The sequence below is a fragment of the Erpetoichthys calabaricus genome, chromosome 8 (genome assembly GCF_900747795.2).
Source record: "Erpetoichthys calabaricus chromosome 8, fErpCal1.3, whole genome shotgun sequence".
Taxonomy (NCBI): domain Eukaryota; kingdom Metazoa; phylum Chordata; class Cladistia; order Polypteriformes; family Polypteridae; genus Erpetoichthys; species Erpetoichthys calabaricus.
In genome coordinates, this window is record NC_041401.2 from 84,623,258 (window position 1) to 84,885,193 (window position 261,936).

At 38.9% G+C, this 261,936-nt stretch overlaps 1 protein-coding gene across 5 annotated transcripts; it reads left to right on the top strand.

Annotated features, from left to right (window-relative positions):
* Positions 1–45,237: 45,237 nt before the first annotated feature.
* Positions 45,238–243,484, top strand: camkk1a (calcium/calmodulin-dependent protein kinase kinase 1, alpha a). Of its 5 annotated transcripts, none has more exons than XM_028807015.2 (18): positions 45,238–45,653; positions 115,897–115,937; positions 147,049–147,555; positions 164,305–164,352; positions 165,512–165,565; positions 176,705–176,756; positions 183,691–183,824; positions 186,761–186,797; positions 188,226–188,247; positions 193,014–193,102; positions 208,070–208,269; positions 222,012–222,065; positions 225,690–225,763; positions 228,216–228,303; positions 230,759–230,887; positions 232,738–232,841; positions 235,323–235,370; positions 238,895–243,484. In XM_028807015.2, the coding sequence occupies exons 3-18, from the start codon at positions 147,166–147,168 to the stop codon at positions 238,965–238,967; spliced, it is 1,596 nt and encodes a 531-aa protein (XP_028662848.1). In that variant the 5' UTR covers positions 45,238–45,653; positions 115,897–115,937; positions 147,049–147,165; the 3' UTR covers positions 238,968–243,484. The 5 variants fall into 5 exon arrangements, with proteins under 5 accessions (XP_028662848.1, XP_028662845.1, XP_028662846.1 ...); XM_028807012.2 differs by having other exon boundaries at positions 45,239–45,653; positions 238,892–243,484; XM_028807013.2 differs by having other exon boundaries at positions 45,239–45,580; positions 238,892–243,484.
* Positions 243,485–261,936: the final 18,452 nt, after the last annotated feature.

The following is a 261,936-nucleotide window of genomic DNA, read 5'->3' on the forward strand; positions in this document are numbered from 1 at the left end:
AAATTTAAAGAAATTTGCTTGTAAGTGTATCTCCATTTTTGGGACAACGTATCTTTGCGAACAAACTTTTTCCCGAATGAAAAATGTTCTGCCCCACATCTTGTTAGTTAAGACTGTTATTTGTTGAACTGTGCTCCCCCTTCGTCTTGTCATTTATTAACACACCAGTCAGTCACGTCCCACACTCTCAGTGGCGCTATAAAAGTCTATGAAATTCACGTAAAGCACGTAGATCCTATAATAAACATTTGAATACAATACATCCCATGTCTCTCACGTAGGCACCCCTTTATCTCTTGTTTTGGTCACGTCCAATACGTATCCTTAGCGTATATAAACCCCTGGGTCTAGTTAGTTGTGCTACGCAGCAATTTGAACCTCTGTCTACGTGCTTCTCTTTGTCTTGATCCAACCGTGGAAACCACTCGCCTTGTAAGTGTCTTGTAAAGCTTTACTGTTTAATGTACACTGTCTGCTATGTACTGCATTGCTTTGTAAATCATTCTTTATCGTTTTTGATTGTACACCTGTAAATGACTGTATGTTTCTTTTGTATATATATCAGTTTACAACGAGGTACGTCCAGTAAAAGCCTTCAAGAAAGCTCGCTCACCCCTTGTTGTTTTTTATGTGGATGTGCCGAGTTGTTTAAGCTCTCTGCGGCCGCGTTGCACGGACAGCGCGGAGTGAGGCAGAAAAAAAAATATCAAGTCAAAATACAGGGCAAATTTATCAGATGAACATTTGAAGTCACTACTTGTAATTAGCGTTTCAGAATTTGAACCTTTTAAAAACACAAAAACAGTTCCATCATTCACAGTAATGGTTTTATTATAATTTGTGATGAAAATATGAGAATTTGCTGGTAGTGTTCGTCGTCATTAATATATGATAATTTAATCTCACATACCCTGTAATTAGTTTATGAAATTTTCTGCTTTCAATAAAACTCTATATCTAGAGTTATTTATCTTTTTTTTTTACTACAGCCTGCTGAAAAGTGCTGAAGTACCCAATGTGGCCCTCGTGGCGAAAAGTTTGGAGACCCCTGTTCTAATTAAACAAAATAAGAAGGTGTGCTTTCAGTGTATGGTAGGTTATTAAAAACAATTGTTTCATTAATCATTCATTTCCCATCATTTTTTCTATAAACAGAGTTTTGGGATTATTGGAATACTAGTGTTTGTGATAAGCAAAAAAAGCTTTTATTTCAATGGGTTCTAAACAAGGGACATTTTCAAAACGTGACCCAGGGAAGCAAGTATCCAACAGGTATGGCCTTGATCTCAATGCATTTCAGATACTCCAAGTTAAGAGAAATGTATGATGTGTGACTTTAAAGCTCAAGCCATAGACAGACACTCTCAGATCCAGTACATCAATCAATAGGATATTTTTTACAGCATTTTGCTTTTTTTCTTAAACTTCAGTTGGCGTACAACAAAAGCACAAAACTAAAACAAAATGCTGATCCCCATTTATATACAGTACACTAGCATTCTGTGTTGTTTTGGCTGGAGATTTTCAGTTTTGGCTTTGGGGTTTGTCAGACAGCGTGCCAGTCCATCATGAGCCATGTATGTATTTCAAACTGTGTCGCTCAAGGATTTGTACAAAAACCAGCTGAACTTAGCAAATTAAACACTCAGTTAATAACTTTTACTGTGAAGTACAATACACTGATTCTGCTCCCTGTCATTTGCCTCAATCTTGAACATTTAATAATACAGCCTAATATACACTGAATAGTATAAGAATATAGGGTAGTACCAGAATTAGTCATGCTCACCTCATTTCCTATGTACAATATGAACAACCTTTGCTAAGACATTGATGAGTTGTCTCATTACAAAGACAAATTACAATTAAAATGGACTGCTATGGATTTACTTATTAATTTATATATTTTTACATACATCTGTTTTAGGTTCTAATTTATATGTCTCTCTGTGGTCAATGAACTGGTGAATTTAGATGGTGGCTTTAAGGCAACTTGATAAGCTCACAAATACATTAAAGATAAAATGTGTTGACTGATCTATTGGAACCATTTTAGGAGCATCCACCCACATGATGACACCCAACCCAACATTTTCTTAGGCATCTTTTACTCAAAAGATTAGCATATGCATATTGGATGGCATATTCTTTAATATTTAAAATAGCATCGATGTCAGGGAGCGAAATCTTAGAAAACCCCATTTGGTGAAAGCAGTGCTCTTGAATGGTACCTCCACAGTATATACAATAATCAAGATGTAAAAGTTTTGTTTTGTTTTTTTTTTTGTTTTTTTTTAGCATTTCTTTCAATAAGCACCCAATTAAATAACATAGAAAAGGCTGGAAATAAGAGAACCACAGATTAAGATGCTTCTCTTTACTATTCTTGTTAGGAGCTTCCATTCAAAAGGTAAAGATCTAGTAAAACAAGCTGGTTTTGGTCCTGTTCATTGTATGTACTCTTTTATTCTTTCTCATAGGTCATTTCAGACTGATAGAAAGTCCAAGCTTTATTTATGGGATGTATGTGGAATGTGAATAATTATCTCAGACCATAGTTCCACTGGAGAAAATTGACAATTTTTAAATTTTAGACTAGTACATCCCTTTTGTTGTCACACTTAAATGTTCCCTGCAGCAAAGCACATATGATTGTATCTACAACCAATGGAATAATGATCGGATTTACAGAGGACTTGACAACATTGTTTGTTATATTAACAAGAAATTTGTTGTTTAGATGAAAAGATGCATAATTTGACACAAGTACGGAATACCACCTTTTATTTCTGGCTGTTCTGCTCTAAGGCTTTAAAATTATATTTTATTGTCTTCCATATTCCCATTTCACATTAATGATAAAAAGTGACATAACAGGTTGAAAAATTGCTTCTTTTTATATTTATTATTATTATTATTTTCCTGTTCTGCAATTGTGTCATTTACTTTGCACTGTAGGTTTGATAAGCCCAAGGTCCCACCCCATACCATCTCTGGCCCTCCCAAGTATACAAACAAATACAACCTTCTTCCCTACATCTTGTACCATTCAACCTGCATTAACTGCACTAAATATCTGTGAAGATACAACAAATCAAGAAAGCAACAGGTCCAGACAGTGTCTCACCCTCTTGTTGGCAAATCTGTGCCAATCTACTGACCTTCATCTTTACACAGATTTTCAACAAATATTTGTGTTGTGTGAAGTTCCGTTATGCAACAAACAAGCCACAATCATAACAATTCCAGCAAAAAAATCCCATATAACAGGACAGAATAGTTACAGGCCTGCTGCTTTGATATTTGCGATCATGAAAACGGTCATGAAGAGACTGGAATGTTGGACCCCTTTCAGTTTACCTACCAAGCAAATGGGTCAGTGGATGATGCAGTCAGTATGTGTCTCCACTACATCATGTAACATCTTGACAACATAGGGGCCTATGTAAGGATTCTGTTTGTGAATTCAGCTTAGCATTTAACACAATGAGCCCTGAATTCCTCCTCTCTAAACTTACCCAGATTTCTGGCACTGCTTACACCTGTCGGTGGATTGCCAATTTCGTGACAACTGGGAAACAGCAGTACAATCCAATCCGTGCTTTTTTCCCTCTATACTAATGACTGCAGTTATAAGGACCCCTATGTCAGACTCCCCAAGTATGCAGACAACACAACCATCATTGGATTTATCAGAAATGGTGAGCCTACAAGCAGATTGGAGTTTGAGCAGCTGACCCTTTGGTGAGGTCAGATCAGTCTGAAACATGTTCAGAACTGTGAAGATGACAGTGGACTTAATTAGAAGGAGGAAGAGGAGGTTAGGAGTATGCTCTGATTACAGTATGTTGCCGCACCCACCACATGATGAACCACCCACATTGTTATCCGAGTGCAACCGTGCAACGGGTGACACCTCAGGGACCCTTCAATATTACCTCCCCTCCCCATACTTAATAATAATGTGTCAGTTTTAGAAACCTTCGCATTTTTGGGATCTATAACCCCAGAGGACTTGACAAGAAAGGTCAACATAGATTCAATCATAAAAAAGGCATGGCAGCAGACATACTTCCTGTGACAGCTAAGAGAGTTCAGTCTACCACAGGAGTTGCTGATTCAGTTCTACCAAGCAATCATCCATTACAGAATCAGCAGTTCTAAGCTCATCCATTACAGTGTAGTTTGGATCAGCAACTAAAATGGAAAGAACACTACAAGAAATAGTCAGGTCTGCCAACAAGACCACTGGCTCAAGTCTTGCCACCTTATGGGATCTGTACTATTCCAGAGTCATGAAGCGCACAGGGAAAATCAAAAGCAGCCCCTCACATCCACGCCACAATCTCTTTGAACTTCAGCTGTCCTTGCTCAGTTTTAGGACAAATTTTGTAATATTCTTACATATAGTTAATGTTTAGCATAGTATTTATTTCAATATTCATTACACTGCCTTGCACTTTGTATGCACTTGTTTTCAATTCTTTGTCTTAAATTTATCAGGCGTGTATTTATCAGTTGTGTGTGTGTGTGTCTGTCATGTAACTCTACTTGGACAGTAAATTAATACCATGAGCATTGAATAATTAAAATATTAAGAGTATACAAATTCCCAAAGTACTGCACTAAATTTGAGTTTCAATTCACAACATGCTTTAAGGCTTTTAAAAACTTGTGCTTTTTTGACGCTGTCTTCAATTTCCTCTATAAAGTAAAAACAAGTGCAAGGTTAGCAAACGGTAACAAGTGGTAATCCCTCTTCAAATTATGGTTTAAATTTGAAACTGCTATTTCACATTGTATACTTGAAATATTCTGAATAATGAATATACGGTAATCATTTAAAACAGTGGAGCCGCTGTCAAAGTAAAATTGTTCCAGAGAGCTGTACTGGACCTGTAGAGATATTCTTTACACTTTAAACCATACAGTACTTTAGAACACAATGGTGCTGTAGCCTTATTGGTTTCACTGTCTCTTGAGGTTGCATCTTCTCTTCAAGTGAGCTTGGACTGGTTCCAGGTACTCAAATTTCCTCCATCACCTTAAAACACTTGCAGTAATTATAACAGGCAACTATAAACTGGCCCATCTTGGGTACAGTATGTGATGGTGTGCGCATGTGGAACACAATCCATTTAGGTTTGTCTTCTGTCTGACTCCTGCTGCTTCCGGGTTAGTCTCAGCAAACAAGAAAACATAATGAGGGAAAAAAACAAACTTTCTCAGCTATTTTTATACCTATACTAGTTGATTACCCAGTGGCTTCGCTCACTGAGTGCAAGGGAAAAAAATAAAATGTAGTCTATAAGTTATTAAAAAGTAAAACATTAACATTTAAGAAGTAAAGATACATTGAGCACTACTGGAGTGGTTTCGGGTAAACTACATTTTAAAGGCGCTATAACACAACAGGTAAGTAGTAGATCCCTTGTGAAAGGTGCTACACGACCGCTGTGGTATAGAAATTACATTTTCTATGTGATCGTCCAAATTTTTGCCTGACAACCTTGCACTACATGCCTGTGACTTACTTGTTAAAATAATTAATCACAAAAGCAACCTTGAATGTTGTGGGGTTTTAGTGACCCGAACTCACCTTAAGGGACAATAAGTAGTTGTGCAGGGCAATTTACAAACAGAGTCCTGTTTCAATGGCGCCGATTACACTCATTCGCAAAGATTTCCACTCTCCCAGGAGCCAACGGGGGATTTGAAGTGTCACAAACAGTGCAAGAAGAGAGGACACAGCCCGAAACTGTGAAGCTCTCGACTCGGCGGAGTAGCCCGACATTCCGCGCCTCCCATTGTCCACTTTGTTCTCACGACCCCTCGTAGCTGAAGGAGGTCTCGTCTTCACATTGTTTACAGCTCGGCGCGGTTAAAAAGTAGAAAGACGCAAAGCTGTTTTCCTCATCTCTTCTACTATCAAGTACAGTACTGCCAACTAAAAAAAGTTACAATGTGGCAGTTTCAGCGACAGTCACGTGGACGAATAAATAAAACTTCTCTGTCAGAACGCGACTGGCGGCGGACGGCTCAGCACTGTAGTCCAGACAGGAGGGGTGGGAGAGGGCGATGCGGGGCACACACAAATAATAACAATTCGTAAAGATGATACAAAAATGGCATCCACAAACGAAGTGATTAGTTCCTGTATTATAATATGTTTTGTGGTCATCGGTAATTTCCATATCGTGTGATCATACGTAATTTCCGTTTCATGTGTAATTTCCATATCACGTGGTCATACGTAATTTCTGTTTCAAAGCGAAAAGAATTTTATATATATAGATTGATAATAACTTCTTCATATTTTTTCATACCACATAGTGTCCATTTAAATTTATTTTGTTCTATATTTTCCCCCACTCCTTCTACCTTAATTACCCCTAGGCATTTTGATATATGTTCCTTAAAGCTCGCCAAATAATTTGTGCCATGTATGGACTTGACAGTTTTCAAAGAGACAATATTTCTCTTAAAAAGAGAACCATGATTTTGAAAATAACAATGAACTTGAATTAAGGAAAGGAGGCTAACTGAGAAAAGGGTATTCACAAACAAAGAGCAACTTGATGGTCCAGTGTTCAGTGTGGGACCTGAGGAGACCTTTAATAAGAGCAGAGTGACAGCACAGCTGCATGATTAGGGGACTGCACCCCTTCGCTCAATCTTTAAAATACAAGAAAACAAACAAAATACAGAATTATTACAAAAAATTAACAATGAACTAGTAAACAATGGTTACTATTTAATAATTACATTGCTAAAAGTTAGGATGTTGTACTGTGTTAGCCATTATGAATGTAGTGAGATCTTACATCTTGCCTGAAGAAGGGGCCTGAGATGCATATTGTAATCTTTTTTAGTTAGCCAATAAAAGGTGTCATTTTACTTGACTTCTCACTACCCTGCTAAAAGTTAAATAACAACCAGAACAATTTATAATCATTAATGCTAAACAAGGGCAACAGTAATGAAAAAATTAAATGAAAGGCGAGGACAAAGCCCCAGATAATGGCTTTCATTAAAACCTAGAATTGCATTTGTGTTGTGTTTCTCGAGAATTCCAAAGCACAAACTCCCAGAAAAATTCCAAAAATGCCTACTAGAGGGGTAAATTGTCAAAACCTGGATAGCTAGCATCAGTGGCAATCACAAGTTCTTTTTTTTTTCCAAATCACAAATCCAAAGAATGGTCAAAAAGAGAGCACAGAGATACAAACAACACAAGAACAATCACTAATCCAAGAAACTCACCATTCCCATGCACATTTGAATGAACTGCAAAGGACTGTGGGTTGCCCCTGGCTTCACAGGGCTGATGGCCATCCCTTGCAGAGATGGGCAGGTGGCCCTGCCTCTTGAGGGACCACCCAGAAAACACAAGGAACATGGTTAAAGATGCATGAACATAAAGAAATTTAATAATAAACAATGGAAACATAAACAATGAAGAAAATAGACATAAAAATTGCATTTGATCCCCAGCCAGGGGAGGAACCCTGGTTGAATCATAACTCTTTGCATGTCATCCCTCACAATATGAGACATCAGGTAGCTGTTAAGGCCATTTTCAGCTTTGATTGCAACATAGGAGACCAAATAGATAAAGCATTGCTCACTATGCGCACTCGTACTGGATTGTTGCATGTTTGGTGATTAAATAGCAGAACTGATAGAAACACACTAGCAGATACAATAAAATGGTCCAGAGACTCATACAGTAAGATGTACATCATTTAACTCACAAGAGGGATTTACAAAGCCCATGACTGTCACCTTTAGTTAATGTGGCTGCATGCTTTTGGCTATTTCTCTTTGCAGCTTTGTAATGTCTGCTGTCTGTTGTCTCCTCCGGTATTTAAAAATCTTTTTAGTATCTTTCAAATATTTATACTATATGTCTTGTTAGTACTGTAAATTCACCTTTCTCACAGTACTGTGTGCATGACATTTAAACATCTGTAAATCGTAGAAAATGGCTCAATTCCAGAGCTAGTCTAATTGCTTTTGGTGAAGAATATTTTTTTCTTAGACAGAATGCAATTGTCCACAAAACAGAAAATCATCCATCATGACAAACAATGCCCTACCATTATTAATTAAGCATGCCAAAATAAAGGGTCAAACAAAAAGAGCATGGGATATTTCTAGCTATAAGACAGTAAACAAAGATTTATAACTTTCTATGTACAGGATGATTTTTTTTTTTTGTAGTTTTAACCTAAACATGTTTTTTTGTGGGTGGCACGGTGGCGCAGTGGGTAGCGCTGCTGCCTTGCATTTGGGAGACCTGGGGACCTGGGTTCGCTTCCTGGGTCCTCCCTGTGTGGAGTTTGCATGTTCTCCCCGTGTCTGTGTGGGTTTTCTCCGGGTGCTCCGGTTTCCTCCCACAGTCCAAAGACATGCAGGCTAGGTGGATTGGCGATTCTAAATTGGCCCTAGTGTGTGTGGGTGTGTTTGTGTGTGTCCTGCGGTGGGTTGGCACCCTGCCCAGGATTGTTTCCTGCCTTGTGCCCTGTGTTGGCTGGGATTGGCTCCAGCAGACCCCCATGACCCTGTGTTCGGATTCAGCAGGTTGGAAAATGGATGGATGTTTTTTTGTTTAAATTGAACAGTTTAAACCTCCATAAGTGGTGAAAAAAGTGAGAAAATTAAAGCCACTACAGAAACAACACAGTGCATGCAGTTCCAAAAAATCTAGTAACAGGTGCTAGTATCAAATATTTTGTCAACTTACTTTTTTAAACAAATACTTTTTTAAATATTATACTCCGAAATTGTTTTATTTATGGTGCACTTACTGTGTAACAGTGTAATATGTTCATCTGTCCTCACAGGTGGCGCAGTGGTAGTGCTGCTGCTTTGCAGTAAGGAGACTGTGGAAGATTGTGGGTTCACTTCCCGGTTCCTCCCTGTGTGGATAGCGCTTTGAGTACTGAGAAAAGCGCTATATAAATGTAATGAATTATTATTATTATTATTATCTAATACCTAATGCAAGATTCTTTAAATACATTATTTGTAAAATTTACAAAGTATTATTCAGAAAGAATCAAAGTTGTAACATTTATCCTTGAATGTTAAGACACGTGATTTATTTTCAGGTCATTACCAATTTTTTAATCTAAGAACTGTTCACTATTCTTTTGTTGAAGCATAAAGTACATAGTTGAATCATAAAACCATAGCATTCTCTATACCTGACCTGAGGCAGCAAATTGTTTATAGAAATGTTAGTAAAGTCCATTAAATGACAGTGTTTATTGTGTTCCCATAATATAAAATCCTCAAACCCTTTCTGTGTTGTGTTCAGAGCCTACCTCAGCTGGGACAAGTCTGGACACCATCAACTGAAATTATTCAGTGAAGCATTTGTGGCCATCCACTATCCCTTTGATTGAAATATGAAAAATGGTTGGGATCCCGAAGGGAATTCCCCATTTAAGGAGGTGGCAGGCATATAAAATAATAGATACAATGGCATACCACTAGCAATTACAAAGACATCAAGTAGAATTATACATTCATAAGTGGTGGAATATGTTGGCAGTCGTATTAAACTGAAGTTCCTGTGGGTGAGAGCAGGAAGATGTTTATAATCAGGCCATGGCTGTTTTCCTACAAGAGGCCCACATGTTTGATGGAGCTATCAAATTCTATGGAGAAAATCATTATGAAGCTAAAAATACTTGTTAATATTCACATTCCAAAGTATGTAGTAAAACCAGGGATGGACAATGTTGGTCCTGGAGGGCCACAGTGGCTGCAGGTTTTCATTCCAACCTAATTGCTTAATTAGAAACCAATTCCTGCCAATCTCAGACCTAATTTTAATTTTATGGCTTGCTAGCCTGCAATGTTAGGTTCTTATATCGTAGATTTTTTTCCTTTCCAAGGATATCATCTAGTTGATTTGAAGCCTAAAATGGATCATTTTCAGTGTGTCACATTTTTATCTTAAATGTTTTATTAAACCAAATACTGCATGATGAATCTACACAAGTGTAAATGGAAACAAGTTAGATGGAGAACTGCTGGCTCCTTTGTCATTTGCATCTCATTGCTAATAAGGAGCCATTAAAAACAGAGACTACAGCTGTTTAAAACTGAAATAAGCAGTTAAGGGTGGGGAACCTTAACAAGCAAGACCTCTAAAATAAAGAAGAAAAATGTCACTTAAGCAATAAGTGCTTCATTAGTAATAATTAACTTACCATTAAGAAACTGGGTAGGAACGAAAACCTGCAGCTATTGCAACCCTCGAGGACTGACGCTGCCCACCCCTGATCTAAACCATGCATTATTTCTGGTCAGCTGGACCAAAATGATAAACATTTTCTTTAACAAGGGTCCCAATGGTTTTTCTGATCATTTTTCTGAAAGATTTCAGGTTAAAAAAAAAATAAGCTTTCATGCATTACTGGTCGGTATGTGTCATTTCCTTAAAACCAAGAAAGTTTTCTATCCATAAGGTGATGTTTATTATGGCCTGAATTGAATAAAGGATGCCCAGAGTTGACAAAGGTAGGCACATGGACCAGTAGACAAAGAGCTAGAGAAAAACCAATATGGGCCCCAGCTGGAAGAACAAAGAAGAGAGCAAGCAGCAGAAGATGTCACATAGACATTTCATCACGTGCCTAGTAATGGAAAGTACAAACAAAAAGGTACAGTGACTTAAAAAATACTGCACACCAGCATCACAAAGTCTGAAACTAAAGTAGGGTTGCTAAACATAACAATTGAATACAATCAATAATGGGGAGTTCATGGCAATTCTTTATTTGAATAGCTAAAGTAGATGAGAGAATATGCATGGGGTGGTGTGATAAGTGCAGGTTATGAACATGGTTCTTTTTTAAAACATTGGCTATGTTTCAATGTCAATTACTTGGACTTTAATCAGTGTCACAATCGTATGCATGGGAGGCAGCTAAAGGGCTTGAGTAAGGGCAGTTCCGAGTCATACCAGGATGTGGCAGAGTGCACTGACTCTTTTTCTCCCTTTCCTACAGACCATTCACGGAAGATTCCACCTGGCCCTCTTGACATCACTTCCGGGACCAAGCCTATGGAAGGAGTCCTTGCCGGCTCCGGCCCCTGTGATGTCATGTCTGGGCTCGAACCTATGGCTGAAGATCTTCATGAGTCCAACCCCTTTGATCTCACTTCCTGTCTTCCCCTTTAAAAGCCTCCACCTTTTCCCTATTCCATCTGTTCTGTTTTGGACTTGGTTTTGTGTACATCAGTGCTGTATACATTTTTGCGACTTTGCAGCCAGGATACCAATTACACGGGTGGTTGCCCCAAAACTTTCTATGACTCTGAATCGAGTTTGTGACATTAGGTTAACATTAGAAATACTAGGGGGCTTTGCCCCTTGCTCGCTGCGCTCACCAAACCCCGTCCTGTGCTACATGCCAGTCACTTCGCGTCTCTGCCGCTCGTGGTGTGAAGAGGGGGGCTGAACGCACCCCAAGGAGACGTGCTCACTCCTCCAAAAACCACGCTCTTAAACGGTGATACAATGAGAAACAAATACAGTTTTTTTTTTACCTCCTCTTTGCTCGATCAGCTGCTGGCTTGCTGCTGCCGTGCCGAGTGATCTGCATCTGACGTGGCACTCTGAACATTTAAAAGCCTGTACAGCAGCTGTCCTTTTGTCTCACTGCCTTGTCTCTCTTCTCCCCCAGACATCCTCTGCTCCTGTTGGGGGTCCCACTCCCGAGGCGCGCCCCTGTGAAGAGGAAGATTTTCTATTCTTTTAATTGAGAAACAGAACTGTCCCCTCTCCAACTACACATGGAGCTCAATTCAGTCCTGAAAGAGACTTATGTTTGTTTGAAGTGTTTGAATAATGTTTCTGTCTCCAAAATCTCCTGTGTATCTGTGCAACTCTGTGACCCAAGCATGACAGTGTATGTGGATTTCACTTTCACCAAACAACAAATCTTTAAATTTTCGTGGATACTCCTCTTCATTGGGAAGAAACAGTACTTTTCCCTGATGGCAAAATGAATTAGACGATCTACAAGTCTCCGACTTAAAGTTTAAATCCAAACAATATATTCGATCTCTTTTTGCTGTTCTGTTTTTTCACCGAGTAATAATTTCCATTTGTTTGCGTTAATGTGATCTTTACTATCGTTTTTTTGAGACTTTTGAATTTTCATACTTCCATTATCTCTAACTTGCTCTGCATGTGTATCACACCAGCATTTTTGAATTCTTTACGACGTTCTACTTGTCATCTACTCTTTGTCTTTTATTTCCGGCCCCAGGCATGGTTAAATCTCTTGGCACAAAGACTCATCTCACGGGACATGAAAGTGTCTCTCTTCCAAAGATCACGTCTCATTGCAGGATAAGAAGTCTCTTCTCCCAAGGTTTTTTTTTTTATCATAATAGAGAGTGTGAAGGATTGCCGGCTTTTTACTCCGGGCCTCACTCCCAGGCCGCCAGGAGGAGCTCTCCCAGCAGCGTGGACGTGCCCCAAGTTCCAGCAGGGCCTCATGGACTATGTAGTTTTTATACACAGCCCTGCTGGATACCTTGGGGGCCACTGGGAGTCGCTGTAAGGGGGCTCGTGGACTCTTATGTGCCCTATAACCCGGGAGTACGTCACGGTCACGTGACAGGCAGGAACGACGTGCTCCCGGGGTGAAGAAAAAGACTGTTTACCCTGACCCGGAAGGGAAAAGATACTGTGGACTGATTGGACAGAAACACTTCCGGGTCAGGGAATATAAAAGGACTATGGGAAATCCCAGACGTCGAGCTGAGCTGGGTGGAAGGGTGGCAACGCGTCTGGGAGTGGAGGATTGTGTTTATTGTGATTTGATTATTGATTTGTTGAGTATATTTATTTATTGAGTATTGTGGAGAGGAGGGTGCTTTGTGCACATTTATTATTATTATTAATAATAAACTATTATTTGGACTTTTATCTGGTGTCTGACGTCTAGTCTGAGGGTTCAAGGGGTCACGGAGACCTTAATCTGTCACAAGAGATAAAATAAGATCTCTGCATCTCAGTGTTTCTGTAAATGGCTAAGTTTCCCATTGTTCTCTATTCATCCATCCATTTTCTAAGCCCACTTAATACCACTTTAAAGTCACAGGATGCTAGAGACTTTCCAAGAACATAGGATGGAAAGTAGGAACAACCCACTCTGGAAGGGGTGCCAGCTCATTACATGGGATACACGCACACAATGCTCCAATTTGAGTGGCCACTCAGCCTAAAATGCATGTCTTTGGGGTGAGGGAGGGCACTGAACTATCTATATAGACCCATACAGATAAGACAAGAAGACCATGCAGCCTTCACAGACATAGCAGCTTTTCATAGGGCCTTGGGACTGCTAGGCCATGATGTTACCCAAGGTATTCTCTGATGTTAAATGCACCTTTAATTTTTTGGTATATACAATGTCATTTTGTTTTTATCATTGTAGATATTTGCATTAATTTAAGATCAGGCTGTCATACAAGACAATAGCATAGACACAACTTACAGTAAGTACAGAGGAGGTGGAATTGGCAGCTAGCCAGTTTAATACAAGCAAGAGAGCACAATGGTACTGGGAGCAGTCTGTTAATCAAAGGGGTTCCAAGCAAGAAGCCCATGTGTGGGTTTAAAGTTTAATTATTTTCCTGCACCTACGGATGTCTCATTGTGCCAGTCTCCAATGGAGACGAGAATGGAGGTGGAAAGAGCTGAGAGCTTTAATAATAATCATTTACATTAATTTCCTCTTCCTAGTTAGAGTGGGGAATAGTATATACTCATTATTGTAGGTCAAAATAGCCAGATTTTTTGCATTAGAAAACAAATTTCTTTAATTTATTGCAAAATGTTTTATTTATATTAATATTGTTTAGAGAAGAAAGATAAAAAAACACTTCTGGGAGTTCAAGGTCTCTCCTGGAGACTATGCTGTCACTATGGCAGTACTTCCTAAACAAAAGAGCTCTGCAAACTCCCAAAGGCATAATCAGTTGTCCCAAAAAGGAAACAGAATAGTGATATACTGTCCCAGGCTCCATATTAGGCTGCCAGACACACTCCAGCCCAGTGAGTGTCTGAGTTTTTTAGTCTGCTCCCTTTTAGTCCAATCAAAAAAAAAATCCTTTACGGGGTCAGACTTTCCTGTTACACAAAATGCAAATATCTAAACCCATTTAGAGATTACTTACTAGCAAATCTTGTAATTAACAAAGAGCCTAAGATATTTTAGCTGTTGATTTATTTGAACATAGAAGATAATCAGCAGTTTATTTCATTCTAGGATGAATTATTTGTGTCCCAAACAATACTTTTGGTGTGAAGAGGGCAGGGCTTTACAGGATTTTTTAGATGGGACTTTAAACTTGGGCGGCACGGTGGCGCAGTGGTGCCTCGCAGTAAGGAGACCTGGGTTCGCTTCCTGGGTCTTCCCTGTGTGGAATTTGCATGTTCTCCCTGTGTTTCCTCTGGGTGCTCTGGTTTCCTCCCACATTCCAAAGACATGCGGGTTAGGTGTATTGGTGATCCTAAATTGTTGCTTGGTGTGTGTGTGCCCTGCGGTGGGCTGGCACCCTGCCCGGGGTTTGTTCCTGCCTTGCACCCTGTGTTGGCTGGGATTGGCTCCAGCAGACCCCCGTGACCCTGTGTTAGGATATAGCGGGTTGGAGAATGACTGACTGACTGACTTACTTTAAATTCACCCTAAAGGACTTAGATGTGTGTTGTAAGTCTATATAAAATCTGTATAACTGAATTATAAAATAGACTATTATCAGCCAGTCTATTGATAAATGCCTCTGTTAACATATACAGTTATTATTATCAGTAAAGAGCAGGTTCTTAAAAGCTAAGGTTAGCGTATGGTTGTTTCAGCTAATCTAAGGCTACTTGGCTATGCAAATAAATTACATTGGTCTTGCATACCATCCTAATGGCTGAGAGAGAAGACTCAGTATGGTTATAGTAGGGTTGCTTCTCAAACAGGAAATAATGCTGTACAAAATTTTCAAAGAATACTCTGTACATATGGCAGCCTTGTGGCAATGTGTGCAGTAGTGCTGTTGTACAGTGCAAGGACACAAGGTTAGAATTCAAGTCTGGACACTGGCTGTGTGGAGTGTGCATGTTCTCCCTGTGTCCACAAGCGGTTTTTCTCACACATCCTTATAATTTCCATGTTTGCTTAATCTTCCCAGTGTGGGTGCGACTGTCCCCTCTAATACCATTTCCAGCCTTTTATTTCATGCTGCAGGTTCCTACAGTTTCAATGGAGATTGAACTAGTAATAAATGCCAGAAAAGTAATGCCACCGCTCACAACTCTCTAAATTCTGGATGTGCCGTCTGAAAAACTCCCAGTATTGGCTGCTGTATGATGCATTATGATACTATCAGCTAAGCTCAAAATCAGAGTGGCCTTGAGATTTGTTAAAATCAAATATCACTCAGTCAGTTCATAGCATGATTTTCAAACAGTAAACACAAAAGCAATAATAAAAAAAATAAAATGTTATTTATTCTGAATGACTACATTGAAAAACAAAATACTTTTGTCACTGAAAAAAGTTTTGAGTCTGTGCTACCCCTATTTACTAATATATAATGTAAATGTGTTCTGAAACTGTTCAGGTAAGGAAGATTGTTAGTTTCGAGGTAGGGTAGTTCTACTCACTAGTAATGGTGCTGGAGAATTGGTGACATGTTGTATAATGATAAGCAAGTGCAAGTAAGAATTTCACTGTAGATGTGACAATAGTGACCCAATGATCTACAACAGGGGTCCCCAACTCTGGTCCTGGAGGGCCACAGTGTCTGCAAGTTTTCATTCTAACCCTTTTTCTAATTAGTGACATGTTTTTGCTGCTAATTAACGTCTTTTGAATTAATTATAATTGTCATTTTTTTAAGATTTGTTCCCCTGAATTTCTTCATCGTTCCTCAGAATTGCTTCATTTCTTTCCTTAAATGGCACCCAAACTGTGGAGTGAGTGAGCCAACAGAAGACCATCTAAGTCAGGGCCTCAGACTCCAGCTAGTTGCTTAATTAGGTGTTGATTCTTGTTAATTAAACTCGTTCGTTAATTCCATAGCTTGTTGCTGCTCTCATTGTGCAGTAGCACACATTTTCAAAATTGTTCATTTTCTCTTTTCTGTTAAAATGTTTTGGGGACTTGAGCAGATCAACATTACTGACACCTTCATCTTTCTTTATTTTCAAATATTGTATGATGGACATAGTTTGCTGTTCCTGTTTTGTCTCATTTAGTATCTCATTATTGTTTAGCTTCTAATTAAGGAAAAAAACAATTAAGGGGTCTGAGTCTTTAAGAGCAAGTGAATTCAAATTAATTCAGAAGAAGTTAATTAGCAGCAAAAACAAGTTGCTAATTAAGACCTGGGTTAGAATGAAAACCTGCAGCCACGGTGGCCCTCCAGGACCGGAGTTGGGGACCCCTGACCTACAACAACTCACTTGTGGTGAGATAATAATCCTGATTGTGGTGGAGGCCAAAGTTACTTGCTGCTTTTCGCTAAGCTAGCTCTCCATGGCTGAAGAAGTGATTCAAGTGGCCAATGGTCTATCAAGTTTTAGGCAGTTTGAACACTTAAGCAGCCTTAAACATATTGTTCTGCATATTACTATTGCAGTATATGACTACATGTTGGTGGGGTGCCACAGCAACATTTTTAAAGGCAAAAGCATCACAACTAAAATAACAGTACAGTGCTAAGAATGTATTATATAATCCAGTAGGAGGCAGAGAGAGTGTTGTGTAGTCACTTTTGTTTTGAGTGTAACACAGGTAAAAGGTTATACTGCTCAGGGGTGTTCAGATGGCAAAATGCTGCCAGGGCAGCAAAGCCCATCAGAGTGGCAGAAGGTAGAGCTAAGCCCCATAGGAAAGCTACAGGAGATAGACATCAACCACAATGGCACCAACTTGAAAGCCTTTAAAACTGCCATGTGCAAGAGGTTTTGAAATGGAGCCAGAAAAAAACAAACTGATATTTAATGTAAATGGTCTAAATTACAAAGAACAGCAGAAAAAGTTACAAACTTCTACTCTTAACAAAAGAAATACAAATCGCTAAAGGAGCTTTAAATACTCCTCATTGTTCTTCTGAATGAAAGAGAGTGGAGTCAGACTTAATAAGGCTAAAAGTGAAGAGTTTATCTGAAATGTCTGTCATTATAATTAGCCGGATAAAGGTTTCATTTTTACAAATAGTTGAGATTCAGGATATTGAACAAGTGACTCCTTAGATCTAAGCTTTTGGTGATGACCCCAGAACCTTCTTCAAATCAATGGATAAGCATTTCTCTTAAAATCACTTTGGCATAATTCTTCTGCGAGCTAAGTAAATTGCAAGGGACACTTTTGTCTTTGCTTTCGTAAGACATCTACTGTATATACTTTAAAAATGTGTAATAAAATGACTGTAAAAGACGGTTAGTGAAAGTGAAACCGTGATAACACACAACCACTAGTAAAGCACACTTATTCTTATTGCAAGTTTTTGCCTTGGGAATTGATAGCACATGGATCACTTTAATAACAACTCTGCAAAAAAGCAAGATCTCATTAAATTGTGATAGATTGTGATAGTTTAATTACAGATATTGTGCCATGCTTTACTAATTAGATAATGATAGTTTAGCAAGGTGGAACTAGATGCTGAACCACAGCACAAGGGACATCATCACAAATGCAAAAACACATGCCACCATATTTCCATTAAAAGGACATTCCCCCAGAGATGACACTTGCAGTCTAAATGTAGCGAGGGGGCAAATTAATGCAAACATCTAACACTAGATTACTATCTAAGATCTAGTAAGGGGTAGGACCAACCTTTGCCTTCAGAACTGCTTCAGTCATCAAGCCGCATATGTCCTGAACTGTGTGTTTTGGGATGCTGCACCACTCTGAAAGAGAGATGAAGGAGGTTACTATCTGCTTCACACTCCGCATTCCAGTACTTCAATAAAGGTTCAGTGATGTAATTGGTTTGGTAATTGGGATGGACATGAAAAGTTTCATGAGGGAACAGTGTTTGCACCATACACCGTCCTTTTAAATGGCCTTACAGGCCCTGGCCATTACAGTGCAATTATTAGACATAATAACTCCCACATGGTGGTTGCCCATACCATTATGGACCCCTCCCATGTTTAATAGATGTGAACAGACATTGTGGGTTGGGGTTATCCCTTGGATTTCTCTAAATGTAATCCCATCCAGAAGCAGGAAACAGGGTGAAACGCGACTCATCATCCCATATTACATTTTAATTGCTCAGGAGTCCAGGTCTTATGCTCCTTACACAAAGAGATGTCAGTTATTGTACATTAGCCTTGGATCCAAGAGATTTCTAATTATCATCCAAGTAGTAAATTCTAGCATTCTAAATCTCATGTTGTATTATTGTTGTTGAGATTAGGGGAGCTGAATCAATTTTATGCTAATTTTCGGTAGTATTTGAAATTTCTGCTATTACATAAAGGAAATGTCCATTACTTTAAACTGGAGACTTAAAGCTATCAAATTAAGAGATTTTCATTACATGGGCTGATAATTTCTCTTTTAAAGAGAAGGTTCCTAATTAGAACTCAGTAGCACATTACAGTCAGGTACTGGCCTTAATGGTTGATCCACAGAGTTGGAGAAATATGTGGAATCAATCAAACACTTGCAAACATTACTTAGGAAAACATACTTCTATACTAGTCCGAACTTACACCTTAATTTTCACTCCTTCTGCTTGTACTTCAGTAGTTGAATGGCATCTTGACAGTAGAAACTGAACACAAAGTTCAATTTAGCCTTAATGTGAAATGGCTGTTCTGTTATAAAATTCCCAAATTTATTGTTGCTTACTTTCAAAGTATCCAGATCATTTTTATTTACCAGTACTTAATGTACAGGAATTTAGCATGGTAGCTTTGGAGCTGCTTATAACAGAAAACAACTTCACATACAAATAACATAAATAACACGTCAAATAACATGAAGTATAAACAGTTGCAAAATAGTGCAATTATAAAGGAGAAGTGCAAATGATGATGTGCAAGTGAAGGTGTGAGTGTATAGAGTGTATGCACATGCACACAGATACAGATACTGCACATACCAACACCTTCGTGCAGTATTTGAGAAAACACTTTAGAAGATGGGCTGAGTTGATGGTTTGCAAGGGCCATGGCTGTGGGAAAGAAACTGTTGAAGTGTCTCTTAGTTTTAGTTTTAATTGACCTAAAGCGTTTACCAGAGGGGAGGTTTTGAAACTAGTGATGTCCTGGGAGAGATGAGTCAGTGATGATCCAATGTACACATAGATTTTAATCCATGCCTGTACCAGATGGGTTGATGTTCAGGTTGAAGTTTCTCTCGATACCAATCCAATTTAATTATTGTACGCTGCACAAAAGAAGTTAAACTAACTAAGAAGTTAAACCTACTTATCCTTTTAAAAAAAGACTTCCTCTTCAAACCAGGAGTATTTTGAAGAATCCTCATCATATTATAACCACCGGTGTTATGATTTTAATTCCGAGTTGTAGAGATGCAAACAAAGGGATAACCAGTAAAACCAGAATTAGAAAGTTAGGTGAATAAAGTACAGGTACCTAGAACAGTGCTGTGGCATCTCGGGAGTCCCAGTCTCACAGCCCCTTCTGTCTCTCTATCTGTGCCAAAATGGAAGAGAATGATCTCATTTCTTACTTCCAAACCAGGAGCATATTTATTGATAGTAAGAACAAGGCATTTGTGAGCACTTTTTTTTACAATATTCATTTTGATCTTGAAATACATTGGCTTCCATTTCAAATTGGAAGATCATGCATGCCTTTAGTTTGGGAAAGTCAAGAAAAAATGAGGGTAGGTGTTCTATACTACCATGCAATCGCATATATTATAATCAGGTCTAGCGCCACCAGTAACGCAAATTACGCATTCATTTAGGGTGCAGACCATAAGGCCGGGGGGAACTCAGCCCTACGGGTTAGCTACCGAATAGTCAGTTGGCATATTAATAAGCTTGGCCTAGGGCACAAAATAACCTAGCACCAGCACCGACAATAATACTACTAAGAGTATATAAAAAAGTTCCACTATATACGTACATCAGTTCAGTATATATGAATGATAAAAACCACATTCACAAAAGACCCATAAAATAAAATCAGCTGAAAACAATGTGAAAATTACTATAAGAAGAATATACAATGGAGTTAGAAAATATTTAGATTCCTTCACTTTTCTGCTCACTTTATTGTATTGTAGATTTAATTTTAAAAGGATACGTTTGCCATTTTGCTTATCAATTTATGCTCAATAACCCATATCAATATTTGCAAATATCTGAATGTTAAAAATCTAAAAACTGAAATCTCTCATTCATATAAGTATTCAGATCCTTAATTCAGTACTTGTTAGAAGCCCCATTGGCAGCAATTCCAGATTTGAGTCTTTTTGGGTAAGTCTTTTTTTGGCAGTTTTTCCTGGCAGGTCCTCTTAAGCTCTATTAGACTGGATGCAAAGCGTCTGTAAATTGCCATTTTAATGTCTTTCCACCCATGTTCTATGGGATTAAGGTCTAGGCTTTGGCTGGCACACTTAAGTGCACTGACTTGTCCCGAAGCCATTCCAGCACCATCTTAGCTATATGCTTTGGGTCATTATCGTGCTGAAAGGTGAACCATTGCCCAAGTGTGAGGTAGCGCTCAATCTGGAGCAGGTTTTTTTTTCTTCCAAGGACCTTTCTGTATCTGGCTGCATTCATGCTTCCCTCAAGTCTGACCAATCTCCCTGCCCCTGCCGCTGAGAAGGACCCACATACTGTATTATGAAGCTGCTGCCACCACCATGTTTCACCATAGTGATGGTGTCAGGCAAGGGATGAGCAGTGCCTGGTCTTCACCAGACATAGTGCTTGGAGTTCTGTCCAGACAGCTTGGTTTTTGTCTCATCAGATCAGAGAATGTTTTTCTTATAATCTAATAACCCTTTAAATGCCATTTGGCAAACTCGAAGTGGGAGTCAGCCATTGCACCATAAATGCCTGAAGTGCTGCTGAGATGGTCATCTTTCTGACAGATTCTGTCATCTCAGCAGAGAACTTCTGAAGTTCTTTTACAGTGAACATTTGGTTTTTGGTCACTTCCCTGACCCATCTGTATAAGAAGAAACATTTACACATTTCAGATATGTACCTTATGGTTGTTTCTGTTCCAACTAGCTTTCTTATTGGGACAATAACAATCATAGTTCCCTCAAAGTGCTTGAACCATTGAGCGCTCATGGTAGTTATTTATTCAGTGTTGTACAGACACTAAGGTAAGATGTAAACATTTAGTACAAGTGGATTTTTATCTTACCCAAGCCATTCTTGATGCATGTCTGATGTTTATATTCTAATAGAGGAATACTTCATTACAAGAACTTTACATCCTGAACACCTACATTTGAAAAGCCCCATCAGAAACAAGAGACTAAGTTAGTTATACTCCATATTTATTCTTCTTGTATTCATTTTCACATTGGTTGTTTACAGCTGGTATTTGTATGTGTCCTTTGTGCATATGTGTTTTTAAAATATTGATATGTATTGAGCTGATAAATATAGTAGAAAATGTCTTTTTGTATGTACTCTCTTATTAGAATTATTGCACATGTAATTGTATAACAGTATATAATACCTACAATTTCTCCTTGAGCTTTATATTAGTAGGTGTTATAGTTTAATAAGATTTTTTTGTATGTTATTATTGATTTTTGACAAGAACAAAGTTTGATATTAACTGATTTATTTATTGTATATGCAACTAACTCCTACTCCAGCAACATGCTGAGAAGTTGATGATGTTGCTCCTGATTATCATATTATTACAAAATGTACAAACAGAATTGCATGTAAATAATAACTGACTCATCGCATGAAGTAACACGTTATACTGAGGCCAAAAGATATACAGATAAAAATATTCAGAACTGCTAACCTAAGACATTAAAAAAGGAATCTCAGGTCAAAATTATGGTAAAAAATGTGTCTCACATCTCATCTGTGCTACCCACAAACCCTGTCAATAATCCAATTATCATATTAATCTGAATATATTCTGATGCCTTTATAAAGCCAAGTAATTTGGGCTACAGTTACTGTGCTAATCACAATTGTGCATGCAGCTCCTATTTCACATAAGCTTTGCATCTCCTCCTTCCAGCATCACTCTTTCTCATGAATTAGATAAGAGAAGCAGGACAGTGCTGTAAATAACATAACTTGTTCAAATCCACATACTGTAATTGTATGGTCACTGGGGGGCCATAACCCTATTCAGTCAGTACTGGGTGCAATGTGGAAAACTAATTTGAACAGAGGGGGAATCCATCACGATGTCCACCAATGTGGGCCAAATTGGAATCACCAATGAACATAACCTACATGTTTTACGCAGTGAAGACAGACTACCCAGAGATAAACCCATGGAGGCATAGCAAGAATCTGCAAACACCATATGGAAAATGTTTTGTCATAAGATTTGAGCCTAAGACCCTGGAACATATGACACCTTACTGCAGGATTAAATCTAAGACACTGGATCTGTGAGCCCGCAGCACTACTTACAAGCCCCATCTAAACATTTACAAGGACAATTCTAGAATTGTGTGCATAGGAGCTAAAGGTAAGATGACTTCACTTGCATTATAATGTTATTGAGTACATTTGCATTTACATGTATTTGCTAACCAGACCCTTTAATCAAAAGCAACTTACAAAAGAGGTAAACAATCGAGTAACATTGAGCTAGGGCCTGTTTGTTCAGTAAGTGTAATAGGACGGGTAACAAAAGTTAATTGCACAAGTGAAATGATGCAATAATTAATAATTACAATCATAGATTATAATTGATAAAGCAATTAAACTTAAGCGAATAACCAAGAATATAAAGTATCGAAGCACAAAGTTTTTTTTTCTTCTTTTCAATTATACAGATATTCAAAGAATAGATGTGTCCTCAATTGCTTCTTAAATACATTAAGGGAGTCAGCAGTATGGATGGAGATGGGCAGCCCATTCCACCAACTAGGAACTACACAGGAAAAGAGTCTGGATTGAAATTTGATACCACACAGAGGCGGCATCACCAAATGTTGTTCCTTGGCTGAGTGGGCAAGAAGGAGTGTAGTGCTTCACTAGTGTTTCCATATACTCAGGTGCTGACCCATTGACTACTCTGTAGGTAAGCATCAGGAATTTGACCATAATATATGCTGCTATAGGGAGCCAATGTAGTGACCTGAAGAGAGGAGTGACATGTGCCCGTCTCAGCTGCTTCAATACAAGATGGACTGCTGCATTTCTGGATAATCTGCAGCGGCTGAATAGCGCATGCAGGTACTCCTGCCATGGATGGTACTCTGTCAGATAAGGTCTGATCTTGCAGATGTTGTACAGTGTGAACCTGCATTAAGGAGAATCAGTAGAAATGTGGTCAGAAAAAGAGAGCTGCTCATCAGTTACCACCCGAAGGTTGCAAATTGACCTGGCAGATGTTAGCGACAGTGAGCCAAGCTGTACAGAGATGGGGAGTTGAACAGATTGACTGTCCGGGATCACAAGAAGCTTGTTTTTTGCCAGGTAGAGCTGTAGGTGGTAGTCACTCATCCAGTTTTAGATAATAGTAGGACATGCAGAGACTCTAGCTGATCCATATTGTCCTGCAGGGTGAACGACAGGTACAGCTGTGTATCATCAGCATAGCACTGATAGGAGAACCCATGTGATTGAATGATGAAGCCCAGTGAGGTGGTGTACAGAAAGAAGAGTAGAGGACCCAGCACCGATCCTTGGGGTATACCAGTGCATGTCTGGTGTGCCTTTGACAACTCTACTTGCCAAGACACACTTTCAGATCTGCCCGTGATGTAGGACTGAAACCACCTGAGAGAAGTTCCACTGATGCCAAGGTCAGAGAGGGTGGCAAGAAGGATGTTGTGGTTGACCATGTCAAAGGCAGAATATAGATCAGGACTGAAGACATGGTGGTAGCTGTAGCATGGCATAGGTGTTCGACCACAATCAGCAGAGCTGTCGCAGTCGTGTGATGCCTCTTAAAGCTGGAGTGGTTTGTATTGAGCAACTCATTCTGTACAAGGAAGGAGCAGACCTGGTTAGAAACAGCATGTTCAAGTGTTTTGGAAAGATAGGAAAGGATAGAGACAGACCTGTACTTATTAACCTGGGATGGATCGGGTGTTGATTTTTTGAGAAGTGGGGTTATCAGAGCCTTTTTGAAGATGTTAGGGAATGTTCCTGAGCTGAGCGAGGTGTTAATGATATGTGTAATTTCAGGAATGAGTGAGTGGAATATGGCCTGAAGGAGATGTGATGGAATAGCATCGAGTGAACAGGTAGTGGGATGATTGGAGAGGAGGTTGGAATAATCAGTGACAGACAGTGGAGAGAATGCAGAGAATGTTGGGTGTTGCTTAGAAGAAGGCATAATGGGTGGCAGCGAGGGTGAGACCTGATTGCTGATGGCAGCCACCTTATCCTAGAAAAAGGTGGCAAAGTCATCAGCAGACAAGGAGGGTGAGGGATGTGGTGAAGGAGGGTTAAGAAGGGAAGTGAAAGCAGAGAACAGATAGCGTGTGTTGGTGGTGCTGTTAATTCTAGTCTGGTAGAAGCTTACCTTAGCATTTATAGTGGCAGAAGAAAAGGATTCAAGAAGGGACTGATACTTAGCCAGGTCTGCCTGAGCTTTAGACTTCGTCCATTTCCTTTTGGCTATCATGAACTCTGTGTGTTGATTGCGGAGTGCTTCGGAAAGCCAGGGACAGGAGGGTCTTTCACGTGCAGGCCTGGAAGAGAGTGGACAAACATTGTCAAGACAGGAAGACGGACTCGAGCATAGGGTGTCTGTGGCAGTGTTGGTGTCAGGATAGGAGAAGTGGTGAGGAGGAGGGAGAACAGAGGGAAGGAATACAGAAGGATACAGTCTGAGGTAGGAGAAGAGTGAGAAGAGGGAATCAGCATAGAGAACTGAATGAATAAGTGGTCAGACGTGTGTATAAGAGTGACAGCTGCATTAGTAGGAGTGCAGTTGCGTGACAGAACAAGGTCAAGCAGATTGCCAGCCTTGTGTGTTTGTGGGGTGTGAAGCTGTGTGATGCTGAATGAGGAAATAAGAGCGAGGAAGACAGCAGCAGGTCCCCAAGGATTAGAAGTGAGCTGCCATCATCTGTGAGGGAAGAGAACAGTCCATCCAGCTACTCAAGGAAGATCCAGAGCAAACCTGGAGAACGATAAACAACAACAATGGTCATGTCAATTAGAGAGGAGACAGTAGTAGCAGTACATCTATGTTTTACATTTATAATATAACAAAGTTTTCTAAAATCTGCTTTGGGTTCACAGAAGGTTAGACACTGTACTGGGAACATTACATGGCTCCAACAATGAGAGAACATGCAACCTTCACACAGAAAGCAATCAGGTGCATGATCTGATCCCAAGGCACTGCATCTGTGTAGTTATAATGCTAACCAGTACACAGGCCTACTTAAATGAATGTGTTTAAGAAAAATAATTAGTTTGTATAATCAATTTCACTGATAATTTGTTATTCCTTTCATAATTGTAGCTCAGAAATATTAAAAGCAAGTGTATCCAGCAGCTGTATAATTACATAGTAGAGTTAACACCCATGAACCAGAGCCATTTTAATTACACAAAAAAATGTGTGATCTTGTAAGCAGTACTAAATATTGTCATGAAAATGTGTTTCCCTGTTTTATTTTCTGTGTTATTACATATCTTTTGCAGTAAATTTCAACTGAATCCTAGTTTGTTTTGCATTCTGCCACAACAGATAATGGAGTTTCAGTCTGATCTTGTACTAGACCATTCAAAATGGAAAAAAAATCAACCTACATTTTATATCCATCCATCCATCCATTTTCCAACCCGCTGAATCCAAACACAGGGTCACGGGGGTCTGCTGGAGCCAATCCCAGCCAACACAGGGCACAAGGCAGGAACCAATCCTGGGCAGGGTGCCAACCCACTGCAGGACACACACAAACACACCCACACACCAAGCACACACTAGGGCCAATTTAGAATCGCCAATCCACCTAACCTGCATGTCTTTGGACTGTGGGAGGAAACCGGAGCACCCGGAGGAAACCCACACAGACACGGGGAGAACATGCAAACTCCATGCAGGGAGGACCCGGGAAGCGAACCCAGGTCCCCAGGTCTCCCAACTGCGAGGCAGCAGCGCTACCCACTGCGCCACCGTGCCGCCCCATCTGCATTATTCCAAGTAATATTATTAAAAGACCACAAGACTATCTGACAAATAAGAAAATATTTTAATCCCAAAATTGTCTAAGTGTGGGACAACAACAAAATATATGACCTAGTGAGGCCATAGCTAGCTGAAATCGACTGCACTGATGAACCTGTCCCTGATAAATTTGAGATAATTTTAGTTTTGAAAGACGTTTGTGAAGTACGATTTTAAATTGAATTACAAAATCCTTTGCACTTTTTGATGGTGATTTTATTTTCTGAATGAGCAAATTCCATTTCTTATCTGAGATATTAAATTAAATGAAATTAGTAGGTAAAGTCCAAAAATAACTACTGATTTCTTCATCATTACTAGCTAAAATATATTCAAGCACAATAGTTGATGAAGCTTAGATTTATGATTTGGGTTGATCTTGTCTTGTTTTTTATTTAAATTTAATGGGCACTTTCTTTGTTTTAAGCCTTACTTATTTTTACCCAACAATCACAGTGACATTTCTTAAACAAAGATTCAACAATCATATAATATCACGATCAACAGGAAAGTCCTGAAGGGATCAGAGAGAATTTGCTGATGTCTGTTTTTGCATATGTTTGACTTGGGAACATCCACACAACAAGTCAGAAGTAAGGACTCACAAACAACAAACTGCCTTTTCTTTTTCAGCCAGAGGACGACAAAGCCCACTGTCATCACTTCCATGTCAGCCCAGAATGCCCCACCTCTTCTTGCCTAATGGGACTTTTAAAGATCAGAATCACAGGAAATCAGTGTTCATTTGCAAACCAAATAAGAGAGAGAACAGAATTCCAAGAGACCAGCAATAGAAAGCCTAAGAAGAGGCTTCACTAGGCAAGCAGCATCTGCAATTTCCTTTTGCTTATTGGACTTTTTTGTTCTCCTTTTCATACTTTACTGGATAAAATCCTTTGCCATCTCCCATTTGTTTTAACCCCATTACCTCCTGCTTTGATGCATACAATACAGTCTAGTAAGGCTCATTGGTTGTCCTTGACCTCTTTCCATGTGAACTTGATGTGACTGCCCACCAAGTTAATATGGCCCAAAAAGTGTTGCCGCTCTGCGGTCTATACCTTTACACATGTGTCATCCACATACTTAAACCAGTGGCTAGGTGTTGACCTGCAGTACATATTGTAGCGGTCGGCTGGGGGCTTATGCCCAGCCGGAATGCCTGGAAGGATCGGTAGAGGGATTATACCTCCTCTGGGCCACAAGAGGGCAGCTGCCCTTGTCTGTATAGGGACCACGGGAACTGAGAATGGAAGCTCAACCCTACTGGGGCCTGTGGCCACCACAAGGGGGCGCACGGAGGACTGAGGAGCCCTGGATGTCAGCACTTCCACCACACCCTGAATTGCTGCCGGAAGGAATACCAGGGATACCCGGAGTGCTTCCAGGTACTCATGCGGCACTTCCGCCACACCAGGAAGTGCCAAAGGAAGATCGTCAGAGCGCACCTGGAGCACATCCAGGTGGATGTAAAAGAGGCCGCCTTCCTCCAGTCAATAGCTGGAGTCGGGAGGAAGAAGACAAAGCTCAGGAGAGAGAAGCAGAGGCAGTGAAGGAAGGACCTTTGAGAGGCCCAGACTTTAGAAAGGTGTTTGATGCAGGGGGCACTGTGTTGTGTGTGGGACAATTCTGTAAATAAAACGGGTGTAGTTTGGAACTGCCAGTGTCTGTCTGTTAGTGTCCAGGCTGGTTTTCCACAATATCTAATGTCTAACTTTCCATTTCTTCCAAATACAAGTTTGCAACTATAGGTGAGCCCATCATACATCCATGTTTCTGTCTATAGAAATATTGATTGTACAAGAAGTATATAGGTTTAGGCACAAATCCAGCAGATCTGCCATCTGTTGTGTGTTTAAACTGGTCCTCTGACTCAGTGGTGTGTCTTCCTGTTGTTGTTTTATCGCTACCTGCAATGCTTCTTCTATTGGGACACTTGTCAGCAGGTTCACAACATCATAAGGCAGTCTCGTTTCGTCATCCTCCACTATAATGCCTCTCACTTTATCAACAAAACACAGGATGTTCCGGATGTGGTGACCTATGTTTCCTACTCATGGACCAAGGATAGATGGCAGTAGTTTCATAATGTTATAAGTTAATGAATTTTTCATGCTAACAATCGAACGTAGTGGCATCACCGCTTTGTGAACTTTTGGCAGCTCATACAGACAAGGAGTTTGTTAGCTTCTGCAGGGAAAAAATCGCCTTTATTTTTTTATACCCCCTTGTTGGATCCCTCATAAGTTTTATTATCACCTAGTAAGGACACAACTTTCTTATGATAGTCTATAGTGTTAACTACGAAACAAAGGAGGCAGATTAAGACACCATTTGTCTTCAGCTTACAACAGCGTCATCTCTAGGATTCTACAGGTACTTCACCATGAATGAATTTCATTCCTTATGTGATTGATCAGTTATGAGGTTGAACTTGGACTTGATTTATCATTAACACCTTAAATGCTAAGCCATTTGCATATATAAGCCATTTCCACCAAAAATTAAGGAAGCCATTTAAATAAGCGACAAAATGTTAAAAGAGAAGTTGATGTCCAGGGGCCTCATGTATAAATGGTGTGTACACACAAAAATGTTTCCACGCTAACTTCAAGATGTATAAAATCTTAACTTGATGTAAAGACATTTTCACAGCTGGGTCACCCCTTGCGTATGCACTTTTCTGCTAGGTTTTGCAAACTGGCGATACTTAGTGTCAAAGCAATGCTACTGTTTCTGTGTTGCTTCCCTTCTTTTTCATATTCGCATCCATCACGCGGGATTTATCAAATACACCGAAATTAATTGCATATCATTTATAAATTTATTTCACTTGATTGTAATCATTCTGTAACAATATAATGGTGCATGGAATGGGCAAACTATTCCAACTACCGTAGCTGCTTTAGTATTGTTAGAAGAAATGGAAGAGTAAGGAGAGAGCACACATTTATAGATGATGATGACTGACTTCTAAGTCGATTTCGATTTCCAAGAGTTATCCTCTTGGAGTGGTGTGCTGAACTGTCGCCAGCTTTACAAAGGCAGACTTTGTGGAATTGTGCTCTACCTGCTCCTTTGCAAGTTCTCTCCACCCTCAGGTTTTTAGCCACAGGAGCTTAACGACATGAACTTTCAAACGATCGGGTATTTCACAGTCTTCAATGAGTTGCACGATGTCAGCTGTGTAGGATGGTATTATCTACCTGTCATCCATATATATAAGATTTTCACTGTGGTTGAACTGGGAAACATCAAAGAGCAATTCACAGCAATTTGCATTTTCCAAATGTAAACGGAGCAGCCAACTGCATGCACATTGCTATCACAACAACATTGGACAAGTTACATCAGCAAGGGATAAATCACCAAAAGAATGAGCTGGCTTACATCATCTATAGCAGGAGAGCCTATAAAAACTGCAGCTCCGCACAGTCTTAGGCTATTTTTCTGATTAGTGTGGCAAAAGGCAAGCATTCCATTTAAAGACAGCAAGTCACCTCAGAGAGCCATGTAAAAGCAGAGAATCTATCCGTTGTGGTGCTTGACACCAATGCTACACTATAAAGGCACCTTCAGAGAATGAATTTGTTTATGTAAGTAGAAAGAATTTCCACTCTATTAATTTACTGCTCTATTGTCCACAGAAAGTGTGTTGTATTTTGCAAGCATGTAGCATGCTACATAATGTGGCAAACAATTGTGGCTTGCCCTTACATGGAGAGATGCGGTATGATGAACCTGACCCACCAAATGATCAGCTAAATCAGAAACTGTTTCATCTTTGTTTGAATGTAATTAGCAGAATGTAAAAACAGGTAATCAGATGCACCATGTATTTTTTAAACAATTCATTTAATTTGTGGTCTGTATCACATAGTGCAGCCTTATATTCCTGAGCTCATTGGCCACATCTCTTACAGCATCCATTATTGTATTTTGTGACTCCACAATAGCATCTGTCAACACAGAGCCAGATTGTTGGCCAACAGTTTCCAAGACAGAGGTGTGTGAGTAGTCAGCGCCTGAAGATGTGTCCTCGGCACATGGTCAGCTTTTTAAATATTGTCTGAAACAGAATAAATAGATGGTGGGCTGCAACTCACCTATTCACGTCGACTTTGATATCTGAACACCTTTTTATGTCAGGCACTGTGTGACTTTGCTGAACTTGAACTTTTGAGTGTCTCTGCCACTCTCTATCAATCGATCAACTTCCTTTTGTTACTTATACCACTGCTTAAGCCAACAAATAGTATGTTTTTCTTTGCCTCCACTTCGCATTCGTTGAAATTCTTTTTTTTTCCACGTGCTTTTGCCATTGTCTTTTAACAGAGCAGTGAATAAATAAATAGCTATTTATATTGATTTGCATATTCAAATATGAGAAATTCTGGGAGGGGTCAGGGTGGGGCTGTAAGCATGTGCACCTGCGTTAAATTTCATGTTCATTGGAATTTATAAAGGGGAAGAGTGTGGAATTTGACATATGCACAGTTTTAGGTATCTGGATGTTTTTGTGCGTACGCATATTTCCAGTTTTGTCCATACACCATGTTTTAGTGTGAATTTTATGCATGCTGTTACACATGAGGCCATAGTCATTATTTAGGTAGTGGATGTTGAGGTGGTACACTGCTACAAGTACTTGGAGGTCCACATCAATGACAGGCTGGACTGGTCTCATAAAACACAAAGAAAGGGCAGAGCAGGCTATTTTTTCTTAGGTAGGCAGTGACATATTTTATAACTCTATGATGAACAGTGTGATTCTGATGTGAGCTGTTGTCATTTTGCTATAATACGTGGATTTATTTTTTTATTGGGCTACTTGTAAGCTGATGTATGTAAAGCTGAATATTGCACTGTTACCTTTGTAAAACAGCTACAGTAGAGAAAATGTCATGCAACTCACTACATCTTTACTCAAATTCCCAATTATAATATTCTTTTCCTAATTCTCTAAAGCTTCTTCAAAGCATGTATCATTTAAGACAGACTGATGCAAAGAGAGGTACTCTATCCAAGTAACTGGAAATAATTAAACTGACGAAAATGAAATATTGCTATGTGTCTATTGGTAATTTGGAATTGTGGAGGACTGTTCCAGTGTGAAATGCATTTGCTTCATTACATCAAGCTTTAAAAAGCACTGGATCTTTCTGTTTGCTACATTAAGTGGAGAAGATAATATTGCCAAACAAATTTAAGGTTGCAAAGCAAACACAACAAATGCAGGCCTTGTTCAAGAAAACAGGAATGCCATTTAAATCCTTTGCATCAATTTAAGCCCCACTACTACATCACATAAGACCCTGCAGAGTTAAAAGCATTTTATGGATTTGATAAATAATGAGGTTGTTTGAATGGCTAAATGGATTGACGTTGGAAGTATTTTGAAGTGAATGATGATTCACTCTGCTTCTAGGCTACAGGGCTTTTCAGGTTTCCCTGCCTAATAAACATCCATTTTAATGTTGCCTTCAGAATAAGGTAACTATCTGCCTTTGAACAGAAATGAGATATCTGCAAAGTGACTTCAGCCTAGATGCAAAGAAAACGGGAAAGGTTAATGTACTGACTGCAAAAAAGGACAGATTAAGGCAACACTCTTTCTCCTTTTCAAATTATCATTGTTTTAATCTATAGAGATAATTAAATGTATATACAGAAGGATAGAAAAGTAGAACCTACAGATAAAACAAACAGCAGTATCTCCCCTTCCATTCTTTTTCTGAGTCTGCTTATTTGGTCAGGGATATTACTAATGTTATTATGTTGTATTAAAATATATAGCAATTAACTTTTTCACAATCCTGTGCTTAATCAGAGGCCTGTGTAATCCAGCTCATTATGTTCAAGGCTGGAACCTCCCTTGGACAGTCCACCAGTGGACACACTCGCATAGGTTTGCTCACTCATACGGCGTCAAATTTTAGGTGCTGTGAACATAACACACTTGTCTCTGGAGAAAAACTCATTTGCACATGGTAAGAAAGTGCAAATTGCACCTAGATAGTGGCTGAATTACCTGAGCTATATGGGATCACCATTATTATTTGATGGTATTTTTTTTGTTACTTTTTTAAATGGATGGGGGCATGACAGTGCAAGGCGGCTTACCAGATCCTGAGTTGCTATATGTTTGAAGTTTACACATTCTTCTGCTGTCTCTATGCATTTTTCTCCAGGTAGCCAACATTCCACAGATCTGTGTGTTAGGTTATCTGGTAATTCAGAACTGGCCATGCTCAAGTGTAGGTTTGTGTATGAGTGGGGCTGTGTGATTGACTGGCTTGCCATCCAGTGACAGGTCATGCTTTTGGGACAGGCTTTAACTCCTCTGCAACCCTAAATTAGATGAAGGAGACATCATAATATGATGTAACTTTTTTGTGGACAGTATGGTGGTGCAGTGATTACCATAGCGGCCTTTTATTCCAGAATACTGACTTAAAGTGTCAGCCAGTCACTGTCTGTGTGGAGTTTGCACATTTCCCCATATCCATGTGTTCTCCATTTTTCCTCTGGGTAATCCAGTCAGATTACCATGTTCTAAAGAGGTGCATGTTAGGCTGATTTTGTGCCTTGTGATGAGATGATGTCCAAATCAGGGTTGGTGTTGTGGCTAGTGCTGCATTTACCTTTACTTACTAGACTAATGCTTTTATCAATATCTGAGATACAAATTGGTTACATTTCTTTTGTTCTTCCAATTAGAGTACAGGCAAGTGAAGTGACTTGCTTATGGTGTGTATTTGGACCCATAACCTTCAGGTTTGAAATCCAAAGCCTTAACCACTACATCACACTGCCAGCTGTTGCTACTACACGTTGTGGCTCCCCAAATCTGTATTAATCATTGACATTGCTAACCCTTAGACATTCAGGACCATGGTGGCACGATATTTTTGTTCCAATCAAATGATGAAACTCATCTGCAATTAGACTTTTGCTCTTTTTGCCTCTTATTGCTCTGCTACATTGGAAACTTCCTATCAGTGTATATTTTATTTTTCTGAAAAATAATCTACAAAATGTTTTATGGATTGGACTGGATTAGAAATCTTCAGCCCCATGGAATTTTTTTATTATTCCAATTACAGTATGTCCATGTTCTTGTAACAAAAGATGCCTAGTCAGAAAATTAAGGTATGATCTTGTTTTATCATATCTGTGCTTCACTCCTGAAAATGATTACCTCCAAAATAAAAAACTGAAATCAGCACTGTTGACAATACCATGATTCAATATTAGTGCTGGCCCTTCCACTCAAATTAGAAATGTAGCCTGCAGTACAAAATCTTTAGTAAATCTTAGCAGGGTGTAAGAAAAACACAGAGAAATTGTGAAGAGTTGGTGAAGGTGAACCCCGTATAATTAATAACAAAAAAGAGCAAAAATTTCAAAACAATAAGCAATATCTTTTCAGATGTGAGTCCTAAAGCAGACTGGTCCAAGATGGTGATAGAACCATAAAAGAACTGGCCAGAGCAGGGTAAGGTCAGGAGTCTGTGACCTGAAAGTGACACCACTGGTGCTGCCAGCCATCACATCTGTTGAGGAGATAGAGAGAGAGGAGAAGAAGCATTAGGCAACAGCATCAACCCTTGACTCAGGGTGGAATTACTACTTGACAGGCCCTCAAGTTGTCTCCCAATCACATGTGTGTGACAAGGGGAAGTACTCTGAATCATAAGACAGAGATGGGCTAAGAAGACAAGGCCAGGATGCCATTTTAGTTTACATGATCAGTGAAAATCGATTTTTTTCAACTTGCAGCACAACTTCTTAATCCTTCCTTATACAAATCTCAAAATTGACCACAGAAGGACAAAACACTCAAACAGTAGGGGAAAAAGAATACTTACCTTATCTTCAAATCCTGTTTTAACTTCCTGAAACAAACCACTCTTAAGGCACAGGATGTCAATACAAAAACCCCTGGTTTAAAAGTAAAAATGGGAATTATGGGTGGGTTTCTTCTTAGTTGTTGAGTTCTTAGCTCTTTACTGTGTCCTGTTTGTTATGCCTGAATGAAAAGGCCAAAAATATAACACCTAATAGCATTAAAGCAAAAAAAAAAACAGGTACAGGAAACTATTAGATACAAAACAACTTAGAAAAAGCAGTTGACTAAACCAAACATGTCATTATGCAAAGGATAAAACTATAAGCTGAATAAACAACAGGGAACAAAAGCTAATTTCAGAAAAGAGCAGTTTTAAGGAGACTAAAAGCAAATTCTGAAAGAGAAAAAAATTTAAAAGGCTGATTAAGGGAAGACCTAAATTAGTAATATTAGGCATAACATAAAAATAAAGAAATTTAATCTAGCCAAACTAATATCAAAATATAAACCTATCAAAAAGAAACTTAAAATACAAAAATCCAGAATCAAAAACAAAACCCATAAACACAACAGGTACAAAATCGTGATGCTAATTTATTGTTAAGAATTTTTTTTCCAAGGGTCTGCTATTGTCATGATCAGCGATGAACTTCAGTATCCCATTGAATTTATGTATTAGACATCATTTTGCATAATCATTGTTAGGGTTACGTTCGACGTTTCTAGGGATGTGACCTCTGGGGTCATGACCTTGAGTTCATCAGCTCGATGGGATAAAAGGTCAGCATCATTTAAACAAAAAAAAACTCTTTTTGCTAATTAATATTTATGTCTTGTCTGGTTTTGTCTTCTTGCCTGATTTTAGATTTTGATTCTTGCCTCTCATCTGGCTTTCTGTTACTTCACTTATGTTGTACTTGTTTTGTTTTGTTTTGTTTTGCCTTTTAAACACATCTCAAGAAATTAGTTATCTGTTTCCTGCCAAGCCAGGACAGCTATGAGCCAAGCTCATCCTTTTGTTTCCCTTAGGCGACGGCATCTTAAATTAATACAACACCTGGGACAAATTAGGAGGTGGGGCTTACAATCAATAAACCAAGACAAATGAAAACACAAAGGTGGGGCAAAAGTCAAGAAACAAACAGTGACTGAGCAGAGAGTAAAGGTCCAAAGTGAGATGGCATAATGACAGCTCGCGTGTTTAACTAGATAGCCACTGGGTGGATTAATTGCTTTTTTCCCATCTTATTCAAAGATTGTTCAAGTCTAATAAATAATGCAGTTACCCTAAACACACTATCTTGTCTGCATTCCTGTCTATAACTAGTGAATTGTACAATTCTAAAGAATCTTCTGCAAGATCTTTAACTCTATCTTGTTTTGTGATTTGCCTTTGGATGTGTATTTCTTACCAGTTACGGCACACTGTACGATAACGTGCAGTGAATACACTTGACTATACTCCACGCCCGTACGCATCCGCTGCACTGCCGCCCTGCTGCCCGCTGCCGAGAGTTGATTCTACAATAAAATAAAATAAAAATAGAAAGAGTAATAATTCCAAAACTCTTCGCTTTTAATATAAAGCTGTAGTGCAGAGTTTAAGTGTTGTATATGTGTACCAAATTTCAGGCTACAGTTTATTTGATTTTTGACCTTGACCTTCCTGGGTTGATCTTTGACCTTGGAGATCAATCATCACCCCAAAAGCGGACACTAGAGGTCACGTAGTATGTGTGTACTAAATTTCACATCAATAGGTCAAACGGTTTGCGAGCTACAGGTGATTTAAAATCCTGGACAGACAAACGGACAGCCACAGTACCGTATTATATAAGAAGATTATAGCTCAAAAATGATTTTATGATGTTTTTTCTAGTACAAGGTAAATATATCTTAACATACATAAAAGCAAGGTAAAACCATGTCTCTGTAAAACTATTTAAAGCATAAATCACAGTGCCTAGTGTGTGCTTGGTGTGTGGGTGTGTTTGTGTGTGTCCTGCGGTGGGTTGGCACCCTGCCCGGGATTGATTCCTGCCTTGTGCCCTGTGTTGGCTGGCATTGGCTCCAGCAGACCCCCGTGACCCTGTGTTCGGATTCAGCGGGTTGGAAAATGGATGGATGGATGGATTCTTGACAAATTTTTATTGCACTCCACATCCACTAAGTCTCTCTTTACACTAAAACCATTTAGTTAAAACATTTTTTGTATAGCACCTTTGGTAGTAAGCATCATGACCACATAGTACAAAGAACATATAAGTGCAGTGTTACGTCAATCACAAAGTGACAAAGCAACAAAAATTATGAAAAAATGGTGAGGCACAAGTTACTAGTTATAACTGACATTAGGGGAAACTTGCAAATATCAAGGCATCAAATCAAAAGATGAAGAAGTGAACTGAAAGTAAATTGAAGTTTCTGGGGAATAAGGGACACATTATAGTAAGTAAAATATCAGTTTTAAACAATGAAATAGATTATATTTTTGAAGCATTTCAGTGTTTTTCTTGATTGAGCTTCAAAGACAAACCTACAGAGAAAATTTCACCGAGTAAGAGCCATTAAGGTAAAGGAGCTGTTTAAAGAACCTCACATTACAGTACCCCTGTTTAGAGCCTCAATCCATGTATCCATTTATCAATCCATTGACTGAACTTGCATCTTCCATTAAGGCCTGTGAGGAAATTAAGCTTGTCTCGAGAGTACTCTGCACAAAACTGGTGTATGTACAAAAAGAGGCTTGAAAAGTGCATATGCACCATTCCACATAAATGTGTAGATTTATAAAATAAAACCTGATGGGAGAACATGTGTATATTTACAAAAAATCTGACTGAATAGTACGCAACATTTCGAGAGAGGGGGAAATGATGACATCTTCAACAAAGAAGAGAAAAGGTGGCCCCCTCAGTGAAACAAGTGCAGTTAAAAGCAGGGATAAATATTAGGCGGGGGTGGGGGGGGGTTCCACATGTGACAACAAATCTAAGATAAACTGATTATACTACATTTGTTGTATTTTATATTATCTTTACTATTAGTAGTAGTATTTATTATTATTATTAGTAGTAGTAGTAGTTGTGTTTTATATTATTATTGTTATTATTATGATTATTATTTTTAGTAGTAGTAGTAGCTGTTGAAATATTTTATATTCATTTTCTTTGTTATTACTATTAGTAGAAGTATATTTACTATTATTATTCTTAGTAGTAGTACTGGTAGAAGTAGTTGTATTCTATATTACTATCTTTATTATTAGTAGTAGTTATATTATTATTAGTAGTAGTAGTGGTAGAAGTAGTTGTATTCTATATTACTATCTTTATTATTAGTAGTAGATGTATTATTATTAGTAGTAGTAGTTGTATTTTGTATTATTGTTATTATTATTATTAGCAGTAGTAGTAGTTGTTGTATTTTGTAGTATTATCTTTATTATTACTAGTAGTTGTATTTTGTATTATTGTTATTATTATTATTAGCAGTAGTAGTAGTTGTTGTATTTTATAGTATTATCTTTATTATTAGTAGTAGTTGTATTTTTATTATTATTATTAGTAGTAGTAGTAGTTGTTGTATTTTAAATTATTGTTATTATTATTATTATTATTAGCAGTAGTTGTAGTAGTAGTTGTTGTATTTTATATTATTATCTTTACTATTAGTAGTAGTAGTATTTATTATTATTATTATTACTATTATTATTATTATTAGTAGTAGTAGTAGTAGTAGTTTTTGTTGTTGTATTTTATATTATTACTATTAGTAGTAGTAGTTGTATTTTGTATTATTGTTATTATTATTATTAGCAGTAGTAGTAGTTGTTGTATTTTGTAGTATTATCTTTATTATTACTAGTAGTTGTATTTTGTATTATTGTTATTATTATTATTAGCAGTAGTAGTAGTTGTTGTATTTTATAGTATTATCTTTATTATTAGTAGTAGTTGTATTTTTATTATTATTATTAGTAGTAGTAGTAGTTGTTGTATTTTAAATTATTGTTATTATTATTATTATTATTATTAGCAGTAGTTGTAGTAGTAGTTGTTGTATTTTATATTATTATCTTTACTATTAGTAGTAGTAGTATTTATTATTATTATTACTATTATTATTATTATTAGTAGTAGTAGTTTTTGTTGTTGTATTTTATATTATTACTATTAGTAGTAGTGGTAGCAGTAGTAGCTGGTGTTGTAATATTTTATACTAATCGCCCCCTGCTCGCTTCGCTCGCCAACCCCTGTATTTGGTTTTCCGGATACACACTTTTAAGATTGTTTTTTCTTTGAATTGTTGCTATTTCATTAGTTTCACTTTTATTTCAGAACTTCTGTAAAAACAATATTTGTAATCTTGCGAGTCCCAATATGCTGAATCTTTTTAATGAGGTCAGGATAGGTTTTTGTGTTTGGAATTTCAGCAAAGACAAAACGATCTACATCATCAGCGTTTAATAATTTTTTTTTACAAAGTAACAAAGTAAGTAGAGTTCTGCATTGGACTCCTGTCTGTAAAGTCGAGCTATTTTCCTCTCACAGTTCCGAAAGTACATGAGTTTACCAAGGTGATACCCCAGCTTTTGTCTAGAGTCTGTAGGAGAAATATTCTTTCATGGATACACGTAATCGTTTCTGTGCTTGATGTTTTTTATATCTGGAAATGAGAGCACTCCATCCTTCTTGTCCAGTTGGAAACAAAATGGGGTATGTAAAAGTATCAAGTTCTGGAAAACAAATGTCTATGCGTTGGAAGATAGGTTTGTTGGTTCCATCAGGACGTAAATGCAGGACAATATCGCGGTCAAATGGAGGCTCACCATCTTTACTTTGAAAGACAATTGCAACTTCATTAACGATGGGAAGATTGTATCGTCTTGGATCTTGTTTTTTGTCCTTTATTAACACTAAAGCAATTGTAGTTGGCGCTACACCTTCTGCTTCTGCTTTTGTATTGGCCTCTCTTTCAACCTCATGTAGCATTTTTATAGACTTAGCTCATTCGTTGATAGATTGTGTCATCTGGATCTGACACGTAGATTTGTGCATATTTGCGTTCGTGATTTGGTTCAGGGTGCACTGTTCCAATCCGATGTAATATTTGTCCACATACACGAAAGCAGTATGGGCCATTGCCAGCTGGTGGCCTGATATTTACCCCAGTAGATGCAAAAGCAAATGAACTATTGTAGGATCTAATGCAGTCCATAACATTTTTACTTTCGGGTATATTGTTAGTTAGAAGCTTCCGTAGATATTCAGGATATTCATCTAAAGGAGGCAGTCTAACCTGACCCTTTTGACAACAACGTGTAAACTCATTAGTTGTAGTGCCAGTTGTTTCTTCAAGGAAATTAAGTGAATGACAATGACAGCAAATGATATTCATTAATCCTAATGAATGTTCACTAATAGTGGACTCATTACAGAATGCGTTTTCAGCTAATTGGCGGAATTGTTTAGCGGCCGTTTGTCATTCCTTTCTTTGCCGTTTATCTATTGACTCTGCTGTTTGAGAGGTGCGTTGTAGGCACCTGCGTTCATTAATTGTATTCAGGCGGGCTCGCTTCTGTATGTCTGTTAGTTGAGATGTTTCGTTTTGGAGCCGTGACTCCTTTGGTTGCATTGTTTGAGAAGCGTGTTGTAGGCGCCTGCGTTCATTTTTTTTATCCAGGCGGGCTCGTGTTTGTAGCCCCGTCAGTCGAGCTCTTTCTTTTTGGAGCCGCTTTGCTTGCTTCATTTCAGACGCGCGCTGTAGGTGCCTGCGTTCATTGATTTTATCCAGGCGGGCTCGTTTTTGTATCTCCGTCAGTTGTGGTCTTTCGTTTTGAACCCGTGCCTGCTTTGCTTCCGCAGTTTCAGACGCGCGTTGTAGGCGTCTATGTTCATTGTATTTGTTAATGCATCACTGTAATGTGATTCACATATGCTATATGGTTTGGACGTGTGAGGATGCCGTACGTTTAATACGGAGAGTTCGTTTATTCTTATTACCCGGACCATGCCGTGTAGTGTGGACGTTTAGTTCAGAAGCACGTTGTAGGTGCCTGCGCCTTTCGTACTTTCTCGCGCCTTCCATACTATCTTTGTGGACCTTTGCGGACCCCGTAGTGTCTTCCGTTTGACTCTGGGGTGCAGTGCAGAATCCTCTTTTCTGTGTGGTGTTAGTTGAGCTATTTCGTTTTTGAGCCGTGACTCCTTCGTTAGTTGAGCTCTTTCGTTTTTGAGCCGTGACTCCTTCGTTCGCGGTGGATCAGACTTCGCTTGCGGTTTATGAGACACGCGCTGTAGGCGCCTGCGCACTATGTCTCCTGGTCCCATCGCCGTGTACCTGGGTCCGTGCCTTCCGGTTTACCATTCTCGGTTAGTAATATGGATTAATTTTCTTTGTTATTACTATTAGCAGTATAAGTATTATTATTATTCTTAGTAGTAGTAGTGGTAATAGTATTATAAAAATTGTTTTTATTGTTCACATCGCAAGTGATACTTTTGGCTAATAACAAACAGCAACAGCACAGTGATACCCTAGACCATTGCTATTATTATTATTATTATTATTGATAGTAGGCTGAAGACTAATTAGGCCTTCAGTTAAAAAGGAATCAATTGGTATATCATTGCCCTCTGGATTGCAGCAACCCTTCCGGTTACCAGTTTTTCAGAACTTCAGCTCATCAAGACATACTGTACTTGAGGTCATCAATGGCACAACAACATATAAGCAGCTTGGCTATTATCAACATCATCTCAGACCTGGCACAGAAGAGGTCATGTGATGACATCATAGATGACTTTGTCTTCAGAAAATGTTCATGTGTGCTGTTGTGACATGCAACAAAGTGATGAAGAAAGCCCTAAATATTAATTTTCAAGTTTTGATTATTTTTTAAAAAGTATTTGAATGTGACGTTAAAAGTTATACTTTTGTTTGTGATGTGTGTTTCTTTGCCTATTTATTATTTATTTTTATATTCATTGTTCAAATTAAAGCAGTTATACAAAATAATAATGTAGTGGATTCGCAGAGATCATGAAGATTCTGCTTAGGGTCCCAGTTTGGTTAATGGAGGCACTGAGCGGATGCATGGATTAAGTGGGTTTTGTGGATGGGTGGTGTCCTGCCCAAAGTTGGCTCCTTCCTGGTACTCTGGTTTTCCAGGACTCTGAACTAAATAAAGGGATTTGAAAATGAACAGATGAATAAACAAATACAAAAACAATGAAGGAAACATAAATTGTCATTTACTTACAGTCTACTCTGTCTTAGTTTACTAATTTAATTTCACTTATTATTATCAATACTACGTTTTTTCAGGATGCACAGTAAATAGTAAAGGCACAGTCCTGCTCACCTCATATTGCAGGAAGCTTTATTGAAATCCTGGTCTACTCACCACCTGTGGGAAGGTTTCTATGTGGGCTTTATTTCAGGCACCCCTATCCCAGGCAAGTGTCACTGAGTGTGGCTGACTGTGCAGGGCACTGGGCTATTGCCCTGATCAAGTTAGTCCTTGCCTTGCTTATTGCTGCTGGAATAGGCATTAAGTCCCTGTGACCCTGAACTAGATAAGTGGATTAGAAAATAGGAGGATAAATATATACGAGTTTTTCTTTCTTAATCCGCTTGTATAATAAATTGTTCCTGCCTTTTTATCGACCTCTTATGAACACATCCAGTCAACCAAATTTAAACATGTGTGCTAATATCAGTGTAATTAAAAAAACAACATCCAGTTGTACATCACTTGCATTTGTATATGCTCAGAAATATTTAGAAAGAAAAGCAAAATCTTAACAGATCAAGTGTATTTATTATGCTTTTTTGATGAACATAAAATATGATATATAAAATAAAAAAGTATAATATTATTAAACTGAATTATTTCATTTCAAGGCGGTAGGGGACCAGAGCCTATCCCATCAGTAGGCAGGAACTAACTTTGCATGGGGTAACAGTCCATTGCAGGGCTCAATCGTGAACACACAAACATTCACATAGAGGCAATTTAGGATCAACAAATAACCTAAAATGGAAGTACCTGGAGAAAAATCTATGCAGACACATTAAAAGGTGCAGATTCACCACAGACAGCAACCTCTTGGGGACTAAAATGGCCTTAGAGTTTAGTTAGTTGCAAATTGATTTCTTTATATTTGACTGATCTTCCTATTTTCCTTCATCTATTAATATTGTAAGAACCTGGGGGACTTGAAAGATGGAGGAAGAGAATTAATCTCTTTACAGTTATTGCTGGAAAGCAGCCCTGAAAAGAACCTTGGGTTACCTCAGTGCACCTCCACCAGTGCCACACGCTCCAGCTGCTTTGCCGATTTGTCCAGTCACACAGACTGCCCAAGTCCTCCTCACTCCACTTGTTTGACGTCAGAGGCAACCTGTATGCTGCACTATTCCCTTACACTCTGAGATCCAAGGTCTGCCATGGGCTTTGTGTGTCAGCTGAGAGGCGCATCTGAAGTGCTGTCTAGGTGCTATATCTCTGTTCCCTGTCCCCCTACTGTTCACAGGACCATTTTATAGCCAGCTTCTCCAGGTATTCCTGCCCCATCCAACAGTCTGCAGCCACCTGAGGTGCATGTTGCTCTCAGGTCCAGACCCAGAGGCATTACTCTGCCTTCTCCCATGTAAAAACCTCGACTTTAAAGTTTACCACAAACTCCATCTGCTGGGACATTTTAGGGATGTGACCTGATCTGGTCAGCCATTCCTGCAGCAAGCCATCGTGAGCATGATCAAGAGGTCCATTAGTTTTAGTGCTAAACCAGTCCTGCATCTTGGGGATGTTAATCTGTTCTATCCCACTCCTAACACCAGTGCAACAACCCAAAGGGGGGGGGGGTTAAGAAAGAGAGGAATGGAATTAGCCTCTTTATGCTGACGGCTGGGGAACAGCTGTCATGTTTCAGCCAGGGTCCCTCCCCTGGCTGGGGTTCAAAGGCTTGTTTCATGCCTTTTTTGTTAGTTTTGTATCTAAATTGTCTCTAGTGTGTGCTTGGTGTGTGTGTGTGTACGTGTGCCCTGCGGTGGGCTGGCGCCTGACCCCTGTGACCCTGTAGTTAGGATATAGCGGGTTGGATAATGAATGGATGGATGGATGTATCTATGATAATGCAGCTTTTGTTGATTATATGCATTATTCCTAATGTTTTTGATCTTGTGTATAATCTGCCTGTGTTATGTTCTATGTGTTTTGTGTGTGGTCCTCCAAGAGGCCAGGCACTGCCAGGAACCGCCCATCACTCTATAAATCAGGGGGGAATTCCACAGTTCCAGGTGGTTCATTTCGAACGTGCTAGGGAGTTGGTGAGTTTACTTGTATTTTGTTTATTTATTGGATGTCCGCCTTTTGAACCTTATTGCTTTGCTTTTGTCTATATTTCTAAATTAATGTATTGGGACTTTTTTGCACTGGATTGTCTTAGTGTTTATTGGTCAGTTTCTTTGCTTAATGTGCTCCACAGGGGTTCAGTGTTATTGAGGTGCATTTTGTGAACTATTGTGAGGTGCATTTTGGGGACTATGTCTCTCGGCTGGCCTGGGAACACCTTGGGATTCTCCTGGAAGAGCTAGAAGAAGTGGCTGGGGAGAGGGAAGTCTGGGCATCTCTGCTCAAGCTGCTGCCCCCGCGACCCAACCTCGGATAAACGGAAGAGAATGGATGGATGGATGGATTTTGTGAAAATAAACCTTTTTATTTTATTAAGATTTGGTGCTTGCTCTTATTACTAGCCAGGGTTTGTTGCTGATATCCCCCCATTGGGCATTTTTGGAAGTGTGTTTAGAACTTATTAGAATGTATGTGCTTTGGGACTCCTAGTTCATGAAAGTGTCCCAGAAGAGAACCTTGAGTTTCCTCAGTGCACTCCACCAGTACCATCCAGGTGTTCAGTGGTGCCTTGCCCTCTCAGCTGCTTTGTCCCTTTGTCCAGTCACCTATGCTCTCTTGGGCTCAGAGGCAACTCACATGCTACACTATTACCCCACTCCCTGTGCTCTGAGGTCCGTTGGTGGCAGCTTCATGTGTTGATCCAAGGGCTTTAGCAGCTGGGAGATGCATCCAAAGTGCTCTCTAAGTGCTATATACCTCTCTGCCTGCTGTTCACAGGGGCCACTTTACAGCCCCAGGCATGTCATTAGTTTTAGCAGATGTCATGAGCTTAGCCCCAGCCTCGCTGATTCTTGCACCAATAGATTGAAGAGCTGGGAGTACTCTGTGGGGTATCGTGCAGCTCATACATAAATATCACAATGAAAAGTGCAGGGCACGGGGAAGCACCTCTCAAAGATCAGGGGCTGGATGCTAAAGATCAGGAGCCTATACACCCCTTAATGACACCACTGGTGTGTCAGTCCCTTTTCTCATTGGAGTCTTTATTGTGAAGAACACAAGGTAAGACAGGTGCTTGAGTGAAATTTCCAATTTCCTTCATCTCGTTTAATGTTACTTAAGGTGACCAGATTTTTAGCTGTACACAGGGCCATATATAGTAGCTACATGTAAGCCCACCTTTTAGGATCACCTTATAAAGACTGTAGGGGTTCATTTTTGTAGAACCTATATACTTTCTCTATGTGTATATGTATGTCCTTTAGAGGTATTGGTCTGAATATCAACCTCAAATTCCTGTTAATTCTGGATATATTGTTTTGCTAAAGCATATTTTGATAACACCACATCTGTCGACTAAGGATGATGCACAGGCACAAAAGCATACTTACTTTACTCCAGTGCAAAAGTCCAGTTTTTAATGCCCAAATATTATGAATATAAAATATCTCGTACGAGACTGTCCAAATTAAACCCCAGTGGCGATACTGAATACCAGTAATTGTACCCGAGCACAGAACGGTACGAAGCCAGCTTTTAATAAGTTGAATTGACGGGCTCTAGGACCGCGCAAACAACGAACGTAGCGGCAGTCTCACTGGGAAATACAAGGTGACAGTTCCGTACGATTTGGTATCCCTACGCGCTGCTAAGGCGCGATTTCCCTATTTCGTAGGAGCTAGTGGGTAGGCATGTATTCTGCCTCAACTTTCGGGGAGTTGGGTCTATTTTCTTGATTGCTGAAACTGGTTTCAAAAAGAAAGTGAAAGTGTAAAAGGAAAGGAAGCATGAAATAAAAGAGAGGCAAGCTGGATGGAAAAGAGAGAGAGGCTCGGCGCAAGCTAAGCCTTTCGGCTGGTGTTGATCTGAGGCAGGAGTGGCTTGAAGCTGCGTCAGGAGAGTGTGAGCGGAATGCGCTCGGGCTGAAGAAACTAGTTGGGAGGCGGCCGGTGGGGCGAAGGAGCTGGAGCTGCGGTCTGCAGGAGCGAGTGAGGTGAGAGCCAACTTCTGCAGGGGTGTGCAGCACGGGAGGAGATCTCCGGTCGAGAAAAAAAGCAGAGAAAGAGGTAACGTGCCATGCTGACAAGTGCTTTGTAGTTAACAGGTAGTGTCAATTCTGTGTTGCCTCCGCACGGAAGGCATTCGCTTTATAAAGCGCCTTTCCTAGTCACGTTGTGGTTTGATTTTCTTTCATGTGTTACTGTAAATAATATTGATGCTACATAAAATTACAATATTTAGAAAATGTTGCAAGTGATTAATCATTCACCGAATTAATTCAGATATCGCATGCCATTAAACGCTCGCTCAGTGTGCTTTTTGTGTTCGAATCTTGGCACGGTCTTCTCCGGTTTTGTCTCCTTATTAAGTCAAGAGTGGACTGGTTGCTGCAGAGTCGCTCACGATTCCACATGACAAGACGTGCAGTTGCCTCCGCCGCTATAATGCAGTTTGTTATATAATGCTTCCTTAAAGATCTCCACTCGTTAGTTGAAAAGCCTGGCCGACCTCCCGGCTGTCGTCAGAGTCAATCTTTTTACTGCATTTAAGGACCGTTATTCTTGGAAGAAAAACGTGGTTTCGATATTGTCGCAGGCTGGGTTCTGTTACTGGCGATTGCTTACAGGAGCTGGTCTATTACTTATCCCCACCCCCATTTAATCTATACAGGGATTATTACGAGACAGGACAGAGTCATATTTTTATTACCTTAAATGTTGAGCTTGCTTCTTACCAGTATATATATTTTTTGTGTGGATTCATATTCCTGACTGATATATTAAGAAAACACGGGTTAGCTCGATCTACACTTGTCAGTGTGAAGACATGAAACCATTTTTTACATTTGTTTTGGGGCTAAATCAGTAAATGACTGCGGCAAAATGATGCACACCACGCAGATCCACCCTAATACCTGTAAGCGCCGCGTCACGCTGTTCATTTTGTCCACACTTGAGACCCTTGTCGCCTACGGCTGTACCTACAGTATGCTTTCAGTGAGATTATTTTGCAGTTCAAAAACAAATCACTATTTCGAGATTGCATTCCTGGTTTTGGTCACTCGTGTGACTGCTGTGGTCGCTTTCTAGGCAGTAGTTTACCATTCCGTGTCATTTTTAAATTGCGTTCGACGTTCGTGTTGCTTCATTTCGCCAGGCAGCATCACTTAACTGCAGGTCTATTAGTAAGCGCTGAGCTGCGCTGTAAGTCTGACGGCCCCCATTAGTAACGAGAATGTTGCCTTGCTGACCCGACTGAAGGTCGGCCAGTCCGAAATGCCAGTATGGTCTAAGAGTCTCAATGGTCAGTAGGACAAAGAGATCTGCTTGAATGGCTGTCAAGTCAGTTTCCTCGTTTGCCTACGCTTAACCAGCCAGTAGCAGTTCAGAGTCTGAGGGTGTGAGAGTAGCAGTGATGGCTTTTTAAACACTGTCAGAAAGCGTAGAAATGTAACGTCCCTGTTGATTTAGGCAACAGTTGGATGTCCGCCTCACTAGTGTCTAACTAGAATGAATGCGAAGCCTGTCTGCCATTCATGCCAGACGGCAGAAGCAATTGGTTCCAGCCGCTTCTGTTGGAAATATATCTATCTGAAAATACCTTTTTAAGAAAATGTTAGAGCCTGAATGTTGAACAGTCTATAACTGCTGAAAACAATAAGAGATGAATGTCCATCTGCCAGAGTGTAATGAACAGAATCACTACCACACTGAATGTTAGACAAAGAGAGCTGCAGCAAATACTTGTCACTGCATTCTAACAGATAGAATTGATAATCCTTCTTCTAAGATAATATTACAGTAGATATGGGGTTGACACTGTTGGTGGTAATTGTAGCCAAACGCTTGTCAGAGCACTTTTAGGGTTTGTAAATCTGCCTGTTAAACAGAGCCCACAGGAACAATTTACTGCCCAAAGGATGAATGAACTTTGTCACAGATGCTTCTCTTAAAATTCCATGGAAGAAGTCACTTTAGACGAAGCAGAGATAAAAGGTGTGAAAATTGAGAGTTTGGTTTGAAAGGCATGGTATATTTTTGAGATATCTTTCTAGTCTTATTTTAATCATATTATTTACATATTAGTGGACTGATGCCTTTACCCAAGTTGACTTGCAACATTTGAGATATGATTGATTTAGGGTTGCCAGATTAGAAAATTAGAAATACGGCACACTCTTAAAATCTCTCTCTGTATTACTATATATATAAAATTATACATGCCACCTACACACCCAGACCAATATATTATATAAAAGTAGAGACATAAGTTAAAAACATAAAGCAAGGATTTTAATGGGTTATGAGGAAAACAAAAGTAAAATCATTTGAAAATTATTTAATACAAGCTAAAAAAAATTTTATAAAAGTGAAATCATTTGAAAATATTTATTTAATACAGACAACAGAGAAATATTATTATTATTTAATACAGGCAGTTAGAAAAAAAGTGGGCTGTGGCAAGTAGTAACAACACACTTTGTTGAAACTGTATGTTGCAATGCTACAGAACTGCACAGCAGTAACGGTGTCGCTGTCCTCAGCCAACCATAGCAACTGAACATGTTGCAAACAGGCAGCAAACACTAGTTTCCTTGTTGCATTTTCGTTATTTTCATCAAGAGAATCAGAGAAAAGAAAGTGTAATTATTTATAAAGTTACAACTAAGTACCGTAAGAAGGTAGTCAAAATATATCTTTATTAAGAAATTTGAAAATTAACTAAATATGGTACATTTGGGTGTCCCTGAAAGGTCAGTACGGGACAAGGAACAAAATTATGAAATATGGGACATGTCCCGTATATAAGGGATGTCTGGCATCCCTAGATTGGTTCCATTTCCTTTGTTCTTTCAACTGGAGCACAGGAAGATAAAGTGATTTATTGGTCACACAGTGTCAGTAGCAGGACTTGAACCAACAACCTAAGGGTTGTAATTTCAAAGTCTTAATTGCTATGCCACACTGCTTGCCTTTTCTTCAAGAATGAGTATGATCTAACTGGAGCACAGCAATATACTGTATATTATTATTATTATTATTATTATTATTATTATTATAGAAACTAATAGTATTATTCAAAAGCAAGGACTGCCATTTTGTAATCATAGTAAATCGTTTTATTACCACAAACTATCCATACATTTCACCATATGTTACTGACTGAACATGCAATGCAAATACTTTCAAATTGTTAAAAAAATGTCAAGGCACTGCTTGGAAAATCTGAGCCCATTGTTTGACTTTGTTGAGATATCTGCTGAAACTCAGACACTTGTGAGTCTATCTCAGGAGAAAAATGTAAAATGCATGAAACAAAAGAGCATGTCTCCATTTTATTTCTTGCTGATCTCACTGTTTAGGAGAAACCAAAATGACTTTTTGTTCCCTTAAAGTAGACTAGTAACATCTGACTATAGGCTTGTCTGCCTGAAGAAACCGTAAAAGCCGAATTCATTTTAGTAAGAAATGCTTTTGTGAAAGAAACAAATCCAGAGTTTGCTTTTTTTGTTTTTGGCAGATAGTTTGGAATCCTTCTCTATTCTTGAACTTGAAAGGAGTATAAAATCAATGTGCACAAAGCACCACCACTCCACAGTACTCAAATAAATCAATATAATAATCAACACACTAATCAATCCTCCACTCCCAGCAGCTCAGTCACCCTTCCTCCCAACTCGGCTCACTGCTGGGATCTCCCACAGTCCTTTTAAACCCCTTGACCCAGAAGTGCCTCTGTCCCTCAGTCCACGTGACTTCCTAGCACTTCCGGGTCAGATCAGAACTCTTCTTTTTCTTCAGCCCAGAAGTACTTCATTTCTTCCGTCCTCTTGACGAGGTAGTACGTCCGGGCTATAATGAAAACATAAATCCTTATGCCTCCCTGCAGCGTCCCCTGGTGGCCTCCACGGTATCCAGCAGGGCTGTGAAGGAAAACTTCAGGGTCCATGATGCCCTGCTGGAATTTGGGGCATCTCCACATTGCAGGAAGGGCTCCATCTGGCTGCTTGGGGGTATTGGCCGTGATAAACGGCCGGCCATATATCACTAATATATATATATATATATGTGTGTGTGTGTGTATTATTTTTTTTTGTTTATGTGTTTATTTATTTTTTATTTTTTTAAAGAGCCTCTGTAATGAAAAGAAAAGCCAAATTTCCTCCTAGGGAAATATAAAGTTCTGTCTAGTCTCTACCTCTAATATATGAATTACAAGGTTTTTGTTACAACTTGAGACTGCACTGATTCATTAGTTGAAGTTCTATGTAGAATGTGCACTCGCCACAATAGTCAGAAAGAGATCCTGTCCAAAATTATTTACTAGAATACAAATCCACACCACTCATTTATTCAGAAAGCTGTTTACACCAAGGCTGTATGATGATTATTATTTACAAAGTGCGATAAATAAACTATTGATGACGTATGTGTGTGTATATATACGATTTATACGATACACATATATATATCTCATACGTTTAAGCTATGTTGGTTAAGCTGTATCAGCACTTATACGAGTCTAGAGTCTGTAAAGAGAAAATGTGTTTCTCATAGCCTTTCAGAATGTATTTTTTTTATACTTTCTGCTCTTAAGAATTCCTAGTAATGTTTTAGTTCCATCTCCAAACATCCAACCATCCATTTTCCAACCCGCTGAATCCGAACACAGGGTCATGGGGTCTGCTGGAGCCAATCCTAGCCAACACATGGCGCAAGGCAGGAACCAATCCTGGGCAGGGCGCCAACCCACCGCAGGACACCCACCCACACACCAAGCACACACTAGGGCCAATTTAGAATCGCCAATCCACCTAACCTGCATGTCTTTGGACTGTGGGAGGAAACTGGAGCACCCGGAGGAAACCCACGCAGACACGGGGAGAACATGAAACACCATAACTAAAACTTAATGCACAGGGTAGAAACCCTGGATATTCAATGTGAGAGTGGAAAAGGTAGTTTCAATTGAAGATTGCTTAAATAATCAATAAATGTCCATGTCCAGTCTGAAAGAAAAAAAAAAAGTTTAATTGATGCGTCTTGGCTTCTTAATGGATTTCTCTACTTCTTATTTGTCTTATTCTTCTGATAAAGAATTGTTTTAATAAGTGACCCATATTGAAATAAGGGATTTGGTAACTGAGCTCCATTATCTTGTTCTGTAACACTGAACTTGGGTTAGTGCCATAACAGAGAGTAATACTTAATCTAAACAGGACCTGTCTGAATAAAAACATTAGCAGCCACTTTTGCCTTTTTACAGTGTTGGACTCGAGCCTAAAATATATATGCATCTGCGTTGAAACTCATACACAATGTTTTTGTAAGCATCACATGTTGTTCTGAGTGGGTTGGTAATTTACATGATGTGCTATTTCCAAGTAATCTATTGTTATTTAAAGATACAAGGTAGGACCCCAAACAGAATGGTCAATTCTAGAGACTCTGTTTACATAACGCTATGTTGGTTTAACTGTATCAGCACTTGTATGAGTCGATAGTCTGTAAGGAGCCAACTTGCCGCTCATAGCAAATACCAAGCACCCATCATTTTTCCATTCAGGGTTAGGGTAAAAGGAGCCTATCCCAGTTGCATTTAGATTATGTCAGGGTTTAACACATTCTGATGTAGGATACGTTTTGAGTTGTTGTTTGGTGAATTCAGAACTGGTTTACCTGAAGAAAAATCCGAAGCAGACATGAGGAGACAATCCAGAGTGGGCCGTGATATCATCCCAGGACTTAAGCAGCACTATTGAAGCACATATCTAAACATGCTACTCTAAGTCACTGAGACAACCTGTCTCAGTACTAAATATTGTTCCTGAAACGTAGCACAACTGAAATAAAAATGTTGACACTTCCTTATTTTAGTTTGTTTGATTAAGTAGAGCAACTTCATCTAAAAATCAAGTCAATTTTATAGCATTGATTTTCTTATTGTTTCTATGCTTTTCAAAAATGTTCGTTTATGCAAATAAAATTTCTAAAATGCACATGCCAATCTGTCATTCCTGAAAAAAGAAGCCTTGCTAATTGAATTAGAATGTGTCCAAGCTAAATCCCTTTGTTTGCTGGGCTTCAATTTCTTTCTCTTTTTATTGTTCATTTTGTGAGCCCTACATTCCAGTGCTTGTCACTTCACGTACACTTGCTGCTGACAGATATTTATTGATTACAGCTTAGCAAACTGCAGATGTTTGAATTATTGACTGGCCATAAAGCATTGTTTAGCACAAGATTTATGGATGGCACTCTGTACTTCTCATTCACACTGGCTGATTATCCCTCTAGTGTTGTATATCGCACTAACCAAGCTCACTGCTCGACTAGGTTTACCAACATAACTTCTAAGGATTTATTTTTTGTATTTTAATTTTTCAGATACTCTTGTGTTTATAAATGTGGTTGTGGGTGGAGATTTACCATGTGGTATACAGTATATATTTAGTATAGTTTATTATTTTAACATTGCCTACTTAATCTATTTTTTTATGTTGGAATAAAGACTAACTCAAGGCCCAAACATACATTTTTCTAAATTCTCCTTTTCTTTTTTATGAGGTTGTTGTAAGTAAAGCCTACCCTACCATACTTTGCCATTTTTCAATGTAATGCAAGACACCACTTGATTTAATGCCTCATAACAACCATTCTTCATTTTGAACTGATATAGCAGTGCTTAATAATCTAATGTGTACATCTTTGGCATTTGGTACCATAAACAATGAAGAAAAATTAAAACTCATTCAGCAACAATAAAGTATAGAAACTACATAACCAACATACAGTATATTAGAACAGATTATGTATTGTTTTTTCTTTTTTTATTTGAACACTGTGACTTATGTGTTTTTTTTTTTTTTATTTAGTCAATTCCATTATCCTTGATATATACTGCACCAGTATTTTTCAACACTTCCTAAGGGATCATCTGTATCGTATCCCCAGGGAGTTAAGTGGCATTAAGTTAAAGTTACAAGTACGTCTTACTAATGAAATTATGGCCCTTGCCATAATTTGGAAAAAGTCAATATTTAATGTAGGAAGAATAGGGGTAAAAATTCCCCAGTACACCATGATATGAAATTACCCTAATGCTTGGATCACAATATGGTGTTGTTTTCTGTTAGCAGTATATTAAGTATTGTATTTTTATTTTGTCTTAGTTTGCAGGTCATTCTTATTTATTGACTGAAGTTTCAACTTTAACTTATGTTCGCATGGACAAAAATGTCAATCTTTTGCATCTAATCTGAGAAAACATTGATTCAGCTCCATCCTAAATACTGTATATATGTGTTTAAAATGGAAATGGATTATAAGCATCTCTGCATTCTCTGGAATACTCCACACATCATATATTGTACACATTGGTACATTAACTGGAATTGCCAATGGGTGAGACTTTTTGAGAGCTAAGCTTCAGTAGGACTTACAACTAATATTTGACATTAGAATATTTAGTATTAAGTTATTTTTTTTTAATTGAGTTTACAGATGTTTGTTTAAAAAACTCGGTGCTACATTCTTAACACATACTCACTTACACTTTTTAATCACGTTGGCCTCAGACTTTTTTGTTTCAGGAGCTTTTTTGCATCTTTGCAGTGATGACATACAGCAAGGCAATATGAGAGCAAACAAAATGCCTTGCATGTCATGAGCAAATTCACCTGAGGTTTCTTGCTTCTTCTCTTTGACTATAACAATTTCTGAATAATAAATTCAGGGTAATTCGACCTTCAGGCACTCCTCTCAGGTGGAATTGACAAGACAGTAAGTAATAGGTTGTAGTTTACCGCAAAACTTGATGCTGTCAAATCTTTTATGTTATACATGTTATGCTTCACAGTTAATAAGTTGAAAACAAAAATACATGCAAATGCACAATGTAAACTTGGACAAGGTATTAGTTTAAAGTAGATCTGCAACAGAGACAATGCTTGTAGTATGCCATCTGTTGGAATTCACTAATAAAATGCACAGTGTTTCTCAGTTCATCAGATGGTGCACCAGTGCCAGTGTTTGCATTATGCCATCCTTTGAAATAAAAAAAACCAATCCATTTGCATATGTTTCTTATATACCATTTATTACAGTGCATTTTGTTATGCATTTAGTAATAAAATGCATTTCTTTATTTGTGCAGTAGTGCTAATATCTGTAGTATGTCATCTATTGAAATAATTTCCATACCCATGCCTTTACATAATGATTGATGATATCTCATGACAAAAAAAGCTGCAGTGCTCGCCTGTACTGATCCCCAGCTCTTCTAATGAGAAATCAGTAGTTTGTAGGTTCTTGGTGCCAATGTTTAAAATGACCATCTTCTTCTTCTAAAGATTAGCCAAGTGAAAAAAGTTCATGATAATATAAACAGGGATTGTCTCAATCATGGATGAAGTGTGCCAGGGTGTTTACTATATGTTAAGTGAACACCATGTCACGGAATAGGCATACTGTTAATATAAGGGAACAGAGATTCTTTATTAAGATATGAATATACCCTTTTAAATGCTCTAAATATGCAGTTACCAGAGTTTGGAACAGAAAGAAAGAAAGATGCTTTCACATTCAAACAAAAGTTATTATTTGCTTGTGGAAAAAGACAAAAAGCATTGATAGACATAATGATTTGTGTTGCATCCCCTGCTTCTAGTAAAGGAAATGTGTCCACAAGACTGGTACAGTATAAGTGACTGGTACTTATACAGATGGCCAAATGGCATTACTTTGCCGTGGGTTTAGAACCATAAAGAGCACCTGTGGCTATGTGTGGGAAGCAGAGTTCCTGATTGTTTATGATAAGAATTTAGACGTTTTGTACTTTATGATGAGGGAAGCTCTGAATTGGATTAGTTTACAGTGAAGCGGGGGAGCTCAACCTCTTAAATCTGATAAATGCCTTGGGGTGTGTGTGCTCGGCTGCATTATTTCTTTGAACCTGCTCATTGCTCTTCAGTGTGTTGTAACAGGGCTTTCTATTGCTGACATTTGCTTCATTACAGGTTTTGATTCTCTTCATATGACTAGGAAGAATACATTGTGGCTTAAGTCTACACCACCCGACAGTGACTACTCAGACATGCAATAGGAGATTAGAGTCTTCACAGCTTCTTTGTGTTGGTCTAGGTGCTTTGCCTGGAGGAACAATGCATGAAGTAAAACCATATATACATTTGACAGTATATGTACTTACTGAATAAAGAATTGGGTTTTCCATCCCTGCTTCATATGTATGTCTGCCTGTGCTGATAAAGTCTGTGTGCCAGGTGGCTTAACATTACAATAGTATGGACTGCCTCCCTGAAAGCTTGCTCAAAGCCAGTATTCTCTTAATTTGTTACATTATTGTGTAATTAATAATTTAGTTGTATTGAAAACCAGCATATATAGTGTATTTTGCTCTGATGGGCAAAGTTTGAATGCATTATGCTTAGTTTTTCACAAGTACCCTAAATCATATGATCTAGTGTCTATTAAGAAGGTTTCACTTTTGGTAAACTTTAATAATTGGTGACTTAATCTGTTGGCAAATTGGTGAGTCTAAATCCATACTTGTTCTTGAAGGACTTGGCCTTTTTACAGGCTTCTTATGTAGCACCCCAGAAGATTATTTGAATCTTTGTTATAAAAATACAGTGTTCAAGTATTTTTTATTTTACTTATAGATGAATAATTTTCATGATTTATATTTACCCTGTGATGGACCGGTGCCCTGTCCAGTGTTTTCTCCGGCCTTGCTCCCTATGCTTGCTGGGATAGGCTCCAGCAGACCCCACAACCCTGTTCAGTATTAGGTTGGTTAGAAAATGACTGACTGACTGACTGACTGATTTATATTTGCATCACATCTAATGAAACTGATTTACTGTTTAAATGGCTGGTGAGGCAAAAAGGAGAGGAGCAACAGCTGGAAAGAAAAAAAAGTGGGAAGGGTGCTGAGGAGTAGGTATGCTGGTGTGGAGAGTTGGCATGTACTTATTTTTTTTTTCTTGTGAGTCCAGAGTTAATGTAAAAGAATAAGAAGAATTACTGTATAATAGTATGTGAATAAGGAAAAAGACAACAGATGCAGGACTTCGGTAGTTTTGAGTGTACTGTTGAACCAATTTCACGATGGATTTCGGATCATTGCCGTGAGCTAACAGGAACCTGGATGAAGTCGTTGTTGACATGCTCTGCTAGAGTTGAAGAGAAGATCTTCCAGGAATATTCTCTGTGGGCAATCTTCTTATATAATACGCTATGTCTGTTTGTCTGTCCAGGATTTTAAATCACCTGTAGCTCACAAACCATTTGACCTATTGACGTGAAATTTGGTACACATATACTAAGTGACATCTACTATCCACTTTTGGGGTGATGATTGACCTCCAAGGTATTTCCTCTTTTTATTTTTATTTTATTTTATTGTGGAACCAACTCTTGGCAGTTGCCAGTAGGGTGGTCGTGCGGCATATGTGTACGGGCGCCGTTCTCATCCCTACCACCTTCACCATCACTTCCCCTACCTCTTCATATCTTAAATCATTCTTGAGGCAGATTGAAGACTTAAGTGCCTGCTTAAGTGAAAAATTAAGGAAAACGTAAGTAATTGCAACACAAATACTGACTTATTCAATTTTAACGCGAAAAGATGCCGATGAAAGAAGAGAAGAAGCGGGCTGCTAGGATGGAGAAAAGAAGAGCTGCTCAGAAAGCAGCAAGCGCATCAACCTCTGAGCAAACGAATGCTAAACGTACAAAGAAAGAGGATGAATACTCAAGTCAAGTGTATTCACTGTACGTTATCGTGCAGTGTGCTGTTACTGGTGGTATATTAAGTGCTACAAGAAATAGTACATTTTTATTTTCTTGGTTGAAATGCATCTTATTGGCAACAAAAAGACTAAGTAAAGTCTTTTATGTCATTGTTTCATTTGAGCTCCTATGTGAGCCAATAATAGCCTGTGTCACAAGAACGACCATGAGACATCAAGAAGGTTTGGGGCAGCCACCCATTTAATCGATTACGGCTGCAAAATTGGTCAAAAATGGTAGACATGTTCATTCAACCGAGTCCAAAACAGAACTGACTTCTTCAGACAGTATGGAGGCTTTTAAAGGCCAGCTAAGGAAGTGACGTCATCCACCCGGGAACCAGAAGGAACGAACGTCATTGGCTGCCCCAGAGCCGGGCGGGATTTCCCTAGAGTGGTCTGCAACAGATTGAGAGGGAAAATTAGTACACTCCGCCACCCCCTGGCCTGGCATGGAATTACTTGTATTTAAGCCCTTTGGCCGTCTCCTAAACACACGTGTGTGACAGGCCCCCCCCCTTAGCCCAGACCCGTTGGGTCGGGCGTCCTGTACCGAGAGGTCGTGAACGCGGGAGAGAGCATCGGCATTGGCGTGTAGAGAACCCTTCCGATGAATGAGCGAAAACTTATAATGTTACAGGTCGAGGAACCACCTCGTGACTCGTGGGTTAGACTCCTTGTGCAGGGCCATCCACTGTAAAGGGGCATGGTCCATGACTAGTGTAAACTCCCAACCCAAGAGGTAGTACCTCAGCTGTGTGATCGACCACTTAATCGCAAGAGCCTCCCTCTCCACTGCCGCATATCTGGTCTCCCGATCCAACAGTTTCCGGCTTAGGAACATGATGGGGTGCTCAGCACCATCGACACTTTGGCTCAACACTGCCCCTAGGCCTGTGTCCGAAGCGTCCGTCTGGAGGATGAAAGGCCGTGAAAAGTCAGGCGCCTTTAAAACGGTTGCCAACGTCAGGGCCCTTTTCAAGTCACTGAAGGCTGCCTCCGTCATCTCAGTCCATACCACAATGTTAGGAGCCCTCTTCTTTGTTAAATTAGTCAAGGGCACCGCTCTCTCCGAAAAACGTGGTACAAACCGGCGGTAGTACCCCGCCAATCTGAGAAATGCCTGGACTTGCCGCTTGGTTCGCGGATGGGGCCATGTCAAAATGGCTTCTATTTTGGAGCACTGTGGCTTCACTGTACCACGACCCACCAGGTAGCCCAAATACTTGGCTTCCTCCAATCCAAAGAAACACTTCTTTGGGTTGATGCAAAAACCGGCTTCCCCCAGCATCCGCAATACGGCTCCGACGTGCTGTAGGTGTTCCTTCCAGGTGCTAGAATAGATGACGACGTCATCCACGTAGGCAGCACTATACGTTTTATGGGGACAGAGCACTTTGTCCACCAGACGCTGGAAAGTTGCAGGAGCCCCATGTAACCCGAATGGAAGGACACAATACTGCCAGTGCCCACTAGGGGTGCTAAACGCGGTTTTACCCTTTGCGGAGTCCATTAAAGGAACCTGCCAGTACCCTTTGGTCATGTCAAGTGTGGTCAGGTATTCTGCCTGTCCAAGCCTCTCAAGGAGGTCTTCCACTTGAGGCATCGGATAAGCATCAAATTGTGAGACCTGATTAAGCCGACGGAAGTCATTGCAAAACCTCCAACTTCCATCAGGCTTAGAAACCAAGACAATTGGGCTGGACCAGGGACTATGACTCTCCTCTATGACTCCTAGATCCAGCATGCGCTTGATTTCCAGTTCCACTTCCGCTTTCTTTGCCTCGGGAAGACGGTACGGGCGTTCTCGGACTATGAACCCGGGTTGAGTCACAATATCATGGGCAACCAGAGAGGTCCTTCCTGGGATTTCGTCAACCACCTCCGGGACGGACGAGATAACTGTCTCTAGCTCTCGCCTCTGTCGGTTATTCAAATTAGACCCGAAGTTAAGGGTGTTACTTTGAGCAAAGAAGGAGCGGGGTTGGCCGGAGGTGGGATCAGGGTCCCTTTCCTTCCACGATTTCAGCAGGTTTACTTGATATATCCGCTCGCTCGGTTGACGATTAGGTTGTTTCACCAAATAGTCGACGAGTCCCTTTCGCTCCTTAACTTCGTACGGCCCTTGCCAGTGGGCAAGTAGTTTAGAGTGGGAGGTGGGAACCAATACCATGACTCGATTCCCCGGCTGGAACTCCCGGAGGGTCATGCCCCAGTCATAATAGTGGGCCTGTGCTGCTTGCGCCTCTTGCATGTGACTTTTTAATATGGGTCGAATTTTCTCAAATCTATCGCGTAACTGCGTGATATATTCCAACATATTAGTTGAGGGAAGGGCCTCTCCTTCCCAACCTTCCTTTAAAATGTTCAATATGCCCCGGGGTTGTCGTCCATATAATAATTCAAAGGGGGAGAACCCCATTGAGGCTTGAGGGACTTCCCGATAGGCAAAGAGCACGAGGGGGAGGAGCTGATTCCAATTCCTCCCATCCTCGCTTACCACCTTGCGAAGCATCTGCTTGAGAGTCTGATTAAAACTCTCTACTAAACCGTCGGTTTGAGGATGATACACCGCGGTTCTCAAGTGCTTTATTTTGAGTAATTTGGCCGTTTCCTTGAACGTTTCCGAGGTAAACGGCGTCCCTTGGTCCGTAAGGACTTCTTTAGGGACCCCAACTCGCGCAAAGACCTCCATCAGCACCCGTGCGATTGCTTTAGAATTAGCTGAGCGCAACGGAACAGCTTCTGGATATCGGGTCGCATAATCTACGAGGACTAGTATATATTTATGTCCTCGAGCCGAGGGTTCCAGGGGTCCTACTATATCGACCCCTATTCTTTCGAAGGGAATATCAATTAAGGGAAGGGGAACAAGAGGAGCACGGTCCCTCCTAGGAATTTGCCGCAGCTGACATTCCGGGCACGAAACACAGAAGCGGTGAACCTCCTCATTAATTCCCGGCCAATAGAAGCAGAGCTTAATGCGCTCTAGAGTTTTTTCGGCGCCCAAGTGGTCTCCTAGGAGATGGGCGTGCGCTAACTCACAAACTTGCCGCCGGAAAGTTCACGGAATCAGCAACAACTTCCGCACCCCCCCCCTCGTGTTCACTGACCCGATATAATAAGTCATTTTCTAACACAAAGTGGGGTCCTTGTGGCATGGGCTGACTAGTGCGTTGGCCGTTGACGAGGACTACTACATTCTTAGCAAATTTAAGGGAATCGTCATTCCACTGTTCCCTTTTAAATGATGCTGGTGTTTGTCTGAATTGAAAGCTCAGATCTGAGAGAGGGTCTGGGCTGACCTCAAGGGGCGGAGAACCCTCCCGCTCTGGTGAGGAGTGGACTGATGACGTATTAGTCCGCGACGTACCAGGAAGCTCTCCATCCTCCTCGTGATCTCCCATATCTCTCTCCACCGGCTGTGTACACGGTGTGGAGACAACCTGAGACGGTGGATTCCCATCTGTTACTAGGCCCAATTTCGAATAAGGCGAGAACAGTACTGCACCGCTTTTATTGTCAGACCACTCTTGCCCGAGAATCACCGCACACCGAGGATTTGGAAGTACCGCAACAACAAGTTCTTTGAGTATTCCTCCGTGGCAGATGAAACACCGGGCGGATTCATAGGCGCGGACATCTCCGTGTACACAGGTAATGCTGATCTTTGTTTTTAACCATTGTCGCGGTAGTACATAACGGCAATCGACCATAGAAAGGTTGCTGCCGGAGTCAAATAGGGCCTCTACCTTGTGGTCATTTACAATGACCTCTCCCTTATGAGCCAAAGCCAGGGGGTTTGAAAGTGCACACAATCCCACCCCCTCTCTCCATTTACATTCCGCCTTGCCCCCAAGCGAGGATCGCGCCCGCGGGATCTGGGACTCCGGTGCAAACTCTGGTTTATGTCGGGAGGGCAGTTTAAGAGGGACGTAATCTCTACGGCGTCCACTTAAGGACCGTTCAGCCCTCTCAGATTGCGAGACTGCCCTGGTTGTTTCAATGAGCTCTATGAGCTCGTTTATATTTGAAAATTCTCCCCAGGCCGGCTGGGTGAAATGCTCTGGCAGGCCATTTATAAACAGCAAACATGCCACTTTCTTTACTATTTGATAGGTGGAGCAATCAGCGGGCCTTAACCAGCCTGCCACCTCTTCCCAGAGAACGTCCAGTTGTTCTTTGGTAGCCTGTTCAGGGTCAAACCTCCAGGTTTGTATTTTCTTCACCTGCTGGCCCGGGGAAAGTCCACTTTCCTGTGGGACCTTAGCCTCAGTGGGAAGGACAGCGCTCTCCACTGAGAGAGCATAATAAGTCCCCATCATTTACCCCATAGAGACCAGCCCACGTCTGTGTGTCCCCTCGACAATCTCCCTATTCAATTTGGGTGCCCCAGAGATAGCCAAAGGGAGCAGAGTCTGCACCGGTTCTTTCCGAAACCCGAGACGCACTCCCCACCCGAAAGCTCGGCCCAGGTACTCTCCCACCTGGACATGATTCAGGTCCGGTCCTGTTCTCTTCAGGGCTTTCTCCATCCTGCCGGCTACGCCACTGTCACAAGAACGACCATGAGACATCAAGAAGGTTTGGGGCAGCCACCCATTTAATCGATTACGGCTGCAAAATTGGTCAAAAATGGTAGACATGTTCATTCAACCGAGTCCAAAACAGAACTGACTTCTTCAGACAGTATGGCGGCTTTTAAAGGCCAGCTAAGGAAGTGACGTCATCCGCCCCGGAAACGGAAGGAACGTCATTGGCTGCCCCAGAGCCGGGCGGGATTTCCCTAGAATGGTCTGCAACAGATTGAGAGGGAAAATTAGTACACTCCGCCACCCCCTGGCCTGGCATGGAATTACCTGTATTTAAGCCCTTTGGCTGTCTCCTAAACACACGTGTGTGACACCTGCTAACACAGACTTTAAAGGCCCTAGTTACTTTACTATTATAATATGATATGTGTATTTTTGTTTTCTCTATCCTTTACTTAATTAAAGAGTTATGTTAAAGTTCAGTACATTACTGTTTGGGTTTGGATTTAAGAATGGAATCCCTGATGAAACATGAATGACAAGCTTTTTCTTTGTTGGTAAGGTGATATGTTACATGAGAAATTGGGTGTTATTTGAATACTTAAATTTGTATGCAACCTAGAGTATTTTGTTGTTTTTTTGCAGAAGCCAGTCTTTATGCCATGTATTGGTAGATCTTACTTTCGCCCTTTCTGTGCAATAGGAGATTAGTCAGTTAAGCTCTTTTTGCATAAGGGTGATGGTGAGAGAGCCACACTTGTATTTTAGAATGTGACTGTGTCACCTGTTTAACATAAGCTTGTTATTTCAACTTGTCACATTGTTTTTTTTTTATTCATAAACAGTCCTGTCCCAACTTTTTTGAAATGTGTAGAGGCATTACTTTCAGAATAAACATAAATCTTCCAAAAACAACACAATTGATTAGGTGAAACATGAAATACCTTTTCTTTATACTGTTTTTGTTTGAATACAAGTCAAAGTAAATTTACAAATCCCTCCTTTTACTCTTTATTAACATTTTCAAATCCATCCCAAATTTTCTGTAATTGGGGTTGTAGTGTGTCAATAGAAAAGATCATATTTTAGCAATTAAAACATCATTTTCCAAAAAAGTGAAGCAAGGACTCTCCAACATGACGAAAGGGTTTAAGTCTCCAATAGTACAACAAAAAACAGGCCAGAACCTTCTCTGACTTGCCCAGAAGATACTTACTCCAATCTTGCTTGCCCCAGAAACTATCTTCAGGCTTCAGCCTAGATAGAATGTAAAGGGTTTGTAAATAAAGGGTTTATGATACAAAATAGAAAACTTAAAAGAAGTTACCTAAAAGGTAATCCAAAGCAACCAAATCCCAAAAACACAATCTGAAGGCAGAATCCAGGCCAAGCATAGTTAGAAAAGCTCGAAAATCAATTCACACAACAAATAATACTTACAAACAAAGATCCATTTCAAATACAAGCTGCCTTTTTCCTGGGCATAAATAGCCAGATGGAACCTCAGGAATGGTGATGTCAGGGTGGCCCTGCCTCTAGAGGTACTACCTATCGAACAGAAGGGATATACGAGAACACCACATTATACACAGAAATCAAAAAATTAAATAAATAGCACACTGTTAACATAAAATACATATTTACAATAAACCATCTATCTATTATAAAAAGAAATCCTGTCCTAGAAAGCAAAAAGCAAGTCTACGATACATGATCTTCTCGTAAGACATTTTAAAGACCCACGAGACCCTACTTACAATCTATCAAATAGGACAATAGGCAGCAAAACATTCAGTCTTGTGAAGGATTTGAGCACACATAGATCCAGGGCTCTCAGCGCATATAAAGCGTATAAGGACAGTATGTTATAAATTAAATGTCGACATCTAAGCGAAGAAGAAAGCAACATGGAGAAAAGAGACTCAAATGCGTTGGACAGAAAAAAGAGCAAAAAAGAATAATCGAGGTGCAAATTCAGAAAATAAGGAAAGTAATTATCAGCCCGGAACAAGTGGAATTGAAAAAAAAGCACGTCCAATCCGGCTCAGAATTAAAAGATAGTGAGTAAAAGAAAGTATAACTTCATAAAGACGTTTACAAACGTTTGTGCTAAACACATGCAGAGCAGGTTAGAGACCAGTGAAATTAGAAAGGCTCAAAAAAAACCAAAAAACTGTGCTATACACATGTGGAGAAAGTTAAAGGATATGAAAGTAGGAAAATTAGAAAATATAAAAAAAGAAAGTAAAGATCGCAGTAGTGCAAACAAACAAACTGCCTTATTTAACTATGCACCAGTCTAACTGGTTTTGCACAATAATTACTACACTATTGCACCTTAACACTTAATTCTACTTTATTCACATATTTTTACTTATTTATTATGTTCTACTATACTGTTACCTTTCAATCTATGACTTTTTGTTAATCTAACTGATATTCTTCTAACTTTGCACAGTTTTTGATAAGCAGATCAGGATGCATTTCACTGCGTGTTGTCCTGTATAACTATGCATGTGACAAATAAAGAATCTTGAGAATTTCAAAAACAGAGTTTACCGCACATGCATTTATTGGTTACTTTGTTCATGTATATATATTTATCTGTCTGCTTATTTAAAAAGCTAAATTTACCCCAGGAGTCAAAAACGTTCTGTTTAGCCCTTGTACAAAAACCTAGATAAAAGCTGGGGTATCACCTTGGTAACCCCATGTACTTTTGGAACTGTGAGAGGAAAATAGCACGACTTTACAGACAGGAGTTCAATGCAGCACTCTACTTACTTTTTTACTTTGTAAAAAAAAAAATTATTAACTGCTGATGATGTAGATCGTTTTGTCTGTGCTGAAATTCCAAACAGAGAAACCTATCCTGACCTCATTAAAAAGATTCAGCATATTGGGACTCGCAAGATTATAAATATTGTTTTTACAGAAGTTCTGAAATAAAAGTGAAACCAATGAAATAGCAACAATTCAAAGAAAAAAAAATCTTAAAAGTGTGTATCCGGAAAACCAAACACGGGGGTTGGCGAGCGAAGCCCCCTAGTATAAAATAAAAATAAACCAGGGAGACATAAAAAAGAAAAATAAACAGAGGCCCGGAAACACATCCTTGCTGAAACATAACCACAAGATATTTTAATGTCTTCAAATAAAGAAACTAGCATAGTTACAGGCCACTTTCCCAGTTTGAAATACGACTTCTTGGTAGGCACATAGCCCGGTGTTTGATTAAGCAAATCCAACAAACAAGTGCTAATGATCAATGGTATGATCTGTAGGTTGAACCAAAGTGGTAAGCTGAAACAGAAACAGCTTTGTAGAGGGAACAAAACTGTGCAGAGACAACAATACCAAAAAGGTGAGGCTGTGGTAGATGTGTCAGTTTAACTTGCAAATCATACACCATGGCAAATGTGACCACAGCGACGACATAAAGTGGTCAGCGTGCATCATCTCTCCCATGCAGAAATTTCATAGTAGACCAGTGTTTCCAGATCTCCATTTCAGCTCTTCTGCAGAACCCAAATCAAACGGACAATGCTGAAGACCTGAAAGGCAGTGATTGTGTACAGAAATAAAGGGCAGAAGATGAGGAATACATCAAGCTTACTTCCCTTCAAAACTGGAAGATGTCCTCCACTGCTATCGGCTCAGAACTGGCAGAAACCACTGGGACCATGATACATCCATCTATAGTCTAGAGAAGTCTTATTCAAAGTGGGCTTCACAGGAGACTTGTGACCAGAAAGCCATTCCTGGAAATAAAGCCAAACATCTGGGCTTCAGAAAAATGTTAGCAGGTCCTTAGGACTGATGTGTGAAAAATTGAAATTAGTGGCTCTAACAGAAGGCAGTTTGTCCGCCAAAGAGCTGGTAAATGGTACATGGATAAAAGTGTACAGACAACAGTGTAGCACGGTAGGAGATCCCTGCTGGTTTTGGCTGCATTTCCACAAACAGAGTTGCCAATTTAATCAAAATGGATGTCCCCCTCACTGCTCAGAAGTTCAGGAAAATTCTTATCAATCATGCAGTACCATTAGGGAGGCATTTTATTATTCCCAGCTTTTTTCAACAGCGTGGCAAAGACCCCAAACACACAACAAAATCCTAAAAAAAGCAATTATTATTGAAGAGGGCCTCCTTGTGCTTAGTTCATTCCATTCCTTAGATTGGCCTACTCCCCCTTGGTAAGAACTGCTAATCCAGAGGTTACTTATGTATCTAAAATAGTAAGAAAACCCTCTGGAAGTTATGCACATATTATGAGTTCACAAATATCTTTATTGCATGTTTATAATAATTTTGAGTATGTCACCCAAATGGACTGTATGTCAAGATCTGTTAAGGAGATGTCCACAAAGGCAGTAACAGGAGGTAAAGAAAAATGGGAAAGTATTTCTTTTCTTTGTTGAAACGCTTTTGAAAGTCAAATGGTGGCTGATATCATGAAGAACTGAATATCTGCTAAACATGTTTGATTTTTGTTTAAAAAAAAAAAAAAAGAAAAGAAAAGAAAAGATAAGCATTTCACACACATAACTGAGGAAAATTCCCATCCTGAAAACTTCACAGCTGTTTTTCCTGAAAATGTCTGCGAGTTCATGTCCTTAAAATTGTATGCTCAGGTTTTCCTGAATGGCTGACACCTTTGTTCTTAAATGTCATCACTCCAGAAGTTTTACTAGTAAATTACTGAGATATCTAGTATCTGTGACAGAAACCAGTTGTCCCTAGTCTTGTTCTAGACGCTTGTCTCCTACAAACGCCAAAATATCTGGTTTGGTTACAAAAATAAGGAACTACTGACGTAAAAGAAAGTATACTCCTTGTGTTGGCTGAGCCTGGCAGGCGAATTGCTCTAACTAAAGGTGTGTTGGCCATGATATCCGCCTAGACTGATTTCCATTCTGGATGTCTGCATGGTCATTAGAACCTGTAATATGTTTGAAGGGTAACTGATAAGTTCATTTTTCTCCTAGTCAAAATTTTTAAGTTTATCTTACATTGTTGTGTTAAAAGAATGTTTTGTTAACAAATATTCATTGATTTCCTCACAGACTGCACCTTTTGTAATAATAATAAGCATGGGTCAGTGCACTAAAGAAAATCTAATAAGGGGGAAGAAAATCGATAGTAATAGCACTTCCACTCCAAAATGGAACAAAAATGAAATTGTTCTGTTTTACTAAAACCCCTTCAGAACCAAATATTGATTAAATACATAAAGAGAAATCTTAGCTGCTATACCCTACTCCACTGTCACTTTAGTACATACCTGTATTGACCATGTTTCTTTAATAAAACTCTTGTAGTTTTATATTGGAGAATGAGTTCTGTAATAATGGAAAAGGCTTTATTCCTTTCTTTCTATTGCTTAATTGCCATTTATACTGTTCATTGTCCCTTGTGCATACTTGATACTGCCTGAAGCTGTATGCTTTTAATTAAATGCTTATATGTATTTCTTCTTTCTCGAAATCATTTTGTTTTGAAAGTTTATAGTGTGCCTGTAAAGCCCAACAATGAAAGAATACAGAACTGAATTAGTCAGTGTGGCTGACTACTAGCTTTTAATGAAGTTGTGCTCAGCTGCTTGGTAAATGAACTTTTAATGTTTTGCTAACACTGCAAAAAATGCATTTGTTACTCATTTACTAGTAAGTGAGAAGACCTTAACAAAGGCTTCCTGTGATGCTAATAATATATACAAAGCATCAGTAAAGTGGTTATTCATCTATGTGGTGTGATCTACTGAAATAGCTTCACTTTAGAATGGTCAGAGTGCCTTAAGTAAGACATAGTTCTCTTGATATGACATACATAACTTTTATATATTTATATACTCATATATATATATATATAATATAGTGGCAGATTGCCAGGATCATTACCTGGCCGGGATGCCTAAAAGGACCGGAAGGTGGCAGGAATAGCTTCCGGGCCACGAGGAGGCAACTGCCCTGGAGCAGGAGAGGACCATGGGAGAAGAACAAAGAGCTTCTGGCCTGTTGGGACCCGTGGCCACTGCCAGGGGGCGCCTTAAGCCTCGTTGGACTTGGAAATAGTTACTTCTGCCACACTAGGCAAGATGGCGGAGGAACCTGCCAGGGATGCTTGGAGTGCTTCCGGTGCAAAGGGCAGCACTTCCGCCACACCAGGAAGTGCTGCCGGATGGACGTCATCAGACACTTGGAGCACATCCGGGCAGGGATAAAAGGCGCCGCCTTCCTACAGTCTGAGAGCCAGAGTCGGGAGTGGGAGCAGGACGAAGCTCCCAGGAGGAGAATAGAGGCGGCCAAGGACTGAGAAACAGACTTATTGGGGTGATTATTGCTGAGTGCATTGTGTGTAGTGTTGGGACTGTGTTTAGTAATGATTAATAAACATGTGCAATTTATAAAGATGTGGTTTCCGACTGGTGGTGTCCGGGCAAATCTCACAATATATATATATTTATATAAATAAAAAAAATCTTAAGCCTAAAAGTGCAACGATTTTATGTCACTTTTTTGTCACGCTTTAAATTGGGCTTATTTTAAAACCTACATATATATGTTTGGTATCATTCTTTACAGAATTTATCAAACTTTAATGTGATGTTAAATTTACAGATTCTTATTCTGTTTTTAAATAATACTGTAAAGTAAAAAATCTGAAGAAGTCACATCCCACAAGACGAGAGTTTGTGCCAAGAGATGTAACCACACCTGGGGCCGGAAATAAAAGACAAAGAGTAGGACAGCTGCTGTACAGGCTTTTAAATGTTTGAACTGTTGCGCGAGATGCAGACATCCAGCAGCTGATCGAGCAAAGAGGAGGTAAAAAAAAATGTTTTTTTTTTCCCCATTGTATCACCATTTAAGAGGGGATTTCGGAGGAACGACTGCATTTCCTTGGGGTGCGTTCAGTCCCCCTCTCCACAAGAGAAAGAGAGGAAGGTCAACAGCCAGAGTAAAACTTTTAAGTGTAGAATAGAGAGAAGGATATTTAACTATAAAACATGTGAATCCTTCAAACTTCCATCACAAGTAATGGGTCTTGTTAGGTTATTCAGCTCTTTGTGCAGTGTAGCATATCTACTGATGTTTTATAATGATGATCAAAAGAAGCATTTGTTAAGGTCTTACATAAGAGTAAATGAGTAAATTAAAGTTTCTTTGACATTGATCTCACTGATAATTCTTTGGAAGTTTTTTGGATGCTGTTTTGTTTAACCAGTCTGGAAATAATGACATACAGATATTGGTAACACTTTTAGTTTAGGTGCTGCAAAAATGCATCTATTACTCATTCACTATTATGGGATAAAACATTACCAAACACTTATCTGGGTCTTCATAACACTTAGAAAGCATCAGTAAATTGTTTTCTTCATCTCTGCACTGTTACTAACAAAACATCACTTTGGAGTGGTCTGAGGTGGCTTAACTGAGACAAATGTCTCTTGATATTACATATTTAGTGTAAGAGCTGTGGATCCTTCATATTAACAAGTAAAATTACTGTCATGTCAGTAGGCCACACTGCACAGAGATGAATAACTGATCTACTGATGTTTTATAAATCTAATGAAGACCAAAAGAATCCTTTGTTATGGTCTTGTTACATAAGAGTGAGTGAGTAATGCTTTTGAATTTTTGCAGTAAATAAACTAAGATGTTACCAAGATATTCATAACTTAACATTGTGGCTACTTTCTTAATTTCAGTGGAATGATGAAGGTGATTTAGGGAACCTGATAGGTATGCTTTTGCTAAATATAATGAAAGGTGAATTAGGATAAAAGGGTAAAAAGCAAGCATGGTTTTTGTATGCTTTTCCTTGTGAACACCGTTCTTAAAGTGCTTTACCAATTGCATATTTATGAAATATGAGTAGGAACAAAATAAGTAATCTGCACAATGCTAACAAGTTAGCCATTTTTTGAGATTAAGTGAACTTGATTTTGCATTTTGAACTAATTGTAAAGCATTGAAATTATGGTATTCAGTAATGGCTGTTTTTCTTTTGTGCCTTTTTACATTTCAGTATTTAACAAATGGACAGATGAGAGTATGGCTAAGAGGATTTGTGCTTTTTTATATGCATGACAGACATTTCCAACAAAATTGCCTTACTGTAAAAAGACATGCAGCCCAGAATTGTTAAATTCTTATTAAAATGAGCAGTTTATAAAAGACAGACTATGTGGATTTTTAGTGACGCAGCAGCTACTCCTCTTGTCTTAGAGATGTCTGTAATTTTTACTCAGTTCTGTTTAAACTAGGGGGCTCCGCCCCCTGCTTGCTTCGCTCGCCAACCCCTGGTGTTGGGTAACCCGAAATACATTGATGTATGTATGAGATATATTGGAGTGTAAAGGTGTAGATGACGAACAAAGGAAGTAAAGAACCCATAGCATGGCACATTAGAAAGATTTATTGGAATATTTCTTTATACACAACATTTGTAGTTAAGATGGTGTGTTGTCCTTGAATGATTTTTCCTTGGTATGAAGTATCTATAACTTTAACTTTAATGTCAGATGAACGCTTCTCATTATCGGCTCCTTGCATTGCTTGTTTTCAGGAAGTTTTATTTGTTGATAGATTGCGTCATCTGGATCTAAGACGTAGATTTGTGCATATTTGCGTTCGTGATGTGGTTCAGGGTGCACTGTTCCAATCCGATGTAATATTTGTCCACATACGCGAAAGCAGTATGGGCCATTGCCAGCTGGTGGCGTGATATTTACCCCGGTAGATGCAAAAGCAAATGAACTATTGTAGGATCTAATGCAGTCCATAAAGTTTTTACTTTCGGGTACATTGTTAGTTAGAAGCTTCCGTAGATATTCAGGATATTCATCTAAAGGAGGCAGTCTAACCTGACCCTTTTGACAACAACGTGTAAACTCATTAGTTGTATTGCCAGTTGTTTCTTCAGGGAAGTTAAGTGAATGACAATGACAGCAAATGATATTCATTAATCCTAATGAATGTTCATTAATAGTGGACTCATTACAGAATGCGTTGTCAGCTAATTGGTGGAATTGTTTAGCGGCTGTTTGTCATTCCTTTCTTTGCCATTTATCTATTGCCTCTGCTGTTTGAGAGGCGCGTTGTAGGCGCCTGCGTTCATTAATTGTATTCAGGCGGGCTCGTTTCTGTATGTCTGTTAGTTGAGATGTTTCGTTTTGGAGCCGTGACTCCTTTGGTTGCGTTGTTTGAGAAGCACGTTGTAGGCGCCTGTGTTCATTGATTTTATCCAGGCGGGCTCGTTTTTGTAGCCCCGTCAGTCGAACTCTCTCATTTTGGAGCCATGCCTGCTTTGCGTGTGGCATTTCAGACGCGCATTGTAGGCGCCTGTGTTCATTGAATCTATCCAGGCGGGCTCGTTCTTGTATCTCCGTCAGTTGTGGTCTTTCGTTTTGAACCCGTGCCTGCTTTGCTTCCACAGTTTCAGATGCACATTGTAGGCGTCTATGTTCATTGTATTTGTCCATGCGGGCTTGTTTGTGTAGCTCCGTTAGTCGAGCTGTTTGGTTTTGGAGCCGAGACAGTTTTGCTTCCGCGGTTTCAGACGCGCGTTGTAGGCGCCCACGTTTATTGTTTTTATCCATGCGGGCTCGTATTTGTAGCTCCGTTAGTTGAGCTGGATCGTTTTGGTGCCGTGACCGTGACTCCATTAGTTATCCGTTGTCTACCGTTAGTAATATGGATAATTGCACTTACTGCTAATACGGAGCATTTTCTGTGGTTGTACTGTTAATAATGCATCACTGTAATGTGATTCACATATGCTACATGGTTTGGACGTGTGAGGATGCCGAACGTTTAATACGGAGAGTTCGTTTATTCTTATTACCCGGACCATGCTGTGTAGTGTGGACGTTTAGTTCAGAAGCGCGTTGTAGGCGCCGGCGCCTTTCGTACTTTCTCGCGCCTTCCGTACTATCTTTGTGGACCTTTGCGGACTCCGTAGTGTCTTCTGTTTGACTCTGAGGTGCAGTGCAGAATCCTCTTTTCTGTGTGGCTGTGTCGTTAGTCGTTAGCTATGGGCGCGTTGTTGCTTCTTGTCTTATTTACGTTAGTTGAGCTCTTTCGTTTCTGAGCCGTATTACCCGGACCATGCTGTGTAGTGTGGACGTTTAGTTCAGAAGCGCGTTGTAGGCGCCTGCGCCTTTCGTACTTTCTCGCGCCTTCCGTACTATCTTTGTGGACCTTTGCGGACTCCGTAGTGTCTTCCGTTTGACTGTGGGGTGCAGTGCAGAATCCTCTTTTCTGTGTGGCTGTGTCGTTAGTCGTTAGCTATGGGCGCGTTGTTGCTTCATGTCTTATTTACGTTAGTTGAGCTCTTTCGTTTTTGAGCCGTGACTCCTTCGTTCGCGGTGGATCAGACTTCGCTTGCGGTTTATGAGATACGCGCTGTAGACACCTGTGCACTATGTCTCCTGGTACCATCGCCGTGTACCTGCGTCCATGACTTCCGGTTTACCATTCTCGGTTAGTAATATGGATTATTACATACCACTTCTTTAAGCTCTCAGTCTTATGGATGTTCTTAACAGTGGACATTTTTTCACATACAGCAATTAATAGCTTTTATTTGAATGTCTGCTGCTAATTTCCCTGCTTTAAAAGAGTGTTTTCATCTCTCTTAAACAGTGTGACTTTGCTGGCCATAAGAAACACTAGTCAAGAGCTCAATACTAACTTCTAAAAGTGGTTGTGAGTCTTGGCAACCAGGCATCTATTTTTAGCTCCCAAAATTGAAAAATATGGTCACCATTTTTAATTACCTTTATTTGGAGTAATTCATACGCTATGCAATTATATGTGTGCTAAATAATAAAACTGTACCATGAGAGAATGTTTAAAGTCTTTATTACCCAAACTAAATTCCTTTCAGTTTGTTTGTTTTACTTGCTACTTTCCAGCATTTCAGTCTGAAGTGTTATCACTTAACATGTCAGCCCTCAGTTACTTTTATACAAAGTCCCTCAAGTAGAATAGTTATTTCCATGTTCTTCACAAATCCTTCAAACTTGAATCCAAGTAACTGCTCCTTGCTTGTTCATCTGTTCTCTCCTTCAAACGTTGATCTTCTTGTAACAGGTGCAAGATTGTTATTTTCAAAAGACTTCTTGCAAGTTACTATTGAATACATGCTTTATTTACTGGAAGTTCACTGGATATAATTTCATTCTGCAATCCGTTTTATAATCTCATTTTCATGTAATAATGTGCACCAGCAAATGAAAATAAACTACTTACATAAATATAAATTAGCAGAGTTGGCCTTGGTAAGCAATTCCTGAACCCAACCGCATGAGACCGTGTTCCTCTGTCAGCCAGCGTTCTGTTGAGTCCCAGATCACTAAAGCAAAAGCAACAGTGTGGGGTTTCAAACAGGCTGTGACAAAGAATTAGTCATTTAAATAGTTTTAACACAGTACATTATGTACTGTCATTCTCAACTTCAGTTTAATGTCTTTTCTTCTAAAATTATTCAGGAGCATTTCTTTTACTTCTTCCTTTCTCAGGTTTCTAAAATATTCATCCTGGTATCTTTATTCAAATAAAAAGAGTTATATTTATTATTAATAAAATATGTTGACATTTAACAAATGTTGACATTGCAGTACTTTGAAGAAACAACCAAAATGAAGTAAACAAATTTCTCTCAAGAATTCTATTTTTAATCGTATGTAATGAAACTTGTTGACAGTCATTGTATTCTGCTATGTGGTACAATCTTCTATGGCTTTTCAGCGCCAGACATCTTCACTTTATTTAGTTCCATCATGGCTGAGTTTTTCCTGGCATATGTTGCAGTCTGTATATCTTTCATCTTCATACACTTTAACTGAATTCCACAAGTCTGATGTATTGGAGTGGCTGCGAGTTCTGTGGGATTTTTCAGCTTTTCACAATCGTCTCTAGGCTGAATTCATACCTGGTTGCTCTGATAACATGACAGACATGTTACTGCAGAGCTAAAGGAGACTTTTAACATTCCTATTACGTGCACAGCAATCGGTAGTTACACTATTTTTAACTTGCTTTACATGCCTTAAGAAAAGCCAGGAAGTGGAGTACACGTGTGTAGCTTACATTTTATTTTAATCATAAAACCATCTCGCAATTGGCAAGTCATACACCAATCTGCTTATTACACATAATCCAATCCACAACCAAAAAAACATTGCATCTCTAAAGTGGTTGCAATGTTAGCATCCATTTTATTATTATTATTATTTTTATTAATATTGATTATTTTGGTTCACCTACACTATGAAAATATAGTTAGCTATGATGCATGTGGTATGTGCATGAATGCTAAATATACAGTATCTATTTAATAGTGGCGCATGTGCATGGCTTCATCTTCTCATAGACAAGTTGCCTCAAAGCAAACAGACTTGGCATAAGCAAACAACCGAGCTGCTTCTTTATGAAGGCATTCCTTCTTGTCAATAACGCCTGTAGAAATGTGGCAATCACCCACACTCGGTGCTTGTAACACTATACCTTGGCCCAACCAAATATTATAAACTTGGTATTAAAATAATGCAAAAATAATAAAACACAGTAAAACCAATAGTAGCAAAAAAGTAGGAAAAGTATTCAAAAGAGTATGTTGAGGATACTTTCTGGAAAGATGCATATGATGATGGAGATGAGTGCCTTCAAGCCTGGGTGCACAGCTGTTTAAAAAGTTTGTTCAAACCACAGAGGTCTTTTATTTTGACAGTTTCAGTGGGAATGTGGATGTTTCTAATGGGTGATGGCGAAGATCTTCTCTTCTTGCTCTTATGTGTGTTTTCTGTGCAGCATGCATCCCAATCTTAAAGCTGTCTCTATTTTAAATTAACAATAATTACATTAATGATGATAATCCTAAAACCATTATGATGTTTACATTACAAAATTGTGTTCTTTTTCCAGGCTGATGCCTATTATAGTCTTAATTATCCCAGGCAAATAAATATGTTTGTTTGACATTTCAGAAATAATTGATATACAGTATCTAGAAGTTTTGAAGTCTAAAAGGACTAGAGATTCCGAGTTTAAATCAATACCTAGCATCAAATTAAAAAATGTTTGGTAGTCTGTGTTATTTAAATTCTATCTATCTATTCTTCATTATGGCTTTTTTCATTAATATATACTTGGGGCCTTGTTTATAAAGTTATCATGCACACAAAAAGAGGCATGAAATGTGCATACACAACCTCCCACACAAATGTCACAATTTATAAAAGAAACTGATGAGGGAACATGCATATGTGTACAAAAACTCTGACCCATGCGTACACAACATTTGGGAGAAATAGGGAAATGATGACACCCTTGATCAAGCAGGGAAATACAGCCAAACCAGCTAAATGACAATTCGCACTCATAATAGTTCATAGCACTGAGCGGTTATTAAAATGCATGTTGACGTGACAAACATATTACAAAAATGATGAAAGTGATGAATATGATATACAGACTATATTTTAGTTTCCTTTTAATAGGGCCAATGCTGCATTTTTGCACTGAAGAACTTTTTAGGTTTTTCGTCAGTTTATATCAACTACCTGTTGTTACACTACCGGTTCTTAAAGGCTGACAGGTCAACAGTATCCAAGCCAAGCTTCATTCCATCATGCCTGCTGTGCTGGAAGCCATTAACCAACTGATGAGGCAGTGCATCCAGTTTTTATATGGTGTGGGTGCACATACAAAAAAAAGCTGTTTTAGCCAACATAAAAAGGCAATTTAACTGCAGCAATTTACTGCACTCATATTGCAATAAGGGTATCTAGCGAGAATGAAGTTCCTTTTATTAACCATAAGTATTTACATTCCATTAATGTACAAGCCACCCAAAATATCACTGACAAACATTGTGTCCCTATGGCCCGGATCAACCTGTGATTCATTTATTTTAAGGCAAAGCAGCATTGACAGCAGTGATGATGCTATATGTGGTGGCTGGCTTGTTGGTAAAATAACTAGCCATGCCCTCAGTTTTTCATATGGCCTGTACTATTCATTATAACAGCATTCATGTGCCAGTTAATAGTGGCTATCCACTCGGATAATCGCGCCTTACACCTTTCCCAGACCCCCAGAGCGCAGAGGAGGGGTGCTATAATGTTGTACATGATCTTATCCTCTCAGTTTCAGACCCCAGCAAGATACTCTTAAAATCTGGTGGTGGGGTTTTGATAGTCAGGTGGGAGGCTGCCCTACCAGCCAATGAAGATCTGCGGCATCGTGTTTGCATATGTATGAGGTTGATTAGCATGCTTCATATATGGATGTTTCAGGGCAGCAATCAAGGTCGTGTTGACATATGCATATTTACAAGGTGATTGTGATTTATAAATGGTAAATTGCATAGAAATGTGCATACATCAGGTTTTATAAATCCTTTTTTATGGCATGCACATTTTCATGTTTTTTTATTTTTTTTGATGTGCGTTTATTTTCATGCTCGAATCCATGCAAAATTTTATAAATGAGGCCCCTGGTAAGAATATGTGTGAATGTGAGTAATGAACTGCTCTGTGATGGAGTGTCACTTCATCAAAGGACAGAGTTCAGATAATTTAGCAGTCCTTGTATTTAGGGATGCACCGATACCACTTTTTTGGAAAACGGGTACGAGTACGAGTACTTGCATTTCAGTACTCACCGATACCGAGTACATGCCGATACCGAGTACTTAATAAAAACATGATTTAAATTTACAGGTAACAGCTTTGTCATATAATTTAACAAAAAAAAACAAGAAACTCTCGTGTATCCACTGGGAGGTTAGGCTAATTAGCGACACGGGGCTAACACTGCTTGTCCAAATATCCGTGGTGAAACTAAACGCAGAGGAGGCTTGCAGTAGGCTCTGGATATGTTTTTTCACGGAGTCGTGTAGTTTAGGCAGCTCCGTGTCAGTCATGTAGCGGCGGCTTGGGACGTCATATCTGGGCTCCAGAACATGGAGGAGACGCAGGAATCCCACATTTTCTACCTCCGAGAGTGGCTGGTCACTCAATGCAATGTACTCGATAATTGCCTGTGTTATTTTCACAGCACGTGGATTGTCTCTGGACATTTTCTCTCGTCTTGCAAGAGTTTGCTGCAGCGTGGGTTGTGTTGGTTTAGAAGCATGGGTAAATTCTTTGTACTCGTTGTCGTGTTGGGATTTTAGGTGCTTGATTAAATTACTTGTGTTAAATGCGCTACCTTTTGAGCCTCCTCTGGACAATTTCGCTGAGCACAATTTGCAGTCCGCCTTTGTTTTGTCGTCTTCATTCACTTTGAAATAGTTCCACACGGCTGACATGTCTCGCCTCGCCTTCTCCCCACTCTGAGCTGCAGCCGGGGCCTGGGGGCAGGCACTCGGCGCCTGTGATTAACCCCTTACACGCCGCTCAAACATAGACATTTCTCAGACCGTGGTATCGGTCCCCGGTATCGGGGGACTTTTAACGAGTACTTTAGAAAATGTGGTATCGAGGCCGATACCAGATACCTGTTTCAGTATCGGTGCATCCCTACTTGTATTTAGTGCTGATTTTAGTATTCATGTGTTGGAACAAGAGAGCCATGTCAGTTCTTTAGAGGTAGCTACCTACATGGGTTTCTCTGAGATTATTTCTTTGGCTTGAACTTGACCAGGAAGGATTGAGGGAGGAAATTTAAAATGTAACTCAGAACTTGATACAAGGAAGAAGTTCTGGTCTATAAGGGACATTGGAGCTCCTTCTGAAATGGAATGTCTACCTGCTGAACCGGTTAGATGTTAAGTAGAGAGAGCCAGACATGCACTGATTACATTGTATTTAAAAGAGGCAGAGGTGAAGTGTGCAATCTAAGAAGCTTAAATAGTATGCTAGAGTGTAATATTACATGTGAGCAAATACAGAATAAGTTTGAATACCACCCATCAGGGGAAAGGTAAGAAACAGAATTTGTATTGAATTAAAAGTCACATGTACTCATACTGAAGAAATATTTAAAGTGTTTTAGCTGTAGTTGCATATTTCTGCCATAGCAGAAACTACATCCAAGAGCAGAGAACCTTTACCACATTTATCAATAATTCTTGGAGGGTTACCATATGTTTGGGAGACTTTTTTCTTATAACTACAGTATGTGTTAATTGAGATATTTAAGACTGTTTCACCTTTTGTGATTGGTGATAATGCCTATCAGCTTAAATTCTACAAGTATTGATAAACATTGTGGGTAAGTGAGTGAGAGAGGCTTACGGGCCCTATGGATATGATTCTATGTTTATTGTGGTTTCAATTTTCAATTGTTTGACCCGTATTTGAAGCTGCAGTTATGAGCCATCTTTGCAGTCAGAATGATATTGTCCTCCAACTCGTAGCAATGGCATGTAGTTAGTTGCCTGCTATGCTATAGTGACTAATGATCAGTTTTAGCTGGACCTTGTCTTGCTCCGCTCTCATTGTCTAATGAGCAAAGTGTGTTCAAGATCGTGATCATTCCACCAAGACTCCTTTGGGCATTTATAGATTGACAAAATGTAGCTAGGCTCACAGTTATAGAAACTAGGTTTTATTTGTGGTTGGTCATTGTTTATGAGGTGTTGTACAGACATTGGGAGAATGTGGCATGTTTTCTGTTGCTATTTCAGTTTCTTCGTTCACCCCAAAGTCACACAAATTAAAGTAACTGGCACTCTAAATTGTCTTGGTACAATTGCACTTGAGTGTGTTCCAGAGTGCACCCTCTGAAGGACTGGTATATGTCTGCAGTTGATTCATGACCTGTACTCTACACATCTTTGAAAGGTTCTGACTCCTTTAATAGAAAAAGGGAGTTAATTGTTCTGTATGATCAAAAGAATTTTTTTAATAGTTCAGATTTTGATGTTTCTAAATCAGTGCCCATTGCTGATAGCTTCTGTGTTGTGAATTGGTACTTCATTTGTGATACACTGGCTTCACACTTTAAGGGAAGCATACTGTTGATGAATGTGCTGATTTACTGATTAGGCCACGTCCTTTTCTGTCCACTTGTATCTGTGGTTGCTGGGAAGATTGTTGGTTCCATGTGCACATTTATGTTATGTTGCGGTAACTGGTTGACATTTAAGTGATCTTCAGTTCTCTTTCCTTTGTTCAGTTGAGCACTCCCAGAGTCTCTTTAACTACTGTTTGATTCTTCTTTGTGTATTTTTTTTCATATTTCCATTTGTTTGTTTGGAAGTGTACCAGTTCCTCTTTGTTTTATGGAAATTGCCTTTTTTTAATTTTCTGCCCACTGTTTGTGAGTTTGCAAAAATGATGATAGTTATCCTTTCCTACAAATGAAGGTACATCTTGAAAGTAACTTGAAACCCAACTTATTGTACACACAAAGTTTAAAGGTAAAGATCAATAATTTCTGGCAGCACTGAGCATTTCGTTTCCTTGTAAAGGCAGATGTGGTTGAGAGAAAATGTGAGAATAGTGTAATTTGCATCCATTGTGTTATCTATTGTTAAAAAAAAATAAATAAATAAATAAAAAGTCTGCATTGGTGTAAGCTGCTCTAATTTGGTGTGTTCGTAAGAAATGTAATGATTGACTTCATAAGGAAGACGTAGATAATAAGCAAGAATAGTTGTGTCAAATTAAATATTAAAATATGCTTCAATGTAAATGTTTCAATTATAAATATTCTTTATTATAATAGAAATGAGTCATTTTTCTCGCTCTGACAGAGGCCCTTAGAGGGCTATATGCCTAGTAAAGGATCAAAAATAATATCATATTACTAATAAATAACCCTGAAATGGTTTATGACGACATGCTTATGTTTGAAATGTATCACTAATAACATTCTGGGAGGTCATAATAATAACAATAATAATAAGTTGCATTTATAGAGCGCCTTTCACAAACCCAAGGTTGCTTTACATACAGAATTAAAAAAAAGAAAATCAAAGATCAAAAATATTTTAATATTCATGATCAGCAACCTCTAAACAGCATTAAATGACACTCCACTTGCCTGTATTAGTGGTCCCTATTTTTTTGTGAAAAGAAGTAACTGACCTCTTGTATCCCATTAAACGGTGAACATCTGGGGTCGGGATTGATGTTGCATGCACAGCTTCAAGTCCTTCTGGATCTTTTTTGCTGTAGGCACCTATTGGTTTACTCTTTATCATAAGGTTGTAACTTCCTGCACAAAATATTGTCTAAAATGACTTAAACATTACAGCTTTGGGTCTAGGGCCAAAAATAGGCAGAAACCCCAAAAAGCATCTTTCATAATTAGACATCAAGATGTATTGAATGGTATATCATATGTGTTGGTTTTCTTATACTGGTGAGTCGAAAAGAAAAACTGAAGTGATTTCAAAACGTTTTTTAGTAATTATTCTGAACACAATAGTTTGGATCTTGTATTGTTTATTTATCACAAAGGCCAATGAGCTGTACGAACTTCCACATGTAATACTTAGGTTGTGCTAGACACCTGTCTACAACAGATCATATGAACTTGTTCATGTGTAACAAATGATTTTTCTTGTTATTTGAGTGTCAAATTACTTTGTGATTAACAGGATGTCTTTTGATTTTCTATAGTGATTGCTATTTGCCATAGTGTTTTAAAGTATATTTGATACTGAAAGTTCCCAGATGAACAATATTATAAGAATAAAGAAATAGAAATGGCATGTAGGCCATGTCATGGCTATTACGCAATGCAGACAGCAGGTACAGAACTGAGCAAACTCCCACAGTGGTTTGATCATGCGGCCTTGAATGGTCTCTTACGATTAAGCATGTGGAAATTGCTTAGGCTTGCTTTAATTATTTTGGTTAATTAGCACACAGGTTTCAGGGAGTTAACACTGAACAATCTTGCTAACTGAGTGTACTTGTAGATACATTTGGCCATCAAGAGTGTACCTAAAGTTTTGAGAAAACAAGATGTTTAGCATGCGGCATGACTTTCATAAGAAGTATAGATTTTTCTAAAAATCCACTGCATGTTTTCTGTCACTATGGCCAGTAATAATACTGGACACAATTTAGAGTAACATGGTGTAGCATCCCAAATCATGCCTCATGTCATGTATTTGTTTTGTGGAGCTGTTTGACCATTACTGTACCAACAACAACAATCTTGTGTAGGTCAAAAGCACACAAGAAATACTTCGATGGGCTTTAACAGGCAGTGTTTTTTGACAGCCCCCTGCCTTGACTCTGTAAGAGGACAAGAAATAACTACCAAAAAAAAAATTTTTAGGAAAAAAAAAATAGAATAAATCTTAGGAAGGGCAATTGGTAGACAGACCCCACTTCCAGATAGGTTGTGCATGCATTGAGAGTCAAAAAAATGGGGTAAATCCAACACACAAAACAGAAAACAAGTAATCTTTTTCACAAAGCTAGATGGTCACTCTATCATTGCCACCTCTGTCAGTGTCTGCCAGACAACTTGGGGTCAGTTATCTGCCCATGTTCCTTCTTCTCCTGGTGTCCCTCGGATCCCTGGGGAGGACTCTCCACCGCCATTGCACCTGCAACACTGTAACTTCAGCTGGGATGATCTGTCCCCAGAGTGCCAATCCTTTGCCCTTCTGTGGGGCTAACGACCATGCCGCCTTTCGCTCCCTCACTCACTAGCTGGCTTGTTCTGCTCTGGCACCCGATACAGCTCTCTATCACATTCTGTCTCTTGATCCTCTGTTGTCTCTCCATTTGCTGTCATGCAGTCTCCCTTTATCCTGCTTGGTTGGGTGCAGTACTGATTCTCCATCCACTCTGAGGTGTGAATGAGGCACCTAACTGATCCGGTCGCATTTGCACGTGAGTGTGCGATCAGCCAAGCTCCCCAACCAACCCCGGAGTGAGCGCCGGCATGCCCACACCCATAACCGATTACAGCCCATATGGTCCGGGACTTGATTATTTATTTAAAATCGCACTTCGCCATGGACTTGTTATCACAGTTTCATTTCTGATTCATCTTCTGTGTCAAAGCTAGCAACAGATAAAAATGAAGGGGGGATTAAGGGAGTTTAATTCGAGGTAATTCTTATGCCTAAAGTTTGCAGTATTGCTTGCAGTTAAAATGTAAGCCTGGCTTACTGTACACCCCCTGACATTAGCAAATTACAGCTGTCCATGGTTGAAATGAAAAAAGCTTTTAAGTTTGCCAGTACCTGAATAACACAAAGCATTATGGGTGCCTTATTCCAAACTTTAACACTGCTGAGCAGGTTTCTATAACAAATGTTCTGTCTACATTTATGAAAGAACTTAATATGAAACATGTCATTTGCAAACATTGTCATGTTAAAATAAAATAAAATACTCTAGCAACACATTATAAGGTAGGAATATCTCTTCAACTCTGGCTGTCAAGAGCACTAGAGGACTGAATTGCACTGAATTAACAGTTTACAAGAAAACTTGTAAAAAAAAGCAGATACCATTCTCCACATTCATAGTTTAAAAGCTACTCTGTAGGCTTTGTGTGCTCCTGTCACACAAAACCACTACATAAGCACATAAGCAGTAAGTATTGTCTGCAAACAAAAATAAAAAGGGGAAAAAACCCACTAAGCAGATTTGCAGCACTACAGCATGTGTTATTTTTTTTTTGAAGACCTCAATTGAAAATAAGAAGCTAACCGTCAAAATGTACCTAATGGCAACCTACACTTTTGTGGCCCCAAAGAAATTTAAATGCAAACTAATTTACTATATATTCATACAGTATTTTAAATATGAAGTATTCTAATCCCATTTATTTGTTAACAATTCAGCTACAAATATTAGGTCTCAACTCACAAGGACTCACCCAGTTAAAAGGCCATCTTATGAACTAAGGTGTGTGTTAAATACTGTAATCAAGTATTCCCAGTTACAATGGAGGATGCTGATACATTTGAACTCATTTCCATTGTTAAAAATACAGAATTGTGAATTGAACCAATGATTTCTCAGATTAAATGTAATACTGCAGATTGAATTTTTTTAAAAAGGTCCACTTTTGGTTCAACTTCAACTTTCAGCCAGATGACATTGTATTCTATACCTGACTCAATGCTTGTAAGCTGCCCAGGCCCTGAGGCAGTACAGAAATTCCAAACCATAACATTTCTACCACCGTGCTTCATAGCTAGTATGAGGTTCGTGAAATGCTGTCTTCAGTTTACTCCAAATTTGCCTACTGTTACTATGGCCAAACAACTGTATCTTTGATTCATCTGTCCACAGTACATTGATCCAGAAGGCCTAGCGTTTGCATATATGTTCTATGGCATACTGTAGTCTTGCTGTAATGTTCTTTTTGGACAAGTGTATGTCAAATTCATACAATCTCTTTTGAATTGTAGATGTGTGGACTTTGACACCGTCATTTGCAAGAGCTGTTTGCAGGTCTGTGTTGAACTTTTTGGGTTCTTGGAGACTTATTTTAATATAAACTGTCAGCTCTTGGTCTGCATTTGCTTGGCATGTCAGTACTGAACATATAAGCAGTCATTTGAAATCTACAGCACTTATTTTCCTTACAGTGGAATGATCGGTTTCAAATAATTTGCCGATCTTTTTAAGTCCCATTCCAGACTCATACGCATCCTCAACCTTCCACCTTAGAGAGCTGTTTTTATCTTGGCATGATGGCACCACACATGTCAACAGCAAAGAGAATACCAGACCCACCATGTCTGTAGTTTAAATAAGACTGGGTCCACCTGCAGACTCCCTGATGATGTTCTAATCATTGGCACCTATTCTGGAATTCCTGAACCTAATTTTATGAATTTGAAGTGGTGATAAATGTAGGGGTGTACTTACTTTTTCCATGTGACAAGTCTGCATTTGTTTTAATTGAGATTATGAGAATGAATATACCATGTATATTTTATGCATCATTTGTTCAAGTATATCACCTTTCTCTGTAGGTACTGTTTGCATGAAGATCCAGCATTTGCCTGTTCAAATACATTGAAAAAGTGAACAGTTTCCATGAAGTGTACTTACTTTTCATATGACTGTAAGTATTCTTGTATTCTGGAGTTGGTCTTGTCCGTCTGAAGCTGAGCTCCGTTAGCAGCGGTGTTATTATTTCTTATTTTCCCGAGGTATCCTGTATTTATCCAACCCGAGGGTTCTATTACAGTATATGCAAGCATATATAAACATGGCCGACAAGAAAGGGGGTCAGAAAGAAACGGAAAAGAAACTTAGAGTTACATCCAAGCCTAGACAGGCTAGTCCAAGTTCAAGTTCAAGGTACGGCCTATCAGAGACTGACCTGGAACAGACAGGCGAAAGCCCAGACTCCTCTGGACCATGGTCCACTGCATCGTCTCCAATTGAGAGCAAAAATGGGAGCGAATGTGCAAGTGATGCAGGTCACGAAAGCTTGCCGATTGGAAAAGATCACTTGAAACTGGAAAAGGCCTTGCAGTCCGCGCTTTCACCTACTCCTCGCGAGCCAAGAACATCAGCCGTAATAGAGCCCTCAGCTTCACCTACGGTGCACGAAAGCAGAAATGATCTGTCCAGACTGAAGGTGATGATCGCTGAGCTCAAGCAAGAGATAAAGAATGATATAAAGAAAGAAAGAAAGAAATAGTATGCTCAAGACAAACGAGAGGATAAGTGAGAAGACAAGTGAGAAGCTGTGGCGGGAGCTGCAAGAGCTGTGGCAGGATAATAAAGACTCTGAGAAACGCGTATATGATCGCTTTGAGGTGGCCTTTAATTGTATGCTGGAAAAAATTGAGGAGCACATTCAGGAAAATGCATCTAAACTGAGCACATTTGCCGATCAGCTGGAGGATGTTAAGCAGACATTCACGATTCGAACTGAAACAGCTGAAAATCTAGCATCCACTGCTGATGGAAAAGCAACAGCTGCGAGTTCTGAATGCAAAAAACTCGGAGACAGACTTGCTGCTCTGGCAGATGGATGTAGAAGGAATAATATTAGAATTGAAGGTCTACCTGAGAATCGCAAAAGTCCAAACCCAGTGAAATTCGTAGCTGAACTATTCTCCAAAATAATTGGAGAGGACTTTAAATCAGACACCGAGATAGCTGCAGCGTATCGCATACGGGGATCGAACAATTCTAAGAACAGGACCTTTCTTGTGCACTTCGAGAAGTTACAATCAAAGTTAAATGTAATGTCACTTCTCAGAGAGAAACAAGAGATTATGTTTGAAAATAACCTAATTCGTATTTTCCCCCGACTTCTCACCCTCAACTGCTACTAAGCGTGCATCCTTTTATAATATTAAACAGCGCTTACAAAGAGCCGATATCAGATACAGCCTCTTGTATCCTGCTAAACTGAAAATGGAGATTCAAGGCAAACATTACATATTTACCGGTAGAGAGGAAGCAGATAAAGAGTTAAGAAAGCTGATCCCGACACTCTCCTGAAATAAGTCCGTGAGTCGCACCCTGTCATGGCATCGTAAAGAAGATATCACCGGCTGTCTGATCCGCTTGCAATGACACTGGTACCGTAAATATACATCCTTTTCCCTTCTCGGTCACTATTTGTTTTTATTTAAATTACAGTTATACACATTTATGTATGTATGTGTGGAAGAAATTAAATTAGTAACCCTTTTCTTTCTTTTTTTTACTATTCTAAAGGAGACTGTTTAACACCATTCCCTGGGTTTACTATCTTAACATTTCAAGAATGTTGAAGATTTTTTTTTTTTTTTTTTTTTTTTTTTTTTTTTCCATTTTTTTTATAGTTTATGCTTATAGTAGATATCTCTATTTTATTTCACATACACCGCTGCTGGGGTCTTGTTTTGTTTTGGACGTGCTCTGTCTCTAGGTATGTCAGAGGACTGGGACTTTGTGAAGTGTGGTTCAGCCTCACGTGGGGAGGCAAAGCGGGGTGGGGGGACTAGGAAGAGAGAAAGAGAGCAAGCTATCTGTAATTTATTCTTTTAATCCTTGTAATTATAAGTACCAACGTAACAACAGACTGCATGGCAATAATCCCTGGGAAAATTTGAAATTAAGGTCAAAGCAGTCTCACTTTTGGCTAAGACTACAAAATGACATCAAAAATTAAGAATCAATGTCTCCAAGACGGGACAGTTAATTTTGTGAGCTGGAATGTTAAAGGCCTGAACCACGAATTAAAAAGAAAGAAAGTATTCTCTCACCTGACAGGTCTAAACGCTAAAATAGTATTTTACAGGAGACCCACTTATTCAGCAAGGATCAGTTCCGGCTGCAAAAAGACTGGACAGGCCAAATGTTCCATTCCAGCTTTACAAAAAATTGCTACTCAAGAATTGATTATTTTTTTTGTAGATAACCATTTCTTGCCTACGATTAAATTCTGCATGTACGATGCTATTGTTATTTCCGACCATGCCCCTCTGATCCTGGAGATAAAATCATTATGCCCCACATACTCATCTCGCAGATGGCGTCTTAACCCACTTTTATTAGCAGACGAGAACTTTACAGAATTTATATCAAAACAAATCATTTTTTTTCTAGAGACAAATATATTCAGAAGTCTCTGCAGGGACACTCTGGGATACCCTGAAGGCCTTCCTAAGAGGACAGATTATCTCATATCTTTCCCACAGAAATAAACTGGAAAGCAAGCAGGTATCAAAGCTAACCAACGAAATTACTAGAATAGACGAAGAACATGCCAGGTGTCCAAGTGAGGCTCTTCATAGGAAAAGGCAGGCTGTGCATTCAGAGCTCAACCTCTTAACAACTAAAGAAAATGAACAACTCATTTTTAAATCAAGACATCATTACTATGAACATGGAGAGAAAGCTAATAAGATCTTAGTTCAACAAATCCACAAGCAAGAAGTTCGCAATGCAATCCCAGCAATTACCAACACAAACGGAGACATAATCATTGACCATAAAAATATAATGCACACATTTAGAGACTACTATAAATCCTTATATTCTACTGAGTTTAAAGAAGACAAGACACAATCTAATGCATTTCTGGATGCATTACAGATACCACAAATAGATACTCTTAGTGCAGGGGAATTGGATGAACCTCTAGCTCTACCAGAATTACTAGATGCTATAAAGTCACTTCAGAGTGGGAAAGCTGCAGGCCCCGTTGGCTACCCTGCCAAATTTTATTAGAAGTTCTCCACTCAGCTAGCTCCCCTTCTATTAGCAACATTAACAGAAGCTAGAGACAATAAAATTCTACCTCAAACTTTTTGTCAAGCATCAATCACCGTCTTTCCTAAACAAAATAAGGATGTATTACAATGTGCATCATACAGACCAGTTCATTATTTCACTTCTGAATAATGCTGTTAAAATACTCTCCAAAGTCCTAGCTAGAAGGATGGAGAAAGTGCTGCCTTCAGTAATATCACAAGATCAACCTGGATTTATTAAAGGCCGACATTTAGCATCCAATCTTCGATGCCTTTTTAATGTAATATACTCACCCGCAAAGTCAAATATCCCAGAGATTTTATTATCCTTGGATGCAGAAAAAGCATTTGATATGATTGAATGGAACTACCTTTTCCACTACATTGGAGAAATTTGGGTTTGGGCCAAACATTTGTGCATGGATTAAACTACTGTATACAAATCCAGAAGCTTCAGTTTGTATTAACAACATTAATTCAGACTACTTTAAACTAGAACGTGGTACCAGACAAGGATGCCCCTTGTCACCACTACTTTTTACAATCGCCTTTGAGCCACTGGCAGTTCACTTTTGAAATGCATCAGAGATAAAGGGGATTATCAGAGAAGGACTTGAACAGAAAATTTCTTTATATGCAGATGATATGGTACTGTATATATCTGACCCACAAAATACTGTGCCTACAGTCCTAACAGCACTAACAGAATTCCAAAAGATTTCTGGTCTCAGAATTAATTTGACTAAAAGCGTGCTCTTTCCAGTGAATTCTCAAGCACACAATATTAGATTGGACACCTTCCCTTTTATCATCGCAGATCAGTTCAGATATCTAAGGGTAAACATCACAAGTAAACATAAAGCTCTTTATCAACAAAATTTTGCTGTCTGTATGGAAAAAATCAAGCAAGACTTGCATAGATGGTCAACCCTTCATCTCACTTTAGCTGGAAGAATTAACATTGTTAAGATGAATATCCTCCCTAAGCTTCTCTTTTTATTTCAAAATATTCCAATATACATCAATAAAATGTTTTTTAAGAAATTAGATTCAACCATAACCACATTTATTTGGAATTCAAAACATCCACGTATCCAAAGAGCGACCCTACAAAGGCCAAAGGCAGAAGGTGGCATGGCTCTGCCTAACTTTCAATTTTACTACTGGGCAGCAAACATACAACATATAAAAACCTGGACATTGACACAAATAGATGAACATGTGCAGGCTTGGTCTGCAATAGAAATAGAATCCTGCCGTTCATCTTTATATTCCTTGCTTTGCGCCCCAATAAATGCAAATTATCGCCGATATACTAATAACCCAATAGTGCTTCACTCATTCAGAATATGGAACCAATGTAGGAAAAATTTTAAGATAGAGAATCTTTTATCGGTGGCACCACTGCACGAGAACCACCTTTTTTAACCATCGCAAACATATGCAGTTTTTAATGTCTGGAAAACATTTGGGATTAAATCACTTAGAGATCTGTATATAGACAACGTCTTTGCATCCTATGAATAATTACATTCTAAATTTAACTTTCCAGCAACACATTTCTTTCACTATCTTCAAATTAGAAACTTTGTTAAACAGAACCTGCCCAATTTCCTTCATCTCCCACCTCCCTGTATCCTGAAAAAAATACTCATCAGTTTCAAGGACTTAGACAGAATCTCTGCAATATATAAAACCATTTTACAGTTCTCCCTTTCAAAGATCCAAGAGGACAATGGGAAAAGGATCTCTCCCTCAACATATCGGAAAAGGAGTGGAAGGTAGCAATGTAGAGAATTCACTCGAGCTCCATCTGCGCAAAGCATACAATTATTCAACTAAAAATTATATATCGAGCGCATCTGTATCGCTTAAAATTATCCAAAATGTTTCCAGGGCAAGATCCAACCTGTGAACACTGCAATCAAGTTCCAGCCTCACAGGGTCACATGTTCTGGGCCTGCACCAAACTAACATCATTTTGGACCAAGATTTTTAAATGCCTTTCAGAAAGCCTTGGTGTCACAATCCCTCCTAATCCACTAACCGCTGTGTTTGGTGTACTTCCAGAGGGGCTTAAAGTGGAGAAGGACAAACAAACTGTAATTGTCTTTACTACACTATTGGCACATAGACTTATCTTGCTCCATCCATCCATCCATTGTCTCCCGCTTATCCGAGGTCGGGTCGCGGGGGCAGCAGCTTGAGCAGAGATGCCCAGACTTCCCTCTCCCCGGCCACTTCTTCTAGCTCTTCCGGGAGAATCCCAAGGCGTTCCCAGGCCAGTCGAGAGACATAGTCCCTCCAACGTGTCCTGGGTCTTCCCTGGGGCCTCCTTCCGGTTGGACGTGCCCGGAACACCTCACCAGGGAGGCATCCAGGAGGCATCCTGATCAGATGCCCGAGCCACCTCATCTGACTCCTCTCGATGCGGAGGAGCAGCGGCTCTACTCTGAGCCCCTCCCGGATGACTGAGCTTCTCACCCTATCTTTAAGGGAAAGCCCAGACACCCTGCGGAGGAAACTCATTTCAGCCGCTTGTATTCGCGATCTTGTTCTTTCGGTCACTACCCATAGTTCATGACCATAGGTGAGGGTAGGAACATAGATCGACTGGTAAATTGAGAGCTTCGCCTTGCGGCTCAGCTCCTTTTTCACCACGACAGACCGATGCAGCGCCCGCATTACTGCGGATGCCGCACCGATCCGCCTGTCGATCTCACGCTCCATTCTTCCCTCACTCGTGAACAAGATCCCGAGATACTTGAACTCCTCCACTTGAAGCAGGATCTCGCTACCAACCCTGAGAGGGCACTCCACCCTTTTCCAGCTGAGGACCATGGTCTCGGATTTGGAGGTGCTGATTCTCATTCCAGCCGCTTCACACTCGGCTGCGAACCGATCCAGAGAGAGCTGAAGATCACGGCCTGATGAAGCGAACAGGACAACATCATCTGCAAAAAGCAGTGACCCAATCCTGAGCCCACCAAACCGGACCCCCTCAACGCCTTGGCTGCGCCTAGAAATTCTGTCCATAAAAGTTATGAACAGAATCGGTGACAAAGGGCAGCCCTGGCGGAGTCCAACTCTCACTGGAAACGGGTTCGACTTACTGCCGGCAATGCGGACCAAGCTCTGGCACCGATCGTACAGGGACCGAACAGCCCTTATCAGGGGGGCCGGTACCCCATACTCTCGGAGTACCCCCCACAGGATTCCCCGAGGGACACGGTCGAATGCCTTTTCCAAGTCCAAAAAACACATGTAGACTGGTTGGGCAAACTCCCATGCACCCTCCAGGACCCTGCTAAGGGTATAGAGCTGGTCCACTGTTCCGCGACCAGGACGAAAACCACACTGTTCCTCCTGAATCCAAGGCTCGACTATCCGACGGACCCTCCTCTCCAGGACCCCTGAATAGACTTTTCCAGGGAGGCTGAGGAGTGTGATCCCTCTGTAGTTGGAACACACCCTCCGGTCCCCCTTCTTAAAGAGGGGGACCACCACCCCAGTCTGCCAATCCAGAGGCACTGTCCCTGATGTCCATGCGATGTTGCAGAGGCGTGTCAACCAAGACAGTCCTACAACATCCAGAGCCTTGAGGAACTCCGGGCGTATCTCATCCACCCCCGGGGCCCTGCCACCAAGGAGTTTTTTGACCACCTCGGTGACCTCAGTCCCAGAGATGGGGGAGCCCACCTCTGAGTCCCTAGGCTCTGCTTCCTCATTGGAAGGCATGTTAATGGGATTGAGGAGGTCTTCGAAGTACTCCCCCCACCGACCCACAACGTCCCGAGTCGAGGTCAGCAGCGCACCATCCCCACCATATACAGTGTTGACACTGCACTGCTTCCCCTTCCTGAGACGCCGGATGGTGGACCAGAATCTCCTCGAAGCCATCCGAAAGTCGTTCTCCATGGCCTCCCCAAACTCCTCCCACGCCCGAGTTTTTGCCTCAGCAACCACCAAAGCCGCATTCCGCTTGGCCTGCTGGTACCTATCAGCTGCCTCCTGGGTCCCACAGGACAAAAGGGTCCTGTAGGACTCTTTCTTCAGCTTGACGGCATCCTTCACCACCGGTGTCCACCAACGGGTTCGGGGATTGCCGCCACGACAGGCACCGACCACCTTACGGCCACAGCTCCGGTCAGCCGCCTCAACAATAGAGGCACGGAACATGGCCCATTCGGACTCGATGTCCCCCACCTCCCTCGGGACATGGTCGAAGTTCTGCCGGAGGTGGGAGTTGAAGCTACTTCTGACAGGGGGCTCTGCCAGATGTTCCCAGCAGACCCTCACAACACGTTTGGGCCTACCACGCCTGACCGGCATCCTCCCCCACCATCGAAGCCAACTCACCACCAGGTGGTGATCAGTTGACAGCTCCGCCCCTCTCTTCACCCGAGTGTCCAAGACATGTGGCCGCAAGTCAGACGACACGACCACAAAGTCGATCATCGAACTCAGGCCTAGGGTGTCCTGGTGCCAAGTGCACATATGAACACCCCTATGCTTGAACATGGTGTTCGTTATGGACAATCCGTGATGAGCACAGAAGTCCAATAACAAAACACCGCTCGGGTTCAGATCGGGGGGGCCATTCCTCCCAATCACGCCCTTCCAGGTCTCACTGTCATTGCCCACGTGAGCATTGAAGTCTCCCAGCAGAACGAGGGAGTCCCCAGAAGGTATGCCCTCTAGCACCCCCTCCAGGGACTCCAAAAAGGGTGGGTACTCCGAACTGCTGTTCGGTGCATACGCACAAACAACAGTTAGGACCCGTCCCCCCACCCGAAGGCGAAGGGAGGCTACCCTCTCGTCCACCGGGGTAAACCCCAATGTACAGGCTCCAAGTCGGGGGGCAATAAGTATACCCACACCCGCTCGGCGCCTCTCACCGGGGGCAACTCCAGAGTGGTACAGAGTCCAGCCCCTCTCAAGGAGATTGGTTCCAGAGTCCAAGCTGTGCGTCGAGGTGAGTCTGACTATATCTAGCCGGAACCTCTCAACTTCGCACACTAGCTCAGGCTCCTTCCCCTTCAGAGAGGTGACATTCCACGTCCCAAGAGCCAGCTTCTGTAGCCGAGGATCGGACCGCCAAGGTCCCCGCCTTCGGCCACCACCCAACTCACACTGCACCCGACCTCCTTGGCCCCTCCCATAGGTGGTGAGCCCATGGGAAGGGGGACCCACGTTGCCTCTTCGGGCTGTGCCCGGCCGAGCCCCATGGGTGCAGGCCCGGCCACCAGGCGCTCGCCATCGAGCCCCACCTCCAGGCCTGGCTCCAGAGTGGGGCCCCGGTGACCCGCGTCCGGGCAAGGGAAAACGGCGTCCAAAGTTTTCATTCATCATAGAAGGTTTGAACCGCTCTTTGTCTCATCCCTCACCTAGGACCAGTTTGCCTTGGGTGGCCCTACCAGGGGCATAAAGCCCCGGACAACAGAGCTCCTAAGATCATTGGGACACGCAAACCCCTCCACCACGAAGAATCCTAACTCTCCTCTTTTAAGTCAATGGGTAACTGATGTTATATATTATTTGAAATTGGAATAAATCAAATTCTTACTTAGAGGATCAGTGCAGAAATTTTTCCAAACCTGGCAGGATGTAATAAATAACATTTTAGAATATGCTTTTAAAGCGCAGATTCTCTCCCTTTTTCTGTCTTCTTCATTTATCTATATTCACTTTTTACTCTATCTATTTGCTTATTTTTACTAGGTTTAAATTTTATTCTGCTGGCCATGCTCTCTTTCTCAGGGGTGGGGGTTGATTTGTTTTCAATCCTATTCTTGTAAAATTGAAGTATTTGTATGGAATGTTATGTGATTTCAATAAAATCAATAAAAATTAAAAAAAAAAGCATTCTGTCAATATCAAATTGTGGAGCCCTAATATGTGCTGAACTAAAACTCTTGTAGTAAGAAAGACCTTGCATTCTCATGTCTTTGGGCATCAGGACAGAGATGTCAGAGCAAAGCTTTGAACACTTCAAGATTAAAATGGAAATGGCCTTTGGGTGTCTGATTGTGCTCTCAGATTTTTTTATATATATATACTTGACAGGGAAGCTGCTAGTCTTGAACAGTGCTGTTTCTGGTTGTGGTGTCAAGTAATCTATTGATTATTGATTAATCTCTTTTAATTACAATACAGTAATCCCTCACCTATCGCGGGGGTTACGTTCCAGAGCCCCCCGCGATAGGTGAAAATCCGCGAAGTAGCGACCTATATTTATTTTATTATTTATACATATTTTAAGGCTTTATAAACCCTTCCCACACTCTTATAAACCTTTCTCACTCTCTTGTTAACCTTTCCCACGCTCTTATAAACACTTCCTATGCTCTTAAACACTTTCTACATTCTTAAACACCTCAGACCAACACTGCACACTGCACGCAGCGATCAGACGTCAATGTGTCTGCACTCGCTTTGTGAAGGGGGGCAGCTGAACTGACGCCGAGCAGAAATGGACTTTGTGCTGCTTCTGCCAAAATGCCTGCTTGTAGCTCTGCGCGTTCGGAAGGAGGAGTGTGTGTGTGTGTGTGTGTGTGGGTGTGTGTGAGCTGAACGCACCTTCGCTCAAACCCCCCCTCCCCGGAAGCGCAGTACGCTCCTGCCACTTCGCATCGTCAAGGGGGTGGGGAGCTGAATGAACGCTAAGGAGAAGTGGACTTTGTGCTGGCTTTGTGCTGCTTGTCGCTCTGCGTGTCAATAATTTAAAAGCCTGTACAATCAGGCTTTTAGGTGTACATCACCTGTTTTCCTGTCTCACTGTCTTGTCTTGCATGAAGTTAAAATGTTTTATAATAGTGAGATGTTACTCATATCCTTAGCCCGACATCCACATATCATATGTGTTAACAAAGTGTGTTTTATAAGTTTACATGTGTTTAAAGCATGTGGGATGGGTATTTTAAGGCTTAAACTATAAAAATGTTTATTTATATGGTCTTTCTATATCGCGGATTTTCTCCTGTTGCTGATGGGTCTGGAACATAACTTCTGCGATAGGCGGGCAATCACTTGTATTTAAAAACCCGCGAAGTTGTGAATCCGCGAAAAGTGAACCGCGAAGTAGCGAGGGATTACTGTAATTAATTTGCATCTGTTAATGGTGTCCTGTAACAGAAAAGACATGAACAGATGGTATGTTTGCTTTTTAATAGAGAATGAGACAAATGCATCCTTCAACATAGCCACACTTCCACATTAATTTGCTAGGAACCAGTTACTGCCTTTTTCATTTTGTGTTGGTCAATGTGCTATAAAGCAGTTTGCTTTAAAATCTGTTGGTTTAAAAGATTTTTTTTTTTATTCTAAAACACTCCAGTGTATTTATGTGAGTTCAGTGACTTTCTGGTTATGCAGCATAATAAATGAATGTTAAATTGTATTCCAACTAAGCACTTAGTCTCTAAATTAAATTAGTAACGAGTTTGCTTCAATGCCAAAGTAACATCATGAAAATTTGCAGTGAATTTTTTTTTTGGCATTTACACAAAAGTGGTAGGTTACACAGAGTTTTGCTGAAATGTTTTCTGGCAGTATAGTTGCATTATGGATTTTCCTCCTTTTCACAGTTAATGATTGGTTCCCTGCCTTGTGCCCTGTGTTGGTTGGGATTGGCTCCAGCAGACCCCCGTGACCCTGTGTTCGGATTCAGCGGGTTGGAAAATGGATGGATGGATGGATGATCTGACTAGTTAGCTGCCACTGCAGGTTTTCTCACTTCTTGTTTTACAGGACATAAGGCGTAAAATGCAAGCCACAAAGCAAGCAAAAAAATGATTGAAAAAACTACAGCTATGGGAATAAGAAGAATGGAGAGTAGAATATGGGTGGCACGGTGGCGCAGTGGTAGCGCTGCTGCTTCGCAGTTAGGAGACCTGGGTTCGCTTCCCGGATCCTCCCTGCGTGGAGTTTGCGTGTTCTCCCTGTGTGTACGTGGGTTTCCTCCCGCAGTCCAAAGACATGCAGGTTAGGTGCATTGGTGATTCTACATTGTCCTTGGTGTGTGGGTATGTGTGTGTGTGTGTGTGCGCCCTGCAGTGGGCTGGTGCCCTGCCTAAAGTTTGTTTTCTGCCTTGTGCCCTGTGTTGGCAGGGATTGGCTCCAGCAGACCCCCATGACCCTGTAGTTAGGATATAGTGGGTTGGATAATGGATGGATGGATGGATGGAGTAGAATATGTAGCATTCAGTTATGGCCGACAGTTTTGTTGGGGGAAAAAAAGGAAAATTCTATTTATTTTTGATATACTGTACCTCCCTTCTTACTTCATGTCAATAACTTTAGGCATTTCTAGGCATAGTTAACACAAAACAAGAAATAACAAATCCATGTACTGTAATTACATATAAACATTTAGAAATATTTTTAAATCATTTCTTAAGGGTCCTAATAATACAAGAATAAGTAAGTTTTAATCAAAGGTATATTAAACTAGGCCCATTTCAGAATGTAAAATAACTTTCTGTGTGTCTCATATGCCATGCCAGCAACAGGATCCACTAGGGTAATCAGGCCTATGTCGAAGAAAGGAATGAAATGCCAGAGAACAACTGAATGATAGCTTGGAAAGGCAGTATTGTCAGATTGATGCTAAATATTTGAGTTCTTTATCGATACTCACTTTCAGACTTTAGTACTGGTATCAAAACAGTTTCCAAAGCAAATAATGGATAACTACAACCCCATTATCTTAGTCCAGCTGCACTATGCACCAGTAACCTCTTGATAGCATAAAGTGTGCGTTAAAGCAATGAGGGACCTAGAAAACAGCAGAACAAAGACTGCTTCATAGGAATTCTGAATTAATAATCTTAAATTGACAATGGTAAAGTTAAACGTAAATTGACATAGGTAGCCTTAAAATTGTGGCAAATCTAAAAAAAGGAAGGAGAGTTTTGGAAAATGAAAGCAACTAGAGTTGGTGACTTATAAATTAAATTTTTTTGTTCATTGGATATTCCTAATATACAGATATACTCTTAAAAAAGTTCACTAATGCAAGTGACAATGACATCATAATATCCTTCCTAATCTTCTTTTTTTATTTCAAAACATCCCAATATATATCAGTAAATCATTTTTTAAGCAATTAGATTCAACCATAACCTCATTTATTTGGAACTCAAAACATTCACGTATCCGAAGAGCAACCCTACAAAGACCTCAGGCAGAAGGTGGCATGGCTTTACCTAATTTTCAGTTTTATTACTGGGCAGCAAACATACAAGCCATAAAAACCTGGACACAAATTACTGAACATACATAGGCTTGGTCTGCAATAGAAGTAAAATCCTGCAGCACTTCTTTATATTCCCTGCTCTGCGCTCCAATAAATGCAAGTTATCACAAATATACTAATAACTCAATTGTGCTTTACTCACTCAGAATATGGAACCAAATTAGAAAGCAATTTAAGATGGAAAATCTTCTATCTGTAGCACCCCTGCAAGAGAACCACCTCTTTCAACCCTCGCAAACATGTCCAGTTTTTAATATCTGGAAAAGATTTGGGATTAAATTGCTCAGAGATCTTTATACAGGGTATAGACAACATCTTTGCATCCTTTGAACAATTACATTCCAAATTTAACCTTCCAGCTACACATTTCTTTCACTATCTTCAAATTAGACACATTGTCAAACAGAACCTGCCCGATTTTCCTCATCTCGTACCCTCCACCATGCTAGAAAAAATACTGCTCAACCTCGAGGACTTAGACACCATTTCTGCAATTTATAAAATTTTATTAGAGTCCCTTCCTTTTAAAGATCCAAGAGGACAATGGGAAAAAGATCTCTTAATTAATATATCAGAAAAGGAGTGGAAGGTAGCAAAGCAGAGAATTCACTCGAGCTCCATATGCGCAAAGCATAGAATTATTCAACTCAAAATTATATATCGAGCTCATCTGTCTCGCTTAAAACTGTCCAAAATATTTCCGGGGCAAGATCCAACCTGTGAACGCTGTAACCAAGCTCCTGCCTCACTGGGTCACATGTTTTGGGTATGCACCAAATTAACTTCATTTTGGACCAAAATTTTTAAGTGCCTTTCAGACAGCCTTGGTGTCATAATCCCTCCTAACCCACTAATAGCTGTGTTTGGTGTTCTTCCAGATGGATTTGAAATGGATAAGGACAAGCAAACTGATTGCATTCACTACACTTTTAGCACGCAGACTGCTTTTGTTAAATTGGAAGAATCCTAACTCTCCTCTAATAAGTCAGTGGGAAACTGATGTTTTATAGATAAATAGATACTTTATTAATCCCAATGGGAAATTCACATTCTTCAGCAGCAGCATACTGATACAATAAATAATATTAAATTAAAGAATGATAATAATGCAGGTGAAAAACAGACAATAACTATGTATAATGTTAAATGTTAACGTTTACCCCCCCGGATGGAATTAAAGAGTCGAATAGTTTGGGGGAGAAACGATCTCCTCAATTTGTCAGTGGAGCAGGATAGTGACAGCAGTCTGTCGCTGAAGCTGCTCTTCTGTCTGGAGATGATACTATTAAGTGGATGCAGTGGATTCTCCATAATATATTATTTGAAATTGGAAAAAATCAAATTCTCAGTTAGGGGATCTGTACAGAATTTTTTCAAAACCTGGCAGGATTTAATCAATAATATTTTAGAATAAGAACAATTTTATTTTCCTTCTCCATTTATCTTTTTTTGCCCTATTAAACTCAATAATTTAGGCATGTTTTCAAGCCTTAAGTATTACTCCTTTGGCCATGCTCTCCTTCTCAGGGGTGGGGTTTGATTTGCTTTCAATTCTATTTTTTGTAAAAATTGATTTATATGTATAGAATGATTACAATAAAATTAATATTAAAAAAAAAGTTCACTAATGCAAGTGACAATGACATCATAATGTTTGAATTATTAGTATTGGTTTTAAGCAGTACAGTAATCCCTCGCTGTATCGCGCTTCGCCTTTTGCGGCTTCACTCTATCGCGGATTTTATATGTAAGCATATTTAAATATATATCGCGGATTTTTTGCTGGTTCGCGGATTTCTGCGGACAATGGGTCTTTTAATTTCTGGTACATGCTTCCTCAGTTGGTTTGCCCAGTTGATTTCATACAAGGGACGCTATTGGCAGATGGCTGAGAAGCTACCCAACTTACTTTTCTCTCTCTCTCTCTTGCACTGACTTTCTCTGATCCTGACGGAGGGGGTGTGAGCAGGGGGGCTGTTCGCACACCTAGACGATACGGACGCGCGTCTAAAAATGCTGAAAGATTATCTTCACGTTGCTACCTTCTGTGCAGCTGCTTCGTGAAGCGACATGCTGCACGGTGCTTCGCATACTTAAAAGCACGAAGGGCACATATTGATTTTCGATTGTTTGTTTTTCTCTGTCTCTCTCTATCTCTCTCTCTCTCTCTCTTTCTCTGCTCCTGACGGAGGGGGTGTGAGCTGCCGCCTTCAACAGCTTTGTGCCGCGGTGCTTCGCATACTTAAAAGCCAAACAGCCCTATTGATTTGTTTGCTTTTCTCTATCTCTCTGACAGTCACTGCTCCTGACGCGCACTCCTTTGAAGAGGAAGATATGTTTGCATTCTTTTAATTGTGAGACGGAACTGTCATCTCTGTCTTGTCATGGAGCACAGTTTAAACTTTTGAAAAAGAGACAAATGTTTGTTGGCAGTGTTTGAATAATGTTCCTGTCTCTCTACAACTTCCTGTGTTTCTGCACAAATCTGTGACCCAAGCATGACAATATAAAAATAACCATATAAACATATGGTTTCTACTTCGCGGATTTTCTTATTTCGCGGGTGGCTCTGGAACGCAACCCCCGCGATGGAGGAGGGATTACTGTATTTATTTTTCAGTTAGACAGAAATTGTGAATAAATTTAGTATATGCACATTGTATTTAAGGGCGGAGTCGTGGCTCTAAGGCTAAGGATCTGTGCTGGTATCCAGAAGGTTGCTGGTTCAAATTCCCGTCACTGCCAAAAGATATCCTACTCTGCTGGGCCCTTGAGCAAGACCCTCAACCTGTAAGTGCTCCAGGGGTGCTGTACCATGGCTGACCCTGCGCTCTGACCCCAAGGGGTATGTGAAAACTAACAAATTCCTAATACAAGAAATCATATAAGGCAAAATAAAGAGAACAAAAGATAAATTGGATAGGCCAAGTTAGTTATATCAATCTTTATAAACCCTACACTAAATCCCTTAACTCCAATACAATGTACTACCATTTGTTGATATGTTCGCCTCCACACATGAAATTCATCTTTGAACTGTATATTTCTTGTAAAGTAAAAGTATTAGAATTTAAGGCTTTCTAATTTTTTTTCCAAGTTAAACAACACTGGTGTTCATACATTAAAAATAATTTGTTAAAAAAGTAGGTGCATGTAAGAAAAATGAACCCATACCTTGTTAACACCCCAAATGGTGGATAAAGAAGTATCACTTTTAGTTTTACCTAGTATCAATTCAGTACTTAATAATTTAAGACAGAAAAAAATTGTGGTACTTCAAAACAAAAGGCTGGAAACCCCTGTTCTAGAATAAACTGATTATTTTTTATAGCCATATTTCCATAATAGCATATCCTCAGCCTATCAATTTTCTACACTGTGGAGTGCCGGGCTTGTTACATCACTTCAAGAGAGGCCCACGGAATCAATAATCTAATTGAAAGGGTAAACTCAGTTATGGGACACGTAATGAAGGAGAGAATTAAAACAAAACTGAGTATTAGGAACAATGCTGCACATCCTCTGTCTTACACACTAGCACTGAGGACTTTCACTCAACAAATTATTCAGCAGAAGTGTGTCAAGAAATGCTGCTGGGGCACCTTTTATATCAACAGCAATATGCCTGCATAAAGCTTCAACTATGACTGCAAAGTCAGTTTTCTTTTTCTTTTTTTTTTTTTTTTTAACTTTCTTCCTTTTTTAGTCATTCTGTTGTGTGTTCAGACCAAAATGTGTGTGTATTTATTTATTTATTTGTTTAGTTATTTAAAGAGCCAAATTTCTTCCTTGGGACAAATAAAGATCTGTCTATCTATCTAAAGAACTCATACATGTTACATTGGAGCAAGCTGATTTGCGAGCAGTGAAAGTAAGAATGCTGTCCCTGCCTACTTGGCTCTGTTAGACTTTAGCTGTTGCTGTTAAAGGAAAGCAGATAGCCTTGCTTCATGTCAAATAATTTTCACAGTTTATAAATCAATACAATTTAATGTACAGGTGTGTTACTATTATGTACAACTGTAATGAAAATAATACCTTGTATAGCTTATTAATTAGAAGCGTATCTTGTATTTAACCATCTGTGTGTGGCTTGGCAGACCCATGCAAGTCTGTCTGAAGAGCTGTTCAGCCAATTGAATGACTCATGTGCACACACATTTGGAGGTCCATCAAGTTCATATAGGCAGGCAGGTTTTGTACTGTCATAGAACTGCTTTGGCATTATTCATCTGTAAGTGAAATGCTTTTTATTTCTGGTATTCATTTTTACTTTTCCTCAGACATAATGTTTTTAATTTCTGCTTTTTTTTGGGTTATTCCAAAATTTAAGAAAGTTTAAAGTCTTAACGGTATACAGTAGTTTTAATTTACAAATTGAATTTTGTTGGTAGAGAAATTTAAGCTTATTGTTTTGTAATGTTTATACAATAATCAATTCACTAGACAGATGAATATACATTCTGAAATAATAATGCTTGACATTCACACACACATATAAAACAAGGGTGTTCACTAAAGAATAAGAATGTCATTGATACTTATTTGACAACAGTAAAAGCAGAGAAAAAGAATCCTTTTTTTTCTTCTCAAGGCACTACAACTACTCATATTAGCTCTGGCCATTTCATAAGAATGTTTTAGTTGCTCCCAACAAAATTTGTGTTACTTTTATGGTGTTTGGAAGTGTATTCCAATATTTATGACAATAAGAATCTATCTATATATATATATATAAAAGGCAAAGCCCTCACTGACTCATCACTAATTCTCCCACTTTCCATGTTGGTGGGAAGCTGAAATTTTGCGTGCTCATTCCTTGCAGTGTACTTACAAAAGTTAGTTATGTTTCATGTCCTATTGCAACACCCAAGGGAGAGAAACGGGTGTACCCCCTAAAATGTATATATAGATAGGAGAAACCCGTCCTCACTATTTCTGTGACTTCCAATATATGTAGGAAGCCCAAATTTCCCATGCTCATCCTTTACACTGTACTTACAAACGTTAAGTATGTTTCATTTTGCGCTGTGTCCTGTAACGAACTTTCGAAAATAACATCTTCTTTTTGGCGGTTCTCACCATTGTGAGTGACAAATGTCACTTACCAAGACAGCTTTACTGCCAAGAGAGCGAATGTTCAATAAGCAGCATTTAAAACTGCATTCTTCTTTCTGAACTGGTGATATATTTTTTGTTTTAATTTGAAGTAAATTTCTATTACAGATACCCCTGGTGGAGGGTCTAGTTTTATCCATGGTCTAATTATACACCTTAAACGTCTTCCTGCTGGTGACTCCTGCCTTTTCGTTTACTCCACCGCTTCAAGGCTGACATTGTTGGGTTTCCTTACTTCCTCACGTCTCCCTCCTTGTGACTTTTGCCTTTTCTTTTACTCCACCACTTCAAGGCAGCCATTGTCGGGCCTACTTACTTGCTCACATATGTCTTCGTGGTGCTGACTTCTGCTTTTCATTCCCTGCTCCACCGCTTCTTGCCTTACTTCTCGTACTTTCTTTTTCAACGGGTGCAAGTTTACCCCGAATAACATGTCTATTCTGGTGATCACCGTCGATCACAATTTCACCGACACGTACCCAGTGGTTTCTATGCCCCGAGATTGCGCCTGCCTCTTCCATTCTTTCTCTTACGTATTGCATGGCCATATCAGTCTCAGCCTTGATATCCACAGAGACATTGTATCTTATGTACTGAATGACTGGGACAGGTTCAAGGTGTGGACTGATTACGGTACAGAAGACAATTATACTACACAGGACCACTATAGCAGTGAAATACTTAAGCTCTTAACCTATGGTTCTGCATGTGAACTGATAGCTGCCGCGGAATTGTTTCGTTGCCGCTTTCAAGTGTATAGAAATGGGGAAATATTTTACACCTTTGGACAACAAGGAATGCCTGTTAAACATCTTAGATTCACGGGTAGCGATTTGGGTAGTGGACACTTCGATGTTTATGAATGTTTCAACTCAAAGTTACCAGTGAAACCTTTTGTCACAGAGCCAGACTCTAAAAAAGGTTGGCATTGACTTGACACAAGATTGCTTCTCACATGGCCAACTGTACGTTGCATGCTCAAGAGTAAGCTCAGCAGACAGCTTGGTCATTTTACAGCCTGAGGGTAGAACTACAAACGTTGCTTACAAAGAGATCCTTACATCCTAAAAATGTGCATTTCTTATACACAACATTTACAATCATAAATTAAACTCTTTAAAGTCATCATATTCACTCTCAATACTAAAATAAGCCTACACAAGGGAAATATCTGTCCTTTACTATGTTATATGAAATAGGAATACTAAGTGAAATATGATACAGTTACGGACTGTTAAATCAGAGTAACAGAAAAAGGCCAAAATTGAGGATGAGTTTGGAGGAATTTAATGATCCTTCTGTTTGACTGAATCACTTTGCACTTGCCTACATTCAATTGCATGCAGGCAGAAATGAAGTTATTGTCTCTGTGAGTATTTTTTTCAACTGAAGCAGGTAAAACTTAGTAATAAAATACCTTTATGAAATAAGAAAAGATGTTCTTGCCCTTTAATGTTATAAAAAAAAAAAGTCCTACCCAGAGGGAAGTTGCAGAATTGCATTATATTGTATTTAGATGTGGCCATATAAGCAAGTGGTATGTGTGTTAAAACACAGCATACTTTGCAATATTCCATTGGCAACTGTGCAAGACTCAACGCAGGGGCAGGAAATGGCTGAAACGTTTGATGAATGCTTTCAGAACTAAAAGGTAGACTTGCAGTAATGCAGAATTTAGAATTCATATCCAGTATCTTGAGTCTAAATTTACTCTAGGAATTAAAGACTTCCATTGATTTGGTCCCACTTTGAGTAGAATAACATGGATATGTCAGTATTTCAGTCATTGTGGAAGATAACAAAATGTAGCCAGTCTTGTTAAAGAGCAGTAGATTAAGAGAATTTGGCAGTATCTTTGGAGTAGCATTGAGCAGTAATAATGGGATGTCAGTTTTAATCTGTTGGATATCAAGGTATATTCAATGGTGAGGAAAATTTCACTTTTAAAAAAAAAAAAAAGAAAAAGGTTAGTTTAGTTTTATTCATTTAACATTCAGACACTTTTGCACATGAAGTCTATTCTTAGCTCAACTTGGAACCAATTACAAGTACTTTGGTCTGAAGCCTGTTGGCAGCTTATGCTTTTGTCATCTGAGACAGAGTTTGGGTAGCTCTACAAAAGATGGCTTGAGTAAGGCCAGGCGAAGCATAATGAATGGAATCTTATACTCAGAATAGTTTATTTAAAAGATGTCTTCTGTAGAAAATTTGCAAATGGTAATTACCAGGGTATCAATAGTGTTCCTTGACATGTTTTGTATGAAAGATTTCCAGCTTTTGTAATAGACTAAAATGGGTCTTTACCCATGTAGGTCTCCACATTACACCCCAACTCTCAATAAAGACTTATGTTTTAAGGTCCTTGCATATTCTTCGAAACCAAGGACAAAGTTGACTAAGTAAAATGTATATCAAATACAGCATATAGCATGATTCTTTAATAGAACTACTAGCATAACTATACGTAATAAAAGTTTAAGAGACCTTTGTCATATCTTGTTTGTCACATTCCAAACCCTGTACATCAACGTGATGAAATCCTGATGCCTTGTGACACATGTAGTATTGTTTGTCAGAATGCATTAAGTGAAAATGGGAGTTATTTTCAGATACAACATATACTACTATGTAAATGGGAAAAATCATATTATTTTCTGATTTCACAGATGAAATGAAGGTCCAGTAACATGCCAGTAGATAGAGTATACTTATAAATGAAATAAATAAATTGTAGACTATAGAGAGTGTGTGCTACAAAGATTAAATATGCTATAAGTGCCCAGGCCAGATGTCTATCTGTCCATCCATCCTGAACCTTCACCAGTTTAATCCAATCTTGGGGTCTCAGGAGTTTGAACCTGTCTTGGCAGCATAGTACAGTGTAGAACACTAAAACTGGACACTAAACTGATTTTAGCTACTTTGTACTTCTGGAAGGCAAATACTTTTACTTAGGGGTGTGAGGGATGGCCAGCAGTTTATCCCGGCCCACACCCCCAGACCGTTAGAGGGAGTCCACCCTGCAACATGGAGGTGCCCCGAATTCCCACAGGGAATTATGGACAATGGAGTTCAGCTGCACAGCCCTGCTGGATACCATGGGGGCCGCCAGGGGATGCTGCAGGGAGGCATGAGTGTTTCTATTATAGCCCGGAAGTACTACCTCATCACGGGGACGGAAGAAATTAAGTACTTCCGGGCTGAAGAAAAAAGAAGAGTTTTCATCTGACCCGGAAGTGCTATGGCATCACATGGACTGAAGGACAGAAGCACTTCCGGGTCAAGGACTATTTAAAGGACTGTGGAAAACCAAGCAGACTGAGCCGGAGTTGGGTGGGAATGTGACAGAGCTGCTGGGTGGAGAGGAGGATTGAGTATTGATTTATTATTGTTTATTGATTGATTTGAGTATAGTGGAGGTGCTTTGTGCACATTTTGTTATAATAAATTCATAATTGGGAAATTTTACCTGGTGTTTTGGCGTGTTGTCTGCGGGTTTGGAGGTGTGACAGCGCCCCCTACTGTCACAGGGGTATAACTGGCAAAATGTGTGGAAGCAAAAAATGTAACTGGCTAAAATAGTGGAACTTAATACAATTACTTAAATGCTTTAATTTTAAATCTCCAGATTTGTTTGGGTTTGTTCATTTAAGAAATATTTTTGTTTAATGCTACACAATAATGAGACCAATTGCTTCAGCGCTTCTAAGACAGAGAATGCATCAATGAGAAATGCTGTCTGACTTTTCAGAAATACTGTTGCTATGGTCACACAATGTAAACCTTGTTTTCAGAACTCAATAAAAAGAAGCAAAGTGGGCCACTGCATGAGATATCCATGGTAACTCCCTCCCACTCTTTGGACATGAAACAGTCCTGTCCAAAAAAAAATGACAGTGGAGATGCCTAGGCCTAGTCATGGTTATGAATGCGGTATATTTGGTCTGTCTGACTCTTTGAAATCAAAAATGCTACACTGAATATTTACATATTTATTTATGTTTTTCTGCGGTGGGTTGGCACCCTGCCCGGGATTGGTTCCCTGCCTTGTGCCCTGTGTTGGCTGGGATTGGCTCCAGCAGACCCCCGTGACCCTGTGTTCGGATTCAGCGGGTTGGAAAATGGATGGATGGATGGATGGATTTATGTTTTTGATACCCTTCTCCAAATCAACAAAAAAAACAAAACTTCTACATGCCTTAGAAAGCATTTTCACTGTAGTGGTAGTGGTGATTATAAGTGGCTTGGTTCCATTCCTTTGGAACTAAGGATCAAACACAAAAAATCCTTAGAAGGCTAGCAGAGTCTTTGCAGGTTCTTCCATGTCACCTGGACCAATAATAAGATAACATCCCCTCTTTGGACAGTTATTCATGGTGAAAATCATATATTTTATACATTCATAAGAAAATTCTGTGACAACTATATGTCATTAATCCCAGTGTTTGCACATCAGTTTTTCTCCTGCTTTTCTAAAACCTTCAATGGCCCCCATGTTTGTGCTTTCATCCATGCCATCCACCGATGTGTTTACACCTGTCTATAGGAAACAGTTTCTTAGAAAGTTAGAAACCTTTTCCGACTATAAGGGTGTGTCTTAATTCAAGTATGTACTATGTTTTAAAGAAATCACTAACAGCTATTTTGTTTAATTTATAATTTTGCATACCTTTTGAGGTCCGGTCTTAGCCTTTTTAGTCGAAGCAAAAGGAGACTAAGTCAACTTGTAGACTCTAGGAGTCATTTTACACTCACCTTTTGCATATGATGAATTTTTCACTCTGTCCACAAGATTTATAATTGTATTTTATGCTTTTTTTTTCTTCCTCCTTATACAATTTTACATATGGTTAATCAAAGGTCAATCTAGCACATATCTGATGTCTCAGTCTAGGCTCATCAGCTTATTTGGCTAAATAGCCTGCTCTCAACAAAATTGTTCTAAATTGTACACCCAGTTGGTGAGAGACATGAAAACAAACATAATTAGGAAAGCATTTCATTAAGCTGAACTTGACCATGAATTAAAAACTGAAATCGAAACCTACTTTATATCATCCTCTAGGTGTAGAGAACCTAATCAAGCTCCCAGACTGTCCCTGTAGCTGTTTTATTTTGCACTATTTATTTTGTCAATGGCTGGTAGTATTTATTACTGTGTGATGGTTTAGACAAGTACATTTATTCAGCTTATATACTGACCAGAAGTGTTAATCTAAATAGGTGTTTTTGTATTAGGGTTGCTACAGACCCAGAAAAGTTGCACACATAATAAAAATACTTAACCCAAGTTATCAGACTGAGTGTGACTTTAACATCCCTAAAAGAGGTCAAAATGCAGGTATTTCAATGTACACTGAAGTATCTCATTATTGGTTATCAGTTGCTGAAATATTTTATTTAGATCCATTGTTTAATGTATTAATTTTCTCTAAGTGGAAATGGAGGAGCAGTGGGTAGTGCTGCTGCCTCATGGATCCAGCATCCTGGGTTTCAATTGCCCTCCTGGATGACTGTGTGAATTTTTCATGTTCTCTCAGTATGTTCATGTGTAGGTTTAGGTACAGTAATTGTGCTTGTGTGCATGCATGGGCCCTGTCTAGGGTTGTTTTCTGCTGTGTGCCCAGTGCTTTCAAGATAGAACCTTACCTCCCCATAGCCTTGAAATGGATTAAGCAGTTTTTGAAATATTAATTTAAGTTTTCATTTTTTTCCAAAATACTAATTTTTAATACACTGGAATCTTAGTTTGATCAGCTCAAATCTATAATTTTTTTGTTTTTAATGTGTATCATTAAGCAATATAATAATTAGTGTAATTAGTCCGGATTGTTGAATTATATGAATAAGCAACATTATTTATTCACTCAAACAATAATTTTATATGAACACTTATTATCTAGCAATAGGGTTGCACAGTATACTGGTAATGGAAAAATACCGAAAAACACAATTTTTAAAACAGTACAACAGCAGCATTTCTGAATTTTCAGAACTGGAAGTAAACATCCACTTTCCTCTCAGTCCTTCTCCTCCTTGTTTGACACTTGCTATTGCAGTTGTGTAAAAACATCAGTTTCATAGGCTTCACGAAATGAAACTACATGCTTCGACGTGATCAGGACTTCATGAGGGACATTTCAGTTTGATCTGTACTTCACGGCTGTCAAAAGGGAAGTGGTGCATAGTGCTGTGCGATTGTGTGGCACACCAAGGAGGCTAAAGTAAAACAGGTTGTATTAGAGATGTATGTTATTTGCTTCAGAACAGTTTTGGCACTAGTCCTGAGGTCCTGAACTGGTATTAATACCAGAGTTAAAATTTTAATACTGATCCAACACTAGCTAGCAACAAGTAACATTTCGTATTGCATTAGATAGTTTGTACATTCACATACATTAGGAAAAGGTATATATACCTAGCTGTCCCCTGCGGCTCCGCCCACGTAGTAGGGAAACAGGACAAACTTTAAAAATCAATTAAAAAAAAATGTAATAATTTGTTTTGATAAGAATTTATATTGATAGCTTTCATATCATAGCTATATATCATATCTTGATATATAGTATTTTTGGTTTTGCTATCAGGGTCGAGAATGTAGCTGTGGTCTCTTTGCCAAAAATGTAAAAAGTTGGCAAGGTATCTCTGACCAAGTGGAAGGTAGGTACGCTCCAACGTCAAACGTTGCTACTGTATCTGATTGTGTTCAGCTCTGACGGGAAAGCGTCTTCTGCTTGAGGAGAAGAGCACGTGGCCGTGATATCTCTGCCAATGAGCAGGTACCCACTAAAACACGTGTAGCTTTGATCTCTCTCTCAGAAAGTCAAACGTTACACTTTAACAATCTCTAGATGATAATGGCTGTTGAACAAACAGGTATCGCTAGCTTAGCCAAGGCAAGGTACACTAAAGTCCCACACAGCACACAGTGCCGCAGCACCAAACACTCTTAGAGTCCGGGCCTTCCAATGCACCTTCCTCTTCTCACTGCCTCTCTTCCTCTCTCCCGAGCTTCGTCCTCTTCCTCCCGACTCAGGTTGATGATTTGAGGGAGGCGGCTTCTTTTATCCTCCCTGGATGTGCTCCAGGTGCCCTCTGATGAACTTCCTGTGGCACTTCCTGGTGTGGCAGAAGTGCCGCATGAGCACCTGGAAGCACTCCGGGTGTCCCTGGTATTCCTTCCGCCAGCACCTCCGGGGGAAGGTTGCGCATTACCTGGAGGAGCGTCTCTGCAGGCTGAAGGCACTCCTCCAGCTCGCGCAGAGCCGCAAGTAAAAACAGAATGTTAGCTGGTGGTGGACTTACCCTTTGTTCAGTCCTACGCGCTGGCTGTGTGTCGCGGAGCCTTTTCCCTGACTCAGTCGGGTCCTCCCCTGGCTCAGGATGGACATTCGTTGGTCCCGCCTTTGACCAATTATCGGCGGGAACGCAACACACACCATCCAATTCCTCGCCAGCCTCAGGGAGGGATTTCTGGTTCTCTGCCATCTCCTCCTTCTGGCTCACGATGTGGTGGGGAGCCTCCTGGCTAAAGTCCCGCACAGCACACAGTGCCCCAGCACCAAACACCCTTAGAGTCCGGGCCTTCTAGTGCACCTTCCTCTTCTCACCGCCTCTCTTCCTCTCTCCCGAGCTTTGTCCTCTTCCTCCCGACTCCGGCTGATGACTGGAGGGAGGTGGCGTTTTTTATCCCCCCCGGACATGCTCCAGGTGCCCTCTGATGAACTTCCTGCAGCACTTCCTGGTGTGGCTGAAGTACCGCATGAGCACCCGGAAGCACTCCGGGTGTCCCTGGTATTCGTTCCGCCAGCACCTCCGTGTGTGGCAGAAGTGCTAAAGTCCAGGGCTCCGCAATTGTCCGGGCGCCCCTATAAGGTTGAGCTTCCATGCTTATTCCCTGTGGCCCCCATACAAACCAGGGCAGCTGCCCTCTCGTGGACCGGGGGAGGCATAGTCCCTCTCCCAGTCCTTCCAGGCGTCCCGGCTGGGCACAACCCCCAGCTGCCCGCCACAGCTGGAACATGTGGCTAGAGGTAGAGTGACTTGAATGGAGGCCGGCATGTGAGTGAGGAGGGCCCTGCCCGGCTCCCTACTCTTGAGGTCCCGCCTCCCCCTCCTCTCGGCCTGCAGCTTGTCTCTCGGATTTGTGAGAATAAATTAGTGCTTCAACAAGACTATGATACTTATCGCGATGAGAGAAGTTGCAAAATCAACCGGAATGTTCAAGCAAATTTTAGAAAAAAACCTGATCTAAATCCGTTAAGTGGTTCTCTTGTGAAAAGCGGACAGACATACAGACTGACAGACATTGGATTTTATATATATATATATAATATAAAAGATACTGACATATTGCTTGTAAGCAGTTGCAGCTACAGATAGTAAAAATAACAATAGAATACATGTGTTTTGGGCAGCTGTCACTAAGGTGCACAAGGTGATTCCTCATGTCAGTTTTAATGATTAAACACCACTAGAAGGGGGAATGGGATTATACACAGGTGAAGCAGCTTTGTTTAAGCAGCTCAACTGAGAGAATGCATTTATTACAATCCTCTCCTAATTTTTATTTTTAAATGACTTGTCAAGGTCTAAAGTTCTGTATAGAGGTACCTCACTGTGAGTGGTATAACATTAGTTCCTACCTAAATCATATCTGTCACAGTAAAGCTGCTGACATGTGAATTACGAGGAGGCCTTTGCCTTTGATTGCATGAGTTCTTACTTATTTCCATAAATTTGCATGGCTATAATTTAAATACAAATGCTAATTAGGTTGGGGATAGTTTGTGTGGGGCTGACACATGTGTGTGTGTGTGTGTGTGTGTGTGTGTGTGTGTGTGTGTGTGTGTGTGTGTTTCTCTGGGTACTTTACCTTCCTGGTAGCAAGATTAAGTTAACTGGTGACAGAACTTTGGTCTGAGAGTGTTGATGTACTTCTTGCAGCAAATGGACCCCCTGCTTGGGTTTGGTTTCTGCTTTGCTTCGCACAGTATACTACCAAAATATTATTTTCTTTCCCATAGTAACATTGCACTGAAATAAGTTTTAGACAAAATCATTTATTATTCATTTACCTTATATTATTGTAATAGAAGCTTAATTTGTATATCTGATTTAAGATGGTGTTTACCCTGAAGGGCGTGTCAGATAAAGACTGATGTGTATGAGTGTGCAGTATATTTCTTCTTTTGCTTAGCATTCACAGTGAAAGGTTCAACATCAAATCATAACTGGTTTATGTTCAGTTGAAGTCAGTCGGCGTAGTGGTGCAGTTGTTAGTACTGGTTGGGAAAATGGCACTCAGACACTGCTTGTGTAGAGTGTGCACTTTCCCTGTGTGTTTACATGGGTTATGCTCAGGGTAGTCCATTTTACCTTCCTACATTTTAAAAAATGAGCATGTTATTTTAAGCGACAAACCAGAATTTTCCTGGTTTTGGTGACAGTTTGACTGGCTGACGGACCATCCTGGGATGTTTCTTGCTTTATGTCCAAGGGTTGCCAAGATAAACTCCAGCTTCTTAGGACCCTATTAGAAAATGGATGGATTTGAGGTAGTATTAGTGTGAAATTCAGTTTACAAAACTATATATTTTTATAAATGGGTAGTAAGAGGTCATATGACTTAGACATATCTTTTTTTATTTAAAGCTTTTTTAAGCTACAGATACTGCTTTATTCACATAACCTTTGTTACCAGTGATAAGATATTTTTCTTACAAGTAATCTAATATTTTAGTGGGCAAAATGAATCTGTGGGTTTGTAGTTTGTCTTGTGCCTAAATAGGACATCAGCCGTAACTACAGTCTTTCACAGATGTACAAAAAGAAGGTTCTGGTGGGTGGCGATGTCTCTGCTCCTCTCAGTAATCCATTGTCTCTAGGCTCTCTTGTAAATGAGAGTGATGGCACGCCCAGGGACTGCTCTCACCATTGAGTCTGTGTCAAAGCAGCACGGATAAACCTTTCAAAGGACTAAATGCAGCAACAGATAATCCTCCCAGAGGGTCACCCCGGCTTTCCTACTGAAGGGAGAGGAGACCTGGCTGCATGACCCCACCGGTGCGTCTTGAGACAGTACAAGCTGCTGCTGCGAGATACTGTATGTGCTAGGCAAGCAGAGGCCCTCTGGAAGAGGTTACTGTCGGTCTGCTAAAAGCAAGAGAAAGTGACAACCTTTTAGATTTTTATTAGCAAGGTGACCATTTTTAAGCAAATTTCTTAACAGCATTTAGAGCTTTGTAGAATTGTAGTTTTTAGATTCCACTGTTTTGTGCTAAACTTATCAATCTGGTATTGTTAACTCTCACTTTTCTGAGTCATACTATATAGGCCACTGCACCATGCAATTGCAAATTTTCTATTTGCATTTTTTACTATTAGAGCTACTCCATTCTTCACACTAGTTATAGTAGTACAGTGTAAATGGTACTGTGCTGTGTGTAAGTTGAATCATGTTTAAATATTGAAGTTAAATATTGAAATGACTTTGTCAGTCTTTTTTGGCATTGTACCATACATGCTAAACCGATGAAACTCTGATGCCAGCACAGGTTAGTGTCTCACATTGGCCTTAGGGTACCAATACATACCATTTATATTTTTCAATCAAATGAAACCTACGGTAAGCAAATTGGGTAACATAGGTAGTGCATTGTAGGGCAGCAGATTAGCAGTCGTTTTTTGAGGCTGTTAGATTTCCTGTCAAACTTGCACTTGTAAATGCACTTTACCAAATTCTCCATGGAGGGTACTTTATTTGAGTTGACGACAAGACGAAAGATCACTGTGACAAAAGCATGCCAGACATAGACCTGCCTCACACTTTTTTCATGCAGATTTATTGATCCACCTAAATGATGCGATTCTTCTAGTTTTACTCTGATGTTACTGCTCAGAATTGTCTTCTTCCCTGACTACTGCCTTTAACAATTCAGCCATTGTAGCTGGTGATCCTCTGAATTTTTGCCGTGCCTACAGGTTCCCTATAAGCCTCGTCGAAGGATGTTTCCATTATAACTACAATGGGTAAACAAAATAACGAGAACACTTAAAAATATAATAATATCCATCCATTGTCCAACCCGCTGAATCCGAACACAGGGTCACGGGGGTCTGCTGGAGCCAATCCCAGCCAACACAGGGCACAAGGCAGGGAACCAATCCTGGGCAGGGTGCCAACCCACCGCAGAGGTATAATAATATCAATTACCTAATGAAAAATAGAGCTATGCTTTACCTTCAGGGTAGCTTCAGTCCTTCCCGGAATGCCCAGTCCTGAACAGTGTGTAATGGGATATTGTACCACTCTTCAAGAATAAAAGCTTTCATTTCTTTGAAAGATGAAGTGGTAATCTGCTTCACGTTTTGCACCCCACGACTTTCGTTTAAGGTTCACTAACGTTTAGATCTGGTGACTGGAGAGGCCATAGAGGTCCTTTGAGCTCATTGTGGTGTTCATAAAAACACTTTTGAAATAATTTAACAATGTGCATATTGTTGTTATCATCATGAAATATGGAAATAACTTGAAGGATCAGGGTGTGTCCCATGAGTCTGTTCCTGGTCCTGTAAATTGGTCTCATACTTCTTCACTGTGATGTATGCACAAAGTGCAATCATCAGACCTAAAGACTCCCATGAATTGGCTCAGAATGACCCACCATGTTTTATAGTTGGAAGCTAACATGGTGGATTGAAAGCTCCCTTTAGCTTCTCCTTACATAAAACCATCTAAGTGTTAGAAAACAAAGTGGTAGATGACACATTAGACTTAGTTACCCAGGTTTTATGCCTCTTACACTAGGCTTTGCAACTTTGTGCATTGATCTTGGATTAATTTCTGAGTGGCAGCCCAGCTATAAGTTTTATCTTTTTGAAGCTCGCAATATGGATTTTTTGTTGAAAATATGGTGTAGTGATCAACTCTTTATTTATTTTTAACTGCAAATAATATGAACCTTTTTTTATGGATCATTGTGCTTTAAGCTGTTTCTGCCTTCCCTTTGAGAATGCCAGACTTGTGTGTTTGGAAAATATAATGCCTTCCATCGATTCTTTGTGATTACGTCTACTATATAATAAAACACTAAGGTCTGTCAATGTGTCCAGTCTCTCAGAGCAATCTGATTGGTCAGTTTGTCTTTGGTGTGATTTGCTGAGTTTTGTTGAGCAACAATAGAGGATGGGCAAAGGCAAGAAATAAGAAATAAGAAAGCAGGGGTAAAGGCGCACACTGAGAGAGTCGCCATAAAAGACAGAAAGTATAAAGCTAAACAGGAGGTAAGAAAGGCACCTTGAAAAATATCTGAGAAGCAGGCTTTATAGGAACGCACTCGAGAATGGGAGCGCTGGTGAAGAGACGTTCAGGCGCAAGCAAGAGATAGCAGATATTTTTAAATGACTCTATTACCTATTTTTGACAGGTACCTTGGATAGTTCTTATTTTCTTTACAAATTATTATATTTTATATAATTTCCACTAGTCAGACTGTAAATTAAAGATACTGTATATATAACTGAGGGACATTTCCCATTTCCATTCTCCAGATATCTTCAATTACATTTTGTCTAGTTAAAATTGCATTTTAGATATATTTAATCCAAACACATCATTAGATTAGATTAGATAAACTTTTATTATGTTTTAATGCTAAACTTAAATAATAAAAATAGAATTACAGATATTGAATGCTCTATAGAAGCTAATTGAAAAAAATCTTAGTTTTAACTTATCAAACAGGAATTGCAAATATCTGCCCAATTTTCACCAGCCAAAATCTGAATACAGAAGCCTGTAATTAGACTTTTGGCTAGTAAAAATCTAATATGCACTGAAAACAATAAATGGCACAAATAAAATAGGAATTATCATTAGACTTTACATATCACACATACTCTATACCCATGTGCAGTAGGTTCAGCTTTGACTTTGATTGCTTTAAAGAAACAGAGCATGATTTTATTGAAGGACTGTACTCTTTAATTCCAAGCTTTGCATCAAAATACATTTCTTGCTCATCTAGATGTTTCTGTGATGTGTTTCACAGAAAAGACAAGCACAGACTTAATAGGACTAGTATTTTTTCCCACTGTTGTGTCAGGACGTCATAGAATTTGGTTTTAAATTCTAGCCCTGTATTAGGTAATGCATGTTAGTGCAATGGCTGATACTGGCCCTTAAGCATGCAAGATAAAGCCAGCCATGGGAGATGCACAGTAGCTGCGTGACACCTTGATGCCTGCTGTTCTCAAAATCTGTCTCTGTGCTTCATTTTAGTGGAGGAACGGTCATTGAGAGGTACCGTAGATACTTGCGTATAAGGCGAAAAATTTATGCCTTAAAATTCATTCAAAAAAGCAGAATCGACTTATCCGCGGGGCAACACAATTGTCCATAGAATTTGGGTAATGACATTGTACACTCAACACTTCACGGTGTTAAGTCACTGGTCATCTGCCGTTTCCCATGGTCTTTGAAATAATTATAAGCCAGCAATACTATTGCTAATTAGCTACTTTTTTTCTAATTTCATTAAATAATTCTTTAAACTGTGAAATACTTGAATTTGAGCCTTAGCTTTTGCAAGTTTTGGATAACAAACATACCATTAGCTGCCACGTGCAACCAGATTTGGAATCAAAAGAACCAAGGCAATGCACGCTATCAATGCGATGCAAGCGCACCCCGCGATTCAAAAAAATTTCTCTGCCTACCTGTTTGTCTTGTCTGACAGTAGCTGAAAAGCAGCATCAGGAAAGAGTAGCCAGAAGTAGTCCAGCAGCGGGTGATCTGTCGTGTCCAACAGCAAGCCATGCTGTCTTGTGAAGTCTGGTAGCCAGTTCGGCTCCCACGGATCAATGTCTGGGTATTCCTCCCACACGAACCTTGCCGTAGCTGCATCGGCTGCGCGAATGCGTTCAGCTGACGCGGCATCGGCTGGTGTCCGATCAGCTGACGCGGCATCGGCTGGTGTCCGATCAGCTGATGCCGGCTTCTCACTCTCTTGCTCGATTCCTGGTCACTGTCAATAAAATCCGATTCTGAAAAATCAGAGTCCGACTCAACAATAATGTGCAAAACATCATCTGCCGAGTGTTTTCTTTTCTTTTGTGACATATCGCCGCCATCTTGCCTTTGTTTACATTTCGCAACTCACGCACACGCAAGGATTAGTTGCCGAGTCAACGAGTCTAGCATTTCTCCAAGCACAGAGGGAATGCCTGTGACGTGACAGTGAGTTTTGTCGCCATTAACAGCTGATTGTCGCCCTCTATCTCTGATACCTGTCAAGTTTTACCCTCGACTTATACACGGGTCATAACAAATTTCGTAATTTTCGTCTTAAACAATACACTCGACTTATCTGTGAGATCAACTAATACGCAAGTATCTACGGTAACTGGAGCAGTTAATTAAACAGTAGTAAAGGACTTTAGGAGATTCAGAAAATACCAATCCCTTTTACTGCATACCTTTAAATAGTTAAAAAAAAAAATAAGAATTGTAAATAGAAATTGTTTCCAGTTCATATCTTTGGAGGACTTATATTTCATAACGGACAGTTTGTTTTTTTCCAGATACTGAAAAAATCTACTTTTTAGCTGAGAAACAGTAAATACTTTCGTACTACATGCCTTTAAATGTGTTCCCTAATTGTAAGTTGTTTACCAGTACATGATTTTGGAGAACTTAAACTGCATTATTGATAGTTTTGCTTTTAACTTCAAACATTAAAAATCTAGTAGTCAACCAGATTCTCTACAGTTTCTTAGCAAATCAGAATCTGTGTTTTAAGTTCTTCAAATGCCCCCCCAACTGTCTAATCATTTTTATTTGATGTTGTGACAGATAAAAGCAGAACCATTTTAATTTTCTACCTCTGCACCCCTGAATTGGATGAAGCAGGTTTGCTAATGTTATGTTATGTATGCCTTGTGTGAGTGTAGATTTGTGGGTAAGCAAACCCTGTGATGGACTGGCACTACATGCAAGGTTATGCCTGCCTTGTGCCGAAAGCTGAGGCTGAGTTGGATGAAGCAGGTTTTAGCATCGTGTGTTACATTATGCAGCTGATGGCCATGTCTATATTTGTAATATTCTGTGTCATTATTCTCAGTAAAGCACTAACCTGACCAGTGATGACAGTTTCTTCAGGGAAACTAGAACTAGAACAGGCAGTTTGTATGGGAAGTTCCACCCATAGGTTTCACCATTCATCTCTGCATTCACTGCCTATTGACACATTCATGAAAACATTTACTGACTTCACCAACCTGTTCATGTGTATTCTTCCTACCCAGGGCATTGTTTCATTTTTATTGTATTTTTTCTTTCAATTGCTATTTATAACACTTTGTGATGCAAGGCACACTTCATTATGTGTTATATAAAAAAATGGCTGACTCATCTCTTTTTCTTGTTTTTTGTATTTCAGTGTGCTTGAAGTATAAAGGATAGAAAGCTGTTTTTGACCTGGTAAGTTGCTCATCATTTTTATGTCTCTTTTCATGATAATTATGTGGTAAGGGAAGTTGTGGATTATTAGGAGGTTTTAGTGCAAAAATGGTGTCATAAGCATCCTGCACAAAGTTGACTTGGTGAGCCATATTCATACTCCAAGGCTATATTGTTGTGTAATCTGTATTGCACTTTATGTAACCTGATTTTTGCAGTTACCCAATTTATCTTTACCATGTACAGGAATCCGTCCACTCAAGAGCAGGTTCCAATTTTCTTTTAAAGTTTTAAAACAATTGTGAGGTTTCCAGTAGTTTTACTGAGTTGAGTGCATCAGTCAATCATTCAGTGTTTGGTTTCTAAGATTGGTACGGAAATGTATACAAGTTTTAGTTGTTTGTAACTGTCCAATGTACATAAAAATTATTATTAAGGTTGCCAGGTGACTAAACATATTTGTGTAGTGCCCACCGCCATGTATATTACAAAATAATTACTTTTATCCTGTTCTTGCCTATAAGGCAACTGGAATTTAGTTTTTTCCTTACAGCACTTTCTGTATCCAAGTATACTGGGTCACTGTACACCTTTACAAATATAGTTTACTTTACAAGTAACAATTTATCCATCCATCATCCAACCCGCTATATCCTAACAGCAGGGTCACGGGGGTATGCTGGAGCCAATCCCAGCCAACACAGGGCGCAAGGCAGGAAACAAACTCCGGGCAGGGCACCAGCCCACCACAGGGCACACACACACACACACACACACACACACAGCACAATTTAGGATCACCAATGCACCTAACCTGCATTTCTTTGGAGTGTAGGAGGAAACCAGAGCACCCGGAGGAAACCTACGCAGACACAGGGAAAACATGCAAACTCCACGAAGCGAAGCGAACCCGGGTCTTCTAACTGCGAGGCAGCAGCGCTACCCACTGCGCCACTGTGCCACCACATAACTATTTATACTATTTACCATTTAGAAATAATTATACATTAGATAGTAAGGTTTTGAAAAGTTTAATGGCTGTTATTCAAAGTCGGTAGCAACCTAATTCTCAGTAACTAGAATTCATCTGATGCAAAGGCATTATTTAGACAGGGTTACACTTGCCATTGACAACATCACATCATAGATGATCCTGTTCTGAGTTACAAGCATACCCTAAGATGTGTATCATGTGCACCAATCATCCACAACATTGAAAGCACTAATACTTGATGTGAATAACATTGATTATCTTGTCACAATGGTGCCTGCCAAGGGCTGAGGTACGAGGGGGTACCCAAAAATAACCGGAATTGAAAAATTTTTTTTTTTAATAATTTTTACTTACTGAAACTTTATTCTCCTTCAAAGTACTCACCATGTGAATGAATGCACTTGTCCCACTGGTTTTCCTACTGGTGGAAACATTTTTGGAATTGCTGAAGAGGAACGTTGTTCAATGCCTGCAGTGATTTTTTTTTTTTTTTTACTTTCTCCACGGTACAAAAACGCTTTCCTTTGAGTTCTTTTTTCATATGCAGAAACAAGAAAAAGTAGCACGGAGCAAGATCAAGTGATATCTCTCCTCGTTTGAGACCTGTATTTTACTTAAAACTTCCTCTTTAAAAGCAGTTTCAAGCATCACTACAGATTCAGCAGCTGTTTTCCCTAAGAGAAAACAAAATTTAATGCAGACTCGCTGTTCTTTATGATTATCCCATCACAAAAATCGCAGAACACGTTTAATAAGCACCAAGAAAAACCAACACTGAATGCCGTACGAATAATACAAAGCAACGCCACTTGGCAGACTGCCATAGAATACTGAAAGTATGCTACACCTAGTGGCGAAATTCGCAACTAAGTCTAGATTGCGCGCCAGATACAGATTCCGGTTATTTTTGGGTACACCCTCATATATTAGGCAGCAAGTGATCAGTCACTTCTTGAAGGTGATGTGTTGGAAGCAGAAAAAATGAGCGACTTTGACAAGGGCCAAATTATGGTGGCTAGATGACTGGGTCAGACCATCTCCAAAATGGCATGTCTTGTTGGGTGGTATTGGTATGCAGTGGTAAGTACCTGCCAAAAGTGCTCCATGGAAGGACAACCAGTGAACCAAAGACAGGTTCATGGTCACCCAAGGCTTATTGATGCTCTGGGAGCAAAGGCTAACCCATCTGACTGATTCCACACAAGAACTGCTGTAGCACATATTGTTGAAAAACTTTAAAGGTGGCCATGAGAGAAATCATTACAAGTTGCCTGAATAAGGGGCCTAAGTTGCCTTGAAAACTTGCATATTGTAATCTGTTCAGTTAGCCAATAAAAAGTGTCACTTTGCTTGATTCTCATTACATACTTTATTTGAAAAAGTGTATTTATAACTATATATAAAACATTGTATTGTAAATTATTAAAAAATACTTTATTAGCAATTCTTTTGGTATTTTGGCAATAAACAGAAAAAATCACAATTTAAAAATATTCTGAAAATTTTTCACAAGCACTTACATTTATACATATTATCATTTTTAAATTTTGCATACACCTTTATCCATGGTGACTTACACGGCTTAGGATATATAAAGTACGTACATTGTGCTAACAAGAAATAGTGAAGACATTTTAATCTTCAATCTTTGCCTAAATAATTAAAACTTTTCACATTTTAAAATGAATATCCTCAATTGATTTTCCAGAAAAATAATGTAGCTGGTGGCTATAAGGGTAAAAAATGCAACAGGATTATAAAAGTATTTTAAATATTTTTTAGGTTTGTGCAATAATGTAAAGCAGAAAGTAACTTCACTGCAACCAGCGAAATGTATAGTGCAAAATACAAAACAACTTGTGTGTCATTGTTAGTTGAATTGCAAGTATACAATGTTAACTTATATAAATATCAAAATTTAGCATGTATATATAAAGGTCGTCGGGACCCAATCAGCAGAAGAAGTGTATTTTCTCTCTTTTAAACATGCATTCCCCTCACTTCTCACAGTATAAACACATTTCCTGTTAAAGTATATTCCCAATACAGGAACCCACCTCTAACTCTCTCTCTCTCTCTCTCTGCTCCTGACGGAGGGGGTGTGAGCTGCCGCCTTCAACAGCTTTGTGCCGCGGTGCTTCGCATACTTAAAAGCAAACAGCCCTATTGATTTATTTGCTCCTTTGAAGAGGAAGATATGTTTGCATTCTTTTAATTGTGAGACTGAACTGTCATCTCTGTCTTGTTATGGAGCACAGTTTAAACTTTTGAAAAAGAGACAAATGTTTGTTTGCAGTGTTTGAATAACGTTCCTGTCTCTCTACAACCTCCTGTGTTTCTGCGCAAATCTGTGACCCAAGCATGACAATATAAAAATAACCATATAAACATATGGTTTCTACTTCGCGGATTTTCTTATTTCGCGGGTGGCTCTGGAACGCAACCCCCGCGATGGAGGAGGGATTACTGTATTCAGGGGGGTTTAATGCTCTCTTGAGTAATAAGTATTCAGATGGGAGTTTCGTTCTGCAGTTGTCTCTCTCCAGAAGGAGACATGCCATGTTGGGAGCATCTTGTATTTATGGCGGAGGGACTGGACGGGAGGAGTCAGTTTCCCACTGTGGGCGGTTTCTGAGGGCTTTGTGAAAAAAGTAGATGATACCATCAGCAAAAGCTCACCCTCGTGTCTCAAAGTAGTATTTCTTACCTCAGATGAGCCCAGAAGGTGAACCTCGGACACATATGTGTGACATGAGCAATAATCATTGTTATTTGCAAAAATAGGATGCATGGACAAAACATTACATAGACAGTAGAATCAGAATTTAGACGTAATAGATGGTTTTAATGCTTTAATGAATGTGATGAAGTGTTTCTATCACTCAGTTTTAGATTTTCTTCATTCTCTTCCTGCTAAGATGTGGAGAGAGGAGAGAGAGACACCCCCGTGAAGGCAACTTCAGTACATGCATGGCTTTTCTCCAAATTAAAAAAAAACTTCTGTATGTGAAGGGCCACAGAATCAGCTCTTAACTATTAATCGAAAAAGTCTAACAATTTTTCTGTCAATTTTTATCCTCTTTAATAAAATCCCTTTGTGCGTCCAGGTGTCCGTGTGTGTGTGTCTTCTGGTGAAGTGCGCATGCGCGGGGCACGGTGCGATGCGCGATATTACTGTTAGAGAAAGTTAGAGGCGTTTTATGGAAATACAAACCAGTATTACTGCGAGAGGAAATTAAAGGTACACTATACAGTGACGCATATTACAGCCACATACAAGCCAGTATTACTGTCAGAGGAGGTTAAAGGCATATTACCGACGCGCACGCCTGTATTACCGCCAGAGAAAATTAAAGGTATATTACGGACGTACAAGCCAGCAGACGTACAAGACAGTATTACTGTCACAGAAAATTAAAGACACACAATACATGGTGGCAGCCCACGAAGAACGGTCAGCTCAGCAAGTAAACATCAACAAAAGAAAGGCTGAAAGAAAGAAAAATACGACCAACAAAAAGAATGAGGTCAAAGTCCCTTGCCATTTAATATAGACTGTTCCTACTAATGTTTATGCACAACTGTTCTAGCGCCCATTATTGTAACGGGCTAAATGACTAGTTTGTATATATTTTATGAGAAAGCAAAGCAAAAGTTTTAGTGGACTGGAGTGAATAGTCATTCCTAATTTTTGCTCCCAGTTTTTCAGACAGTTATTTGCAGTGGTTAGAGTTGCTTTTTGCTATCATCATTATTTTTGTTTTAATTGTTATTCCAAACTACTGTATGTAATTAACTTTTTAGATATTCACAGTTTGAACTGAGCAGTGTCAGACAGTAGATCAGTGTGTATATGAGTTTAACTTGTAAATGCTTTTGATGTTTATAGAATGTGTGACCTAAATCTGCTCTGAAATGTCATGTAAAGGGGTCTATAGCTAAAAACCCTTACAGATGCATGACAGATTTTACAAATTGTGTTATCCTCAAGAATGATAAAGATAATATGAAATCAAGCAACCAGACTTAATGCTAATATGTTTTCTATAAGACCCCTTCATTTTGTACTTTTGTAAAGACATTGGGCAGCATACAGTCTGATCCACTTCATTTTCTATAAGCCCATTTGTGTTGACCGAGTCATTAAGGTCACATCCAGAACTACTGGTGAAAAGGTGTGTTCTGTATCAGTTAACACTGATGTTCCTTTCTGCGTGTTAGGCAAAATGTGCTTTATATGTGTATTTATGTGTTTTGTACTTAACTACACTCATTCTGTGTCCTTTGGAAATTTTAACAGGTTTATGTGAGGATTGTACATAGCATGATTTCATGGAACATACAGCCTTTTCCTAACCACCAGCTTTGATTATAGAACAAGACAGTGAAAGAATGTTTCATGTTTGTAAGACATGCAACTAAGAATCTACCTGTGCTCTGGGCTTGAGCCCCAGTTGCAAGTGATGTTAGTGTAGCTGTTACACTGTAGGGTGTATTACATTTTACAACCTATTTGCCAAATAAATAAGAAAAGGGGAAGCAAAAAAGGAAAGAAAAAAAGGGGATGCAAAAAAGGAAAGAAAATCTTTAACAACATTAACAGTTACTGAAGAATGTGCTGAATGGCTTTACTCCTGTGAACTGAAACAGTGGCTTACCATGAGGATCTTTCTGAATTTTGTAAACAGTAAGACCCATATTTTAAGTAATCTGCAACGGTGGTTGAATGTGAGGAGGTATTAATAATGCCTACTTAAATGTCCTGCTTCATTAACAGCAATAATTTGCTTTCAGTTGCGGAATTGATTGGATGATAAATCCGCACCCACTGTGTCACTCAAGACACTCAATTTAACACCCCAGCAGCAGATCTATGATAACCAAAAAGAATTATTACATTTATCAAAATTTTTCAGATTGTTAGGAACATTTTCTGCCCCCACTGCTCCAACCAAAAACTCCATAGCTGCTGTTGATTTAAGTCTTTCACTCACTGAAGAGTGGCTCAGGTACATAACTTCATGGCAATGTAAAGGGAGTAATAGATTTGAAAATGAGGTATTCTGATATGGGGCACATGTGGCCCACTACATTAAATAATGGAGCTTAGCATCCAACGTGTCTGGATAAACAGACAAGACAATCTAAAAAAATGCCAGCTGCACTAGTAACAGTGTTTATTTTACTTTGCCTGATTTTAATCTTTTTATTAAAATGTTGAATTTGACCACAAGCTGCTAATTTTGATATAGCATTTTGGTGCATTTAATTTGACAGTGTTGTAGATTTTAATTAATTTAGGGTTTCCGATGACTAGTCCCACTGGTGTAAGAATTGCTGCTCTTTTAATTAAAAAAGAAAATAAAGCTGTAGCAATTGCATTGAGAACAAATAAATGAAAGCCCTGATGGAGTTATTTTTCAGTTGTATGTTGTAACTGTGGACCATAAAGGACTCTCTCTTCTCTGTCTTTGTTCAAGTCTGTTAACAATGCAGTACAGGGAGATAAGATTAGGAAATAAGTAGTCAGATGCTAAATGCCAACTCATAAATGAGTACACACATCCGGTAACTCCTCCTTTGTGCTGGAAGAGCAAAATCTCTTGTTTCATCTCATTACATATTATTCTTTCAGCCTAATTACATTAAGTAAAGAAGGCTTCCAGCCCAATTCTCTCTTTCCTGTGTTAGTTTGATGATATGGTAGATTTACAGATTCGTATTAACTTGTTGTTGGCTGCCTTTCCCTTTAAGCTGTTATCAAGAACTTTCCTTGCTTTCTTATAACCACTGAGGTTCAAGTCACTGAATTATGCCTTTTTCACAGTTCAACTTACTCCACTTGATTTTTATATTACTAATGTAAATTTAACAATTTCAACTGCCCTTTCTGTTGCACACGTATATAAAACTTCGTACTGTATGACCAGTAGGTGGTGTTTCTGCCCCCCTAAACCCCAGACACAACTGTCACAACACAGGTTCTGGTCTGGGGTTGATTGGGGTGCTTGGCTGATTGTGCGTACATGTGCAAATAAATGCGACCGCATCAGTCAGGTACCTCGTTCAAACCTTGGAGTGGGTATATCACCACACCTGCGCCCAATCAGACAGGATGAAAAGGAGCCTATCATAATACAGGGGGGAAAGAACAAAAATAAAACAAAACAGAAAGACACATAGGTTAAAGGAAGGAAGAGAAGGGCAGGAACAGGATGGAGCTGGTACAACATAGAGGAGAAGCAGTGTGCCGAGACTGCGCGAGGGGTCTAAGGGTTGCTCTTGCTGAGCAGCCTGGGAGCAAAAGCGACCAATTACTCCAGGAGGATTTCCCCACAAAGCTGGGTAATGGCAGTGGGAGTCGGAGGGAGTACAGCCGGTGTGGCGCCCTGTAAACGCTGACAGTCTGACAACAGGGGCCCGAGCGGGATCAAAAGGTTGTCTGCACCTGCTGGTTGACGTCTCCCTGTGCTGTGGAATCCAAAGAGGAGAGATGTCGGAGTTTAGAAAGCAGCACCACAGCTCATGGCTTTATGAAGAAAATGTTCGCCCTTGTGTTCTAACCTCGTTTTATGGATATATATATATTTGGACTATTAACCTCCACATTCACTTTGTTTTTTTTTGGATTATTTATTGAAAATTGATTTGAATCACTGCACTGATTACACTTTATTTTTGGTTTGATTTTAGTAAAAGCACTGATACTACTCCTTGCTGCATATATGTGTCCTTATTTGCTTGGCTAATCTTGTTACATGACTATTGACGTTTTCGGGTCAGAGGCTCCCAGTATCATCCAGGTAGTGTGGAGCCAACCTGGACTGTCACAGTCAAGTCAGAATCAGAATCACTTTTATTCGCCAGTACTTAATGTACAGGAATTTGACTAGGTAGATTTGGAGCTGCCTCTAACAGGACACAACATCACATACAAATAACATAAATATCTTATGTTAAAAAGAAAACTTCATACAAGTTTGCAGAATAATACAATTATAAAGGAGATGTGCAAATGATGATGTGCAAGTGAATCCATCTATCAATTTACTGAACCTCCTCAATCCAGAATGAGGAATGAAGGAAACCCAAACCACTGCACCAGTTAAATGTATATTTACTGCGCAACTCATGAACATGGAGCCAAGTTGGAGGCACATACCGTTGCTTTGGTATCTGGTATTAAAACTGGCACACCCACAGCAAAATCACATGGAGAACATACAAACTCCATAAAAACATTGCGGAAGTGAGTGTAAAACTCTGTCTTTTGCATAGTTTTAACACTATCAAATACAGTAGTGATTAGTTTAGTTGTTTGCTTAAGTTTCCTGTTTGAAATTGATAAATTAAAGCACAAATAAGACTTGTTACTACAAGAAGAACAGAAACGCACATCCCATTGTTTCCCAGTGTCTTGCCTATTCTATGTTGAACCATAATTGGCCACACATGTATATTTCATATTAATAACCAATATTTATGATTTTCTAAATGTTAGTTAGGTTTTCCATCTGTTGCAAGACACCCTTAGAAATATTCAGACAGTCAATAGTGGCTAATCAGCCTAATTAGGAACTATGAGACGACAGCATTAATCAGGGCACAACTATGCCATGCTTAATACAATATACTGTGAATTTATTTTCACATGTGTGTTCAATCCTGGTGTACTTTTACCAACTTTTATTCCCCTTCTATTTTGTATAAATCACTTCTTCTCATTACTGCCATTTTTCCTTGTATAAAACACACTTTACTGTTGACATATACTGTACACCTCAGCACTTGAAGTCAACCTTTTATATTGGTAACTGATCTTTGGTGTCAAAGAGAGCAATGAAGAAGGTCAGATGGTAGTAGATTTTGTGAAAAAGATAGACACGAGTATGGTGAATATGTATTTTACAAAGAGGGTGGAACACAGGGTGACATACTAGAGTGGAGGAAGATGCATATAGGTGGGATATATCATATGCAGGAGGGTCAGTCTAAAGGAGATTGGAGACTGCAAAGTGGTGGCAAGAGAAATCGAAGTTAGGTAGTATAGGATGGTGGTCTGTAGGATGATGTTGGAGATCAAGAAGAGGAGGAGAGTGAGGGCAGAGCCAAGGATCAAATGGTGGAAGCTGAAAAAGGAAGACTGTAAGGTGGAGTTCAGGGAGGAGGTAAGGCAGGCACTAGGTGGCAGTGCAGAGTTACCAGATAACATGGCAATTACAGTGGAAGTGGTAAGGGAGACAGCAAGAAGGGTGCTTGGTATGACATCTGGACAGAGGAAGGAGAACAAAGAAACCTGGTGGTGGAATGGGGAAGTACAGGAGAAGAAGAAGTGGGATAGTCAGAGAGATGAAGAATGTTACCTGCAGTACAAGGAGATAAAGTGTAATGTGAAGAAAGAGGTGGCGAAGGCTAAAGATCAGGTGTATGATGAGTTCTATGAGAGGTTGGGCACTAAGGTGGGAGAAAAAAAACTGTACAGATTAGCTAGCCAAAGGGACAGAGCTGAGAAAGGTGAGCAGCAGGTTAGGGTGATAAATGATAATGAAGGAAACATAGTCACAAGCGAGGAGAGTGTGTTGAGCAAATGGAAAGAGCACTTTGAGAGATTGATGAATGAAGAGAATGAGAGAGAAAGAAGGGTGGATGATGTGGAGATAGTGACCAGGAAGTACAACTGATTAGAAAGGAGGAAGTAAGGACAGCTATGAAGAGGATGAAGAATGGAAAGGCCATTGTTCCAGATGACATACCTCTGGAAGCATTGAGGTGTTTAGGAGAGATGGCAGTAGAGTTTTTAACCAGATTGTTTAATGCAATCTTGGAAAATAAGAGGATGACTAAAAAATTGAGAAGAACTGTACTAGTACCCATTTTTAAGAATAAGGGGTGCGTGTAGAACTGTAGTAAATACAGTGGTATAAAATTGATCAGCCACAGCATAAATTTATGGGAAAAGTGTAGTGGAAGCTAGGTTAAGAAGGAGGTGATTATTAGTGAGAAGCAGTATGGTTTCATGCCAGGAAAAGAGCAGATGCGATGTTTGATCTAATTGTTTTGATGGAGAAGTACAGAGAAGGCCAAAAGGAGTTGCATTGTGTTTTTGTGAACTTAGAGTAAGCATATGACAGGGTTCCTAGAGAGGAGTTGCGGTATTGTATGAGGAAGTCAGGAGTGGCAGAGAAGTATGTAAGAGTTGTACATGATATGTACGAGGGAAGTGTGACAGTGGTAAGGTTTGCGGTAGGAGTTATGAATGCGTTTAAGGTGGAGGTGGGATTACATCAGGGATCGGCTCAGAGTCCTTTCCTGTTTGCAATGATGGACAGGTTAACAAAGGAGATGAGACGGGAGTCCCCTACGATGTTTGCTGATGACATTGTGATCTATGATGAGAGCAGGGAGCAAGTGGAGGAGACCCTGTAAAGGTGGAGATATGTTTTAGAGAGGAGAGGAATGAAGGTCAGTAGAACCAAGACAGAATACATGTGTGTGAATGAGAGGGAGGTTAGAGAAACAGTGAGGATGCAGCAAGTAGAGTTGGTGAAGGTGGAGAACTTTAACACTAGAATTACCAGAGTCTACGAAAAAACTCGTAGATCCGGCCCACCTTAAAACCGTTCTCACCTCTCTTTTGTCTTCTAAATGTGCCGATTAAGACGAGCAGCAAGTATCCGGCTATTCCATCCCCCACCGTCGCAGAACGTTCACTAAGTTTTCCCAGCTCATGCCTTGTTTGATTATCTGGGAGTGACTGAATTGCTGGAGTTTTAGAATGGAAATAATAGATCGTTATTTGGAACACACACATTTCATGCGTGTTCCATTGCTACAGTAATCTGTGTAAACACATAGTTAAAACATAAACTTTTTCCTATTTTAGTAATAAATGTGACAAAATGTAGGCATAAACTATAGAATGTGTGAAGCCTGAAGTCCAAACATCAAATAAACACTTTCACAAAAGGCTCAAGGATGATACAACACCGTGGCTTAACGCTAAAATTTGCTGACTTGGAGCACAGCAGCCCTGCCGTGCTACAGAAACCCGAGTTCAATTCCCAGCTTTGGAGAAAGTGTTTTTTTTTTCTTCAAACGGACATAAAATTTATAAATTGGTATGCACTGTAAATCATTAAGTTTAAAATGTCAATCGCGGTTATTTCTGTTGATTAATTCATGCTTTTTACTTTGAGTCAGATCAGAAGCTGAATAAGCTGAACAAGCTACTGTTCTGACTCTAACAGCACCGCAGTACAGTGATCCCTCGCTATATCGCGCTTCGCCTTTCGCGGCTTCACTCCATCGCGGATTTTATATGTAAGCATATTTAAATATATATCGTGGATTTTTCGCTGCTTCGCGGGTTTCTGCGGACAATGGGTCTTTTAATTTCTGGTACATGCTTCCTCAGTTGGTTTGCCCAGTTGATTTCATACAAGGGACGCTATTGGCAGATGGCTGAGAAGCTACCCAGCTTACTTTTCTCTCTCTCTCTCTCTCTCTCTCTCTCTCTTGTGCTGACTTTTTCTGATCCTGACGTAGGGGGATTGAGCAGGGGGGCTGTTCGCTCACCTAGACGATACAGACGCTCGTCTAAAAATGCTGAAAGATTATCTTCACGTTGGCTACCTTCTGTGCAGCTGCTTCGTGAAGCGACATGCTGCACGATGCTTCGCATACTTAAAAGCACGAAGGGCACGTATTGATTTTTTTATCTGTCTCTCTCTCTCTCTCTCTGTCTGCTCCTGACGAGGGGGTGTGAGCTGCTACCTTCAACAGCTTTGTGCCGCGGTGCTTCGCATACTTAAAAAGCCAAACAGCCCTGTTGATTTTCCTCTGCCTTTATGACAGTCTCTGCTCCTGACTCCTTTGAAGAGGAAGATATGTTTGCATTCTTTTAATTGTGAGACAGAACTGTCATCTCTGTCTTGTCATGGAGCACAGTTTAAACTTTTGAAAAAGAGACAAATGTTTGTTTGCAGTGTTTGAATAACGTTCCTGTCTCTCTACAACCTCCTGTGTTTCTGCGCAAATCTGTGACCCAAGCATGACAATATAAAAATAACCATATAAACATATGGTTTCTACTTCGCGGATTTTGTTATTTCGCGGGTGGCTCTGGAACGCAACCCCCGCGATGGAGGAGGGATTACTGTATAACTTCACACCTGATCTGATGCTGTTCGTTTTCAAATAATATTGCATTACTTCGACGATGTTTTCTGATTGGTACTATTCGCGTCATAAAATGATTTCTTCAAAACGTCACATATATTTGTTTCTTTCTTTTTTTAAAATGTGCATTGTAGCACGCAGCAACTGGCCACCTGCATGTTCTTGCGCACACTGAATAAGACAGCGCTATATGCAATCATCAGATTCAAATGTTAATAGTTATAAGAGTTCAACTAACGGAAATAGGTGATTTTAACAGTGAGTGCAATTATCCATATTACTAACAGTAAACAACGTATACCTAATCAACAAATCCCAAGGACAGACCATGAACAGGGTCGGCTTTTACCTCTCTGAGCCTGTATTTAGACATGGACAACTTTATGTAGCCTTCTCAAGAGTTCGGCATGCATGTGACGTTAACATCAAGATTATAATAACTCCATACCAAGGAAAACTCATTCAAGGACAACACACCATCTTTACTACAAATGTGGTGTATGAAGATATCCTTTGTACGTCATCTACACCTTTACACTCCAATATATCTCATACATAGATCTGCGCAAACGCAAAGACATTCTATACTTACATAACATAACAATTAAACTGCTATTGTCATTTACATATATTACATAGACCTACAGATGTCGTGACGGTGAGCATGATACATATGTAACAATTACCAAGACAGACAATAATCTCTTTCAAATCTATTTCGGGTTACCCAAGACCAGGGGTTGGCGAGCGAAGCGAGCAGGGGGCAGAGCCCCCTAGTAGTTATATAGCACGGAATGGAAATCAGCAGTTCTTAGCATTGCACCACGCAAGCTGTCATATCAACGGCCTACTGTAACTTGCTTTCTTTTTTCTTCGGTTATAGTCTTGAATAAAAGTGCACTTGTTTTGTTATACTTTTACATCAACCTATGTTCCTGTGTTTGAGCGACATGGGCATGCTCAAAAAATACACGTGTAATGCCATGAAAAGTGCATGCAGACACTTCAGTTCGTAAGCATTGGTACGACAATGCAGTCACAAATACACTGCAGAGCTATAGCGCGCCTTTATGTGAAAACAGCAGTGTCAGATGGGGAGTGTCTGATGATTGCATATAGTGCTGAAGTTACTGCTCTTTACTATGCTTTCCTCTGCATGTCCTGGAGTACAAAATAAACAGCATACAGCAATATGTGGAGACTGGCAAGATTGTGGGAAAAAAACATGTGGTCGTATGTATCGTGATACACTGCAGAGCTATAGCGCATCTTTATGTGAAAACAGCAGTGTCAGATTGTGGGCGGGTGGTAGGGAAGGATTCTGAACGCGACAGAGAATGAAAAGTGAATTAAAAAAAAAAAAAACAAAGCTAACCTTTGCTAATCAAATGTATCTTTGTATTCTAAAATAGTAAAAATAAGAACACTTCATTTCTCAAAAGGGAGTCATGCAGGATCGAACTCGTGACCTTCTGATTATCAGTCAGCAACTGATACTGTTACGCCACGGCGGCAGTTGTAGTAAATGCGTATCAATGTCGCACACTAAGGCGACTTTTTTTGGTGGCGGCTTTTTTTTTTTTGTACCTTTTATGAAAGTGCTTCTTTGATATTTGGACTTCAGGCTTCATACGTTATATAGTTTACTAGCAAAATACCCGCGCTTCACAGCGGAGAAGTAGTGTGTTAAAGAGGTTATGAAAAAGTAAAGGAAACATTTTAAAAATAACTTAACATGATTGTCAATGTAATTGTGTTGTCATTGTTATGAGTGTTGCTGTCATATATATATACATATACACACATACACACACATATACACACATACACAGATATATTATATATACATATACACATATATTTTTATATATATATATATATATATATATATATATATATATATATATATATATATATATATATACATACACATACATACATATACACACATAGATGCACTCACAATAACATAGAAATCAATATAAACAACATTAACATCATTATCATATGAGAATATGAAGTAATATATAAGAAGCACATTTCATATAAATATAAATAATTAAACAGTAAAATCTTCTTGTATAATTTGCTACCGTGGCTTTTCGTTGGTCTGTCCAGGATATTTAAATCACCTGTAGCTTGCAAACTGTTTCACCTATTGACTTGAAATGTGGTACACATATAATACGTCACGTCTGCTATCCGCTTTATGGGTGATGATTGTATTACTCTTTTTATGTTTATTTTATTTTAGAATCAACTCCTATCTGCGCACACCAGGACGGCCGTGGGCAGATGCGTATGGTGTATTCACTCCATGTTATCGTGCATTGCGCTGTCACTGGTATTTTGATAAAAGAATTTGAACAATATATAAGAAGCGTATAAATTATTAAACAGTAAAACATTAACATTTAAGAAGTAAAGTTACATTGAGTACTACTGCAGTGCCTTCGGGTATACCTCATTTTTTCTTTGCCCATTACATGCTTAAATGTATACATTTTTTGGTGTACCTACCCGAGAACACGCGACATATAACCGACCGTGGGAGAAGCATGGATTTTAAAGAAGCGTTGAGTTCATCTGCTGGTCTCCCTCTTGGAATAACTGGTAATGTTTCACTAAAATGTACAGCGAGTAAAACGACATTACCTCCTTTTTTTTTTGTACGATCTCTGAGATGTTGCTTTTTTCGGTTCAAGGCTTCATAAGCTCTTTTATGTTCCATGGTGTACTTAATAAGTACTAATTATCCCAATCCATCATCTTTGAATGTTGCAAGACTTTCACCTTGTATGTAGATCGGGGTAATTACATTCATTGCATTCCTAGTGTGAATAACAATCTGATTGTATGGGTGGTTCCCTGGCACTGTAGGGTTGCCACCCGTCCTTTAAAATACGGAATCGTGCCGCGTTTGACAATGAAATTGCGCGTCCCGTTTTGAATCAATAGTGGACGGGATATATCCCGTATTTTTGTAATCATTTTTTTTTTAAAGCAGCGTCTCATGCAAATCATCCCACACGCATTTTATGAAGATGCCTCCTTTCCTACTTTTGATTGGGTAATACTTGATGTCATCGTTAGTTTGATTGGTGTTTTTAACTGTCCAGTGAGGAGGGCGTGTCTTTTAAGTACAGTCTGCAACGTGTTGGCACTGAGATGTGGCGTCAGCGCCATACTTGAAGCCCCTAACGTTGCGGTCAGCAAGTCGGCTAACATCCGCCATGTGCCGTCTTTCAGTTGCGAGAAGCAGATCATAGAATGCTTGAAACTGTTGCCCCTAACGTTGCGCCACGGCGTGTGGTTCGTTTATACCTCGTGTCTTCTCATTAAACTTTTATCTCGCGAATATGTTATTGCAATCCGCAGCGGGAGTGTTTCTATAAACTTTATTTAAACTTACGTTTTACACCGTGGTTTGTTTCCCTTATGAACATGCTTGTATGCTTAACTCGCTCCGTTCTCAATTGTTTAATTAATTTTTTGCTCTTCGCTGTTTGCGGCTGTTCCTCCATTTCCCCCTACTTCGTTCTTTTATCTCGCGAATATGTTATTGCAATCCTTAACGGGAGCGTTTCAATAAACTGATTGAAAATAGTTTTGCATTTACCTTTTTAGTAAAAGGCGAGCTTTTAAGCCTGAGAAATCACCCCGTAAATGCACACGTTTAATTGGACATGTGTTAATATGTATGGTTACACAGTATTAAAAGACAGTGAACAACGTCAGTTACCTTTGTTCCCGCGTTTGATAAAAGGTCAGCTTTTAAGCCTGAGAAATCACCCCGTAAATGCACACGTTTAATTGCACATGTGTTAATATGTATGCTTACACAGTATTAAAAGACAGTCAAAAATTAACGTCATTTACCTTCGTTCCCGCGTGCAACTCGTGCTGTAAATCTCTTCCTTGTTTTTAGTTCACGTGATTACGTAGGAGGCATGATGACGCGATACGTGACTCCGCCTCCTCCATTACAGTGTATGGACAAAAAATATGTTCCAGTTATGACCATTACGCTTTGAATTTCGAAATGAAACCTGCCTAACTTTTGTAAGTAAGCTGTAAGGAATGAGCCTGCCAAATTTCAGCCTTCCACCTACACGGGAAGTTGGAGAATTAGTGATGAGTGAGTCAGTCAGTGAGTGAGTCAGTCAGTGAGGGCTTTGCCTTTTATTATTATAGATGCCTACATTTTGTCATTTGCTACTAGAATATAAAAAACATTTCTGTTTTAAAAATGTGTTTACACAGATTACTGTAGAAACGCAACACACATGAAATGCGTGTGTTCCAAATAACGATTTATTATTTCCACTCTAAAACTCCATTTCACTCCCAGATAATCAATCAAGGCAAGAGCTGAGAGAAGTTCGTGCACGTTCTAAGTCGGTGGGGGGATGGAATAGCCGGCTGCTTGCAGCATGTCTTTATCAGTACATTTAGAAGACAAAAGACGCTGGCGGAGAGCTGTGAACGGATTTAAGAAGCGATTTAAGGTGGGACGGATCTACGAGTTTTTTCGTAGGCTCTGATAATTCTAGTGTTAAATACTTGGGATTAACAGTACAGAGTAACGGGGAATGTGGAAGAGAAGTGAAGAAGAGAGTGCAGGCAGGGTGGAAAAGAGTGTCGGGAGTGATTTGAGACAGAGAGGTATCAGCAAGAGTGAATGGGAAGGTCTACAAGATGGTAGTGAGACCATCTGTTATATGGGTTGGAGTTAAAGATGTTAAGATTTGCATTGGATGTGATGAGGATGGACAGGATTAGGAACAACTACATTAGAGGGTCAGCTCAAGTTGGATGGTTTGGAGACAAAGCCAAAGAGGTGAGATTGTGTTGGTTTGGACATGTGCAGAGGAGAGATACTGGGCATATTGACAGAAGGATGCTAGGAATAGAGTTGGCAGGCAAGAGGAAAAGAGGGAGGCCTAAGAGGAGGTTTATGGATGTGGTAAAAGAGGACATGCAAGTGGTCGGTGTGACAGAGCAAGATGCAGGGGACAGGAGAATAGGAAAACATGATCTGCTGTGGCGACCCCTAACGGGAGCAGCCAAAAAAAAAAAGAACTACAAGTATATAAAGATATTCTGATGGGGACTTTTCAGACTGCTTTGTAACAAATATCTTACAGCAACAGCCAAACACCTCCACTCTGTTTCTACGGCAATCCTGTTTAGTTGAAATCATCCCACTCACAATGCCTGCTCAACTTTAAATTGAAATAGGTGTTAAAGTAACATTAATCTATTGCATCTGTTTTTAATTATGCCAGTCTGTATTGTATTTTTACAATGGTAAATGTTAATAACAAATGGCAGGATGGATAGGTATGCTATTTCTTGCTAAACTGTTGACCTAGTCACCTTTTGATTTATTTTTTTTTTTTTGTCCTGCAGTGGTGTGCAAAAGTATTCCATCCCCTTAAAAGTCATCATAATTTTCTGCATGACAAAAGATTTGTACACATACCGGTATTTATCCACATGTGACACAGATAAAAGATTCTTGATATTCTGAGTGAATGAAGGACAATTGGGTTGTTTGTCTATTGGCAATAACTCATATTTACCGGGGTACCAAGCAAGGAATATAATGAAGTACTGCAGGATTTTATTTCTATTGCAGACCAAGCCTGTGTGTGTTCATCTATTTGTGTTAATGTCCAGGTTTTTATAGGTTGTATACAATAATCCCTCCTCCATCGCGGGGGTTGCGTTCCAGAGCCACCCGCGAAATAAGAAAATCCGCGAAGTAGAAACCATATGTTTATATGGTTATTTTTATATTGTCATGCTTGGGTCACAGATTTGCGCAGAAACACAGGAGGTTGTAGAGAGACAGGGACGTTATTCAAACACTGCAAACAAACATTTGTCTCTTTTTCAAAAGTTTAAACTATGCTCCATGACAAGACAGAGATGACAGTTCTGTCTCACAATTAAAAGAACGCAAACATATCTTCCTCTTCAAAGGAAACAGAGAGGAAAGCAAACAAATCAATAGGGCTGTTCGGCTTTTAAGTATGCGAAGCACTGCCGGTACAAAGCTGTTGAAGGCGGCAGCTCACACCCCCTCCGTCAGGAGCAGGGAGAGAGAGAGAGAGAGACAGAGAAAAACAAAGTCAAAAATCAATACGTGCCCTTTGAGCTTTTAAGTATGCGAAGCACCGTGCAGCATGTCGCTTCACGAAGCAGCTGCACACAGAAGGTAGCAACGTGAAGATAATCTTTCAGCATTTTTAGACGAGCGTCCGTATCGTCTAGGTGTGCGAACAGCCCCCCTGCTCACACCCCCTACGTCAGGATCAGAGAAAGTCAGCGCAAGAGAGAGAGAGAGAGAAAGTAAGTTGGGTAGCTTCTCAGCCATCTGCCAATAGCGTCCCTTGTATGAAATCAACTGGGCAAACCAACTGAGGAAGCATGTACCAGAAATTAAAAGACCCATTGTCCTCAGAAATCCGTGAACCAGCAAAAAATCCGCGATATATATTTAAATATGCTTACATATAAAATCCGCGATAAAGTGAAGCCGCGAAAGGTGAAGCGCGATATAGCGAGGGATCACTGTATTTGCTGCCCAATAATAAAACTGCAAGTTAGGTAGAGTCATGCCACCTTCTGCTTAACGTCATTGTAGGGTCGCACTGTGGATGTGTGGAGATTTTGAATTCCAAATAAAATGAGGATATGACCTCCCTCTTTCTGCTGGGAGAGTTCAATGCTCACGTGGGCAATGACAGTGAGACCTGGAAGGGCGTGATTGGGAGGAATGGGCACTCCGATCTGAACCCGAGTGGTGTTTTGTTATTGGACTTCTGTGCTCGTCATGGATTGTCCATAACGAACACCATGTTCAGGCATAGGGGTGTCCATATGTGCACTTGGCACCAGGACACCCTAGACCTCAGTTCAATGATCGACTTTGTAGTCAGGTCGTCGGACTTGCGGCCACATGTCTTGGACACTCGGGCAAAGAGAGATGCGGAGCTGTCAACCGATCACCACCTGGTGGTGAGTTGGCTTTGATGGTGGGGGAGGATGCCGGTCAGGCCTGGTAGTTCCAAACTTATTATGAGGGTCTGTTGGGAACGTCTGGCAGAGTCCCCTGTCAAAAATAGCTTCAACTCCCACCTCCTGCAAAACCTGAGATATGCCCAGAGTTCCTCAAGGCTCTGGATGTTGTAGGACTGTCTTGGTTGACATGCCTCTGCAACATCGCATGGACATCGGGGACAGTGCCTCTGGATTGGCAGACCGGGGTGGTGGTCCCCCTCTTTAAGGGGGAGGGATCACACTCCTCAGCCTCCCTGGAAAAGGATATTCGGGTCCTGGAGAGGAGGGTCCGTCAGATGGTCGAACCTTGGATTCAGGAGGAACAGTGTGGTTTTCGTCCTAGTCGCGGACCAGTGGACCACGGCGTTCGATCGTGTCCCTCGGGGAATCCTGTTTGGGGGTGCTCCGGAAGTATGGGGTACCAGACTCCCTGATAAGGACTGTTCGGTCCCTGTACAATCGATATCAGAGCTTGGTCCGCATTGTCGGCAGTAAGTCGAATCCGTTTCAGGTGTGAGTTGGACTCCGCCAGGGCTGCCCTTTGTCACCGATTCTGTTCATAGCTTTTATGGACAGAAATTCTAGGCGCAGCCAGGGCATTAAAGATAGGGTGAGAAGCTCGGTCATCTGGGAGGAACTCAGAGTAAAGCCACTGCTCCTCCGCATCAAGAGGAGTCAGATGAGGTGGCTCGGGAATCTGATCAGGATTCCTCCTGGATGCTTCCCTGGTGAGGAGTTCTGGGAACATCTAACCGGGAGGAGGTAGACCCAGGACACGCTGGAGGGACTATGTCTCTCAGCTGGCCTGGCAACGCCTCGGGATTCCCCTGGAAGAGTTAGTAGAAGTGGCCAGGAAGCGGGAAGTCTGGGAATCTCTGCTCAAGCTACAGCCCCCACAACCCGATCTTGGATAAGCTGAAAAGGATAGATGGATGGATGGATGGATGGTTAGGATTGAATCTAATCTGATTTGTTAATGTATATGGGGATGCTTTGAAATAGAAAGAGGAGCTTAGGCCACCTTCTAACATCACAAGTCTGGTTACGTTTTTTTTTTTTTTTTTATGATCTGAAAAAGGGGAGCATAATGGAGTTTTTTTTTTATCCAGCAATATGATGGATTACAAGTAATTAGTATTTTCATACACCTGGTTAATACATCTGTTTTTCTATCTGTATGACTTGTTAAATGATATAGTCTATCTATGATGAGTGTAAATGAGTTCTCTCTCTGTATTCAGTTTAAGGCAGGGGTCGGCAACCCGCGGCTCTGGAGCCGCATGCGGCTCTTCAGCCTCCTTGTAGTGGCTCCCTTTGGCCTTGAGAAAAAAAAAAAACATGAAAATGAATAATGGCAATTTCTTAATTTAATTTGTATTTATATATATATATATATATATATATATATATATATATATGTGTGTGTGTGTTTATTTACTACTACTACTACTGTTATACACTTTAACATCTAATTTTTTTATTTATTTATAATTTGTCAACTAAAATATGCGTCACATCTACGGCTATAGCCCTCGCCTTTACCTGCAGGCGGCTTCTGGAGTGTGCGACCCCTGCACTAACCATGAATAAATCCCAAAAAAGAAAAATCTCAGAAGAAAATAGAGTTTAATTCTGCGTGGACAGAAGCATTTGCCTTCACCGCCAACGACGCTGGCTTACCGGTGTGCTTAATATGTGGCGATAAATTATCGAACAACAAAAAATGTAACGTTGAAAGACATTTTCGAAACAAGCACTCAGCATTCACTGAAAAATACCCAAGTGAAGATGAGCGAAAGAGAGCAATTTCGGAACTGCAACGGAAAGCTGAACAGAGCAAACATACTTTCAAAAAGTGGATCACTTCTCCACAGTCAACTACAGCTGCTAGTTTTGTGGCAGCTCAAGAGATCGTAAGGAGGGGTAAGCCATTCACAGACGGAGAATACATGAAAGAATCGTTCATAAAAATATCAGAACATCTATTCTCCGACTTTAAATGTTTTGGCGTAGGATGTTTTGGCGTTTGAGCGCAAGATGACAGTGTTTGCCAGAGATGTACAGAAAGGTACACTCTCTCACTTCCCCTCCCTGAGAGAGTTCAAAGAAGCGAACAATCACATAAATTGTGATTATTTCCACAGTACAATTATTGCAATGCAAGCTGCATTTAGTGAAAGATTCAGTGAGTTCAGAAAGAAAAAAAAAACACTCTCTCCTTCCCTGTCACACCCCTGGACATCGACCCATCCCTGCTGAACACATCCGCATTCACAGGAGTAATTAAACCCAATCTAGAAATTGAACTGGCCGACATAGCGGAATAAGATTTATGGGTGTCCAAGTTCAAATGCCTGACAGCGGATCTTGAAGAAGTTGCCTGTCAGAAGGCTGCTCTCGCTAAATAGCACAAATGGAGTGATATTGAAAATCTCCCCAAACCCGACAAACTTGTTTTCGACACATGGAGTGCCATTCCTGAAACGTATATGAACATGAAAAAATATGCATTTGGAGTCCTGTCCATCTTTGGCTCAACATACTTATGTGAGCAAGTTTTCTCAAGCATGAACTTCATAAAGTCCATATATTGCTCCCGCCTCACACATGAGAGCCTACAGTCCTGTGTGAAGGTCAAAGTCACATCGTACAGCCCCGACATAGAGATGATCTGCAGCGAACTTCAGAAACAGAAGTCACATTAAACAGGTGAGAACAATAGCATTTAATAGGCTATTATTTTTCAGAAAAAAAAACACATTCATTTCAGACCCGGAGCTGATGTAGGTTTTTTTGTATGTTCAGGTGCTTCAGTTGATTGCTGGCTGAGAGGGAAACCTGAAGAGGATGAGAGCACACTGAAATGGAATTTTATGATTACTTTTTTAAAGCTGCTAAGCTACAGCTAAATGTTTTATTTATATTAAAGTGGGCTAGTTTTTATTTTAATTTTACACAGGTATAGGAAGGACTCAAATAAGCCTGCATAGTTCAGTTTAATTTATTTCAAAGTAGGCCTACACACGTACACTGCACTTCTGTTTGTTGTATTCTGTGGTTGTAACATGTAAAATCTAAAAAAAGATTAAAACTTTTAAAAGTTTATAAGCTGTGTTATGTTTTGCGGCTCCAGACTGTTTTTCTTTGGAGGAAGAGGGGGCAAAATGGCTCTTTTGATAGTGAAGGTTGCAGACCCCTGGTTTAAGGTATGGCTTTATTAGTTCCATTCAAGTCAAGATGGTCCAACTTAAAAGTGGTACAAACTGGTGTTATAACTGCATGATTAATTAAAAGCAGAAGACAATATTAATTCAATTTCGTTGTTCCTTTGTAAAAAGTGACAATGACAATAAAGATCTATCTATCTATTTATCTATCTAAACAAGTATATGCTTTTCTGCCAGACTAAGGTTTACTATACCATGCTTTAGTCTGTTATTTTGAGATATGCTAAAGGTATTTTACTGCAGCCATTTAAGCTGTGTTGAAATGGTGTTGTTATGTGACATAGTGATGCTCTTAAACCCCAAATAGGAACCTTGGATCCTACACACTATGAGGTTTTGGTAAGAGGAAAGGGCTCTTAGAGAGTGAAATATCACCTCACTGATGGTGATTGTGCTGGATGCTTATAAAAAAGGTTGTGTGTGTATGTTTATATAAATGCTAGTAGTAATTAAGGCTTGCATTTTGAAAGTCATTTTGTTTTCCTTGAGGAAAGGATAGCCATTTTCTTAACTGTACATACAGGAACCAAGAAATGTGTAGAAAATTAATGCCATACTTCAAAACCGGAGAGATATTTTTAAAACTCCTTGTTAAACAAAAAATGCCAGATAGATCGAAATGGTGATGATTCTAATTTCTTAAAAGGTCACTGGTAATTTCATTACTGTAAATTATAGAATACTAGACATTAAGCCCGTTACAATAATGGGCGCTAGAACAGTAGTGCATAAACATTAGTAGGATCAGTCTATATTAAATGGCAAGGGACCTTGACCTCATTCTGTTTCTTGCCTTAATTTTTTTTTGTCAAAAATATTTTTGCAAGAAGCCTAAAGTAAAATAATAATAAAAATAAAATAGAAACGTATATGACAATACAGTAAGTATAATTAATATTACATTTATCCTCTCCTCTGTGGCTGTTGATTGATGTGTTGTGTCTGTTTGAAGATCTCCTATCCTGCCTCTCTTTATTTTAGCTTGCTGTGGCGTTTCTCCAGCAAGTACTGTGCAGTTCCCCAGCAAGTATTTTAATCTGTGCTGGCGTGCAGCTGATTATTGTATGTGTGGCGTCTCCCCAGCAACGGATTTTATGCGCGCGGCCGCGAGTATCCAATCAGCACTGTCCCCAGCAATGATGTCCTTTATTAAAGAGTGCCCCGCGCATGCGCACTTCACCAGAAGACACGGACACATGGACGCACACAGGGATTTTATTAAAGAGGATAGCAAATGGTAATGGTAAAATTCACAGTAAATCAAAAGCTGTTATTGTGTTGTGTAGCACCAAAAATGAGGAATGGCTTTGGAAGATAGAGGGTTGAAGGTAAACGGGAAGAAGACATAATATTTGAGGTTTAATGATGATTATTTAAATATCTATGATGAATCATATAGCCCCAGATGGAAAACTAGATGAAGATACAACCCAAAAAGGGCAGCGTGGATGGAACAATTGGAAGAAGATGTCAGGAGTATTGTGTGACTGAAGAAGTAGGGCGAAGGTTAAATGGAAATCAACCACATTGATATCACATAGAAGTTTTTTATTACATTAGGTGTGATAGAATAATACGTTTGTTTATAAGGATATGATTTCTGCTTTAACTTCAGTCAAATAAACAAGGAATTATACCATGCAATATATTGTAGAGTTGCTTCCTCATACATAATGCTTAATTTTCATCATAGCACCATAGCCCAGATATCAGCATAATGTTGAATTCCATCTATATCTTCTAGTAGATCCAATTCCTTATTTTATTTTTAGTTGCAAATATAACATAAAACTTTATAAAGACAGTGCTTCAATTCATTGTTCATCTGCTACATTTTTATTATTCTCAGTCTTATAATAATTTGGAAAGTAAATGTGAATGTCTTGCATTTCGTTTGATCTGTTTTGTTAACAATGATAAAATTAATGTTGTCAGATATTGTTAATAAGTAGTTACTTACTGCACCTACTAGTAAATTTAGCAGGTTCTGTATCAGTGTTGTAATCATTGATGATAATGTTACACCATGTCAAAAGAGAATTAAAACTTAAAGAATTTTAAGTGAATTTTAATCAAATTTATGGAAGAAAATGATTCGCTGTGGCAACCCCTAACGGGAGCAGCCGAAAGAAGAAGATTGCACATAATCAAATATTCTATGTTTATGGACTAACTCTAACATACAGTAGCTCTAACCTATCTGGTGTACAATACAGTACTGACATTTTAAATGTCAGGATGGGGTCTAGGCTCCAATTCTGACTGCCCTCTTTGACTTTACTTTTAGTCCCTCAAATCAGTATCTGTTATCAAGCAGCACTAATCGTGTTTCAGTCACTTGGTGAAAGAGCCAAAGCAAACAAAAGAGGAAGCCTGACAGAAGAGTTTCACTTTAATATGGTGACAATCACCTTACAAGTTTTCTCTTGTATTTATTTCATGCTGCTGTGGTGGATTGCCAGCTTCTTACTCCGGCCCTCACCCCCAGGACGGCACGCCCCTTGTCCTATGTTGGTTCAGAGGACAGGAGAGCGGTGGGACAGAAGATACACCGTTCCCCCAAGGTTCTCTGGGGGGCCTAGACAACGCAGCCAAGGTCCGACTGACGTGTCCTCCTGGAGGAGGACGTCCCTCGTGGGGCTGGACGCTCTGCCCCAGTGGTCATCACTAAGGGGGGGGGAATTGTGGTGGATTGCCGGCTTCTTACTCCGGCCCTCACCCCCAGGCCGCCAGGAGGAGCTCTCCGGACAGCGTGGACGTGCCCCGAGTTCCAGCAGGGCCTCATGGACTATGTAGTTTTTATACGCAGCCCTGCTGGATACCTTGGGGGCCAGCAGGCGTCGCTGTAGGGGGGCTCGTCCTGGCGGCCTGGGGGTGAGGGCCGGAGTAAGAAGCCGGCAATCCACCACACTGCTTATTATGTTTGACCTTTGCTTGTTTTCTTTATGGGTGCTGTTTTCATGTAGCGATTTGGGTACATTTACCTATGCGGTGCTTTATTGCTTTGTGAGTTTTGACTACTTCCTGTTTTTGATTCTGCTTTTTGGATCTCAGACATTAACATGACATACTTTTTACCAAGCTTGCTCATGGCTGTGAAGTCATCATCACTTGCTCATCCAGGTCGGCACCAAATTTCAACTCCCATAGGTTGCCGATAGTGCTGTGCTTCCTGTCCATCCTCACTATACAGGGTCCTGGGAATTTGTGAGTAGAGCGTCCTGCTAGGGGGGCAGCTGCCTGTGAGAGCACAGTCATGCTAATTGGGCCTAATTTTTAACATATTTCATTAAATTTTGCATGAACCTGTTTTCTTATGAATTTTTCAAATACATTTTTCATAGTAAGTTTCAGACCAAAGACTGCATAGAAGTTGCTCTCTATAACTGTAAATACAGCATATATTTATTTTGGATTAAATCCAAGGCATTTTGCAGGCACTCCAGAGTGTCAGTAACATACTTTTTATTCCTCCAGTAAGTCTATGGCACTCATGCAGCATACATCTGAGACATCTAGAGTGGAATGATTTGGAGGAGTGTCCTGCATGATCTGAGTGTTGGATGTGTGTGCTCATTGTGGTTTGGGTGTGTGTGTTATCAAAGGAAATGTGGCCAAAGATTAATGACTGACCTTGTAGCTTGGCCACCTGATTTGATCCTGTTTATTCTGGAGTGTCAGAGCTCTGTACTGATAAGTACTTTGTGGTATGTCATTTTGTTGCACTGGTGCGTTTTTTTTTTACTTGGCAGCTCCCGATGATACCTGGTCTTACACATGCACATACACACACTTCAGAATGGGTAGCAAATGACACAAGATTAGATTATTAGAGAAAAATGGATCATAGTGTGACTTTAATGCTTGATTAAGTTATTAAAACAAACACTTGTTAAGTTGCAAGCAAGCACACTTCATGAAAACAAGAATCTTTGTTTCAAGTGTGAAAAATGTACCATCTGCAAATTTCTTGCCAGTTACCGAAATCTTGAATCTTCAGCTCTGTTCATGGTTTACAAAAAATATCCAAAGCCCGGGTGGAAATCAGATATTAATAGAGAGTCACTCAAATGATACATTATTGTAACAAACATCCATATGCAGCGTAAGTGGTCTTTTTCAAATACTAGCTGGCACAGTGTACTATTGGTGTAGCACTCAATCTAAGCGTAGAGGCGTTCGTTAATTGAAATTAAGTTAATTCACTGCAGTCCTCAATATTTATGATGCCTATGCCATAGCCATAGGCAGACAAATTGATAACACTGAATTGTGTTTTACTTTAACTTATTAAAAACAACGATGATGTTTACAGGCTGCACACATTAAGGCAGCCTATGTAATGAACTGAACATTTTTACTTTTGGGGTTGTTTTTGTTCTAGTGCTGGGTGTGCAAGAATATAACTGCCGGTACTATATTTTGAAGCAGGGGTTCTTAAATAATTGGGGTTGTCCCCCTTTAAATTTTGGAATGCAAATGTATATGTAAAGAATTTTGGAGAGCGGTGGAGAGGGGAAGGTGGGGCATCCCCGTTCAAAGTAAGCAGACGTGTATGTAAATATAAATTATTTCAGGGGTTGGGGGAGGCGGTCCACTTTCAAAGCTCATATATATCAATGGAGTTGCTCATGGGGGACTCATTAAGTTTAAACTTATGCCATCTGTCCCCCTTGGATTCAAGGATGCCACTTCTGCCTCTCCTTCTCACTCCCAGCCTTTTTGTTGGTGGTGAAGCAACTCCAACACTCACAGCCACGGTGTCTGACACAGGCACGGAAGCTTTATAGCGTTTGCTAACCATTGAGCTTCGCTGAACTTTCTCTTTTCCATTTTGAACTTCACTGTACATGGTAAATGTGATTACTTCAGAGTCCAGCACCCCACCACTTCTTCACTCATCTGTTCACCCTATTGGCTAGTGCTGCTGTCAGTAGTTTCTGTTGCATTTTTGTTTGCCTATAGACCTTTGTCAGTGAAGTGCAGAGCATAAGTTAACATAGTAATAAATATCAACAAAAAATGTGTAGATAAAAAAAATGTGTAAACTAATCAACTTTTTCTAAAATGTCACCAAGTTCAATTAAAACAGTCAAAACATTTTTGAGATTTCGGCGTATTTTGTTTTTCTGTGGTAGAGATGTTTTTAAAATAGCTAAATATTGAAGTATTGAAATGTTTTTTTCTTAGCGGATGCCTACTGGCATAGATGTGCCACCCCACCAACTTTCAGGCATTTAACTAAATGAGAAATAGTGGTTTTGTTGATGAATGAGTGAGTGAATGAATCTGTCAGTGCTGTTTACAAAACAATAAATAACACAATAAAACTCAGATATTGCAAGCAGCAGCTAATATGAGTAACATGGTCAAACTAATAACTTCCATTCCAATAAAGTGAGGTCATAAAGCAGGAAGCACAGTTTTTCTGCATTTACTCTACGGAGATAGCTCTTCTTGTCCTAATAAATGTTGCCTGTAACACACACTACCTGCTCAAAGGGCACTGATGATGGTGGACAAGCCAAATATCACTTTACCTGAACAGGGAAGATCAGAAAGGCAGATAATGGAGCAGAGGGCAGGATGAGGTGCAGGGCTTGGGGGACTAAAACCATACAATACAATACAGTTTATTTTTGTATAGCCCAAAATCACACAGGAAGTGGTGCAATGGGCTTTAACAGGCCCTGCCTCTTGACAGCCCCCCAGCCTTGACTCTCTAAGAAGACAAGGAAAAACCTCCCAAAAAAAACCTAGCAGGGAAAAATGGAAGAAACCTTGGGAAAGGCAGTTCAAAGAGAGACCTCTTTCCAGGTAGGTTGGGCGTGCAGTGGGTGTCAAAAGAAGGGTGTCAATACAATACAATACACAGAACAGAACAAATCCTCAATAAAAAATTAAAAATTTTTTAGAAGTACATTAGAGGTTTTAATGGGTTTAAGTAATTAGGAGCAATTTTGTACAAGGTTTCACATATTCATACAGCCATGTGAAGTGTCCCCATTTTACTTTTCTCTTTGATTGTGTCCCTTTCTATGCACAGAAAATCCAATTTTTGTGATGAGTGGCCTTTTTTAAGTGAAGGTTGCAGACTGCACTAGTCATTAGTACTGCATACTTTCCCAGATGCACCAAAAAAGTAAAGTAAAAAGGTTAAATTTATTACTAATAATAAAGCATGCAAACATACATATAATAATAGAATTAAGAAATTTTAGCATGCGTTCAAATATATTTGAATACTGTATTTACTTATTTTTAATATGAGTATTCAAGGCATATTTTTGTATAATTTGATACCCCTAGGCAATCTTATTATTAATAGGGTATTTATTTATTGGTAGAGAAATACTGTCTAATGTTTAACAGTATCTAAACACTCCATCTTCCCACCCACACCCATTGAGTGAAGCTATGTACCACACATGTTCAGAACAGAAGCCACCAATCTTTTCAGAAGTTAGTGAAAATATACAATACACTGTACATATACTGTAACATATTATAAATTTGTCATAAAAAAGCAATAGAAGTTAAAGGTAAGGTGCTGTACTCTTAGCATTTTTTCAGTTTTGATAAAACAACAAAGGCAGAAGCACATATTTTTGCAGCCTATCCAGTTCTTTTACAAAACCTGTTTGGGATGTGTCAACACATACTGTGTAGCCACTGAACTACGTTCAGATGTAATCTTTTTTAATTCAAACATATGTAAAGGTAAAGTCACATATAGTCTAAGCATTTATATTCATTATCTGAGGCTTACTACTTTTGAAATGAAAGAGTAGGTATAATATTTTGTCAAGAAAGGACAAAGCATTGAACTTTTGGTGGCTACGGTTAAAAAGGATGTAGTTAAGATTAGAAAGAAATCTTTTGATACTGGCATTGTCTACAATAATATACACTATGTATATATTTATTCCCTAAGAAACAATTAAAGCTTGCCTACTGTATGAAATCAAGACTTCTCTCGACTGCACTTACTCACACCATTTGTGCGTGCACCAAATCCTGTGCATTTTGGTGAACTCCATCACTCTCAAAACGCTAGGGCCTAATGGACCCCTGATCAGTGTCACTTCTTGTGTAGCTGATGTTACACACATGCATGGGAGGCAGCTGAAGGGCCTGAACGAGAGTAATTCCAGGCCCAACCAAGGGGTGGCACAGTACTCTGACTATTTTTCTCACTTTCCTGCAGACCATTCACGGGAAATTCCACCTAGCCCCGATGACATCATTTCCAGTCCTGTCCCCTTTGATGGCATCACTTCCGGTCCCGAACCTATCGATGAAGAACCTTCTGGTTATGGCCCTTTTGATAACGTCATGTCTGGGACCGAGCCTAAGGAGGAGAATCCATCAAATTCTGCCCTAGATTACATCATTTCCTTTTCTGGCCTTTAAAGCTGCCATCTTTCATTTATAGCATCAGTTCTGTGTTGAACTCCGATCTCTGCACATCTGTGCCATAATTCATAACCTTTCTGTAGCCAGGGAACAATATATGGGTGGCAGCCGCAAACCTTTTTGTGACTCTTTGGTCTACTTTGTGTGACACTGATTAAGTTAGTAAGTCCCAGTATTAGCTGATCTGATCTGCCACATGATTAATTGCTCGGGCTCTAATTTACAGTATGTGTGTTTGTGTGTATACCTGCCAAATAATACAAAGAGTACACAACACGTGTTTCACCCTAACTGGGGCTCATTAAGTGTACACACCTTTTCTTCCCCTTATGAAGATCGAACTTCTGACGTCAGTGCTTGAGGCGAAGCCTCTGACATTGCGCCATGGCAGCTGGTTTGCTTATTTGACAGAATGAAGATTGCAGTATTACATTCATAGGTCTGAATCGCAGTCTGGTTATTTAGATGTTTACCTACCAGGTAACATTTGTGGTTGGTTGGCCAGTCGGCAAACATCTGCTATGTCCTCTCAGTTGCAAAAAGCAGATCATAGATACATGATACAGTACCTGCCAAATAATACAAAGAGTACCCAACACATGTGTAAGATAAATTGGGATATTCTTTTATGTATGGAGATGGCTCAAGAGATTTGGGGCAGATTTAAAACTGTTTTACATTTATTTCAGTTTTATACCAAAATTTAAAAACATTAGGGAACTGAAGAGTTGAAGTGGATAAGCAAGAAGATGAAAATAAGATGCAAAAGAAAAAACACAGCTGTCTAAGGAGTATCTGACTAATAACAGTGCTAACAAAAAAGCAGGGCAATTAAAATTAAGGGATAATAAGTCAATTAACAGCAAAAGTTTGACACTCATTAAGGAAAGGATTAGAATGAAAGCCTCCAGTCACAGTAACGCTCCAGGGCCATAGTTGGAGACTCCTTGTCTAAATCCTGAGACAGTCAGTCTGGCAAGTGTGTATTATTTACTCTGAATGTTTCGGTTTATATTTTAACTCTCCTCCCATCTTGCATGTCATTTTCCTCCATTAGATTTGCAGATTTCTTTTTGCAGAAATGATGTGAAATTCTTTGTATTTCTACTTTATCCCCAATATACTGATATTGAAAGTATAGTGGGAATAAGACAATGTTTTAGGAATGAAAATATGATTGTATTGAAGAAGTCTTATTAGTCATGTATTTCTGCTATGTGTGTTGACATGTTTTCTGTCTTTCTTTCAGCCCAGTGGACTCTCTTGGTTCCAGATGACAGTTGTTGAAAGAACAAACTAATGTAAACAGTTCTGTGGGATCCTTATATCCTTACAACGTTTATTGCTAAATTTCTATTTGGATCTTATGATGTCCATGATGGATAAGATTCCACAGGAATCTGGCTCTTCAGACATGGATACAGAAAACCAGGGAGAATTAGCAGATCAAGTTGCAGCCATGGACATTGGCACTGAAGGTATGGTTGGTCCAGACAGCAAAAAGGGCTTTCAAACCAAAGGACTAAATGGTGAACAAGACAGCTGCACAGTCAAGTCTGGGATTAAGAAACCAGCCAAGAGGGAGTGGCTTTCTAACAGAAAGTTATCTCTACCAGAGCGACCATCTGGAAGCTACACGGGAACTGGGGGCTCTGTTTTTGGGTCATATGCAACTGGCTCCTCAAGTCATGTCTCTCCCAGAATGACACGTAGGCCAACGATTGAGTCTACAAAGATATCAATTTCTGGCTGTCAGGTGTGTGGCTGAATCTTTTGTTCTCATTTTTAAGGAATATTTTGAATAATTTCTGTTTTCATGTATCTTGTAGAGAAGCAAATTACTAAATTCATGCTGTGCTTTTTTCACACATAGAGAGCCAGTGATATACAAACTAAAGCCCAGATTCTTACTGTATAAGACTTATTACCAAGACAGCTCTTTAAAATTATGATTGCTAGGCCACTAAACCAGCCCACTGGAGTTCTTTCTATCAGTTTCTAAGGTCTTGCCATTCGCATATAACTAAGCCATCACCAGGGGATTTGTAATGTTATGTTTCCCTCAGCATTAGAAACGAATAACTCCAATTATTTGTTTCCATGTTTGTCTTACAGGTTTCTCTTACCTGTATTATCTGATATACTGTCCACATTATTTATCCATCCAGTTTTAAAGTTGAGTTAGTTCCAGCCATGCTGGAACTTCTACATATTTATATACTTATCTAGTCTCTTCCTACTTTATACTGGGCTCTAGACATTAAGCCGGTTTTATGACTAGGGTTCACAAGTCTTATATTAAAATACAAAATGTACAGAAAATAACTACAAAACTATTCACTTAATTTGTAACCCATATTAATTTTTGTCTATTTATATAAAAATTATAGTTCACAAATTCTGTGATACAGAGAATCACTTTCATATTACCAAAATACTCTTATAGCAGGTAAACCAAAACGTAAAGGCAATTTGAAAGTAACTACAGTACAATGGATAGAAGCTGATGCAATACAACGCGATGGCTTATGGGTAGTTCAAACACACACATTGCAGCACTCTGCCTTGGCTTCTAGTTGGCTTGGCTTTTAGTTTAAGCCAAATGTCAAATGAACATAGATACTCTGCTGCAGGATTGCACCATTGTTGAAGAATGCACTGTAGTGAGATTTCTTTGGGCAGAGGGAGTGAAACCTGCCGAAATGCACTGAAGGATGTTGGCTCAGTATAGAAGTGAAAGCAGCATGACTCAAGAAAAAGTTTATGAATTAGTAGAAAGTTAAAGAGGGAAGAACAAGTGCAACTGATGAAGCTCAATCTAGTCGATCATCAATATTGTATACACAAGCCCACATCGATATTAAGAATGTCTTCATCAGAGAAGACTGACGAATTATGTTGTCTACTGTTGCTGTACATTTGGATATCAGCTATGTATCTGCACATGCTATGGTGCCTCAAATAGTTTGTGCAAGACTGGTACCAAACAGCTTACTGATCTGCACAAGTAACAGCACATGGAGATTGTGATCCAGTTCCTGAAACATTATGAAGAAGACCCAAGTGTTTTGGAGCAGATTGTTACCTGAAATGAGAAATGGGTCCATCACTGTGAGCCAGAAAGCATGCAGTGAAAACGCCTCACTTCTCCATTAAAGAAGAATTTCAGATCACAGCTTTCCATCAAGAAAGTCACAATGATGTTCTTTTAGGACATGAAGGGTCCAATTCTAGCACATTTTCAGGAACACAGACAATTAGTGACCAGTGCAATTTACTGTGCTATACTGTGTAATGCAGTCTTCTAAAGATTTGTTTTCTATATTTGTTTTTGCTAATTTTGCTCAAGCATTGCACTGCATTACCAATAGAGTTCCTGTCCTTAATAGTTTTGTGTAGTGATTGTAAAGTTACACATGAACTTACAAAGAATTTCTCTCTCCCTCTTTTTAATAAGGTATCACCTTTTATAGAAGCACTACTATAAACCTGGGTATCCACTTAAAATTTTGCTGGGGTGACCGATTAGACTAATACAAAATAGAGGTAAAAAGTATATTTGCTGGATATTAAACAGCAATATTAGAAAGTAAAAACTAAATGACTTGTAATTTCTTGATTTTTCAAAAGGCACTTTTACAATAAGAATTTCAGTAATTGACACTATATTCCAATAAACAGGTAGAGTCTAAGATTGTGAGCTTGAATAGTGAAGACTATAAGCACAGTCAGATCTACCATCAGGGTTTAGCATATGGAAGAGGAAAAGTGCCTAACAACAGGAAAAGTTCAGTTTTCATCAACAGTATGGGTCCCCATAGCAGTCCACTGTCCAGCACATACATCTGTCTCACTTTGGTCCTCGTAATCATAAACCTTTCCTTTCCTTTTTTTTTTTTTTTTAATTTTATTAATTCTATTGAAATTACACACCATTCCATACAAATAGATCAATTTTACAAAAATAGGATTGAAAACAAATCAACCCCCACCCCAGCCTTTCCATTCAGACATAAAAAAAAGAATTTAAAAGAAAAAATGAGTCCTGTTTGGTTGACATGAGAGGGGCATGATCAGAGCAGGTGTCTCTTAGGTAACACTTATGAGATCATACATTTGATGCTAATACAGTGCATCAATGTGCAGTGCGGTTTTGCAGAGTTGTTGACATAGACATGAACAGCAGTCAACAATGCAACTACAGGGGATAAAACACATGAAACAAAGCCAGGCCTGATCAAAGAACCCCCTTTTCGATCTTTGACCTTTTTTGGCCATCAAATACTGATACATATCACCTTTTTACCATAAAGTGGTGTGATATTTGCCCGGACACCACCAGACTGAGACCACATCTTTATCAATGATATGCTTTTATTTTCTTCTCCACACAACAACACTACTCAGTCCCGCACAACTCACAACGTGCTTCTAGCCCCAGTCTCCCTTCTCCTGGGCCTTCTCTCTCCTTGTCCCTGGGTTACCTGCACTCTCTCTACAGGAGCTTCGTCCTGCTCCTGCTCCCGACTCCAGCTCTCTGACAGGAGGGAGGCGGCCCCCTTTATCCTCACCCGGATGAGCTCCAGGTGTTCTACCTGACATCACGTCCTGGTGTGGCGGAAGCATCAGGAGAGCACCTGGAAGCACTCCGGGTGACCCTGGAAGGATCGTCCTCCATGGGTGTGGCGGAAGTGAATAAGTCCCGGGCTCCATGAGGCTCAGGGCACCCCCTGGCGGTGACCAGAGGCCCCAGCGGTCTTGAGCCTCCCATTGCCACCTCACCAGCGAAGACTTGTCAGGCGGAGCGGCCCGTCCCGCGAGGGCAGGTTCCCAATGAAGTGGGTCCACCGGCTCGTCCAGGGCCCGGTCCTGTAATATAGAAGGAAAAGGGGGCAGAGACGCTGCCTGGACGCGATCCCGTGGCGTCCCTCTGTGCTGCGCACTGGCTGTGCTCCCCCTGTCGACTGGCACCCCGCGACTTGCCTTTTTTGCACCCTCTCCGCGGGTTCCATGCTCCTTTGGTTGGGACCCTTCACACATCAGAGGTCCCCGCTGGCTTTGGGGCTTCCCTCTGCACTCGCAGAGGCCTGCCCATCTCCGTACGTGAGCTCACGGGCTCTCGTCTCACTCTGTGGGACGACCCGGCTTTATTCCTCGGGCCCTCCCCTTTTTTCTGGGATGCCCTGTCGGCTTGAGTCTCCCTACAGGAAAGGAAGAGACCCCTCGCCGTCTGCACCCGTGTGGAATCGACACGCAGCTGATGCTGGCGCCGGCGGTGGTGCACTAGGACCCACGGCACTCATCAGCCAGCGTCTAGGCACCACCCCTCCCAGGCAATCAGCCCTACTCTTATATGCAGCTGATGCTGGCAGCGGTGGTAGTGCGCTAGGACCCACGGCACTCAGCCGGCGTCTAGGCACCACCCCTCCCAGGCAATCAGCCCTTCTCTTTGCCTCGACTGTTGGAACCGCGGCTACTCGTTCACCGGAACTGCATGATACCGGGAAACATTCGCCCGCTTTTCCTTTTACATTTACGACACAAGTCCTACTCACCTGCGTCGCCACGAACCTTCGGCCAGAGAATCCGGCGCCGCGTTCTTCCGCCCCCTGACGTGACGCGATCGCTGTCCTCTTGAGCTCAACTAAGTAGTCACAAAGGTCGTGCATCACCTGTAAAACAGACTCGACGGACCAAAGAGAATCCTCTGGCTCACGCCGAGTCACAGGCACAAAGGGAACGTTAGCCGGCGAAGGACTTACCGGTTCGTCGGTCCTAATCGCCAGCTGCGCTCCCTGGAGCTCTCTTCCGGGTTCTCTCTGGCCCTCCCCTTGCTCGAGATGGACGTTCCTTCGTCCTGCCTCTATCCAATCATCGGCGGGTACGTAAGACACGCCGTTCAATCTCTTGCCTTTCACGGGGATGGACTTCCGGTCCGCCGCCATCTCCTCTTTCCTCCCGAGGGGTTGACAAGACCCGCTACCGCTCTTCTGTCGCGGTTCCTCGATATGCTGCGGATCCTCCTGTCCCTCCAGCATCGCTGTCCCAGCCTCGCTGTGCAGATCGACACAGCCTGGCCAGCGACGCGGACCCAGGCAGTCCCCAGCTGGAAAGCAAACACCGGCCGCAGCCCAGCCGACCCTCGCGAGTCGACTGGCACCGGGCCTGGGACTTACCTCCTGGATCCCGTCTTTCAGATTACTACGGAGCCTGCCGGCCATATCCATGGCTGTGCCGACCCCGATCCTCGTGGGAGCAGCGACCACTGGTAAGTCCACAGTGCTCGGGTCTCTTTCAACGATTACAATCCCCATCGGGTGGAAGATGTCGCTACGACGAACCTCTTGCGCCCCCTGGGTGATCCTCAAGCCGTCCGCAGTACGTGTGCAGGCCGCATCCACGCGGCGCGTGTGTGTGGTGGACTGAGGTGCCGGGCAGCTCACAAAATATTTGTTTAACGGGTCCCCTGCCTTGGAACAGGCAGGAAGTCCCTGTTCGGGCGCCATTGTGATATTTGCCCGGACACCACCAGACTGAGACCACATCTTTATCAATGATATGCTTTTATTTTCTTCTCCACACAACAACACTACTCAGTCCCGCACAACTCACAACGTGCTTCTAGCCCCAGTCTCCCTTCTCCTGGGCCTTCTCTGTCCTTGTCCCTGGGCCACCTGCACTCTCTCTACAGGAGCTTCGTCCTGCTCCTGCTCCCGACTCCAGCTCACTGACAGGAGGGAGGCGGCCCCCTTTATCCTCACCCGGATGAGCTCCAGGTGTTCTACCTGACGTCACGTCCTGGTGTGGCGGAAGCATCAGGAGAGGACCCGGATCGTCCTCCATGGGTGTGGCGGAAGTGAATAAGTCCCGGGCTCCATGAGGCTCAGGGCACCCCCTGGCGGTGATCAGAGGCCCCAGCGGTCTTGAGCCTCCCTGTTCCCCTTCCGTGGGCCTCTTCTACTCCAAGGCGGTTGCCCCCTCTTGGCCCGGAGGATAAATAAGCCATGACCCAGTCCCTCCAGGCATCCCGGCTGGGTCTGACCCCCAGCCGCGTACCACAGTGGCAAAAGCCGTAAGTCTAACATTTGTTAAACTATTAGAAAAAAAAAAAGTTGGATTACAGCAGATGTGATGTTGCACTCATCAGTTTGTTACATTCATTGCAATATACAAATAAACTAAAAAGAAATGTGAAGTTGACTCAATAGAAAGTTTTTTTTTCTTCTTTAGTTGCTGTACCTGATTTATTATTCACATATGTGAAGTTAATAATTTGTAAGTATATGTACTTACTATGTAATGTACTTGTCCTCTGCCAAGTTTTCAAGTTTTGCAGCATTTTTCCACTCCAAAAACATGTTACATGTAATGTTATAGCAATAAGAATGGCTTTTGAATATATCAAAAATCTGTGTACTTTTGCTGGTCAAAAAGGAGTCGAAACCAATCGAATGCTATAGTCATGCTATTCATGTTTCCTGTATTCACTTTGAGAAAATTAAGTGCCCTCAGAAGTCTGTTATTGACCAGTTTAATAAACCACATAAACAGAAATGCTTGTATTACAGTTAACCAAGGATTTCTTTATAATCATATAAAACATGAATGACCAACTTGTTTCATAGAGTCAACACCTCATAGACTCAATAGTGTATTTTAGGTGCAATACAGAAGTTAGCACAATAATTTTATTCACTTTTGGAAATCAAGTATGCCTCCTTCTACATGGAGTGGGTATGTACTGTGATATAAATAAACAATTAAAACACTGAGTGAATGGCTATAACATTTAGCAAAATAAAATAAACTCTTCACTGGCACATATGCTTTTTCAATTTTTTTAATGCAGATTCAGAATATGAGTGTGTTTGATGTGGATAGTGAACTTAGAATGCAATTATTACAGAATAATATTTGTATAAAGTGATTACAAATAGTGAAGGATTGTTGTAAAGTTAAGTAGTAAAAGCCTAATTATTAAAAGTACTAAAGAAATACTAAAAAAAAACACTCATGACAATAAGACACATTACCAATAAGAATACAAATATAAAACAAAATAGAGCAATTGAAATTATTATTAAACTTAATTATTATTATTATTATTATTATTATTATTATTAAATTTAAATACAGAGACACTGAGATTTTTCTGCAAGGGCAATCAAAATCAAGGTGTTGAATGTATAGTTTCAGGTCATATCCTCCTTAGCGTTACCTTTTTTCTTGGGACAGTTAACTCCGTGAGCTGGAATGTTAAAGGCCTGAATCACAAATTAAAGAGAAAGAAAGTATTCTCTCACCTAACAGGTCTAAACGCTAAAATAGTATTTTTACAGGAGACCCACTTACTAAACAAGGATAATAATAATAATAATAATAATTCTTTACATTTATATAGCGCTTTTCTCACTACTCAAAGCGCTCTCCACACAGGGAGGACCCGGGATCAGTTCTGGCTGCAAAAAGACTGGACTGGTCAAATGTTCCATTACAACTTTACAAAGAAAACTAGAGGTGTGGGAATTCTCATACATAGAACAGTCTCATTTGTAGTATCAGATGTAGTATCTAATCCTGAAGGGAGATATGTGATTGTCATGGGCAATTCATTTAACTGTAAAGTGATTTTGATAAATGCTTATGCAACCAATGTCGATGATAGGGAATTCATGCAAAATGTATTTACATCGGGCGGCACGGTGGCGCAGTGGGTAGCGCTGCTGCCTCGCAGTTGGGAGACCTGAGGACCTGGGTTCACTTCCCGGGTCCTCCCTGCGTGGAGTTTGCATGTTCTCCCCGTGTCTGCGTGGGTTTCCTCCGGGCGCTCCGGTTTCCTCCCACAGTCCAAAGACATGCAGGTTAGGTGGATTGGCGATTCTAAATTGGCCCTAGTGTGTGCTTGGTGTGTGGGTGCTGCCCGATTAGTTCTTTATAGATAATAATTTCTTGCTTACGATTAAATCTTGCAAGTACGACACTATTGTTATTTCTGACCATGCCCCTCTGATCTTGGAGCTAAAATCATTATGCCCCACATACTCATCTCACAAATGGCATCTTAACCCACTTCTATTAGCAGACGAGAACTGTATAGAATTTGTATCAAAACAAATCCGTTTCTTACTAGAGACAAATACATCCTCAGAGGTCTCTGCAGGAATACTCTAGGAAATTCTAAAGGCCTTCTTAAGAGGACAGATTATTTCATATCTTTTCCACAGAAATAAATTAGAAACCAAGAAGGTATCAGAGGTAACCAGCGAAATTACAAGAATAGATGAAGAACATGCCAGGTGTCCAAGTGAGGCTCTTCATAGGCAGGCTCTGCATTCAGAGCTCAACCTCTTAACAACTAAAGAAACCGAACAACTAATTTTTAAATCAAGACACCATTACTATGAACATGGGGAGAAAGCTAATAAGCTCTTAGCTCAACAAAATCCACAAGCAACAAGTTTGCAATGCAATCCCAGCAATCACCAACATGAACTGAGATAAAATCATTGACCATAAAAATACAATGCACACATTTAGAGACTACTATAAATCCTTATATTCTACTGAATTTAAAGAAGATAACACAGAATCTAATGCATTTCTGGATGCATTACAAATACCACAAATAGATGCTCTTAGTGCAGAGGAATTGGATAAACCTCTGGCACTATCAGAATTACTAGATGCTATAAAGTCACTTGAGAGCGGGAAAGCAGCAGGCCCTGATGGCTACCCTGTCGAATTTTATAAGAAATTCTCCACTCCGCTAGCTCCCCTCTTATTAGCAACATTTACAGAAGCTAGAAACAATCAAATTCTACCTCAAACTTTTCGCCAAGCATTAATCACCATCTTTCCTAAACAAAATAAGGACTTATTACAATATGCATCATACAGACCAATTTCACTTCTGAATAATGATGTTAAGATACTCTCCAAAGTCCTAGCTAGAAGGATGGAGAAAGTGCTGCCTTCAGTAATATCACAAAATCAAACTGGATTTATTAAATGCCGACACTTAGCTTCCAATCTTCGACGCCTGTTTAATGTAATATATTCACCAGCAAAGTCAAACACCCCAGAGATATTATTATCGTTGGATGCACAAAAAGCATATGATATGATTGAATGGAACTACCTTTTCACTACATTAGAGAAATTTGGGTTTGGCCCGAACATTTGTGCATGGATCAAACTACTGTATACCAATCCAGAAGCTTCAGTTTGTATTAACAACATTAATTCAGACTACTTTAACCTAGAACGTGGTACCAGACAAGGATGCCCCTTGTCACCACTGCTATTTGCAATCGCCATTGAACCCCTGGCAGTTCTCTGTCAAAATGCTTATCAGAAAAAGGGGATTATCAGAGAAGGACTTGAACAGAAAATTTCTCTATATGCAGATGATATGGTACTGTATATATCAGACCCACAAAATACTGTGCCTGCAGTCTTACCAGCACTTACAGAATTTCAAAAGATCTCTGGTCTCAGAATTGATTTGAATAAAAGTGTGCTCTCTCCAGTGAATTCTCAAGCATACAATATTAGATTGGACACCTTCCCTTTTATCATTGCAGATCAATTTAAATACCCAGGGGTAAATATCACAAGTAAACATAAAGCTCTTTATCAACAAAATTTATTTTGCCGTCTGTATGGAAAAAATTAAGCAAGACTTGCATAGATGGTCAACCCTTCATCTGACTCTAGCTAAGATGAATATCCTTCCTAAGCTTCTCTTTTTATTTCAAAACATTCTAATATACATCAATAAATATTTTTTTAAGCAATTAGATTTAACCATAACTTAATTTATTTGGAACTTAAAATATCCACGTATTCAAAGAGCAACCCTACAAAGACCTAAGGTAGAAGGTGGCATGGCTCTACCCAACTTTCAGTTTTATTATTGGGCAGGAAACATACAATCTATAAAAACCTGGACACAAACAGATGAACATACACAGGCTTGGTGCACAATAGAAATAAAATCCTGCAGTACTTCTTTATATTCCCTCCTTTGTTGCCCCTCTTAATGCAAGTTATTGCCAATATACTAATAACCCAATTGTGCTTCACTCACTCAGAATATGGAACCAATGTAGAAAGCATTTTAAGATGGAGAATCTTTTATCTGTGGCACCTCTGCATGAGAACCACCTTTTTCAACCCTCGCAAACAAATCCAGTTTTTAATGTCTGGAAAACATTTGGGATTAAATTACTTAGAGATCTTTATATAGGCAACATCTTTGCATCCTATGAACAATTACATTTCAAATTTAACTTTCCAGCAACACATTTCTTTCACTATCTTCAAATTAGAAACTTTGTTAAACAGAACCTGCCCAATTTTCCTCATCTCCCACCTTCCTCTATGCTGGAAAAACTATTACTCAGTTTCGAGGACTCAGACAGCATTTCTGCAATATATAAAATTATTTTACAGTCCCTCCCTTTCAAAGATCCAAGAGGACAGTGGGAAAAGGATCTCTCACTCAACATATCAGAAAAGGAGTGGAAGGTAGCAATGCAGAGAATTCACTCGAGCTCCACATGCGCAAAGCATACAATTATCCACCCATCCATCCATTATCCAACCCGCTACATCCTAACTACAGGGTCACAGGGGTCTGCTGGAGCCAATCCCAGCCAACACAGAGCGCAAAGCAGGAAACAAACCCCGGGCAGGGCGCCAGCCCACCACAGTGCATACAATTATTCAACTCAAAATTATATATCGAGCACATCTGTCTCGCTTAAAACTGTCCAAAATGTTTCTAGGGTAAGATCCAACCTGCGAACGCTGCAATCAAGTTCCAGCCTCACTGGGTCACATGTTTTGGGCCTGCACCAAATTAACATCATTCTGGACAAAAATTTTTAAGTGCCTTTCAGACAGCCTTGGTGTCACAATCTCTTCTAACCCAGATGTTCTCCCAGATGGGCTTAAAGTGGAGAAGGGCAAGCAAACTGTGATTGCCTTTATTACACTATTGCCACGCAGATTTATTTTGCTAAACTGGGAGAATCCTAACTCTCCTCTTTTAAGTCAGTGGGTAACTGATGTTTTATATTATTTGAAATTGGAAAAAATCTAATTCTCACTTAGAGGATCTGTGCAGAACTTTTTCAAAACCTGTCAGGATCTAATCAATAATATTTTAGAATAAGCTCTTAAAGCACTGAGGAAGCAGATTCTCTTCCCATTTCTTTTTCTTAATTTATCTTTATCCGCCTATTAAACTCATCAATTTATTTATTTTTACTAGGTTTAAGTTTTACTCCGTTGGCCATGCTCTTTTTCTCAGGGGTGGGGGTTGATTTTTTTTAATCCTATTTTTTGTAAAAATTGATCTATTTGTATGGAATGATGACAATAAAATCAATAAAATTTAAAAAAAAAAGAAAAAATGTAAAAAGCGTTGGATTTTTTGGCTTGACAAATTACATATTTATTATATTTGATCTTTCTACTGTAAAACGTGCAAAACACTAATAGCGCAAAATCAAAAGTGTAGAAAGTATGATAATAATACAAGTAATAATAATACAAATAATTCTAATACCACACATTCTGTCAAAATGTGTCATTTGTGTGGTATATCTTGAAGCACAATTAAATACATAATGCAAAGTCACTTATGGGACAATAGCAGCACGATTCCTTGCGGATTATCCTTCCAGACTGATCAGCTTTTGAACAGCATACTGAACATGTGCGACTGACTCAAACGTCACTTTCGGATTCATCAGAATCATTTTTAATTTCTGTCTGCCTGAAGACAGATTCACTTTGTCATCACTGCACGTATCACTTTTACGAGCAACACCTGGGCTACTGAGAAACGTTTCTCACGAGACCCCATTATGAGGCTAGGACTGCTGCACTGTTGTCTGGGTAACATTCGGACCTGTCGCTTATGCAAGACACACCTATATCGTTTCCTGAGCAATGCTCGGCACTAACACTGTTAGCACTTTTACAGCACTTTATCAGGCAGAGTAATTCTCAGGTCTAAAGCTTACACGAGACGCATCTATACAGTTGCCTGAGTGACACTTAGGACTAACATTTTTAGCACTGTTTTTACAGCCTAAGCGATGCTTTGGTCTAACACTAAGATTAACCTGTTAACAGTAATACTGTAAATTGCATTTAAGTGGACAAGAACCCATCATGACGAATATTTCTGCAGTGAAGACTGTGGTATATTGCTACTGATATGGCTAAATGCTAGGTCATTGTCACTGTTGCTTGTTTTGTGGTCCAGTTCCCAAATGTATTTGATTGTTATCTATATACTTAGTACCATCTGAAATACCAAATTTCAAAGAAGTCAACTGATTTTGCAAATAACAGTAAGTCTTAAAATAAGTGCATTCACATCAGAAACATTACTAATGCTACATTTTTCATAGAGGCTTCCTTAATTTGTGTTTTAAACATTTTCTTTTCTCTCTATTATATTAAAAAACTTTTCCATCTTGTCCATGTTATTCAGCCTTGACCATTCCCCTCCACACTGCTTGCCCAGTCATTACTCCTACTGTGTATATCCACTCTCCTGTACCACCTCGTGACTGTTGGAAGTCCGTGCTAACTCGCCCTTCAGTGCAGTCAGTTATAATGGCAAGGCAGAAGAGCAAACTCTGAAGATCTCTTCCTGCCATTGAATGGAAGCTGCTGGAAATTTTTTGTAAATAAACAGTAAGAAAATAAGAAACTGCTTGATAGTGTTAGATATTTGTAGGTGCTGAATCTCCAGTCTTATATGAGAAACTTAACCTTTTAAAGACACTCCCTCCCTCATGCAAAATTGACTTCCTTTTCAGCTCAAGAAATGGACTTCTCTTTGTAGCCTTTCCTCTCTTCAAAGACTCAGTGGGTCACGTGGGGGCCAAGTAATGGGACAATATGCTCTAATTCTACTGTGTCCTTTCAACATGAGGGAGCACTCTTTTCTGTGAAGCACTTGAATTGAGTTCTGCTGCATTGTGGTTCTATTTCGGCTGTCATGAATATTAAAATTTCTCGTGCCTTTCCCATTTCTCTCTTACATTTCACATGTGAGAGTGCGGACATTCAAAAGAAGTGCAGTATAGGCTGTAGTCTTTTAAACACCAAAGAGTTTACAACAATCACAATAAAAGATCTTTCTCCAAAGCCCCCACTACACACACTTTTCCCTCAATGTTTTTACTACCTCTGTTTCTTTTTCTCTTATGTTAATCTTCCTTGAAACTACAGAGTGTGATTGTCTGGGTGGGCTGTTGTATTTTTTGGTGGTTTGGATTTGGTAGATTTTAAAGATGGGCGTAGTATGGTTCCATCACAAATCTATTGCTTTTGCTATTCTGAAATTCTTACTTTGCTGTTAAAATAATAAAAAAATTTCCAAAAATCAGACAAGTACACAATGTTGAACTTTCTTGTCATACAGTATTGTGCCTGGTCAGTGAGATGATATTTTATATTGCGTCTTTGGCTATTCATGCAAAATTTCCTCCAGTAGTTTTAATATTCCTTCTTTTGTCTCTATGATCACCATTTCATATTTCAAAATAGTGAAAGTGGAAGATGAAAACCTCCAAATGAAGCCTGCTTTAAATACATGACATGATTGCAAGAAAGTATAGTTTGTTTTAATTTTTTTCTTTAGAAACTAAGGGTGTGGTAATTCATTACTTTCAGTCAGTTTGGTTCCAAAAGAGATACATTTTGTTTTATAAGTTACAAAATGCAGCTAGAAGCTTAAAGTAGAAAAACATAAACAGGTAACGATTTCAAGTAATTTATTGATTGTGATACTCTTTGAATTATCATCAGATATTATATTGTCTTTGGCCATGTCTTAGTGTTATCTTTTTGTTCAAGCACAAATGTTTTCTGTGGAGATTTGTGACCAGTTTCTGTAATGTTTTCATAGAATACATTTTTTTTGTAATTTGTCACTTAATGCAAATATTAGTAAATTAGGAAAGTGGTCACAAACTATGGCAACAGCCCGCAGTTCTGCAAATGTCATGTGACATTATTTAAAATACAAAAGTAAATTTTGTTTGTTGGTTAGGAGCCAAGAGGTGGAGTAGTTAGTGCCACTGCTTCACAGCTTGATAGATAGATAGATAGATAGATGCTTTATTAATCCCAAGGGGAAATAAGACTGGGTTCAGAACCTGACCTGTTCACTGTCCACATAGAGTATAAAGTTTTCTCCCCAAAACTGTGCATGTTTTATTCTGAGTTCTCCAGTTTTTATCCCATATCTCAAAGACCAACAGATCGAGATGAATGGCAAATTCAAATAGGCTTGGTTTAAGTGGTATAAATTGGTATAATAGTGAGTGTTGAGGAAGACATGAGTTGTACTGTTTGTTTTTACAGGAAAGGGACATAAAATTACAAGGTAAGCAAAACAAATTGCCAGTAAAGGTAACAAAAATCCAAGACTTAGTTCTAATCAGAGCATTAGTGGTAATGGTTTTATGGTCATAGTGTACATTAATATGCAAACAAAACACAAAGAAATATCCACGCAGTCATACAATTTTGAATGGACTCCTAGTGTTACATCTTAGATCTCTGTTTTCATGTTCAGTTATTCACATTCAGTAGTAGGCAGTGCAGCCAACTAGAGTCACGATCCTAAATTAATCATTTTTATTTGGTTTATACAAGATAGAGTTAAAAGTTCAGTTATTAAACAACACCGGAGAGCTTTTCAGGTTAAGGTGTATAATATGGACATTACATCAAGTATCCCATAATCCAAATAATCTCCCACAGTTGCACTCCTTCAAGGGGTTCATTCCTGCCTTACACCTCATGCTGCTAGCATAAATGGCTGTCCCCACCAGACCCTATTGTCAAAAATGCATGGATGGGTTGCTTTGAGTCTAGTGTATCTACTGAACTCTTCGAAGGGTTTTGGTAAACAATTTTAGAAAGACATGTGCATTCAGGGTGGTACTTTGTTTCCTCAGATGACAATTTTATAGATGTGTTATATTAGAATAAATGTTCTATTGTCAAATCTAATCCATCACAAGTTATTGTAAGTTCAAACAGGTGTTGTTTTTCAAATTATTTAGAGTTTCATTGTTTAGGAATATTCTGTAAAATATAAATGTGAGGGAAAAAAAATACACAAATGTACTGTATACTTCGTTAATAATATGATTCCATTCCTTTACATTTCAGAAACGTTACTAATCAGATTTGATTTGGCAAATGTAAAATAATGATCTTATGTTTTTATGATTTCATTGTCCAGCAAAAACCACCAGGTTGCATCAACTCTATATGGTTTAGAATACATTTTTTGCTTAAAAAAGGCTTTTTATTAAAAGATTCAGAAAGTTATTTTACCTCTTGGGAACAACACTACTAATGTCTCGGATCAAATTTTAGAACCCTCTTAATTATTAGGTTTTGTTATGCTGAAGAAAAGGCTTTGGCTACTAGTACAAATTTTGTTTCCTGGTTTCTATGCAGGTCCTTCTGTTTACTTAAAATTATTTAGTAAAAGCCTTAAGATTGCAGTTTTCTAGCAGCATTTTGTCCACATCATTCTGGTGTTATAAACCCCTGAAAACGGAGACATGACCTCCAGAGCTGTAAACTTCTGAAGATGCCAACATTGCGCAATGGATGGATGAAAACGTAGATATTTGAAAATACAGACTCTAATCACACACTGCTCACGCTTATTATGTAGCCCTTTCCTGGTTGGTTTCTGCTTATTACAACATCTCATTCCCTTATTGGTCACCCTTCAATGAAGAAAACCATATTCCAACATAGTGGATTTCATGTTGTACAATGTTAATGCTGCATACATGCACAAAACACAAGTAATTACCAGTCACTACAGTTTTGAGATAATGCTGGCTGCATTAAATATCCCTTCAAGGATTTTTCCACCAATGTGCACATGCCCAGTATAGGCGGACATCTACATCATATGCGTTTTTGCTTAATTTAGTGTAGATGGAGATACTTTTGTAAAATATGTGAAAACGCTACTGTTGATGGAGATTTTTTTTTTGTTTTATTTTATTTTAATGGAAACATAGTGATGTGGAGGTAGCCATAGTTAATAGGTCAATCAACAGCAGTTTGTCACTAAGGCATTTTGTTTTTGCCAATTACCGCTTTCTTTGCACTAGAACGGCCCTCCTATTCGTTAACTTAGTGCATAATATTGTTGTTGCTTATTGTTTAGTCTGTCCATGTTCCATGCTTATTGTTTCATTCCTATGCTTCAACACAGCTGTTCAATAATGTTTTTTCCTCACGTTTCCTGGTAGAAATAAAAATTGTCACCTTCTAAAACTGTATTTATTATTTGCCTTCTTCCATCTACTGCCTTGTGCCATTAAAACATTTTTTTAATAAGAAATTAAACTTTTTCATAAATGGCACTGCCATTTGTTTTTACCATGCTTTTACTCTAATTATAGCTAATTGAGAGTTAACAAAAACCTTAAAAACTCAATTTTTGTGAGGAAATTAAGATAAAAGCAGTTGACTTGGAATTATTGTCCAACATAGTCTGGTTTATATGTATGGTAGTGTTTAGTTTTGTCACTTAAATTTCAGAAAGGTCAGAGTGGCCTTCAACCCAGCTCTTTGATGTTCTGAAGGTAACATGCTTTGTACTGTAGCACTTCCTTGTTTTTATCCCTGGTGTTTAGATCCTCTCCCCTGTGTATACCTAATCTAATGTATATTCTTATGCCTTTCACAATTTAATATTTATCTCTTCCTGGAAGCCTAATGCGTGGATGAGAAATGTTGGTTGTGGTATGGTTAGTGAGAAAGTGAAAAGAGTGAAATGGTAGTAAAGCTTGTTTACAGTGTTTCTGTTTTTGTGTTTCAATTAACACACAGCTCTTTGGAATACGGAAAATCACTGAATACTTGGAAGAAAGTATCCACTGGATAGTGGGAGAACTTACAATTTCAAACAGTCAATTTGTTCACCTAGAGCTGTTGGCAAGCAGAGCTAATCACTGCTGCCTACACTACTTTTATTAAAGTGTAGTGAAAATGCACTATTCATTCTGTTCTTTTTTTGATCTCTGCAGTTCAAGTGCTTTTGGTGCTTAGTATTGTATTTATCATGTTGGGTAAAATGAGATGTCTATTGGCTGAAGTATAAATTACTGATGTTCCATTTTTGATTTAGAGCTATGTGTAGTATCTGACAATACAGTATGAAGAAAACCAGTGACATCCTAATAGCAATTGCCTAATTAACTTGCTCTTTATCTGCGTTACAAGAAACCCTTGAACAAATGTGTATTGTGTAAGAAACCTTATAATCAGATAAAGGTTTATTTCTAGCCCTGAATTGTTATTTCCACCTTTATCATTCCATGCTTTTACTTACAAAGAAGATATTTTGTCAAAGAAAATGTGTTAGAAAATAGACTGATTTTTTTTCCATACAAGAGTCTGTTTGTTCACCATATTATTTATTTTGTTATTTTAGGACTGTGTACAGCTAAATCAATACAAACTCAAAACTGAAATTGGAAAGGTGAGTTCTATCCTTTATGTATGATTTATGTTCTGTTCATTTTTATTTTTCAGGCAGTGTGTTTATAATAAAAGATTTTATAGCCATGAAGTACTGAAAAGAGGTATTTCTTTTGTTCACATACTACATACAAAACTTAGGAGCCTCTTTCTGCATATTGATTTCTGAAGTCTGTTTCCAGATAGTCTTCCAGCCATTCCCTTAACTGAACTAAACCACTGACAACTTGTTTAAATCGTGCCATCTTTTAAAACACTATTGAATGAATGTAATGGGGCACTTTTTATTTTTATTCTTGTATTTTTATATCTATATTTTCAATCTGTGGAGCAGCACTTAAAACATCTGCTATCAGCCAGAAGCAGTCTTCTGTGGAGTCGAGGCTTTCAAAGAGGAGAGAGTGTTTTTCAACAACTTTGTGGCATGGCCTTTATTAAAAATTTAATGGTACTCTAGTGATGCGAGCCTGGCTTCCTGCTTAGACCTCTACGGGGCATTGTGCATCTAGGAGTCCTGCGTAACCTTGTATGTTACAGGCATGCTGAGTACATGGGGCACTGCAGTCCTTTAGTTTTTAATTTAGTAATACAGTGGTAGAATGGCTACTGCTTGTGAAAGAAATGTGGAATTCAATGCTTTCAAAAAGTGAATTGTACTCTATTATCTTTGAATCAGAAAGGCACATATGAAACCATGGTTGTTAAGAAGTACTAATAACTTTGATATTTGTTTGTGCATGCTCCTGGTAGCAGCTTACACCTAGTACTAATTTAGCACTGGTTTATGTCATGCAAGGCCACTCAAGCCAGTCTTGGTACTTATCATGGCTACCAGGTAAATGTTTATGTTTGCTGCGGGTCTGGATGAAGGTGCCAGTGTACAAAGACTGTTCACAAATACATTTTATAGAAATGTCTAGGACTAATCATTGAGCTGATTTTGGTCCTGTCATAGACATGTGTTAAAATCTGTATGATGAGTTTTGTGCAATTCATCTATAAACATTAAATAAAATTAGTAATTATACTCTTGCAGTTTCTGGGTGTTACCCTGTTAGATGTAATTTTACAGTACTATAGGAGTATGGTCAAAATATAATAAAATCTGGATAAGTATACTGTTCACAGCATTTTTTTTTTTTTTTGCTAATTTTTGTCAGGGCTCCTATGGGGTGGTAAAGCTTGCCTACAATGAAGATGATGACAAATACTATGTAAGTATGGATTATTCTCTAGCAGCTGGCTGTTTTGGCTATGGCTTCTGTTTGGCAGTACTTTCCTATCTTTTAATATTTTTTAAAATTAACTTGTTTGAATTGTGGCTCAGCATTTTATAAATCATAGTTGGAACACACTCACTTACTTAGGGCACTTATTTAAGGTTAGTTTTGTATTAAATGGATTAAAACCAAGTCTAGAATGCTAGTGTAAAAAAAAGAAACAACACTTGCCAATGTTTTACATAACCTGATTCTTTCACACAGATTGTGCTGCATACCCATGGCTTTGCTTTGATTTTAAATTTAAATTTAAATTTAAAATTTAATTTTAATTTTAAATTCTTAATACAACTTAGTTAAAACCTCGACCTCAAATAAAAGTTGAAAAAAAACACAGTTCTTTTAGCACTTCTTAATATCTGATCTGCATCACAGTTGTATTGCATGTGTACACTGCAGTTGATTTAATTTTCAGCAAAAGAAGCTTCCTACTGGACGTTGCCATCCTGTTTTTCTGGATTTAGCACTGCACACCTTTAATTAATATGAGCTAGTCTTGGAATTGATAGAGGATGGAGAAATAGTTGCACAACAGTTGATTTTTCAATATTTTAATTTTACCAAACAGAGATAACCTAGCCATATTTGCTTTGAGAATTTTAATCTTTTTGTGGCGTCTCTATGATATGTCAATCTTTATTTAATGCAGGGCGAATATCAGTAAGATGTAACCAAAAGATTTACAAAACAATTTACTGTTGTGACAGTTTGAGGTCCTCCCGACCCCTTGAACTCTCTGACCACTCTTCAGGCACCAGGTAAAAGTCCAATAATAATTTATTTGGACAATAATAAAGTGCACAAAGCACCTGCACTCCACAATACTCATATAATAAATCAATAAACAATCAATACAATCCTCCACTCCCAGATGCGTTGCCACCCTTCCACCCAGCTCAGCTCCACGCTCTGGTCTTTCACAGTCCTTTTTATAGTCCTTGACCCGAAAGTGTTTCGCCCTCTCTGTCCATGTGACTAGGAACACTTCCGGGATAGATAAAAATCCTTTCTTCTTCACCCTGGAAGCACGTCATTCCTCATGTCCATGTGACTTGAATGTACTTCCGGGCGTAGGGCAAACAATCCTTGTACCTCCCTGCAGCGTCCCCAAGCGGTCCCCATGGCATCCAGCAGGGTTGGGGATAAAAACTGCATTGTCCAGAATTCCCTGCTGGCATTCGGGGCACCTCCATGCTGCAGGGAGGGCTCCACCTGGCGGCCTGGGGGTATTGGCCGGGATGAACGGCCAGCCACATATCACACTGTTTACGACAAATCAAATTACTGCATTTTACTTAATGTTGCTGGTTGAAGGTCCTCAGTGTTAGCGTGCCATGAATAGAATGTGCAACATTCTTCATAATGACAATCAGTTTTGTTTTCTTTCTCTCCTTTTCTACTACCTCCAGGGTGTCCAGAGTGAGTCCCATAACTGAACCTTTAGTCTTCCTTGGTCTTAATTGTGGCTTTGAATACTACATCGACAAAGTACTATATAAAGCATCAACCGATTATTACTTAGGAAAAATTGCATTGAAGTATTGAATATTCATGGAAATAAGCATATTAAATATACAAGCAGGTGGATGGTATAAAACAATCTTTTTTGGATTAGATTTATAAGAGGTGTGTCTAGTCATATTATTTACTTCTTGAAATATAAAGATGAAAACTGCACATGCTATTACAAATATGTTTTACAGCAAAAACTCTCCTAGCTTGTATTCCAAATGATTTGTTTTAAATTCCAACATACTTTTACTTCAGTTCACTGTTTGGTTGACGAAAATGACGAGTCCACCAGGCCTCAAATGTATTTCTTATGAAGCATACTTTTTAGCTCTAAATCTATCACAGTGTAATTATATGTAAAAGTATTTACTCCCTTTGTTAAGAATAAACCTTGAACCTAGACTTCAGAATAAATAAAGCTTTTGACAATACTCTGCTTGCAAAGCTCATTGTGATATTGTCACTGTGATGTTACAAAATTCAGGTCTGAACAGACATTACAGTTCCAACCTGTATAAGCAGTAGAAAAAAACAAGCACTATCATGGCTGCTGATCACTGCTTTTATGTGCATATATTGTCGGATATGCTGATATTTATTCTTTTGAAATGTTCATGAAACCCATGTGATAAATGAAAATGGAAAAAAAATTCCCAGGGCAGAGAACTTTCTAAAATGCACCTTCTGTAAAACGGGAATAATTATACACATGATACCAATTAGGAGTTCCATTCATAAAGCATGCTAGTCTCAGATGGTGTGAAAATGCTTCTGAATTTGCTGGCCTTACAGAGCACAAAAATCACCCTACATCTCCTTTTTTGACTTGCCGGTATTGTTATTTTTCTATTTAATTATGGTACCCATATTTTATGTAAGTGAAAGTCCAGTTACAAATTCATTGAAGTGTGCTGGGCCTTTAATTGATGGTACACTTTGTTAGAATAATTTGGTTTGGATTCAATTGAATTGAACATCTGACCTTTTACTGAAATAACCTGCGTTTTGAGTAATAAAAGTACTTTTGATTGTGCTGGTCCCACATTTCTTTCTGCTTCAGTTTGATGCAAAGATTTTTGTAATTCTGTGCAATACAAATGCAATATCTGAAAATAGAGATCTACAAGGAGTGTGTTTATAGTAACATAACTGACTAATAAATCATAAGTCCTCAATATCTCTTGTACTTTAAAATGGGAAAAGGAGCTCTTGAGATACAGAGGCAGTATAGGTGATAGTTTAGAACAATTAAAGGGGATTTGAAGTGAGATTGAATCCCTTTCAGCACATTCAGTAAAGCTAAGGTTGAAAGGATAAACAGGGTTAAGTCATCTCCTCTTTAGTCAATGTGTCCTTTCATTCTTCATTGATTACCAATAGATGATAGTTTCCTTTTACGTTTGCCTTGTGCAAATGTATCCAGGACTGGTTCCTGCCTTGTGCTGTGCCTGCTTTTTCTGAGATAGACTTCAGCTCTTTCTAATGTTCTCATGCATTTCTCATACTACTTATTGTGGTTTCAGATTATAATGTGCAAAAGTCTATGCGGTTCACCTTTACACACCCACACTTACTTATATCACTTTATTTTCTTTAGAGTAATTAATTAATCTAACATGCACATCATTGAGATATAGGTGGGGAACCACAGAAACTGGAGAAAAAAAGTAAAAAAACACAATGAGAATACACAGGCACCTTGTGACAGCAAGCGATCAGTTGGAAATTCCATAGACTCAAAATAAAAATGCTTATAACAAGCCTTAAAAATATAAAAAATACTGAAAAGGACAATGGTTTGTCTGTGTTAGCCTTAGTTATGTGTTCTAGAGGTGTTCATTGCTGGGGCCCTTTTCAGTTTTATCACCTTTCGTGTGTGTGCAAGGAAATTAACTGGCATCATGCCTGGAATAAGTTCCTAATTTTTGCTCTCGGAACAGGCTCAGCATCTGTCTTTCATAATTTGAAAAATTAATCTATTGAGAAGAAACAACCTTAAACAAATAATTATGCAAATCAGAAGTGGTTTGCCAATTTGTGTGAGTTGTAGCTTCTTCGTGACGCTGTGCCAAGGACTGTTGTGTAAGGACTGTTGTAATTATTTGCTCTCCTTAGAATATTGTGTAAAGTTAAATATTTCTTATGAACTGTTGTGCACCATACCCACGGCCCGAACAGGTTTTCCTGTTGTACAAGTTTGTTTAGTTCTATTGATAGCCAGTGGCCATGCAAAAATAGCTGTTTGGTGACAATGCTCCATAGGTTGTAGGAAGCAGATTATTCAAATGATAAGATGTGACATATCTGCTTCTTTTTAGGCTACAGTTCTGCCACCTCAAATTTAACTCCTTTTTTTAACCTTTCAGTTTTTGTCTGTTGTCTGGCCTTTTTGTCTGTTTACCCTTGAAAATGGAGAATGTACAATGAGAACTTCAGGACACAGAAACTTGTTAAGGACAAAGTTTTTTCTTCAAACAAAGAAGCACCAACGCACGGAATTAATTTTTCCAGTATTGTGGTGGAGAGTAAGACATTGGGAACATTCAATTGTTGATTTGATGTTAGTTTAGAATATGTAGGTGAATAGAATTGTTGAGCTTTTATGGTGAATGGGTTGTTCTCATCAATATGAAACTGGTTTCTTTTTGAAGTTTGCAATTGTAAGTCTATCCATCCATTCAGCCACCTTTTAAATAAATCCACTTTTTCCAGTGCATAGTTTGCAGCCATGTCTCATCAGTACCTGCCACTAGCTTATCATTGCATCTTCTCATTATAAGGCACAACCATAATAATAATATATATCCTTTGTCTTGCTACTCAAAGTACTTTACCTAGACAGAGGGGAACGACTTCAACCACCACCAATGTGTACCACTCACCTGGATGATGCAGTGGCAGCCATTATTGTGCCAGTACGCTCACCACACATTAGCTAATAGGTGGTGAAGGGGTAAGACGGAGAGACAATTAGAGGCAATGATAAGGAGGCCAGAATGGATGAGGATGTGATGGGCAATTTAGCCAGGGCATCGGGGGACACCCTACCTTTTTAAATTATGCGCAGGGATCTTTAATGACCTCTGAGATTCAGGACCTCAGTTTTATATCTGATCTGAAGGACGCTGCAGATCATTACAGCACAGTGTCCCTGTCTCTGCACAGGGGCATTGGGATCCACACACAAACCACGGGGTATGCACCTCCTGTTGCCCTTACTAACACCTCATCCAGCAGCAACCACCCATTAAACTTTCCACTCTCACTTAATTTAAATAAGATTGTAAAATAAACCTAACAACATCCTTTTTCTTTTTGTTTTCTTTTGCTGTTTGAAGGAGCACAAGTAAAACATACAGTATATATACCTCACATGCAAATCAAGTCCTAAATATTGTTTCATGGCATTGTTATTTTGCTGCCCATAATCAGAATGTGGCTTTCAGATCTTCTTTGGTGTTCACCCGATTAAATAAAGTTCACACTTAGTTATTTCAATCACAAAGAAGGACAAATACTTTGAAACATTGGTAGTTCTCACTATAGTGCTATTGCTACCTTCATAAACATGACTAGACCCTGTTAGTAAGAGCCAAAGAAACCAAAATGCATACTGAATGCCCTTCTGTTGACAACTCCTTACTATTTTTGATAGCCAGCTGCAATATTTTCAATTTTTTCAGTGCTATGCTTTTACTGTTTTATTGTTCTATCTCACACTATTGGCAGTGTCATAGTTTCCCAATAAGTAAAGCAATTTTGTGTCTCATTGCACTCTGTATGCTACAATGTTTTCTGATCTAGGCTACTCTTGGTGCACAATGTTGGTGAAGTTGCTGATCAGTTAGCATAAGAAGCCTACAACAGCCTGGACAGGGTCTCAGAGAAAAAAAAACCACTTTGAGCTGATTAAGCCCATGTCTCCTTCACACTGAAAATCTCCTCAGGGTACCTATGTACAGTATTAGCCCTTTGAGCAAAATTAACACTTTCCCCCATTTTAGAGACAATAGTGTATTTATGGTCAAACAGATTACTCAGCCACTTCTAATATCTCCTACACGTTTGTTCTGCTTTATGCATATTTATGAGTCTCTTGTGTTTTCCCTCTGATAGCTTTTTTGAAATTCCTGGCCATTCACATATGTTGTTTCTTTGAATGGATCAGGTGCTTGCAATTGCCACTTCCATACTCGGAAGTAACACCAAATAGATGCAAATGAACTGTAAATAGCACCTTTGGCAATATAAAATAAAAGATATAGGTGAACATAGGGAGATAAACAAGTACAAATAAACAGGTGCTCTAATAACCAACCAAAATGATTGTTGAATTGTTGCCTGTTAGGTAGGATGCCTTGTCAACTTGCCCAGTGCTTTAGTACCAAAAAGCTCTTCACTTTCTTGACCCCCACCCCCATCTCTCTCTGTCTCTCTCTTAGACTCTGACCTTTGTATGTCCTATCAGTTAAACACTTGTATCCTTCTCCAAATTATGCACTGAAAGGTCTTTGTCAAATGACCCCATTGCTGGATCACGTTCTGCAAAGCCCAGGAATAGCTTTGTAATTGGTCCAGAGACACCATGTTAAGATTCCCTCAGCTAGCTCCAGGTTTCCTAGCACTAATGTGGCTTCAGCCTCACTTAAGGAGTCAGTCCTCCATGGCAGCTCGTCAGCTACCTGCTTTAACAGGGGGATAGAATGGCCAAACATGTTCTCTTCCAGGACTGTTGTCTTTGTAGTGGCCAAGAAGTTGTTGGTGCCACATCTGTGTTTCTCTCACTGGATCATTCTGTGTTCCATGAGATCAGGCAACTTGGCATGTGGTGTGGCCCCTGCTCTGTAATGTTTCAGGGGACTATTACACACTGAGGCTACAACTCTTGCTCTGTGTTTCTCTCTTTCATCCTATTGTCCCTGCCTGTGGGCACACAGTAGATACAATGGGCATACTATTCCCTACCTCCACTGCATTTCTACTCTGACATGACAGTGTCTTTTGTTCTTCATGCCTGGATAACTCCTGTGGCATCCTACCCTAATCTTTGCCTTCCTAGTGGTGCCCTTAATCCTCTTGCCAGCTGAGCACCCCCACACAACACATGACAATTAGCCAAAGTGAAAGAACTGTTTCAATCATTTTAATTTCCATTTTTATATATAAGTGGTTTGTTATTAATGCCGTTAAGTGATTACTTCATAGTTTTTATATATTTAGAAAAGAAATGTATACATATTTTACTATCTTCCTGCTTATCTGACTTTAAAGTTAGTGTCTTCTAATTCACTAAGGTATCCATAGTCTGTGGCTACAAGAGAGGTTCCTTTGCTGTTTTTTCTGTCAGGGATGAAGAGTGCTTCTTATGCCTACAAATAAGACCAGCTTCTTTTTTCTCCTTGAGGGTTTACATTTTTACAGTCCCACCTACAGCTCTAGACCCTAAAATTTCAGCAAATTGTTTCCATGTAGAAATACATAAAAAAGGTCAAAAGATCAATAATATTAAAATTGAAATATGATATTTTGGAAATCTCAGGTTAAATGGTTTGTTCGAGATACCCGTTGATTTTTGTATTGTTTTTACAATCTTTTGAGAAAGTACATTTAATAGCATTTGTGTGTTTTTTATGTATTTTGAACTAGCTTAACAAATGTTTTAATATTTTTTTCTGCTTTAACTTTTGAATCCGTAGCTATATAGAATGAAAGGTCTTCTTCCCTGTAAAATATAACTGCTTGCGTACAGAATGTTAATTACATGAGTCAAGTCGTCTCCTTGTAATCTAGGCAGACTTAAAGTTTCAGTGTGCAGCCAAAATTGTCTCAAAAAGAAAAGAACAAAGACAAAACTGAAAAGCTGTTCAATGGATACCAGTGCTTTATAATTATCTGAAAGAATAGTGAGGTTTGCCCTGACTTTCCTAGTCCTTGCCAGGAGGCACATTGATTTTAATAATCAATGTTTTTTATGTTACAGTAAAGCTTGTTTTTCATGGTGTTATACTTAGATCTGCACCTTTTTGTATCAACTAAACTGTTGACTTCATGTTTGGTGTTGGCTTGTATTGTGAAAATTAGCTCAAGATTGTTTCCAATACAAGACCATTATTTTTCTGTAATTCCTTGTTACAGATAGCAGTTTTGCTACAGACATTTCATACTTCCAAGTCAATCACATAGTAAAGGTTGCTAAAGAAGGTATACATTTATCACAGTACTGGTTTTATAATGCAAAGAGGACAAACAAGTAGAGATGCCAGTTGTTTTGGTCCACTATCAGTATTGGCTGATAAAGCAACAAAATGCTACAATTGGCTATCCATCCATTGTTTGAAATAGGCCGATATTTACTGCTGATTACTTCTGCAAAAATATTTCCCATGATGCTTCAGCAACCAAACTAATTGGGTAGAAAAATGTCTGCAGTGTGGGTTCACTTTAGAGTTAGCGCAGATGACACTAGAAATGCTATTTGTAAGCTCTGCTCTTCAAAAATTCATGAGGAAGGAATGCTAGTAAAAGTACAATACAACAAATCTAATTGGTCACCTCAAGGCAAGGCATACAAAGGAACATGATGAGTTTCTGAAAAGCAAACCCATTTGAGTCAAGAATGTTCAGGGTCTAGGCTGCCCAAGGATAGCGGAACTCTGTCAATAGTGCAATAATATGATAGTCTGAGGAAATTCAATTCGCACAGAGTATTACTTGGAATAGTTCATCTGTCACTAATACGGTACACCCATCATTTAGAATAACACGTTACATTTGATTTGGTATACAGTAATCCCTCCTCGATCGCGGGGGTTGCGTTCCAGAACCCCCCGCGAAAGGTGAAAATCCGCGAAGTAGAAACCATACGTTTATATGGTTATTTTTATATTGCCATGCTTGGGTCACAGATTTGCACAGAAACACAGGAGGTTGTAGAGAGACAGGAACTTTATTCAAACACTGCAAACAAACATTTGTCTCTTTTTCAAAAGTTTAAACTGTGCTCCATGACAAGACAGAGTTGACAGTTCTGTCTCACAATTAAAAGAATGCAAACATATCTTCCTCTTCAAAGGAGTATGCGTCAGGAGCAGAGAATGTCAGAGAGAGAGAGAGAAAAAAGCAAACAATCAAAAATCAATAGGGCTGTTTGGGCTTTTTAGTATGCGAAGCACCGCCGGACAAAGCAGCTGCAAGGAAGAGAGCAATGTGAAGGTAGTCTTTCAGCATTTTTTAAAGGAGCGTCCGTATCCTCTAGGCCAGTGTGCAAACAGCCCCTCTGCTCACACCCCCTCCGTCAGGAGCAGAGAATGTCAGAAAGAGAGAGTGACAGAGAAAAACAAACAATCAAAAATCAATACGTGCCGTTCGAGCTTTTAAGTATGCGAAGCACCATGCGGGAAGCATATCGCTTGACAAAGTAGCCACATGTAAGTCCAGCAAGGAAGGGAGCAATGTGAAGGTAATCTTTCAGCATTTTTTGAGGAGCGGCCGTATCCTCTAGGGGTGCGAACAGCCCCCGTGCTCACAATATATTTGAGGAGTTTTATTTAATACGTAATACGCGCTCTGGTTGGGTAGCTTCTCAGCCATCTGCCAATAGCGTCCCTTGTATGAAATCAACTGGGCAAACCAACTGAGGAAGCATGTACCAGAAATTAAAAGACCCATTGTCCGCAGAAGTCCGCGAACCAGCAAAAAATCCGCAATATATATTTAAATATGCTTACATATAAAATCCGCGATAGAGTGAAGCCGCGAAAGTCGAAGCGCAATATAGCGAGGGATTACTGTAATGCCTACAGAAGCCTGTGAGCAATAAATAGACATTGTTTCATCTGTCTTCGAAAACTCTTTATAGTTTTAACATAAAAGTGCATGGTAAGGAATGAATTTCATGGATACCAGTGAATACAGTATCTGACATAAATGCTTTAAACAAGTGAATGAAAAGAAGTGACACATACATATCATTGTCTGTAAAGTGCCTTCTATAGCATATTCTTGGTGAGATTTGTTAAGATTAATTCCAATTTCATATAAAACTTAATTCTTACAGTATGTCACTCACGTTCATTGTTTAATTGTCAAAGCTACAAGTCTATACATGTATGATAGACAAAATTACATGCAAAAAATCTCTTCTCTAAATTCTGATTACTCAGTTCTGACTGAAACTTACATTCATTCTGTGCAATGAAAAATCGGAGCATATATTTATAAAGGCTGCTAAAATTATTTTCATCGTCAAATGGGTCATTACTCTGTGCAAATGGTGTTTGTGCAGTCTGTCCCTAGTCCAGGGTTTCAAGTCAGTGCTTGTTTCCGAAGACTGCATCTCTGCTATATCCAGAAGGGGTTATCTCTGTGCGTTTTCACTGATGAGTACTTATGTAGTGGATATGTGGATCATCGCATCCATATCTGAAGTTAATTAAAGATATGTCCTGGATTCAAGTGGCTTTGAGTGAACTTTTCAGGCGATGTGATTGACCAGCAGATTAGTGCAATATTGACACTTCTTTGGGCATTAGAGATGAAGTGAGAACTAAGAGCTTTAACAAAGCTATCGATCAACTGATCAATCTACTTGCTCCTCTATATGTATGGATACAACCAAAAGGATGAATTTTGGACATAAGTACAGTTTTGTGATGGTGAAGAGTTTGACATTGTGGGGGGACTTAAGAATAGAATTGCCTCTGTTCTGAATTTTTAGAAACCTTTTAAGATGTTTTGGCACAACATCTACACTGTGTGAGGTTTAATATGTACAGTCCACTAGGAACAGACACAGCACATTCTTGTCTTGGAAATGCCCCAGGAGAAATTGGACCCTGCTGATGGAGAAATGAAAGACTAAACAGTCCTACACAGATTGTAGTGAAAAGAAAAAAAAATAAATTGCAATACCTAGCTTGATCAATATTTTATCAATTTTCTTTATTTTATTGTCTTAGCACCTTTTCATAATTGTTTAATTTATGCCATTTATCAGATAAGATTTCTGCATGCAGTTAACCCTAGCTTAAATTCCAAAGAACGAACTGACTGGCCAGCTAACCTAGGGAAATACAGGTAGCTAGGACATTAACAGGCCAGCAGCTGATCTAGAGAAAGGTAGAAGGTTTTGTATCAATTTGCTTGTAACTAGTCTCACAAAGTTAGTTTATATGAGCTTCAAATATAAAAGATGAGCCTATCCTTCCTGGAACAAAGCCTGGACTGGAAGGCAGGTTTGAGGAGACAGTTTACAACCTAATTAACCGTGTTTACTTTCTTTCTTTTGTATTTGAAATTACATTTCTGCATCCTTTGAGACTGGACAAAATGCTAAGGGGAACAAAGCTCTGGATTTATTTGGGATGGGGGGCTCAATCTGCCTCCAAAGACATCCACATCTATTACATGCTTAATCTCTTCATTGTCCAGTGTTGTGCAGCTGTGTTATAGACTCAAAGTAAACATGATTTGTTTGTATGCAACTTACATGGAATCAAACCATTGTAACCACTGTGAACCTTATAAATGCACTGACTATTCTTTGTTTTCTTTTGTCCCAAGGCAATGAAGGTACTTTCCAAAAAGAAGCTGATGAAACAGTATGGATTCCCTCGTAGGTGCTCTTCACATTTAACAGATTTTCTTTACTTTATTTTATGTATGTATGTATGTATGTATGTATGTATGTATGTATGTATGTATGTATGTATGTATGTATGTATGTATGTATGTATGTATGTATGTATGTATGTATGTATTTATTTTTGAGATGTAACATTGGCTAATGTGTAGACCTCATTATGATGTGTGTCTTGGAGGTGCAGTGTTTTACTGGAGATATTAATGTGAACTTGCAGGTTAGCCCAAGTTTGTAATGTTTTGTCTGGAGTTAAGGCTGAACCAAAAGGTGCTAAAGCTAACACAGATGTCAGGTAGGCTATGTGCAGGACATGTGCCCAGGAGGTATAAAATGCAGCACAAAAGTAAATGTATAGTGAAATAAACTTTAACTATAGTACATGGAATTCCAGTTTGTTCTTATTCATGTTTCTTTTCCTTTTTTAGTTATTTATTTAAAGAACTTCAGTAAAAAGCCAAAATTCCCCTGGGGAAAAATAAAGTTCTATCTATCTATCTATCTATCTATCTATCTATCTATCTATCTATCTATCTATCTATCTGTCTGTCTGTCTGTCTGTCTGTCTGTCTGTCTGTCTGTCTGTCTGTCTGTCTGTCTGTCTGTCTGTCTGTCTGTCTGTCTGTCTGTCTGTCTGTCTGTCTGTCTGTCTGTCTGTCTGTCTATCTATCTATCTATCTATCTATCTATCTATCTGTCTGTCTGTCTGTCTGTCTGTCTGTCTGTCTGTCTGTCTGTCTGTCTGTCTGTCTGTCTGTCTGTCTGTCTGTCTGTCTGTCTGTCTGTCTGTCTGTCTTTTTCTCTCTTTCTCTCTCTCTCTCTCTCTCTCTCTCTCTGGGGTCTTGTCTTGTTCCTTACAGTGTTACCTTACGCTTCCAGCCAGGCAGACGGTCAACCCTTGGGTCTCCTACTAGTTACATATGTACATAGCAGAACAGTGAGAATGGCCTAAAGAGTTGTCTCTGGTTCATTGTTGTAATAGTATTAGTAAGATAGTATCAGGGTTTGGTGCCTATTTTTTCAGTTACTGTACACCAGGAGAATAGTGCTTGGCAAAAGGAGAGTATGTGAGATTGTCTTAGTGGTAAAAAGGGATGACAACTGGCATTTGTTCATAGAGCAGGCATACATTTTTAAAAAGTCAAAATGACATGGATCTGAGCCCCTTAGTAAGGATACAGATGTGAGTTGGTAGCATTTTTCTGATTTGGAGAGAAGAGGCATGCTTCAAGAAAACATAAGACAGGATTATATTCTTAAATTAAACCGATGAAAAAAGCTACATTTGCACTGCTTTAGTTGTGTGCAGTCTGTTCCGGTAGAACCTGTATTTGTTAAGACCTCAATTTCTTTAGGCAGTGAGACAGAACACTTAATGCTTGTTGCATGTCATTTTTTTTGATGTTGCAGAAACAGTGTTAGCGTTGCAAATACAGTATAGGTAACACTTGCCTATTTTAACTGTTATTTTCTCCCTTTGGGAGATTAGTATTTGTAAATGTTTAATCAGAGCATACAGTAAATGTTGATTAGATTATTTTTCTTTTATGTGGAGAATATCTGTAAGAGCCTCTTTTCCCAGCTCTTACTGGTTTGGTGCAGTCATTCACAGCAGTTTCTTTGGAACTGAGGTAGTTAAGGAACTTCTGCTATAAAGATGTTATCTGTGTCTTAGATTGTTTTGCTGACCAGCTTGCTCTCTTTCAGATTTTCTATGCTGTGTCTTTTACAACTTTGTCTTTTGCTTTTATTTTTTTCTCCTGCTTTCTTCTTACAATTTTTTTGTAAGGTGTCAAGTGTTTTAAGTCATTGTAACTGCTTTGTAAGTGGACTGATTCCATGCTGGTTGTCAATTTCCAAATTCTTGACTGTTTACCTTAATAATTATTTTTTGTCTTCATAACAATGATTATCATGGAGACAGCATTTTACAATCTAAATATTAACTGAGTATTTGTACTTCCAAGAGGTCTATTCTAAAAGAATAAAATGGGGGAGATCCAGTTACCACGTTTTCTTACTGAACATGAAAGCCAAGTGCAGTTTTCTGACAAATTTGTTTATCTCTTGTGATTTGTTTCTCTTTTGTTCATATTCACAGTGCATCATATTCTATAGAAAGTCATTCTGCATCTGTATGCCTCTTTATGTCCTTTGCCATAATTTTCTAAGCAGCACAATATGTCATAGTCATAGTTGTTTTAATTTGTCATTCTGTTATATTATTGAAAGACTGAATGTTGTGAAAACCCTAGACATGCAGTAGTACATTCTAAGGAGAAGAGTTTAAAAATGTACAGTATCTCTAGAGTGTAAAGGCCCTAGGTAACAGGTGCCATAACACTCTTCCTTTCTTCCTCTGGCTTTATAGAAAGAAAGCATTTTCCTTACAAGAGATGATATGGAAGCAGTTAATGTTGCGGCAGAGTAGGAGTGATCTTGTTTATAAATATCATGAGAGAATCAGTTCATTAAGCTGTTACTGCTGAAGGCGTGTAGGAGTATTCTTACTTAGCTATTAGTGCTGCAGTAACACAAGTGTGAGCCTAATTAACTGTAAACACTGTAGGATTATAAGAATGATCCCAGTAAACTGTTGAGGTGTCAAAAAGAAACAATGATCCCACTAAGCTGCCAGCACTGAAGTTGTTGTTCTCATTAGTGAAAATAACCTTCCCAGTGTTACATCCATCTTATTGCTTCACTATAATGTAAAAAAAGCATTGAAAATGGTAAAATGGATCGAAGCATTTAAAGCATAACAGCTCCGTACATGTGGAGAGGTGATGAGTGCATACTTGGCACTTGACTGGAATAGTAAGCCTATATAAAAGGTATTGCATGTGACAGCAAAGCAACATATTTTTCCACATATTTACTATTTTTTTGTGTGATTTTCAAAGTGGTTGATAGAAGTTGCCTTCAAACTTCATTCTGCTCATTACTAACCACCGATCACTTTGAAAAATCATTTAAACTAATTCTGTTTATTTATTTATATATACTGATAAGCCCAGTGTGCTATACATGTTCACAATTTGAAGGTATTGACAGTCCAGTATTAAAGCTGCATTTAGTTCTTTTTCATGATACAAATTAATTAAATGACTCTCCTGTGTCCTGCATATTAACAAACTGCACTAAGTGTGCCATACTTTTAATGTGTCAAAAACAAGTCTTAATGCGAAATGCAACAAGGAAGGTTAAATCCATGTCAAGGATAATATAGAATGTCATCAGCATACAAATGACAGTTAATAAGATTCTGAATAACATATCCTAATAGTAGTGTAAAGAATGGAACAATACTAATCTCTGAACAGAGATGGACACCATATCTAGCTTGACACAGGAATGAGGAATTATAGTTGTCGGACTTATTCACAGCACATGCAAGTAAGAATTTCACTGTGTTCTGCACACATGACAGTAATTACCCTATAAATTTCCCCTTGGGATTAATAAAGTATCTATCTATCTATCTATCTATCTATCTATCTATCTATCTATCTATCTATCTATCTATCTATCTATCTATCTATCTATTAATACCAATGTGATAACTAAGAACAATCCAAAAACAGTTTCAAATTTGTGCAGTCAGATGTAGCCAGTTGTATCAAAAATTGGACTGGAATCTAAAATAATAGTGACTGCAGCACTTCTTAGTTTATAGTGTGTCGTGTCACAGTGCATCAGATGTTGGTATATTAGCCAAGTTAATATGTGCACTTAACCTTCCATCCATCCATTATCCAACCCACTGAATCCGAACACAGGGTCACGGGGGTCTGCTGGAGCCAATCCCAGCCAACACAGGGCACAAGGCAGGAAACAATCCTGGGCAGGGTGCCAACCCACCGCAGGACACACACAAACACACCCACACACCAACCACACACTAGGGCCAATATAGAATCACCAATCCACCTAACCTGCATGTCTTTGGAATGTGGGAGGAAACCGGAGCGCCCGGAGGAAACCCACGCAGACACGGGGAGAACATGCAAACTCCACGCAGGGAGGACCCGGGAATCGAGCCCAGGTCCCCAGATCTCCCAACTGCGAGGCAGCAGCGCTACCCACTGCGCCACCGTGCCGCCCTGCACTTAACCTATTGCAGAAAATTAATTATCAACACTGGTGATGTCCTGATACCATTTTTTATTCAATACTAATGAAATTTCATGATATTTAATATGTATTATATACCACTGCAAAAACAGAAATTCCATTAAAAGTGCCCCCATTATTCAAGTGAACAGTATTGTTCCTTTTTTTGTAATAGAATATAAAATATATAAATACTAATTATAATAGCAGCTTAACAGTATGTCCATCAAGTGGTTACCCAGCTATCATTTAAGTACACTAGTATTGGCATTCATAAATATCAAACTACAATGCAGAGCATGAATTTGTAATAATTATTGGGACCCCCCAGTATAACAACAAATGGGACGCATAGTATAATCTTGAGGGGATTTTAGCATAGGGTTTATAAAAAAATGATAAATCAAGAAGTTCATAATTCTTTGACATTTTTCTCCAGTAACAAAAAAAAATACTAAAAATAAAAATGTTACATCTGTACTGTTAAATTAGTGATTTTCAAGATAATTCAAGATATTTTAATAGAAGTAATCTCTTTATTTTTTGTACTGTGACAATATGGTTTTAAAATCTGGTTTGTCAGATAAACCCTGCTGTTAGGTTTGTAACATTTTCTTTTATATACTTGCATCATTAGCTGGTTACAAAACTTGATAAATGTAATATTTAACAGATGGCCAAATTGATTCACCTTTAATGTCATAAAATCCTGAAGCTTCATTTTTCAAATCTGACCCTCCATTTTTCATATTTTCACTCAGTACTGGCAATACTGTACAAAAGTTAGTTCCATTACATTTTTGTGTGACATCCCTATTCAACATTATGTTAGTGATACCACAAATCAAAACAATTGTTGTTTATTACTGTAAAATGATCTAATATTGAAAAAATACTCAAACATTGGGATATCCACATTGTCCAGTCTTCTGGTATTTGTAATTGGGACAGGTAGTAGGTTTCAATTTAAACTTTAATAATTCAAATTTAGATTTACTTGTGTTGTTAAAGAAAGAATTACAATATTGTGCTAGTAGCTCAGCAAAGTGACTGCTGTAGCTGTAATCATGTGTTATTAAGTTGATTATAGTCATTTCTACCAACTCTGCATGATGACATGAAAGAGTAAAACTATAACTGGATGTCTCCACTATAACAGTTTCTGATTTTGAAAGAGGGGTGTTATTCCATTTGCTTACAATCTTTGCTATCCAATACTACTCCCTCATGTTCCTGCCATATTCAGGATTTGCTGTCATCCCTAGTTATCAATCAGTCATTAGTAGCCCCTGAAGTTATGTCTTGGATGTTTTACAGATGTTACTCCAGAACATAACTAGTTTAAAAGACTTCTGTATTGACAACCTGAGATGTGAGGTTGTGTTAAAAGAGTACCTGGTTTGGATTCTGAGCCTTCTGTCAAAGCTACTATGTCAATTTTAGGTCCACATCGTTTAAATCTTTTATCCAGTTTCATTTGTGTCTTTCCCACTTCTTATTCAATGGCTGAATTTTTTCGCTTGTCACTCTTGATGTTCCACTTCTGACTTACATTTTTTCAGAAGGCTCTGTCCATGGGACAGATCAGTAATGTATCTTACTCTTATATTTTAAATGGGCAGTCCTCTTTGCAGTTTACCTATGGCTATGTAGAGGGGTGCTGTGATTCATTGTCCACATAGCGGTGATGCAGTTTTTTTTCCCCTTCACATTTCCATCCATTCTGTTATATATTGTTGTACCTTCCATTTCAGAACTGTCTCTGTTCATACAAGAATGGGGTGAGTGGGATTTTTGGGTTGGAAAAGGGGGGTTCGGCACTGTGGAGTGGGGGTTTTAATATTTGCTATGGTTTGTTATATTTGTTCTTGAGTTTCATTTTACAAATAATAACTTGATTACAAAAAAATTCAGGTCTCCGTTTTTTTTTTAATAATACAAACATTCTGTGTTGTGAATGAGTTAAGTCACAAAGGGTTGATAAGTGACAACTAAAAAGATGTTTCTCAGGGAGTGACATAGCACATATAGTAGTAGTTTTTGAATATTTTTGCCATAACAGGTTATCATTTGAATCAAAGATAATTTCTACAAAGAAATACACTGCATTGAATGTTTTTTAGCCAGTTATGTTACAATGTTTGCTTTCCTGCTACATAAAGTTTTTTTTTTTCCTTTTGACTAAATTAATCTTGTGTACCTGATATGTAAGGAAGTTTTCATTTGTCACCCAGACAAATACAGACTCTACTGGAAACATCTGACTGACAAATGATGAATAAGAAGGGAAAGATATAACTTCAAAAAATGTTAAGTTCCAACTAAAAAACTTACTGATACAAGAATCAGTACCATAGGGATTCAGTGCCTGCCTTGCCAGGAATGGGCATGAGGCAGGCACCAACCCCATTTACAGCGGAGCACATTCATGTCCATACCCACACTGACTCGTACTAGGCTCATTTAAAGTTACAAATTCACCTAACATACACATCCTCGTCAGGTCACAGAAGACATAGAGTAATCAAGCAAAGTCTATACAGACTTTGATTCAGACCTAGGGCTGTGAAGCTGTGAGAGCGCAGAACTTTTTATATGATAACGATAATGCCCAATAGCTAAAAAAGTGTAAGCTGCCCTGTAAAAGGCACTATATAGGATTTGGTGGAATCCACCATGCTAACTTCCACCATGCTAACTTCCATCACAGTTTCGTATCATTAATATGTAAGGGAACTGTTTCTGTTGTGCAGATGCCTCATTTCTTTTATCTAAAAAAACTGACTTGTCCTTTCAGGTCGCCCCCCACCTCGAGGAGCCAAAGCTGCTCAAGGTGAACAGCCAAAAACTTTGGGTCCATTAGAGAGGGTGTACCAGGAGATTGCTATCCTGAAGAAGTTGGATCATATCAACATCGTCAAACTAGTGGAGGTAAATCAAATGAATATTATTTCAGGTAAAAAAAATCTGTTGGTATTACTTTACTCTATATGTAACAATAGTTTTACTGTGAAGTTGTGAATGTATTTGAAAATCTTTCATAAAAGAACAGATGGAAGTACAATGTGAAACTTAGTTCCATCACAAAGTTGGTGGGAGAAAAGCAAACTGGTAGGACAATAGCACTGTCTGGGACCCACATTCTAACATGGGAAAGCAGGATCCGCTCATGGATGGTAGACCCTGTTGAGCAAGAAATTTAAAGTGATGGTTCAGAATATAAATTGCTATCAAGGAAGTTTAAGGGTTATTGTGGAACGAGTGGGATACCTGGGGTAGCTAGAGTGAATTTTTGCCTTATAGCTGATCCACAATGTAAGGCTAAGAGCAGGTTTAAAGCCACCACATGCTGGAAGGGCTTAGAATCGATAGGACAACTATCATCTGCTGGCATACTTGTAGTCTTTTATTCTTCACTACAATGTAAGTAATGCATTGTTGAGAATTTTTTACCCGTTTTGTTTAGCTTTAGTACAGATATTCTCATAAACATGTTAGATCATTTTATAAAAAATAAATTAATATACTGGAAAGTGTTGTAGAAGAGGATGATGGCAAAATTGAATGCCATCATGAAAAATCCCCTCCATCCCATTCCAGGAGGTGTTCTCTTGGAGCACTTTTATACCACAGGCTCATTCTACCACAGTGTCTCGGGGGTCTTTTCTGTCCAGTGCTACCAGGCATTTCAATTCTTCCTCCTGGGGCGCTCTTTAAGTTTATTTTGAAATGCCATTTTGAAATATCTGAACAATATACATTTATTTTTTTTATATGTCAATTGATTGATTGGCTGTATTATTTGTCCTGTGAGTCTGTATCCTTGTTTCTGCTGCTGCAAACATGTGAATTTCCCCTTGGTATTAATACAATTTATCTGATCTAATCGAATCTAATAAAAATAAGTTACAATAATGTAAGATACATAACTGTTGGATGTTTAAATATACTTTCCCTATAAGCCACATTGATCTAGGCCTTCTTGCTGCCCCTTCTGATTGTTCTTTTTACTCTCATCAATCCTTTCATGAAGGCTTGCACTTGGCAACATTATTGTAGTGTAGAGCAAATGCTGTTTTGTTTTTATTGGCATAATGTTGAATTATAACAATTATTTTGTCATTCACAGTATTTTATTTTTAATTACAGATCAAATAAATCTAAGGCAAATCAAATGTGATCTTTGAAATCCAAACACCTTTCATCATACTGCTATAAAACAATTAATGAAACAAATGAATAGCTGGAATATAAGTTGTTTTTATTAGCAGTCATCTCAGTTATAAAGCCATCCATCCATCCTCTTCTGCTTATCGGAGATCGGGTCGCAGGGGCAGCAGCTTGAGCAGAGATGCCCAGACTTCCTTCTCCCCGGCCACTTCTACTAGCTCTTCAGGGGAATCTTGAGGCGTTCCCAGGCCAGCCGAGAGTCCCTCCAGCATGTCCTGGGTCTTCCCCGGGGCCTCCTCCCGGTTAGACATGCCCAGAACACCTCACCAGGGAGGCATCCAGGAGGCATGCTAATCAGATTCCTGAACTCAAATCCAAGCAAAGCTTTATAACTGAGATACATTGGGGAAGTTCAAGTATCTCAGTTATAAAGCTTTGCTTGGATTTGAGAGTGAAAATATGCATACCCCAAAAAACAGGAAAATGCATACAGCAAAAAAAAAAATCTGATTCATAAAACCTGGAGTATGCACTTTTCTACACAATGTACCTATATAAATCTATATAATATGCATTGGTAAACCTGCCTCAAAACTGATATTTATACAGCAGATGTACATTAATGGAATGTCACTGCTTAAGGTTAACAAAAACAGTTTCATCCTCACTAGGTTCCTTTATTGCAATATGAATACAGTAAAGTACTCTGGTTATGTTAGGAGAACTGGAAACTGCTGCAAATTGCCTTTTTATGTTGGCCAAAACTGTTACGTGTTATGTACGTACATACACCCACACCACACGAAAACTGAATGTAGTGCCTTAGTCATCAGCTGATATGATGGATTGAGGATTGGCTTAAATATTCCTGACCTATTGGCCAGTTCCCTGAAAAATAACTACAAGTTAGCTGATATAAACTGACTAAAAAAAAAAAGTTCTTCAGTGCAAATATGCAACATTGGTCCACACAAAAGGGAACTACAGTAGAGTCTGTGCATCATATTAATCACTTTTGAGGATAATGTTTGCTACATCAGTGCATATTATAATAAGAGCTCAGTGATATGGATTATTATACACGTGAGTTGTTACTTAGCCGGTTTAGCTGCATTTCCCTACTTGATCACGTGTCCCTATAGTATCTTATGATGCATATACATATATTCCAAAATCTGAAAATATCTACACTCCAAAATACATCTGATCCTCAGCATTTCAGATTAGGTATGTTCAACCTGTATTAGTGACGTATCACTTACCTGCATTAGATAGATAGATAGATAGATAGATAGATAGATAGATAGATAGATAGATAGATAGATAGATAGATAGATAGATAGATAGATAATTCATTTTCTCTGTATCAACATTTTTACATATTGACATTGTTGATATTTTAAGTATATACTAACAAACAGAAAAATATTATTTTAATAGTGTAATATTATAGCTTAATATAAATTTCATCACTAAAAAGTGGTCACTTAAAAATGCAAGTCTGACATATTCTTAGATTAATTAATTAGTATACATTTCTGTTAAACAACCATGGGACTTTCTCTATGTATTTCTCTGGTGACTGGGTGTGACACTTCTGATGAAGCCTATTCTGCAGTATAATAAAAACAAATTAACCATGAAATGAATTTTCTTGCACAAATGTTCATTTTATCCCGCTCCTTTTCATTTCCTAGGTGCTTGATGATCCTTCAGAAGATAATCTTCACATGGGTGAGTCTAACTTTATATGTTTCCTGTTTTCTTGTATGGGATATAGCTTTTATTAGGCAATTGATTTTCACCTTATACTGATATAGATACAGTAATGGATTAGGGTCTGGGCACATTATCGGTGTCAATTGCTTGGACATATTTTTAAGAAAGTGTTAAAGAATCAATAAAAAATCTAAATTAATTAAAATAGATTAAATATAAATTGAGTATAAATTGTATGGTGACACCACAGACTTTTCCTGTTGTAGTACAGTTTCTTGGCCTGGGCCTCAACAGCATGGAATGAATCTCATGTCAGTCCTGTTTTTTTTTTTTTTTTTTGTTCTTTATTTCGTCTTATACGATTTCTCGTATTAGAAATTTGTTAGTTTTCGCATACCCCTTGGGGTCAGAGCGCAGGGTCAGCCATTGTACAGCGCCCCTGGAGCAATTACAGGTTAAGGGTCTTGCTCAAGGGCCCAGCAGAGTAGGATCTCTTTTGGCAGTGATGGGGATTCGAACCGGCAACCTTCAGGATACCAGCGCAGATCCTTAGCCTCAGAGCCACCACTCCACCCTAATATATTCAGTAATATATAGAAAGAGAGATGTGGAAGCAACTCTCTGAATAGCTTAAGTTTTGTGATAATATGCAAAGACAATACACAAACCTCAAATTAAATTTTTGAGCATGAATTATTTGTGTTATTAAATTATAAAATGTATTACGCATCTTTGGATTTAATAATGATATCTTATAAGGTACATTTGGCTTTTAATATTCATGGTTTCCTATACCTTGTCATGGTGTCTTACTTTATGTGATCAATTCCTGTCTTTAATTTATGCTGTTGGTAATTTATTTTCATAATTGTTGTTCTCATTCTGTATTGCCATGAGTATACTGTATCCCCTTTGTTTTCATTTGCTTTTGTCAATTTTGCACCCCAAGTAGTGTTCTTAAAAACTTTACCTAAAGAAAATGAAGGAATCAATATATCGCTGTCATTGATTTTATCATGCTGGGGTGTTTCAGCCCTTTGTCAATAGTAGTTTCATTTTAAAACTGCCTTGTTAAGAAATTGATCACTTAATTACTTTTAAACAATTTTCTTTGAAAATTAAAAATTACAATTTATATATTTTTCTTATGTGTTCATTACCTGGCAACTGCCTTAATATACATTTTGAAATGAGATGGCTCTGAATGAGTATCTAATCTTTCTGTGACTAAAACACACAGAACTTTGCTAAATTCTTTAGAAAAGAAAAATAAACTTTAATTTGGTAGTTGTTGATTAACACTCTAGAAATGTGGAAATAGCATGACCATTTAAGATGGGAATATAATGAAATTGTAGAACTGACCCCTGTTTTGAGATCTTATTTGTTACACTTAAATTACTAATGAAATTGAGAACATTTAATGTATTATTTCTCTTTTAGTTTTTGAACTTGTGCAAAAGGGGTAAGTATTTTTATTTATTTTTTTTAATCATGAAATTATGAAATGTGTTTTTTGTTGTTATGCTTGTTGCTGCAGTCTGCCATGGTGCTTACTTACCTTAATAGTGATCAGTTGCACTGCAAGAAATAAGTTATTAGTGTGTGTGTGTCATCTTTCTTCTTCCTTCTAGAATGTACACTACTACATTTTCATTTAAAAACAGCGTTTTTAAAGTAACACTAGTGTTTTCACATCATTTATGAATGTATCTCCAGTCACACTAACATAACCAAAAATGCATATGACATACAATAGATATTCGCCTACACAAGGCATGTGTTCATCAGCGGAAACTCCTTGACACCTTGAAGAAGGCAATGCCTCTGGCCACAGGTTTTATTGCAAAAAAAAAAAAATTAAAAATTGGTAAATAATTTGCCTTTTGTGCAAGTATGCAGCATCCAGACTATGCAAAACATAATATTAGACTCTTACAGGTAAGCAACACAATTGCCATGGAAAGCAGCATCTCTATATCTGCTATCTCAGAATATAGTCAAAAGTATTTGGCTCTGGGGAGCATTTTCAAAAGCCTCAGTTTTCAGGGGTTAAAAGTGCCAGGATTACTTTGACAAAAGGAGAAAACAGAAACTGATGTCTGCATTTTTAAATGAAATAGTAGGAGTGTGGATGTAGTCTAAGCCCAGGTTTATACTTCATGTGACGCGTTTTACTGTTTATACTTGTGCGTGTACTTTACGGAAATCTGAAGGAATCCACCAGGTGGCAGTGTGAGAAATTATCACGGTGAGAACAGGTTTGGCTTTGCTGTGTTGTGAATTGCCTGGAACACCTATTAAATTCAGATGACACCTTACCGCAAAAAGGATGTTTAATGATTAAATCCATCAATCCAGGGATTTGTCCATTCCAGCAAGCATTGGGCACGAGGCTGAAACAATCCCTGGACGGTCATCAGCTCATCGCACGGTGAATACAAGCACTCACATACACTAGCGTCATTTTAGTGTCACCAAATCTGCATATTTTTGGAAGGAAACCGAAGCACACTGCAGAAACCCAGAAGGAAAACATGCAAACTCCAGGCAGAGAATACCAGCAACGTGACACCCTGCAAGACAGCAGTGCTACTGCTCCGCCACCGTGTCACCCCCATGTGTGTAATTATTAACAGTATTCATTATTTAAACGAAATTAACAATTTATCTGTAAAATGTAACATACATACTTTAATGCATTTCATCATGAAAGTGATATTAAGTATAAATCTTAGGATTATAAATGTGCAGAGAGTTGGAATATCATACATTTAATGTGTTCTGTTTTGCAATCTATTGCTGTTTGCCGCTGCTGTCAGGTCTGGAGGAAGCCCTAGAAAAAAAAGACGTCACAGAAGATGGTATGCGAGACTTTTAAAATGTATCGTGTCATTACGATAGGGGATATGCAACGCTTGAATATAAAAGCACCACAAATGCATTTGTATGTCGGCATTTTGTTTCACCACATCGAACCATTCATCAAACATCGAAGCACGCACATCGATCTCGTAGGATCCGCAAAGCGGCTTTCTGTCACATGTAGATAGTAACCAGAGGCTCAGACGTCACATTCCAACTTTTAGCACACTGCGGCCCCCGACTTTTTGCTGGTACTGCAACTCGCGCATGCGTCACGTTAATTTCTGAGGATCTGCTCAGAGGATGCGTCAAATGAACGCTGGGAACGCGTGGCAGCCATGATGCGGGTGCGTACGCGTTCTGAGCGTGAAGCCCTAAGACATGGTGGTCACTTTCTCTTAGGGGCCTCATAGTTACCAGTCATTTTCTTTTGCCTAGAGCTCACTAGAATAGTCTGTACTTTGCGTTTTAAATGAGGGAGGTATGGTAAGATGAACTAATGTGAATGTTTTCATGTATCATCATAATTCCAAACATTAACATGAACAAAACTAAAGTTAAGCTATGTTGCATATAAAACTTTTAGGGATTCTTAGGAAACCATTAGCTACTTTTCTGAATTACCTAAATTATTATTAATTTTTCATAGTTACAGGTTTTAAGGAAATTTATTCTTTTGCAACCTCTGTTAATTTTGTCATTTTGGAGATGAAAAGTTATTGATGCTTCTGTTGAGTTGTGTTTGTGTGTGTTTGTTGAGTGAGTGTACTGTATAAAGTTTTAAGTCTTGTTTCACTTTGTCACTTTCTTAAACCCATCAGGAAAAAGCTAACAGTTGCTGCCTTTGTCCATTCAGAGTTCCCTTTTTTAGTATTTTAATGGTTTATACAGCTAAATACTGTGATTGACCTGAAATTACCAGTTTTAGTGCATGATGGTGGCAATTACAATTTACAAAATTACTGTTCTGTTTGCATTTGACATCAGACTTTACTTAGTGTTTCATCTGGTCATTTTTCTTAGTTGGTATTTCATATAGCAGTTTCAGGCTGATGGTTTTGAACCTTTCAGCTGAAAGGTATCCAGATCTTTACAGTGGATCATAGACAAGCAAACAGAATTTATACATGTTAAAAGTTCACTTTCTTCTAAGCTGGAGGATAAAGCTGCTATTGACAACAATTTGCAGCATATATCAGGGAAGCCAATTTCTTTTAAGAAACAAAGTACTCTGTAAAAAAAAAAATCGTTTTACCCCCCCAACTAATAGCTATAAATTAATTCTCCATCAATCCATTTACTTGACTCCTTCAAGATCACAGGGAGTTCAAGATTATCTATCAGTAAATGATGCAAAAAAGGAGCTATAGAGTTTAGTGGCTGGGAATGGAGTAAAGGTGAACCATTCATTCTTGTCAAGAGTTCTGTATTACCCCTGATCTGCATGGTAGGGTGGCACAAAAGAAGCCATCCAAAAGATCCATATGAAAGCATAATTAGAGTTTTCCAAAAAGCATGAAAGTAACCCATTTGCCTTGTGGGAAAAAGATTTGTGGACAGTTGAGACCTAGGTAGCATTTTTTTTTATCTTATCCAAAATTCAAAGATGTGTGTGGGACAAAAGAAACACTGCCAACCCCTCACTATCTAAAAAAAAACTATCTGCAGTGACGTATGGTGGTGGTAGCATTATACATTGGATTTTCTCTTTATTAGTAGGAACTGGACACTTGGTTAAAACAGAAGTAGAAATGTTTAATGGAAAATACAAGCATACTGAGGGAGAATTTGTTTTAGTTTTTTGATGTTTCAGTGTAAGATTATCTTTCAGCAGGGTAATGATCACACACATAAAGCTAGAACTACCTTAGGACAAAATGTTGAATGTACAGTAGTCTGATCTCAGTCTGATTGATAATCTGCAGCACTCATTTAAAACTGTGGTAAACAAATGTCTTCTGATTAACCTGATCATCCTGGAGAAAATCTGTTTAGAAGTGTTTTAGATTGTTACATATTTAACCAAAATGACTTTACAGTTGTTAATGCTGCAAAAGGGGGTCTCTACAAAATATTAGTGGCAGAAGACTGAATACTTATGCAAAGATCATATTTAATTTCTTTAATTCTTAATTTTTTGTAACATAAAACATTACTTTTAAACACTGCGATAGGCTGGCGCCCTACCCGGGGTTTGTTCCTGCCTGGCGCCCTGTGTTGGCTGGAATTGGCTCCAGCAGACCCCCGTGACCCTCTAGTTAGGATATAATGGGTTGGATAATGGATGGATGGATGCTTTTAAACAAAGATATTCTAGAAAACAAATTTTCAAAGTACAAATTGTTAACTGTTCTATAGGCTTTTTTGAAACAAAGTGCCCTTATCCAAACTGAAAAAACTTAAATTACATGGATTGAATTCAGTTAGAAATTTAAAAATTTCACACATACAGCAGCTTTGTTGGGTACCACACTTACTGCTTTGAATTCAAACACTCTACTTTAATTTCTGATTTTTTTCAAGATTAAGCTATCATTTCAATAGTTATAATGAATGATATCCATGTAAGACAGAAATAATTAAGTGATACTCCTGTGCATAGGTAGCCAAAACAATTTAAGAACACTACATTTGTTAAGACTCATCTCCATTAAAACTCCCAGGGCATAGAACCCACTTTTTCCATTACAGAGTCACAGGAAGTTAGTCTTGCAAACCCTGAACAAGACAATAATCCATCCTAGGATACAACTGTGATCCCATAGGGGAAAGTGTGAGCCTCAGATTAACCTAAAAATTTTGTTTTTTCCCAGATTAAAAATCCATGCACTTGTCCACCTCACATAGATTTGAGCCAAGAGTTGAACCACAATCCCTAGAGCTATGAGCCAGCAGCACTTTCCACACTGCCATAAAGCTGCCCTTTTAGAATTCAAAACTATATATATATATATATATATATATATATATATATATATATATATATATATATATACTCTCTCTCTCTCTCTCTCTCTCTATGTATGTATGTATGTATGTATGTATGTATGTATGTATGTATGTATGTATGTATGTATGTATGTATGTATGTATGTATGTATGTATGTATGTATGTATGTATGTATGTATGTATGTATGTATGTATGTATGTATGTATGTGTGTGTATATATATATATATATATATATATATATACTGTATATGTAATATTAGAATCTCAACATGCTTCACTAATCAAATACATAAAGAAACACTTTAACCAAACAATTACAGTACAGTACATGAAACTGTCTTCCAGGAATGAGCATGGTGAAAAATGCAGAAATGTTCTTTAATTCCGTTTCCATTCTCTTGTCTTGGCTTTCAGCCCAGTGATGGAAGTGCCAACAGACAAGCCATTCACAGAGGAGCAGGCACGGATCTACTTCAAAGACGTGGTCCTGGGCATCGAATATTGTGAGTTGTGTGTTCTGGCTAGAATATTTAAATTATAATAAATAAATAGATTTTTCGATCCAGTTAAAAGGTTTCTTTTGTCCCAGTGTCGAGTGTTTCAGGAGCTCACTGTCCTGTGATAAAGGTGCTATACATAAAATTCTTATTATTTATAAAGCAGCAGTTACCGTTTGTGTAGTGTTGCACATGGTGAACTCTCCAGCCAGCTGGCATCATTTACTCTTTGGACATGATGGATTTTGACATTCAGTTGGGTAGAGGCTTGTTAAGACATTAATTTCAAGTGTTGTAATTTTTTTATGTGATGTTAAAAATATACAGGTTTTGCATTACTAAACTGAATAACTCAAGTTAAGTTTAAAGAATATTGTATAGCCCTATTAATATATTAATTTTCAATTATTTGCAAAGTACTGTAACCAACAAGACTGACACTTGGTGTCTCCTGATTGCACTGTTCTCCATGTTCTGTAGTTATCCCATTAAGGGAACCATGCAATCAGTACTGTTTATTTACTGTTTGCCTTTCACATTACCTAAACGTTAAGAGGCAAGAAGCTTAGTCCTGATATATACTGTAGGTTTACTTTGTGGGTAATTAAAACGATCCTGAACCTTTCCAAATATAGGATCTACATCCTTTTGTGCTTCCCTAATTCTGAAGTAATTCCATTTTAGATATCTTTCTAAAGCTTATTTGTGTAGAGGTGAGATTTATTAGTCTGTACATTCATAGACAGGAGAATATCAAATACAGCCAGAATAATGAATTCTCTTCACACTAATAAGACACAGCATAGTATGAAAACATGAATGAAGTTTTCTCAAAATAAATGCTGATCTAATTAAATAAACCAAATGGACTTTTCTTGTGAGACAGCCCACCTGTTTTAGACCCATAAACAACATTCACAAAGAGAAAACTAAAGTCCTCAAGTACAGATACATTTGCATTTACCCAGTCCACTTGAGGAGGAAGAAACCTTCACCTACCTAGGAAGTGTTATTGACAGGCAGGCAAAAAAAAAAAGAAAAGGCAAAGTGTGATAAAGTTCGGACAGCCTTTGTCTAGCTTAAGAACATCTGGGGCCTCATCTATAAAATGTTGATTCCATTACATAGTAAAAATTAGCTTATGCTTCTCAGATCAATTTAAAACAACACACACATGCATGTGGTGCTTTAAGCCAGTGGTCCCCAACCTTTTTGACAGCAAGGACCACTTTATTAGATGCAAATTTTTCCACGGACCGGTTGGGGGGGTTGGTTGGAGGGGGGGCAGTTTTATACACAATTTACATAATATTTCTATTATTATTAAAGTTATTAAGCAGTTCGCATACGTTTGCAATCTGAGATTTTTCTTCTTTTTTTGCATATAACAAAGACATATGCTTTGCATTTGCCATTCCAACAGATTGCACATCACAAACAATAACACTGCTATCTTTTTTTCGTGTCTGCCGTTTCTATAGGAGGGTGACAATGAGTTAAATTCCAATGGATGTTTTTCAAATGTTGACAAGCAATAAGCAAAAGGAATCACTGAAAACCACAGACAACAAAAACATAAAAAAAAAAAAAAAAACAGTACGAGGAAAGTTCAAAGAAAGAGATTTTTTTACAATGTTTCTGTTTGGGGATCGTTGTGCAAACGTGCACAACTGAGCATGCGACCACAGATCTAACTGCTCTGTGGATGATTCGTTCAAGCATTTCAAGGTCACTTCATTGTAATGAAAGCATCTGTTGAATGTACTTCGTAGTAACGTGATTTCTATAGACTCATGTCATATGGGGAAACTGTCGGGACCATAAAAATACTTTGTTGTAATACTCTCTCACCTCGGTCTCTCTCCTCTCTGCACCGCTGCAAAGCCCCGCCCGCCAAGCGTTCTGAAAAGTCTGAGTGAGTCTCCGTTGCCGGCAGTTCTCTTGTGGCCCGGCTGTCAGACGGCTGCGGACTGGTAGTGGGCCACGGACTGGGGGTTGGGGACCCCTGCTTTAAGCAACTGCCCATTACCGCCAGCCAGTATGTGACTGTCTGAGTTGGCTCCACTTTCCCTGGTTGCTTCCGAGAGCCACTTTAATCCAGAACCGTCAATAATTGTAAACCGAGATGAGCCGGCCAAATGAATATACACATACACAGAGTCAGCAAGGGGATGATGCTCAGTGTTCAGTTCTTTTATTAAAAACCAAACAAAAGCGTTCCAAAGTGCAGTTCAAAAGATCTTCTTCATTAAATAAATAAATCCATAAAATCAAAGTGTCAAGTGGAGGTTAAAAACAAGCAATAAATAATGCTATTAAAATGAGGTTAAAATCCCAGGCAGGTTTCTCTGTTAAAACAGTCACAAGATCCAATGCCTCTTCCTAATATCTGGAGTCTCCTCAGTTTATCCCCATCAGGACCTTGCAGCCTAAAGACACACCTGCTGACAGGTGCAGTCATCCACTAAATCCCTGGTCCTGGGCTCCTACTGCCAGTCCATCAGTGTCTGTAGGACTCCACTCCATACCCCAACCATGTCTCTCTCAAATAGTCTGTCGGTGTCTGTAAGGGAGACGCTGCACGACAGGACTGCTCCTACTCCCCTTCACTGCTCTAAGGAGTGCCCCTTCTCCAGCCCCACATTCATGTGCAGACTGCCGCTCTCTTCCTTGGTGCATACTTCTGACCACCTGCCTCTACTGTTTACAACACGGGCTCCTCCGATCCTGCCTTTTCCTTTTTTGTTAACCTCTGATCTCTTTTATCCTCTATCTGCTTTTCTGATCTGCTCCCCCTTTCTACCATTCAGGCTCCTTTTATATTGTCCGATTGTGCTATTCTCCACCTACTGCGAGATGTGAATGAGGCACCTGACTGACCTGCTTGCATTTTCATGTCATGTGACTGCACAATCAGCCAAGTACCCCAATCAACCCCTGAAGCAACGCCTGCACCACTCCGGAGCCTTGCATGCTCCAGGACCTGTTTATTTAAAAATCATGCTTCACCACGGACCACTTATCACATAATAACCATGTATGGCTTAAGGAGGCCTTTTTTGAATATTCATGATCTAATCACCATATAAATTTGTTCACGTTCCTGAGTGATGTCTTTACTCCATACTTAGGGAGAACATTAATAGAAAATGAAACTTCAGTGATTTTGAATTTGGTTGAAGTGGAGAACTGCAAAAACATTCTTTTTGCTGGTCTCTCTGCAGGAGTCACAAATAAAAGAAAATAACAAGTGGGAACAAGTGACAGCAGCTGGGTGGAGAGAGCAATAGTAATGTACCATCATGCAACAGGCACAAAAATTTGAAGTGAAGTAAGCAGTATGCACAAAACTGCAAGATATTAAGAACATTCTTAATAAACTTGAAAAAATATTTGACAAGTAAATAATACATACAAGTCTCTTTACATTCGATGTATAAAATCCAAATGTCTTTAAATTGCCATTGCATTGGTTTCCTGAGGGACAGATTCTGGGTCATCCTGCACTCCTTTTGGCCTATTTCTGGTGACAGAGGCAGTCTGTATTTCTGTACTATATTGTGCAGCACTTTACAATCTATTACTATGCAGCAAACCTCCAGTATGTGGGGCTTTATAACAGCGTACTGCCCTAAGAATCTAAACTTGCACTGCCTACCTTTAAATGAACCAATGAATGGAGTATCTCCTCTCTTGCGATGTTTGTGGGTTGGTAAGTGATGTGAAGATTCAGGCTCTGAGATGATAGATACCCACTATCACCAAAAGAAAGATTATATAAGTTGTGCTGTGTGTTGTACAACATAACAGACAATGGCAGAGTTAGCTGTTTTGGAGGATATGCTAATGGCAGTCTATGTAACGAGTTAGTTGTCAGGTTTTGTGTTGATTTTTTGGCTCATGATGATGGCTGGCTTAAATGCTGATTTACACTTCTTATAGCCACCCTCTTGGAGAGACCATCACCTAGAATTTACTTGATCCCTGTTCGGTTACAGGCTGTAATAATCATAAAGTATTTATGGACAAATAGATAGGCTACATGCTAAGTCAACTAACATTAAGCATATGCATTAGGTGTTATTACCAGCACTGAAGACCACTGTATTGAGATAATATATGAATTAACTGTGATAGAATTCATTCAAGAACATCAGAATGTGACTGATGCATCACTGAAATGCACAATGAAGTAAGTTTTTCTGTTCAATTCATTGTCCTGCTGCTTGGAATCACTAAATTGCCACAAAAAGTAAAAATCTGTGTTGAACTTATGGGTGGTTGGAATTTGCGGCAACATTAAGCCAATTTTCATGCAAAGTTTCTAAACGTAAGCACATTTTTAAAAGTGGGGTCTCTGGAACTCCAAGGAATGTCACAGCATACTAATATCAGGCCGTTTAAATCCACTGTGATATCAGTTCTTTTGTTTGGTGCTGAGACTTGGAGGACAACAAAGACCACCATCTGGAAAGTGCAGATCTTTACTAATAGTTGTTTGAAAAGAATCATTTGAATTCAATGGCCTGAAACCATCAGTAACACTGATTTATGGCAGAGAACACCACAGGTATCAGCAGAAGAAGTATTAAAGAAAAATAGATGGTGGGTGACAGGACACATAATGTATTAGCTGAGAATCAACATTATGAGGCAAGTGCTAATGTGGAATCCCCAGGAATAATGGCCTGGCAAAGAACACCTGGCTTAATTGACCTTGAAGATGACACAAAAAAAGGGGCTTCTCCTGGAGACAACTTGAAAAACTAACCCAGGACAGAGGACTCACAGGAGCTGCTGTTTGTGGCCTGTGCCAAAGGAGAACTGATAGGCTTAGTTAAATAAGTAACTAAATATTTATATATTTATATAAAGGAGGCAATACAGTATATTTTGAATTTTTATTTAAGTAATTTGCATTTGTGAGTACACTAAATCTGATTTTGGGAAATTACACAGAAAAAATAACATTGTAGCTTTGCTTATTCACTCAGATTTTCTTTATTCTTTGTTTATGTTCTTTAATTTGTCCTTGTTTTTTCTAGCTTTATTTTTTTAATAATTTGCCGGTGTGTCCCCAGCTGTTTCTGATGTCCACCTCCATTTATAACATATATTTTTATTTCTAAAATATGTAATAGAATATTTAAATAAATGAAAACACCAGTTTCAGTTGTGAAGTCATACAAAAATTTGTATATGTGAATTCTTCATTTGTAATGGTAGTTTTTTTACAAGTGAATTTCTTAGATTCACAGTAGTTACCAGCTCACGCTTTATATAAACCATTTTTAATGTAAAAGCTACCTTGGCAGAGGGAATATTAAAAAGCAAAACTTAGAAGAACTTTTTTTCTTTTAATAATAACAATGTGTCAGAGATAATTTTTATTTTTCTTTAGTAACCTGTCTAGCCAGTAGCTGGATAGGTAAATTATACTCACTAGGAACAAATTGTTAGGTTAAATTTCAAACTTGTACCTCAAGTTTTTTTTTTTATTTGAACAGTTTGTTAAAGCTTACAATGTTCTTTTTTTGTTCCTGGAAACAGGCTATAGCCATTTCATTCTTTTGTCAAATACTGATACACAGCACAGTATTTTTAGATATCCTAACTCCATATCCATGAGCAATAAAACTGCAAGACCTTCTCCTGTCTGTGAATTTCTGTGTCTATTTTTCATTTTTTCTGGGTATGATATTTGCTGATGTTTGACTTAGTATTCTTGGTTGCTTACTGGGTCTCAGGCATGGCAGAAAGAATATAAAGTTTAACTTAGCCATTACATCACACTGCCCACTTTTAATTTTTTTTTTTTTTTAAACTTACATTTTTTGGTTCTGAATCATTTGGCAATTCTATGTTGCAGATGACTTCCTTTTCATCATTTGCATACACACAAGGAAGAAAGATACAGTATGCTGTATCAGTTCATTATGTTTAATGCACTAATGCTGAATGGCCCAAGGCCTTATGTAGAAAAAACTGGAGTTATACTCACACTTCTCTCTTGTAACTAATACACAATGACGGTCAACATACTGGTTTCTGGTTTACTCTTTACTTGGTGGAGAACTACAGCAATCTCACCTGTCATTTAAACATTCTGCATATGTTAAACTTAATAACGAGGGAAATTCACTTTCAAGGCAAAAGAAGCTTTCATTATTACCACATTTCATTATAGACTTAGCTGAGAAATAACAATACACAATTCGTGCATGATTTTGGGGTACAATGGTATGACTAATTGGCAGTCATTCTTAATTAACATTTGAGTGTCAGGCATTTGAATAAGGGAGTTGTAATGAAAGAGAGATTGTTTTTTTTTAAATACAGCACCATTCATAGCACAGATACATGCATAAAGGCTGCACCTTCATATTCTTAATAAAAATGGCAATGGCTACAATTGTTTGTCTAGCCATGCATTAATTTTGTAACAGACTAATCAAGTCTATAGTCTCAAAATGGGAATCGATCTTGGCTGCTCTGAGCTTAAAGCATGAACTAAGTCTTGGTGGCGCCACCCTCACACACTGGCATGTTAGTGTCGGTTCAAGTAAACGACATGTGCCTCCGAAGCCTTTAATCTTTATTAAACTTTCTAATCAAAAAAATCAATTTAAACTTCTTAGTAAAGTTTTTTAAACAGTTGTAGGGTTGTTGTTTTTCTTACATAATGGTAAAGAAGAAAAAAAATAAATTAGGTCTATTTTAAGCTTTATATTTTTCTTAATTTTGCACACAACATCTTCTGGAAAATAAAAAAAAAGTTATATTAGTTATAATTTGGTAGAAGTTCTCATTGTTCGCAAAAAATATCAATTCTAACAAAACATTTTAAACACAGTAAAACTAGTGTAAATGATGGTAGGCGCTGGAATAGACTCCCTTCCTGTACCTGGCCCGGAGACCCAGGTGGCAAATAGACATTAAAAGAGAAAGGAGGTCCCCTACCTACATAAAGATCTGGACATAGAATGACATGTGAAGAATGGGTATGCTGGCATCCTGGCAGGAATTGATGGAGGAAAATTACCCGGCTAGGGGCCCAACTTAAAGGAAGGACAGGGGGAGCTGAATTATTACATGTTCCCCTGAACTGCTAGATGGCCGCATCCCTGGAGGCAGGTACACCAATGAACACCCCCAGGGCATGGAGGTGTGGAAGAGATGGAAAAGGGAAGAGTTATTGTTTGTGCATTGGAGACCATTGTGAGGACTTTGTGTTAATAATTCACTTATATGAACCTGGGACTTGTGTTTCTGTGGTGGTGGCTAAAGTTTAGGAGGATGCAGCACCCCCTACTGTCCACACTAGTTAAACATCTCTCATGGCCTTAAAAACAACCACACATACAGTCTGGGTAACGTGTGCAATGAAGGTCATTTTACTATCCACTAATCTGACAAAACACCATTAGCTATATTTCCTGCATCTTCTGATTCCTCGTAAGTCTATCACTTGTGCTGATGAGTTGTTTTTCTTTACAGCAGTTTTCTGCTTTGTAGAATAACCAGGCATGTGCTTTGATGTAGCTAGCAGGTTTATTTTTGTTGACATGTATGTGACAGCTCTACAGATAGTACATTTGGCTTCAAATTTGTTGTGTACAGATCAAAAACATGTTAATTTTTTTTAACTATTTTATTTTAAACATTTTTGCTTGCAAATCTTTTGTATTTGTGATGTATTTCATTTGTAATGTGTTTGTGTCCCTTTTGCTAGGAGCCAACTAAGTCAGAATGCAATGTATGGTCTTATTTAACACAACTAGCAGTAAAATTTCTGACAATTTTAGGAATTTTATCAACCCTGCCCAAGCAAAACACTAGGAAATGGCCAAATAACTTGGAAAAAGAATACTTCTGGTCATCCTAATTTAGTTGGTGTTTTAAAATTTCCACACTAGTCAGACATTTTTGTGGTTTACCTTATAAGGGTTTGAAGCACAGAGCAGCTCCTCTGTAGTGCTACAACACATAATCCTTTAATGATTATGCATAATCACACAGACAGACAGTTAGTTAGTAGGACTGCAAAATCAGAAAATGAATCACAAGCAAAATTAAATCATCAAGAGTTTGCTGACACTAAATTTATGTGGTCTGTTGGGCTTTTGAATAAAAAGTAATGTTTACAAGTATAACAACAAAAATGTGACTAATGTGAAAGGACATACAAGAGATGGTTGAAGTTTACAGGTGCAAATGGGATGCTGACTTAAGGTGCGAATAAGATACTGCAGTTAAGGTCAGTTTGGTCGCTCGTAAGATGTACCTTGAAAACAACAAATGCTGAAATAATTTTAAATAGGTAAGTATGATTTTATAGAGTTAACCCTAAAGTTGGGAAAAAAGAGGAGGAAGGCACTTAGAAATTTTAAGCATCAGGAGTTTGTGACATTTAAAATTTGAGTTTTTATTAACCAGCTAGCTAATGTCTCTTCCACACACTGATGCAATCCCTCAGCTGCATTTGTCACAAACCTTAAAAAAGTTATTTACTGAAGAACCTCATTTGAAAAGTGTACTGTTACAGAGATTATGAAATTAAAACATTCTGTATATTTTTATTCATTGATCCATTTGGCAAAGATAAGGTAATGTTTGGATATTTATATTTTATTTTTCTTTAAGCCATATCTATTTTTCAGCTACTGGATATTTAGTGTGTACACATTGTAACAACCAGTAAATCAGGGAGTCCATGATGCTTATGTCATTCTTTATAAGCCTTTGCTGAAATTCTTCCCAAATCAATAAAATCCCCCCACTTGTTAACACATAGAGGAGGACCCTGTCACTTTAATATACAGTACAAAATATACCAAGCACTATTTCTGCCAAATTCAATCTGTGTTATAGAAACGTGTGACAATTTGTGGCTCTGTTGAAGTGTTGTCACATACAGTACATTATTCAGGTCTATGTGTTATCATGTGTTTACTGCCTATGTGAAATATCTCCTGTTTATCATAGGTTTTTGATTGGGGTGTGGACAGCAGCAATAAGGAGTGATGCCAAGTTCCCTAGATGAGTCTGAATCTGTAGTTGCCACATGCAAAGCGGAATGGATAAAAAAATCATATGGCAAGGACTTGAAGCAAGTTAAAACAGACAGTACAGAGATAGGCACAAGAGAGAAAGAAGGATAATCAGAGTTTCTCAGTTGATGAAGCAATGTGGTTATTTTTCTTTACCAGTGAGATGATAGCAATTATTAAATTGGCTAATATACTCACAGCAGACTTTCATTGGAACATGGGTGAGGAGTTTCCAGTTTTTCTGCATTTCGGAGATGTGTTGAGTGACTGCGTCATTCATTAACTTTAACTGCAGTTCAACAACAGGATGAAAAAAAGCTTTTGCTGTCAAACATATATTGTATTTATTACAACAAACTATTTCTTAGAGGACTTTTTCATCTGTGGGATGTGGGAGGGAGACCATGTTTTAAATGTATGATAATGGGAAGTATGTTGTATCATCAGGGGTATGAATTACAAAGATTGTGTACATGTGTATGAGTGTGGGATGATCTTCACCTTTTTGGATGTGCACAGGGCATGATGGGTGAGTGCTTTACTGTAACTGTTTAAATTGTGATCAGTTTCAAAATATCAACTAAGCTGTTAATTTACGTTCTTGGTGTTTATGTCCTTTAGATGTATTTATGCATAGATTGTAGTTCAAGCTGAGAGAAAAGGAACAAAATTTGGTGATTGGCATTGGCCTGCCTTTTGAACAATCTTCCTGCCCAGCAAATGTGGTGAAGTGTAGCCAGGCAGACCAGTTGAGGAGCTAACTGTTACAAATTTTTTTTGTAGTTGACTCCCTTCGTTAACCACCAAGTAAGTGGGTTATAAATAACATGGTAGTTAATAGTGGAAAAGTTAACATGATACCATTTGCATCTTCATGTTTATCATAAAGCTTATCCGATGAAAACAACATTTAGGAAGAAACAAAAAATTAAAAATGTTAATAAATTGAAGAACTACTATCCACTATCCACTTTCCGAGAAAAGTAAAATGTATGTTTGGGAATTTACTTCATGGTAAAATGAGAGCAGGAACAAGCCTGCTGCTCAAATTATGTCTTAGTCAAAATCAAGTTGCTTAACAACATAGTAGAACATTTCTGTTTTCTTTTAAAAAATCTTTGTAATGGAATATCATACCAAGTGAACCTGTAGCTATACTCCATGAAATCCTTTCATGAATGCATATTCTTTTTTTTAGCACCTCATGGTGTAGTGCTGAAGAAGATGTCCTTGAACTTTTGACCTTTACTTGAGAGAGTCACCCTCAGATCATCCTAAAAAGATCTGTTTGTTACTGAAATAAATCCTGTTTGTGTACTGTTTGAAAAAGAGGGAGCACCTGTAACATGGACAAAAAGCAAAGATTAAATTGGGAGTTTAAATGCCTACACATCTTTAATATGCTAGCTGGTTATCCTTGCTGTGTTTGTCCAGATGCAACTGCCTTGAAGACCAGGGATTACAGATAGACATCCCGCTTCTGACATCAAGTTTATTGGAAAAAAAATTGGTTTCACTTGTTTGCCAGGAGGAACAGAGATCTTTATTAAAGAAAGGAAGGTTGTTAGCAACCATCAGAATAATGAATATGTAAATTAAGTATTCAAAAACTATAACCAGACAACAGGCTTTCTAATCATCTCTTAACTATGCAGATTAGGTATTCTGAGCAGTTATTTTATTTTCTACCGATCTCAGAGCTTACGACTTTCAATTATACCATTTGTTTCAGAAGAACAGAACATTTTCTTAACAGGCTGTATGAGACATATTATATACAAGTTTTTTGTATTTTGGAAGTAGTACAGATGAGTAAGCAAAAGTCTTTACTGCAGGGAAGCATGGGATACTTGACTTCTCTAGTTGCATTGTCAAGTGACTTAATTATCCACTTCTAAACCACAAGGTTTACACACAGAAAAAAGGTCAGTTTTAAGGCTTTTTTTTAGATTATTGTGCTAGTGCATTTCTGTACTTGGATGACTTTTCTAGGATTGACAAGGACTGTTAAGTCTTTTCAGATATAAACAGTAAGTCAATGTAATGGGCAAGAATTCAGTGTTTTAAGTAAAATGTAATTTCTGTGTGTTGCTTAGTGTAATGGGCTATAAATCAGTGTTTTAAAGAAAAGGCAAAATTTGTGTAAAATTCTGCTACAGGTTATTGTTGATGGCTATCTACAGGACATAAATATTTACCTGTCTTGCAAAAGAGGCACCTACTTTGAATAATCAGACTGCTTTGATTAGTATCTCATCCACATACAATGTGGTGATACATAACTGCCTGCTTCATTTGAAAATTAACGAGTTCTGGGGACATTCAGGTACTTAATCAGGTATTTCTTGATAACTGACAACAATACTATTGTTGAACCAAAGTAAATGTTTTTACGCAATTGTTCTGAAGAGGAAATTGGCATGCACCATTGTTTAACTGATCGTCATGTTGATCTATGCAGAGATTGAAGCATTTATATATTTCTGGGTAAATAAGAATAAAAATAGAACAGAGAAGTATGGTGTGAGACTCATGATTGCTGCCTGCTTTGTTTATGCCATTAACAGCATAGCACTGTGGCTACACTGTAGCAACAATGGCTTGTACCTGGTCCAGGTTCTCCTAGGCTTGAGGTCAGCAACTTCAAGTAAAATGTTAAAAGTGATATTACAGAAATTGATTTCCTTTGAACTGCGAAAATAAAAAGAGGTAGCAGGGTTAGGGAGATGGAGAGAGTTAGAGACTAAAGCGCTGCCAGTTTCAAGCAGTCTTATTTTATTTATTTATTTGCATTTTAGTGAATTTATTAAAATCAAATAACATTCCATACAAGCAAGTCAAGTTTTACAAAACTATGTTTGAAACAAATCAACCCCCACCCATGAGAAAGAGAGCTAGGCCAACAGAGTAAAACATTAATAGTAGGAAAAATAAGTAAATAAATAAATACATAAATAAATAACCTGAGTTCGCTTCCCAGGTCCTCCCTGCGTGGAGTTTGCATGTTCTCCCCGTGTCTGTGTGGGTTTCCTCCGGGTGCTCCGGTTTCCTCCCACAGTCCAAAGACATGCAAGTTAGGTGAATTGACAATTCTAAATTGGCCCTAGTGTGTGCTTGGTGTGTTTGTGTGTGTCCTGCGGTGGGTTGGCACCCTGCCCGGGATTGGTTCCTGCCTTGTGCCCTGTGTTGGCTGGGATTGGCTCCAGCAGACCCCCGTGACCCTGTGTTCGGATTCAGCGGGTTGGAAAATGGATGGATGGATAAATAAATAATTGAAAATAAATACAGTAAAAAAAGGGAAGAAAATCTGCTTCCTCAATTTAAATATTCTAAAATGTTATTGATTAGATCCTGCCAGGTTTTGAAAAAGTTTTGTACAGATCCTCTAATTGAGAATTAGATCTTTTACAATTTCAAATAATATATAACATCAGTTACCCACTGACTTAAATGAGGTGAATTAGGATTCTTCCATTTGAGCAAGACAAGTTTACATGCCAATAGTGAAGTAAAGGCAATCACAGTTTATTTGTCCTTCTCCACTTTAAGCCCATCTGGAAGTACACCAAACACAGCTGTTAGTGGATTAGGAGGAATTGTGACTCCAAGGCTGTCTGAATGGCATTACGATTTTGGTCCAGAATCATATTCATTTGAAAAAACATATGGCCCAATGAGGCTGGAACTTGATTGCAACGTTTGCAGGTTGGATCTTGCCCTGGAAACATTTTGGACAATTTTAAATTAGACAGATGCCCTCTATATATAAATTTAAGTTGAATAATTGTATGCTTTATGCATATGGATCTAGAGTAAATTCTGTGCATGGCTGCCTTCCACTCCTTTTCTGAAATGTTGAGTAAGAGATCCTTTTCCCACTGTACTCTGGGATCTTTGAAAGGGAGGGACTTTAAAAAGTATTTTACACACTGTATTGCAGACATTGCTTCTGAACATTTGTTGTAATTTTCTAGTCTTAATTTAAGATAAGACAGCTTTGACCTTAAATTCCAGTCTTCCTAAGAGTTATTGATCTTCTTTGCCATGCCAGGACTGAATGCAACTCATGATTATATTTCAAAAAAGTGTCGGGATCAGTTTTTTTAGCTCTTTTTCTGCTTCCTTCGTGGAAGTAAAAATGTAGAGCTTGCCTTGAATGTCCACTTTCTGTTTGGCAGGATACAAGAGGTTGTATCTGATCTCAGCTTTCCGTAAGTGCTGTTTAATGTTGTAAAATGCGGCATGTTTAGCAGCTGTTGAGGGTGAGAAATCAGGGAAAATACGAGTGTGGTTATTTTCACATATAATCTCTTGTGTCTGTCTGAGAAGTAACATTATATGTAATTTAAATTGTAATTTTTCAAAACGTATGATGAGAGTCCTAGGTTTTGAGGTATTCAATCCACGTATACGGTAAGCTGATGCTATCTCAGTGTCTGATTTCAAGTCGTCTGTAATTATTTTAGAGAGTAGTTCACAGCTGCAAATTTCACTGGGTTAGGACTTTCACGATTCTCAGAGAGACCTTCGATTCTAATATTATTCCTTCTGCATCCATCTTCCAGTGCAGTCTGTCTCTGAGTACTTTGCATTCGGAATTTGCAGCCATTGCTTTTCCGTCAGCAGTAGATGCCAGTTGTTCAGCTATTTCAATACGAGTCATGAATGTTTGCTTAATGTCTTCCAATTGAGCGCCAAGTGTTCTAAGTTTATTCTCAAACTTAGACACATTTTCCTGTATTTTTTTCCTCATTTTTTTCTAGCATATGTTTAAAGGTTGCCACAAAGCAATTATTTCAACATTTTTCGTGGTCTTTAATATCCTGAAGCAGCTTCTCATTTGTCTAGTGTATGTCCTTTATTTCTTTATTTATATCATTTATATCCCTTTTCTTTATATCATTTATTCCTTTCTTTATATCGTTCTTGAGCTCTTTTATGTCTTGAGTGGTGGCTATTGCGGCGATCATTACCTTCAGTTCGGACAGATCGTTTCGGTCTTCTCCGTACTCTGCAGATGAAGTGGCAAGCCCAGTTGGAGTCAATGTTACCAGCTCACGGGGAGTAGTTGACAATGCGGAAGGTAAGGCCATTTTCAGTTTCAATGAATCTTCTGGAATCGACGAGTTTTGGCCCAACTCGGCACATTCGCTCCCACTTTCGCTCTCAGCTGGAGACGATGCAGCAACATCAGGTCCAGGGAAATCTGTGCTTTCACCTATCTATTCCAGGTCAGTCTCTGGCAGGCCATACCTTCAGCTTGGACTTGATGCCTGTCTAGGCTTGGATGAAGTTTTAGCTGTCTTTTCTGTTTCTTTCCAAGCCCTTTTTCTGCCACTCATGTTTATATATGCTTGCATATACTGTAATTGAACCTCAGCGGGTTGAGTAAATATAGGATACCTCGGGATGATAAAAAAAAGAGGAAAAATAACACCTCTGCTAACGGAGTTCCGCTTCAGAGGTCCATCTCCCGTAATGGACAAGACCACCTCTCATTTTATTTAATAAATTTTACAATGAATGAGGTTACAAGGCATACATAAAAGTACAGGTACAAAAAAGAAAAACACAAAACAAACTGTTTTACAAGACTTAATACTGTTTCTCTTGTATAAAAATTCACGCTGACTCTAATTTTAATAAAAAGTGACATAGAATATGAAAGTGAATTTTAAGTTAAGAGAAATATGGGATAACATTCTCATGTGTAGCAAGTATAATATGTTAATTTTATTGCATCTTATTTTGAGTGTTTCTGGATGTGTGTGTGTATTAACTTGTCAAATGCCCTCAAGTGTACACACATTTGGGAATAAAGCCTTTTTTAAGTTAAGAGAATGCTTCTGTTTTCTTTCTGTTATGAGCTAAATATGGTTGAAGCCTATGCATTATGAATTTTTTGTTATTTTAATTTCCACAGTACACTACCAAAAAATTGTTCATCGGGATATAAAGCCTTCAAATTTACTCCTTGGCGATGATGGGCACATCAAAATTGCAGACTTTGGAGTTAGTAACCAGTTTGAGGGCAATGATGCTTTACTGTCTAGCACTGCTGGCACTCCAGCCTTCATGGCCCCAGAAACACTCTCTGACAATAGGAAGAGCTTCAGTGGAAAGGTGAGTACTTTTATTTGCAAATGTCTCAGCATGTCATTTTCATATTTAATCATTTTTTGGAAATCCCAGTGTACTGTTCATACTTAACAAAAAACAAAGAGTTAAAAAACTTAGTCAAGAACTAAAAGTAACAGCCAATGTTCAGCAAAATTATACCTGAAATTTTACTCTTAATTGTTTAATTTTCAAAATAAATGACTAATAAAATAATATTGTTAAAACACTGAATCCAGTTTGGACTGAGTCTCTTCCAGCAGCACCATATCTGGACGGAGCACCAGTCCATTATAAGGTGTACTCATGTACACACCCACAGTTTTCCTGGTGCATTTAGAGTAGCTTATCTAACACATATATGTCTTTGATGACATGATGAGATTATGAAGACTCCACACACATATGTCCGGGCATAAGATTAAAGAATGTGAAGACTCCACACACATATGACCGAGTATAAAGTTCATATCCAAGGTTCTGGACTTTTTTAGGCACCTGCAGCACCGTGCCACCTTGATGGCATGAATGCTAATGATCTGACTTATTTTCTTCAGAGTTTCATAAAAACCGGTAGTTCGAGAGGATCGAATCAGTAAAGTAAGTCTAAAACCCCATCACTAATCTGATTGATTAATCATGTTAGACATGCATAGTAAAAATAAATGTATAATAATAATGATACACACATAAATGTATCACGAACTAATTTAACCAAACTGACATGAAAGCCACAGGACTAACTACAGTAAATTATAGTTAAATCTGGAATGTGGAAATGCAAAAAGATGAATGTGCCTGAAAGTTACACAATAGACAAGCAACTCTGTGTATGTAAAAAAGCTATTACTATTCTGAAAAATTAAATTTAACCTTTCCAAAAAATTCTACATGCAGGATAAAGTATGGTGCATTGTCTGAAGCAATGTATTCATTGACAATATTGATGAGATTTAAATGATTTATTCAAGATGTTAGCTGCTTTTATGTAAAAACTGTATGACAAAATGTTGCACCTGATTTCAAATTGATTTTCTTCTTTCATTCCAACACTGTATAATGTAATAATAATAATTATGAGTTGCTAAGGATTCAAGGACATTTTAGCTGTAGAGGTTAAAGACATGCTGTGAAATTTGTTTGTATTTCTTTCTAAGTATGTATGCATCAAAAGTGATCTTTTTCCTGCTTTAGACCATTTAAGCTAGCAGATATTTTTATAATTTTCAAAAGTTCATATTTATATAATGTCATCATTTTATTTTTCTGTTCACACGCACACACACCCACACACACACACACACACACACACACACACACACACATATATATATATATATATACACACACACACATAGTGGTAACAAGGGGCGCACCTGCCACCCCAACCTGACACAAACAGACACAAACATGAATGTCCCCAGAACTCGTTCATTTTCAAATGAAGCAGGCAGTTATGTATCACCACATTGTATGTGGATGAGATACTAATCAAAGCAGTCTGATTATTCAAAGTTGGTGCCTCTTTTGCAAGACAGGTAAATATTTATGTCCTGTAGATAGCCATCAACAATAAACCTGTAGCAGAGACACCAAAAGCCCCTTTATTTAGGGAAAGGAATTCAGAGCCGTATGTAAGGAGTGATACCCACAGTCACAAGTACTATAATATCACTGTCCCTTTCTTTCAGATCCTTGCAGCCCCCTTCATTCTCCACACCTCATAGGCAAGCTTCATCCACCTGCTCCCATTCAGGCTGTCTTCTGTGAGGTAGCTGGCTCCTTTTAAGCCGTACCTGGTAGAACTCCAGGTGGCCCGTCGGGGAGGTCTGGAATTACTCCCAGGTATGGCGAAAGCCCAAGGTAGGGCTCTGCAGCTCCCCCTGGTGGCATCCTACCTGTAACCCAACAGGGTTGCGCCAACCAACATATAGCCCAGTGTGACTCCGAGGGGCCATTACACCCCAGGGGACTGCCAAATAGCAGTTTGGGGGAGATAGCGCTCTTCATAAGTCATCTCCTCCTGTCCTTCCATTAGAGAGGCGTCTTGGTCGTGTAATGGCACCGGCCACCATCTAGATAGATAGATAGATAGATAGATAGATAGATAGATAGATAGATAGATAGATAGATAGATAGATAGATAGATAGATAGATAGATAGATAGATAGATAGATAGATAGATAGATAGATAGATAGATAGATAGATACTTTATTAATCCCAAGGGGAAATTCACATACTCCAGCAGCAACATACTGATACAAAAAAAATAAATAAATAAATAAAATAAAAAAAACAATATTAAATTAAAGATTGATAATAATACAGGTAAAAACAGACAATAACTTTGTATGATGTTAATGTTTACCCCACCCCCCGGGTGGAATTGAAGAGTCGCATAGTTTGGGGGAGGAACGATCTCCTCAGTCTGTCAGTGGAGCAGGATATTGACAGCAGTCTGTCGCTGAAGCTGCTCTTCTGTCTGGAGATGACACTGTTTAGTGGATGCAGTGGATTCTCCATAATTGATAGGAGCCTGTTTAGCGCCTGTCGCTCTGCCACAGATGTCAAACTGTCCAGCTCCATGCCAACAATAGAGCCTGCCTTCCTCGCCAGTTTGTCCAGGAGTGAGGCGTCTTTCTTCTTAATGCTGCCTCCCCAGCACACCACTGCGTAGAAGAGGGCGCTCGCCACAACCGTCTGATAGAACATCTGCAGCATCGTATTGCAGATGTTGAAGGACGCCAGCCTTCTAAGGAAGTATAACCGGCTCTGTCCTTTCTTACACAGAGCATCAGTATTGGCAGTCCAGTCTAATTTATCATCCAGCTACACTCCCAGGTATTTATAGGTCTGCATCATCTGCACACAGTCACCTCTGATGATCACGGGGTCCATGAGGGGTCTGGGCCTCCTAAAATCCACCACCAGCTCCTTGGTTTTGCTGGTGTTCAGGTGTAGGTGGTTTGAGTCGCACCATTTAACAAAGTCATTGATTAGGTCCCTATACTCCTCCTCCTGCCCACTCCTGATGCAGCCTACAATAGCAGTGTCGTCAGCGAACTTTTGCACGTGGCAGGACTCCGAGTTGTATTGGAAGTCCAATGTATATAGGCTGAACAGGACCGGAGAAAGTACAGTCCCCTGCGGCGCTCCTGTGTTGCTGACCACAATGTCAGACGTGCAGTTCCCAAGACGCACATACTGAGGTCTGTCTTTAAGATAGTCCACGATCCATGCCACCAGGTATGAATCTACTCCAATCTCTGTCAGCTTGACCCTAAGGAGCAGAGGTTGGATTGTGTTGAAGGCGCTAGAGAAGTCTAGAAACATAATTCTTGCAGCACCACTGCCTCTGTCCAAGTGGGAGAGGGATCGGTGTAGCATATAGATGATGGCATCCTCTGCTCCCACCTTCTCTTGATATGCAAACTGCAGAGGGTCGAAGGTGTGCTGAACCTGTGGCCTCAGGTGGTGAAGCAGCAGCCTCTCCATGGTCTTCATCACATGTGATGTCAGAGCAACAGGCCGGAAGTCATTCAGCTCACTAGGACGTGATACCTTTGGGACTGGGGTGATGCAAGATGTTTTCCAAAGCCTCGGGACTCTCCCCTGTTCGAGGCTCAGGTTGAAGATGCGCTGTAGAGAACCCCCCAGCTCCGATGCACAGACCTTCAGCAGTCGTGGCGATACTCCATCTGGACCCGCTGCTTTGCTGGCACGAAGTCTCCTTAGCTCTCTGCTCACCTGCGCTGTTGTAATTGTGGGTTGGGATGTCTCTCCTATGCTGGTATCAGCAGAAGGATGTGTGGAGGGTGCAGTACTCCGAGGTGAGAGTGAGAGAGGGTTAGGATGGTCAAACCTGTTAAAGAAGTTGTTCATTTGGTTTGCTCTCTTCACATCTCTCTCGATGGTGGCACCCCGCTTCGAGCTGCAGCCAGTGATGATCTTCATCTCATCCCACACTTCCTTCATGCTGTTATTCTGCAACTTCTGCTCCAGCTTTCTTCTGTACTACTCCTTCGCCGGAGTTCCTTCTGCACGCGCTTGAGCTCATGCTGATCACCGCCTTTAAAAGCCCTTTTCTTCTGGTTCAAAAGGCCCTTGATGTCACTTGTAATCCATGGCTTGTTGTTAGCATAGCAGAGTACAGTTCTTACTGGAACTACAATGTCCATACAGAAGTTGATGTAGTCAGTAGTGCAGTCAACAACCTCAATGTTCTCACTAATCTGTCACTATATATGTGTGTGTATATACTGTATGTATATACAGGTATATATATATATATATATATATATATATATATATATAATGTTGAGTCAAAAGTATCTTTAACATTTGAATGGCGGAAACAATTTATTCACAAATGTGCAAGATCCTTCAGTTTTGTAATTTCAGAGATGACAGACAAAAATCACCTTTAAAGTTAACCTCTTGGCTTCTGTTTCCGTATTTGTTTAATTTTAATTACTATCAGTATAAACACAGATAAACACAGGTCTTTAAAACAAATATTCCGGGATTACAAAGTCAGAATTCTAAGAAACATAACGAAGGTACATTAGTCAAAAAGTCAACAAAGAAATCACTGTAATCTACATATATAAAAGTCAATGTATGTATGTGTGTATGTACAGTTGTGCTTGAAAGTTTGTGAACCCTTTAGAATTGTCTATATTTCTGCATAAATATAACCTAAAACATCATCAGATTTTCACACAAATTCTAAAATTAGATAAAGAGAACCCAGTTAAACAAATGATTCAAAAATATTATATTTGGTCATTTGTTTATTGAGGAAAATGATCGAATATTACATATTTGTGAGTGGCAAAAGTATGTGAACCTCTAGGATTAGCAGTTTGTTTGAAGGTGAAATTAGAGTCAGGTGTTTTCAATCAATGGGATGACAATCAGGTGTGAGTGGGCACCCTGTGTTGTTTAAAGAACAGGGATCTATTAAAGTCTGCTCTTCACAACACAAGTTTGTGGAAGTGTATCATGGCATGAACAAAGGAGATTTCTGAGGACCGCAGAAAAAAAGTTGTTGATGCTCATCAGGCTGGAAACAAAACCATCTCTAAAGAGTTTGGACTCCACAGTCAGACAGATTGTGTACAAATGGAGGAAATTCAAGACAATTGTTACCCTCCACAGGAGTGGTCGACCAACAAAGATTACTCCAAGAGCAAGGCGTGTAATAGTCGGCGAGGTCACAAAGGACCCCAGGGAAACTTCTAAGCAACTGAAGGCCTCTCTCACATTGGCTAATGTTCATGTTCATGAGTCCACCATCAGGAGAACACTGAACAACAATGGTGTGCATGGCAAGGTTGCAAGGAGAAAGCCACTGCTCTCCAAAATAAACATTGCTACTCGTCTGCAGATTGCTAAAGATCATGTGGACAAACCAAAAGGCTATTGGAAAAATGTTTATGTGGACGGATGAGACCAAAATAGAACTTTTTGGTTTAAATGAAAAGTGTTATGTTTGGAGAAAGGAAAACACTGCATTCCAGCATAAGAACCTTATCCCATCTGTGAAACATGGTGCTGGTAGTATCATGGTTTGGGCCTGCTGCATTTGCTGCCAGGATGGCTTGCCTTCATTGATGGAACAATGAATTCTGAATTATATCAGAGAATTCTAAAGGAAAATGTCTGGACATCTGTCCATGAACTGAATCTCAAGAGAAGGTGGGCCATGCAGCAAGACAACAACCCTAAGCACACAAGTCGTTCTACCAAAGAATGGTTAAAGAAGAATAAAGTTAATGTTTTGGAATGGCCAAGTCAAAGTCCTGACCTTAATCCAATCGAAATGTTGTGGAAGGACCTGAAGCAAGCAGTTAATGTGAGGAAACCCACCAACATCCCAGAGCTGAAGCTGTTCTGTACGGAGGAATGGGCTAAAATTCCTCCAAGACGGTGTGCAGGACTGATCAACAGTTACCGGAAACGTTTAGTTGCAGTTATTGCTGCAAAGGGGGGGTCACACCAGATACTGAAAGCAAAGGTTCACATACTTTTGCCACTCACAAATATGTAATATTCGATCATTTTCCTTAATAAATAAATGACCAAGTATAATATTTTTGTCTCATTTGTTTAACTGGTTTCTCTTTATCTACTTTTAGGACTTGAGTGAAATTCTGATGATGCTTTAGGTCATATTTATGCAGAAATATAGAAAATACTAAAGGGTTCACAAACTTTCAAGCACAACTGTATGTATGTTCCAGCATCACTTCCTGAACAGCTGGAGCGATTTTCATGAAACTTGGTACACATGTTTCTCATTAGTCGACTAAAAATACTGTACGGTGGGGGTGATCTTACAGTCTTGTATGCATGTTATCATCTAGTTGACATTCAGAACAACCACCAGAGGGTTAACTGGAGGTGACTGCTTGCATTCTTTATGTTTGAGCACCACCGCACCCCTGTGGCTTTTGAATTTAAATAGAGTTGGCCGGTTTCCGAGCGTCGACTGGATGATAACATACATACAAGACTGCAAGACACATTAGTGAGTCTTCATTGTTAATTTATTTTTATTTTTAAACTTGTTTTTTTATTATATTTTTCTCAAACAATTAAAAAAAACAAAACACTTTTTTCCTCCCAGGCAACGCTGGATATTTCAGCTAGTCAGTGAATAAAACAAAAAGCAATTCCAATTAATGATATCAGAGAGGCTATAATTATTTCACAATTTTATTATATTATAGTCTTGTTGGGCAAAGGTAAGATAGCAGTTACCTTGCAAAGGCAGCAACTTTACTTTTTTGAAGTGCAAAGCACTGTGTAATTTACTGATGGCAAGATGTAAAATTTTTATTCATTATAATGAGATACCTGAAGGGTAAATAAGCATAGTCTTAACTACATTGTAATGGGGATCATTGAGTCTTGCTGCAGTCCAAATCTACACATTTATTAAGGTTCACATACATTTACAGTAATAATAATGAAGTGACAACAATAACACATATGGTTAGCACCCTACTGATGATGCACATATACTGTTGAAATGACTCAAATTGAGATGCTGTACATAAACATTTTTAGGATGCTTTGACTGACACCTGTTCTGGCTAGATTATCTTTTGTTCCTGCTTAAACTAACATCTACAGCCACCCCACCCCAAAAGTGTTACCTTGCCTTCTGTGTCCCACTTTTTCCAGCACTGTCTTGTAAAAAAACGGTATGCCAGCATGTTCTATTTTCATTCAAATTTGTTGCACGTGCTCTCTGAAAGTGATAGTTTCATAAAGGTCACCCACGTTACTAACAGAGAGGTTGCTTAATAATGACAACTTACACCATACCATTAAAACATATCTCACTATCCAAGATGAGATGGAATTTTTTGAGGAAAAAGTAGAAATGTCACCATTGTTTGATATTATGCAGAGTGTTATGGAAATTGAGACAGAAAGAGAGAGACAAAGATGAAAAAATCTACAGTACAAACTTAACTAAGCTAAGTCACATGCCACATTCTTATTAATCAGTTAAATTTTTTTATTAACACTCTTGGCATTAAACCCAAACATTACTTGAGCTTGTAATTAAAAGCAAGTATGGTTAAGCACAAGTCTGGCTCAGGGTGATGTGTAATAATACACTTTGTAGTGTTATCCCAGAATAATACTCAGTGTTCTGCTACCATCTAGTGGATGAAATAACATGCTGCAAAAAAAAAGAATATTTCTATGCTTTCTGCCACTTTATGGTAACTAAGGAAACTCGTCAACATTTATGAGTGGGACAGAGCCTCCAATGAAAAGGCTCCAATGAAAAACATGGAAAATTAAAAACCATAATGGCTGTTTTAGAACAAACTGAAACTGAACTATTGCTGTAATCAAGAGACAGTGATGATGATATAGGGGTGGGCGGTATGACCAAAATTCTATATCACGGTATTTTTCTAAATTATCCCGGTTTCACGGAATTCAACGGTATTTTTTTCCCATGCATGAGTGGATGTTAACCACATTTTCCACTGCAGGTACTGGCTAAGAATAACCTATTCCACTGTCAAGTGCATTGTACATTGTACAAAAAAAAAACATTTTAATGTGCACACAAGTATTAATACAGGTTTGCATGGCCCCATAAAGTGATAGTTTTCAAGGGGGTGGCAGTAATGAAGAGAAGGAATCACATTGCATGACAGATGCAGTCAAAATATAGAACCTTTTTATTGAACAAATTTTGCAAAAACTTAAACTATAATTTTGACAACATATTTTCAACCATCCAAAGAGGCATTTAGACTTGGTAAAATATCCAGAAGTGCTTGTAAAAAGTTGTATTGCACTGAACATGTCTTAGAAAAGGAATAAATAGTAAATATTTTTTGTAAAACAACTATACTTTCTGTTAATGTTAACCATCTGTCCACTGACACATTAAAGTGACTTTTTAAACAAATTTACCATCATTAAACTGCATAATATTTAAACTAATAAATAATAACAATAAAATAAATAATAGTATTATTACTGATAGTTGCACTATTACTTCAAGGCTTCAAGCCCAGGTGCATTACACAGTATTCACCAAATTAAAATAAAATAAAAAGTGCAATCTTGGTGATGACATCTTTACCAACTGAACCATCATTTAGGCAAACTGCATTAATATGGACCTTGCTTCAAGCTAAGCTATATGCATAAATAATAAAACTAAAACTTGCATTTATAATGCTATTTGTGGTATAGCCCTACAGAATCGTATTAGGGCCACGGTGAAGAAAAAGATACGGACACGGGGAAGAAAAAATCAAACTATATGTCGAGAATAAAGTCGACATTTCCACTTTATTCTCGCCGTTTATGTCGAGATTAAAGTCGACATTTCCACTTTATTCTCATAGTTTACTTTATAATTAAAGTAGAATGTCGTAAACTAAACATCATCCTAAAATCATTGTTTAATTTACTAGATTTTCTGAAACCCCGTCATAAGTTAATGTAGCACATTAAATGCTTTGTGTTAAGTGTTCTCCGACCCAGTTGTTAATCACTACGCTTCTTAAACTGACTTCTCCCGTACTAAGAGGATCACCGCACAGAATCCGTTCACTTCATGATATTCCTGCTCTCTGAAAATTTAGAATGCTAAGATAAATACTTGATATAATTTTCATGATGAAATGCATTAAAGCAGGTATTAAACAAGCACGGTAGTGAGGTGGTAGTGCTGCTCCCTCGCAGTAAGGGGTCCCCAGGTGTATGTTCAGTGTAGAGAACTTTATGGCAGGAGTGACGAGGCTCCAAAGAACTGGATGTATGAATGGGTATCGCACAGGTTTAACTTAAATATTTTGTAAATGTTGGGTTTGTGATCTGGTGGTCGGAAACACTAACACAGAATTCAATGGATGTTCTTCTGAGCAGGCTTTCTTTATTCCACGCGTGCTGTCTCTATCTGACGTACCAAAACCCCAATTCCTATCTTTCATTTTTCTTTCTCCACATAACCAATCACCACACAATAAACGTCTTTGTGAAATTAAAACTAGTTATAAACTTAGCCCACGGAGTGTTCAGAACTTTAAAAATATCTTTGTTATACATGTTTAATTATACCATCCATTCAGGGTGGCGTCCCATCCCTGAACGAGTCGCCAGCACATCGCAGGGTGAATACGAGCAAAACATACATTAGCAGGGTCAATATAGCATAACAAAACCCCACATTCTACGTGACTTTGAAAGGAAACTGAAGTAAACCCACCAGAAAAACATGCAAATGCAAGTCAGGGTACACCCAAGACACCCTTGCTGCAAGGCAGCAGTGCAACCTCCACACCGCGGTGCCCCCACATGATTAATACATGCTTTAATGCATTTCACCATGAAAATTATATCAAGTATTTATCTTAGCATTCTAAATGTTCAGAGAGCAGGAATATCATGAAGTGAATGTATTCTGTGCGGCGATCGCTGCCGGGGCCTCCTCTTAGTGCAAAAGGAAGTCAGTTTAAGAAGCTCGGGGAACACTTAACACAAAGCATTTAATGTGCTATATAACTTATGACGGGGTTTGAGAAAATCCAGTAAATTAAAAATTCATTTTATGATGAAGTTTAGTTTACGATGCTCTACTTTAATGACAAAGTACGAGAATAAAGTCAACATGTCGACTTTATTCTCGTCATAAGCGTCGAGATTAAAGTCAACATGTCGTCACACTATTACACAGTACCCAGGTACATTACACTGTATTGAAAACAAATAAAACAAATACAACTTGGCTTGCAGTATTATCCAGTAGTATAGAAACAGTATTCACACATTTGAACATAATGGTCCACATCTGACCTTTTTAAAACCAAAGTATCTCCAGACAACGGACGTGACTCTTTTTTTTGGCAAAAGTTCTTCTGTGTCATCATGTTCAACTTTATCGTCAGCTACAGCTTCAGTTTCGGAATGTTCTCTGTCCATTTTCACCGCACAATACCTACACTACCACACCTATTTAGCGGTATAGCAGTGAAAAAGAGCCCCCGTGCAACACTCTGTGTTTAGCGGTGTAGCAGTGAAAAAGGTCCCTACTTGAACAGTTTCCAGCTGCGCCACGTTCCGAATGTCATTTAGGCAATTTAAACCGGTGTTGCGGTATAAGAAAAATCCATATCATAACAAAAATAAAAAACGGTTTTCGATATGAACCGGTATACCGCCCAGCACTATGATGATATGAAATGGTAATCAAATGCTGATGCGAAATGTGAAACTGATGCATGATATGGGGCTGTACGACTGAATCTTCGTAATATCTCTAGTCGCATGAAGCTTCACCATGGTTCAGCAGTAGCTTCATGATAAAAAGACAAAATAATTGCAATCAAGTGCAAGGACCAGCAAGACGTTAACCCCCAAAGCACTGTCCACAATAGGCACTGTGGTAGATTACAGTAACACAAGAGGCGCATTCACGTATGCAAGGAACAGAAAAAAAATATAAGAAAAGTGTGCAAAGAAACATGCTACTAATGTCCTGATTACAACATTGGACTTTGCATTGATAACTGTTTCAAAACATATACAAAGAACATGTACAGCATCAGCACAGCAAGAAATGCTTTTTCTACTATATTTATATTGACATTTTGATATTTGCTTGCTTATTGTAACTCATAATTACATTGTTATAAAAAATTCAGTGTTTTCGTTTTTTTTTCCTGGGATAAGGAGGCTACCAAGAGGCTGTTTTTTTTTTTTTGCTCTTAGTGCGTATATTAAGTACTTAAATACTACGTCCAGCCTTCTCCATTGAAAGTGAATTAATACAAATGTATATATTACATACACACATAGACGGCTGCTTGAAAGAGGCAAAGTTAATGGTTTTGAGACAGGAAGTGTTACATTCTTAGTTCTCTTGCATATGTACTTTTTTCATTAAATAGCAATTTAGCTTTGAAACAAAATGTGAATCTTCAAAGTTTTTTTGGAAACCGTTGGACTTCAAAATGGACTTTTGGTTTGATGTGTAATTAACATTGACAAAAATTATGTGGGTTTACAGAAGGATGTTGTAGATAGATATACAAAATATGCAGTGAGAAAAGATGTCTGCAAGTAACAATCTTAAGATACTTTCTGAAAGCACCCCCTTGGTTCTTCAGTGTAAAGGGCAGCTTGCTCAACAGGGCAATCTATAATCACTTTTAATTATAACTGCCTATATTACATTTATGGGCTGCTGAAGGGACAGTGGTTAATATAAAACCAATAAAGCCAATAAATAGCAAATGTTATGTCACCTCCACAAATGCTGAATTACAAAATCTTATAGACTTGGTGAAATCCGCAAGCTAGCTTTATGACCTTAATATCAACATAAAGAAGTCCAAAGGTAGATCTAGTCAGCATGACCACACCATTTTGTGTGTTGATGGACAACCTTTTGAGGAAGTGATACATATAAGTATCTTGTAGCATTGTTTACAATGAAGAAGAACATACTATTGATTGTCAAATGGACATTTGAGCAAGCCAGGAATACATTCATGTAAATTAAACCACTTTTATGTGGTTGACCTTGCAACCTCTTGATACTGTACGTTCATACATTTTCTCCATTATTTAGTTTGGTACGGAAGTGTCCACATTGATACAAATTATTTATAAATCTTTTGGTCACATGATGTACAACCACAGGTACAAACTACTGTAACTTACTATCCATGGAAAGATACAAGGAAGGACATGTTCTTGAAGGCAGCAAACATCTTGATTCTGGAATGGTTAAAGAAGACTACCAGGTCCTTACTGCATTCAGCAGTTTCTAAAGCTGAAATAGCCCTAATAATTGCTAAACTTCATTATTGTAGATGTCAACTGAAGAAGAAGAAGAAGATATAACAGTAAAGAAATATAAAGACATTTTAAGTAGTATCTGTTATTGTCTGGTGTAGATCAGCAATAAGTACAAATGATCTACCTTAAAATATCAAGTCATTTTCTGGATACACTCACTACTGAACATGGTCAAGATATTTATGTCTAATTCTGGCAGCCTCAAACAAAATACTTGAAGAGCAGCTAAATAATAATAATAATTCATTACATTTATATAGCGCTTTTCTCAGCACTCAACGTGCTATCCACACAGGGAGGAACTGGGAAGCGAACCCACAATCTTCTACAGTCTCCTTACTGCAAAGCAGCAGCACTACCACTGCGCCACCTGTGAGGACAAATAGCTTATGGCACACCTCCACCAGGAGAAATACAAAGACAGTAACTGGCCACAGATCTAACACAGGTCCATGACACTTTGAGGCAACAGTGGTAATCCTTGTTCTACTTTGCCACATACTGTAAATATATAATAATACAACATAAAAATTACATAAAGTTAGATTTGAATCCATTCACCCATCTATTTTCTGCCAATTATCCGGGTCTAGGTCAGAGTGGCAGCAGTCTAAGCAAAGATGGCTAGACGTCCCTCTCCTCTGCCACATCCTCCAACTCTTCTGGGAACATACCAAGGCATTTCCAGGCCAGCAAAGAGATATAATTCTTGCTATAAACCACATGGGCAAACAAATGCTTCTCCCATCAGAGTAACCAGACAGTTTCCCAGAATCTCTTCAAGGCCTCACTGTATTCCTGTCACACTGCTCTTGACCTGTTGGTATCTGTCAACTACCACTGGAGTCCCAAACGCCAGCCAAGCTTGAAACTCCTACTTCTTCAGTCTGACGGCTACCTTTACCAATTTTCTTGTTCATGAAAATAGTCCAATGGTATTCACATAAGATATAATAAGTAATGTATCAGTAAAGAAAGGGTTAATTTCCTCACTGGTCTGTTCCAAACAATTCAGGACTGAAATCATAAAAAAATGTCCTGTTGTTTTCACTTGGATGAAAATGTGGTAATAAATCCAACCTGGAGAATTCTTTGTGAAAGAAATGGCAGCTTTACTTATTCTTAATTTCTGTAAATAAACTAATGTCCTTGCAAGAAAGGGCCACTAAAATGCGTTTTGCATTTTCATTCATACCTGTATTATACTAGTAGTTTTATTGACAAGAGTTCTCATGAAACTGTAAAAAAAATACTCCAAGCATTAAAAATTACTGAAAAATGTTGAAAAAAGTAAATACAGCAGATAGATGAGGCAAAGAATAACATAAATTAGATTGTGAAAGGTTCTTGTATGTGTTTAATGGTAAAATTAAAATTAAAATGAATTAATGTTTTGCAGGCACTAGACATTTGGGCAATGGGAGTGACACTTTTCTGCTTTGTATTTGGAAAGGTAGGTAAAATGATTTCTACTGGTAAAAATTAAAATAGGACTGATTAAGATGACCATTTAAAGTAAGAAGGTTTTAAGATTTAAAATGCAAAAAAGTTACTTGCTTAGCAATTAATAGCATTGCTGAAACTGTTTTTCATTTAATTCTTTCTTTGGAGATCTCTTGATTAAATATCATTATAAAATCCAATGTCCAATGTCTGCCTGCTTTATATCTGTATCCACTGTTGTTTCTGAAACATCCTCTTGGACTGAATGGTATTTGAAATAGAAATGTATTTGAAATAAAAAAATGCATAAATCGGATTTTCACATCTTTAGATGAAAATAAAGCAGGTCAAAGCTTTCAAGTATGCAAACTACTGCTCAAAGTGAAATTAAAATTGACTTCATTCATTAAGGATGGTGGCTAGAATGCATTAGAAGCTGAACATAAAAGCTACTGTATAGTTGATTTTCTTTCTATGCTACAGCTGTATTCAGCAAGACAAACAATTACACAGAAATGTAATTTCTGACCAACTCATTTTTATACATACTGTATCTGTATTTCTTTCTCATCTTCAATTTCGCAAGTGTATTTCTACAGTATATTTTTGTGCTATGTGAAGTCTAGACAAAAAAGTTTGGTAAATGAATTGCCACCTTTTGTACCACTAAGGGTTTGTTTATACTTCACGCTCAGAACGCGTACGCGCACGCATCATGGCTGCCACGCGTTCCCAGCATTCATTTGATGCGTCCTCTGAGCAGGACCTCGGAAATTAACGTGATGCGTGAGCAAGTTGCAGTACCAGCAAAAAGTCGGGGGGCACAGTGTGATAAAAGTTGGAATGTGACGTCAGAGTCTCTGTTTACTATCTACATGTGACAGAAAGCCGCTGTGCGGATCCTAATGCTTCGATGTTTGATGAATGGTTCGATGTGGTGAAGCAAAGTGCCGACATACAGATGCATTTGTGGTGCTTTTATTTTCAAGCGTTGCATAGTCCCGATCGTAATGACACAATACATTTTAAAAGTCTCACATACCATCTTTTGTGCCGTCTTTTTTTTTTTTTGCAACTTCACAACAGCAACATAATGTACAGCGGTGTATTTGAGCCACAAAGAAAAAAAATTAAGGACATGGTGAAAACATGTACAGTATGTTGTGATTAAAGTGGAAATTTTGGCTTTAATCTCGAAATGTCCACTTTAACCTCATAGTTTACTTTATCATTAAAGCAGACCGTCGTAAACATCATCCCAGTTTTTAATTGCTACGAGCTTTTTGGACTTCCTCCTGACCTGACAGTAGCGGCAAACAGCAATAGATCACCACACAGAACACATTAAATGTATGATATTCCAACTCTACAAAATTTAGAATCTTTAGATTTATACTTGATATCACTTTCATGATGAAATGCTTTAAAGTATGAATGTTACATTTTACAGATAAATCGTTAATTTTGTTTAAATAATGAATACTGTTAATAATTACACACATGGGGGTGACACGTGGCAGAGCGGTAGCACTGCTGTCTCGCAGAGAGTCACGTCGCTGTTATTCCCTGCTTGGAGTTTACATGTTTTCCTGCTGGGTTTCCATACTGTGCTCCATTTTCTTTCCAAAGATATGTAGATTTGGGGATTTGGTGCCGCCAAAATGACGCTAGTGTATGAGTGTGCTTGTATTCACCTTGCGATGAGCTGAGGCCTCGTCCAGGGATTGTTTCTGCCTCGTGCCCAATGCTTGCTGGAATGGACACACCCCTTGATTGATGGATTTAATCATTAAACATCCTTTTCAGAGATATTGCGGTAAGGTGTCATCGGAATTTAATGGGTGTTCCAGGTAATTCACAACACAGAGAAGCCAAACCTGTTCTCACCGTGATAATATCTAGAACTGCCACCTGCTGGATTCCTCCAGATTTACGTAAAGTACGCGATCAAGTATAAACAGCAAAATGCTTGTGTAGCAGGAGCGTCCGCTGCAGCATGCGTCGCGTGAAGTATAAACCCGGCCTTACCTGTTTTGTACAAGATACTGTGACTTCTCCCCAGTTTACAACCTGTGATTTTACCATATTGCCATAACAACATCAGTTACATGAAATTTGATTTGGTGAAGCTCATACAATGGAGTCAATGGAGGCTTTGATCGGGGCCCTCAACAGACTGAGCGAGGAGTCTGAGTGTCTGGACTTGCAAGTGTCCTGGATAAAAACCAAGATCCAGGCCTTTAATGACCACTTAGGCACAGCCATCAGCAGTGTGTGTGTTTGCAGAGAGAGTGTCGGCAGTGATATTCATGTCTCTGGTGACTCTTCTTATGAAGTCAGTAGTTGGATTGGGAGAGCATGGTGGGAGGTCATGAGGTCATTGGAAAGGGGTGTGTGGTGCTCCCAATATCTATGCAAAAGGACAAAGGTCCAAATCTTTAGAGTTCTGGTGCTTCCTGTCTTGCTATATGGTTGCGAGACATGGACACTATCTAGTGACCTGAGATGAAGACTGGACTCTTTGGTACTGTGTCTCTTCAGAGAATCCTTGGGTACCGTTGGTTTGACTTTGTGTTGATTGAGCAGTTGCTCATGGAGTCCCGAATGAGGACATTACCTGCATTGTGAGGGAGCATCAATTTTGGCACTATAACCATGTGGCACGATTCCCAGAGTCTGATCTGACTCACAGGATCCTCATTGTTAAGGACCATAGTGGCTGGACCAGGCCAAGGGGATGCCCATGTAACACCTGGCTGCGGCAGATAGAGGGTCATTTCTGGAGGGTTGGACTGGACTGCGTGTTTGCCTGGGGGGTTGCCAGCCAGGATCCCGAGCTGTTTCGTCATATGGTGGGTGCGGCAACGCACTGTACCAGTGCATACTACCCAACCTGACCTGACGTGATACAATTAAAATATCAATACAAGCACAACCTAATAACAGCAACATTTATTATTACCCTGCAGCTACAAACCACCAGTTTAATAACAATATTTTTGCTGCTCCCTAACAATTTGAGGGCCCAGAACAGGCTTCTGAGCACTACTGTTTTGAGCTAGTGAACAATGTTCAGCCTTTCATGCCCTTAATAATGCCTAACCTGTCTATTTTCCCCTTTTTGATCAATGGTCCTGTTCAGTTTCCTAATTAACATACCTCTGATTCAAAGGAGTAGAAAAGGTTACTGACTGCCGTTTTTTCCATCTTCTGACCATCTTGCTAAATGTATTTTTCTAACCTTGGTAGGATCTTCAACTGCGATCTTAACAGCCACCTTTCTAAAGAATGCATTGCTTTTTTAGAAATATATGCAGTCGAAAAGGCTATTGAAACCTACCTTTTTGACAGTGGGACCCATAATAAAAAATGCTGTAGGAAAAAATGACAATGAGATGGAATTGTAAGCAGAGTTAAATTCAGCCCTTTGTAAAAACTTACACTGTCATAAGGTGCTTAAAAAAAGGTTTGTATAACATTTATTTTCCTCAGGCTTAACACTTCATTGTGTTGCGCGTGTGCTTCATTTTTAAGTTTAATGAAAAAAACAAAAATGTAAATCCAGATGAATGTACAGAAGTGTAGTTTGTTTGTGAGCAGTGACATCTAAAGCAATGTTTCAATTTCTTTCTAGTGCCCTTTTATAGATGAGTACATTCTAACATTACATAACAAGATAAAGAACAAGCCGGTGGAATTTCCAGAAACGTGAGTGCATTTTCTCATGATAAGTCAGGCTGTTGGCTTAGGGAGAAGATCATTCTTAAAGAGTGTTAAATGAATTTACATGCAAGACAGATTTCATAATGGTTTTAATTGTTTGGGTAGACTTTATGATAAAAAAATGAGCTCTTAAGCAAACCGTACATACTTTACAATTGTTTTTACAGTGTGCAGCTCTCCTCTTCCCCCGCAGTTCATTGTTTTATGTGACTGAACCATAATTGTTTGTTATACTTAGGAATATCCAGTCAAGAATGCACTGCAGGACTACAGTATAATTGGTAGCCAGAATCCTTTAAATTTATTTTTGAAGAGTAGTCCCTGGTGTGGTTCATCCTTTACACCAAAACTCATTTTTCCTATATGACAATAAATTTTAGAGAGCCTGACATATATAAACTTCTCAAAATCAGACAAAGCAGCATGTGGCCAGTGAGTTTTTATGTTTAATAATAACCAGTAGGTGCTGATGCAGTTTGTCAAGTAACGTTTTTTCACATTCTTGAAAAATGTCTTGCCTCTATGAGGGGGAAAAAAAATCATCTTAACAATTGCATCTTATAATTAACATCCTATCATCTCTATAAAATACAGTAATCCCTCCTCCATCGCGGGGGTTGCGTTCCAGAGCCACCCGCGAAATAGGAAAATCCGCGAAGTAGAAACCATATGTTTATATGGTTATTTTTATATTGTCATGCTTGGGTCACAGATTTGCGCAGAAACACAGGAGGTTGTAGAGAGACAGGAACGTTATTCAAACACTGCAAACAAACATTTGTCTCTTTTTCAAAAGTTTAAACTGTGCTCCATGACAAGACAGAGATGACAGTTCTGTCTCACAATTAAAAGAATGCAAACATATCTTCCTTTTCAAAGGAGTGCAAAGCAAGCAGTCAAAAAAAAAATCAATAGGGCTTTTAAGTATGCGAAGCACCGTCGGTACAAAGCTGTTGAAGGCGGCAGCTCACACCCCCTCTGTCAGGAGCAGGAAGAGACAGAGAGAGAGCCACAGAAAAACAAAGTCAAAAATCAATACGTGCCCTTTGAGCTTTTAAGTATGCGAAGCACTGTGCAGCATGTCCTTCAGGAAGCAGCTGCACACAGCCCCCCTGCTCACACCCCCCTACGTCAGCGCAAGAGAGAGAGAGAGAGAGAAAGTAAGCTGGGTAGCTTCTCAGCCATCTGCCAATAGCGTCCCTTGTATGAAATAAACTGGGCAAACCAACTGAGGAAGCATGTGCCAGAAATTAAAAGACCCATTGTCCGCAGAAACCCGCGAAGCAGCGAAAAATCCGCGATATATATTTAAATATGCTTACATATAAAATCCGCGATGGAGTGAAGCCGCGAAAGGCGAAGCGCGATATAGCGAGGGATCACTGTAGATGTATTTACCCTAAACTTTTATCCAAACTAATTTAGAATCACAAATGAGTACTACAATAGTTTATTTGTTTATAGAACTTCAGTGTGGGCGCTCAAGAGCAATATGCAATTTTCAAAACCCCAAAATCAAAATGTGCATCATTGTCTATTTTTGACTGATTACTGAAATACCAGTAATGGCGCATTGCACGATAACGTGCAGCGAATGCATTTGACTTGAGCATTCATAGTTTTCAAACTCTTTCTCTGTACGTTTAGCATTCAAATTATTCGGAGGTTGATGCACTTGCTGCTTCCTGAGCAGCTCTTCTTTTCTCTACCCTAGCAGCCTGCTTCTTCTCTTCTTTCGTTGGCATCTCTTCGCATTAAAACTGATTAAGTCAATGTTTGTGTTGCAATTAGTACGTTTTCTTTAATTTTTCAATTAAGCTGGCACTTAAGTTTTCAAGCAGCCTCAAGAATGATTTAAGATGAAAAAGAGGTAGGGGAAGTGATGGTGAAGGGGTGAGAACGGTGTCGTACGCATGTGCTGCACGACCACCCTGCTGGCTGCTGCCAAGAGTTGATTCTACAATAAAATAAAATAAAAATAAAAAGCAGAGTAACCCCAAAAGTGGATAGTAGACATCACGTAGTATATGTATACCAAATTTCAGGTCAATAGTTCAAACGGTTTGCGAGCAACAGGTGATTTAAAATCCTGGACAGACAAACGAACAGCCACGGTCGCATATTATATATAAAGTATGGGTCTAATTTAACTTTGAAATTATATAAAATACAGAAGAACATGCATTTAAATCAGTTAAACTGAAACATAACATGCATTTTAAAGCAATAGATTTGGCATCCTATTTGGAAAATAAATGTATATTTTATCAAAATACAAATGAATTAATTTGTTTATAATAATTTTCAAAGAATATCTTTCAAAACTGTGAAAATAAGTCAGCAAAGGTGCTCAGGAAATAAAATTGCGTACAACTGAGGAAATTTGTTTACTTGTAGAGAAAAGCAAAAAGTAACAAATATTTTTCTTTTGTTGTAGGCCAGTAGTCAGCGAGTCACTGAAAGACTTACTTCTGCAAATGCTGGATAAAAACCCTGACTCTAGAATAACTATTCCAGAAATAAAGGTATGTAGGTTCTATTCTTGATTTATTTTCAGGGATATTCTGTTAGTTTTATATCTATCTTGTGCAGACAAAAACAGAAAAGCATGCAGTATATTGTATGATTTAATTGCTTACAATATTGCTGTTACTTACATCACATCATCTACCCGTAATCTTAGGATATTAAAGCATACCTGCCTACCTTACCTACACCTTCCTTTCATTGCTTTGGAAGTTTAAATTAGTGCATTTCACATATGCATCTCTATTGAGGGTCTCAATGTATTTAGATAAAATTTTGGCTAGTAATCAAAAGTGAAAGATTTATTTATAACAGAACTATTCAGTTAACAGCCCATCCTTTTTTTTATAAAAAAACCCCAGAAACACTAATCTCCAACCTTCAGCCAATGCTCATTTTTGTTTTGAAGTTTAAGAATGGACGCTTAAATATGTTTTGCTCTCATTTGTGTCACAGTGGATAATGTCCTCTTTTGTTATTTTGATAAAGACCATGGATATACCCCATTTTTATTTACCAGCACTTGGTGTCTTTCGCAAAGTAGGGTCTGCAACCATTGCCTCAGTTCTCTCAGGATTTAAGATGAAATCTTAGACTGACACAAAATTACAAAAATGCTAAATAATGTTTATTGTAAGACATGCAATCTTAAAATAGCAAAAATCTATTTGCTAGCCTGAAAACTGAAAACCCCCTGAAAGCCTGGGGGGCATCTTAAAGTTTCTAGGTCATCAACAGTAAGGGCAGGGTGATGCAGCATGGTCAGCAACATTCACTCCTTCCATGTCACTCTTTGGCTTGTGCACTGTGTAAAACTCTATGCCACACATGTCTAGCTCCTCTGAGTGCTCCTTGTCCCCATCCCTTATTAAAACATCCCTTGACCAGTCACCTTAGGCTGTCACTTATGAATATGTTGTGCATGCCCTCCCTGAAATTTAATTTTTAACACATGATTGTGCCTGCAATTTTGTATTAAAAACTTACTGTTAAGCTTGATAAAATGTCCATAAAATCAGCTAAACCAAATCTTTTTTAAAAGAGAGAGCATCCTTCCCCTTCCTCGTCTACAGCATTTACCATTTGAATGAGATCTGCATAGATTATATGATTATATAAATGCAATATATTATATATATAGTGTTCTTCTGCAGAATTCAATGATCTACACTAAAATTGAACAAGCTTGTATTTAGTACTGCAGCAAAAATCTTTATTTAGAACAAATACAGATAAAAAAGAATTTGCCCTTGTTGCATAGTAAACAATATGCATGTTAGCTTAAGAATTAAATTTGTCTAATGCATGAATAACTTGTTAAGCATGTTAGCCTTGTGTCTTCCTAATAAACATCTTGATTCAATTTTATTAGAATTTTGGCTTGTAATTATAACAAGTATTTTCTTTTATGCTATATATATATATATAATATATATATATATATATAGATAGATAGATAGATAGATAGATAGATAGATAGATAGATAGATAGATAGATATTCCATGATCATATATGCTATATATGATAATTTTCAAATTACTACCAAAATCTGCTAAAATTGAATATTATATGTTCTGTATTATTGTGTCATGAGCATCCTCCGGTCTTTGCATTTTCACATCCTACTTATTCAGTTTAGGTGTTCTGGGGGCTAAAACCTTCTTGGCAGTATCAGAAATAAAGCAGGCACTTAAACTGGATAAAATGCCAGTCTACACTGTGGCACATCCAGACATACAGGAATGCAAACCACCGCACTTGCTCATTCTGTTAATACTCTGAATGCACAATGAAAAATGAGCTCTCATATTTGCTGGTCATTAACCTTTGTTTAAAACCCAACCTGCTTTGTTATCATACAGATGTATTTCACAATCGCAGCAATAATTCACACTTATTTTCCTTTTAAACGTATGCAGTGTGTCTATACTGTAGGGCATCTGTCACATGAATATTTGAAATCCAGGCAACCATAATTCAGTTCTGAAATTAAATACTGTGAGACAACCGTGCTGACTAATTGTTCTGCACTTCTTTGCAAATTACCAAAGGGATTTCAGCTTTTTTTTAATATAGCTTTTTCATTTATTTATTTATTTTTTTTGCATAGAAATAATGTTAATCCTCACACACAGGTGCTTCTGAATATGCCTGATGTGACACATATAAAATGTTTCATGTAATCCACATTTAATCAGATCAATGGCTTATCATATTTTACTTACAAAGCATTATATAATAAATTGTGTGTTTCAACTTAAAACTAATTACAGTATGTCCTTTTTCTGGGTAAGCCAATTCAATTTTTATAATCCACTGAAATCAAAGAATTTCAGCTGCAGAAGGCATTACATTAAAGCTAATTTTGTATTTTTTTCCTGAAAGATTGCTGCATGTTGTAGAAAATAGCCACAAGGATAAATTAGTAGGCTCACAGATGTTCTGTTTTACAGTTATATTCCTGGGTGACAAAGGATGGCACAGACCCCCTGCCACTGGAAGAAGAGCACTGCAGTGTGGTTGAGGTGACGGAAGATGAAATCAAGAACTCAATTAAGCTAATCCCCAGTCTTTCTGCAGTGGTAAGAATGGGAAATGGGCTAAACGAATGTCAGTTTGGAATTAAGAGGTTATTAATATTAATTACTTGTCTCATTTATTGCAGTTTTCTAAGTCTTGTTACTTTGTCAGTATTTTGCCTTTGTTCCCATCATTATTTTGATTTTGCATTAAAAATGTTAAATATTTACCTTCTGAAAATTTGTATTCATAATCTCCAAATCCAAGATGTGGTTTTTGGATCCAAGACAGTGGAACAATTGTTATCATTGCTGCCTAATGGGTCAAGCATACTTGGTTCGACTACAACCCTCACTTGTTGTCCATATGAAGTTGGCATTGTACAATAATGGGATACATTACAATGTCCAAAGATTATTGTGAGTAGGAGATGAAAAGGAGTCCAAAAACATGGTAAAAAGGAGTGGTGAAGGGTTAAAATCAGGAACTAAGTAAAGAAAAATTGCATCCAGTGAGTAAAGTAATCGCGATTGCCCCTATATATAGCTTCATATCCTGTGATGTCAAGGCTTCAATGAAGATGGTCACATGGCCTAACTCAATATGGTGTTACATAAATACATAGAATTGTAATAAAAATCAACCTTTTGTATACCTACCAAAACATGACACTGGAATTATAAATGAAAAGCTCATGTATAAAAAAACCTAAAACAAACAGAAAAATGTACAATAAAACTAACATCTACTATATAATACATGTATATTCTTCGCATGTCTGCATGAGATTTCCTCCCACATTCCCATGACATGCTTATTAGGTTAATGTAGTTCAGTAATTGGTGTTTAAATGGCCCTGTGTCAATGGGCCCTGTAATGGACTAGTGCCCTGTCCATGCCTGGCTTCTGCTTGTATCTGATGCTGCTGGGATAGGCTATGCCACACTGTAACCCTAAATTAAATTAAGCATTTTTTTTAAATGTTATGTATATATCATTAAATCCATTAAGTTGCTTATAATTCATTTGTAATTATTTTAGTAAATGCCAACACTTAAGATAGCATTCCCTCGGTATATATACATATATATATTCTAATATATACAGTAAATATAGTGTGTGTGTGTTTTTGTATAATATTGTGGATATATTGTGGCCTGAAAGGAATTCTTTTACAGTACCCAGACCCCAAAGACCATCAAAAAAGCCAAAAATACAAAGAAAACTAAAGGGCTTTAGTATAGAATGGTATAGGGCTTTGGGGGAGAAAAGGCACAAAAAAAGAAAGGAAAAAAAGTAAAAACAACAATCTTTTGCATCTTGCCCTGCCTACTTGTTTCATTTTTCTTGTGCCTCTCTTCCTCCTTCCAGCTGAACTCTTGTCAAGTCTTTATCCAACTCTAAATTCACCTGGTAGGTGATCAGAAGGGTCTTTTAAGTCCAGACCTGTGAGTATTTCAGGAAGAAATTCCAGAGTAAGAAAAAAGCAAGGGAATTCCTACAGGCATCCTGGCAAAACTTTCCAGAATACCTCAAGTGTTCTTGCATTCCTGAATTCTCGACTTACAATATAAAACCAGTCAATCTCCAGATGTTTTTCTATCATACCAGGGAGCAAACAGACGCAGATAAATTCAGGCGTGCCACCCATCATCCCGCAAAACCCCCAGGTGTCACTTGTTCTGGGGCTCTACTCTCTATCAGCTTTGGCCCATTTTTACTGGTACTGAATGCACTCCTAATATATTGTATGTACCACCTGGACATCTACAACTCATCTCCTGCTCTGCACTATGGAAGCATTACTGCAGCTGCAGTCCCTTTTACAATATCTGTGCATGTACTGTATATATAAAATGTGCATACACTGTATATATAAAATGTAGACAGATTTTCTTCTCTTTCCTTTCAGATTTTAGTAAAGGCAATGTTGCGAAAACGCTCATTTGGCAATCCTTTTGAGTTTCATTCAAGGAGAGAAGAAAGGTCCATGTCGGCTCCTGGAAATTTACTCATGTAAGTAAGGCTTTTTACGAATTATGAGTTTTACTGCATTTACCTGTAGTTTTCCTTTGGCAGAAATGTATCTTCATAGAGGATGATAACCTCTCATCGATCCTTATCAGTTTCATTCATTTTAGTTCAATACTTTGTAACTAAGTCTTTTGCTGAACTTATCTGATCGCTTGTTGTTATTCCAACCAATCTCTCACTCACCAAGTAATATCTTTAATTAATGTAAACATCTGTTCAGAAAGAAAGGTTTTAATTAAAAGACCTCAGATATAGAGACTTTGGTTATTTATTAATCATTCTTATATTGATAATTTTTATATAGAACGTTTCATAGTATGCCAAATTCCAAAAACATGTTACATGTAAAGTGCAACATATGGGGAACTCAAAGAAAAGATTAAAGTGATACAACCATAAGCCATCTCCAAATAAAAATGCAACATCCTATCCAATTGTAAAGAAGGACTGAAGCCATACATGATAGATAGATAGATAGATAGATAGATAGATAGATAGATAGATAGATAGATAGATAGATAGATAGATAGATAGATAGATAGATAGATAGATAGATAGATAAGTAAAATATGAACAAATGTAGGTTATTTTAGATTTCCCTAATGACTTACCTAAGATGGCCTACAAGATCAGGATAAAATCCTAAGTGTTTAAATACATTTTTTTACAAATAGATTTTAGGCAATTTAAGTTAATGTTGAAACTTACAGAGTGAGTACAACAAATAAATTAACTGATTACTTTGTGGTTTTAAAGTTTACTTTTTTATACACTACTCTAAACTGACATATCTTTCACAATTACATAGCTGAACACAGTCACTAATTTAAATATATGAATACTGAAAAAAATATTTGAAAAATCAGTATTCCATAGTATTTTACTCACTGAGGAGTTGGCAGGAACCTTCATGACTAATATGTTAGTGATTATTTGCTGTGTGTGTATCTCAATAGTGAACAGCTCTACTTCATCTCATGAGAATGTTGGTAGTCAGCTTTAGGAGGTGGGGGGCTTAGAATGAATAGGTTTAATTAATATATTTGCTCTATTTTGTTTTGTGTGATAAGATTTCTAAATATTATTGTGAGCTTTTTGCCAGTTGCTTTGAACTGTTTGGATTCTGAATGTGCCATGATTTTGATCAGTAAAGGATAGCTATGAATTCCATAGTAAAAAAAAAAAAAAAAAAAAACTAACTGGTAAACTGGCACTTAATATGTTCTCCCAGGAAACAGTTGGTTGATATCAGGATTCCTTTGCCACAAATTAATGTGTCATAGTTTTTTATATTATTCCTCAAAAAAATGTAGATATTCGCTGCACTAATGATTTTTAAGGCTTTTTATGTACAAGATTGTTTAGTTTTGGTTAAACAGTTCCTTCAAATCTTATTGTGCCATAAAAACACACTTAAAATGTTTCTCGTACATGCAGTGAGTCACTATAGAGGTCATCTGTCTGTGTTCACATTCCCTTCATGCCCCAAAGTCTTTGTAAATTATAATTCACTTTTATGCAAGATAAAATAAATTAATGTAAGAAGGTACTTTTTCATACCTATGTGAGTAATGAGAGAAATTCACAAAAAAATGTGCTTCGGTCTGTCAGTCTCTTTATTTGTTTTCTGCCTTGTCTACCCTGTGGTATAACTGATTCCTTTACAGTAATAGTACTCTTTACTCTCGTTAGACAGTGAAATAAAAGAATGACAATTTCTTAAACAAGTAGCTATATTGCATACACTGCACTAGCCCAATATTTGACCTATTTGTTTGTCTAACCTACTTGACATGTCAGTGCCAGGCATTTGTTGTTCTATGTATTAACTGTAATTTTTTTCCATTTTTAATTCACTCTGTCACCTTCCTAGCCAATGTTAAATGGTTATCTTATTAATGCAGTGCCTCAGTTATTGAAGCCCCCCTAACCCAGTGTAATGTTGTGTGCCCAGCTTAAATACACTTGCACATCCTTTGTGTTATGAAATTTGTTATTTTTTCCTGGTTACCAGGTACTAGCCCTGTCTGTTTTTAACAGTCCAAAAAAAATGCTGATTTCAAGCACTCACAAATATTAGATATTAAAATTGCATCTAAATGCATCTAGATACAATTATAAGGTGTTCCTTACTGAATAATCAATAATAAATAAATGCACATTTGTTAATTTTTCATGCTGACTATTATCTAATTTGTCTGCATTATTCATTTCTTTCTTTTCATCAAGCATTCCAACATTGAAGGATTTTGTGTGTTGTAATAGTATCCAGTGTGCTGCTCATTCTTGTGATTCTTTGTTGATAGCATCATCTTGAATTACACCCATTTCATTAATCCTCTAGGTCAGCCTCTTAACATTTCCAGTGCAAATAATTCAAATCCCTTTTTTCCAGGTAGGCTGAAATCTGCAAGAATCTTCAATATTAAATGTTTTTTATCTTTCCTTTGCTGTTTACTACAGGGACAGGTGGCTCTTTTATTCTTCTATAAAAGCTCATCCTTCATTAAGGTAACTTGGTAGAGCACAGTGTGTCTGCAGCATTTTTTTGTTTTCTGGCCCTGTGTTGTAATAGGATGACCCCTAGTCTGTCTGCTATGGTGCTCTTGCTGGTTGTTTTTTGTCTTTGTTAAAACTCGTGCGTGTGCTGGGTGCTGTGGTGTTTCTAAATAGTATAGTGGGTTAAGCCAGGAGAAAGGGTGGAGGTCCAGGGTGAGTAGACTTGTCATTCAGTCCAGTGGCATTTAGACACTAAATAATCTATAGAGCTATTTGTCTGTGCAGTCATACACTGTAGATCTTGCTTTGTGGAGATAGGGGCCAAGGCTTTTATACTTGCTTTTGGATGAAGGAACTAATGTACTAAGCTTCTCAGCTATATAGTATATTATACTTTGTTTTGTTATACGTGTACCTTTTGTGAAAGTGTTTATTTGATATTTCGGCCTTTAGACATTGTACACTTCATGTCAAAATCGTGTCATTAGTACTATAACATGAAAAAAGTTTCAGTTTTTTGGTATGTGTTCAACATTTCTTGCATTTCTCGCATTTCCTTTCATCCTGCATTTACATAGATTGTTGTAGACACGGAATACACATGAAATGCATGTGTTCCAAAAAATGATACATTATTTACCCTATACAATTCCAAGCACTCCACACCCAGATAAACGAGACTTGACCCAGGAGAACTTTTTGTCCGAATTGAGCTATGGCTGTGGGGGGATGGGAATAGCAGGTTGCTTACTGCTTGTGCTGATTGACACATTTACAAAACAAAAGACGCTAATGGAGAGGTGTGAAGGAATTTAAGGTGGCCCGATATTACGAGTTTTTTTCATAGGCTTCAGGGATGCTAGTATTAAGCACTGTTTACAATGCGGCAAGTGTTGTTTATGTCAGAAGATATGTGGAAGTCACAAAGCCTTGTGCTGTGGTAGCCTGCAATAAACACGGGGCGTGTTGATCGTGGGAGTCAGGAATTGTCATTCTACTCTCAAATGGCCAAGTAACAGAAAAAATATTAGAAAATTGTGCAAAAAAACATGCTTCTGCTATGCCAATTGAGACAACAGGCTATAGGTTGGTGACTGTCTCAAAACATATCACATGAAGGACATGTATTAGTACAGCAGTGCACACTAGACATATCTTTCCTACTGAATTAATGTTAACATTCTTATATTTATATGTTTCTGTTATACACAATAACATTTTCCTTGTTGAAAAAAAGGAAGTTTTTCTGGAGGTAAAGAAAATGTTAAGGAGGCTACATAACTAACATGTAAAGTTTGCTTTTTTTTTTAAGAAATACCCAGAAAACACAGGAGAGGTCCCCAACTGAGTTTTAAACTGTTAGTATGATGACTTTACACACCTTAATTTCCTAATCACATATTATGAAAGAAACCTGCAAAAATAAAAACTAAAATGGTTTCTAGATGCAATTAAGCCCAATTTCACAACAGCCAAAGGCATTACCTAAAATCCACAAGCAAATCTTCATCAGAATGGGTACATGAAATAAAAATATACTTTCCTATACCAAGATTTCATGTAAATCCCACTGACAGGCCCTGAAGTTAGTAGATTGTGTTTGAAGTCCTATAAGTGCAGCTCTGCAAACAGCAGGGAGTCAGGCTTCCTCCACAATGCAATGAGAGATGCAAGAATAACAAAATGAAATGCTGGGTTGTAGTTATTGACTCCATTTGAATTACCTTTTCAAATGGGACATACCTTTCTTTAATTTATAAATGAAGAAGTATCTTGTCCTATAAATATCAAGGTAAAATAATTGGTGCTTACTATCAAAGTGAATTTGTTAATGCACAATGTTCTAAAAGCACCATACACAGGAAGCTTTTTTTTGGATGTGCTGTGCAAATCATTTTTTTCTTCCCTTTGTTAACAACACTGAATTGGGCTTTAAGTGACCAACTCCGAACATACCTAAAAAAAAGCGTTCAGTGATTGGAGTCTCATCTTGCTGCATTATAACTACTAGGAGGTAACTAGACATACTGCAGGATTAAAGAATTAATCCTACTTAAAACTGAAAAGCAAGGTTTAACTGTGTATGAGTTTCTCTATTCAGTTTTAGCCAGAAGTAAGGATATAATCTTCACCTATTCTTTAAGTTTTGACTTATTTTCCATTTCATCGTTGAATGAAAAAAGTATTTTTGGTATGTGTCTAGTGCACATTACGAGACAAATTTTGTTTTTTGTTTTTTTTTTACTGTATTTAAAAGAAACATAGAACTATCAATACTCCCACACACTGTACAGACATTTCCATTTTTTGATCTGGAAAAAGTAAGATTTTTGACTTAGCAGTGATTTACTAATCTTGGACAGATTTTGTTTAGTCCATAATGAAAATAAATGCCCTGATATGCTTCACTGAACAGCATCTATCCTGTCCTGTCCTTTTCTGTCACTTAAAGTCCCTCATATCATTTTGAATGGTGGCTTTTCACCACCTGTTAAGTCTAATATTTGACAATGAACAACAGTTCTCATCATCTCAGACAGTCCCCCTCCTTGTTTCAGACTTTTCCTTGGCCTCCAAAAATAATGGCGATTTTGTTCTGGTGAATTTAGAGGTCAAGGGATTAAATTCTGATTTAGAAAATTTCTGAAGGTGTTATTTTTGAAATATTTCTTCCTGTGATGCCATTTGGTTTTTATTATGCACACTACCATTATTGCCACTTTGTGATGCAGGGTTACTAGGCTGGATATTAAAAACTGTTGATTCGTTACTTTTTAGTTGTCTCTGGTCACAGATTCTTTTTTAGTTCTTAGACTTGGATTTCTGTCTTGCGTTTTGGCTTAAGCTATTTGAAATATTCTGGTTACTGACTCTTTTCATTATGATTTTGCCTCACTTCCTGGCCTTTGTTTCCTCAGTTCTTGCCCACCCAGTTAACATCCTTGGCTTGTTATTATAATTACGATTCCTTCTTACTTTATACTGAGCTAAGCCATCAGCAGCGGCTCTGTTTGTAGTGTCATCTTGACATTTAAGGTGCTGTTACTGGTTTGAATTAGAGAATATGACATTCCCAGATTGAAATTCTGGTTCCTTCTTAAATTTTTTGAAGTAAATTTTTATTGTAACCCTGTCTTTTTCCAGTCAGTTCTGTCTAGACTTATTTTTTTTTCTTTTCACCCATCTGGATCATGATGGCAGGTAGATAAGTTGATGTGGAAAAAGGTCCTTTGCAAAAATAATGAAAGAACTGCTGTATTGTCATTGAGGAGGGTGCAAATGTACTGGGTCTTGTGTCCACTTTTTAAAGTAAATGTAAACTACTTTGTGCCATGCTACTAGAATGTAAACGTAATGCTACTACTTTTTTGCGGTGGCTGGTTGGTGGTGGTTATAGGGAAGCCAAGCTTTCTTTCATCGGCTGCAAAGTCTTCAGTTCTCTGTGCTTGTCTGTGTTGGTTTTTGATTTTCCATACTTTTCTGACTCTAAATAAGGATTACTCTCACATTTATTTCTGTGTCCTCTGCTGCAGCAGGAAACAGAGCAGTGGTGATGGAGCAAAGGAGATGGAGCTCCCTGATGTGCATGAGGATGAAGCCACCCCCTAACATGACAACGGTCTGCAAGAGCTGTTCTAAGTTAAACTGTACCGCAGTACCATGGATTTTTTTCGCACTCCAGCCAACCCACCCACCCCATCAGCAACTCCATGCTACAATTGTGAAATTTGGGAAATCTGGAGTTGTTGAGGTCTTGGAGTTACTTGACAATTACAATGACATGACCATGTACAAGAGCAGAACACTCAGTTACGTTGTTTTGTGTGCTGTTGCCTTTTTCATCAGCTGTCTGTAATCATCTGTCTTCTCTGGATATTGTCTCATTGTATAGCCCTTTTCTTGCTTTTTTTGTTTATTGATTTGCTTAGCATGAATGTACACATGAAATCTGTTAAAATGAATAATAAGACAACCTGTTTGTTTGTATGCCAAAATTAGGAAAAACATGTCTTTTGGTTGGAGTGTTGCCTTCTGTTTTTGGTCAGCACATCGGTGAGATGTGTAGCTGGCTGACAAACACAAGTTCTCTTACTCAAATAAAGGCTCATTAATTTAGACATTATTTGCTACATAAACACTTAAAAATTATCAAAAATTTGAGGTTTAACAAACATCCACATAATCTGTATTCTATATAGTGCACTGAAATGCTGAAGTCTGTATAGTAATTACCGACACTTTGAGCTCAACTTTTATTAGTTTTTGCAGTCCGTTGTCCTTACTGCAGTATCGCTTGTATGTGGCACATTTATGGACAGAGCACTCTGCTACGTAGTATATTGCCCTACATCATTAGCAGTGGTACCCAATTGTAGTTTTATTTATTATTATTTTTTAATCTTTCTTCCTGTTATGCAACTTCAAATTAATTTTGAGCCAGCTTACTTCCACTCTTTAACCTAGTAATTATTTATTTATCATCCTCCTTCTTCTTGTCTCAAATGTAGTATCTGCTGGGCAGAGCAAGAATAAAGCTAGGAACGGCTGCAGGGTGCTCCACTGGAGGTTTTTTTTTTTTTTTTTTTGCACAGAAAAGTTTACACTTGATAATAGCAGCCAGCGGATTCGCAGGGATTTAAACATATCATCAAAATATAAATTAGAATCTACTGACAGCAAGTATAAAGTGAAAAAATACAAAACAAAACAATACTCAAAATACTGCCAAACAACAGCAATATTATAATCATTAGCAACTTCAGGACAACAAAGGCACCTAGCCTATCCATGTGGTATGGTAAATAAATTTAAGCTTTGTTTTTGGAACAAAAATTATGAATTAAAAGAAAACTTTTAGCAAAAGCAACCACTACATTTTTTTTTTCATTTAAAAACACATACATTTTTGTAGTGGCTACTATTGTAAACAGTTTTCCAAAGTGATTAGGTGTAAATTAGCAAGTGCAAGAATACAATAAAGCAAAGCATTGAATAGCAGCGATTCATTGTTTGGAATTTGTGCCTTATGTAGTGAGCTCTAATGCAAAGCACCTTACAAATAAATGAACGGAGTCCTCTGCATGTTGAAGCAATATGTTGACATTAGCAATCGACTCAATAGAAATAAGACAAACAGTGTACTAAATTACAGAATGTCAGGATTAGAATTCAGCAAAGGAGACTGAAGGCGCTTCATGGACACTAAGAAAAGGACCACATGGAGTAAATGTATCTGAAACTTGTGTTGTGTGCATTCCTAAAAACCTTTTAATATTTATTAGCTAAATCCTAATATTCCTCTGCAACTACTACTGCAATACCTGATACAGTGTTCCAGTGAGCAAATGCTACATTCATTGCGACACAATTTGGTAAATGCTCAAGTGTTTGCAATTGTGAGAAACCTTTAGGTTGGTGAGTAAATGGCAGAGTTCTGAAAGTTTAACCTGAAATTGATGATCTCTACAGTAGTGGTTTGGTACATGTCAGAACACTAAGAGCGGCTTCTTTTATTTAACTTGTCTTTATCATCTTTCAGTTATACAATCATTGCTCAGTTCTCTGTTGCAAACAGGTTTTGTTCTCAGTTTTGTGGGGTGTTTTGTAAAGGAAGATAAGAAGGCATGCTCTGATGATGTCACCTATTTGTAAAAGGATAGCCAGTGATTTTAATATTAAGCAAAAAAAATATGACTTTGGAGGACTGATGATTATAGTATGCATACTCTACAGTGAAATTTATTTTTAGTAGAAATCAACTGCGTTATAATTTTTTTAATTCTGATCCCCCCACCTCCCACAATACAGTCTTCACTGTGGTAACCAAAGTACTTCTGAGATGTTGTTGGGGTTAAAACAGACCCAAAAATGTTTTACTGGGCCAGTGTGCTACAGCATTGCTCTAGATGACTGCTTTTAGGTGAAACTTTAAAGTATCTAAATTCATACAGACCTAAAATGTAGAAACTAAAACTAAGAGCAGCAGCAACAGCCCAGATGATGTAACTGCTCTAGAGTGATGATGCAGCATCGCAATAAACTGTGAATAAAGCCTCAGGTGAAATATTTGTTGGATATTTGTTTCATTTTGCCCATATTCATTTTCTTCCCTATCAACAGACATTTCATTTAATAAGAAACAGTAGACCAAAAAAGGAATACAGGTTAGTTGCTTACTGAATTATATAACCAGACTTATCTGTCATACTTAGGCTGCCCATGAGAGGACTTGTGTTCAGAACCATTTTGTATGTCCTACTGCACTAGCTGATGAAAACATGTATTCATTAATTAATTTTTCCATCAAGGCTGTTGGTAGACTGGAGAAGGCTAATACTTTTTAGAAATATCTCCATTCCGAACCCACCTACTACTGCTAGTTTGACAGCTGTTTTGGACACATAACACGGACACATGCATGTCTCTGCTTTACAGATTATCTGATGTAATGGATCTTTATCTTTGTCACTGAGGAAACTATGAGCTTGGCTTTTGTGACACATTTTTTGTTTGTAACAGCATGCCACTGAGTTCTTATTAGAGTATGGCAGACCATCCCCTGGGATACAACTTGACACACAAGCTGTCATGCAGCAAGATAATGTCTGATTTTAACTTTTTTATATGGGTGCACTTTACTGTTGTTAGTTGATGCAGTAGTTCAAATGTCCATGTTTACAGAGACACTATTGTGGAACCATTTCATACAAAAAGTGAAGGGCTTCTGCTGCCTATATGACTAAATAAATTTTCAGTTTAATATTTACATAATACTTAGTCGTATTCTTGGCAGTATGACAAAATCATCACTATTTTGTTACAAAACAATTACATGATCGCGATTAGAAAATAATTTAAGAGATTTAATGTGACTGAGGTTATTTATATATATATATACGTTTAATCTGCGTTTACATGACCAATTGCTATCTCAGTCCTCTGATATCCCATGCTATCTTTAGTTCCAAGCTTTGCTGTTTGATGGTAAAGCTTACATTTTGGACCTTGTAGCATTTTGTAACTGAGGACTGAGGGAGTTGAGTAAATATTCAACTTTCATCACTAATGGTGTCTTTTATCAAATCAGGTTTACTTTATGTAGTGTCTTTCTATGTCGTGTATGTAGTTTATATGTGTTTTGAACGTTGCTGACTTCATTAAATTGAGAACATTCCTGTAATGTAAATCCCTGCTTTTAATGCCAAAGCCTTATTTTTTTTTTTTTTTTGGAATGCAACTGAGATGCTGTGTTTTGTCAAATACGGATTCAAATGCTTTAGTTGAATTTCCCAGGAATTTTATATTTGCATTCTGATCACATGTTGTGACAGACTCAAACTTCATTTTGGAAAGAGATTGTTGCTGTGCATTTTTCACCTTCAGAAAGCAAGTTAGGCTTTCTTTTCAACTTACATCCTTCTGTGCTGATATGAACTGCCTGACTACCAGGGGACTAGTAAGGTTGTGTAATTATTGAATGGGCAATTTTAGTAAACAGTTGGTCATCAGACTCAGAAGAGCAAAAATGGATAATTGACATGTTCATTATATCTTGTGCTGATTATAAGCAGCCAAAAAGTTAAGATGCAACTACTGAACTCCCTCATCCCCTTTCACAAATATGAAATCTGACATAATACAAAAATTGTTGGCTTGTGAACCAATATATCCTGATCCCCAAATTCACAGAATCCAGAAAAATGGAAAAACAGCACATTAGTGGCCAAAATTGAGCTTATGTCTGCAAGCTTTCCAAGTGTTCTGAGCAAAATGTTGACTTACTGTGACTTGTGCTTTTTGAAAACCAAATGAAATGCAGAACAATGACTACAGATTTTTTAGAGGGCTATCCTTTAGGAGGGCATTGAAAGAAGAGAGCATGAAATATCATTTTACTCTAGCATTGCTGCTATGTATTATACTATTTGTCAGTGTTTGCCATTTGTCTTTTGCATAACATTTCACTGGATGTAAAGCATACTTTTGAATGTACTGAAGGTAGCCATTGTAAAATGATGCATGATTTCTCTCTACTGAACTGTAAATATGTACCGATATAAAGAGGCTATTTTTTGCATGCTTTTGTACATTAGTCGAAATAATAAAATCATCCGTACACAATAAAACTCTGTGTCTGGATCTCTTGCAATATTTTTTTGTTGATAAGGAATTAGTCTTCTATTTTAATCACCATTATCACTATTTAGCTGCTTCAGAACTAGCACTAATGCTATTATTAAATGCTTACCTCTACCGTTTTTGAAACATTTATTGCAACTTTAGAAAAATCTGTGATTTCCTGTGATGCAGGAGTTAACACTCCTGTCTCTGTTTCAGAGCCCCAGGAAACTGGTGTCTGAGTCCCAGCCTAATTGTTCTTTGTCTATTGTTTATGCATTCTCCCAGTGTTTGTGTTTGATTTATTTATTTATTTATTTTTCTATTTAAGTGTTCTGTGTGATGGGCTGACACCTCACCTATGGTTAATTCGTCTTAGGTAAAGCTGTATTTGGATTAAATGAACTTAAATGATAAAGATGGATGCAAGGGTGGATATAAAGAGGTGTACTGGAAATGCCGAACCAAGGTAAGAAAAGTCTTAACATTTAATGGTGTCATTTTTTAGAAGTTTTAAAATGTTTTTCTTTAATATTCTTTACAACTGATGGTATTATTTTTCCCATTCATGTTTTGATACATCCGTTCATAATAGACCATACAGATTATAAACCCCATCCCCCCAGGTTTGTGGGGCCAGACCTTCATCTTTTCTTATCAGAACTCATCTTATAAATTATGACTTTTTATAGCAACATGATTGCAAATTGAAGAACATCTGAATATATGGTTTCAAGATATTTCATTACTGATTTGTTTTGTGAAATTTTAGAGCTTAATGTGTCTTGTGTACTAATTGAGAAATAAATGGAGTCTCAGAAGGGGGAAGCAGTGCAGTGTCAACACTGTGTATGGTGGAGATGGTGCGCTGCTGACCTCGACTCGGGACGTTGTGGGTTGGTGGGAGGAGTACTTCGAAGACCTCCTCAATCCCACTAACATGCCTTCCAATGAGGAAGCAGAGCCTGTGGACTCGGAGGTGGGCTCCCCCATCTCTGGGACTGAGGTCACCAAGGTGGTCAAAAAACTCCTTGGTGGCAGGGCCCCAGGGGTGGATGAGATACGTCCGGAGTTCCTCAAGGCTCTGGATGTTGTACGGCTGTCTTGGTTGACACATCTCTGCAACATCGCATGGACATCAGGGACAGTGCCTCTGGATTGGCAGACTGGGGTGGCGGTCCCCCTCTTTAAGAAGGGGGACCGGAGGGTGTGTTCCAACTACAGAGGGATCACACTCCTCAGCCTCCCTGGAAAAGTCTATTCGGGGGTTCTGGAGAGTAGGGTCCGTCGGATAGTCGAACCTCGGATTCAGGAGGAACAGTGTGGTTTTCATCCTGGACGCGGAAATGTGGACCAGCTCTACACCCTTAGCAGGGTCCTGGAGGGTGCATGGGAGTTCGCCCAACCAGTCTACATGTGTTTTGTGGACTTGGACCGTGTCCCTCGGGGAATCCTGTGGGGGGTGCTCCGAGAGTATGAGGTACCGGACCCCCTGATAAGAGCTGTTCGGTCCCTGTACGATCGGTGTCAGAGCTTGGTCCGCATTGCCGGCAGTAAGTCGAACCTGTTTCCAGTGAGAGTTGGACTCCGCCAGGGCTGCCCTTTGTCACCGATTCTGTTCATAACTTTTATGGACAGAATTTTTAGGCGCAGCCAGGGTGTTGAGGGGGTCCGGCTTGGTGGACTCAGGATTAGGTCACTGCTTTTTGCAGATGATGTTGTCCTGTTTGCTTCATCAGGCCGTGATCTTCAGCTCTCTCTGGATCGGTTCGCAGCTGAGTGTGAAGCGGCTGGGATGAGAATCAGCACCTCCAAATCCGAGACCATGGTCCTCAGCCGGAAAAGGGTGGAGTGCCCTCTCAGGGTTGGGAGCGAGATCCTGCCCCAAGTGGAGGAGTTCAAGTATCTTGGGGTCTTGTTCACGAGTGAGGGAAGAATGGAGCGTGAGATCGACAGGCGGATCGGTGCGGCGTCCGCAGTGATGCGGGCTCTGCATCAGTCTGTCGTGGTGAAAAAGGAGCTGAGCCATAAGGCAAAGCTCTCAATTTACCAGTCGATCTATGTTCCTACCCTCACCTATGGTCATGAGCTATGGGTAGTGACCGAAAGAACGAGATCGCGAATACAAGCGGCTGAAATGAGTTTTCTCCGCAGGGTGTCTGGGCTCTCCCTTAAAGATAGGGTGAGAAGCTCAATCATCTGGGAGGGGCTCAGAGTAGAGCCGCTGCTCCTCCGCATCGAGAGGAGTCAGAAAAGGTGGCTCGGGCATCTGATCAGGATGCCTCCTGGACGCCTCCCTGGTGAGGTGTTCCGGGCACGTCCAACCGGGAGGAGGCCCCGGGGAAGACCCAGGACAAGCTGGAGGGCCTATGTCTCCCGGCTGGCCTGGGAACGCCTTGGGATTCCCCTGGAAGAGCTAGAAGAAGTGTCCGGGGAGAGGGAAGTCTGGGCATCTCTGCTCAAGCTGCTGCCCCCGCAACCCGACCTCGGATAAGCTGAAGAGGATGGATGGATGGATGGATTGGTTGGAAGTCAACTGCTAATCAACATTAATAAAAGGATAAATGCCTGTGTGTCTGTCAGGTTGCTATGTCTCTGTCATTGCAACAGATGGCGCATTACAGACCTTTGTAGTAATAAAATGCCTTACATTTGTCGTTCCAACAGATGGTGCATCACAAACATTAATACTGCTTTTACTAATCTTATACCAAATGGCACATAACTTAGGAAAATACATTGCATTTGTCTCATTCCAACAGATGGCACATTACAAACATCTGTAGTTGTGCATTTCATTACTACAAATGTTTGTGATGCACCATCTGTTGGCATGACAAATGCAATGCCTTTTATTACTACATGCATTACAATAGATGGCACACTGCAAACATTAACGTTGAGGTATATGTTTTTGAAATTAATGTTATCACTCAGTGTACTGATTTCAGTGTAAATTGTTGCAGGTTACTTTTTAAGAAATGTCTTTATTTAGGACAAATTTTAAATCCAGCTTTTACGTCAATACTCCATGTATCTGTCCATTTTCTTTTCATGCTTTTTCTTTATATATATATGTCATGAGGAGCCTCTCTTGGTAGCAGGGAGTGCAAGGCAGGTGCCAACCCTCAGTGTGAACTAGTTCATTATACAGTGTGCTCACATAGTTTTCTGTTGCTTCACTTTAAATTTGCCAGTCAACATTGCAGCTTGCGTCTGAATACAGAAAGGAGCTGGAATCTCTAGCGAAATCCCACAAGCTCCAGTCCAAGCCCACGGCAGCCAGGAATTACACAAGGGGAAAGCAGTGTGAGGTGGCAAACAATTTCCAGTGCCACAGCAATCTAGCCATCTATCCAATATTTCTTAATTAATTATTGGGATGCATAGCCTGAAATCAAGACTGTCGCTGTCACTCGGACGTCTGGTCACCCTTGTAAATTACAGTTGTCAGTGACATCGTGAATCATTATAGATCATTATAGATAATGGAACTGTGAGGTTGATTTAGTTTAAGGTAAATACTGAATGTATTATTTGCTCTGTGCACCGCGGCTTGCACGCCACAGGGTACTTCATTCATATCAAAATAACCATTTGTTTTCCGTGCTTGCATTTTACAATTTTATGGTTAGGAGGTTTACTTAACTTACCTGTTAAGACTTCAAGAATCCGGAGGACTAAAGTGCTGATGCACACATTCTTTTTGTTTGCGCTCAAGCCACTGGAAGACTTCATAACAGCAGAAAGAACTTGGTGAGGCAGAGGACTCCATGTGCCTCACTGGTGGAGGATTGCCGTGCCGCACGTGCGCAATCAGCCTGTGCAGCGTCTCCTTCCCATGCACACCGCAGTCTGCTGGCAGAGCCGGCCCTAGACAATTTTGGGCCCGAAGCAATCTGATACTGAGGGCCCCGTAAGGGGCCTGACCCCTGCAACTAGGGGGTCCGGGGCAGAGCCCCGGCCACCAAGCGATTTCCTGCATTCTGAGCTGCAGAAATGCGTTTTCCCGCCATCTACAACCATCACTTTTTGACGATTTCCGTTTGACACTGACAACCGTAATCGTAACACACTGCAGGAGCCAAATTCGCAGGCTGTCAGCGCAGACTGTCGTACAAGGCCCTGAGTGAAGGGTATGAGTGATGGAGGTCGGAGTGGGCCCGCATAAATGTCTTTAGTGACGATACATTAACAGATAAAGCTACATTGTAGCCAGCTTTTGCTGTTTCCACCAGGCAGTACGTGGAGGTAAATAGCTAAGCCAAGCACTTTTTTTTTTGCTTTTTATATTTTTTATATATTTTTTTTTATTTTATGAAGATGAGATCCACATTATTTTGTTTTTACATTTTTATTCAGTTTTAAAGCTTGTTTTCATATTTTCGAGATATTCAGATTTCCGTATAAAATAACTTGCCAGCAGATATTGAAATCTATTTCACACAAAAGACACTTTTCGAACCTTGGCACTGGCAAACTCATGAATAAGTTCAGAATAATCAAGAGATTCGACTATCTCTTGCTCAATTGAAATCAATGCCAGACTATTCAGACATACGTAGCTCATGGAGCTTCGCAAGTAATTTTTGATAAGCTTGAGTTTTGAAAAACTCCTTTCCGCCGAAGATACCGTTATAGGCACAGTCAATGCTATTCTGAGAGCCACAGCAACATTAGGCATGGCAGTTGCTAACTCCTTCTCATACAGATATTCCAGTGCTTGCATGGCCGTTGAGTTGCTAGGAACTAAATTGGCAAACATGCGAATTTCACTGCATAGTGCGTGTGGATCAATGTCTGATTCATTATTGTTCGAGTCAGTTAATGCAATTTTCAAGTCCATAGAGTATTTCATCAAGGTATTATCATCCATGAATGATATTAACTGATAATTGTGCAGAAATCCAAAATTGTCGAAATGCTGTTTCATTTGATCAAACCTCTAATTCATGGACAGAATTGCTTGATCCAGAAGGACAAGAAAGAATTCTGTGTGAAACTTTTCCTTTGGATCAGTTATTAACTCATCCAGGATTTCATAATCGAAATGGCGCTTTGTTCGTGTCCTGCGTAAACTGGTTACTGCAGGAAATGCGACATCCTCGGAAGGCATCTCCAATTCAATAGCGAGCTCTCTGGCTGTAGCTTCTGCTAATTCTAGTCCATTTTCTCTGTACGAAACCAAATAGTCAGAGACACTGTTGATGCATTTGAGAGCAACATCATACTGCATATTTTCATTTTGCAAAATTTTGCTGGCTACATTGATCTGTGAAAGAATGTTGTACCAAATCGCTAAGGAAACAAGAAATGGAAAATTTTTCAGCTGCTTGGCTAATGCAGCGGCTTCAGTTCTAGCCTTAGGATCTTTAGTATCTTCAGAAACATCTACCAGCGCGTCATACACAGAGCCTATTTGAAATCTGACTGCTTTAACACTCTCAATCCTGCATTCCCATCTAGTGTCACAAATGCGCTTCAGAGTGAAATTATTGATGTGCTTCTCCAGAATCTGCCAGCGTACTGTAGAAGCACTAAACAGCAAATAGATCTGATGTAACGTTCCAAAAAGCGACATGGCAGTTGGTGATAATTTAGCCATGTCTCCAACAAGCAAATTAAGGCTATGACATCTGCATGGGATGTAGAATGCTTGTGGATTTTTATCCAGTATTCGTTTTTGAATGCCACTGTGTTTGCCTTTCATATTGGAACCGTTATCATATCCCTGTCCTCTACAGTTACCTAGGTCCAATTTCAACTCCGAGAGCATCCATAGGCATTGGTCTGTGAGATTGGAGCCAGTGCTATCATCAACGGCTATGTACCCTACAAAATATTCTCGAACTTCCACTGAGGAGCCATCAATATGAACGATCCTTATTATCATCATCATCTGCTCTTCACAGCTTATATCAGGAGTGTAGTCAAGAAGGATTGAGAAATACTTGGCCTTATGAATATGGGAAATTATTTTCTCTAACGTAGCATTACCCATCAACTGAATTATTTCATTTTGCATGTTTTTGCCCAGATAATGATCGTGGATTTCATTGTCTATAATCCTTCGAACATGCTCTTGCATGCACGGATCAAATTTGGCTAACAATTCCACTAACCCAAGAAAACTGCCATTATGCGGGGCAAATATACGATCGCTAGAACCTCGAAACGGCAGGTTTCTTTCACCCAGAAACTGAATAATACCAATAATTCTTGTTAATACATTGCGCCAATGCTCAATTTCTCTTAGCAGAAGTTCTTGTGCACGCTTACAAATGGTACATCCTGCCTTCAAACGATTTTGAAGTTCCAACCAATCCTTAAAGGCACGTATATGGTTGGCAGATATTTCGTGACTGCACATGTCTCTGGACAAATTTCTCCAATCACCGCAACCATCAGTAGTCAATTTGATCTGGATATCCGAGAATAACTTGCAGCAGAAACAAAAAACTGCATTTTTGTTCTTTGAGTAAACAAGCCAGGGCCTGTCAACAAATTCCCCATTTGGTAATTTTTCGGGAATAAAAAGAATCAGAAAAATGGCGCCCATCATCATTCGTCGGATATTGAATCCTGGTTTCGCGAAAGGGTCCCTTTTGGACTAGGAAGACACGTTCCTTGTCGGTGATTGCTGCACCCCACAAACCTGGATCTCCCCAACTGAAGGAATCAAAATCATTATCAGCCTCGTCGTGATCTTCATCTTTCTGGTTAGAAACCATAACGGCTGGCAATGTTGCTGAACCTGACGAAAAACCCATGTCCATGTCATTCTTAACATCATCAGCTTCTGACTCCTCGGAGTCGGATACAGGTTTGTGGGGCTTGGACGGCGTTGCGGTATCTTCGACTAATGAAAGTTCAGTCCTGGTGCTAGTGCTGCTGCTGCTAGAGCTAACCGTTTTCGTTAGGAAGCGTTGCAAAGCGCCTTTTTGGGTAGCGAAGAATTCATCTTTCGCTGCTTTTTCTTTACATTTTTGAGCACCTGATTTATGTTTCTTTGGCGGTGGAACTGAAGACATTTGGAGTACAATAATTTCAAACTGTGGAAATTCGGCAAGGCCTAACTACTATCTACAAGACATTCTTTCTAACAAAATGGAAATATATTGATATGAAGGAAAGTGATGGCTTTACGAAGAGAAGGGCCCCTTTAATGCTCTGTCGAGAATGCAGTGCGGCGGAGTGGCCCTGACTGAAGCGTAAGTGGCCGCCTACTGAGGACAGAGGCACAGATGAGCCGTGGAGGCAGCAACAGGCGTGCAGGCCTGAGTGAAGCGTAATGAAGATTGGAGTGCCGAGTGGAGATATCCACGTGGAGTAATTAGGTGATGGAATATGTTACCCGTGAATTATATATATATAAAAAAAATTAGTAATAGAGGTTGGAGTGAAGGAGTCTGTTGCTCCATTGGGCCCTCCGCAGCAGCGTCGCATCACAGGAAAAAAAAACCTTGGGCGCAGTTGGCACCCTCCAGCTGTGGGCCTGAAGCGGTCGCTTCGTTCACTTCGCCCTAAGGCTGGCTCTGCTGCTGGGCTGATGTTTCATGAACTTATTGGGGGGATCTGCTTAACATCAGTAGCGGCTATTGGAGGTGAACAGGAGGAAAATATACACGTTGGTGTAATCGCTGCCAAGGTAAAACTGAAACAGCCAACTAATTTGCAGTTGAAGTGCAGAACTTTTCTCCGTTTTAAGATAGATGAGTTCGCAAATTCCGAGATACTTATCAGTTTGAGACTTTAATAATTTAAAAGGTGTACAAAATGATCAGTTCTTAATCTGTTGAAATGTCTCCATAAATTTCCATGAAAACTGTGTCACATTTCAACAAAATTGGCGCACGGGGTGCAGAGTCATTTCATGCGAAGAGACAGACACGTGCTATGGCAATAGGTGCTTTGCGCATTACAGTATATGTGAACGCATCGATACAAAAACCACCTAACTAAACAATACGATCATTTAGAGGGAAAAATGACTTGCTGGATACGTAAAAACCTGTCGCCGATGTGGACCTCGGGGAATGAACTAGAAACCATTGCCAGTCATTTTCTCACCTGCTTTGTCCTGAACAGGGCCGCAGGGGTTGGGTGATGGAGCCTATCCCAGCCAGCATTGGGCACAATGAAGAAACAAACACTAAACAGGGTGCCAATCCCACACAGGGCAAACACACATACACATCCATCCCAACCACGCACTAGGGCCAGTTTAGTATCGTCAGTACACCTATCCTGCACGTCTTTGGACTGTGGGAGGAAACCCACGCAAACATGGAGAGAACATATACACTTCACGCAGGGAGGACTCGGGACACGAACCCTGGTCTCCTTACTGTGAGGCTTCAGCGCCACCAATTTCTCGCTTTTACATGTTGAGTAATCATTAATCATATTGATAAAAACGTGGATCACAAAAACGTTCTGGTCACTCCACATTTTTCAGGTACTTAGTGCCAAATGTATTCAGTTTTTGTGAAATGTATGAAAGCTTTTTTTTAACTCTGTGTTCAAAGGATTCATGGGTGCAATGTAGACCTCCGACGTTTAAGCAGGATGCCAAGGATATGACGACTGTTTCTGAACTGCGGGCTTCATTTGTAATCCTCTGCCTCCATCTAGTGAGAAGACTAGCACACAAATAGCAGGCATTAGAATTAAACATCTCAACCTGAGAGCGAGCCAGAGGCTTCAGTGGTTTGTGACAAACAATCCTTTACGCTATAAAGAAATCATTCCTATAAGTGAACTCCTTGCTTGACCTTTTCTTTTTTAATAATACAGTATATGTATCTACTTCAACAGGTACATTTACTTGATGTCATTTGCATTTGTTTCTCCAAGAATTATCAGGCCCAAGTTAAGATGAACTTTAGATCTCTGAAAAAAAATTCAGTTTGTCCATAGAAAGTAAAAGTAATCAAACAACACATCAAATGCAATAAGCTACACATATCTACCAAAATATTCTTATACGCGGAATAAAATCCTCACATAAATACAATATGCATGGAAATATGATCCCATAATCAACAGTATGCTTTCAAATGTTTTGGAGTTTCTCTGTGCTGTTTAACAGACAAGTTCTTACCTGTCTCATTATGTGAATTCCGAGCTGCAACATTCTTTGTTCTCTTAAAAAGGCTTAAATATAATTTGTAAAGACGGAAGTTTTGAGGTAAGGTCTGGTAGGTCAGTGATGAAGCCCAGAACTCTGGGCCCTATGCATAAGCAGTATCTCTGGACCCCTACCTCTTGATCCATGTCTGTTGCACGTCCTTTTCATTCTAGGCTTCAAGATCCCCCCAACCCAGTGGGCCCTAGGTAATCATTACCCTAACCCCCCCTGCAACGGCTACAACGGCCATGATCATGGTGCTGGCTGGACAGTGGCAACGTGTTGCATGTTGATTAGCACATCACTGTGCTCTGTACATGTGACAATAATAAAGACCCTAAAAACCTTTTAATTTAAACAATAGGTTTAAATTCCAACCCATTTGCTTTATCAAACCTGCAAAAATCTCCACATGTTTATGTGCCTTTTTCTAGGACTATTCTGACATCTCAAAATTATAGTATGCTGTTTAGTTACAGTAAATAGACTTTTTCCTCAGATTTCTTGTTTTAACTGTTTATTTACTCATGATGTTCAATCTTGAAATTACAGATGGTGTACTCTAGCTCAGTATGCACCTACTAACCCTGCCATATGAGACTAATGTTAACAGTTATGTTAACATCCATCCATCCATTTTCCAACCCGCTGAATCCAAACACAGGGTCACGGGGGTCTGCTGGAGCCAATCCCAGCCAACACAGGGCACAAGGCAGGAACCAAGCCTGGGCAGGGTGCCAACCCACCGCAGTATGTTAACATTATGAGACTAATGTTAACAGACTTTTAGATCAGCTCTCAAACAGATTTTTAAAACAACTGTAGAATTAAGCAGTCAGGAAATCATATTTTACTACACCATCTTAAGTGTAGACTAAGCACAATAATAAAATCTCAACTGACTATCAACTTTGATTCTCAAATATTTGTAGAATCTGCTTCACCATTATTAGCCAACATATTAATTTTTTTAACACTTCAGATTTACTGATCTGTTCCTAGATTTTAGATTTCATGTATTATCGATTCCAATAAAGTGTTCTTCTCCCTTGATACATAAAGTAAGCACTCATTGCGTATTATCTCTTTAAATATTGGGCTGTGCACTCAGTTCCTTTTGATTATCAAACAGTAAAAACAAACTGCACCTAGTTATTTATAATCTCATTAAAATATCGTAATATCCTAATAATTTATAATCAGTAAAGTACACAGCAACCTGGTAATTTCAGGTATTCAGTTTTGGTCAGTCATTGGCACACTCAAGGTTATTAAACAAAGAAATTGAATTTGGCTAAAAAGATGGCCCAGTGTCACTTCACTTTTTCTGTTTTTCTAATTGATGTACAGTATTGTATAATTTTTTACTCTGAGCCCCATTTCTTTCCTGGAATTACTCAGCTGGAGTTATTCACATAGGGTTCTTACCTGTACTTCACCCCTGACACCCCTTCTTTTGCTCTTCGTGTCTGTTCCTCGAATCTCTTTCTTCTATGTTTGTGATCTGGTGTGAAGCTGAAGGGGGCAGACCTAAGGTGTTGTGTTTTTTTGGGCTGTAGTCACCTGAGGCAGTGGCATTAGCAGGTTTGGCTGATGTGCTCATGGGGCTCAACAATATATTTGAGTTCTTTGAGTTTCTGGGCTTTCTAGAATTTGTTGCTCACAGTCTTCTGCCATTGTTCAGTTTAATGAGAATTTTGGCACATATCTCTAGAAACTTCTGTATTGTTAAATTTGTTTGTTTTTTCTTTTCTAGGATTTTGTCTTAGCCTTGAGCTGTATTTGTAATTCTTCTAATGTTTTTGCAATTGCTTGCATTTTTCCTGGCTTCATACCTTCTTTTTCTTTTGCTGTATATAATTTTTCATTTCTATAATGACCTGGTAATAGTTCTATCTCTGTTTGTTCCTTTTCTTTATAGCTGTTTAATTATTTACCGTTACCTTCTCTTTATTTACATGATTAGAGATTCCTGGAAACATTTAGGTATAAAAGAGTATTCTTGCTGATTGCATTTTAGATTTGTTTAAATAAACTGAGAGCTTATTCAGAATCACTGATAGCATGATTTAATTGAACATACATTCAATATAGATTTAATTAGCATAAAAAAATTATTGTTTTGTTTCAGGAAGAAATTTTCAATTGGTTTCTTCTGTTTGTGAGGCCCAAAACACCCATGTTCCTTATTCCTCACCACTGCATTATATACATTGTTACTTCCAGATGAGCATTTTGAGAGAGGACATGCAGGTGATGGGTGTAACAGAACAAGATGCAGAGGACAGAAAGATATGGAAGAAGATGATCCGCTGTGGCGACCACTAACGGGAGCAGCCGAAAGAAGAAGAAGACTTCCAGATGAGCATTTTGAGAGAGGACATGCAGGTGATGGGTGTAACAGAACAAGATGCAGAGGACAGATAGATATGGAAGAAGATGATCCGCTGTGGCGACCACTAACGGGAGCAGCCGAAAGAAGAAGAAGACTTCCAGATGAGCATTTTGAGAGAGGACATGCAGGTGATGGGTGTAACAGAACAAGATGCAGAGGACAGAAAGATATGGAAGAAGATGATCCGCTGTGGCGACCACTAACGGGAGCAGCCGAAAGAAGAAGAAGACTTCCAGATGAGCATTTTGAGAGAGGACATGCAGGTGATGGGTGTAACAGAACAAGATGCAGAGGACAGATAGATATGGAAGAAGATGATCCTCTGTGGCGACCCGTAACGGGAGGAGGAAGAAGACTTCCAGATGAGCATTCATTCATTGTCAGATCTTCCGACTAAAGACAAAACCAGACCTTTTTCTAAATTTTGTAGATTGGCATAAGAATTTTTCTGGTTATTCATTATCTGACAGGTAACAAGTATATTCAAGCCAGTTAAAAAGCAATATTGTCATTGTATTGTGCCAGAACTCTAAAAGTATACAACTGTAATCTCACTGAAAGATAGTCTTGAAATACAAAGTCATGGGAAATTCCACAAAATTATCAATACACAAAAATTGTGCAAATGAGATTAGAAATTTGCAACGACATTTTAATAATGAACATTTTAATAATTTTTTTCAATGAGATGAGATGAAACACATTCAATCGTGATCAACAGAAAGTTACAATAGAAGGCATAACAAATTGCAAGATTGCCTGCAAAATGTTAGATCTTTGCAGCATCATCGTGGCACAGTGGTTAGCACTGCCACCTCACAGCTTCATGGTATGGTTTAATTCCTAACTTATATGCGGAAGTTGCATGTTCCATTTTATGACGCTTGGAAAGCAACAGCAAGGCATGATACTTATGATGTAGGTCCCACAGTTGGACTCGAAGACTCTGTACACTGCTTCAGTCAACTATCTCCGATTCTCATTTTTCCACAGAAGTTTCATACATACTGAGGGACACTCTGACTTCTGCTGTAAGGAAAGGTATAGATAAGAGCGTTATGTGATGCAGTATTTGTAAAGCCGATGAAAACTGCATACTTGCTGACCTGTACTAACATTTCTTGCAGCTTAGAAATGGTTTATTAAAATATTGATCTTTCTCAACAATACCCCATCAGCAGACATTGTTCAGTTCTTTTCATAAGGCAGGAATATCCAACTTTGTTCCTAGAGGACCGCAGTGACTGCAGATTTTTATTCTAACCATTGTCTTAATTAGTGACCGGTTTTTCCTGCAAATTAACTTCTTTTACCTTAACTTAAACTGACTTGCTATTTAAGACTCAAGCCCCTTAATTGTTCCTTTTATTCCTTAATTAGCAGCCAAACAATAATGCGATGCAACATGACCAGCAATCTGTGTCCATACAATATTTGAAAATAAAGAAAGGTCAAGGTTTCATTAATGTTGATCTGCTTAGGTACACACAATATTTCAACAATGCTCATAGGAAAAAAATCAACAGTTTTTGAATTGTCTACTGTTGTAGAATGAGAGCACCAATAAACCATGGAATTAAATGATGGGTTTACTTAACAGAAATAATCAGCTTCTAGTTAAGAAACTGGGTGAAATTAAATTGGTTGGAGTTCAAGGCCCAACTGCCTGGCCTTCTGTTGGCTTGCTTCACATTACATTTTGTTTGGCTGCAGTTTAAGGAAAAAAGAAGCAATTCAGAGGACAGAGTCTTAAAAACAAGGCAATTAAAATTAAGGAAAAAGTAATCAATTTACAGCAGAAACTGGTCACTGATTAATAAGGTGTCAGGAATGAAAATCTATGGACCACCAGGATTGGAGTCGGACACCACTGTCATAAGGCAATACAGTATACTGTATGTGGGATTTATAAAACACTTATTCAGCATCTGCAGTGAAAAATTACAAAGAAATCATGTGTGTATGATTTCACAAAGCCAATGGGTACTGTAGTACTGTACTTAGACAAGGAAAAGATAAAAATAGATTTTTGAGGACAGCACTGATGATTGGCTGCCATATGCTGAAAAACATTGCAATTCTTTCTTTTAAAATTCTATAATTTTCAGTCAATGTGTAACTATTATTATTCCTCTTTTTTGTTGTCTTTTATGCTCCTTGATTATTTGAGTGTCACTATTGGAACAGTAAGCATACTGTCTTTCCTTATTTTATGATAGTTTTGAGGTTCCACAATAAAAAATTACTTTAAATTGAACATATGTCCTGAATTCAAATACATAGTATCTATCTTATGCATAAATCAATCGTACTTAAATAGCTGGTATGTGTTTATCAATATTTATTCAATTCAATACTTTGACATTATACTTTACAGTAGAATAAAAACACTTGTTGCTAGTCCCACTGTTTCAGAATCATGTAGTGACAAATTACTACAAGTTAGAATAAAATAAAAGACACAAATTCGTAAAATGGCAAGACAATTAAAAATAAACATGCAACCTTTCCAAATTAACAATAAATGCATAAAGACTCAACATAAACATTCAACATGTATCACAAAGAACAAGTAACGTTAAGACTGTAAAACTAATTTGCTAGTACAAACAGGATTGATGGAGCAGGCGCTTATATTCTGCAATGGAGTCTTGGCCATGAGTCAATGCAGAATATATGGCAGTGGCAGTTAAAAGAGTGAGAACATGGTCATCTGTGGCCTCATGTATAACACAGTGCATAGAATTCACACTAAAACATGGCGTTCGGACAAAAGTTGAAATGTGCATACGCAAAAAAAAATTCAGATGCACAAAACAGTGCAAAAAACAACTTCCGCGCAATTCTGCTCCATAAATCCCGGTCAAAGTGAAATGTAACGCACATGCATGCAGCTGCAACCCCACCTGACTCCTCCCAGAATTACACCACTTTGAATATGCAAATCAATATAAATAGCCCATTACGTTCAGCGTTTTGTGAAAAGAAAATGGCAGAAGAACTGGGGAAAAAAACTTCAGTGTATGCAAATTGTTGGCTTAAGCAGTGGTATAAGCAACAAAAGAAAAGTGATGGGAGTGATATAGAGTGGCAGAGGCACTCGAAAGCTCAAGTTCAGAAAGTCACACAGTATCCAAAATAAAAAAGAAGTAATCAGATGTCAAAGTCGAGGTGAAAAGGTGAGTCATAGCCCACTGTCAGAGTGTCATAAGGAAGCGTATTAGGGCACAGAGAAAAGAAAAAAAAAAAGGTTGAAATGTAGATATTAATTTCAAAATTTCCACTTTAGTCTCATAGTTTATTTTGTCATTAAAGTAGAATGTCATAAAAATTCATCTTAAAATTGATGTTTAATTTACTAGAGTTTCTCAAATCCTGTTGTAACTAAAGTAGCATGTGTTCCCTGACCTAGTCATTAATCATTATGTGCTTCATAAACAGGCTTTCTCTTTCGTAGACAGGAGCACACAGTAACTGATCGCCACACAGAGTACATTTAATTCATGATATTACAGCTCTCTGAACATTTTAGAATAGTAAGATGTATACTTGATATAATTTTCATGATGAAATGCATTAAAGCATGTATTAAACATGTGGGGGTAGCGGTAGCAATGAGCTGGCACCCCTTCCAGGCATTGTTCCTGTCTCACACAAGATGCTTGCTGGGACATGCATAACCCTGGATGGAATAATTTAATGTAGCAGTACAGTCTCTGTCAAACATACTGCACCAACCCCCAATTCCTGTCCTTCCATTTTCTTTCTCCATGTAACCAATCACCATACAATAAGCTCTGTGATACATGTAAAGCCAGCTGTAAGCTTAGAATACAGATTCTTCAAAACTTTTATGGAACATTGAAAAATCTTCGTTATGCATGTTTAATTATTCCTTTCATCCAGGACCGCGCCAGTCCCATCAAGGACGAGGCAGGAACAAGTTGAAATAGACAAGGCAAGGAGAAGTTCAAGTAGACTGCGGCATGGCTGAATGAAATCCATGCAGCTGCTGGTGGCTTTCTTTAGGCAGTGTGTGCTATAAACGTTCTCCAGAGCTGGAAGCTGTATCCCGATAATCTTCTGCGCTCTCAACACAACCCACCATAGAGCTTTCTGATCAGCTGCTGTGCAGCTATAATTCCACACACACATACAGTGGGGTAAAATACTCTGAGTGGTACACTGAGAGTAATAATGCTAAAGCAGCTATGGTATTTGGAATAGTTTGTTAATTTCATGCAACATTACACTGTTACAGAATGATTACAATCAAGTGAATTAAATTTGTAAACGATATGCAGTTAATTTTAATAAATTTTATAAATCCTGCATCACTGATGCAAATCTGAAAAAAGGGAGACCACACAGAAACAGCAGCACTGCTTTAACTCTGGGTGCCACCAGTTTGCAAAATCGAGCAGAAACACGCGTATGCAAAATTTAGTTTTTATACATTATGATGTGAGCATATGCACCGTTTATACATGAGACCCCTGGTCACTACTAATAATCAGGAATGAGAAAACAGAAAGCAGGACTTTAAGTAGCTCATAAGTTTAACAATGGGGCACAGTGCCAGTTAAATCAACCTTCTCCAAACAGCTCAGTCCTGCACCTCCTCACAAGTCAAGTCCTTTTCTTTCAAATCTTCTTTTACTCTATCAGTCCACCTCTGCTTTGGCCTCCCTCACTTTCTCTTCCCCTGTACTTCCATTCCTATCACATATTCATTGTCTGTCCTCATCATCAATACCATTTCAACCTACTTTCTTAGATATGACTCGCACTTTTGTTGTTCCTCTGATTTTCATCATTGTCCTATTTTGTCCTTCTTAGTAACTGCACATATACATCTTAACATTTTCATTTCTGCCACATCTAACGTCTTCTCCTACGCTCCCTTTACTGCCCATATCTCCATACATCATTGCTGGTCTTACCACTGCCTTAAAAAACTTACCTTTAACTTTCACCTTAATTCTTCGATCCCACAATACTCCTGATAACATCTTCCAGTTGTTCCATCCACACTGTACTCTATGGGTTATCTCTGCATGTAATTTTCCATCTTGGGCTACCACTGATTCTAGATATTTAAACTTATCTGCTCTTTTCAAGTGATGGTGTAGCATTGCTGCTTCGCAGTAAGGAGACCAGGGTTTGTGTCCCAGATCCTCGCTGTGTGGAGTTTGCATGCTCTCCCGGTGTCTGTGTGGGTTTCCTCCCACCTCAAATTGATGATCCTAAGTTGGCCCTAGTGTGTGCGTTTCCCTGCGATGGACTCGTGCCCGGTCCAGGCTTTGTTCCTGCCTTGTGCCCTATGATAGCTGGAATTGTCGCCAGCAAAACCACGTGACCCTGTTCAGGACTAAGCGGGTTTTAAAATGACTGACTGACTGCTGTTTTCAATAGTTCTCTCTGCGTGCTAACATCCAAATCCAGTAAATCATAAAACCATAAATACTCTGTTTTCCAAAGCTCTTCTCTACTTTTATAACTTCTTGTCCAGTTCCTCTTTCTGGTACTACACAACACAATGTCATCAGCAAAAAACATGCACCAAGGGAGCTGGTCTTTTATCCCACCAGTCAACACACCCATAACCAGATTAAATTGTTAAGGATTTAAAGAAGATCCCTGGTGCAGACCTACTCCTAACTGTGATCTTGTCTGTTACTCCAATACTGCTTTTAACCCGAGTTCTTACTTCCTCCTACACATCCTGGGAAACCCTTACTTACTCCTCTGATACTCCTTTTTCTCTCATCCACCTCTTGACCTCTTGACATGACACTCTATCATAAACCTTCTCCAAATCAACAAACACCATATACACACCTTTCTGTTTATCTCGATGCTTATCTATGAGCTGACTCAATGCAAAGATTGCATCAGTTTTTCCTCCTCCTGGCATGAAACCAAACTGCTCCTCCATCCCACCCCACCACCTGTGTTCTTATCTGACTCCAATTATCTTTTGAAAATGTCATTAGTGTGGTGGTTCACAGCATAAACTATACAGGTTTAAACAATGTGTTCAGGATTGACAAGGAGAAGTACAACTGTCTTTGTGTTATTTGTTTATTATTTGTATATGAAAATTGTGTTGTCTTGTATTGTGACTTTGTTTAAAAACACACCACATTGTTATGATTAATACAGGATTCCAGGACATTCCAAAGGTTTCCAAACTTCTTCTTGCAACTGTTATTTTTTTTTTTTTTGATTTTCAAAGTTACCTGAACATGTGTTTTAATAAACTATGCTAATAACTTCATTTCTCTACAGAAGATGTTCAAGCACATTTCAACTCCACTATAATAAGATACTGTGCCTGTAGAAAATATTCATCACCTGGAGGTTTGTACATTTTATTGTTATACAACATTGAATCACAATGAATTGAATTTGGCTTTTTTTGACATAGATTTCTGCAAAGTGGTCTAAATTAATTACTTATTAAACACACAAGTATTCACTCCTATAATATGATACACTTAAATTATCACTGGTGCAGCTAATTGGCTTTCGAAGTCTCATAATTAGTTCAATGGAGGTCACTTGGCTGGGATTATAAATGCAACTTATGTGGAAGGTCCAATCTGTGGGGAGTCAATAAGGTGACAAAAGAACACTCCAAGCAACTCTGTGAAAATGTGATTGAAAAGCACAATTCAGCATATGGAGACAAGGAAATATTCAAGTCACCAATCATTAAGACATGGAAACAGCATGGCACTGTGGTAGATAGATAGATAGATAGATAGATAGATAGATAGATAGATAGATAGATAGATAGATAGATAGATAGATAGATAGATACTTTATTAATCCCAATGGGAAATTCACATCTGGTAATTCATGCTAAATCTATGTATAGCAGGTGTAGATGCTCTAATCAGGATTTTAAGGCCAATACTGATCTCCGATTT

What these genes read in the sequence shown, in the direction of transcription:
- camkk1a (XM_028807012.2), top strand. Translation starts at nt 147,166, where the DNA reads ATGATGTCCATGATGGATAAGATTCCACAGGAATCTGGCTCTTCAGAC. An exon ending in ACATCGTCAAACTAGTGGAG is followed by an intron (nt 183,825 to 186,760) that starts GTAAATCAAATG and finishes TTCATTTCCTAG; the next exon opens with GTGCTTGATGATCCTTCAGA. An exon ending in GCTCCTGGAAATTTACTCAT is followed by an intron (nt 232,842 to 235,322) that starts GTAAGTAAGGCT and finishes TGTTTACTACAG; the next exon opens with GGACAGGTGGCTCTTTTATT.